Raw genomic sequence first — 286,850 nt, forward strand, 5'->3', positions numbered from 1 at the left:
GGAGGCGGTGAGTTGGCCGCGGCGGCGCGGGGAGGGGTCACCTGCCCCGTCCGGAGCCGCCGCCGCCGGGATGCCGCCCGCCAGCGCTGCCCGCGCTAATTGGATGTTCCCTGGATGGAGGATTTCCTCCCCTCCCGGCTGCGGGAGTCATGAAGGCAGGCTCGGCTGCGCTTGAAAGTTTGCCAAGCAGCAGCTAGGTTTAATTTCTTTAAGGATCTGGGGAGAAGGGAGGGGGGGGGCGGGGGCTGGAGGGGGACCGTTTCCAAGCATGGGAGACAGGCTGCCGGAGCCTCACGCCAGCTCTTCCCCTGCTGTGGCTGCCAGCTCAGAGGCGGAAGAAATCGAGGTGCTGGACTCCGAGGATGTCCTACCTATGGCCGCAGAGGATGTAAGTTTCCTTTGCTCCGCGTCCTCCCTCCCTTTCCCCCGGGCCGGGTTAATCGGCTCAGGCTATTTATAGGTGAAGTCCGGGATGGGGGGAGGCAGGGGGCTGGTGACCCTCCGGGGCGAGGGAAAGCCGCCGCTCTGCGCGCCCCTCGCCGCCGGTGTCTGCGGGCTCCGGCAGCCGCCGGGCCGTTTCCGTGCCCGGGGCCGCAGTTGGTTTCTCCTCCCTGCCCCGGCCCGGGAAGCCCCGGCGGCGGCGGGTCCGCTCGGTGTCGGCGCCCGGAGCCGCGCCGCCGGGGAGATGCTGGCTCACGGCGAGCTGCGGCCGGCGGGGCAGCGGCAGCGCAGAGGCGTCTCTAGAGGCTGGAGAGGGGCTGACGCCTTGGCTTGAGGGGCTCCCAGGGGACTTAGAGCTTTCCCGGAGTCCCAGCCGCTCGGTGGGTGACAGATGTTTCTTACAGCCCCCGAGAAACAAACAGCCGGGGAAGTTTTTTCCCCGGCTCGGCAGAGCTGATAGCTTCTGTCCACCCTCGGAGCTCTGACCGCACCTGAGGGTGCGATAACTTGGCACCGGGTCGCTGCCTCTGCTCATCCAGCCCAGAAGGACACCAAGCGGTCCTGCGTGCTCTGAACTGCTCCTGCCAGGCTGAGCAGCCAAGCCTGCAGAGCTGAGGCGGTGGTTGTGCAGGTGCCGGAGGCAGGAGCTCGCTGTGCACCTGTCTGGGAGGGAGCGACCGGGAGCAGATCTGCTGCATCCCAGGACTGCCCGCAGCCTGCCTTCCTTCCCAGCAAACTCTGCTGGGATAAGAACTGTGTAAAGTGTCTGCTCAGTCCGCAGTGGTAAGCGCAGGGTCTGTGGAGGCATGAAGCAGTGATACGAAACATCTTTCTGAAGCTGGCTCTGTCTTGGTATGAAAGGGACACACTTGTGAACTAAGCCCCCAGCAATGGCGCATCCCCTTTCCCCTCTACTTTTATGACACTGCTGGAGAAACCTGTCTGGGGCTGCTTAGAGGCAGTGCCTGCTCCTCATCCTCCAGCCCTTCCTTCTGAATCACCTAGAATTCGGTTGCTGTTGGATTTTCCTCCCAGAGGGTAGCGGAGGAAGTGCAGCTGCCCGGTAGAGCTGCATTCCCCAGGCTGTACTTCTGAGCACTGTACAGTCAGGGGGGAACGGGTGATACAGTTTGACCTCTGCTACAACAGTGCCAGACGGTCCGAAGAGGAGCATGCCTGACCCGGGGGCAGAAACTGGGTAGCTTTCACTTGGAAAGTGTGGCTTTCCTGGAGCTTTCACAGAGCAGGTTTCCAAAGCCCAGTGCTTGCCTACCTCAGACTTTGACCTTTTCTTCACTAACAAATTTTGTGCTTGTCTGGATGGTCTACAAGAAAGGTTTCCTGTTGTGATACACATGGGCCCCTTGGAGTCACTCCAACCCCTACACGAATGCTGCCGTTAGCAATTCAATCCTGCCAGGGCCCCAGGAGGTACTGAAGTGCTGAGTGCCTGGCAGGATTGGGCTCCTGAGACAGGAGAGAGACCATGAGCTTTCCCTGGTGAAATCTAGATTCTCATCCTAGTTCTGCTACTGTCTTGCTGTGTGACCTTGAGGTAGGACAGCTTGAGTCGGATCCAGCTCGCAGTGTCTCGCAGTTACTTACGCTGGGATCTGCATTGTTACTTGACTCAGGTACCTTGTTTTCTGCAGTCGACAAAATGGAGCTAGAGCCTGCAGTTGCTTTGGTTATGGGAAGCTGCTGAGAACTGGCAATAGATGATGTGACAGAAGCTTGAGGTATCGTATGTCATCTGCAAGTCAGAAGAGCAGGAAGTGGTGTAAATGCCCTCCTCCTCCTCGGCCAAGATTTCTTGCTGAAACAAGCAGGCTACAGAGCATCATCTCTGCAAATTCAAACTGCTCTGTGCTAGGAGCATGCCCCCCTGAGACCTAACTGGGCGTTGATTTTCTGTTGTTATTATTACATTTCAAAGCTTGATGTAAGCTCTCTGGCTTGCCCAGCAAGAACTGAAACAAAGGTCAGTTCTTTGTGTGTTATTAATCACAAAAATATTACGTAGTGGAGGTTTGGCTGTCACAGCCTTGACAGTGTATAACAGCTCAGCTGTGATGTCATTACAGCTCTTGGAGCAGAGTTCCACAAAGCCAGGATTCAGGCAGTCCCAAAATGTTCTGTTTAAAGTGCTGGGCCGATTTATGATGATAAATGGGAGTTTATAAATGGATAGAGGCATGGGGAGAAGGGGAGCCAGCAATTTAACTGATTAAATGGAATTCAGTGGCCTGATATCCCACTGTCTCTCCAGGCAATTCTGCTTTAGATCTGCCTACCATGTGAAAGGAAATGTTCTTCCAGGACTGGATAAGACTCACCAAAGCTCTGCTTTGCATATAGCACAGAGAGGAGATTTGCTTCCGTGAGTTTGGTGGTTTTGGGTTTTTTTACTCATTTTGCTTTTCTGGGAAGGTGAACAAGGGAGAAACAAAGTGTTGTGCTGAACAGTCCTTCAGACAGGAGAGCTGGAAATGTGCACGGTTTTTCCAGGGGTCTCCAAGCCAGTGGTTACCCCACTGTTGCCCCATGGAAGTTGCCCTCCTCAGTTGGCCCCCAAATCCAGGAGAGATGAGTGGGAACCTTAAACAATTAATTAGGAATTTCCTCTGTTCCATGGGACAGTGAGGCAGCAAGCCTGGGTCAGGGAGGTGACTTGAAGTCAGTCAGTCTTTCTACAAAGCATAAATCTGAGTCAGTCACCAGCTTGTTTTTTTGTTTCCAAGTGACAAGGACTTCTGGAGTATTAACATGGTCATCAGTGTTAAAGTGGAGCTTCGTCCTATACAGAGCTTTTAAGGTAGATTTGCTAAAACAAAAGTTGTGGGGTAAATCCTTGTAAAGGGCTCTCTCCAGCATTCTACCTTCTCACCTTGTTCGAGAGGAATTACCTGTTTTCCAGATGCAGACATGTGAGGCTCAAAGAACTGGTGGGTTATCAAAGACGTTGCTGCAATTCACTGCCAGAGATAGGAGCAGGCAGCAGACAAGGTTCTGACAACCTGGCAAGGTGGACTATGGGCCAGTGTTGGGCCACAGGATCTCAGAAAGTGATCTGAAAAAACATTGCTAATTCCTCTCTCCCCTCAGTTTACACCAAGATGTTTTGATCCCTGTGAGTAAAAAAGCGTTTTATTCCTTGCTTGCCTGCAAGTAGATAAATCAGGAGAAGACAGAATTAACACATGAATGTTCTGAGTTCATCCTAATTTGGATTTGTAAATGAAAACTGTCCTCCCTGTGGTTGGTAGATTCCCCCTGCCTCCTCCCCCGGAAGGGTAGGTGATTCTGGGATGAAGAAGGATGTTGGAAATGGCATTAAATCATTTGGTTATTTCTCTGTTAGAATATACTTCTACAGTTTACTGCATGTTAATGTTGTTGCTCTTATACCTTCTTTTTCTTCTTTTTCCTCCCTTATGCATTGCCTCTCAGCACTGGAAAGCCCTATTTGATCAGGTATGTGAACAACTCATATATTGTCTCTGTCTTGTGAGCAAAGAGTCTAACCTCCAGTTAATTTCCTCTGTACTAGATTTTCCCTGCGTTTAAAATATAGCCTAGGAGTAATGTGCTCCATGCTCCCAGTTCCCAGGATGCTGGTGTGCAAGTTATAATTAGCAGTACTGCTTTGGGCCTTTCTCTCAATCCCTCTTCAGAGTAGCCGGGGGCAGGAGTGGGCCCAGCCTGGCCATCCCTGCTAGCACGGGGGCCAGCCCAGGAGCTGCAGCAGGTGCTCTGTTTGCTGCCAGTTGTGCTATCCTTGCTCTGTGGATTAAAGGATCCTCTACTCTTTGAGGCTGGCAAACTAGGACCTGTAAAACCAGCACTGTAGTATTTGAAATGGCTCCCCAGCTGCTAAAGTGACTTCTGTGGGGTTACATTCTCCAGGGGAGAACCTGCTGCTTTTAACTTGCACACAATTAGCAAAGTTACTGCATCTAAACCAAAAACTACGGTTGTGTCAGGTAAATGCCTTGGATCAGATCTGTATCTGGCTGAAATCAGCACGGCTCTGGAGAGCTCTAAGTTATGGCTGCTGAGAATTTGGGTTGTGGATTCTGGTTTGTAAATTATGCTTTTAGCTGCTCTAACTGATGTGTTTGCTTTGTGGTATTCCTTCCATCTGCCAGGTTGAAATGTGAAGCAGCTATAAACTGAAGGATTTTTCTAGGGTTGACTTGCTTCTAAACTGCAGCACTCTCTTGATGTCATAAACTTTTATGCTGTTGTGTGTGCGTGTAAATGTCACCTTCTGCAAGGGAGCTTACTCTGATGCTGGCAGCGTCCCGGCAGTACTAAAGTTCGGATGGGATTTCGTCCCTGCTTTATGAGGCGATAATCTTGCTTCTGCGTCTGGCTGAACTTCAGAGCCAAAAAGCTGTGGTGCAGTCTCTGTGAAAGGATGTCCTTGGTACCCTGGGGGTCCTGTTATCATTCAGCTAATAACTGGACTGCCTGTTCTGATGAGTGCTCATTTATACCCAGTTAGCCATGACCGACTGCTAATCCAAGTGTCTGGACTGCAATACATTTGTTGTTGTACAGTCAAGCAAGCTGGCAGTTAGGAATTAATTACTATAATTGTTGATCACACCTAAATTGTGTGGTGTATTTGAATTTGCTGGGGCTCGTAGGGTATGCTGCCACTCAGAAGGTGGATGCAAGATAAATTGCTTGTGGTCTGGGCTGAATGTTTTAGCCACTTTGAATTCTCCCCCGTCTCTAACAGTGGCCTTAATTTAGAGTCTGATTCTACAAGCGTCCTTTGAAGTCATTGAGTCCTTGTGGGATGGGGCTCTTGGCTGGTGCTACCTTGGGCTCAAAGAGAGGAATTTGTAATTTCCCACTGGACTTGCTTGAATAGTAGATAGGGTTTTTTCCTTCTTTTTTTCTTTTTAAGGGAGGGGGAAGTTTGACTGTTGGATTTACAGAACATTGCCCCAGTAACAAGGGAAGGGGCTGTAAAGGCAGACCTTCAATAATTAGCTATGTTTCAATTAGGCCTGCAGCTGAAATTTAAACCTTGGCTGTAAGGCTTTATTATCAAAGAGAATGCAACCTGTGACAACTAGTTGTAAGTCCTGAATAAATCAATAATGTCCTTGTTGCCTGTGGGCAAAGCCAAGGAGCTGACGTCTTCCTTGAGTGTTATATCAGCAATGCAATGCAATTAGCCCTGCAGTGAATTGCAAGATGCTGTTTGTCATGGAACAAGGTTGCTATTCCCAGCAGCTCTGTGCTGGTAGGAGAGAGGAGGGTTTTGTTTAGCTCTGACTGGCATCCATGTGAAACATGAGGACAGGCTTAATAACTAGAGAAAGCCTGTGTGTTGAAACTCAGAACAGTTGCAGCTCTCCCTTGGAGATACAACCTGGCCTTAGGTGTACTTGGACTGGAAATGGCTGGGTGGCCGCGGATTCACGTGCCCGGTGCATTTGTGACTCGTGGGCTGGAAGAGAAGTTCGGTAGCCACCTTCTCACCTGAGACACGTGAGCCTCTATGTTCACCACCTCCCAGGAGAGCAGCAAGAGAAGGCTCTGGAGAAGGTGTTAGAGCAGTTGGGAATTCACAGGCTGGGAGTTTGCAAGTCTCTTTGTTTCTGTGGTGATGGAATATGACAGTGAAGGGAGGGGTCAGCACTTCCCCCCACATTGCTTTTGAGGGGGGAAAGAAATTATTATTAATACTTTATTTTTTTTTGTGGAGATATATTTTTAAAAATACCTTTATTTAGATTTGCTGACAAAACCCCCAGGTTTCTCTTTAGACATACAAAATTAAAGGGTTTGGGTTTTTTATGACCCCCCTCAACATCTTAAATTAAAAATTCAAAACTTCTTGATGAAAATTGCAGGTCAGCCATAAAGCAGTGCTTTTTGCTTGTTTATTTTGGGAGAGAGGAGTGACTGACAATGCTTTCTGGAGGAGTTTTTTATTTGTTTTGATCCAGCTCTAATCTATCACCCTGGGAACTGTCAGTGACTCAAGCCAGTGTCTCCAGCCACTTGCAGATTGCTTCTTTTTAAGAAGTAAAAGAACTTAGATTTGGCAAAAAGGCAGATCCAGAACTGCTTCCTAGGCTTTGAGGTTCAAAGAAGCCCCTCCCAGGACAAAATCCTGGCTACACCGAAGCAAGTATCAAAATTCCTCCTGCATTTAGTGGGGTCAGCACTTCACCCAAGAGTTTGGGAGCAGGTAGCCTTGCAGCTTTTCAGTGCTGCAGCCAGGCAGTTAAGTACAGCTGCTGCTTCATACTGTGCTTACGAGATGCGGTTTTTATTACGAGGCCATGGCCCTCGGGCAGCTCTAACTCACTTTTATATGGGAACTTTTATAGGGATTCATACATTTATTTATTGTGCTCATAAACACTCTCCACCCCCACACACACATTAGCTGCGCATCTGCTGCCTTCTGCAGAGCTTGCACTGTCGCTGAGCACTCAACACTCTCTCTGTGTGGAATCCAAGCCCTGAGCAGAGCGCGGCATTGCCTCTCTCCATCCCTTCACAGTCACTGGGGATTTTCTTCATTTGTCCTTCACTGTTTAAAACTCTTTTTTTTTTTTTTTTTTTGTTATTCTTCTGGTGAAGTTAAAAATGCAACAATCCCAGAAGCAGGTCCTGACAGTTTGACACTTCCCTGTTAATTGCCTTGCATGCAGACATGAGAACATCTCACTGTCCTTGTTGAAGCCAAATTGTCTGGTTACAGTGAGTTTACAGATGAATCTCCTGAGGGGGGGCTGTTCCTGCTTTGCTGTGTCCTTTCTAGGGCCTTGGGTGCCCTTCTTTGCCTCCATGTCCCCAGTGCCCCTGCTTTAGAGATGACTGCAGCTAATCGGTGTTTATCCAGCCCTTGGCTGTGCTGGGTGAAAGGGGCTGTCTGGGAGGACAATGTTCGTTATTAGGACAGACCTGCCTTCTGAAGGTGGTTTTTAGCCTTGTTAGATGCCAAGAGCTTGTATCATCTCTGTTTCCCCATCCCTGTGGCTGCTGAGATTACAAGGATATATTAACATTATCAGCCCTCATCTCGGAATTCTCACTTCTTCTCACCCGTACCCTGGTTTGTAGTCATGACAACAAACTGGTTTTAAATAGACACACACAAAATTCTCCAAAAAGACCCTCTTCACTGGCTCAGCACCTTGATCCTATCGCTTGTCAATCCAGGCTGTGTTTTTGTTGCAGCTGCTTTAGAAATCCTGGATTCCTTCCTGAGACTTGTATGTGGGTGTGATGGCAACATATGAACAGAGTTTATGGGGAATGCAGAGAGATGCCAAGTTACCCTGTCTGTGTAGGCAGCTAATGGAAAACTTGAGCTCAGAAACAAGGCTGTAGAGATATCCTGGACCAGACGTGTGCACTTGCTGGGAGTTCTGTTGCTGACACTACCAGCAGTGGGTGCGGCTGAACCTGCTCTGCCATGCTCTCAGAAAACATTAAAATATACTTGAAAACATGCAGAATTTGGAGCCTTCTTGTATCCAGGTCTGGTTCTTGCACAATTGAAACTGCAAAGCAATCCATAAAATCAGGCCAGCTATTCTCATGGTTGGGGGTAACCAAGACGGGGAATTATTTCTTTTATGTTAACTGTGTCCCTTTTCTCTGGATAGCCTTTAACACAGGCAGGACGAACCTTTTCCTACACTGTAAAAGAAATTCCAGTTTGTTTTCTGGGGCACTGTTGAGCTAAACATCACACTTCTCTTTGAAAAGTTTCTCAGACTATTGTTGCTGGCTAACCCCTGCCGGCTGTAGCTGGAAGACGTCACCAGGCAGGTTGCTCTGAGCTCTAGGCAGTGGTTTGTGCTTGGAGATTTTTACCACTTTCTCTGGCAGATGGCTTGTGTCTTACTGCTGGTTTGTGTGGGTCACTGGGAGCAGGAGGAGCAGAAACTGCAAGATCAGGAAAAGGAAATGATGGCAGTGAGAGCAGCGGTATTGGCAAGGGGGTGGAGTACAGGGTTGTATGCAACCTTCAAGTCCTTGCCTGAATATTGGAGTATCACTGCCTTTTTAGAGTAGTGTTTGTCAGGACATATTCCCACATTTAAGTGGAGCGGTGCTGCAAAGAGGAGGTTATAGGAACTGGAATTAGGAAATAGTCATAGAGTTGTTACTTCATCTCCTAATGTGAACTGGAGAATCAGAGGTGCTGGTGGGAAGACTGTCCATGGTGATAACAGATTAGCATCCAGTTCCTAAAACCAGGGTCTGCCTTGTCTGCTATATTAGACACTTCTGTGAGTGTGACAAGAAATTTGCCCCCTTCTCCCCCTCCACCAAGCTGTGCATTGTAAAGAGGAAAGACACTTTAAAAGCTACAGGGGTCTCTTGGCAATGCACAGAGGGGGTTCTGCATCTGCCCCATGCCTTGAAGTCTAATCTCATTTACAGTTGTCAGTGTGGGCTGCTGGAGGAGATGAAAGGCAGAGGACAAGGAGGGAGAATAGATTAGTCTCGAGCAGAGGGCACTGGGAGTGCACCTGCCTCTGCCCCGCTACCTTGAGGAGGGGCGGCAATAGCAGCTGGGCATGTGTCATCTGCTGCTCTTTGAGGCGCCCAGCCATGGAGCACACGATTAATGACTCGAGGGGCTGGGCTTTTGTGAGCAATAAAGCCCTGGGATTTAGACAGGGCTCTCAGGCCTTTTTTCTGAGCAGAACCATCGCTTTGCATTTCTCAAGTGGCATTTTGGTTGCAGGGAGCTGCTGTCCATGGCCACAATGCTTTCCTTTCTCCTCCCTCCCCAAACTGGGCTGACCTTTGTCATGCAGCATTAACCCTTTGACTCCTCCACTTTGGGTTATGGGGTTGGGGGAAAGAAAAAAAAAAAAAAGTCCCTTCAAATTCATTGCCTTGTGGACAGACTTGAAGGGAAGAATGGGCTGGTAAGAGAGGATCTGTTTTTGGTGAAGGAGATTGGTTTGCTGCTGCTGTCTGGATTATCAACCCCTCACTGCCTTCTGTCAGAGGCTCTTTTCAATACGGCAGCCCCTGGGAAAGGGGGGAGGGGAATTTATCCTTCCTTCAGTTGAGGAGGGAAACTGAGGCATTGAGCAGCAAATAGATGTCTGAGAGACTATTCCCTCTGCAGGGTAATGTCTTGTCTGTTACCACACCTGGATTAGCCTGTGTCCATCCTCAGTGTTGTTACAGTGGATGGTAATCTCCCAGCACTTCAAGGTCTATACCCAGATTTGGCTTCTAGCCATCCTGGAGTGATGGCTTGGCATGAAAAATCTACCTGGAGGTCATTAATGATCTTCCTGCCTCTTGTGGGATGAACAGTAAAAATTCCCCAAGTTCCTCCTTGATCTAATACCTCTGTACACTGAACACCAGCCAGCCCTTAAACTGGATGCGGGTCTCTGGGATTGTCTGTGTTTACACCTTCCCTGCAGCGTGAAAGGTTAGTGATCAGCTACCCCATTTCTCCTTTCCCTGGCTATTTGGATGCTCCTCTCCAATCCCACCAGCCTGTACACAGACTGTTGGCTTTGCCTAGTGCAGAAAGTTGGGAGTAGAAGCAATCGATATGAACCAGACATCAGCAGTGTAGCAAACACAGCACTATTAAGCTTGTGCTGGTAAAAGTAGGCATCTCCTGAAATGTTCCAAGGAGTCATAACAAACACACCGAAAAGCACATGGAGGCTGAGTCAGTCTTACACAGCTTGTGATTTACTGGCAGCTTGATGTCTTAGATTTGTAAAAGCCTCGGGAGTCTTCCTACTCATTACACATTTGTGTACCTTCACGTCTGAGCTGCCTGGAAACCTGCACGTTAGAGTGCAGTGTCCGGGAGGGACAGCAAGCTGCATTCAGACCCTTGTCTCTGCTGCCTCCTGATCCCAGCTGCAGTGGGAGGCTTTGGTGGCGTCCGCTCTGCCGTTTCAGCTGAATGTGCGAGGTGGTTTTTCGGCACACAGATCCTTGCTAATGCATTGTTCCCAAATCCTGTCTTGCACATAGAAAATCACTGAAGCAATAAAAACATTTAAGCCTGCACGTTTGAAAAGAAAGGGGGGGGGGGGAAAGCTGTAAACACAGAGTGGATTGATGCTGTTCTGCAAATCAGCTGGTGCATTGTGCTCTGTTATGACAGAGAAGGGGAAGAGATCATCCTGTCTCCAGAGGAACAAACCAGCTGGTTAGTGAGTGGAAGCAGTTTGGAGGTGCTTTCCTACACCATCATCACTTATGCCTGTGACATTTACAGGCCTTTTAAAGTTACTCTCTGCCAGACCTGGAAAGCGTTTCTCCTCTGCGGTAGGAAGTATGATGGTCCCGTTGCCTTCCGGTATTTGCAGTCAGTGCAAATGTACCGGGGCACGTTTGCAAATTAAATGCAGCAGTGGGCGTGTTTTGAGTTTGTCAGCAGCCAGGGAAGGTGTGATCTCTTTCTGCCTCCTCACTAGGCATTGTACAGTGTGTTGGTCTGAAATCAGCTTGGTACCAACACACCATGAGACAAAGTTCCAGTGATGGGCTGTTTTCCTGCACCGTTGTACATACAGGCTGCTGAGGAAAGCAGATCTCTGAATGCTCTGGATTTTTATGTGATTCAAACCTCGCAGTGCTTGCCTGTTCAAGCTCTAGCACTTGGGACAATCACTTCTTTCCTTTTCCTCTCCAAATCTCCTGAGTGGTGCCATATCTCCCCCCACCCCATTCAGCTGCTTGTGATGATGCTGGAAATATTCCATCACCAGAGATGTCTTGGTGAAATGTGTAGTGAAAATCCTGAATGTTTGTGATCACATTAAGTCTCACTTGGACCTTGAATTCCTTCGACTCTGAAACTCAAACCCCAGCACTAGCAAGACACAGAGAATGTATGTATTCTTAGTATATGTTCCTGTTGCTTAGGAACAGCTGTCTCCAGTGACCCTGTGTGCTGGTGAGAAGAGTAACAACGTAGGAAACTGATGTTAAACAAGCAAAATCAATCTTACCCCTAGGAACTGTTTTTCATGTTCTTTGATACTTGACATACTCTGTAAGTAGCATATACTTTGGAGGTTCCTGACTTGCGTGAAGAAAAAATAAATGAAGCTGCTGGAGGCAAAGCTGTTTGTGACTATCATCATACCTTCGGTCTTATGCACTTCTTCAGGGCAGTGTTACCCAAGAAAGCATCTCTTTGCCTCTGTGATTCTTCATGATTAGGTACCAGTGATGATGGAGATGCTGCTTTGTGTCACATACTTGTTTGTGATGTACAATTGTAGTGGAAGTGCTTGTTGATGGCAGCCTACAGCCAGCAATGTAGCCGTGCTTATCTCTTGACAGAGAAAGGATTACTATTATAAAAGGTGAAAAATGGCAAGTTACACAAAAACTACTGGAGGACTTGATCCTGTGTGCTACAACTTGGTCTAGCAAAGCACCTGAAAACAAGTGTGGCAAATTGTCCCAGACCCATCCACTGTATGTTCTTCTGGGGCTCGTACCAGAATGGTGTCCTAAGGGATTCGGAGAGCAAAGTGGGTTTTCAGGTCTGCCCCTTGGTGCTGTAACAGAGCTAGATGCTTGTTTCCCTCTGCTCTCTTCCTGCCACTCCTCTCACACGTTTACTTACCCTCATGCTGAGAAATAATGGGAAGTGGGCCTTGAGCATTTTTCTTCGCTGCAGGCAGTGGCCTCCATGGTAGGATGTTGCTTTTTAGCCTTGTTGTTTGCACTGGGGGAGGAAAATGAAAGTGTTTATTGTGGTTCCTTCTTCCATTTGAACTGCTGCCTCTTCCCTCAGCTACTCCCTCTTGGTTGCTAGCAGAGGAGTTGCTTTTGCACACAGTCTTGTTATCACTGGGTTTATGTCTCTGGGTTGTTCTCCTCCCAGTCAGCAGGGAAAGCACAAGCATGTTTCCTTCATGTGTCCTCTGACAATAGTATTTGGGGTTTGGAGAAACATTTATTTTGCTTTGATTGGGGCATTTAGTCAGCCCCTTTGGGGGAGACTGCTGTGAAGAGCATGTGAGATGGTCCTGCTGTTGCTGTCTTTGGTCTCTGAGCTGTGCCTGGAGACCATGGCTGGAGGAATAACTTCCTTACAACCTAAATAAAGTGTCCGAAGAATCTTTATTGAGCTGCATATTGCTTTATCACACTTGGACTTGCCAGCCCTGGGAACTGTTTGGGGAGGTCTTGTGCATAGGTGTATGTGTTTAGGATGCTCTTGTGCCTTCAACATCTTAAATATTCTCGTGTTGTCTCCTCTAGACCTTTAAGAACTGGAGTGCATGTTGGCTTTTTTAGAGGATTTTCCAGTGTTGGGCATCTCCACCAGAGGTTTTTGCTCTTGCAATGCTTTTCAGTCAGTCTGTATCCCAGAGGCTGTAGTGTGCTGGCTTGCTTATGTGCTCTTCACCTGATGGGTGCCTCCTGCCTGCATTCATTGGTTCTACAGCATGTGGAGAGGCCAAAGCCATGTCTTTTCATGAAAGAATGCAATGGCCAGTTTATCTGTCAGGTGTGACAGGACTGGCTTTTGTGGTGGAGAGAGCTTCATAGTTACATGTGAGAGCTGAAGCTGGCTGGAGTATAAGTGCTGCACAGTCCCCTTCGACAAGACAGATGCATTGGGTAACTTCTCCCAGGGTGGTAATAGCCAAAATGTTTCCCAAAGAATTGTCATATGAGTTTGAAGTAGCATCTTTCAAGCTTATTCCCTCTGTGGCCCATGAGCTGAGAGCTGCTGTTGCTGCATTGATTTATGGCATCTTTTAGGGTTGGTACTGGGGGTTGGGAAGATCTGGGGCAGAAAGTCGTTTGCCAACTGCTGATTTCTGGCCCTAGTAAACAGTCCTGAAAAGCACAGTGAGAATTTTCTGGACCTTACATGGTTCTAGCTGACTGGAAGCTCCAGGCTGTTATTTGACCATGTGGAGTAATAAAACTGTGAAAACTAATTAACTTTTGAGCCTACTGAAAAACAAACTAGTTCATGCAAAAAATTACTCCACACTTGCAAGCAGCAGTGACTTTATGGGCTTATAAGCCTGTATTTAATGACCAAGCATGTAGTACAATGCATGAAGTATGTTCCTTTTGCTGACTTCTGAGGCTGAATAGAACATAACAAGCTCTTCTGATCACTGAGGATCTGAATACCAGCTTGGGATAATGTTCTCTTCCATCCTTATTAATTATGTAGCTGATGTGTGAGTGGAGGTTTGACAAAAAGCTGCATTGAATGGTTTCTTGTAGTCTAAACCAGTCTGAAATCTGTGCACCCAACCTGAGCCAAAGTAGTTTATTCAGGGAAAGATGCTCTCTGCAGAGTGAGTGCTGTGGTCTCTCTGAGGTCATTCTCTGACCACTGGTCCCCATGAGGTGTAGCTGAATGAACTCTTTCCCAGTGGGAACACCAAGGTGTTTTTCTGATATTAGCAGGCAAACAGTCAGCCCTGCTCAGGACCTGCCTCCTGTGATGAGGATGTTCTGTGTGTGCCAGGTGTGATGGCGACATCAGAGAAGGGATGTTTCCGAGTGCCCTGGTATTGTGTTCCTTGCCGGCGACAAGACACGTATTGACATTGTACAGATGATCCAGCCTCTGTCATCCTACACCAGTTTGGAGAGAGGGAATGACTGGCTGTTCTTCCTGGTTAATCAGATTACTGAGGTAACCCTCCTCCTGTCCCATCACTCCTGCAATACTTAGCAGCCCTTAATACTAGATGTTTGTCTGTATTATTAGAGTCAAAGTTGTGCCTGCTGATTCCTCTTCTCCTTTGCTAGGGTCTGTCAGTTCAGCTGGTGGCAGAGCTTTGTGTAGAGTCTTGGCTCACTGCGACACGTGATGCTGCTTTGCTGTTCTCTTCTGATTGATAGCTCCTCACCCCAAAGAGCAGAGCTGGCCCTTTTGCAGAATGTAGGGTGCTCTGGAGTAAGCTGTGCAGTTGTTTGCTGTGTTTGAGCTGCACAGGCTTGAGCTATGTTTCCTCAGAAAGCTGCAGACAGTGCATGGCCTGTCTTCTCCCCCTGTTGAGAAGGGAAGGGAGGAAGGTTGAATATTGTAACCAGGTCCCTTTGCTCCCCTGCTACATGGCTGTGGATTGAGGGAGCCTGATCTGGAGCTACCTGCTGTGGGAGGAAGGTGCTGGCCAGGTCCCCACAGCTGGGTCAAACAGAACATCTCATATCCTGGCAAGATACTTGTCACAATTGCTCATATAGGAGCAGGTATTTGGAATTTGAAATAGAAACCATCTTAAAGGCAGGAAAACTGTGATATGATGAGATTTCAAAAAATTGTTTATTTATTTATCTTAAAGTGTGTCATGTCCTCCCCCCTTTTTTTTCCTAATGAATGAGCTTGAATTGCCATGGTACTTGGTACCAGAGTACCAGCTAGCATGGGTCTATCCCAAGCTTTGGTTTTCTCTGCTAAGCCAAGTATTATTTTAGAGATATTATTTGACCTAAAATAAGAAGTGTGATACTCACTGCTATAGATTTCTGCTTTTTCACGCATCAAATCAAGTCCCTGTGGATTTTCACCTCCCTCCCAGATTTGGCAGACAGTGAAAAAGTGAGCTATTTTTAATCTGAAATGTTCTGTGTTTCCAGTCCAGAGTATAAAATGTAGTTTTTCTCCTGACGGGTTTCATGCTGATTGCTATAAAACTCGTAGCCTTTAAAGGAAGGATAAAACTTCCTACAGGAAGGGCAGAAGTTCTGATTTTTGGGGCTGTGGGTCTTAGTTCCTTTGAGAAACTAAAAAGCAGTGGTGATTACTCCTTGGATTAAAGAATTTACCAAGAAGGAGAAACAGTTGAAGTGAAGAGTCCAGCAGAGTCCAGTATGGTAGAGTGGTATCAGGAGACCCAGTTCCCCTGCAGGAGGGGAGATGATGATCACTGGATTAGGAATCACTTGCCTGAAACAGTATTTCTGGCAACCAAAGAGATTGGCGTCACTGCCAGAATGGTGCTTACACACCTCTCATCATCTTGGTGTCACTACATTTCTATCATCCCACTGGAGTCACTGCTCCATCTGTCTTCTTGAAAGGCTGGCATGTATTGTCCAGAAGAGAAGATGAATTTTGAGTCCAAGTGTTCTCCTTGCCCAGAAGACATGGGTATAGAAAAAGTTTCTTCCTCTCCCCACTGTAAGTGCTGTCCTGTACCTGAGCCCAGTCTGATGGGTCAGAGGGAAGTCACCTTCCAGAGCTGGTCCATCCTTCTGTGCAGACCCTCCTGCACCCAGGGCTCTGATGATGGGGACAGAGAGTTGTTACCACCAAGGTGCAGACACCTGTCTGTGCAATAAGGGCTGAGCTCACTGGCTTCTTTTTGCGCTAAAGGGAGGAGGAGGGAGAGAGGCAGGGCAGATGTGACTGCAGGAGGGCTTGGCTTGGGGAAAGCAGCATGCTCAGTTTCGTGAGGTAGCTTTAGGTCAGGACTTCAGGCTAGGCTGTAGCCTGGATGCCTTGGGTGTGACAGGAGCAGCATTCCCTAGTCAGCATTGAACCCTGTCCCTCTGGCACTGGTGGAGCTGCTTCAGTGCAAACCCCAGCTCAGCTTTCTTCTGGCTCCCGGTGCTGAAGGGGCTGTTCGTGACTGTCCAAGTGCTGTGCTGGTGGCCCCTTGAGCTGGGACAGCCCTCACCTGCCCTGCTGCAGCCTTGGTAAGCACAGAGTTGCAGCGAATAAAACACGAGGTAAGAGAAGCTCCCTGCAATTGTATGGGCAGAATTTTTCTTTGCTGAGTAAATTCCCACCCTGGTTACCAACCTGGCAGCACCCCGCAGGCATAGCCTTGGTCCTTGCTGAAGGGACTGGTAATGCAGCCAGTCACAGCATCCTGGCACCTGATAAGGCTTAATGGGACAGCCAAGCTCTGAGCCCAGCAGACCACCCACAGCACTGCCCGGCAGTGTGCTCCCCTCTCTTCTGCCTGATTCAGCAGGGGAGCAGCTCTTGTCTCCTGGGGCTAGCTAGATAGTTGGTGTTTCTGCCTGGCCTTCATCTTGCTGGTGTTACTCACCAGATATATCCCTAAGCAGCAGCAGAGAGACCCAAAGGCACAGATCTGATTAACCTCTGCAGCTTTATCCTGTGTCTTAATTGGTTTAGCTGCAGGGGGGTGGTTTTGCTGTTGTTCCTTTTTTTTTTTTTTTTTTTTCCTTAAACAGGTACTTATCACTGTGACATCTGATGCAAGGAACGAGTTAGAGTAGTGAGACCTGTGAATAAACAAGTGGTGGTTGCTTCTTCCCCACTGCTTAACTAACGGCTTCTGCCTTTCCTTTCTGAAAAATTGCTGTAGCTGATGCCTGTGAAGTGGGTCTGAGCAAACCCTGCAGTCGGATCTTTTGGGAGGTGTGGGTCCCGCCCAACAGCCTGGATGCCAGACCAAGGGTCCCTGATTGCTAACTGCAGTTGTCACATTTGGGAAGATTTCTGCTCAGTAAATGTTCAAAGCAGTATTAAGTTTCCATGTTCCGTTTCTTTCATCTTTTCTCTGAGCTTTTTAGTTTCTTTCAGGGCCTGATTCTTCTGCACCTTAGGGTTTTTGCTTGTATCACTGCAGTGGCTGTGGGCTGTAGGGAATTGGCCTTATTCAGCACTGCAATAGCTCTTCCTCTTCAAGGACTTCAAAGCTCATTCTCCAGTGTCAGTTCATTTAGTTTCGCAGGTGGGAACATGGAATAAGGAGATGAGCAATCATATCCTGTTACAATGGGGGACAGGCTGCTACAGACCTAAAAAAGGAATGGAATCCATTTGATCCTGGGATTGCCCCTCGTTCCTCAAGCTGCTGTCTACCTGCAGGTGCCCAGTTCAGAAAAAGGAGAACCAGTTTACAGGAGACTTTCCCCCCACGTCCATCCTTCTGTCTGCAGCACCCAGTTACCTCCTCAACAAGCTTAAAATAGAAGCCTTTCTCCTTGCCATAGCTGTAATTGGTCCTGGATTGGGCACTGGAGAGGGTCATTCACCTCCCTGGGATGGTAGAAGGGGTACGTGCTGCTGAGCAGCTCTCTTACATCTGCTTCTACCTAGCTGTGCATGAAAGAGTGAATTGTAGGTGTGATATCAGAGCACGGCTCTGTTCCAGGAGGAATAATAGATGTACCAGCACCACTCTAGTTGTTACAAGATCAAAAGTGTTGTTATATTAAAGCTGGTAATACTGCCTGGCTTGGCAAGAGGGCTGAGAAATTGTTCCAGGGTTTTAATGTATGTTCAGATAAACTGTCTTCCATAGTGAGGATCAGGACTTTGAATTTAGTCCATGTACAATAGTGTGGGTTTTAGTGTCTTGGTGAAAATGTAACTCCAAGGAATTCCCTCTTTGCACAGGGCTTGAATACGATTAATTTGTGAACACTGTGTCCATCACAGTTACAGTCTCTAAAGTTCAGTGCTTCATTGCATCTGGGGTGCCTTTACGGGGTGTGTGGTTGTCAGGCATGGACTCTGCTGTTGCTTGTAAAGAAAATGTGACCATTAAGTTGAATTACGATGGACGTTATTTTCCTTTTTCAGATTTAATGTATTCATGTATTTCGTGTCCACTGGCCCCTCAACAGCTTGCAGGCTGGATATGTAAATTTGTAGCTGCAAAGGATGACTGATCCATTAATAGGTGGAATTTGATGCTCATAAAAATGAATGCATTTAATGTTGCATGGCAATGGTTTGCTTGAATTTTTAAGTTGCCTGAGGATCTCTTACTTGGAATTCTGTGGCTCAGGGTATATTTGTTACAAAAGCAATACAAATGGAGAGGCCCTGCGGTTTCAGAGGCTTGGCTATTCTTTTGTCTGTGAGTATCACTTACACTTTTTCTGTATCAAATGTTATTCTAAGGAAGCTGTGAAAATGTGAAATGCAATGATATCTGAAAACAAAGCATTACAGTCCAAATTCACTGTGTCCACAGAAATATCTGTCTTTGGAGATCTGTTCAGATACTGTTTTTCAGGAAAAGCCAAGTTTTAGTAGATAATTTTTCATTATTAGGCTTTCATGGAGGGATGTAAAGGACTAAAAGGATTTGGTGGGTCATTAAAATAACTACAGATCTGCCACTGTGGGGTTTTAAACACAAGATGAAATCCTGGCCCCTCTGAAGGGGCCTCATTTGCTTCCTTTGGGCCCCATGCTAATTTCATTACTGATTTCAGAAGGGTAGGGGCTTGCCCTGATTTTAATTTTATAGTGTTTCTTTAAGCATGCAGACATAGAAATATTAAATTGCTTTTGCTGAGGGTTTTATTAAAGGAAGCTTACACAACATGCACCCCTTCCATGGTAGAGCATTCGTGTGATAAATTTCATTTTTCAGGCTCATGAGTTTGTGATGATCCCTGAGACATTGAGAGGCTGTACTCTGAAAACTTTGGCACTTCTTGCTTTTCCCTTTAGTGCTGTGAGATAAATACTTCAGCTCTTCATCACTTAAGCAAACCTGGGCTGAACGGGCAGTAGCAAACTATGCAGGAAGAATATTGTGCTGCACATCATAAAGTTGTGCCAAGGAGAAAGGAATATCCAGGCTCAAATGATCTTTTTCCCTGAGGCTTCCATGGTTTATTTTGATTTTTATTAAGGTGAAGTGCTGGATCCAAGCCTTGCTAACAGCCAGAATCTTTCCTGTCAGTGGAAAAAATTCATTGCGAGCATCTTCCTTGGCCACAGCTTCTCAAAATGTTGGTGATTTCAGTACAACAGAGTTTGGCTGTGGAAAGTCTGTCGTTACTGTAATAACGTACAGCTCTGTGGGTATTGCATCCTTCTCTGGCTGGTTTGTTCCCACAGGAATGTATGCCATGGTTAGACTGAGCAGTGTCTCCGTTTTGCAGCCCAAGGAAATGACCACGATTTGGTATGTTTCTAAGACAACAATTGAAAGAACTGGATTTGTTGGGTGGGCAGCAGGAATAGAACCAGGGTGAAGCACCAGTGTGGAGTGGCTGGGCACCTTCATGGTGCTTCTTCCCCACACTGTGGTATTTGAAAAGAAATCCTCTAGAGGCAAGCAGGGATGCTTGGTTATATCTTGCCTCTGAAGCTAGCTAGTTGTGGTTGCAGGGATTTGCAGTCTGCTAGGGGTTGGTATAAGCCCATCTTTCAACTTGTAAAAAAGCTGCCGTGTTTGCTTGGAGGATGTCGGGTAAGTATGCAGGCAAAACCCAGCTGCTTTTCTTCTAGAGGCTTGGTCTCTCAAATCATCAGTGCCCGGTGATCCTGGGAGTCTTATCTCAAGTTGATGAATTCAGTGGCAGCTGAAAGTATTTGTCATCTTTGAGTATCAATCACTCTTCGGGGCTGCAGAAGGCAGCCCTGCCTGTGGACACTTCGGCCAGGCCACTCTAACCACCAGCTCCTTGTCAGAGAGCACTGGCCTGCTTTGCTTGGGCTTGGCTGCAGCACACAGCTCTGCACACAGCAGCCAGCTCGTGGCTCAAGGGTGAAGGAATGGTACGATATGTAGGACTGAAAAAGACCTTAAAGACATTTCGCCCCTTTCCTCATCAGCATGCCCCCGATCATAGGTGTCTAGACTCTCCCATTTCCTTGCTGTAGGAGGGATTCTCACTTCAGCTTGTCTGAGACCAGGTCCACAAGTCCTGGGAAGAGAAGAGTGAATGGAGAAGCTGTTCACCAGGACCTGCTGCTTCTGGTGGCATCAGCTAGCAGTTTCTGAAACCACTTTTACTTTAGCCACCTCCATGCTCTGTAGAGGTGAGAACTGGAGCAAGCAGTACTGCTCAATTAAAATGGCCATATAATTTTCATTGCCATAATAAAGACTACTGTAAAATTAATTATTTTATGGAACAGGACAGGAATTAATCTCAGCTAAGCTAGTCTGTTGTAATTCCCTGCTTGCTACAACAAGCATCTACGCAGTGAGATTTTCTAGCATAGAAATGTGAGGAGTGTGACAGCCATGGGAATTGGACTGTCTTGCTTTCTAGCTGTGTTCCTTTCCTTGGTTGATAGGTGGAGAAGTTGATGGCCAGCTTCCAGGTAACACAGTTATTTTGCTAGCTTACATCATAACTGTGCTGAAGATCCTGCTATTGCCTGAGTAATCTCATTTCTGAAGAGGGATTCTGCTAAAATCTTTGTACATGGAATGAGCTGATTCAAAACTCTAATTTCCCCTCCATGCTGAGGAAATACCCAGACTCAGGGTGCAAATCCTCAAACCAGCAGCAGGTTTGTGCCTGTCCTGCAAGGGACAGAAATACTGAAGAGCCCAGAGCAGCTTCACATCTGGTCACATTCCTTTCCAGTGAGAACAAGCAATGAGACTGTCTCTGTCACTGGCTTACATCAGTTTCTGGGTGTGCAATAGATTTGCTGTCCCATTTGTGCGTATCACAAAATCACAGAATTGTCTAGGTTGGAAAAGACCTTGAGTATGATCCAGTCCAACCATCAACCTGACATTAACAGTTCCCAACTACACAATGTTCCTCAGCGTTAAGTCGACCGTACTCTTAAACACCTCCAGGGAAAAAGAATGATCCTTCTGCAGGAAGTAGGTTTTTTGTTTCGTAGTTTACACTGTAGTACTTTAGTGCAGGACTGAGCAAGGCTAAAAATCTTGCCTGGTGTATCTCCTGTCCAGCTCCTCCAAGTCACTCAGTGTGATGAGCAGAGCCTGGTTATATCTGTTCTCCATCTGTCCCTTCCTCCCTCATCTTCGCTATCATTAATTGTTGGTGTCTGGCTTGAAAGATTGCCTCTTAGCATGGTGCTGATGGGATCTTTCCACAGAGGATTAAGGGTGGAGTGGATTGACGGGAGGCAGTATCCTTGCTGTGGGAAGTTTGCCAGTTGTGTGCAGGCTCGGTGCTTCTGCTCTTCTAGTTACTCCAGTTCATGTCAGGACGTAGGTAAGAGTCGGTTGCAGCCCCGTACCCCCTCACCAGGGCCAGATGTGGCCTGGTGCACTGTGCTCTGGGTTTGGGAGATGCCTCCTGCACCCAGCTGCTGCAGGCAGCCTTTGTCGAGACTTTGTCTCTTTACATCAGCTGCACCATCCCATGGAGGTGATTTCATACCTGGCTCGTCGGGTGGTTTCCACTCTGTGATTGCAGTGCTTTAATCAAGGGTGTGCATAATGGTAACAGTGTTGGGGGGTGTGTGCTGGCAGTAGGAGTTGATATGTCATTTCTTACTGTACGTTTCTTACACGCTCCCTAGGTGGCTAATGTGTCTGTAAATCACACAAGTGCTTTCCCGTAGCTTTGCTTTTCTGTTACTGCCTCAGCTGCCAGGATTTCATGGGACACAGATCTTAGCTTTTGGCAAAAGCACAGCCTCCTTTCCTTGTGAAGGTACTTAGTATGTATTTCCAGTGCCCTGAAATGTAGCTGAGAGCCCTGCTAAAATCACTGAATCCAGGCCCTGAGAGATGATACTTTTTTGCTTTATTTGGTTTGATTTCCTGCGGACTCTCTATTTTTTCATGGAGAACAGGGGAGAATCTCTTGGCAGTTCAGAAGACAGGAATTTCCCCTTACCTTACTGATCTGTTCCTAACAAGACCTTGGAGACCCTTGTTGCTCTTTCCCAGAGGTGATATGTGTCCTGCAGTAACCTAAGGGTATCTGTTACCTTGCAAGGACAATCTGGGACCTAGAGGTACATTTACTCCTTGCTATCAGTAGCACAGGTGCTGACTCTCTTTTTTTCATGGTTAGGACAAATCGGCAGAAGCTTTCTGTGCTTTGAAACTGTAACACCAGTGTGTGTTGATGCTCTCTACAGCTACAGCTGTTGCAAAAAAGTCTTCTCCCAGTCTAAAGGAAGACCTTTTATCTTTAATCCATCTCAAAGATAGCCAAGTAAAACCAGCAGAGTTCACACCAAAGGGCTCAATTTTGTGGGCTTCTTGGAAGGAATGTTAAAAGATGTTCACAGGGCTTAGAAGGATTGTTGGATTTTATTTTTTTGGTATGAAAATTGTACTGGCTGGTATTCCCATGTCCCTTTAAGCCATTTGAGATAACATTTATTGTGTGTCTCTCATTAGAACTATTTTTGTCCTGGCTCATGGGACTGTACAAGTAGAAATTAAAACACTGCTTGGTATTTCCTTGCCCATCCTATCTGTTCTTCATCCTCAGATCCTTTCAGCTCTCCCCAGCTCTCCCCCCTTCCCTCCCCAGCTTGCCTTGAAGGGCTGGGAAAGCCGGTGCTGGCGCATTATGCTGCCTGTCTGATTGTTGTAGGGTTGTGTTTGTGTGGGGAAGGTCACGAGACAAAAAGACCACCAGGCAGGGGTGGGTGGGGGGTGTTCAGTCCCTCCCCATTCAGTCCTTGTGGCTATGGGTGGGAAGAGTCTTGTTTGCATGACAGGATTCCAGGGGGCGACTGCTTTTTGTTTAGGTTTCTTCCACGGCTGCTGCATGGGCCCTGGAGGGCTACAACAAAAGTAGAGCATATATATGAGATTCATGGGGCTGAAGCGTGCTGAGATAACCAAGAGGCAGAGCCGTCAGTGCAGGAGTGACTGAGGCAGCCACTGTGTGCTTGCAGCCTGGAGACTGCCAGCAGTTGCTCTGGGTGGGGTGTTTGTGGTATGTCCAGTCCTGGCTCTGGTGGGAGATCTTCTCGGGGTGTTTCAATCCTGCGGGCTGAGATTCTCAGCTGGATGAATGCTGTGGAGTGAAGGTTGTAATGCAGGGGGGATAGCTCCACAGGCCTGCCACAGTGGCTCTGCTTGCCTGAATATTTTTGAGACTTCCAGTCAATGACTTTTATTTGCAGCATCTGCTTCCTTCCTTGCCCTTCAGCTCCACACTTCTGAGAGCATCCTTGCATTTAAACAGTGCTTACTTCCTTACCATCCCTCTGAGCCGCTGAGAGGCTGTCCCTCAGTGCAGCTCTCCCCTCACCCCCCACCCTTAGAAAGTAGCTCACTCTATATTTACCACTAGTGTGCACAAAGGCAAACATTGTCAGGGACTCATTGTAACTGTCCCAATTACCCTAAGTTCATTTGCATAAGAAGATTGACCAGCCTGTGGTAGTGGCTTTGCCTTGGCTGTCTGATATGGGACACATAGATTTGGGGAGCAGAAAAGAGTTCCCAGGCTGGGTGTGGAATGGGGTGGTCTCTAAGTGCATGGATGCTACAGCAGCCCTTCTTGGAGGGAGGATGACTTGTCAGCGCCCAGCTGCTGGCAGCATAAGTCTGTCTGATTCATTTGTAATAACTGCCAGTTTCCCAGAGATGCAATTTCAAGGAACTCCAAGCATGCCTGAGCTCCTGGCTGTCCCATCTGAGTAAATCCTTCTTCTGTATAATATGTATGTGTGTATTCATGTATTTATTTTTAGTAGGTGTTGACCCTGCTTCAATGTTTTTAGACTAAGCAGTGACCTGCCTCGTGTTGTCACTTCCCTCAGGCACATGTAACCTCTTCTCCTTGTGTTTGGATTTCTTCGAGAGAGCTAGCTGTTCCTGCAGGCAGGCACTAAAGGGAGAGGAAAGCAGCTGGGACGAAGCACAAGTCAGGAAGCAGGCTGAAATGGTATGATCTCTTGACCTAAAGCAATAGCTAGTGCTGTTAGGGCTTGCTTGTACTGCAGCAGCTGCAAAGCTCACACTCCTTTCACTGAATTGAGAATTATTCATATTCTCTTTCCCTTCCCCCCAGTGCCATATGTAACGTGATCTGCTTGTGCCCAGGCTGGCAGATGGAAAAGCAAGACACTCTTCTCTTTGCAGTAATGGTTCTTCATGGGCTCGACTGGCCTGTGAAGTTGCAATGTTCAAGCTTGTCAGCTTTGGCTGAGCAGCATTTCTGGAGACCCTTACCATTCCTCTGCTGCTGCTGTGTGTGTGTATGCCTGCGCAAACACGACCATCTCTTCATCTCCCTTCTGCTTCCAGGAGAGACTCACGCTTGGACATCTTTTCTTGTGGCTATCGCCAAGCTTATTGTACTTTCTGGGGGTGCTTTGACCTTTATCTTAACCCTTCCTTAAAAATCCCTCCTCTAGTATTTGGCAATTTCCAATTTTTACTGGTCAGTTATTAGGTGGCAGTGTAGGAGTGCTTCATGGAGGTGGCTGGAGCACAGGCAGCTCATCTCAACTATAGTAGTATTTTAAGCCTCTTGCATCCTTGGGTGAATACTTTGCCTCTCTGCCTTGAGTTCCCAGTTCATAAAGTGGAACTCTGTCTACTGAGCCAACAGCAGTGGTACCACTGTGAATCATAAAGCACACAAATTATAATTTCAAAGTGCGCTCTGTGATAGAGACCCGGTTGCTAACAACCAGATCCCAAGTCTCTGTCCTATATTTTTGGACCTCTCAGACGATTGATGATCCAGCCCAGATTTCTCAGGAATTCCTTTGCTATTTCTTTGGGAGGCGGGGAAGAAATCCTATGTCTTTCTCAGATGAGTTACTGCTTGTGCTCGGACTCCAGGATGCTCACAATTTTTGCCTGAAATTAACTGCATTGGTTATATTTACTTGGTGCAAGAAACAAAAAGGAGGAGGCAGAACCAGAGTCTCAAGTTGAGCCACAGATGGGCCCCTCGTGGTTCCTCTAGCAACACTTTTAAAGTGTTGCCAATATGTATGTTTGACTTCCCTGATGTGTTGAAAAGGCAAAGTAGGGTCAAGTCTTAGGTTTAAATTTGTTTTCTTTTCCATTGTGTTTGTTTTGAGGGTTGTGTCCCACCTTCTACTGGGTTTCTTTGACCTCTCATTTCAGCTTGTGTGACAGTGGAGTCTATGAGCAAGTGAAACATGAGCTCCAGGCAAGAATTAGCTTTTAAATGATTGTTTCTGATAAATATGAAATAATTTCTGAGTATGAAGTAAAGGACTATGATTTAAGACCTTACACTATCCCTTTTAGAGTGAGTTACTGTATCTTTTGCTTTGCAATTGGGAAAATTAGATTTGGCACAGGGTCATGTAGGGGATGACTGATAGACCTAGGAGGTTTAACGGATACCTTGGGCTATCTCAACCTGGACACCCCAGAATGGATGAGAGTGTATCCAGCTTCGGGCTCTGCCAGTGAGATTTGAAGTATTAGTAAGATGTGTCCTTTCTTAAATGCTCTATTTTCCCCAGCTGTGAAAAGGACAGAGGTGGGTGAATAATGATATGTAGACCTTTGTTTGCAATTCTCCAAAAGATTGGTAAAAATACTTTTTGTTTCTCTGAGCACAAAATTTAATTTGACTTGAGCCAAACTGCCTGGGTATTCTGAACCTCAACATAAATGGCAATTTTCTAATGAAACATTTTGAAAATGGTGGTGTCCAGTGTTTCGGTCTTGTAGAATCTGAGAGAACTTCTAAACAATCAATATTCAAATCTAAGGCAAATTCACAGGGAAGTCTTGGCATGACTCAAATCTCCAAGTTTTTACTTGGAAGAGTTTTGTTTTGAAGATATCATCCTGGCTTTAGAAATAGGAGGAAGGCCCTGCAAATAACACTGATGACAAACATGGTTTCTATGTCATACATATAAACTGCATCTTGTCCCACCTTTAGGGTAGCGTGCATTTCTTGGGCTGCTGCTTGTAATTATCTTGGTGCTTTATCCCATCAGCTGTTTCCACATCACTGACTCAGTTTTGCTACAACTCCCTTTGATGGGGGTCGTCTGGCCTTTGGTGGCTGCTGTTCCAGTTGCTCTGGGTTCATGAGAATTTGTTGACTGGGAGCAAAGAAGGTGCCTGATGTTGGAAGGATTATACAGGGACAGACGACAGTAACACTGTCTGCTCCAGGCAGTTTTTCTGCTCTTGGATTAAAGTTCATGCTGTGTTACTTGCCTCTCTCTCTCTAAGGCCTTGTCAAGTCCATGTGGGAAGCTATTCTGCCTGCACTATTTCACTTTGTGCTGCTCGGCTCTCTCTCTGCCTCATTTCTCCTCCCTCTTTCGCCTTCCATTCAAGCGGCATCTTTCAGTCTTCCCCATTCAGGTCTGTCTTTGCTCTCTGCCCTGTGTAAAACTTCCATGCCCTCCCTACCATTCATCACCTCTTGCTCATTCACCTCCCTGCTTGCTTTTTTCCATTCATCCGGGCTTCCTCTCAGCCAGTCTGGGCTGCCCTCTCCTCCTGCCCCTTCCCCAGTCCTCCTGTTGAGTCTATGCACTCCCTTCTCCGTGACCGTCCGAGGTGCAGCAGCCTGCAGTGTGCTCCATGAGGATGCTCTGCTAGAAGTTGGCCCCACTTGATGGGCTAATTAATCCCCAGTGGAAGCCAGGTGGGATTGTTTTGGGTGGATTAGACTCTCTAGTTACCTTGAAGGTGAGAAGATTTCCCCCACCCCCCTTTATTTCCTGCTCCCCAGAGATACAGCATAATGAATGAAGAGTATTGCCGTTTCCTAACCTTCCTTTTCAGTCTGGTCTTTGTGTCTCTCTCTCCTGGCTTGTTTCCCTTTTGTTTCCAGCTCTCAGGTGTCTCTTTGGGGGGTTGTTTTGATTTCCTCATTACTGAGGAGCGTAACATGCATGCTCTTAATTATGCTGTCTCTCTAATGATGGTTGTTGCCTGTGCCTTCTCTGCTTCCTTCTTCTAATCATCTGCTTTGAGGTCATAACAGTTTTGGAAAGCTATCTCTGCACTTAAGTGTGTGTTGTGTCACCCCAGTAATAGAGATTGTGAATTGCAGTAGCCAGGGCTTGTTGTTTCTTAATGCAGCCACAACCCTGTGCTTGTTATGCAGATAGGGCAAATATGGACCACAGGCCTCTGCCAAAGATCAGCCAGCCTGCTGTGTGCCTGGTCCCCTACAGCTCACAGCCCCGCCGGCAGCGTGCAGACATCACCCTGTCCTAGTGAAGGAGCAGGTCTCTTGGCTGCAGTGTGGGAGGTCTGCTTGCTTCTGGGTGCCCATGGGGGCTTCAGCTTTGAATGGTTAAACTGCATTCAAGCCAGTCTGTTCAAGTAAAAGGGGAATATTAGAGCTTGGGAAGAGTGCACAGGCTTGTCAGAGGAAGCAGGTGCTCTTTAAAGCGTGTGCGAGCCCTGCACACATGAGAAATCTGATTAGGTCAGTCAAGGAGGCAGAAATGAGGTGGAGGGAGGAGAGGAGAGAGGCTCTGAGTGAGTGCAGGTTTAACTGACAGGACGAGGGCTCTGCTGTGTGGGAGGCTGCGAAGGGACTGTCTTCTGCTGTCTCCTGAGCCAGCAAGGAGCCTTGGTAGGGCTGAGGCAGGGCCAGGCTCTGTGAGGACTTAATGTTGTGAGAAGGAGCCTTTCCCCAAGTAACTGACTAAAAGAGGGATTTCAAACCATGCTGTGGTACAGTTTGTTGTCAGGCTGGTGAGTGTGTAAAAGAGATGCCCTGTGCACCATGTTTGGGCCCCACAGAAACACTACACCTTGCTGGGCACAGCTAGCCACAGGCCAGCGCTGCGTTTGGTTGCTTGCAGGGAGAACTGCTCTGCTCCAGCCACAAGGCTTGGGCTGGGAACCTGCAGGGACAGTCCTTCTTCTATGAAGTTAGTTGCATTCCTGTTGTGGAGTCTTTATTAAATCATGATTTGCTTTAAAACTTCACGTGCATTTTGTGTCTATTTGAAAACTATGGCAAAGAGAACTCTGGAAACATTGTGTCTTGCCTTGCATTTGTCCCTCCTATCCAGTAAGAGCATATAAGAAGCCAAAAAAGCAGTTTGATTTTTCTGATTTGTGGTTGCGCAGCTTTGGCACTTGGACAAATCTCTTCTACCCTTAAACCAAAGTATATTTGACACAGCAGACACTGGGAAAGTGCAAACACTGCAGATCTTACCCTTGCAGTCCTCCATGCAGGGAACCTGCAGTCTGGGTGTCATCCAGGACTGATTTGGATATATCTCCTAAGAAACAATGTGAACTGGTGCAGCTTCCGGCAGTCTGGCTCCTTACTGCAGTTGTAACCCCTGTGATCACCCTGGAAAGATGCAAGCAAGGATCGCTTGCTCTGAAGTGTTTAAATGGTAGAGGTTAGAGTAGTAATTACTACTCCCAGCTCTAGGTTCCATTTGGAACCAGCCTGTCTGGAGTACTTCTGAGATGGTTGTGTCATTGTAGTGGAATGCCAGGTGCCTACAAGGCATTGCAGGGAATCACGCAATACCTCTGTCTCCTTTTCACGGGACTGACATTATCTTCTGCTCCAGTTTAGCTTGGGAAGCAGAGGAGTTTCTTTGGTAGCTGCTAGTCCCCATGACTGAGCAAAGCCAGATGTAAAATCAGTATGAGTTAAATATGTTTCCCAGTCTGTTTAGTAGGAATTTTGCTCTGTGGTTGTTCTATAATTCCGGTATAGGTGGGTCATTCTGGTTATGTGTATGTTATGGCAGTTGTTAGCTGAAGCTTTAAATGCATCTGTTTGGCTTAAGTTTTTCTGAGCTGTAACAGCTTGCAGTCAGGTCAGAAGGGAACTGCTGGGATTGCCTAGTCGCTCATAACGAGGGCCAGAAGATTTTGAGTGGTCTTCTGCTTGACGTGGGCTATAGCTCTTCTCCTAGAAGAACTTGCAATTCAATTGTAAAACCTCTGGTGAAGTTAATGAGACATTTCACTTGTTAATAGTAAAAATAATCAACTTATCTAATTTAAAGCTGCCAGTTTTGACCTCTAGCCCCTAGATGTGATAATACCTTTGTCATAGTGGAGAATCCTCTACTGCCAAATTTCTGTTCCCTTTGTGGTTCTTCTGGACAGTGATCAAGTCATTGCTTAACCTTCCCTTTCACAAGCTAATGAATTGAGCCTGTCAGTGGAGCCAGTCAGACTATATCAGTAACTAAACGCCAAATGAAGAAGTAATGTCACCTCATTTACAAACCTGCAGGTCACGTTTCCTTTTTTTGAAGGCAGTGTTACCTTGAGAGTGCTCAGTGTAACAAATAAAGGCTTTTTTTTTTTTTCCCCTGAGTGGCTGGTTCTGAAAATGGCATTCCCCATTCTGTAAGCTGGCTGGCATTCTTGGCTCCTGGCCATATGCCTTCCTATTTGTTTTTACTGTTATATGTATTGTTTGCAAGCACCCAGCTTTATCAGAAGACCCAGCTCATGCTTAGTAACTTGCTGCTTTAGCTCATCGGGGAGCATGATGCGGACTTATGCTTTCTCCTAAGTCACTAATGATAATTCTGTAGGGGCAAGAATGAATTCTCCTGGGTCCCCATTAGTGGCATCTCCATGTGATGGTAGCTCTCAAGCTTAGTTTTATTTTTGTGACCTGTCAAATAACCAGACTTTAGCACGTTGGATGTGTGACAGCCTGAGTTTGTGTCACAGTAAGTCCTCAAACGGAGGGTTGTCCGGTGATGTCAGATGCCCTGCAGAAATCAGTTATACCAGCAATCTTGTTTTATGATTTGTGCCAAGTTTGTATTCTCATCCCAATAATATCAGCTGAACATAATCTATTTTCTGTAGCCTATTCTGACTGATATTAGACCAGTCCTCTTTCAGTTATGTATTGCTCAATATCAATCATCTGTTCATTTGCTGTGGATTGCTATTAGGCCAACAGACCTGCTTTGTCCCATTAAATTCTTGTCACAGCCCTGCAGTTTTGGGAGCGGTGTGGGTGCCTGTCACCATGTTTGGACAGGAGTTTTGGAGCCATGGTTGGAGGTGCTGCATTGCTGATTCAGAGCTGGAAGAAAGGTAAAAAGCAGATCTTGGTGTTCCTTCAGTGTTCCCAGACTTGCAGAAAATCATTATTAGTACCGTTTTTTTAAAATCTTTTGGATGAAAGTTACCTTGACCTGCTGATTCAAAACTGTCTAACTTTAGCAGTTGCTGTGTAACATTCTCCAGTGTTACTGCTGGGTCAGAAAGTGTATCATCATCATATGATAGAGATCATTCATTGGGCTTTTGTCCTTATACAGAACAGAAGCATTTCAGCTACTCCTGACTCTTTTGCGCTGGTATGACCTATGCTACTTTTTCCAGATAGTATCAGACCAAAACCCTGTTTTGAATGAGAAGGCTCATCTGTACCAGCAGAGACGCTGCTGTGACAGGAGACATTGTCAATAGCAGCAAATTTTACAGAAATGCTTGTGTACATTTAGTTAACCTGGGGGCAAGCAGGGATCTGACTGCAGGAACTTGGCCTGAAATACAGCCCCAGCTGAACAGCTCTTCTGACTGTTGTGTGTTGAGTTTGGTTTTTTTTCTTTAATTTCCTTGGAGCAGTAGTGATTAGAGCCTGTCTGTGTCCCGGCTGTGAGGCTGACTACATGCTATGCCTTCTACTGAGTTCATAGTCCAAACACATGGCAGCATCCCACCCAGAGTGTATTTCATTTCAGCTCTGAATGAAGTGGCTTACACATTATGTCCTCTCATAGTGTAGAAGCCCTGAGAGTTGTAATTAATATTGATACAGGGCTTTGAGATTCTCCAGTAAGACATGACTAAAAAGACATAAACAATAATTATGTGGTGGTGAATGAGAATATTGTGTTTCATGGTAGTATGGATATTGCTGTTTTCAGCTTTTGATATTCAAGGCCTTACACCATCCAGATGAAAAGAGGGTTTTATTTTAGTTAGACTGCAGAACTCATTGTTTTGGGAGATTGTGGAGCCCTAAAAACTAGAGGAATTCAAATGAGAGAGCAATTCAAAAGATTGGGCATTTGTACATATAACAATGTCTGGGCCAGTGCTGACAAGCAGCTCTGGAAAGAGAGTTAAATCTCTTGCCTAAGGATTTAAGAATAGGTTTTAACTGTTAGGGTGGGTTTGGTCATGGCAGTAATTAGGTGATCCCTTCTAGGCTTCACCTTGTCCACAGTCTCAGAAATGTGCAGATAGTCAGCACCAGAGCTGGGCTGGAGATGTAGGGTACGTGACTCTCCAGTCTGGGCTGTCACCTGCCCAGCCTTTTGCTGCAGCTGAGGGCATCTATCCAGCAGAATGTGCAAGGTGCCCAGTGCTGGATCAGGATTTAAAATTATATTTCCACCAAAAAAACCTCACCACTTTTTAGAGTGCCTCAGCTTCTTTCCATTAGTCTTAATGCACTTACATAAATAATAAAACAGGAAGAAGCAGAGCTGGAGAAGGCTCAGTCTATAAACATGTCTCTTTGCATTAAGCCTTGTGGCATAATGGAGGGCACCTCCTGCCATCCGTGCTGTCTCGTTAATCACGTAATTATCTCCCTCACTTTCAGTGCTGCATCTCCTTCCTTGTCAGTGCTGCTGGTAATGGAGCTTCTATTTACTCTGTCTTCTTCCTGGGGAGTGGCTTTGGTTTCAAAGCCAGCACAGTGGCATATTTTGAATAATTTAGTTCTGGGTGGCTTGAACACTGTGTGTAATTCCTCAGCTGAGACTGGAGGCTGATTCCTGTGAGTGTTCTGCCAGGAGGCTGATCTGGAGAGACGTGGTGGGATCGCTCAGAGCGGTGGGTCATCGAGGTGACAGTGGACTGAAAGCTAGCTCAACAGTTCCTGTGAGTGCATCTCAACTCTATCTTTTCTTAGTGTCTCAGCAAGGACTTGTAGCAAAAAACCCACAGGCAGAGGAAGGATAGGGGAGAGAATTGCATTTGTAAAAACGTGTGGAGACAGAGACATGAATTTGGGTACCTGGCTGAGCATAATATGCTTCCCCAGCAAGCTGTGAGTCAGAAATTCCTGGGATTTCTGAATGCAGGATTTGTTTGGCCTGTGGTGGCTTGGACCAGGGATCTGAACTTCTGTGGAGTCAAGGAGTTCAGTGTGGTGTCCAGCTGCCATCGGCTTTGGAAAGTTTGATATGTTCCTACACATGAAACCTTGGTGGAAGGCCAGTTCATATTCTCCCTGTGCTGCTTGGCCTTGTGGCTTGCTAATTGTCCTTTGCCATTGCAGCCATTATCCAGTCATGCTCTGTAAGCACTCCACAGCCCTCACTGTGCTGGATCATACAGCAGAGGTGTGTTGCTTGTGCCTTGTAGATGGGAAAGTCAAGGCACTACAAGAGGAACCTGGGCTCACTCCAGAAATCTTGGCAATACCAAGAATCGAACCTGCTCCGAGAGCCCTCTTTTCTGTTTGCCCAACAACTGAGCAGTGGTGCACTCCTGAATCTTTTTATTCTCCCGTTCATTTTGAATCTGTGCTTCCAGTGTCTGTTCAGTTGAAGTGTTTTTGCAGAAGGTTACAACAGATGGTAGCAATGTAGTCCCTCCCTTGTCTTTGCACCTAAGACAGTAGAAGTAAATTAGCACAGAAATGCCTCTACAGATTGGTCAGCTAGCTGATGAACCTGGTACTTCAAGCTACTCTGCTCTTCAAGGAAAAGGGAATCTTCTTATCCCTTCTCCCATCATCTCCACTTTGCCATGTGCTCATGCAGAGAGACACCTGAATCCAGGTGATGGGCTCAGTGAATGCTGAGCTGGGTAGCTCTGTGCTCTCTCACTGCAGCTTTCTGGGGAGGGGGTCTCTCTGTGGGCCCTGCTTGGTGAGTTAGTGAGGGTATATCTGTCCTCCATGCTTAAATGCAATCTGGCTTTTGAGAGCTGGGTGATGATTTCAGCCCTCGGGTTCACCTCAGGTCAAAGCAATCTAACATGCGCTAAAAGCACTGCTGGATAGCCCTTAAGCACTTTATATTGTCTGGGCAGTGGTGGAGAAATTCATTATTTACAGGGGAAGAGTGTGCATCACTGAAGCCAGTGCTAATGTTTTACCACACATGTTCAGGCAACTCAGGTCAGGTGACTTCTAATGGTGAGAAGGTAGATTTCAAGGTGGAGGGATATGCATCTACTTTTGACTGGTCTTCCTTTCTTATGGGTCAGGGTTTCTCCTCTCACATGCGCCTCCCACCACTGGAATAGAGAGCAGGATCGTTAAGCTGCTCAGAAGATCATCACCACCAGGCAGTGATGAAACTCCTGTTAAAACAGCCCCTGCTTTTTGCTCTCTCATTTGGATTATAAGGCAGACTTTCATCTTCTGCCTTGTCATTCCTTTAATCTTCATCAAAGCAGCAAATGCTACATACACTGTTGTCATATTGTTGTTTTTTTTTTAAAAAAAAACCCCTACAAACAACAAACCCCCTCTCACCAACTCAGAGCATGACCCCAGAGACTGTAGAAAGGTAGAGAATGGGCTCTGGTAAAATGTGTGACTATCCTGAGGAGAGTTTGAATGCCTGTCTTAAATGTCTCTTCACAGTTTCAACTTGGAGTCTGTCAATTCCATGTATTGACTTGAAGACTCTTGATGTAACTCTGGCATGGCCCTTGAGGCTAGAGATAGTCTGGTTGTTTCCAAAGCTAGTTAGCATCCCTAGATTGCAGACAATGCCATCTAATGGGCTGAGTTCAAATCCAACAAAGCTCAGAGTGGTTTCTGAAACCTTTGGACATGAACAGATTTTGTGTGTGATTGACTCCCCCTTTCTGGCGAGAAAGGGCCTACACGTGAACAAGAAAGCAGGCCTGCTATCGATAGCTCCCTTCTGGCGGGCAATAAGGCAGGAGTTGTCATTGCTGTATAATTGGAGGGGAAGCTCAGGGCAATTTATTTCCAGAATCTACCTCTTAGTCTGGAGCAGAGCTGGGGTCAGTGCCAGGAGGTCTGACTGCCGGGCAAATGTCTCCCAGAAGTGAAGATACCACCGGACCATAGAATGGTTCAGATTTTGAAGGGACTGATCCAGCTCAAAGCCAACTTCCAGTTTAGATGAAGTCATCTGGAGCCTTGCCCATTGTGAAGACAACTTATGGCTTGGGTGATGCCCAGACAAAGCCCCTCAATGGTGAAACCACGGATGGTAGGAAATTCTGTTCCTGCAACAGATCTACAATCCTAAAGCCAGCCGAGGCTCCTCATGTTGTGCCCAGTTCAGCTGTTGACTCTCCAGCTGCTCTGATGCCCCAGAGGGCCGTTTGCCATGGGGGAGAGGAGCAGCTGGCTGCGCTACGTGAAATGTCTGCGTTTTCCCAAGATACCCATTGTCTGTCTGCAGCACCAGCCTCCACCCTACTTGCTCACTCAGCCGTGGCTGATGTGTCTTTAATTAAAAAGAGGAACAATTCAAGATTTCATTTTATTTTCTCTATATTTCCTATTTCCATCAGAATTTGCAGGGCCACCCCCCTTTATTTTTGTTTTGTAGTTTTGCTGTGAGGCCTTCAGTTTATGGTGTGTCGGCTCTAAAATAAGGAAGAAATAGGAAAATATAGCTTGTTTTGGGCCAGGGAATTAAGATCCTGGGTCAGATGGCTGCTACGGTTATTAACATATTTACGTTTTTGCTTAAGAGCCTGGTTGAGGATCGAGGGAGTTAAGGGTGATTGTCATTGAAATGCAGAGGCAACGTTGCATGAAATTGCCGTTAGTGTCCTATTGTTTGGGAGGGGTGAGGGGGGGCAAATAGCCTTCCTCATCCCTGCACCCGTTGTGTTGCACTTGTCTGCCCAAGTAGATGGGCAGAGGCAGCAGTAACTACACTGAAGGAAGGCGCTGTGCTGACTTAGCTGCTGGGAGGCTTTGCCTGGGGAGCACTCCCTGTGGGGCTGGACCTGGGGCTCAGCACAGCCCTGCTGCTGGCTGCCAGACATCGTCTGTCCTCTCCCTGAGACAAAGGTGCTCGGCTGGGCTTGTGGGAAAACTGGCACTTAACGAGATCATCATGGATAAATACATGAAGCGTCTAGCAAAGGTCAGTTGCCTCTTTTATAATTGGTGGACCCAAGTGTTTTGAGTGTGCCAACACATGTTGATTTTGCCATGTGTGGGGACACATGTTCTATAGGACCAGCTCAACTCCTGGATTTTTGTGGCTAGCTGCAATATTAGAAACAGGGTTTGGGGCAGTTTGAAATGTTGGGGTGGATTTTGAGTGCCGTGGTGACAGATGAGATTTTCGTATGCTGAAACAAATTGTTTAAACATAAATAAGAGAACTCCCTTACAGCTGGGGTTTACAGTAAAACATTCTGCTCCAGGTTGTGTAAGCAGCAGTCTGGTCCTGCTCTGAGGCAGGCCTTTTTTAGTTCAGATACCAGTTGTTCATTGCTCACCTGTTACTCTTCCATGCTGTTCAGATCCACTGTTTTAATTCAAACCTATATCTAATTAGTATCATTAGCTTAGTGCCAAAAGAAAATTATACATAGTAACATGAAAGAGGAGAACAGGCTTTCTAGCACATTTACAGTACTGAAAATACTAGCTACCTTCTGCCGCTGCTTTGATTTTGGTGGGACAAGCAGCAAAACAGTGAGCTAAAGGAGGAATGCTGGTGCCTATCGGTGTGAGAAAGAAGCATCCTTGGAGCTGTTCATAGCTACCAGACAGGCTTCAGCTGTCCGTCCATTTGGAATGCCAGCAGCCTGGCTTTCCAAATCTAGGGATGCTAACAGGTATGGGCAGTACCATCCTGAGTGACGAGGAGTATCTGCTCTTGCTCTAGTGAGTCTGGAGTCGTTAGTATGTCCTTGTGGGCTGGGTCGAAGCTCTGAAGTGGTTGTGTAATTTCTGTTCTTGGTTACAAAATGTTTCTGTCTGGAATGCTTTAAAACAGAACAGTCTGGGAAGAACAGTGGTTTGTGATCTGAGCAGCTCTGTTTTGCTTTGTGAGCCTCTGTGCTTCAGCTCGCTCTCCTGCCCTTTGAAGGAATAGCCACGTTCCCCTTGTCTGTGGCTGTTGGTCTTTCCTACAAAGTCAAACAACGAGCACACAGCATGGGGAGAGTCCCAGGCTTCACTCACTGGCCCTCAAAGTAGGAGGTATTTAAGCCTTCAAGGAGCAAATGGTTTTGTCCTAGACAAGATAGGTTCTGACATCTTAAATGCCAAGATATAGTTAAAGTGGTGCAGTTAAGTAAGATGTTGGTTAGGTCAAATGTTTTCAAGAAACAAGAATAAACACAGCAGTATCTATGGGATTGCAGGTGTTAGATCCATTCACTGAATGACTCATCTCCCAGCTTCTGCAAATTCCCCTTGAGAGAGGTCATCTCAGGTATTATGCTAATAATACTTTATTTCCTGGGTATCTGTGCCTTTGGGATTGGACACTACAAACTGAGGCTGATTTGGGAGTCCCAGCAAGAGCCAAAAAGCATCAGAGCTGAGCCTGCATGCAGAAGCCCTGATTTTGGGACTGGTTTTAGAATTTGATCTGTTAACTCAAAGCATCAGAGTGGGCTGGAGTAGGGGAGCTAAACTTCTCCAGGGATTAATATTAAGCCCTTGTTTAACTGTAAACAGCTGATGAAATCCACCTTTGGCTCTGAGTGCCAGCTGTCAGGAAGGTACATCCAGGCCACCTTGAAGGACAGAACAACCCTTGGCAGAGGGCAGGGGGAGAGTGCCCAGCTCTGAGTCATCACAGGTCACTTAGTTTGTCTTGTTTTGTGTAATCCATTTGCCCCAGCAGCTTCCTCACAGAGGGGCTGCTGCTTTGACAGAATAGCAGACCAGGCCTGCTCCAGCAAGGGGCTGTGATCTCCCCTCAGGTTAGACAGCTGTTCTCAACAAAGCCACCAGTGGTAGCAGAGTCCCCAGGAGCAGCTGGATGAAGGTGCTCAGGCCAGAAGGACACAGAGCCAGATCTTCACGTGTGGGCACTGTGTCATCAAAGAAGCTGCCCGTGCCTGAGGTTGCTCTGTTTTATAGCCTCTCTGCTTGCTGCAGAGCAGAGCCAGCCCTGCCACTGGCAGGCTGTATCCTCTGCCACATCCCCCTTCTCACCTCCTCCCTTGCCAAGGCAGCCTTTACTCTGCTGTGTCTGCTCAAAGGCCCGGCGCCTGTTCAGCTTTTGTTCTCCATTAGGAAAGAGTGAGGATTGTCAGGACCTTTTTGGCTCTGCCAAGGCCTTTTATGTCCCAAATGTTTCCATGAAAAGACTCCCTCCTGACCACCCTGCCCCTTGACAGCCATTCAATCCAGCCAACAAGCTTGATATCATTATCTACAAAAGGAGGCCACTGAGAACCAGGGTCCTCACAGCCAAGTTTGGGAAATCAAAGGCAAATCTCCCAGCAACAGAGAGCTGGCGGAGATCAGACTCCAACACAGCTAGTGCAGGCTGGTCTGGCAGCTTGCGTCCACTAGTTTTCAAAGCACAAAAGAAACGTGCTCGGCATGGTGCCAGCACTGGCTTTGTTGGGGCTGAGGGTGTGCCTGCCTGTGAGCTGGCAGCCCCCCCAGAGTGCCCTGGGGAGCTCAGCATGGGCTAGAGGCCTGCTGGAAGCAGTCTTAAGTTTGAACAGCCTTGCAAAGCTGTCTCTCTTTGGTCAATGGCATTTTTAGGAGATTCACCACCTAGTCTGAAGGAAAACACTGATGCTTTTGGTCAGAGTGGGATTCACTCCAAATCTCACCTGAGACTTTCCTTCTAATGACTCTGGTTTACGTTCTGAAAACAGCATTGGCTGCCTTGTCACTTTTAGTTTGACATCGCGTTCATCTGCTTTTCTCCCTATCTAAAGACTTTTTTCAATTCATCGTAAAAATAGAGAGCTCTTCAGCAGTAAAAGCATTTATCACTTTGAAGGCATCTGTAGACGTGATCTGGAAAGGTGACTGTCAGAAACACTGAGCACAGAAGGGGTTTGAGGAGGGACAGCATATTCTTCTGTTGCAATTGGGTTAGGAAATACATGAGTAAAACTGATTTCAGTATGTTTTATCTCACAGACTGCATCTCTGATTTTCTCAAGAGTCCTGATAAAAGAGTGATATAAAATAGCCAAGATAAATGATGATGCAGAGGGAAGAAAGATGAAGGGAGCTGACTTAGCTGAAGCTTGGGTGGAGACAGGGTGATGGTGTGGGTGATGATGCCTGGGTTCACCCTCTCTGCAGCAGGATGCTTTGGAGTCCCTGGGCCGTGCAGGGAAGCTGGAGACGGGGTGATTGCAGGGCATTGCATCACCAAAGCCTAGAGCAGCCCCTGGGCTCCCTGTGGGTCTGCTGCAGGTGGTGAATGCATAGGAGGGCAGAGTTGTGTGTAATGTGGAATGGTTAATTCTAGCACTTTCCCCTCCTATCCCAGTTCGACCCCGACAACACCGGCTACATCAGCACTGAGAAGTTTCGCACCCTTCTCCAGAGACACGGCTCGGAGTTGGACCCCCACAAGCTGGAGGTCTTGCTGGCCCTGGCAGACAGCAACTCTGAGGGGAGGATCTGCTACCAGGACTTCGTCAACCTGGTGAGTGCTCTCCTGGCAGGGCCTGTGAGTCCTTGACTCTGCTTAAAACATTGACTGTTGAGAGACACTCTCTTTCTCTCTCTCTCTCTCCCTCCCGTCTATCAACACCAGTGTTTGCTGTATCCCTGCATCCCACTCTGCATGGGCTTGCTGAAGCGTTCAGTGGTGACTGAACTCTTGAACCAAGAGTCAAGTTGATGCTGATTTTTCTAGAGAAACAAGTTTGTATGGGAAGAAACTGGGAGCTAAAAGGAGCATGAAGCAGTGGCTGCTGCTAGTTTAAAGGCTTTCGCTCTCATTATCAGTGGGTAGCTGTTGTAAGAAGCCATTTGTTTGCAAGCAGAGGTCTGTCAGTCTGGATGTCTCTATTTTATCTAGAGATTTCACCACTTCCAGACAAAATATATAGATAATGTTGTGTTGACTTGCTGGGTGGAGTCATATTGCACTCCTGTAGGCATCAACAGCAACAGGGATAAAGTGTTTCTAGGTCATGTTCATTTTCTCCCAGGTGAGATGTCTCAGACTGCATGAGTCATGATCTGACTGCCTCTCTATCTCTACTAATGAGTCAATTAGTGAAGGGATCTCTGTTTCTTGTCAAGGCAGTTTGGCAAGTCTATACAGATGTAGACATGTGTTGTTAGATGCCCAGGATGGCCTAGAAATGTTTGCAAGATAGGTGTCTTGAACAGTGGCCATGCCAGGGGCTTTGCTCTGTTCTTGCTCTGTCATTCCCCACTGGAGTCCCAGCAAGTTTAGTGCAGCAGTAAGAGCAATCTGGGTGACAAAGTCAATAAGCAAGGAAAGTCAGTGATGGTCTCTAAGGTTTTGCTGGAAAGCTGGATGTGTTCTTGATGCAGAGTATAGTAATTTGCATTTCTGTGTGTTCCTGCAGTCAGCATGGGAATCTGATCTCTCCATTCGTTATGATCATTCATGCATGTGTTCTTGGTTTAGAAAGAAAGTGTCTTCTGTATGTCCTGTTTTCACATTAATCAGGAAAGTGTAACAGGGCACAGCTGTCAGGCATCCTGCTCACAACCTCAGTCAGGCCATGGGCAGTGAAGATGAAATTACTGTGATGCAATGACATAGACCTGCTGTATCTAATCAAGCAGTTTTGTTAGCCCCTTGCATGCGTTTAGGTACGCAGTAGAATAAATGTAGGAACTATTAAGTAGATCAGTGAGTGTGAGGTTTTCCTCAGCTCCAGCTTAATAAACGGTGTGGTCAGTGGTACTCTGTGATCAGCAGTGTATTTATAGTAACAGCTGCTTGTTCTACAGTTTGGTGTATTCAAATGCAAGCGTTTGCTAATTGAGCTGCACAACACTTAGGTAGCAGGGAGAGGTATCATCTAATATCTTTTACAGGAATGATGGCCTAGGGCCAGCCAACACATTGGCAACAGGCTCAGGAATACAACTGGGCTTTTTCCTTCTCTCCTCGCTCCACTGAGCTCTGGAGCAGCACAAGCTAATGAGAGGCAGGTGGGAGGTGAAAGGCTTGGACATCCTCCTCCTTTAGGGAATAGGAGATTGTGCCAGCTCACACCCACCTGATGTGATTTCTGCAAAACGGCCAATTTCCTTCACTACTATTGAATGACTCCTGTAAAGAAGTAATTGATTTTTCTGTCATCAGTCCCTCTATCCTCATCTGCATTTTTTTCGCTTTCTAATCGATAGGCAATGCAATGCCAGAACATTAAACTACTTACAAATGGCATCTCCTCACTCCTCCTCTGGCTGCCATTGATTTCCAACCTCCTAACTTTTTAGGGCTCCTCCTTTCCCTAGTTTCCTGATCCCAAACCTGTCTTGTGAACTTCCTGATGAAAAAAGACACCACAGGTGACACAGAATCACTGTGAAATAAGTGATTTCCTTTCCTTTATAGCCGTCAGTCCTGGAAACTATGTGTGCTGGTGTTTTAAGTGCATGCTTGTGCTTGATGATCATCAGCCATCTCTTTTTTGCTCAGGTTAATTTGACTGCTTCAGTAGTTTAGCAAGAATTGATCTGTTCCCAAAAATGATCGTGCTGGATGTGGGGAAGGGAAAGGCTGACCTTTTACTAGATCCACAGAGATTTTACAAGCATGCCTCTGTGGGTGTGGTTTTTCTTTTCTCCATCACTATTCATGAACAAATACTCTGACATGATCAGAGAACCTCATGGCCTCCCAAACATGTCCAAGGTACTGAAACTTTGAGAGGTAAAACTACATTAATAATGCTCTGGCCACAGGAGAGGCCTTGAGGGGAGGAGTGGGGCTGGGTATCAAAGATACATTACAGTGCAGTTGTTAAAGCAGAGGTGTGGAAGGAAGGAGACTCCTCTGTGTGTGTATGTCCCACAAGCAGCACTGCTGGTTTCTTTCCAAGCATGGAGATGAAAGGAGCAGATGAGCTGCCTGCTCAAGCTGCTATGATAAAAAAATTAACTCTATCCTAGCCAAAACCAATATAGAAATATGTGCTGTCTCACAGAACCCAGCAGGAGGTAGGGTTTAACCACTGGGCATCAAGAGAACTCTGTCTTCAATGGCAGGTCCTGGGATATGATGTCCTTTCTGGTTTTTCTGTCAGCTTTGCTGATGCTGATAAAAATCGAGCAGGGAGGGTCTTCCCTTTTTTCAGCCTTGTAGAACCCTACATCTTTGCCAGGTTCCCTGGAAGTGTGACAGAATGTGATGCTGCTTATTCTTCAGGGTGCTTGGCTACCTGCTAGAGAGTCTGATGCTGAGAGATGCTATTAATGACCACAGAAGCCGCTGTAACTCCATTAAATTATTGTTTCCAAGGGGCACTACAGGCCATAAACCTCACAGAGCAGTAGTATTGACACTTTGTTTCCTCCAGGATATTGGATGTCCCAGAGAGGGCAGTAAAAAATTGCTCGCACCCATATGCTCCAACATCATCATGAGCACCAAGAACTCTGCCTGCACTCTCAGATACTGTGATCCCCAACTAAAGGACTGCTGTTGAGCAGAACTGTGTTATCTCCCAATGTTCAAAGCGTATTGTGAAGTTATAGATGCACCAAAAATGTAATTCTAGGACTTCTCACCTTAAGGAGACCCACATAAAACGTACGCCTGTCCTCAACTCAGCAAAGCAACTTAAGTTTCTGAAATTGAAAGTTTTACAGGATGAGAATAGACCTTTGAAATCGCTCAGTAAATAATTTGAGTAATGAATAAATTCAGGGAAGGTGAAGGCTGCTGGTGTGATCTGCAAAACAGAAGGGAAAAAAAATTGGATAGGCAACTCGTTGGGAATGATTTCTCCTCTGTTTGTATGAGGTTTATCTCATGTAGGTGTAAAACACAGTGCTGCAATTGTATCCATTTCTGTTTCTACACTAGGGCTTGAAAGAATGGGAGAAAGCAGTTTCAGGTGGGATATCTTATCCTGTGTCTGAGGCAGTGCAGAATAACAAGTGTTTCTTGTACAAGTGGAGCCATTTTGTGCATATTTGTTGTCTGGTTGCTTTTCTATGTCATGAAGAGAGGCGCTAAAATGGGAAAATTCTGGTTATGAACAGCATAGGCCACAGGAGGAGATAATGAACAAAGCTGTTTAACTAACTTTGCTACTTTTAGAGAGGAGACAAGCAGGAGGTAATTATAATTGAGATGTTATTTGCTGGGATCCTTGCCGATCAGCAGTTGCTGCTGGCAGTCCTGGACTACTTCGCAGAATATCCTGTGAACTGTACCAGAGCTAAAGAGCAGAGACCAGTGATGCCCTGGAGAGACTCAGTCTCTTATTCTCTGGCTAAACCTTCCTTGTATTCTCTGCCTGAGAATGTGGATTACTGTTTTGGACAGGCTGAATCATAGCTTTACCACTTCCTCACGCTCTCAATGTGTTTCTCTTCAGACATGTAAGCAGAGGCAATAAGGTGCAGTGGAGCTTCTGAGACCTTACTTTGCTTGACGGAGGGGCAATATGGAGCTAGTTCAGGTTGTGGTGGTAGCTTATATTCTCTTGTTGTGAAAACTAGGTAGGTAATTCCTAGCCTTGCTCTGGACAAAGAAAAGTTTTACAGGACCTCATGTTTAATAAAGCAGCTTTTGCTAGAAAAGTAAATCACATCTTATGCTGAGGCTAAAGCAAAATCCGTTCTGCAGTCCCGAGATTTCTTTGCCAGCACAAGCCTACAAATCGCTTCTGAACCAAATGTGTTGCAAAAGCTGACCTCATTGCATTCAGTGTGGTGCAGATTGGACCTGCCATCACGGACAGGAGGACTTGAGGGGGAAGGGAATGTGGCTGTCCCCCATTCCTCTGGCGCTACCCTGGGAGGTGCCCCTAGCGCACACTGAAGGTGTCTCTGTCTCTGCTACGGATCTCATGTTCAAAGGGCAAGACTGGAAGTCAGGTGGACCTAAGTTTTGTTCCTGGCTCTGCAAAAGACTTCTTGTGAAACTTGTGTAAGCCTGTCTATGCCTCCTGGGTCTTTCTCCAGCAGATGGAAGGAGGTAAGAGTTGCATCTCTTTCGGGGTTCACATTTTTGGCAAAGTCTGTGGCAGTTCTCCAGTAGAAGAAGAGCCAGGTGCTGGGGAACCAGCTTTCTGATGAGCATTTTTGCTTGAGAAGATGTGTTGGGTCTAGAAGAGCTGAGGACAAAAGCTGTTCCCTGAAGCAGTAGTATTTCAGCATGTTTGGAAGGAATTAGTAAGCTCTGAGGCAGAGTTCATGTAACTTGGAGAAAAAGAAAACACCGCTGCTTCCAACAGAAATGTTTAGCTGTAGCTTTATAGTAACTTGAGGCTGATGTGGCATCTCAGTAGTGGCGAAATATATTAGCTAATTAAATGCACATCCTTTGTTTTCCAGATCAAGAATTAACACCCACTTTGCTTTCCCTGGCCTTGCTGGCTTCTAGGAACAAGCTAATTCTACCTCATTTTCAGTGAACAACATGCATTTTGTTAAGCACGGTGTAACAATAATCAGGTCACCCTAATCCAGACTTTGCTGGCGCCAGCACACTTTACCCTCCCGAGAAAGATTTCCATTAGTTTTGTGTGCTGCCAGACTGCAAATCCTGCATCTTCAAGGTAAAGAAATAAAACCGTAGATGCAGGCTAAGAAATCTGCAACCTCTAATCTTCCTCCTCACGAGTGACAGATACACAGGTCTGTTGGCCATCAGAGAAGGTGAGAGGAAGATATCTTTGCAATAGTTTCTTACTTCATGGAAGAGGCTGGAACATGATTAGCTGTTAGTGGTAGGCTGTCTTGTGCTATATGCTGTTGAGCTGGATGTTCAGAGGGGCAGTTATTATGTCAAAATATTGCAGGAGTCATAAAACCAAGATAAAATATGGGAGGTGAAGGAGAAGTGATTACTCTGAGTCTTATGGTCTGTCTGTGCTAGTGGATGCTGTAGAAAGACAAAGGATAAGATTTGGATGCTAGCTTCACTGTCCCAAACAGGGTCAGCTGTGTAGGCCTGTGTAGTTTGATGAGCAAGAAGGACTAGCTGAAGGGATAAAATACTTGGGGATTGTGTTACAATCCACAAACAAAAAAGTGAGTCCAACATGGGTCCTAGAATGTTCTAAGTGGGAAATGAGCTGCTTCAATGGAGACCTTGACTTGAACTTTACAGCTTCATCAGTCTATAGAAACATTGTATAGCTTATCCTAAAGAGAAAATACAGCAATACAATGAATTCCCATTCTAATTTTAACACTTTTGTAGGAGTCTAATGCAGTGTAGAAAGATACTTAAAGATGCACTCAGTTTAAGCATGGTTAAACTTAAGTATGTGTTTAGAACAAGCTAATACCTTTGCACAGCCCTGAGTTGAAGCCCTATGGGTATGGAATTAGTGTGCTTGGAATTAATGAAGTTGTGTTGGGAACTTTCCCTTCTAGACAAATTACTTGAAATTTGGTAAGGATACAAACCTTTAAAATGCCGCTGATGGTGTCATTAAATGGGGTTCTCTTGAGTCTGCTTCAGCCTATCAGCTGTAACAGGACGTGGGTGGTGAGGTTTTTTTCTCTTTTTCTTTAAAGAACCAGTGAAGTTTAATTAGATTTTAAACTCACCTGTGCAACTAGGAATTAGCAGCCATGTTCCACAGGGGGATGGCAGTTTTCTCTCTGAACTCAGCAGTGATTTCCCCTTTGCTTTGTGAAAAGCACAGCATGTAGGCTGGTAGCCATTAAAATACATGTTGTCTTAGAGGCTGCAAAGCCCTTCCATCTGTGAGAGGGTTTTTTTAAAATTTTTCTTTATTTTTTCCCCCCAGAGTCGCATGTGTGTTGCAGTTGTTCTGCAGACCTTCTGCTGGCTGCTTATGCCACTAAAAGGGGGTGTTAAAGCACCTTCTCTGATTTAGTTTTCCTTTTGCAGGATAGCAGCACACCCTCCCTATCAGTAGTCACCAAATGAAAAGTTCACCTTGTCTGGGTCTGTGAAAGGACTTTTCTCCAAACTCTCAGCGTTGTTTTATCTTAACAGAGCAGAGGAGGGACATATCTCCAGCTGGGCACAGGATCTAGTAGGCAGTAGCCAGCCGTGTCAGAAAGACCAGTTCTACAAGGTGCTGAACCCCTCCTGCTGTTCTTTTAGCTCTCTATTCCCTCTTTCTCAAACTCCAGCCTGCTTTTCCATTGCTTTCCAAGGCTTCAAAAGTAGCTGCTGATACTTTGCTTGAGACACTTTTCAATAATATGTGTCTGGAAGACATTTGTTTTTATTAGCCACTTCAGTGATAAAAATAAGGCTTGGTTCTGTCCCTTGTGGGGACACTGTGTGCCTGCAGATTGTCATGGTGATTCTTCCTGCTTTGAAAGAGGAGTAATTCTTCCTTTTGCTGTTTCGGTGCTTGAAATAGTAACACTTTTACTTGGGATACTTCTTCCAACCTGGCTTGGACCAAAATGAGGGGAAACACTGAAAGAAGAGCTATAGCTAGGAAGAGAGATAACTTTTTAAAAGAGAAAACATTGAATTTTATCTTTTGGCTTTGTGAGTGTGTATGTAACAGCACCAGGAGGGTTCTGTTATCTTTGTGGAAGTGAGATTTAAGAAGTTACATACTGTATTCTTGTGGGGGAGAGGTGAGAGAGGTCCTTTAAACTGCAATTTGCTTGAGGTTTTTTTTTGATGGTACTTAGAAGTACTTTGTATCACAGTCATAAAGTAGCTATAAATTTCACTTCCAGTGTCTTTGCATGTCCTTTACTGAACCAGCTGACAGCCTGCATAGAATGCTTAGGTGAACAAGGCTTTGCAGGAACTGTATATAATTCTTTATTACCCGAGTCATCGGAGGATAAACAATAAAGCTTAAATCTCCAATTCTCAGGGGAATCCCCAGGCAAGACAAAAGTTTGCCCAAATTAATATCTCCTTTTCCTGCTAAATCCTTGTTCGCTTTCTACTTAGTGTTTTAAGATTAAAGGGCTATTACAGAATAACTCAGAAATTCAGTTCTAGTGGTTTTGTCCAGTGTTTGTTGTTTTGTTCTAACTTGTTAATCTGGAAAGGTTTGTTGCAGGCAAAGCTGCAGGTTTTATAGCTCCATTTCTTACCCTCTGTGCTTCCACTTAGCTGCGCTGCTGAACCAGGGCAGATCCTCTGCCAAGCATCAAGAGGACTCCCATCTGGAGTCCTCAGGGATGTCCTTCAGCTTCTAATGGGACACCCCTTTAAGTGTTCCCTCTGTCCGTGATTCACTGTCTTGGCTGAAAGTATGAGATTTCTGAGCTCTCTTCCTGGCCTTTAATCAGAGGTATAATAATAAATATTTAATTAAAAAAGGTTTGAAAATCTCTTCAGTATTTGATCTAATATTATGAGTAAGGAGGAGGTTTTCTCAAGAGATGGATGAGGGCGGTCACATGATTGTGTCCTTGACCATCTCTTACTTCTCAGGGCGTTAAAGCCCTTACTGAGGTTCAAAGTTCTTACTCCAGGGAGCATTTCCAGGAGCTGGATACCCCTCCTGTCAAATGTGCCTCACACTGCCTTCACGTTTTCCTTCCCATTTTGGAGAAAAATGCTGATTTTTGATGTTCTGAGTGCTACATGCATCTCCTGAAGAGGGAAAAAAGATGTCATAGGGCCAGTTGAGTATCTTGAAACTTAATAACTGGGATGCAAAAGCTGCTTTTGGAGTTTGTTCAGTTTATACATTGATCTGAGTCCCTTAGATACTGGCTAAGCCTAGCAGCAGAAGGGAGAACTTTCTTCCAAGTGAACTAGTTTGGCAAATAATCTTTATGCCAATTAAAGTGGAACTTAGCATAGAAATTTCCATCCTTAACCATAATTCCTCAGCTGTTTTCAATCATGTACAGCTGAAACTTGAGAAGCAATATGTCAACTTTAAATGGTTGTTTTAATTGTGTATGTATCTAAAATACACATGGGTGGAAAATGTTATAAAGATTTTTTTTTAAATTTTACTTCACAAAATTAAATCTGGATTACTTTCAATTGTGGAATCCTTCCCAGCACCAATGAAAAATGGAACAGGTGTTGAGGGGTTTGAAGTTTCAAACTTGCTGCCTTTTGACACAATATTATTTGAACCACAATGTTAGTCTTGTCCTACAAGCAGTGTTCTTGCAATTAACCTTGAAATCTGAATGTGGTTTTATCATTTCCAATGGAAGTGTTGGAAGGTCTAAGCCTGGCATGTTTAATAGGAATCCAGGCAAAACCTTGGGCAAGGAATACCCCTGAAATGACCAGAACAATTTATTTGGATTCTCCTACCTCTAGCTTTCTTGAAACCTCAGAGCAAATCAGGATGTTGGTAGTTGCTTTTTTTCCATTTGATACTGTTTGGAACAGTGCTACCAGGTTGGCTCAGAGGATGTGAACATCTGTGACAGATGAACTTGATGCTGAGCTATGCATTTTGGGAGAAGCCGTCTTTACTCACATTAGCATTTTGTAGAAGTGTGGAGTGAGGGAAGGAAATAAATGTGAATCTTGAAAGCAAAATTGATTGGAGAGGCTGCATTTGTAAGTAAAGTGGGTTGTAAAACTGGAGCTGACAGAGGCTTTTAAAAAGCTTGTGCTAACTTCTGATTTAGTGTTCTGTGTCTTGGAGGATCAGAGCTGGAGAGCTGAATGTATTGCCTGTCACACTGTTCTATGTGTTTAAAAATAGCTGTAGACCAGCCTTAAAGATGCCAATACGTAATGGGCAGAAATCCATGTTTTTCAAAACCTCCTAAGTGAGGTTGAATAAAAACCGTAAAAAGGGTACTGTGCCCCATGCAAGCCATGGAACTGGAGATGGGGAAATGCTACATGACTTGGCTGTTGATTATCTGAGGCAGCACCAGTAGTGCATACAGCCAAGAAACACAGAGAAATTGGTCTGCCAGTGGGAATGGACTGTTGCAATGTTTCCATTGCAAGTTGCAGGTTATCTGAGACTAGTTCTAGATTGGCATATGTGCTGAACAAAAGCAGGGCTTTGTACTTCACCAAACTTTGGCACTGTCCCACACTAGACAGTAAAGACTCTTATCTTAAATTTTGACATTTTCAGTGTTGAAGACAGGTTCAGATCTAAGTAGGAAAGAATTTTCCTTTCTGACAGATGTATCAAACCCATCCTTTGAGCAGAGCTGTAGCACTAAGCCTTGTTTTGTTTTGGTATGGTAATACCAAAGGGCAGAGGTTGCAGTGCATGGTTACCAGTCATGTCAATTTGGCTGTTTTGCAAGAGAAATTTCTTTCTCTCTGCATAATAACTTTTTGCAGGCATGAAGGACTCAGGGAATGTTTTGTTCCCCACCTCTACCTTCACTTTCCACATAGTATTTGCTGTACCCATCTGCCTGCAGCTTTAATACCACGCTCATTAAAGAAGTCCCAGATCAATTGCATGAAGAGAAGTGGGATGGGCTGCCCTGAGCTTCTGGAGCCTGCGCGGGCCAACAATGGACCCAGTGTTCTTTCAGCTGATGATTAAATACTTGGCTCATAAATATCAATATTATGTAATTCCTAAATCAAGTCAGCAAATTGTGACCATATGTGAGACTCTCTATTTGGGAAGATTTGAGTCTTCCAAAGTCAGTCTGAGGAACAAACTAGGCTCCTCATCAAGAGTTGATGAGAGCAGCAGTAGTGACTTAATCCTCTGTCTTTCCTCATGCCCATCACCTCCTCGCTTGAGATTGATCCAGAGGCCTGTGGGGTTATGTGAGCAGGCCCAGGACTGTTGTGTTTGATTGAGCCCTGGCAGTCAGCTCTGCTGCCTCTTGGCAGATCACTTCCTCATTGGTGTGATGGGCGACGATTGCAGGTGGGGACCAGCAGGACAGCTTCTTACTGAGAGGCCTAATTTTAACTGGTGCTTAGTACATCCAGTCATCCACATCTGGTGGATTGTGGGGGCTTTTCAGCACACATGGTAACGCCTGACACTGTGTATCCCTGCCTCATCTGTGTGTAAAACCATATCAAAATGACGACATTTAGAGGGAACCTGAACCTTCTTTCCATATCCTCTGCCCTAAAGGATGCCCGACAAATATTTTTATGTCCTTGCCTGAAGTGACAGGAGGTTTAGTTAGTGCTAAGAACTCCGAAGAGGTAGGGTTATAATTATGGGTACCAAAGGCTTATTAATTTTCTGGGTAAATTGAAATCTGGCTCCCACTGACACAGCACCTACTGTTGTTGTTGGATGCAGGGAGTGTCTTGCTTCTTGAAAGTCACATTCCTTCCGTGGGGTCTGCTGGTGTGTTGCAATCTGGGAAGAACACACTTGGTGCTGGATACCTCCCTGTGTTCTGCAAGACTGCAGCAGTTCACAACCTGCTCCATTTAATTTGCAGACAGTTTTCTTGTTGCCTCTTTGCTAAGAGCTGATGAATTTGAATCCCCAGTAGAACCTCTATCCTGGGACAGGATTCCAGCTACCTAAGAAGTTGACTTCAAAGGTATTTTCCATCTCTGGGCACTTCAATCCCCTGACCTTGTATCTGAGATAGCCATAAATAATTTGTCAGGCATTTACTTTTGTTTGTGTTGACAAACCCTAGAGACTCTTAATACATTTATGTGTTTTTTCTGTGCCTATCTCACAGTATCTGTGGAGGTCTACTAAAAACTCCTCAACTTGGAGGAAGAGGCAGTGCCTGCTACTTACAAGTGCAGTTGATGTGATACATCCATACCTGTTCTTCAGAGAGCCTACCAATGGGCAGTGCCTCACATTGCATAGAAATAACCTGGTTGTGTGTGTTGAGGCATACAAGGTCTTTCTCCAGCAGTCACATATGTTCCCCAGAGAGCTATCAGCATTTTGTCATATTACAAGAGCAAGGGGCTTCCCTTGCTCTTGTAATATCAACATTTACTGTTTTTCTATCTTGACCAGTTTAAATAACTCTTGGCATTTTATCATCCACATGTGGCCAGAAACAACCAATATGGAACAGCTTGTAAAAATAATGGGGTGTGAGAACAGACAGTTGAGGGAACAAAGCTGCGACTGTCTTTCATCATTCTAGAAGGAAATAGTGTTGTCATGAGCTTCCATTTTAACTTCTATGTGGGGTGTAGAAGGCCCTGTGGTTTATTTTCCTCTCTTGGAGGAGGAAGGCAGAGCTTTCTGCTGAACAGAAGGGCTTGAAAGCAGTGCAGCCTAGCGACCAGAGAAGTCATGCAACTTGGATTCTTCTAACTCCAGTGTGTGGCCTTGGGCAAGCTGTTTAGTGTTGTGAGGTTCAGCTTCCCACCTAACCAGGAGAGCCAGAGGCTTTGTTCATCTGAGGTGTGATTTCCACAGTAATCCTGCAATATCCTGCTCTTAAAACTAAGACCACGTTTCCCATCTGTTTTGTTTTTGGTATGTTGAAGAACACCTTCAGAAAATATCACGCTGATGAATTTGCACTGCCCTGGCTGTTATTTGGGCTCTTTACCAGTAATGCAGAGCAGGACACTGGACTGTCGGGGCTGTGCTGATTTCAGGTGACTGAATTGACCAAGTCACGTTTTGCCATGCTCAGCAATAACAGGTGGGCTCAGTGGCGCCTGTGTTAGGATCCTCTGCTGAACAAATGCAAGGAAATTTCTGTCATGAGTCTAGCACAGACATGAACGCCAGCAGCCTTTGGAGTTTCCTGCCCATCTCTCTCACAAGTCTCTACAGCGAGGAGGTGATCATCTGCTGAGGCTGGTCAGCATTCTTGATGTGAACTGGAATGATGACTTTCTGTAGTTTACTCTGGAAATGGTTGTATTTTCCACCAAAGTTCTGCAGCAGGGAAAATCATCCACCCTTTGGTGGGAGGCAAGAATATCACTGTAGTTAGAATAAACATATCAGCAGCTTCAGTCAACTGTCCATTATCTTTATCTGTAGTAGGCAAATGTATAGTTTCAGTCTGAACTTTTGTCCACAAGAGAAGTGAAGCCAGAGGGAACAGAATGAACTCGGCGAGGGAGCATACACAGTATGTCTCCAACAGGCTGCTCCCAACTAGCCCAGAGCAAAACTTTCTTCTGTGGACACCATGAGGTCATTAAGTGGCTAAAGGTAGCTTTTGAAACAGAGGTATGTCTGTCATCTACCCAAAAGAGTCTCACAAATTCTGAGGAAGCCTAAGACCTGGTGGATGTTTCTCTATGAAAATACTGGTTTTCAGTATGAGCAGACTTTCTGAATGCAAGAGAAGATCCTCAACATTTTTTTCCCATCATCTTCCCTAGTTTTACATAAAAGCTTTTGGATGATGGACTTGAGAAGACTGGAAGAAAGGTATTTGTGGACAGATTTTTTTTTTTCTTCTTTGCCCTTTCTGTTTCTTTTGCCAGAAGTCGACTTTTACAAGTGTTTTATGAATGAGCAAAGGAAAGAGTTTTTAGGGTAAACATTTTTCCTCACTAAAACAACTCAAAAAGAACAACAAGAATGAATTTTTCCCCAGTTTTAAAACCCATGAAATAGATCAATTGCCTGTCAATGCTGTCATGTCAGTGAATTTCTTCACTGAAGGGACAGGCTGCAAACAGAAGACTAAGGAGGGATGGGCGGCTGCTGGGGGAATGGGTCGCGGTGTCTTCACCTCAGATTGCCCTTTGCCTTCCTCTGGTGATTAACAGGACATGGCTCCCTGCGGTGGTTATGGTGTTTTAAGCAGCTTGGTCCAGCTTGGAACAATAACCTGGCTGCCTGGACACTCTGAGAGCACAAGCTCTGGGCTTTTCTGTCTTTGGGATATTAGCTGAAACCAGTGTGATCCAAGACAACTGGAAGCCAGTGCTGTTGAACATCATCTCTTATTTGGTTCTGGGAGACTGAAGATGCCTGTGATTTCTGAGATCAGTCCTTTCAGAAGAAGGACCAGGCTGTCATATTTGCTTTGCTGCTTTTTATTGTAAAAGGTCCCACTACAGTGGTCTTTATGCATAGTTAGCCTTTTAAGCCTTCCTGCCAAAGATTCAGCCAGTACAGGCAGTGACTCTAATGCAGCAGGTTTGTTTGACATCAGGGCTAATTAGCAGCTATCCAAATCTTGGAGCAAGCTCTTTCAGACCTGGGGTGTGGGTTGTTGGTTTTTTTTTTTTTTCCTCAAGCAGACTAGGCATAAAATTCCATCTGCCTAATTTGCAAATGCAATTGCTTTAATTATGCATCCAAATTGGGAAAGTGTATACTCAGAAAGATAGACAGCTAATTCTATGCATATAGGATGATAAAGTGTATACAAATTAGCTGTATCCTCCAAAGCCTGCACCATCTCAAAGCCTGCCCCCTCTGAGGATAACTGTTTTAAAAGAATAAATCCTTTCATCTTGCAAGTTTTCAGCAGCTAAGACAGCCTGTACACCAGTTTGGTTTGTTGTTCTGTTGCTGTTCCTCATGCAGTTTTATTTTACACAAAGGGATAATTTTCTCTGTCCCTCCTGCCAACAAGGACCAGAACAAAAGGGTTACATGCTGTGAATGCACCTGCTGCTACGTTCGAGAAATTTTCTATCCCAAGAGATGGTGAGTGCAGGGAAGTGTGATAGAGCAGGAGGAGCTGAGGGAAGAACACAGGAATATGGATCACGGTAACTGATGGTGAAGGCTGGAGAATGTGCCAGAGAGCTCAGCCAGGTGCATCAGCAGCCTCTGGCTCTGCCTTGCCAGTCTTCTGTCCTGACCTCCTGTATTGCCATTGTACGGGTTTTCCTTGCACACTGTGTAGATCATCCTGTGATCATCCTGAGACTTGGTTCCTAAAGCTCCAGCCTGGTGGTGGTTCTCTTCCCTGCCTGGATCTGATGCTGCCAAACTGGCACTAATCTCCCTGGATGGTTGTGCCAGGCCTTGCTTTGTCCTCATGGTTTCTTCTGTTCCTTTTTTCCAGATGAGCAACAAAAGGTCGAATAGTTTCCGCCAAGCCATCCTTCAGGGGAACAGGAGGCTGTGCAGCAAGGCGCTGCTGGAGGAAACGGGGCTGAGCCTTTCGCAGAGGCTGATCCGACATGTTGCGTACGAAACCCTGCCTCGAGAGATAGACCGCAAGTGGTACTACGACAGCTATACCTGCTGCCCTCCACCCTGGTTCATGATCACCATCACTATTGTAGAGGCAAGTACCTTAATGCCATCTCTCTGGGAGCCCACCCCACGCTGCCACAGGCTTTGCTGGGACATGAACAAGGGCTAGAGTGGGACTTGTTTAGACCCAGACAAGGACAGGCATGAAGCTGATAGTCATCTTGGCTTGCCTGTATGTGTGTGTGTAAGTGGAGACTGTGATCCTCTCTGTCTCCCAGCACAGTTATTAGTCAGTGAAACAATTTGTATATGAAACCATAGAATTTGGGAAACTGGAGCAAAACTTTTTGAGGAGTGAAAATCCACACAGTTTTAGGGAAAGTGGTAATTCAAATCATGGAATTAGAAGAAAAATTCCAATACGGTTACCTCTGTTCTGTGAATGGAGAGAAAAAGGAGGAAAGAGAAACTGGGTTAAATATTCTGACCTGCTCATCTGTTGCCCAAATGAGATCTTTGCACAATTGCTGAGTAATGTGCTCGAATAAGCACAAAGGAGGATATAATATGGCACTGATCAGTAGGGTGCTGAGTTCCTCTGACTCAGTGGCTGCTGTGTTACGGAAAGCCACATATAGAATTATACCAATGTGTTGCAGGTTCCTCAAAACAGGGAACTTTCATGCTGTGTGGAGCTGTCAAATGGGAGAAAAATTACTGCACATTTGACTTTTTTCTCCGTGGTTTTGAGCTACAAAGGACTTTTCAGTGAGAGAAGGCATTTGCTAACCAAGGAATCTCTCTACTCTTCTAGGTTGCCTTTTTTCTTTACAACGGAGTGGTATTAGACAGATTTGTGCTGCAAGTCAGTCACCCCTTATACCTGAAGAATGCATTACTTTACCATCCTCAGCTCCGTGCTCAGGCTTGGAGGTACCTAACCTACATATTCATGCATGCAGGGTGAGTACATACAGACTGTGCTGATTCCCCACAGTTCAGGTTCCCCAGAGAGAGGGAGGAGGAAGTGACAGAATCAGCTCAGAAATAAAATTTTCAAAGCCAATTCTAAATTGCATATAAAAATCTGAAGCTGTTGTGTAGTGCTGGGGCAACGAGGGGCAAACCTTCACAGCTCTCTGAAGGGAAGAGGCAACATAAGGAACTTAGCAGATGCTACTCTTCTCCCCAGCAGTATTGGGACCACATCTTCCTCTTATTGTGCACTTCCCCAGTGTGTACTTCCTAAAACTCAACGGATTGAAGCCCAGTGTCCCTCTAGAGGAGCTGTGCAAGTGGTAGAACAAGTCTGGAAAGATGCTGGACTGGTATTTAAAAACTGCATGGTGTATTCTTGCTAGACTTCCTAGTTGAGGTTGGAAAAGTCAATTAAATTCCCTGTGCCTGTGGTATGTCGTCGCTTAGTAATGTTGTCCCTTCTGTAGGGACTGAGATAATGCCTAGAAGCCTGAGTCAAGATTGAACTCCCATATTGTACACACTGTAGAAACACCAGTGTTCCTGAAGAGTTGACAATCTCGACTGACCCGATGGACAGAGAATGGTCCATCTAACGCAAAATGCAAAATGAAGGTGCACAGTAAGATGAATCCTCCTTCATCCCATAGGAGGTATGTAGCAGACTTGGGAAGACAATACAAGGTGTGGGGATTCTAACTCTGTGCTTCTCAACTGTGCTAGTCCTCCCAAGATTCCAAGACACTTAATTGTGTGATGTTTGTGATGCCATGGTGATGAGTGAGTGTCACAGGAAAGTTCATCCCTGTACGAAACACTCTACCCCCACTGAGTAGATTCTCAGATCATTATTTTCACACATTCCTGGCAGATAATTGCAATTTTCTTTAATTCTGTCATTGAAAAATCACAACAACAAGATTTTTAGCAGTAGTTTATCGTTTGAAACTGGATAAAGCCTCTTTGTTCTTAAATAGAAAGCCTATATCCCCATCAGTCAATGTTCTCCTATGAAAGGCCAGAAAGATCAAGCTGATCTTTTCCTTTTTCCATGTTGCTGATTGAAGACATGCTGATGTCTCTTCTCTGCCGTGGAATAACTTCCTCGTTGTATAATTGCCTTTGAGCATAAGATGTGCCCCAGATCTCTGAATAAAAACCATAGGACCCAAGGGGAGGGTAAGAAAAAACTTATAGATGAAACTTCTGAATATGGCAGCATTTGTACTCTGCATGCTAAATTCCTCCAAAGAGTCCATTGTATATAGTTTTCAGTCTGCAAGTGGAGACTATTGGGCTTAGCCGTGAGGCTGGTTTATGAAAATGAGAACTGGAAATTTCCATCACTGAGGATGTGGGGAAAACTGGAAGAAACATTTGATTTTTACTGATGTTAGCTAATTTGTATCTGGGCTTTTTTCTGGTGGTGGTGGTGGTGGTGTTCTGCTTTATCACTTATATAACCACAGACTGCTCTGGGATATGTTTGAAGAGAAGCACCTGCACAAGGACAATTTTTGCAGCATTTACATGTCTTTCTGTATCAGCTGTGGCACACTTTCCTAACCTGTGCAAGGTCACCCTTTCCCATGAAAGGAGGCAGTACTCTCGCATTCTTCACACTTCCTGACTGAAAAATTTCTCAGATTTATTTCGCATCTGTGGCTGGCTCAGAGGTGGACAGTGGAGAAGGTGGTGTGCAGGAGACTTATTGTTTTTGTGATGGATTCCGAGTTCTTAAGCTACGTAGCCTTTAAAACAATGGAGAGTCCTGCTGAAACAGTAAACCCCATGATTTATCTGGAGTTAGGCTAAATGTTCATTTGTTGCTAACCTCTGTGTGTTAAGCTCCTTTTATATCAGGAGAACAGATAAATCTTGGAAAGGTAATAACATTTGTTAGTGGAAGCCCATCATTCTCCTCTCATTTTTAAATGAGAGGCTAACACAATTCCATGGGTTCTATTGTTATCCTGCTTCCAGCCGAGACTTTAAAATGGTAATGTGGACTGCTCCTTCATATAGTGCACTTGGTCTGTTTTTTTGAAGAGCAAGTAACAGCCGGAAGGTGTCCGAGAAGACAGCAGTTGCTAAGGCTTGGCTGGCTGTGCTTCTAGAAAGATTCCAAAAATGCACAGGCTGTGTGTTGGTCCTGATGGAGGGAGCTTTGTCAAGGGCTGAAAAGGCAGGAAAAGTTGTAAATCCTGCCCTTCTGCTTTCACGAAAAGCAGACGTTGATTATCTGGGGCCCATGTATTTGTAACAGTGCCATAACTAATGACTTGCATTGATGCTCAGTCCCATTTGTTTGGTCCCGGGGAAGGAAAAAGTCTTTAATAAATCAATGAAATTGTCATTTCAAGAATGAAGCATTCAGCACTGGCAAAGGCTAATTATATTTTATGGGTGCTTATTGACTGTGGAGCCTTCAAAGCTCTTAGCATGATGGGGAGGAGAAGTGAATGGGATTGCTCGTGGAAAGTCTTTTAAGAACAGCTGTGAATCAGAGCAGTCACTTTAGAGTCTAGGATAAACTTTGCTGAGCTTTTACAAAAGCTTCCTTTGAAAAATAAGACCCAGTGCTTTGTGTGAAAATGTCAGGTGCCACCTCATGACGTTGACTGTGTGCCAGCCAAAGCTGCTTCCCTCCCCTCTGTAAAAGGGCGCTTGGATGCTTTGACTCTTTTCTGTGATCTCAGTTTGACCTTTGCTGGTTGTTCCTAATTTAGTTCCTAAGTTCTGTGAACATGTGCGATCAGAATGAGTGCCACAATATGCCCGTGCCCAGTGGCTTCAGAAGTCTTGAGCAGGGTAGTAAAAAAAACTCAGTTACATGCAGCAGTTTCCCATGATGACAAATTGAAGCACTGAGTGTCTCATGCAGGAGAGAAATTTATCCTTGGAGAGAAATTCACTGTAAACAAACCTATTAAGATATCCGGAAAGGACTGTTTCCTGCAGTATCATTTCCAGCAGTTTTTTCCGGTCCAACTTTAAATTCTCATTTATGAGACTGTTCTGTCATTACCGCATCTTGCCATCAGCGATTTTCTCTGATGTATATGGGAAATTGCTATGGTAACATGAAGAAGAACCAAAACAGTGAAAATGCATGTAACTTAAACCAAAGATTGGTAGTGGCTGTCTGTGAGCAATCCTTTTCTTGTATAAAATAGGATGTAGGTTTTCAATGCATTAGCTACTTTGCACTCTTCCTCCCAAAACATGCTAGGCTTCTGCGTTAAGGGTAACACTGTGTCATTTAGGTCCACCTGCTTTGTAAGCAGACTCAGGAAATTTTCATACAGAAGCCAGTATACCCCGGGGTCCAGTGGGATGTGGCCATTCAGCAGGGTCACAGCCCTGTGAGCCACGGGGAAATCTCAGACACTAGCACCATGTTGAGAAGGACCTTGCTCAGGGGCCTGGTGCTCTTGTTACTTCACTGGAAGATCCTGCAGATGGCAAAGGCATGGGTAAATATTGTTTAGAGCTTTGAAAAGTGGCAAGACAGTTTTGTTAAGTACTGTTGATTAGAGTAACAAAGAACTTGCTTTGAAACCATTGACTTGGCACAGGAGAAAACTGCTGCACTGGAGCCTTTACCCAATATGCACATCTTAGCTGTCATACTCTCTACCTTTAGCAAGTGGTCCTGCATGATGTGCACAGCGGGGTTTTCTAAAGACTAATCTCAGCCCACCTTTTCCCTTTGTGTTCAGCAGGAGTTTTGCTATTGACTGGAATGGGAACAAGGGTAGGTGAACAGAGAGCTTCAGTGAATACATCTTGTGTCTCACTGGGCACCTAACCAGCCATAAATATGCTCTCTGCTTCCCATTCTGACCATGATCCCATTGCAGCAGGCACAGCAGAAAAGGGTAAGGGTCAGATAGCATAAAGAGTAAGGCAGCATTATGTGTCACAAGGAAATGGCAACTGTCTTGGGACTTACAGGCTTACCTTGCTCTTGACTTGATATCTGTACCCCATCACAGCAGTGTAGTATGTGCAGGGAAAGTCTGTATCATTAGGAGGGGACAAGAGAGGAGCAGGTCAAGTTTCTGGCTTCTGTTCCAGGCTCTGCTGCCATCTTGCTGCTTTTTTTGACAAGTCATGTAACTTAAAAAAAAAGTCTCACTAAGAACTAGACATGCTATGAGGTCTTTGGCTGAAAAGAGCTGGGTGGATATGAAAAAGATAATGAGCAGTAAGGAGCAAAGAAGCATTGCAGGTCTCAGTCTGATTTTTTCAGGAACCATTATTCTTCACAGTGTTAAAGCCTACCTTCATGAAGCAGGTGCTATTTGATTTCCTTTCCAAGATATCTCTGGGTAAAGAAGGGAGACAAAGAGTTAGAAAAGAGGACAACTGTTGTTTTTCCTTGCTGCAGGATAGAACACCTTGGACTCAATGTTGTCCTTCAGCTCTTGGTTGGGGTTCCCCTGGAAATGGTGCATGGAGCTGCAAGGATCAGCTTTGTGTACGTTGCTGGAGTTGTGGCAGGTAGGTAACACCTCTGGATGGCCCAGATGGAGAAGCATCTGACAATGGTCTGTGCTGGCTTTTGTGTAGAAGAAATGTTTTGTGACATTTGGGTGTAGGAGAGGAGCAGTCACTGATCTTCTGGGCATTGAAATTCTTTTGGAGGCTGAAAGTGGGAAATATGCTACAATTTGACATCTGTTTCTAACTGGCCATGGGCTCTGTGTTTAGGAGACCTGCTAAAAAAGCACCAACAACCTGTTACTTTACAATAGCTTTGCTTTAGATGATCTTCCTGAATGTGGAAGTTGTACTGTTCCTTTCCTCTTGTGTCCACAGAGGCCTAGAAGAAAGGTGGCATCACAGGCATTCCTGCATGAAGAGTCTTTTTTTTTTTTTTTTTCCCAGGTCCTATGCCAGTTCTTCCTCCATTTGTCCTGTGCTGTCTGTTTTCTACAGCCTGAGTAAGCCAGAAGTTTGGTTGTAGGTTGTGAGCAGTGCACAGGAACCTGGAAATTTATTTAATCATGAAGCCATGGGGTTTGATTGATTTTTAACTTGTGCTGTATTGCTTTTATTTATGTGTGGCATTTCCAGCAGTTTGGAGGTGATGGAAGTTAGCTGACAATAGATCAACATCTAATTAAAATGGGGAGAGTGTGAGAAAAACCAAGGGCTTCACAGTGGAATTCAGACAATGATTCACTGCCTTAGTTCAAGATTTATGGTGGGGTTTTTTCTTCCAGCTACATAATTTTATTTTTTCCATAATGAGCGGATAAAATCTTTGTAAAATGAGCTGCATTGAGTACTAACAAATCCTACATTCTAGTAGAGACACTGTGGAAAGAATAATTGGACTAGGACACAGGACCAGGCATGGTACAAACACCACACTTTTTAATTCAGAGAAAGGAGCTAGCAGACCAGCTCCACCGTCCCTTGCCTGTTATTTTAATAAGCACTGAAGTGGTCCCCAGCAACTTTCCAGACATAATCTTTTCTACATAGATCCATCTACCAAACCCTGGGGCTTCATTTATATACGTGTAAATACGCATTGCACAGCTTTGCAGGTAAGCGAAGCAAGCGAGCGTTGAGCCTGCTGCAGTTGAGTCCAGGTCAGCGCTGCGAGTTGCCAGCTGCCTCTCAGATTTCTGTGGCCATGCACTTGCTGGCAGCGTCTGCAGGGCCACAGACAGGTTTTGCTTAGGCACTGAGTTGGGCTGAGTGCCTGGAGCTCTGAAGGCTTGTAGCCAGTGCCCGGGTGAGGCTCACTAGCCCAGCTAGCATTATTGGTTCATTTCTGCTACACAAATGATCCCATTTTTTTTCCTTGGATAAGCTGCCACATCCTCATAGACTTGTCTTTCACACCTTATGACCTATAAATTGTGGAATAAGGTGCCAAATGGAAAGGGAAAACTTCCTTTCTTAGTGCTGGATGGAACTACAAATGTGACTGGACAGTCCCACACAGAAAAGCATTCCATGATACCCGTACCGTTTGAGTTGTTAGGCAATTATTAAACATGACAAAAAAATTATTCTTTGACAAGAGTGTGCCAGGAGAGAGAGAAAGACGTGTACTTATGCTGAGAGTCTGGCAATAGAAAGATAACACAGCTCCTAAACAATCAAGAATTAACAGTAAAATGTAGACACAGGCCACAAGGGCCACTCCCTACTTCATGGTTTTTTCTCATTTGTCTGGCTTTACTAAGAAGACATGTTGAGACTGAGATCGAGAGACTCAGTGCAGTGTCTGAGGACTTAACTGCAAGTTCTCATTACTCCTTTCCTAAATTCTCATTAACTTTTTCGTTATGTCCTGGCTTTGACAAGGATAGAGTTATTAATGATGATAAGAGCTGAGAAGTCTCAGGGCCGTACAGTGAAGGAAGGAGCTATCAGCAGAGCTGGCTGGTGGAACCTCAGCACTTTCTTGACCCAGAATCAGCTGAGCAATTAGGAAAGAAGTTTGTTAGGTTCTGTACTACCAAGGACTCTCTCAAGATTTGCCATTGTCTCTTTTTCCCATTCCCACTCATCACAAAGATCTTCTTTATCCCTGCCTTGTGACACCATGTCTGCCTTTGTGTCTCTATCTCTTCTAAAGTTTGCAATGAAAGGAGCTCTGAGCAGATCCAAGCTGTCAAGGGCTTTGAGCAGATACCCTCCTGGGATAAGGAGAAGCAGTGCCTATGTTTGGATGTATTGTTACTAGCGATGCCTTTATGTGATTGACCTGTCATTTTGCTATCTTGTGTTTACTGCCTCCACCCAGATTATTTTTAGTTAGTTTTACTCTGAAGTTTTATAAGTAACAGGCTGTGTTTTGATCAGAGGCCTGTGCTAAGTTACAGGTCCCCAGTTCCTTCTTGCTGTGCAAATATTTGTCTTGCCAGCATGGGAGCTACTTCTATTTTATCTTCATGTGAGGATCCAGACACAGATACTTGTCTGTCTCATGCTTCCTTGTTAGTTTAATCAGGGTATAAGTGCCTTTTTTTGGCATAGGTTTGAAGATATGTTGCTGCCTTGCTTGGCTGCTTTTAAAGTGGGTGCAGAAGAATCGATCAGTCACTGTCTTAGCAGTTCTACAGGACTGAGTTAGCTTCCACAAGTCAATTGATTTCCCCTTCCCAATTCTCTTCATGTATTACTGACCTGCATCAATTAGCACAAAACAAGCAGTAGCAGGGATGTAGGGTAGGAGAGAGTGTGTTTATTTGGCTGCAATTGTCACAAACCCTTGTTTTTTCTCCCAGGGTCCCTGGCAGTGTCAGTAGCTGATATGACTGCGCCTGTGGTGGGCTCCTCTGGAGGCGTGTATGCTCTTGTCTCAGCTCACTTGGCCAATATAGTCATGGTGAGTACCAGAATGACTGTCTAACCCCTTCGAAAGTGAGCCAGGACTGGTGGCCCAAAGGGATTGGAAATTGGGCCTGACCCAGCTGTTGGTTATTCAGAGCTTGCCCTAGTTAAGATTCTTGTCTTGGTGTTGTGGTCCTGAAATAGAAATGTTACACTGCAGTTGGCTTGGTACCCTCATGACTGGCAGCTTGCCAGGAGAAGCCAAAGATGCTGATAATCCAAGATCTAGCAGTGTACTCCAGGCTGTCAGCTCTCCTTGCAAGGACTGACAAATGTTTGGAAAAGGAGGAGCTGACTGGCTCTGTAGAAGTTGCAGATGTGTTTCTGTCTGTGTGCCATGTAATGTCAGTGAGTACCCAAGGAAATTTAGTGTTTGGTGGATTTTTGTGCAGAGTATCCCCTGATCTCCATTTGTAAAACTCAGACTGAAGCTGAACCCTGGGCACAGTAGTGATGCATCTTTTTGTCATTTCACCTAATGAAATACTTTCCAGCATCGTCATTCCTCTAAGACGTAGAAATAGGAGCTCATCCAAGGTTCTCAGCTAGATGGTGGCAAAGCCCAGCACATCTGCCTGTGTGACTCCTGAGCTGATCACTGGGCAAAAGGGCTTTGCTGAGAGATTTGTGTGTGGTGGTACAGGGTTGCATGTCTGTCCTGTATCAGCAATGTCAGAGCAGAATAACCATAAAAAAGATGGTAATGTGTTCTCCCCTGGGTCTGAGTGTGAAGATGATGCGGGTCAGCTGCAGTAGAGACAGAAGGTCTGTTATATGGGTGCTGAAAAACATGTGTGTGGTGGTATTGTGTCATGTCTAAAAGAAAATCTAGTATTTAATGCTTCTATGTGGTGAAGTCAGCAGGCTCTGGCTGCAACCCACAGCGGTGCTGCTCCAGGCAGCTGGCAGTGGGGGAAGCTAGTGATTTCCTGAGCAGAACAGGTCTCCTTTTGCTGTCTTCAAGTTTTTCAGAGCATGAATGAGCTGGGGGCTATTGTCCAGTTGAGTGGCTGGGCAGAGAGATAGGGAGTGGAGGAGAGGGGCTACCCCTATACCACAGGGTTTCTACTGGGGAAATGCCCCCCTATACACAGTGATTTTCAGTACAGTTTGTGTTCCCTGCCACTGGGCCAACAGCAGCAGGAGGGAGTTTCCCCTGTCTCACAGGGTGGTAATGCAGACATAGGGTTTCTTCACACTGAGATTCACAGGGTCAGAGGGGGACATTGGAGGAAATTTTGGTTTGTTTTAGAGAAAGAGGCTCTGCCGGAGGCGTGGGGAGAGTCTTCACCAGTTACCTTCCCAGACTTCTTAAAACATTGCAGAGTGGCGTGGCCTGTTATTTCACTACTCATTGGCCTTCTCCAAATCTATGTAGCAATTGTTACCTTAGCATATCTATTTCTCCATTATCCGTTGCCTCTCTTCTCATCTGAAATTACTTTTACTGCCTTTCCCATTCTGGTGGTGGTTTTTTTCATTTCTTTCCCTCTCTTCTCTCTCTCTGCTCACTTAGTATCTAGATGTGATGCACTCACATGTTCAAAGACACGTTGCCCATTTGCTGGTAAAGCACACAGTCTTGCACAGGTGCTTTGAGCGTGCTGGGAAGAAGAGGGACCATTGCAGGAAGGGTCTCTTGAATCTTCTGTCCCCTTGTTCCTCCTGGTAACCAAAGGAAATGAAAACATTCCTGCTTGTAAAAAGTAACTATTATTGAAATGAAATAGGTAAAATAACCAACAGGAGGAAGCAATAAACCATGTCACCCTAAGGAAAAGTGTGAGGGGAGGAATTCAAAACAGCTACGTGGAAATGAAAACTGAAGGAAGCAGCACAGTTATTAATCAGCATGAGTTCAGAGCCTTCTGACTGGGTTGGGTGTCTCTGTGGAGAGAGGAGATGAGTTACTTATTTTGTAGAGATTGCATTTTTGCAGTCACAGAAATTATTTACAGACAAATACCACATAAAACTTGAATATATGTAATATGTATTGCAGAATATTTCTTCAGCAATCTGAAAAGTCACTGGATGCTGTTAAAGTTAGGCTGAAGAGTTTACAAGCAATTTTTTTTGTTTTATTCCTTCAGTGTGATGAACAGGGAGGTTTTTCATAAGCAACCTGGCTAGCTTGGTATATCATACTGCTTTCAACAGGCAAAATTTAATTTAGTCGCTTAATAAAAATAATGCTGGTCATACATCTGAGTTCCCCAGAACGTGATCTCTTCTTCTGCTTGGAAATTTTGTGCAAGTGGAAAAGGAGGAATTTAAACATTCCTCCCAGGATTTCTGTCATTCAGAGATTCTTATTCCACTGTATTGATTAATGACCAAGCCTGAAGACAGAGGAAGCCAAATCTGGGCTTTCTTATGGGGCTGTTTCCTTGGTGTGCTTTTATTGAGGTCTTTATTATTTGTGTGTGCTCTGCCGAAGATCTGAGTTGCAGAATTTCAGGGAGCCTGAGGTACAGGCAGTAGCACTGGAAAAGCACTGAGAAATGGCCTGACAGGTGACAGTATGGGGCCTCCAAGTGGATCATGATGGCCTGTGTGATGTTAGTCAGAATGATGCTTGTGTTGAGCGCTAGGTACTACTGAACATAATTTTATTTGATGTGACCTACTATAACAAGGTTTTGCAGGGTAGGTAAATTCAGATATTTTTAGTAGTCAGAATTTAAGGTGAAACATCATACTAACGTGTTAAAAATTAGTCTGTCTGAAGAACAGAGAATGGCAAGGCCAGCCAAGGACCATGCCACACCAGCTGGATCTCAGGCATGGAAAGTCAGTAAGACTGCCAGACAGAGAAGTTATGGACTGTCCATAACTTGGACATGCTTGCAATATGTCCTTCACGGTTATGTCCTCTGGGATTGACAGTGTGTCTGTGTCAAACCTCCGTGTTTGGTGTGGTGAGTGGAAAGTTCACAGCCAGGTGGCAAAGGGGTTTCTTTCAAGGATGGTCATTCTTGATGCTCTTCTAGTGTGTAGGTTTGAATGTAAAATCCCTCCAGGTCTGCATGCAGCATCACTTTGTTTTCCTTGTCTCTTTTCCAGAACTGGTCAGGAATGAAGTGCCAATTCAAACTGCTGCGCATGGCTGTTGCCTTGATCTGTAGTAAGTATCATGCAACACTTGGGACATGTGCAGTCCTGTTTTCTTTGTCCTTGTCATAGGAGTTCATGCTGATACAGAGAGTTTTGACTTTGCAGCAGTTTTGGTAGGAACCTGCAGCTGGACCTTCACACACACTCAGATGCAGATTTTGGCTTTCAACACAAGCATTGTAAATGAGGATTTATTGTTAGCCAGCATCTGTAGCTTGTGGCATTTTTGAAGATCTAGGACTTAAACATCTCATCTCTGAATTCGCAAACAAACAATGCTTTCGTAATGATAATACTTACGTTTCCTAGACTGCTTCCTATCTGTCATGGCAATAGCATAATACACATTACACATTAACGAGTTATCTTCCAGCCCTATCCGTAGGGTGGTACAATAAGGGAAACTAAGCCCTGTATTCATCACAGACAATTGTCTTCAAAGTCTAACTTTTTTTTTTAAATTATTTTGGTATAAATTTTGAAAGATGGATATTCCCCCCATCTACATTTCCACAAACCCAGACCACTGACCAGCCAGCGGGGAGACCTCATGTCTGCGTGCCACAGTGCTTGCATAGCCATGGCTTCACAGCTTCCCTGTGCTCACCATAAAAGGCAGTTTCTCCCTTTCCATCTCTTCAGGGATGCAGTGCTACCTGCAACATGGATTTAAGAAGGGATAGACCTAGAGAATTAATTCCTTTTTCCTTCTTTATTCCAGTGAGCTTTGAATTCGGAAGAGCCGTGTGGCTGCGATTCCATCCCTCTGCTTACCCACCCTGCCCACACCCCAGTTTCATGGCTCACCTGGGAGGGGTGATGGTTGGAGTCACTCTCGGTGTCATCATCCTGAGGAACTATGAGCAGAGACTCCAAGATCAGACTTTATGGTGGATCTTCCTTTCTATTTATGTCATTTTTGTCTTGTTTGCCATCTTCTGGAACATTTTTGCCTACAGCCTGTTGGATCTAAAGCTACCTCCCCCTCCTTGAGAACATGGGACGGAAAACTTGAGAGTGGAAGTCATCTGTCAGCTATGTTAAATGAATGAAGATGGAGGATCTATTTTTATATTTAACTTAGGGGAGGATGATTCTTTTGAACACAAGTGTGTGCTGGAGGAGATGCTTAAAGGTCTCACGAAAGAATGGGCTGATCAGTTTGTTCACAAATCTAGCAGGTACTGTAATACTGGCTGGCCTGGACCCTGTGGTTTCTCCACTGCCAGGGCTCCCATTGGGCAGCTTGTACCTGGGCACTTATCACTTGGTTTGTTAGCACACATCAATATTTTGTACAAGATATTTGTATTTTCCAGATCAGTGCTAGAATTATGGCCAGTTATTGAGAGAATCTCCTCAGTGTTACTGAACACTAAAAGGGAAAAAGAGCAGACATTTACTCATTAGAGACTCAGATGGTTCTCACAAGGCAGCCTAGGTTTGGTTTCTATGGACACACCTGACTGTTCAGCCATACCAGTGCCACTGTCTAATTACTTGAATGGTTCATAAGATATTTTAGCCTACAGTGAAACCTGTCTTGAGCACCTTTCAAAGAAATCAGCAGGACTTGATCACCCAAAGTGATGGAGTCTGGTCTTCAACTACAGGTCAAATGGAATTGCACTATAAACCTTGGGAACTCTTAGAGTGTTGTGGGCACCCAGACAGAGGTGACTTACTGTGCATGTTTCACTTGATGTTAATTATTTTTTTTTCCCCAGCCTGCTGTGGCTAGAGGGCATGGCTGGGGTTTCTTTTTTGAGGGATGGAGAAAAGGAGGGCAAATGTTCAATTGTGTTTTTATCAGCTGACAATCAGGTGCTGTTTTCTTCTCACTTGATTTCTGGCCATGCTGATCCAACACCTGGCCTGCAGTGAGCTCCTAGCAAGGATCTCAACTATTCCAGCAGGCTCTTACTGGAAATGTGGGACCAGGATCACCTATAGCAGCACAGAGTGGGAACTAGACTTTACAGCCATATAGTCCACTTGGGGCCAAATCTGTCTGCTGAAGTCAGTGGGGTTAAATCAGGTTGTATGTAGCACTGTTTTCCCACTGAAGTGGAAAGGATGTTACTGTGTTACAGTGATAATTATGAAACTGGTAAAAGTGGTTTTAAAGTGACTGCTAAATTTTGAGGATGCCTCTTCCTGAGGCAATGGATGTTCAGGGGCTCCGAGCAATGGAGTTAGTTGCAATGATGCCTTTTTCTTTAACATTGGTCAAGCCCAGGTTTTAACAATCTGTAACTGGCCTGTAGCACAGTCCATACAGTTGCCTGCACGGACCTGGGGACCAGACTGGAACACCTGTAGCACAAGCAGTACTTATAGATACACTTCTCTGTAAGGTGTTTATGTTATTTTGCTTCTCACTTTAGAGAGCTGCCAAACTACAGTCCAGGAACGTGGATACCCTCCTTTTCTCTCCCCTTTAGCCACCTAGTTTGATGGCCTGGATAAAGCAGCCATAGGAGCCTCTCTAGACTAGCTCCTTTCTTCCTTTTTTTCTATTTTCATACTGGTGCCCAGGCACCAGCCACCAGAGCCTTCTGCAGCACATCTCATGGGCACTGTAGCAGTTGGGTTTGCTCTGTAGCAAAATGTCTCTGTATTGTGGGCTTTATTCTCTCAGCTGTGTAATCAGTGCTGCCAGATGATATCACAAACTGGTGGGAGCTTGTCTTTCTAGAGGGGACGTTCACAAGTGCTTATCAGCTACCCCTTCTTTTGCCTCTTAGGGGTAAAATATCTCTGGTCTGGAAGGGTGAAGTTTAGCTCCCACAGTATGCACTAGTTAAACTCCTGTTGCCTTGGAGAAAGGGAGGGAGGAGAAAGTAAGTGTTTCTACAGCCTGAAATAAGCCTTACCTGTAAAAGAAACAATTTTTGCTATCTTTGTGCACAGGAATGGGATCTCTGAGGGCAACTGCACCTTTGTTGTTCTGCATGGCTAGTACATTACTCATGGGCCCTCAGATCAAGGAACAAGAGGAAGGGTTAAGGGTCAGAGCTCTGTTCATTTTGGAGAAGGGGATTGGTTCCCTGTGCCATTTTACCTCTGCAGTTCGGGTCCAGATCAAAGCAGTCATGAGAGTTTACATGCATCCTTTCAGGTGCTGGCCCAGTGGGTTTCCTAGCAGTGGAGATCATCTGCCTGGGGAGCAGCAGGCGAGCGGGAGAGCGGGGAGCTAGGAGCACACTGACAGAAGCATGGTTAACACGCAAGGAGGACGTTCCTTTCCTCACCTATTGCTAAGCCTTTCTGATTACACATGCCTTTAAAACGGAGGTGAGCAGAAATGGGAGTTCCCCTGAAAGTTTTAGGAAAACTTTAAAAATTTTGGTAGAAAATGTCAACCACAACAAAACCCAGATAATTTTGCTTATAATTTAGCAGAGTACAGTATGCACCAATTGACTTCTATTTTTGGTTTCTCAACTGAAAGCTACTTAATGCCCATCAGTTTCTCCCCAGAAAGGTTTCTGTGCCTGTCAGTGATGTGCTCTGAGGTGAAGCAGCAAGCTACAAGTTCAGTGACCACCAGCTTCTTCATCAGCTTGACCCTGGCCAACACATCTTTGCCTCTGCTCAGGAGTGGGCAGGAGCTGAACAGAGTAATACAGGCACTAGTTTTTGGTCCTTTATCCATAGATAAACATATTTTACATGAACAGATTGAAAACAGCTCTGAGGTTGAGCTGAGCTTATGACTTGTCCTTCAAACTGTTGTTCATCTTTCTGACTTCCATTTTGTGTCCCCATACCCTGTCTGAGCAAGTCTGTAAGCAACCCTGGGCACAAAGGCCAGACTTTAGGACAGCACTAAGTTTATTGTGGGTGAAGAAACAAAATCCTCTCCCATTCCTCCTCATCAGAGCTGGAATCTCTCCCCATACATAGAGCAGGTTGTACACAGAGCCTGTTGTCTGCTAAGTCTGTCAGCTCATGGAGTCAGGAACAGCACAAAGTGCTCAAGCTTTTATATTATGTTTTTTTAATCACTAAAATTGCACTGTGAAAACTTGTTATGTTTTTACAGAGTATCAGGAAGTCTAGTTATGTTATTTTCTAATGCACCCAGGAGTGCCACAGTGCTGCAGCACCAGAGAGCTAATAGCAACAAGGCTTTTCTTTTACCTCCAGATGTCCTTGAAGCTGCTGGCTTATGTCGGAGACGTAATATTCTCCATCCTGCTCATTTGTGGTTCCAGCTTGTCACAGTCAGCAACGTGTTCCTGAAGGAGACGTCCACTGAGGGACTGGTTTTGGTGACTGTTTTGGTTTTATTTCAGCTGCTTCCAGGATTTTACATCAGTCGGATAAAATGTGAATCTGTTGAACCTGACGGATGTGCAGTGCTAGAGCGAAAGGCAAGACTGCTGCCAATGTACAGATTTGAACAGTGAACATTAAAGGAAGTTATTTTATGTCCTTGAGGAAGGATACAACACCTGGGGATGAAAAAAAAAAAAAAAAGCCGTTTGTGTTGGACTTCCCATTTAGTAAGTATATTACAGTACTGGTCCAGTGAGGATGGGTGCAGGGAGTAGTAATGCAGGCTGGGAGAGCCTGGGTGCTGGCTGAGAGCTCCTTCGGGGACATCTGCTGGCAGCACGGCGACAGCACGGACGGGGCCGGCTCCCAGCATCTCGCTGGTCCCTCAACCCGAGGAGAGACGAGAGAAGGGGCGCAGACAGCCGTGGGGAGGAGGAAGGAGGAGGGGAACCAGGTAGATCAAAGTCCACGGGGCTTGCAAAAATTGCACCTTCTATTCCTAGATGCTCGTAGGCAGGTAGAGATTAATTTTGCACACATCCGTAATAATACAGCAGGAAGGAGGGTTGAGGGTTTGTGATGGAGTGATGGGAGAGGAGGTTACCAGAAACAATCTCTGAATGAGGTGTAGAGGAGTTGTGAAAATGCTGATGAATTTACTTTTGCTGAGTTCTTAAGACAGTATCTCATGTCACTTTTTCCCCATCAGTCAGCGAGGAATCTTGGCACTTACGTGACATATTGTGATTCTCCACTGCTTGCTCTTTAGCAGTAGGAAGTATTTTATCAATGCGAAAGGGGGAGGCCAAAGAAATTATGGTTGTCTGAGGTTTCTGGACTAGAAATAAAGCTCAGGGATTCTGTGTCCCAAGACCTTGCTCCTTATGATGGATTGTACTGCCCCATATGTTTTAAATCAGATTAGATCAATTTGAACTGGGGTGTGAGGGTTGGAATCTGACACATTTAGAGCTGATACTAAAATAACAGCAATGTGCTGACCTCACAAGACAGCTGCTGTTTGGTGCCAATATTTAGTCTCACAGGATCGTGGGTAGGACTTTCACACATACTTCAGTGAGTAAAGAGCTCAAAGTCTATCTGTTTACATAGATTCAAGCTCAGCTCAACTGCTTTGGAAACCCCATCCACTGGCTTTACCCAAAGTAAAACTGGAGAGCATGGATGTAGTTCAACACCAGCAACCTCTGGAGGCAAACTGGGATGCGGAGAACAAAGGCCAGCACCTCTGGGTTTTTAGACTCTTTGAATATTGCTGCTGTTCTGTTTCTTTTGTAGTAGTGGCTGCGCTGCAGTGGTCTGTGATACAACTCAAAAATTCCTTCTGCAATCACTGATGCTGAGAACTGGTTCTAAAGGAAAACAGTGCATTTTGCAGCTCTATAAAGAAAGAATCACACATAAGACAGAAACCAAGCTTGTTTAAAGGTAAATGTATTTTTAATGTCACCATTAATCATTGGCTTTTAATTGGAAAAAGCTTTCTAATGAGGTATTTCTGAAATGCCAGTAGTAGGACAGAAAATATATGTTTCCGGGTACTTAACAACACAGAGCACAAAATATTCCCTAGGCCTGACTTAAGTAGCAAAAGTACCTTAATTTTCAGTGAGCTTAATAGATACGGTAGTCCCTGTCTCCTGACTCCCCCACAGTGTCTGTTTAGTTTGCAAAGAAAGCTAGATTTATGCAGCTTTTCTTTTGCTTACACTACTAATGCTAACAGCACATCCAAGTGTTAAACACAAAGCACTAAACAATGTAATTTTCTGCCTTAAAATACAGAACAAATTATACTTTCCCGTTAAGGGCTAGTAAAACAAAATGATATTTGCAAGGTAAGACGCTATGGTACGTTTCCAAATATTTTTGTATTGTGTACATTCTGTATATTTTTGTTGTAACAATATTATTTGAGCGTAAAAATCCATTAAATTTCTTTTGTTGGTGTTTTTTGGTTTGTTTTCTGTCCCTTTTCTCTTTAAATAAAATTGAGCTGGACATATGTCCAAAAAACAAGCAAGAAAAAAACTTTCAAAGACAGTTTTGTAAGTTTGTCTACAGTTAACGCAGTATTTAACAAAAGAGCAATTGGTTTTGAGCTCTGCAATGTAATCTTTTAGTAATGACATTGATAACTCATTTTTATGTCTCCTAAAAGTGTCTGCCTAAAAGATAAAGGGGAGAGTGAACTGCTGCTTTATTTCTCCATGAGATATAACGAGGATGCAGAACCAGCTTGGGACTTGTATTGAAATTCAGGTCTTGTCTCACCATTTGACAACTGATGCTTTAGTGCAGTAGTGACCTCAGAACTGCGGGGAAGTTGATGATCAAGTATACTGGACTGTTTTGGTTTTTTTTTATTGGGGTGGAGGGTTGTTCTCTTTTAACACCAGTCTCTACTGAATGTCTTAAAAACTCAAGAGCTGAGACATTCCTGACTCTGGAATCAATAGCAGGAACAACACATCCAGGGAATTCTGCAGCAAACCTCCAACTGGTTTAGTTATTTTGACATAACTAAAATAAAAATCCTTCCACCACCGCGTAAGGGCAAGGCTTATTTTGAAAAAATATTTTGTGTTTTTGTTGGGAAACACTGAGTTAAGTGTAACTTGAAGAAATGAAGATGTAACGAGCAGCAGTTCCTGTCAGATTTGTTATGCCTAAGGGGAGGCAGATCACTGCTACAGCATGTGGGACTCAGCTCTTGCTGTTAAGTTTTCTGCACTTGGCTGAGCTTTCTGAGACACTAAAATCTCTTTATTCATTAGTTTAGGACTGTCAGCAAGAAGGTAAGGTGGGTTTTGTCAGTTAATACAGAAAGTGTTACTGTCTGCTAGCACCATACATTTTTTTCGCTGGCTAAAATAATTTTAGAAAGGCAAGCTGAAGGACAGAAATTTGCCAATTCCAGCACATCTGTTGCAGAGAAGGAGCCAAAAACTGGCAGCCTTGATACTCGTAAAACTCATTATCATTTTATTCCCATAGCTCCAATCATACTCTGTATAGTAAGTGTTGCTCGTAAGTGTTGGAAAGAGAAATATTGATTGGTTTATATGCTACTTCTCTTGGGGTTTAAGAGGGGGGAAACCAAAAAAACCAAACCAGACCCTGATCCTTGAAACTGCAAGAGCTCTGTAGCAGTTAAATCTGAACTTGCATTCTTAACTAGGCCTGGGGGACCTTGTGTTTGGTTGGTTGGGTGTTTGGATGGTTATTTGTTGGTTTATTTTGTTGTTTTGGTTGTTTGTTGGGGTTTTTTTTCCCAAATACTTTTAAATCAGACCCTTAAAACTACAATAAAAATCTTTCAGGTTTGCAAACTAAGTGCACACCTCAGCATCTTCTGACCTTTTGTGTGCTTGATCCTGAACTTTGAATAGCCGATTGCTGGAGGAAGTTGAGTGTGTAATACTCTCCAGGCATCCATGCAGCTAAACCATCTGCTTCTGCATTATTTATTATGCTTTTGTTTAACTTCCTATAGTTTTGGTTTTTAAAACAGAATTTATAATGGGAAGATGTCAGTAGGACCTTTAAATTCATGAACTACCAGGGTGCATTTCAATGTGTGTGTGTGTACTTGTGAGCATCCTGACTTTAGTAGTTGGATAGCTGGATGGCAAAGTCACTGCAAAGCTGGGAGAAGCAAGGTGATGTTAAAACAAAGGCTGCAGAAGGCAAGAAGTTCTATTTTTCATAATGCCAGCCAATTTCAGTGCTGGGAAAATTCAGGAAAAGGAACTTACCACAGAAAAAGCTGTGACTGAAGCTTTCCAAATGTAACAGTACAAATTCAGTGTGACAGATACTGAACAATGCATTACCTTAGAGAGGAGAAACACCAAAAAGACCAAGCAAGGTTTTACAGTTAAGCTTAAAAAAATCTGGATTTTGAAGAGTGATTTATGATCATTTACCTAGCACACAAAACAAAAATCTTATTTAAAGGAGCATAGTACAGGTCACAGGATAATAGGATAATTTAGGTTTTAAGGGACCTCAGCTCTCTAAGCTGACCCTGTCTTGAACAGGAGGTTGGACAAGAGGTAATGGAGGTTGTTCAGCACTTCAGCCAGTCTGTCTTTGAAAAATTCCAGGGATGAAGACTGGGCAAAGCAATTGTGGTTGCACCTCAGGAAAAGTTCATCACCACCAGCACTGCTGTGCCTGGGACTGACCTACTCTTTGTAAATATAAGGCAGCACACAGAATGCCTGGCCCTGCCAGGCTCTGGCCTAACTCTCCACTGGTCTGCCCTTCAAACAGACCACAGCTACCTGCTCTTCACATCCAATGTTTTTTGAGCACTGAGCTCTTCCCTGCCTCTTGATCAGGCAAAATACTAAACGATCAGTGCTCCAATGTTGGTAGAAAAGTACAAGAGCAACAAAGGGTGACATATTTTATTGAGTGGCACTGTTTTACTCACTCATGAATAAAATATTCTGAAGGAAAACACTGTTACTTCTCAGAGCTCCTGCAAATGAGAGAATAAGAGGTTTGTTTTCTTTCAAACTATTATTTTCTTCTCTGATCTGCCCATACACATTACGTGTCACCTCAAGCTGTCAATATGACTCCTGCACATTACACTAACAGCTTCCTCTGCACTGTGTGAATAAAGGCTTTTAAACAGAAGACATCAAGGACAACACTCATTTGTAATTTAATGGAAGCAGACTATTAAGGATTTGAATGTGGTTTATTGTAAACCTCATTATAGGTTCAACACAGTGCTGCAGCAAAGCACTCCTAGTCACAGTATACAGCTCTGCCAGAACAGTCAAACTTCACTGCACTAGTAAGACTGTTAGAGTTACTGTTTCAGGGAGAGTTCAAATGCCCTGTTAGGTGTTCCAACACCCTCTGCTGCAAAGGAAAGGAGTTTTGCTTATATCAGGTTTGTGGAAATAGTCCTCGTGGTCCCTCAGAGGCCTCGTGAGTTTTGATTCCATCTGTAGCCAAAGATTTTCTTCAAATCTGTCTAAATGTCCTATGATGTGTGTAAGAATTCATTGCTGAAATACAATGACATATTTTAAAGTCTAAATAATTGACTTGGGAACTTAGTTTACTCCATTTTCCAAATAAGTTTCTGTTAGTTTGAAGTTAATATTTAATCTGTCAAATTTTCAGATTTAATTCTCCATGGTTGATAAAACAGGATTATTTACAATTATGCAAAATGAGTACTAAGAACACACAAAGGTGGTCTTCACCACAATGCGAACTAATGAAGAATGGGATTCATCTAACAGCCTGGGAATTTAACATGTCTGCCCAGTGTATGTATGCATACATACAAAGGCAGTTCCATTTCATACTAATTAACAACTTATTTATCTAGTAACAGGAGAACAAACTGCCAGCTTGAAAGCAGAATGTGAAAACTAGCTACAGACTTGTTACCTATGTTCTGTTATAAAAACAAGTATGATTAATTCATTTACTGTGATTTATCCAATGTTTATGCTTCATAATATATAAAATTAAAACAAAAGTAACCAGATCTTAATGATTAGACATGATCATTTTAAAGATATTTGAAATATTTAAAACACTGGAATGCTTGCCAGGTAAGAGATTTAGGGTTTTTTTTCCATGTAATGACTCTAAAAACTGAATGTCATGATTTCCTCAGAAAAGGAAGAATGGGGTAACCACTGAAAACTATGCAGGAGTTTGTATGATCTGATATTTACATGTTAGAAAAGCTCACACTGCTTTCTCAAAAAAAGAGAAAAGGTAGATAAAACTCCAAATTAGGTTTGACTTAGCTAATACTTTTAAATATAAATTAAAAATCCTGCGATAGTGAAACTAAGCTGCACAGAAGAGATTAATGATTTATACAATACCCTCAAACAAGTACAGAATAATTAAGATAATTTTAAGCCACTGATGTTTCTCTCATGAATTCCTCAAGGACAGTCACTACGTTTCTGGCTTCTGGCATTTCTGCATGTTCTACTTTGACAATCTTCAAAAGGATGTCTCCACTGCCACAGTTCTTTAGAAACATGTAACACTTGAACAAGGCGTAGTGGTTCATTTCAGCCTGGCGGATAAACCTCTTCAGGTTGTTAATGTCTTGTATAGCCTGAGGAAAGAGTAACACAGCATTTTCTTATTCTTCTACATGGAAAGAAAACATACTATCATGTGGAAAACTGAAGGAAGAATAGCAAGAGAAGCAAAAGCATTTCCAATAGGAATTCTGTATTACTACTCAAAAGTAATGTGAGAATTGAGTCCCATCTTTGATGTGTATTACCACTGTTACTGTAAGGAGGCAAAATGTGTGGGCACCACAAACTTAACCAGGACTTGTAGCAAGAGTTCTTCTGTTATGACAGATCACTGAAGTGTTAACTACTGAATCCATGTTACCCAATTACACAATATTGTGTGTGCACAGCTCAAATTAACAGTGTTTTAAGAAAAAAAAAAAGTGGGTTTTATTTTAAATACAACAAAATGGAGTACTCACTGAAGAAACTTTCATACTGCTTTACATTCTGATCTTGTCAACTACAGTAAGCCAGTCCTCAACTTAAACTTGAGTTAATCAGTTAATGACGTATAAACATCATAAATAACTTAAACCCTTTCTTCACTGCAAAAAAAGTATCTGCTTCCTCAGACACCTTGATACCTTCTCTAAGTCTTTAACATATATGAACAGGTACCTTCAATTTAAAGTTTTCCAAAATTTGCCGGAAGAGAAATGGATTTCCACCTTCAGCACCATTCACAAAAGCATGCATCCAGTCCTCACAGAATCTGTTGCTTCCTGTTACGTGTTTAGGAACACAGAGAAAAAAATAATTAAATGAGCTCAACATGAATATATAGCTGCATTCACCTGGTTTAATCAGTCTTACGTAGCAACTGATAACAGTGTAGCTGAGCCAGGAAATGTCTTAAGAAAAACAATATACGTGGAAAAGAAAAGCAAGCATAGCTACTGTGATTACATGAAATTCTGTTTTGATTGTTCAATCCTTTTTCACACCATTTGTCAAAAATACCACAGAAGAAAAGTTTTGCCACTTCTCTGAAGTGTACAAGTCATAATTTCATGGTCAGCAAACTAAATGCACTGTGGATTTTATTCAGAGTTCTGCTGTAGCTGGTAAGACAAACTACTTTGCTACCTCACAGGAAACCCAGTGTTATAGTTTCCAGCCAGAATCCAGACTTTCTGGGCAGCATACCTATGAGATTCTGAATATCCTCAACTCTCAGTAGCTGAGGGATACAAGGGGGTAACATGAAGAAGCATGCACAGCTGTAATCTCACCTGCATTGTGCAACTGAGGCTGAGGTCCACTACAGTCTATAATCATTGACTTGTGCTGTTCCTCAGTCATGGCAATACACAAGGAGGTCATGGTGCCTTCCTGAACCAGTCCTTGGAGGCTGGCAGCTGCCAGAAACCTGACACAAAAAGCTCTTGTGAACTGCTTGCTTCTTTACAATTCCTGAACAGCAAGAGCAGGAAGCTGTCATACATGAAAGCCAAGTTACTCACAGGTTCCTCAGTCTCTAAGTATCTTTACCTGCTAATGTCTTTTTCTGTTCTTTCATCTGCATTTTTTACTTCCACGGGAGTATAACTCAAAGCCTTAAAACAAACAAAAATTTTAAAAGCTAGATGCAACTTTGATATTGCTTCTCTTGCTATATTGCAGTTACTAGCAATAAATACATAATGCAGTACTTTAAAAAAATGCTCTTTCCAGAGAAAGAGTAGAATACTCCGTATTATAGACATTGCAGCTGGTTTTGCATTCAGAAGAAATAAAGCAGTTATAGTCTATTAGCTATCCCATCCAAAGCCTCCTCAGACTCAGGGACTAGAGCTAGGATTAATTTCTTTCCTGTTTCCAGTGAATTACATAAGGCACACACACCATACAACATCCCTTTTGGTTCAGGAGAATTATAGCAGGGACAGCTTTCTCATGCTGTTTCTAATTTTATTTTCATTTCAACTTGGACACAACTATGTAATTTAAAATGAGTTAACTATAAAAATTGATAGAAGAAATTGCTATGTGCTTCCTTAGCAATAAAGCAGGGAAAAAGTACTTGCCCTGAATTTAACAAGAAAGAAAAAAAAAAAAGTTGTTCCTCATTTACTCCTGGCTGGGAAAGCAAATACAAGAAACATTTTAAACATGCTGGAGTCACTGAGGTTTCCTCTGAACTTTTTTTAGTTAACCAGTTTGAAATAGACTTACAGCATGTAGCAAAGAGGTGAGTTTGTCCTGGAAGAGCTGTACAACTCGCTGAATAGGGCATATGGCATTCTCAAACCAGCTTCCCAAGTAGGGGTTAACACAGGTCTCCAAGGTTTTTTGCTGTAAAAAGTTGAAACATTAAAACTTTAACTACAAATCAGATTTCTACACAAATGGAAGCCTATTAATAATCTATTCAACCTAAGATATTTGCATGTCAAAGCCTTCTTAATTTCAAACCACAGGAAATGAAAATAATTAGTTTGGCATTTAAAACCACACTTTTATCAGCATGAAGGGGTTTGCATTTAAAGAAACAGAATTGTAATATTATGGTATATACTGAGCAAAGACCGTGCAACAGCACATGGGATGAGAAAGAGACTTAAAATGCATTATTTCCATGAGAAAAATTGTAGCAAGAAAAATCACTGAAAATTCTTCCTTAACGTTTGGAAGTGGTAAGAATCCAGGTGGACGTTGGTAACTTTCCTGTAGACCATTAATTGTTACTAGTCATTCTTCTTTCTGAATCTGCAAGTGACCTTTAAGAAATTTATGACTGGCACAAAAAAGACACACACACACACACACCCCCCGCTTTTGATTTGTGTGGTTGATAGCACTTTAGACAGTCACTGCTGCTACAGTGACTCTAGTATCTCTCTCAGCTTTCACACTGGTACTTAAAACACCTATTTTGTCTCTATAGACTAAATCTTCCAGACTGTCTTAATAATTAATTTGGGTAAATAGTACTTTTCACACTTTAAAAAGTTAGGCCTTACCTCCAAATCAAGGTTTATCTTCAGACTTTGAATGTATTTGTCCAGCTCAAGTCTGAAAGTATCTTCTTAAGGAAAGTAAGATTCCTCAGTTAAGACCTGCATTTTTCCCTTTCAGTGTATGGCTGTTATTATAATTGTCGGTTACTGGAAGGTGTGCACAAACAGGCTGATTTCAAGTAGGAAGCAGACAAAATGAGAACAGAATTTTTGCATCATCTCCCTCTCCACACAGATAAAGAAAGTTAACGGTAAGGATATAGTTCCAGACCTTTCTCTGAGCCACCTAAGAAACAAATGACATATTCTGGAACATTGATGTCTGATTCCAGCGTTGCCATTTCTAGAAGATTTTCTTGTTGGAAACGACAGTAATAACAACCAACTTTATATTCTGGTATGCTATGCAGAAAAAAAAAAAAATGTTACAGATACATCACAATAAATAAGTGCAAAAAGCAGACATACATGATTTCTGTAAAGAATTTTCACCTGCTAGCACTGGTGGCTCCTATGGTCTCATACAGAACTCTTAAACCTTCTCTTTTTTTCCTCTGTGGTGGAATCATAGTTTAAAAGGAAATAGCCATAAACCCACATAGTATTTTTTTAAGTATTCAAACAGTAAATTATTTACTATAGTATTTTTCTCAAAGCAGCCTAGAAAAAGAGGACACTGCCATTGCACAGAACTGTTATTAACAGCAGTAATAGGCTGAGAACATGGAATCGAGATCAAACCTAAGTGCAGCAGCAGATGGGAAGATGTGCAATGCTGCCAATGTTTCTTACACTTTCTCATTCACAAATAAATTTTTAAATTTACCTCAGCCCCACTGATGCTACATTCCCCATTCCTTCAAACAGAGCTCCTTTAGTGAGACGCTTAGCAATAAAGCTGCGCAATTCGGTCTCCGCTTCAGCTGGTAAGTTAGTGTCCAGCAAGGAGAGGCTTTAAAAAACAAGAAGAAATAGTTAGCAAAAAGCAAATGTTATTGTTTTGTTTCTCTGAACAAGTGCAGAACCACCTGCTTCTAGAATAGGGACCACTGTGATCTCTCGCTGGCTTACAGTGGACTCGCTCAGTGACTTCTGGCCCATCAGAAATGCATCCAGTGGTTTGCCCACCAGACCAGAAGTCTGGACTTGTGTCAGCTGATGCTGAACTCCTCAGCAGCTATGAACAAGTCACCGCCTGTCTCCGTTTCTATGTCTCCCTAGTTGTAATACAGACCAACAACACCATTACAGAGCTTGTGGAAAGCTATCCATTTATAATTGTTTAATAAATTTTAAGTACCTATTATCTACGTGAAGACTGGTTAATAAATTTTAAGTACCTATTAGCTACGTGAAGACCTAAGTCAATACAGTCTAGCAGCAAAGGAAACAGGGTTCAAACACGAAAGATGACAGTTTAATACATCATCTGACCTCTGTAGTTGTGTCCATTCCCTCGGTATTCCATAAAAAGCATGCAGGGGACGTCAGTACGCTTTTACAGAGGTTTCTGCTTTGAAGAGACTTCAATGTACTTGCTTACTATTCACCTAACAGCAATACGGCAAAGACTTCAAAATGGGGCATTACAGGCAATTATGCTGTTCTGCAGATTGGCTTTACCTGAAGTCTTCGCTGGAGGGTGTCTCTGCCGCCGCACTGCTGGGACTGCCATCCCCGCTGTCTGTGCCCTGCTGCGAGGATCTGAAAATGAAGCCGTTTTTATGATTGATTTTACAGCCTTAACACACAGACCAGGGAAAAGGGACTGCAGCAGGGAAAGTATGGCCTGAGGGTGTTTTAAAGCAGGAGCAGGGAATCGGGACATGATGGGAGGAAAACAGATCTCTTCGGGGGAAGAGAGAGAGTGATAAAAATAAAGAGAATTCAAGCAGCCGGGAACCGATGAGGCTTGGAGACGGCCTCCCCGCGGCGCGGACCCAGCGCGCACCGGCCTCGCAGGCCGCGGCCCCTCACCTGCAGCTCCGGTAGCCGTAAAGGCTGTGGTAGGTGCTGCCGTGCCGCTCTGGCCGCCGCTCCTCGGCCGCGCCGCCTCCTTCCTCGCTGCTTTCCAGCTCCCGCTCGTCGCCGTCCGGTAGCGCCGGCAGCATCCCGGCCAGAGCCGCCGCCTGTGCCGCGGGGAAGGCGGCTCCCTGCCGCCGCCGCGGCCCGCACACTCCGGGCCCTGCGCTCCCTGCCGCCGCCGCTCGCCGCCCCGGAGGCAGGGCAGGGCAGGGCACGGCAAGGCGGGCGCAGCGCGGGGGCTGCGCTACAGCTTCTCCCTCCCGCGAGTGGGTGTACCCACGGCCGGGGGCCGGTCGCGCCTGGTCCCCGGCAGCTGGGAGGAGCGTGAAGCGGCTGAGGATTCATTGCGAGGCCTGGAGCCACTCAAGGTGCAAGGGGCCGTGTCCTTACCCACACTAGAGCTGTACCGGACAACGCTGAAATAACTCGTTACTGCTGCTCCTCTGCTTATGTTACTTACTGAGAGATACAATACAGACACTATAGTACCTGTATCAGTACAGATAATCCTTAAAAAGCCTATTCACTGGCTTAATGGCAGGACCCACTCAAATCACATTTGACAGGATTAGCCGTGCAGCCTGTTTTTAAAAAGCCTACTTTGCTTCCGAAATACTTTTCTCCTGTCAAAACAGCACATTTGTTAGCTCAGCCTTGTAACTAACAGGCAGTTCTCGAAGACAAGCCCTGGGGCCAGGCAGCAGCTCTTGCCCCCAGCAATGTACGGAAGCTAGCAAGCTTCCTTAGAACCTGGTGAGCCACGGGGCTATTTGGGGGGGCTAACATAAGGCATGGCAGATGGGATGTAACAGAGGGACCAGCCCCAGCCAGGCACAGGAAGCTCCGGGGGAAGGAGAGGGCGCAGCATATCTCAGGTTTATAGTGTTCTCGGGGGCCGGCCTTCCCCCACCCCACAGTCTCCCCCTCTAAAGACACGGACACAGCAAGCACCACCAAAACACTGCGCAGAGCAGCCTGCTTAAGAGATACCAGCTTCTTGCCTAGTCTAATTTTATAGGGAAAATGTTTCTCCTTGACAATAAACACGGAGACGGAAACCCAAGCAGGTGCCTTGTGCAGCACAAGCCCTTCACGACACGCCACGGCGGCTGGGACAAAATGGCGGCCAGGTGGCGACGCAAGGCACGACGGGACAGCCCAGGCGCTGGCGGGGCTGGCAGGGAGCCCGTCACGTGGGCACGCCCCGCCTCCCGCCGCCGCGGTGCATGCTGGGAGCGCGGAGGCGGTGGCGCCAGGACGGGCGGTGGCGGCCATTTTGTGTCTGTCTCGGTCGGCTCCGTGGGGAGGCTGGGGTGGGCGTTGCGGCGCAGGAGGGACGAGCTCGGCTGTCTCTTTTTTTTGTGTAGGTCGGGGGCGCCACCGCCGCCATGGGCCGTAAGAAGAAGAAGCAGCTGAAGCCTTGGTGCTGGTATCCTTCTGTGTAGGACGAGGCGGGTGTAGGGAGCTGGAGGGAGGGAGGGAGGGGGAGCGGCGCGGCCTAGCCCGGTCCGGTTTCTGTACCGTCCTATCCTATTCTCCCCTCTCCTATACCCCAACCCCGGCTCCTCGCTCTCCTGCGACGGGGCCTTCTCCTCTCGACCCTCGTTACGGTTTGGCTCTGTGCTTGGTCCTGTTCTGTTTCAGTGGTCCTTAGCGTTGGGATGGGGCCTGGTGTGTGCCTTTCCTGTGCTTCTCCTTCCCCCCGTCCCGTGCGGCCTAGCCCGCCCGCTTCCTCCTCCCTTGCTTGAGGCCTCGGCCTCACGTTCGACCCGTAATGCTAGGGCAGGCCGCAGCTTCTCCGGCCGGCTGTCCGTGGCGCTTCTGTCGCCAGGCCCAGCGGGATTGCCGGGGTCGTGGGGAAAATGGAGAACGGTCTTTATCACTCTGGGAGGAAGGGTGTTAACAGAAGAAAACCCTGCCTCTGATAAATAGTTATTCAAGAAGTGGGGCGGATGTGGTTAAAGACTTTTTGAAATGGCTTTTTTTTTTTTATTGACGGGGAGCTTTCAAATTTGTAATTGCTGTATCTGAGTCACATATAATTTCTCAGTATCCAGAAATACCCGTGGATTTTTCTTCGATCACTCCTTCACAATCTGCTTTTTGTTGGGGGTGATTACAGATTTGCTTTTTCTCCCTCTAAAGTATTTCTGCCTAATTAAAATTGTTTAATAAAGGAATTTATAAGTTGCTGTGAGATATTTTACCGGTTGGAAGGCACCTGTGCTTCTATGTTAGATACCAATATATTTAAAGTTTTGGTGGAAGTGAGGGACACGTTGTGTTAACAAGGAATAGATAATAAATACCAAATATGTAATTGTGTTGTTTACGAAGATGTGTGTGGAGTGTTTGCTGAAATATTAATGCTGACCTGCAGAAAAGAAATCGCAGTTGCGTCTTCTGTCGCATAGATGTCCAGAAAGTTCTTCTCTTAAAATCTTTCTGTTTTACAAACAGAGAGTTCTTTAATGCCTGCAGGACATTATCTGGTGTCCTAAGAATCCATAGTTGGATAGCTGAAAAAAGAAATGAATTTTTAACTAAAACCTTTGTTATTTTTTCAAAATGTTAGCTACTTGTTGCTAAATAGGCACTTCTGAGTATTTAGCATCACTTCCTTTTCATGGATTTCAGGTCTATTTCTCCTTTAATGCGTTAGCAACTTTATTTTAATCCTCATGTATGCAGAGAAGGAGTGGGTCCATTTAGAAAGAATTAGGTCGTGAAAAGCACATATCAAAGATTATGGAAGTAATTGATGATTCTGATTGTGTGCACATATCTTGTCATTCTTGTATCTATCTGGAGGGAAATGCTGGATGGCATGAGGGGGAGGTCCATGAAATACGTGTCATGCTTTGAATGCTCAGGTGTTTCCTATGCTTTTTTTTTCTTTAGTAAAAATTACAATGATGCCAATTGTCTCAGTGTTATATAGAAGGTCACTCTCAGGGTTAAATGTTTCCTTAACGGTCTTCAATAGGTATTGTAACAGGGATTTTGATGATGAAAAAATTCTCATACAGCATCAAAAAGCAAAGCACTTTAAATGCCATATATGTCATAAGAAACTGTATACAGGACCTGGTTTAGCTATACATTGCATGCAGGTAAGAAGTTTTACGCTTGCATAAGATTTTTTTGACAGTATCTAAAATTTGAGTTAATAGTGAACTTGAAAAGAAGAGGGGTGTGGGGACTTCCAGTGTCTTAAAAACTGATGAGAAAAAGACAGTGGTGGTCTGTTTCCAGGAGTGCTGCTGTGTCAGCAGTTAATGGAGAGTATGCAGTAGGGCTGTAGGTGTAGGAGTAGTGAAGGAATTGTCTTGGTGTTCAGAAGACAAGTTTATATAAACTGGTTTTAGAACGTAATTGTAGTTAACATCACGATCGGGAAGCATATATCAAGAAAATGCTTGGCCAGAGAGATTTTTCCCATTAAGGGTGTTCCTTTTCTATCTTGAAACTGGTTGAAGAAGACATGGAATCTAACCTGAATTGTGGTCAGGATGATTTTTTTTTTTTCTTCTTCCTTTAGGTACATAAAGAAACAATAGATGCTGTTCCAAATGCTATTCCTGGAAGAACAGACATTGAACTGGAAATCTATGGTATGGAGGGCATTCCAGAAAAAGATATGGAGGAACGAAGGAGGTTACTTGAACAAAAAACTCAGGGTAAAGTATAATCTAACTAGTTACCTGTTATTTCCCTAGTCTGTTTCTTACTGATACTAAGCTGTGTGATAAGAGGTCTCGCTTCTCAGAAAAGTAAGGGTAGGGTTTGATACATTTTCTAAGAGCAGCTCTAGATGTTTGCCAGTCACGTAGAACGTTGAGAAATGTATTTTTTCCTCTTCAGAAGTAGCTGCATGCCAGTGCTACAGCTGTAACAGTTAGCTAATGAATACGGGGGTGGTGATTTTATTTTTGAGGGTAAGGGGAGGAAAGGCCAAAGGTGGTAGAAGCCTGGTGATGCCCAAACATTTAGACTTCTTTGCTGTTTACCTTTGAACTGCTTTGGTTTATTCTGGACAGCACGAAACTGACATGAAGGAAAACCCCCATTTATGTTGAGGGTCATTACAGTGTGAGTCACTTTCCTTCCACTTTTTATTTGTACGTATAGGTAGGCTCACATAGGTTTTTTTCTTTGTAATGCTGTGAATTTTTGAACACACAGATAAGATTCGAATTTTACTATTTTAATTCCATCTAGAATACCCCAGATAAAATTAATTTCATAGAATATAATTTGCCTTTAGTCTGACCATATACACTGTACTCTTTAGCAGAGAGCCAGAAAAAGAAACAACAGGATGATTCTGATGAGTATGAAGATGATGAATCTGCAGCTTCGACTTCATTTCAACCCCAGCAAGTTCAGCCGCAGCAGGGGTACATTCCCCCAATGGCGCAGCCAGGTTTGCCTCCTGTGCCTGGTGCACCAGGGATGCCTCCAGGTAAGGTGATGTTTTAAGGTAGTTACTGAAAAACTGAGCAGAAATGCAGATTGCTGCTTTGTATGCTGAAATAATAATTTGCTCTTTCTAACACTGGGTGATAGAGGTCACAAAATAGTTTTGTGAGGTGCACATAGGCAGTTTCTTCATTTTCTTCCCCCATTCTCTGTGTGAGCACGCATCTTTGAAGTAGATTAAGATATCTAATGTCTGCACTTAAATTGAAGGAATATGATAGTAAGACAGATGAGTACTTTAAACATAAGTCTACCAATGATATTGTGGTATTTTGTAACAAGATTTTGGAAACACGCCAGAAAAGCTGACATATATCTAGAGACTGCTAACATAGAACGGGCAGTTTATACACAGGCCACAAATATAGTGAGGAAAGAATTTTGATAGTGACAGTGAGTGAAAACTGGTCTCTTCTTACTATACTTTCTGTAATGGTAAGGAATGTTCTTTGAGGACTACAAAGGAAATACACATAGTCTTGCAGGACTGAGAACAGTGAATTTCTGTCAGTTTTTCAGATAATCTTTTACATTGTGTTGTTTGTAAGCAGTGTTATTTCAAAAAAAGTGTTCTAGAGCTGCTTGTAAAGCATTTATCCAGTCCAGATTTATTAGATGAGATTTTTCAGTGGGTGTAAGTTGTTGGAATTGTTTACAATTTATTTTTCTTTTAAGGTATACCACCATTAATGGCAGGTGTTCCACCTATGATGCCTGGAATGCCTCCAGTTATGCCTGGAATGCCACCTGGGTGAGTAGCAAGAATGACTTTTAATATTAAGTGTTCATACTTTGCATTTTAAAATGTGACAGAAAAAGTAAAACTAATTAGAAAAATGTGTGTAGGGACCTGTGAACTCTGTAACCTTATTATTAAGACTAACCAAAGAACTGGATGACTGTAAACCAACATTAAAAATATGGTCAAACTGTGAGTTACGTATAAAGTACGTTGCCTTTCTTCTAACTTTGAGTAGTATTATAATAATTTAAAGTTTTATTGTGTTGGTTTAGAGTCTTCTGTGAACCAGTGTTCCTTTATGTATTGCACATATGTTGTGCATCTGGTTATCAGTCATCAACCTAATAGGAAAAAATACTGGATAGTTAAAATTTGTCTTTGTATTTTGGGCAAAAGTAAGTGACTTGTTTTTATGCTTGGTTGGGGTTGACACCGTACCCTATCACAATGTTTTTGGAAAATCACAGTTAGATTTTTGATTTTGTCATAAATTTTCACAGATTACATCAACAGAGAAAATACATGCAGTCATTTTGTGGTGGAAACATGTAAGCATCTCATTAATGTAATTCTAGGTACCTTCATTATGCCATTTTATGTTATGTTTTTTATAAGTTTAAATTGTCTTTCTGAAAACCTCTGAGTATTGCCTAAGAATTGGGGGAAAATGTCTAGTTAGGTTTTGTTATTGTATAATGACTGAAGTTTATATGCTTTATCTAACGTTAGAGAACTGTATGTTATGAGAAATGCATTTTACAAAATATTACAAAAATAGACCTTCAGGAGTTTTAAGAGTGCAGCTCCATGTGCTTGATCCTTTACACTGTAGGATGTACTGCAGGAACTTTGCTTCTAAGTTTTAAAGTTCACTGAGATGAAAGGTTGGTCTCTTCTGAGACAGAAATGTTGTTTTAATAGCCTTTGAATTTAAAAACGTGTCAGTGGAACAGCATGTGGGTGCTCATCACATGACTGTAGCCTTTCTGGGTGGAAATGGAACAGAATTTTATCAGGCTTTCTGGTACTTAAGTCCTTCTTAACTTCAGGTGAATGTAATGTCATTTAGTAAAAGACAAATTAATTTGCCAAAAATTCACTGCACTTTTCTGTGAAATTTTAGGGGAGGATAGTGTGGTGTTACATTATACTCTTACCTAGTTTAACCTAAAATTTAGTTTACTTAACCTGACGATCATTTGTTTAAAAATGAGCAAAGAAGAATTAGGACCTAGGAAGCAACTTTGGTTTTAGTGTGACGCTAGTTCTGGTGCTGTCCTTGTGGTTTCTCAGTCATCTTTCTGGTAGCAACAGGCAGCAAGAATTGAGCATTTTTGGCGGGGGGGCTAACAGATAGTTGTCAAAATGGGTGTCGAGGCTGACTTTGCGTTCTCCAACCATTAACCCAAAAGCAAGGCAATGGTACTATGTTCATTACTGCTTCTGCACTGGCAGTTCCTTTTGTAGCAGTGGTAGGCAAGTTGAGAATAAAAAGACTGGGTAGCAGTTTGCTTCTTAAAATGAATGCTCACCTGTCGATGATGATTTGCTTTGATTTTGAAACAGCAGTGGTGAAGGTGTCTTGACTTTGTCATACAAATAAAAACTGCTTCTTATTGGGGTTTTGGTGTGCAATTGGCTGCTACATATCTGCTTATCTTGCTCACTAAAGTAGTTTATTTCACTTTCCTAATCCGACTTCAAGTGTCTGAAAAAATTTGAGCAAATTTAAGCTAGGCTTGGTTTATTCCCTGCAAAGGGAATAGCTTCCCAATTTAAAAGCACTTAGTGTTTTAGACAGCTTTTTTTTAAAATGAAGTTGCAGCCCTGTGCAGGAAGAATTTGTTTATATTAAAGGTTGTATCTATGGTTTAGATGGGGAACATGTATTAATGTGTAGTATCGTTTAGTAGATAAGGATAACAGGAGTCATTAGGTGCCACCTAAATTTCTGTTTAGGAAACAGACCAATTTTTTTTTTCTCCAGGTAACAGTAGCAAGGGAAAAAGCCCACCCCAAACCTGGTTTGAATATGAAGGAAAAAATAAGCCACAATAAGGACTTCTCGTTTAAAAAAAAAATAAATAAAAAAAAAAAATCCCACTTTTCTATCCTTAGGATAGGGAATATTTACTGTAATTGAAACTCCAGAAGCTTTCTTACCCTTTTGAAACTCCAGAAGCTTTCTTACCCTCTGGTCTCTGCTCTGCTTTTATTAGTGCTTTGTGGATAGTTCTACAGATTTGGCTTGTCTTACCATTCACTAGAGGAAGGGGAATATGTTAAAATAGTATTACGGTGCTTTAATCACAAATACACTTGTGTCAGGAGTAGCAGCACAGGTACAGTGATTTTAGTGTGATTTGAGTTAGCTGGTTTTCCTACTTTCAGATTTTCTGAGTGTACTAACATTGAGGTCCTTGGAACACTTTGCTTGAAACTAGTAGCCTGAAATAGATTTCAAGAGAGACAGCAGTTCTGGAAATCTGATAATAGTGGAAGCAAAAACCTGAGGAATGAAAGTTCAAATGAAAAGTGTTTTGGGGTTTTCTAGGGGTGGGGTTTGGGTTTTTTTGGTGAAAAAACATTTCTAACTGTGGAGTCAGCTGGTTTTGAATTGCCTTTGTGGAGAGCTTTTTGAAATTGTTTACCATAATTTTTTGTCTGATACAGGTATGTGCCAATTGACTTAACAGTTTATCATGAATGTTCATACCAGTGCTCATTTTCTGTTTAATAGGATGATGCCGATGGGTGGAATGATGCCTCCTGGGCCAGGAATACCACCTCTTATGCCTGGTATGCCACCAGGTAGGTCAGGGTTGTTGAGCTCGTATTACGGTGAGAGCTGAATTATATTCTTTCCACTAAGATTTAGGATTTATGTAAAGAATATATAGACTTAGACCACCACCCTGATGTGGTTTGATTGCCACAGAAGCCCCTCTTTTGCATCGATAAAGGGCTGATCTGTGGCTTTTGTTTATAAATAATTACTTGTGTTTGGTACCATTTTGAAGGTTAAAAATAGAATATAGTTTTCTGTCCCAATTGTACTTTCTCTGGCTTTTGTGTTGCATAGTCTCTCTTCACTCCTTTTTGTAATGTCTGTGTCTGCACCCGGAAAATCATAATGATTGAAAGCGTGAGCAATGAGAAATACCCAAGTAATGAACCTGCTGTGTGAAGAAACTAACTGCAGTTTGGGTCTCTTACCATAACTAGAAGAGATGTTTCTTGAGCTTGTGCAGCTCTTAAGCAGCATTAAGTTTTGAGAGTGTTCCACCTGACCAGCAGCTCTGCTGTAATGGCTTGAGGTTTGCTGGTTCGCCTGCATTTCTCACTGGAGGAGGAGGCAAGGCAGTGAGACAGTCACAGCCTAGTTGTGCTGTGCAGTAATATGATGGAACTCAGGGGAACTGTTAACTTGCCATCTCTGAACCTCTCCTGGAGCCCCGCGTATATGAAGTACATGTATTGTGATGATGGGCTACAAAAGCCTTGTGTCACTGTTCCACTGTGCTAAACACCCACAGCAAAGCTGATCTGTTTTCATCAAATTTCTGATACCGTTCATAATGGCTGAATCTTTTGGATTTTGTAACAGTTCTACCCGTGCACTTGGCAGCATAGGTGCAGTGTGTTGGAAACAGTCACTGCGTTAATTGCATTGATTAATTGAGAGCATATAAACTCTGTGAATGAAAGTCTAGTAGAAAACACAATTCAGTATTGCTCTGAAGTGTTTGAGGTTGCTGCCTATGCATGGACACCTGTTGGTGACTGCTGGCATTACCCTTTGTTGTGTTTTATTTTACCGCTGCCTTAAAAAAAATATATCTTCCTTGGGACACTCTTTGTTCTAACCAGTGCTGTGAACAGAATCCTCTGAAGGAGTATTCTTATTTCCTTCAGCTGAATTTGTTACGGATTGTTTGTGGTTTGTAGGTATGCCGCCTCCTGTTGGTCCTCGTCCTGGGATGCCCCCAATGACACAAGCACAGCCTGTTACAGCCCCGGGCATTCTTAACAGGCCTCCAGCTCCTGCTGCATCGGCACCTACCCCCCAGCCCCCAGTTACTAAACCACTCTTCCCAAGTGCGGGGCAGGTAAGGTATCTCATACCTTGGAATCTACTGTTACATTCTTCAAATTGCCACTGTGTCGACAGTGCCTATTCTTTATTATTGAGGAGGCCTGAGAAATGACTGGTCAAGTTTCTTGCTTGTATTGATTCTTAAGTTTAATTCAGTGTAGTGTTTGAATGAATTTTAAAAGATTCTTTTGTTTGTCTTATAACAGCCATGAAACTAGACAGAAGTTCTGTAAGCACGTGGGGAAGAAAGGAATAGGCAAAAGACTTCTTTCTTTAATCCCTTTAGTTTGTCATTTATAAGGGTGCTTTTGGGTGGGTGAAGGGATGTGTTTGTCAGCTACAGGAATCTGATTGTGTAGAACTTTACCTAAAATATCCAGAGTATGAATCTTGATGTGACTTGTTCTCTCCTATTCTTTTCATAATGGCCTCTCTACCCATAGATGGACTAATTTATTATATAGTTTTGTTAAACTAGTTAAATGTTGCCTTAATTAGGAGGTTTCTTACTTTAAAAAGTTTAGGAGTAAGTTAAGGTAGTAAAAATTTGTTTATATGTTTTGGGGAGGGAAGTGGGGAATTGATAGATGGCTTGTGACCTCTACCCTTTGATTGCACTGGTTGTGTATAAGTCCTGAAGTTTTTACTTGCTTTCTAGTATGTTGCAGAAACCTTCATAGTGTACTATTTGCATTTTGGACTTCTGCAGGGAAGATACTAGTTTACAACTCGGTTCTTTCATAAGAAGGGACTTAGCATAAGAAATCCTTTCATCTGGATACTTTCCACCCATTTGTTTGGAGACTTTTCACTGTTTCCTTTCTTTTATGCTACAGATGGGGACACCTGTCACAAGCTCAAGTGCAGCTTCCTCCAATTCAGAAAGTCTGTCAGCATCTTCTAACGCTCTGTTTCCTAGCACAGCACAAGTACGCAGGAAGTCACAGTTAAAAACAAATTGCTTTGCAACTTAACCCTTTGGACCGTTCTGTAAAATCTAAAATTGACTAAACATCTTCAGATAATTTACGTTATATTCCTGATTATGTTTAGCTGTTAAAACTGCAGTCCTTGATTGTGAGTTGCATCTTACTAGAAATCAGCATGTCAAAGTGCCCAATTTTTCTTAGTGTGAAAGAATGAAATGTTACATCCTGGTTCTAAAGGGTTAAAAAAGCATGAAAGCAGTTAAATGCATTTTAGTGGGCAGCGGTTAGCTTGATGCATGGTGAAGGCTTTTTAGTTGTTGTTGTTTAATATGGTACATCATAATAGATGGAATTTTGTAATTTGCATTATGTGCAAAAACCTGAAATATTTTTTGTTTTGATTGGGAAGTTCAGATAAGTGTAAATGTACAGTGACTAGAAACAAAATGTACAGTGACTAGAAACAAAAGCAATCTTGTAACTAAAGCTTGCTTTGGAGATTACTGCATCTTCAGAGAAAGCCTGGTAAACCAAACTTTTCTAGTCTAACAATTTAAGAAATAAGTAGGAAAGATGAGATGGTAGAATCTGTAGTGGACCTCATCTCTGCCTTCAGTTGATTTTTTATTTACAAGAGAGATTAAAGATCTGTAGAGACCTTTAGAGTCTCTACAGACCTGTAGAGACGCTGTAGAGTACTTTGTGAAAATATTGCAGTGTTTTTATAGAGAGAGTGCTTAAAACAAAAACCCTGACGCAATAGAGCTTTCTTAAATATTTAAAACATTTTTTAAATACCTATTTTTAATGAATACTAACACTTCAAGCTGTACTCTAAACTAATGGTTGCTATGCTGATAATTTAGTGAGAGAACAATGAATTTATACTTAAAGGCTCTTAATAAAACAGTGAATTGGGAAGGATTTAGACATTTACCAAACTATATATTTGAGGTAAAAATTTTGGTAGTGGGGGGTGTTGTTGTTGTTTTTGTTCCTTTTTTCTAGTTGTGGCTTTTGACCTGCAAATTTTAGACTTTCCAGTGTGTGTGTGTATGTTTGTATATACTGGGTTTTATTTCGTCTTGTTTTCAGTTGCTCTAGTATGCGATAAGGCTGAACTTTACTTTTGTCAAGCTTGTTTTAATTATATGTATCTCGCTGAAAGGTTTCAGAGGTCTGACAGACATCATTTAAGTGTTCTTACGCTTTGAGAAATAAATATTGATCTATCTCTGTGTTTCACAGGCTGCAGCAGCTGTTCCAGGTCCAGTTGGTACTGATTTCAAACCTTTGAATTCTACACCTGCAACAACAACAGAGCCCCCAAAACCTACATTCCCTGCTTACACACAGTCTACAGCCTCAACCACTAGCACGACAAACAGCACTGCAGCTAAACCAGCTACATCTATAACAAGTAAGCCTGCTACCCTCACAACAACCAGTGCAACCAGTAAGTTGATCCATCCAGATGAGGATATATCACTGGTAAGTTAAAATATTTTAATTATCTTACTGAAAAATGCAATTTATGATGATATGGCTGATTGAATAGAATGTCTTCTCTGCTCTGCATTATGCATGTTTTAATAATGATGAGAGTGTAAACTGCTAGATTAATGTAACAGAACTATGCATTGAGAAAATCCTTCTGTTGCAAGGTGGTGATGGGCATATTGCAGAGATCTTGCTGCAGATCTAAGCCTTATTTTTGTTGGTGATAGGAAACTACTGAACCCAAAGTATAATTTGGACTTTTTCTGCATGTGACTTAAGCTTGAAGTTAAACACACTAATGAGCATAGGCTAAAAGACTTAACAGTATGAAGTAGTCTTGGTGCTATTACAGCACTCAGAAATATGGAATTTATGGATTAAACGAATTTTAATTTCAATTCAGGTATCTTTAGATTGTGTTTGTCTTTTTTTGTCTCAACTTGTTATGAGGAAGAAGGGAAGAGGAGAACTTGGGTTGTGTGCGAAATGCTAGATGGCCAGTGTTAATACAGTACCTTTGAAGGAAGGGGGAAAAATCCAAATGCTGCTGTGTAGTGTTACTGGTAGCAGTCTTTGAACTTGTACGGTAGTTGAAATAGTTTAGTACTTGTAATTGTTACACTTTTATTTACTGTGCTTTTTGTGAGTTTTAGTCTTAACGTGTTACGGTTGTCTGTTCCTGATTTTAGGAAGAGAGAAGGGCACAGTTGCCTAAGTATCAGCGCAATCTTCCTCGACCGGGACAGGCTCCCTTGGGTAATCCACCAGTTGGACCAATTGGAGGTATGATGCCACCACAGCCAGGAATTCCTCCACAACAACAAGGAATGAGACCTCCCATGCCACCTCATGGTAATCATAAATTTCCCAGCTTTCTTTTCTTGAAAAGATTTTTCTTTGGTATAAACTTTTTTTAAAACTTGGAATGGCATATACTGGTGAGGGGGTGTGAAGCTTTTCACAAAATGCAACTTTGCCTCTTATTTAAAAGAAAAAATAAATTCTTCTTTGCATCTTAAATGTTCTGTTTATAGGTCAGTATGGTGCTCATCACCAGGGCATGCCAGGATATCTTCCTGGAGCGATGCCTCCATACGGTCAGGGACCTCCAATGGTGCCCCCTTACCAAAGTGGACCTCCTCGACCTCCAATGGGCATGAGACCTCCTGTAATGTCGCAAGGTGGCCGCTACTGATGCTACTACACACGCTCTAATAGGTTTGGAGATTAAACCTTTTCTCATCTTGTGCTGTTAATATAGCCGAGCTTCCGTCAATTAAAGCTTCATTGTGACTTTAAAAAAATAAGTATCTTCCCACATGCAAGGAGCTATTGGACATTCTTATTTTACACGGGAAAAATTATTTGGAATAATAACAGGAACTTTTCCTGATGTTGCAATTTATACTGTATGGCTTCTTTTTCATGTTTCATCTAGGTTTTTAGAAGTGAAGTATAGTAAATATGGTTCGTTAAATTGTGAAGGCGCTGGAATTACATGAACATACCACCTTAAAGGCAAGTTCTGTAACATTATGTTGCTATTTGTGAAATGATGCCTTCACAGCACTTCAAGTGCTGTTGGACTTCATGTCCCCAACATAGTTTGGTGAGGGCTGTAACTGTTCCCAACTACTTGTACATTTAAGTCTGAACTTGTAACAATATTTAATGTATTTAGAGTTCTTCCTGTTTCAGGGTTTAAGTAAACTGACCCACTAAGGTCGTGTGACTTTTCTGTACTGTTATAAACTTCATTGTAATAAAAGAAGAGAAAAATTTATATGCCTTTTTATTCATGACCAGCTGTGGACAACTGCCTGAAAGGTTTGTACAGATGCATGCCATGGTAGCTATTGGTGTAATGAACACAGTTATTGGTGCTGTTTTGATAAAATCTGAATTCCTTGTTCTAAAATTAAGTCACTCCTTAGCTGCACGTCGAAGTAGACAAAGACCTGTACACTTATTAACTGACTCCTCAAAAACGAAGCTGCAGGAGGCACATCTTAACTGTTGGTTGTAACTTCTCATAATGCATATGTTTCTTTATTTGTGCTTTCTTGTCCTCAATAAATTTCAAATGATTTCTAGTCCTGGCACTTACTTGTAGGATGTAAAAGTGATTGCTCTAAGATGCATCCTAGTGCCAGATGTGTCCTGTTAGTTCACTCTTCGACTGTTTTTAATGTGCAAATGCATATGAATTTCAGGAGCAAATATTTAGATGAAGATTTCTAGAAGCTTAGGTGCATGTCACATGGGTGAGTGACTTCCAGTTGATGTTGTATTGAAGTTGACCTGCAAAAGAGAAAAAGTAGCTTGACCACACTCAGTGTATGAGAGAGAGAGAGCAGGCAAGAGGAATATGTTATATGATGTATTTTTGCTTTAAACATTCAGAATTTCAGATCTCAAGAGAATCTAAAAGATGAATCATCCATTGTGTCCTATGGTCAGATGTGACAGTTTCTTGAGCCATGTAATGGAAGTGCCTAGAGTAAGAGACCTTTTTATCAGTTCTCATAATTGCAGTTATCAAAAGAGGTCCTCCCCATATGTATTAATCATCTGTTTATAAGAGCAGAGTGATAAATTACTGTCAAGGTTGTAATTCTCTGAACGTCTAACACCACTGTGTTAGAATGCTGTGTTTCTGGTGAGAATGAAGATGTAGAAGGAGACTTTTTGTAGGGATGTGAGGGCTTCCCTGGTCTCTTCACACCAGGGGAATAAAGGAGTGGTGAATTTTTCATTTGCAGGTCAACTTTAAATACATGTTCCAGCCTCAAGCCTTATCTGTGCAATTTTAATTCATGGGGATATCTCTTCTTTTAGGGTAGATTAGAAAGATTATCAGCATTTTTGTGTTGATTTATGTTCCATAGATGTTTTGATGGTGGATTTTTTTCCACTTAATACTGAGCATTTTGGCTCTCTTTCAAGAAACTCTTGGGGTTTTGTAGCTGCACTTAAGTACTTTATGTGGCTTTATTCTGTACTGTCTCTTAATATTCCCGAAATACAGTGCAGCTAAAATACTACATTATCTCTCAGCTTCAAACCTGGGGTCATGGCATGGCTCATAAAAGCACTAGAGCATCCAGTATGCTCCAACAGCAGCTGAATGGCCTTAGTTTAACCATTAAGAATTATCGGGCACTTTTTCTGAAGTGAATAGCAGTTTTAAGACCATAACTCCAAGCCTCTGTTGAGAAGCAGTTCTCTCTGATCACTGGTTTCTGCTGATCACCTGTCAGATGTGCAGTATTTGGCTTGCAAATGTGCTGAGTGGGCCTTGATGTCAGATCTTTTGTTAGCTCTTCATCTTGCTTTACACATGAGTCTAACAGATAAAACTGTTTTGCTTGGGCAATGCTTTTATACTCTGGTTTTCTTCCGGTTTTCCTTAATAAGGATAATTACAAAACCAAACACTGGAGAGATTTTTACAGTGTCTTACATTCATCCTTTATTTAATACTACACGTAAAATTCCTTATAAATTGATCTTAACTTCTGCTTTTAAAACTATAGAACCTCTTGCTTTTTCTGAAGATCATAGAGCTGCTGTAAGGATGCTTTGCCCTACTGCCCCTAGTAAAATAAATACCTTCTCCCTTCAGTGTCTTTCTGTAACTCATTGGTATGTTGTTTTCAGACCCTGACTTCCTAGGATCAATATTTGAAAATCTTACTGCATGTACTGTTAACTCAGCATATTCTGCAAGTTGTATTAAGAGTTTTCCTCTTAAATAGTGTATGTCTTGTTGCAATAATAGTGCCATTTTGTAGCTAATACTACATAGATTCGTAACTTGTACACATTTTAAGATTGAACTTTCCTTAGTAGTAATGTTATAATAATCCTTCAACTAAGTACTGCCACATATTATTTGTATGGTACTCTTAATAATCCTCAGCAAGCAGGTGAACAGTTTTTCCATGGTTTTTCACGTGGATACTTACTTTCCTGCTCCTGTCATTTCTGTGCTGTAAGACCTGTGATGTGGCTATCTTTAGTTACTCTTCTGTCTCCTGTGTGTACTCTTCTGTAAACAGGCAGGTATTTCAGTGCATATGTTGTCTGTTGGTGCCTGCCTTCATTTCTTTGGATACTGCTTCTTAATGTTCAGAGAGTTGGATTTATGGTGCATTTTCCCAAAAAGAGGAAAAAATACTTTGAATGTAGTAATTGCTTGTATAAAGACTAAGGCTTGGTTTACAGTGCAAAGTTTAATCGACGTAGTTGTGCCAGCAAAATCCCTAATGTAATGCAGCCATGCAGACAGTTTTTTGCTTTAGTTAATCTCTCCCTGGAAAGAGATTGCAGAAACTTTTATGATTACAGAAAAGCATCTCTCATATCGGTTGCAGGACTGTAGTAATATAATTATGTAGGCAGAAGCTTTGTTTTTCATTTGTTGTGTAGATTTGCCATGGCAGATCTTACAGTGAAATTAAAACTTGCAAGTGGGTTTTGATCAATCTTTAAATTAGTATGTAATGCAAATGTTGAATTAAAAAAAAAACAGGCTGCAAGAAAATGCTCAGACACAGATGGGAAAATATGTTTAGCAAAATACTTAGAATTTATGACATCTAGGACTTGTTGTAAATGTTCTAAATTACTTTATGCATGGTCTCTCAGTATGACTGTGAGAGGCTTGTCTTGTATCTGCTGATTTTTAGAGTAAAAGGGATGAGACTGACATGAAAGAACCTTGGAAAAGCCTGGGCTAGTTTTTCAGAAGTCTTGATATGACTGTTTTGTATTGCCTCTAGAATATCTTTCTGCCTTTGGCAAAGGTTGCTTTAAATAAAATCTTGAAAATTTAGCTGGCTTATGTGGACTAAAAATACTGTCTTCTGGAACTTTCTGGATTTTTTTTTTCTCCACAGATGAGATTTTTAGGTGCTAATAATAAATTTGAGGCTGGGATGTATATCTAATAATTTCAGTGGATAACTATTCCTCGCTCTGTGCATGCATGGGAGAATACAAACAAGCTTCTAGAAACATATTCAGCTGCATCTGCCTTCTATGGTTTCTGCAATTATTTTAAGCGTACAGAGCTCTTGAACATAGAACTGTATAACTTCCTTAAAACTGGGATAAAATTGAACGGAATATATAACCTGCAGTTATTTTATAGGAATCAAGGAATTCTGCATACAAGATAAAAAATAAAATATCAAGATTACTTCAGTTTTATAAACAGCAAGAAGGGCATTATGACTCTTCAGTTAAATTGAGACTCTGATGTACCAGTCCATGAGCTGGGGCTGCAATTTAAACTGATGACACTTAATAGTAAATGTCTTAATAATTGTACTGGTCTAGCTTCTACATAAATACTAAAGTGAGGGTGAACATTTTCAGTGGCTGATGGAATCTTTAACTACTTTTTGTGAACTAGTACAATAAATACTATCAGTTATGGGAAAAATGCCCCAAGACAACTGACTTATGTTCCATTGATCAAGATACAAAGCAAAACAAACTGTCTAATTCAGAAATAGCTACCAACTGTAAAATTTTTGTTTAGGCCTAACAAAATAGGTGCTATAGCAGTCATTTTCTTTTGTTTGCTTGATCACTGGAATTTTGATAACTTTGAATGCATGTCTTTCACTTAATTGGGTCATGTTTTTTCTAAAATTTAAATTTTTCTTCTTCCTATAGCCCTGCCATAGGACAGGCTGAGGCAGAGTCTCAGTGTTGCCCTGTTCAGTCTGAGGCAAGTGGGATTTATTTTATTCATTCTGGGGGCTTTCACAGCTTTATGGCTGTTGGATATTTATGTCCCCAAACTTGCAGCAAGTTTGGTGAAGGCCCCTAAATTTATTTTAATTTAGGTTTTTTATTCTCTTTTGGTAGATGGGCTCTATATTAATATTTATCTTTTTATTATTGTGTTTTTAAGAGTTTTAGGGGGAGGGAACATGTTTTAAGATGTTTGGGTACCTTTTCTCTTAAGGGAAGGCATTTCCTTCAAGGCTGCTCAGATAGTCCTTCAGCCACACTGCCCCCCTCCCCCTCTTCCCTTGCATTGCGTTTGTGCTGTATTTGTTTTTGGTTTCAGTAATGTGACTTTGTGTAGTCTCTGAACTAGTGGCATGTAAATACCAATTACTAATGTTTCCTCTTCTGGGGAGATTTATTTGTTGAAATACTTAAAATGCTTAGGTTTTAACTAGTAAGTGACATTTATAGTCACAAAATTGTGTAGCCTAAATTGCAGAATACAGTTTCTTTGGAGGAGGTTAAGATGTTAATACTGCTGCGTATGTAAGATGCACCACAACAAATATTAATGTAGAGCCCTATGAAGAAATAGATTCAAGTTGGTAAAGTAGAATAGAAGAATGAGAAATGGAAGCTGTAGATTTTTCAGTTTGTCAGTTTCAGGGAAAATCTTTTGTCAGATCTCAAATACACCAAATTTGACAATATTTTGTCTGTTACGACAATACTGAAAGTCAGCGCTTTTTTGAAACCTTGTGGAATTCTCTTGCATAGTCAAAATTTGCTTAGGTATATGTTTATCTGAAGTTCGGTCTTTCACAAAGTGACTAGCAAAAAATTCTACCCTTTGTGAAGAAAAATGAGCTTTGGTGTTGCTGCTCACTGTTGCAGATATATTGGCTTTGAATGCTTGAGGTTGCTTAAAGACAACTTCAGCTTCAGAAGAACAGGTTCTGTTCAAGGAGGTCTTGTGGCCTATCAGCAGTGAAAAAGAAAATTAACAAACATTGGAGTCGGGATTTATAACGTCTTTTAAATTTTTGAGATCTTTTTAAAATCTGTGATGTTTTTTGATGAGCATAGACTATTTCGTTTCTTCAGGATTTTGCTACATGACCCCCAGTTGTGATTTTCAGTAATTTTAATTAAAGGATAGAGTGGTAATTCTTAACTTAGAAGAGTGGATTTCATGATGTGCTCTTCTTTGTTTGTACTCTACCTTTTGCATTTTTCCTGTAGAAGGCCCCCGTAAATAGTCTAGTCTGATTGGAAAATTGACATGTCTTCTGTTGACTGTTTCGAATTATTACTGAGCTTGGTGTTGCTTTTCTAATCTTCGTTGTGGTGCTACCCTTGATAACAGTGAAGGTGAGAACGACACTTCAAGATACACTACTGCAACTAGTATTTGTTTCACCTTTTAGTCTATAGGAGCATTTGGCTTAGTTCTTATTTCTGTAGAATGTCCAAGAAAACCATTTAACCAAAAATAATAAACAGTATGGCTTGTACTTTATGAATCTCTTAGAGACTCACAATGAAAAATGGGCAAATTTCAAATGCCTGACAATGAAGTTTGTTACCAGTTTCCATTTAAGACCGATGCAGCACTAGGTAGTTTTTAATCTTAACTACTCACAGTCAGCTTGTCATCAAGCACACATAGCTGAAGTTCAGATCTGTATGCAGTCTTGTGTCCAGTGGAGTACCCTACTTAGATCCACACTTGGGTTATATCTTACAAATTGATGATCCCTGGTGAGAGCCAGAAGTTTTCAAATTCAGAGAAACTGCTTTGATCTGTTTTTGTTGAAGATAGGTTTGACATGTCCATGGAAAAGATGTCTCCAAAATGCAGTTCCTCTTTTCACTGTGACATTATTTAAGCTCTGCGTACTGATACTTTTGAGCAAGTGAACCATTCCTTTGTGTTTTGATATGTTTGTGAGCAAAATAGAGCATATCTCAGAACCATGTCTCCATAGATTTATTTTTTTTCTTGAAGCTACTTTTAGACAATTTGAAGATCAGTTTCACACTATCTACTTCTGAAAGATGCATTTGACATTGAGACAGTTCTGTGGGGTTTTACTGTATGAATTAAAAGGGGGTTTTGACTCTGGGTTTTGCTGCTATGCTGCAAATACTGCTTGTAACTTCTGGTGGGTAGTTCACACATCCTTCACCTCTATCCTTTACAGTGCGGCCCTTTCTGTAAAGGACTGGACAGGACAGGTCTTTTTTGTTCCTTCTTTGGGAGTTGGTAGTTTTAGCAGGTTATATCTGTGTTACTCTGATGTTACCACAGACTCATGTATGTCCTTAAATTTGCAGCAAGTAATGATGTGCATTTTTCTTTTGCTTTATGTTTTGTCTTTAAAAGGTACATGTGCAAGTGCTACTGTCTTTCTAGTCACAAGGATAGCATAATGGCTCTGTGCTTTTTGCTGAGAGTATTTCCTCAGCTGTTAGACCAGCTGGCCTGTCATCTCTTTAAAACAACTGGAAAAATTTTCATCTAGTGCAAATGGTTCATGTTTTGCTCTTTTTGTGAAATTCTGTTAGTGATGTTTTTCTCCCTGCCTCCTTGTGTGGATCTAAGGGGGATAAGTAAAAACCCCTGTAAACGAGATCTCTTTATTTTGAGGGATGGTAGTGTGTTTTTACACAGACTGCTGCAGTAGTGTCAGTCACAAAGTTGTACATCTCACTGACTGTGGAATTTCTTTTCTAATGATAGTATTTTAGTGACTTGACTTTTATAGATATTAATGTAAGTAGGTCTTGGCAAGTTTGAGGGTTTTTTAAGCTCAAGTAGAGGTACATGACTTTTTTTTTTAAAAGGGCAAGAATTACTGATATTCTGCTAAACTTGGTGAATTTGCACCCTCTGTTTTTAACAAGAGAAGTGATTGGGAGATGTGGCAAATAAAATAGGTACCACACATGAAATTTTGGGTTGCGTTATAATTGTGTGATGAGTTCATAATGTGTTCTGTGCCTTGCCTAATAAAGATTTTAGCCCTTAAAAACTCTGAGGAATGGGCTACCTTCAGAAGAACTTTTTAGAAAAGTGTGTACCCTTGCAATCAAAATAATCAGACCAATGAAGTAATGGGTAGTGACTGGCTTCTGTAAAAATGCAGCTATCAGTGACTGCCCTATTTTTCTGTAATAGTCGGAGTAGGTAGAGTAAGAAAAATTTTGAGGTATACTTTGAAGGGATCATGAATAGAATTGAGGTGATTCTGAAGCGTAATGTATACAACATTCTTTCTGAAGTTCTGAAAAACGTTGTGAGAGTTTTCTTACACACTGTAAACAGCAAGTTTATGCAGGCTTTTGATTGTCAAGAGTACAGATTCTCATTAAAGCTCCACTAGAAGAAAATACAGTTCAAGTACAGTATTTGTAGATTTTGTTGTATAGTTGACTACTTTTTTACCTTTGTCATGAATGTCTGTTTGAGGGAGCCAGGCACTTTAACTTGCTGCTTTTGCGGACAGCCATATCCTGTCATGAACCACAGGATCCAGGATGTTCTCCTCAGTTGTTTGTTCTTAGCATCCTGATGAGTCAGTATTGACTATCCATGGTATGAACTGTCTGTGAGGGTTGGTATTTATACACCTGAACACTGTTGTGAATAGTGAAGTGCTTGCACCTTCTGAACAAGTTTACAATAACTTGTTTTACGGGCTTTCTTACAGTAGGAACAATCAGCAACACTGCTGTTCTAATGATGATGAATTTAACTTCTCCATAAATATTGTTTTGAACTTACCTCAAGGTTTTTCTTTCTCAAGGATTTAAAGAAGTTAAAAAGTTTTTGGAAAATAGTAGAATTCTAATGCCAGTATCATCTTAACTAAAACAGTCAAACACACAACTTTGAGAGCTTGAAAGCTTCCTTGAAAGCTTCTCTTGTTAGCAGTTAAAGCATATCTGTTAGATAACTGCCTTATACCAAATTCAGACTTATGACATCTCAAATTGCATTTCTTAAATTTTGTCTAAATCCTAACTAAGTTCCCAGGTGCTATTCAGAAAGGGGGTGTATTTAGAATTCAAACTTCTGCTGCCCTTAGTAGCCAGTAGGTATAAATGGCTTCCACTAACAGCAGTTCCGAAATACCAGAAATTAATGCCATACAACCAAAACAAGCTATTTCCCTGTCTCCCAATTCAGAAAGTTACGTAATGCTTTGAGATAAAAGGTATCATGCAGAGCTTTTTTTCTTTCTCTTTTTTCATTGAGTTACTTGCATATATGTTACTTGCACTGAATTCTTTAGCTTCTTTCCCATAAATTTTAGTGGAAGAAAATACATTTTGCCCTTTCATTTGTAAAGTCTAGAATAAGAAAACACTGTATGAGACTGTTTAATGAAGGAACCTGGCAATGTAAGTATTGTAATTTCCTTTATGTTTGTGGTAGGCAACAAGATTACCTTGTTAAAATTCTGGCTTCTGTATGAAAAATATCAGAAAAGTAAGGGCAAATTGAAAGAAGTTTTATAGTTGCCTTTACTTCATATGCTTTTCTTAAGCAACAAATTGCAGTAATTGAAGTTTGGCAGCTTTTTAAATGAAAAACTAAATTATGGGTTGAACTCCTTGGTTTAATACAATTTGTGTTTCTGTTAACTAGCAGCAGAATTTCAGCATTTGCTACTTACTGGTAGAGAAGAAAAATTCCACAGCACTGCCAGTACAGGTTAGTTTAATCTGTAAGTACCTGATGTTCCTATTTGAAATAATTTGTTCAAATGATACCACTTAAATACATGAGGGGAATTTTGGTCTCTGAAATGTGAATGTATCTGTTATCTACTACTGTTTTCAGTAGTGAGTGAACGTGTAGGGTTTTTTTAAGATCTTAACGGTTTTAACTACACTTGTGGGTAGGTAATATCTGCAAGCACTTTTAAGGAAAATTTAATACGGAACCTTAACAAATAGCTGTCGGTGTTACTGTAAAGCGTGAAGATCTAAAGGTGAAGTCACTTCTTCAGTAACGCACCTATTATAAAAGAGGCTGTTTTATCAGTGAACCAATTATAGGATACTATATTGTGTTGGGGAATGAGCATTTATGTAAGAATCTGTAGCAGTAATGTAATCTTTCTTTGATTTTTCTTTAGCTATTGCTAATTACTGTCTCCTACCAACAGATTTTTACTTTGTTAGGCCTGTAAGCCAGGAGCTTGACTTTTTTGTTGCTAGCCCATTTCAGCACTTCAGAGGCTACCTACAAATGTGGTTTTGCCCCACTGTTTCATCATACTCCAGAGTTACTGCTCTGCCTCTCTTTTTCTTCTGTTGTATTTCATATTCCTGGAAAATTTGGCATTTTATTTTGATTTTATAGAACATTTTACACCTTAAAAGAAAATAGGAGAGGTTCTTTGTGATTGGATGAAAGATGCAACCTTCTCTGGAAGAGCTGCATACATTTGTTTTTATTTAAGCTTTGTGTATGTACTTCATTTCTACACATTAGCACAGGAGATGAAAACTTTGTGCTGTAGCACATAGCGTAGTTTGACAGCTGGATGAGTTGTAAAACCCTGTTCTTTTAATTCCCTTCTTAAAGACATGTTAGCAAACTGAATCTGAGGGGCTTTTGACGTCATTGGTGGAATTGGGAAGATCATACTAGTGTGGTAGCTGAACAGACAAGACACTTCAGATTTGCCAGCTCATGTGAATGGTGTAGAGCAGTTTCATCAGCAACTTAACGCTTCTAGAAGTATTGTTTGGTTTAGAATTTTGAAATCTTATGTGACACTGCAGAATTCATCATACTAACATAAAAAGTTTCAAGGGGATTGTATCTCCCCGGGTTTTAGGATAGCTACACTTGGAGCCCATCTGGCATCTTTTCTGTGTCAGTTAACAGTCATTCACATTAAATTTCTTTGTCTGCAAAACTAGCTACATGCAAATTTTTGAGCCGTGTTGCATAGGTGTTTTTCCCTAGAAGAAAAAAAAAAAAGAGGAAAGCTGTATAATAAAACTTATAACTAATCTTTGCTGGTATTTCCTAAATCTTAATGGCAGATGTACATGAATAGTAGGGCCATTATCCTATTAACAGAATGTTTGCATCTTTTAAGTTCTGTGTTTGACCCTCATTGATACTTAATGCATTGCTCAGTAATAAGTTGGAAAGAGTAACTGACTGCTTTTGCTTGCTGAATTGCTTTGTGAAGTCTCAGTTTTGACAGTGATTGGATGCTGACCTGCCCTACTTGTAAACCAGCTTGGCAGTCAGTGGGAGTAACTAAAGGGTAGTGGTGTTCTCTAGCGCCTCTAACAACAAAAAGTGTATTTGTCCAGGGTAGATTCTAATATGAACTCTGGCAGAATGTCATCTCATTGTGAAGATTTGTATGGCAATTAATTACAGCACTTTTTGGTAGAACTAAGTTTATCTTCTTTTGAGGTGGGACCAAAACAATACTAGGAATCTGAGCTGTCATAACCAGCTGAGCAGTCTTAAATTGTAGCTCAACTTTCTGATACACTGTTACAGCAGCTTTCCTGATGTGGTTTGGAAGTCTTCCTTCCGGGTTCTGGTACATGGAACAGTGAGTTAGTTCACACTATTTCCTTTAGACTTCTGCTTAATGACTCCTAATCACCCCTTCAGAGATTTCTGGTCACGCTGCAGCAAACCCAAACTACAAACTGGTTTTAGTACCTTCTTAAAGTACCTTAAAGCACATGGTTGAATTATGTCCCCTCTCAGCAGTACAGCCTCAGGAGTTAGTGTGTCGTGAAGGTTTTTTCTGTAACTTAATACTGCTTTTGTGTAAGTAGTATGAAAGGGATGGGATCATTGATCTTTTTCAAAAGACAGGTGGCAAAATATTGGTGTTGAATTTAATTCAAGAAAATGAGACACTGGTAAGTATGTGCATCACTTTAATGCATGCAAATAATAGTAATGGTAACTAGCTTAATTTTATAGCATTCAGTTTACAAAGAAGATTCAAAGAAAATATGGAGCTAACATCATTTGCATCCATTGGGAACCTTCTATGAATTGTATGCTTTGGGAATGGATCATTGCACATATACACGTCTGTAATGTGTGTCTACCACTTTGTAAGTCACTGATTAAACAGAAGTGAACCACTGTTTCTGTGTGGTTTTTTTCTCCTCTTGAGGAGCTAATTTAAATTATCGCAATAAATGTTAGCTGTTCCAAAGTGTGTGTATAAAAACCTACCTTCACTCATGTTAAGGTTTGAATAACTTTGTACTAGCTCTCTGATTGTCTATAAACTGCAGGAACTCGTTCATGTGAGCTTTCTCTTAAAATGTTTTATACCTGGAGACAAGCGAATGAATCCCAGCTTCTTAACCTGCAGCTGCTTCTGCTGCTGCCCTGCTGTCCCCTGCTGAACTGAGTGTACAAAAAGTTTGACTAAGTTGGAAGAGTCAGGGGGAGTATGGAGGCGAAGTATCTAGTAGCATTCTTGTAAAACCTGGTGAAGGGGGCATGCCAAGGGGTCTGTTCTAAACCCTTTTAGAGCAAAATGCTGGAGAGATGAGGTAGCTTTGAAGATGCGTGTCCTTGCAGCTGCTATCTACAGGATGAGAATGGGTTACTCTGCTAGGCAGGTTGGTCTCATTTAGCTACCACTGTCTACTCACAGATAAATTTCTAAGAGGTGGTAAAAGGAAGATAAATCCATTATTTTAATGCTACACTGCCTGGAACAATTCATGGCATTTTGAGTTGGATGTGTGTAATGAGGAGGAGCTTAATACTAGAGTACCCTTTAGGGAAGGTTCCTGAGGCTGGAAGGTGAAGGCTTGGACTAGACAGAATACTCTTTGGTTTCATCCTGTTTGTTCTGAATTCACAGTGGCTTGCAATTCCTGTTCTGGTTTTTCGCTGTGCCCAGCTCTTGGCCAAAGTTGGAAAAGCAAATCATACCTTGCTACTTCTAGAACTACATCTTCAGGTAGGGTAACTAAGCTCATGTAGAAATAGTAATTCTTCGTAAAGGTTGGTTATTAGATTAAAACTGACACTATATGATGGGTTTTCTGAAAATTTTAGTGACAATACTGATACCAAACAATGTTGAAACTTGAAAAATAACGGGTGACTTTATTAAAAGCTTAATGTGACACAGTGGTTGCAGACACAGTGCTAATGACAAACTCCTTTGCGTTTTTCAAATTAGTAATCAGGCTAGACAATGTTTTCAAGCATGGATATATGCAGTAGACAGATTTGAGTCAGGTACTTGTGGACATTTCTTGAATAATGCTGTAAAAAACATTTTGCCAAGTGCAGGAATTGTTTGGATGATACAACTGTAACAGCGCTTACAGATAATATTATCAGTGTCTTAACTGCTCACATTTCTGCACCAGATACAGATATATCTAGTATGGTTTGTAATATTTACATGGAGAAGCAATGTGAGGTAAAATTTGAGACCCTTTTTTTTTTTTACCAATCTTGATGTTTGCAAAGTCAGCTTTATTGTTTCCCTCTGTGCTTTTATTCTGGATGTTCTTGCAGGTGATGAGTAGATGTGTTTCATGCATGGTACACGTTAGTAAAGGAAGTATGTTACAGCCAGTGTACTATACGTGGTGTAAGTTCACTTTTTGTTGCCAATTCAGGAAGAAGAAAAAACATACAGTTATAATGGACAAATTCTGTTACTGATCTGATTGGGACCACACAGAAATTATTTTAAAATCCTAATCTGTGAGTTGAGAAGAAAGTGATCCCTGCAATACCATTTATTCCAGAGCTCAGTTCACATAGTATTTTGGGGAGGAGGAGAAATAGTGGGTCTTTTGTGCCCACCCCCAGTCCCCAGGTAAATACTGTAATTATTGCTGTCTTTTAAGTTAGAAATCTTGGTTTTGGTGACTCCTGAACTATCAAAGACTTCTGTTCCAAGGTATATTTTACTAGTAGGTTTCAAACTTTTTTTAGGTATTTGGTCATTACTGCAGTAAAGTGGTTATCTGCTGCCTTCTAAAAGCACAGTTGGTACTGTTACTGTACTAAATATCTTGCATTCAGCTGACAATTGGATTATTTTCAACCTCAATATTGAAAGCAACAAGACCATTAAATGAAAAACCTAAATAAAAGGTCACATTTTCATTTCCAGGGGGCACTGAATCACGATGGAGTGGCAAGATAGGAAACGCCTTTGTGTGACCACGTATAAATAAATTTCTGTCTGTGGTCCAGCCAGAAACTCTCTTGAGAAGGTCACGAATCTTGAAGATATTCCATACAGTTCCATGTAGCCACTTCATTCTCCTCTCATCTAAGGACCCACTAATTAATTTATCAATTTTAGTTTTGTGCACAATCTTACTTAAGCCGTAACCCTTTCCCAGAAAAAAGTGGGTGTAGATTCTTTTCTTTCTAGTAGGAACATCTTTCATCTTGATGTCATATAAACGCTTCAGGGTTTGAAGGGCTGAGTTTAGAATTTCATCTTTATCTGGATGAGGCTCTCTGTCCAATGCCTCATCTGGCCAGTAGAGCAAGGTGAGCAAAAAATGGGCACTTGCTGGAAATGGTCTTTTTGCTTTAAAGAACCTTATACTGAGCTCACGAAGAGTTTGCAGTGGAAGAAGTTTGCCTGATCCTGGTGCTAAGCATGCTAATGTGATGTGGCACAAAATATAATTGATCAGATCGTTGTCCTCCAGCCTGTCCCTTAGTGGGTTTTCTGTATAGAAACTAAGGATCTTTTCTAGCTTTTCAGCTGACCTGTGCTCTTTCTTATCGGTTAAGAATGACAGGATAGTAGTGACACTACCTCCACCACTCTTATAAATATTCATGCGTCTCATCAGCTGGCTTTCGGGGCCACTGTTGCTGTCCTCAATAAGTGATGTTGAGATGAAGAACTTAGCATATACGTCAGTCTGTCTTTTTAGCCATTTTCTGGGATTATAAATTTGTTCTTCCTTTTCATCTTCCTCTTCCTTCTCCTGGTGTTTATCTGTTTGGAAATAACTTAGGTCTTCTGAAATCCATTCCAGAGCATTGTACAGGTTCTGGTGTAAGCCTTTTAAGTGGGAATGAAGCCTTCTCCATGGTTTTTCAATGTCTTTAGGAATGTAATCTGTGATCAGGTATTTCACAAGCTCAGAATGTTCCCCCTCTGGACTTGCACTAAATACATGGACTGTGGACAAAAATCTAAGAAGACGACATCCTACTTCTACCTCCCCAAAATAGCCAGCGTTATTCATACTGTCGCGTTCTGCTTTTGCAGCCTGTTGTGCTGCCCTGAAGCATTTCATGGCTTTCAGAGCCATCTCTATCTTCTGAATGATGCTTTCGGGAGTGTCCTCCTGTGTCATTTTATCCACAGTGAAACTAAACCATTTCCTGTAGACTTGACCTTCTGTATCTAAAATATAAGAATCATTTGGCAAATAAAATTTTGCAAGCCCTGCCCAATATTCTGCATCTTCGAATTTTTCATTGTTGTAATTCAGTCTGGCAAGCTGCTGGGCAAAAAAAGGATCTTTTCCAAGGAGTTCATATGCAGCTTTTAAAACAGCTATAGCTTTCTCACAGTCTTCAGCTTTGCAGATGTGTTCAATGAAGGGGGAGAAAAGAGTGTCAGTGTTGTCACCCCTGCTTCTTTTAGCACGTCGAATAAACAGATCTCTGATGAACTTTATGAATTCCTCTCGTCCAAATCTGTTTTCAAAGAGCATCTTTTCCTGAAGAAGTGTCATTGCAAGTTGACTCTGAGGTTCATTCCCTGAAAGCTGATGCAGAATTTCTTTTGCAACCAGACAGTGTATTATCCGAACAGATGAAATGTAGGTGGTACTTTCCCTCAGCTCAATAAAAATCATTCTTGCTTGTTCACTCAGGTGACTTTTGAAATCATACGCTCTTGATTGGCTTTCTGTATATACCCCCAGTCCCAGAAAAGCCTCACAGTGTGACAATGAAACATACGAGTTAGGTACATAAAAATTAAGCAAAGCCACATAACGCATCAGGCATGTGTCGCGAGACGAATGGTCTATGTCTTGCAGTATGTGCCCTACAAAGTCTCTCACGTATGCTTCATTGAACTCCTCGCACATCAGGACAAATGTAAGTATGAATTCTGGCTTGACATCTGTCTGCTTCAGTTTTTCAAGTTTAGCTCTGAACAGACTTTTCTCGGAGTCCATCAGCTTGTGAGTGACAGCAACTGTGTCCAGTGGCGAAGCCTTGCAGAGCCTTTCAGGGTCATTGGATCGTCTACAGCACATGAGGATGAAGTAAGGTTTGGGGGAATTAATTTTCCTAGTTGCTACAGCATCCATTAACTCATACTTTAGTTCTTCTAAATAGTCTTCATCGTAATCTTCGATCAGGAGCAGCACAGGAAAACAATGACTGATGTCTTTTTCTTCGTATTCTCTAAAGGCAAGTGCGTGCTCACAGACAGTTGCGGGTGAATATGTGGCTTTGATAACAGCACATCTTAAGTCCTTTCTTCTTTTCCATAGAACTTGCCGTGCTATTGTGCTTCCACCACTTCCAGGATGGTGAAATATCTTTAGTTTAGCCACAGAATGTCTGAGTTCACTTCCTCGTAAAATATCATCTAGGATTTTGTTGGCATCCTTACATGCTTCACGTTCAATGATTTCCCCGCAGCGTCTTTTATCAGCCAGCCAGAAGTTTTCCCAGATAATTTTCCTCCCTCGGTAGAAATTTTGTTCTATTTCTTGTATTTCTTTTTCAGTCAGAAGATCTAATTTGATATCGTCACACTGGTCAACACAAAGGATTTCTAGGGAAAACAGTTTCTCTTCTTCCAGCGAGGGAAGCGTACATAGCCCTCTCGTGGAAACTGGCAGGTGTCTGGGTTGTGCTGTAGAAGGCAGCATGGTTTGAATGGTGGCATCTACGTGACTTAGCTTCATACCCACAATACTGCATTGTTCTAGCGTCTCGATGCTGCAGGATGCCTGAGCTAGATTAGCCCACTTCCTATAATTTTCTCTGGACTCTGAAATGCAAACGATGTACTCAGCGCCGTTCATCTCTGTGTAGAATTCCTGAAAAGTGTCCACAAGTTGTTTCTGCACTGGTGATAGCAATAGGAAAAGCACAATGAAAGACCGCTTTGGCAGGATTTCATCACAGATACGAGTAACTGCTTTCTTAAGGTATTTTTTTTTCGTTCTAATCCATGTATTTTCATCACAAGGTTTCTCATCCCCGAGGAAGTCGCTGCGCCCATTGCAGAATATCCAACTGGTCTGATCAAATAGGCACAAATGTTTCTGAGAGGGAGGGTTGCCGGTCTTGCTTTCAATGGAAAAGTCCTGTAAAAAATAAGACCTTGTGGCATGGTGTTCTTTGTACTTGCTGTACAACCCTGACACATTAGAATCTTCATCAAAGTCAAAGACACAGAAAATGTTCAAGTGCATCAAAAAGTTGATATAGTTCAGATTATCCTTTTCACATCTGTTTATGACAAGGATGTACCGTAGAGAATCATCCATATAGCTTTTGCCATCATTTAGTAGAATTGATAGCTTTCTTCCTAAATTTTGATATATTTCTGTGTGTGCTGCTGTGCTGGAGAGCTCAGCTTTTTCTCTTTGAGCATCCCTGTCTTGTAAACCGTGAATAAAAGTAGCTAGATTGTTGTGCTTTACAGGTTCAGACTTTGCTCCTAGTCTCTGATAGAGAGCTCGATCTTTTGTCAGGGTCACCTTCTGGCTGTCTTCATTGTATTTTGGCAAATACACTTCAAAAAATCTGTTCTTTACTAAACTGGACATTGGTTCAATGTCAACCTCCACTACAAATTTTTGTTCCTGAGAGTCTTTTGAAATCACTTCAACAAAAACGGGTGGGTGAATACATTTCCTTGCAATTTCCTGTGCACTTTCACAGAAACATTTTTCTATATAATCTAATGCATCAGTGTAGTATTCTCGCTCTTTAACCTCTATGCCAACGATCTGCCCGTGTTTCCAACCCCTTTCCTCTATGCTGTCCATGACGCCAAAATGTATGGTGCCATTTGTCCTAACGTTCATGCAGGCTGAAGCAAATCGTATCACTTCGCAGGCAAATTTTGATTGCAGTTGATTTTTGTTCAGTTCTGCAGCTGTGGCAAATGATTTGTATTCATGGCAAGGAGTGATTAGACCATTGACTCCTGATTCTGGAGCAAGAACTTTGTCTTTCACATATTTGAAATCGGTATTCTGACTTCTAAATGGTCGACAGTTGCTAAGCTCTAAAACTTCATCAGTATTTTTCAGTTGGGAGTTGTTGCTTCTCCTTTTCTTCTTGCCAGGAGTAGAAGCTGGAGTGTCTCTGCTGGTTTTATCTGCTGGATCACAGCTGTCTCCAGTTGAAGTTTTTTGGGCAGGGGCATTTTTGGGTCTTACTGAATCTGCTTGTGCATCCGTTCTGCCAGATGTGTTGGTGCTGGAATGCTTGGCTTGCTGGGCATTTTCCTGTAGCTGCTGAAGTTCATTTCTCTTGCGGATTAACACATGGATTTGGCCTTCCTTCATACCTATGCCTCTGAGGAAAGAGTCATCCAGTCCCATTAGCACTGGACCTGTCACTTCTCCCGCATGTAGTTTTTCTACATACTCCTTCTTGATTCCTGTAGATTCTAGCCAACACCGGACATGGTTCTCATCCCATTTATTCACAGGTAATGTTCTGTAATCTAGAAGTGTGTTATGTATTAGTAATACAAACTAAAAACATGTCAACAAATGTGACAAAGCATTATAATCCTTGCAGAACTGGCCACATTGAATGCTAGATTTTCTTTCTACCAGTCACAGTGAGAGATTGTGTCAGTTGTGATGACTAAAAGCATCCTTAACCTTAATCAAAAGCATTCCTGAGCAGTTGTACAGGAGTAATAAATCAGTGAAGCAGAAAATCAGGAAGGAGTTTTGGAAATGATCTTTAAAGGGAGTCATGGAAGTAACCCAGAATGTTTTTGTGAAGGGGAATGATGTGATAAAGTTATTGGAACAGAGAGGGGCTGAGTTTTCTAGAGAGCTTTGGGTAGATCATTTACTGACTCGGTTTATTTTCTCCTAAATGAAGACAGCATCAATACAAACCACAAGGTGATGTTAAGAGTACTAACTGGTTTCCTCACTAGAGGTTAACCCTTAAAGTACAGATATTAAAAAGCAAATTGTTACATCTAAAGTACAATTTTTTTTGAAAGCAACACCTTACCCATTGCCTTTGATGAGGGAAATCCTGCTGGTAATGAAAAAAACCCTAGAGGGGAAGAAAGTAACTTGTGTTCAAATTTGCAGTTAACATTCCTGTCTTAAAGTGTTTTGTTCTGTTTTTCCCACACCCCCCCGCCTTTTCAGTCCGGGGTAGTTACTGCACCGCTCACAGCCTGGTACCTGCCTCCCCGGGCCTGTGCTGGGGGCGGACGGGGTGTTGCTGGAGAAGCGGGGGTTGGAGCTGTGCCCCTCGAACAGCTCCTGCTGCTAGAGGCTGGGAAAAAGGAGACCCAACGCACAGCACCGCCCACGGTATTGCTTGGGGCTGAAACGGTCCGTGAAGTACCGGCCGCCGTGGGCCCCCCGCCGTCCCCGGGGCTGTGCTGGTACAGGGGTGTGGCGGGGGGAGTCACGCAGCCCCCGCGCTCTGCCGAGCCCAGCTCCGCCACCTGAGGGCAGGAGCCGCTTCTCGAGAAAGTGGAACTGGCCGGGAATAGAAACTGAAGGCGGAGGCGCGGCCGCGGGGGGGGGGCCTGCCGGCCCCAGCTCCCACCCCCTTTAAGAGCGGTCGCGGGGGGGGAGCGGCTGTGGTTTTGGGGTCCCCGCAGCCCCTCGGGGTCGCGGTGGGAGAGAATGGAGCCACGGGAGGGGATGCGGCAGAGGTGTCCGGCAGCTCTCCGCCAGGGCTGGGCGATCCCCGCTTTGCCTAGCCCTGCGGCCAGTAAAGGCCCCCGCCCGGCTCGGAGTAACCCCCGCCCGGCTCGGAGTAACCCCCGCCCGGCTCGGAGTAACCCCCGCCCGGCTCGGAGTAACCCCCGCCCGGCTCGGAGTAACCCCCGCCCGGCTCGGAGTAACCCCCGCCCGGCTCGGAGTAACCCCCGCCCGGCTCGGAGTAACCCCCGCCCGGCTCGGAGTAACCCCCGCCCGGCTCGGAGTAACCCCCGCCCGGCTCGGAGTAACCCCCGCCCGGCTCGGAGTAACCCCCGCCCGGCTCGGAGTAACCCCCGCCCGCGGGCCCCGCACGGCGCAGGGGGTGTACCTGCCTGCCGGGGGCTCCGTGGTCCTGCAGCCCGGGGGGCTCGGCCGTGGCGCTGCGGCGGGGAGCTGCTTCCGCCCGCACGGCGGGGCTCCCCGGCCACTCTCCGCCCCTCGGCGGCCGCGCTCCGGCAGGCAGCGCCAGTCCCCCGCCCTGCGCGGGGGGGCCGCCCAGCTGAACGAAGCGGACAGTGGCGGGTCGCCGCCGCCCCAGGTCGCTTACAGGGTGTTTCTTCCTGTGACTCACGTGAGCGTGTAAACTTGGTTTTCGCACCAAAAAAAAAAAAAAGTATTTATGAACAGTGCAGCACGGGATCGTTGCAGCCACTTTTCTCTTACCTGCCTCAGCCACCCGGGTGCAGGTGCCTGGCGGCTGTCAGAGTAACCGCAGGAGGCTCCGTGAGCCCCCCCGACCCCCAGCTGTGTGTGTTTCCAGGGCAGGACCAGGGACCCGGGGTGCGGAGGGGACCCGGCGGTGCGTTACCCTGTGCCCCGTTCCTCACTCGCGGCGCAGTCCAGCTTAGTTCCCCGGGCACACAGTGTCACTAGAAGGTGTGGGGATTTTTTTTTAATCGGAGTACAAGTCTTTATTTAGTAGACTTATAAAAGAACTTTACATGAGAAGTACAAAAATATGAAATAGGCTTTGAATCTTCTTAGGTAAAACTACCTTTTTTTTTAAGCTTCAGAAACATGTAACTTGCACAGTTGGCATCTTAGGTAAATTGCTCTCATACACTGTAAAACTAGGAAAAAAAACTTTCTGTAAAATAGCTCCAGAAAAGTAGCTGTACATACCCAATCATACACATCGCTGTCAATAATTTATTAGTTTAAGACACAATGGCACAGTCATACAAATTCCCACTTTTTCATTTCTCCTTTAATTAATTCCCTTGAAAGATGCAGTATCACTTTCCTCTTCCAGTTGTTAATATGATTAACTATAAACACAAAACGGATTAAGAATGATTTGGCATGCTTTATACTTGTACCACTTGGATTTGATACCACTGTGTAGTAAAAATTAAATAAATATAAATATGTTAAATAAATATATTGTAAAAGAACACCCCACTTGTATCGATATTAAAATTCAGCATTTCTTCATCCTTAGCACACACTTAATGCTTTGTCACAGCTTTAGGGCCAATGAAAAGAAATACTGCATCTTTAAAAACATCAGCTCCCATGGATGTGATTAGCAACCCACGGAAAGAGGAACCCAGGCTCCTCTACAGCCTTATCGCACCCCTTAAAAACACTGCCTATAATTTCACTGTTCTGTACATCTCTTATTGTTTCCTATTTTGATCCTTTTTCTCCAGGACTCCTCTTACCTCTGGCTCTGCAGCTGGCGACCCTTCTTTGTTAGAAAGTAAGGAACACTTGCAGTAGATAAATGGTCAGCCTCTCATGAGCAGCTCCCAGCTGACATCGGTGTGGTTTTTCTGAAGTTACTTGTGTAGATCTAGTCTGATACTGTGATTTCATCAAGGACTATTCACACTCTTCTGTGAATACTGGTTGATACTTAAACGAGGCTTATTTTCAAAGTAGGTAAACCTTTAACTGATTTTTCAAGTCAGTATTTTTTTAGAACTTCATTATATCTGCTCAAGTATGAGGGACTAATTTCCCAGGGTAGTACTGATTAAACAGAAATTGTACTCTTTACTGGTTTTTGGCTGATCAGGAATGATGCTCTCTGCAATCACTGTGGTGTGCCTAATGCATAACGTGGCAGTAGTGCAACGGCAGGTTCTGATGATTTGCTACAACTAAAAGGCTCCTTTTGCAGATCCCAGTCCCTAGTAATTATATTATTTCAATCACCATATTTTGATTCGTTGTAGTAAAACACATCAGTTATCAAATCACATACAGTACAGGGATATTGGGTGACGGTTAGATCCAGCTTTTGCTCTCCGTTCTCACTGTCTTGAGAACTTGGAATAACCTCACCCCAGGGTTCATTGTTTTCCTGAAGTTACGACTCGCTCCTTGGGCTCCTACCATCTTGTGATCCAGCGCAGGCAGAGGTACAAGGCACTTTTTGGAAGCTTGATTTCTTCAAAGAGAGAGAATTCAGCTCTTTGATCCCACTGTCCCTGCTAAAGGTAGGCCTGTTTCACAGCCCTGTGCTTGGAATGTTGGTCCCAGAGAAGAAAGCTCCATCCCTCTCCTCTCAAACGGTGTCTCCTGCAAGGCTCAGCTCTGCAGAGTCCTGATAATAGTAATGCTGAAACAGTCTTTCCTGGCAGCAGATATGCATGGCATGGTAGGTGTGTAGGAGCAGGTGAGGGAAACGAGCTGTAAAGTAACACACAAAATCATCCGGGATGGAGCCCAGGGTCTCCTGCACGTCGGGAGGCAGTTCTCTGTAATGGTGCTTCTGCGAAGGAAGGGAGAACAGGGAAAAGCTCGGTCAGAGGGTCTGTGTCCAAGGATCTGCTTTTAAACAGAGCTGACTGTCCCCGATGCATCTGCGTGGGCAAAGTAACCTCCTGGTAGTCTGTTGTGAAGCAGCTCCGTACCGAAACCCAGGTGAGACAGATGCAGACTGGCAACAAACAACCAAAGGGGGCAGAACCAGTGTGTGTGTGTTGTGCAGGGAGAGAACTCCTTTACCTTATTTCTCATTGCCCTCAGAAGATCCCGTACTGAGCCTCCTTTATACGATCGGAATTTTCGAAGATCTATGAAAGAAATGACAAGATTTCTTTTGGTGTTTTGATGGGTTGCTGGCCTCAAATGTAAGGTATGTGTGCCTGCAGTCACACAGCCCCACGGGTGTGTTTCAGTATCTAAACGTGTACTTTAACTTGAAGAAATACATTGACAAGTAAAGGTCATGTGCCAAAACTGAGACAGAGTGCTCCTCACCTTCCTGTCCCTGCTGACTGGGAACAACAGCACGTACCTTGTTTCCACTGATAAAACACCATCCATTACCTGTCTGGAGAGGAACGGTGATGTGCTCTCTCCAGTCCATTTTCACCACCTCTCTTCCACCTCTTTCTAATTGCTTGACTATTGGACCATCTAAAGATTCTTTCTCTATCCGGTCGCTAACATCCTGGAAAAGACATTCAGGTTATTTCTAGTTTTATTTCCAAGCTTTTCCCAACAATGTAAAATTGCCGCTTCTAGCCAATTACAGCCTGTCCTGATAATGAGTTGTGATTCTACTTCACTCCATGACGAAGTGTGATGCAATGGATTATGCTTGGGACTGGCCTACAGAGGTTTCTGTGATGATGAGCTGTTTCACCATCTGCCAAAGCCTTTTTATCACGGAGCACAAGATGATAAGGCTGGAAAAAACCCTCAGCTCCTCAGCCAGTTCCCACCCCTCATCTGGATTAAGCCTGCATATCCCCTACGGTGGGCTACCCTGTTCTGGCAAACCCGCCAGGCACCACGCTCTCCTGCACTGCCTCTAGCTGCTAGAGACCTTCCTCACTCCAATTTAAGTTGATAACATCTTGTTCCAGCCCCCCTGTAAAAGATCTTCTGCAAGATTAAGCCGGTTTCTGAGAGATGGCACCCAGGTATTACAACTTTGCTTTGTCACTCCTCACAGTAAGGTTGTATATTCTATCACCTCAAACATCCATGACACTAGAAGAGACTGAATTCGAGATTTAAAGAATGTCTACAGCAGTTCTTAGAACGGAAAGGATAGAAAAGGCCAACACAAACCTGAAAAAACTGGAGCTGTTTTTCTAAACTCCAAAAGAATGGGTGTTTTAGCACACAGCTGGCAGACGGACGCTTCTGAGGGTCCATGTTTATCATTTGCTCTATTAAATCACGAGCAACTATATCTTCTGCAAGGAAAAGGGTGGTAATTCTTAGGCTATAGGGAAATCTAATGTTTTGTACTTTAGAAACTCATTATGTTCTCTATTTCCTCCAACACAATCCTGAACTAGCCCCACTAGCTCAAGTACCTCCCTCACAGATACGCTGTGCAGTCAACAGAAAGTCAGTGGTGTTGAATCAGTGTGATTATGAAGACAAAAGCTCAGCTCTTTCCCACCCTTTAAATACATGAAATAACTCCACAGTCAAGTTTGCAGGGTTCCTGATTGTGTATCCCCAAGATGCTCTGGGGTGCTGACCCTAAGAACTTTAGGACCTTTACTCGAGTACACTGGGAACACAACTTTCACCACGTGGGTCATAGTTCTGTCATTTCTGTTGGCATTTTAACACCCATGAAAAGTTCGCTGAACTCTAATGCTTTGTGTTTACCGTGCTTTTCTTACCATGCCTCCCTGCATTTAAAGACTCCAGGCTGTATGCACCCAGCAGAATGTTGGCTTGCCGCTGCAGAGATTTGCCAAAGGGATGGCTGCCTTCAGATACCACATAATAAAAGACACAGCCAGCTGAAAAGATGTCCACGGTATACGTCTGCAAATAAACAACCTTTAATAGCAATAAAAAAAATTATTTTCCCCCTGAATACTTTGATCATCACAGGGTGGTTATTTTGCATCTAAGAGCAGAAGGAAACTTTTCAGAATCACATATTCAGCTGCAAGCCAGCATGAATGCCCAGGTATCGAGTGCTGCTCTCAAAGTCTGCCTGCAACAATGTGCCACCTTGGCTGTGCTGCCTCCTCTGGGGGAGCCCGAGGGAAAGCTGGAGACTTACAGGGTTCTCTTTGCAATCTTCACTCAGCATCTCCGGGGCAATCCACCCTTCGGTGCCTGGCACGCCCGACCGACGGCTAAAGCTGTGCCTGCCCACTGCCAGCTTCTTGCAGAGGCCGAAGTCTGAAATCATGGCTTTGACCTTCCCGTGGGCGTTAGGCATCGAGATGAGGATGTTATGGGGCTTCAGATCCCTGTGGACTATTACAAACACCCATTTATCCACTTCAGGCGATCCCAACAACATTTGTAAATTTTTAATGTATTTTGTAAACCTTTCACAAGGCTGATCCACCGTTTGTTAAACCAAAGTCCTAACCTCAACCTTCTGTCTTTGGTAGAGGCTCATCACCTTTTTGTTCCATCACCACTAGTCATTACGTTTTACATGACTTCTATCAAAAAAAAAAAATGGCAGCACCCTGCACAAATGGTAATGACCAGCTTTACTCCTCCAGCGCAGCAGAATGTTACAGGGACAAGGCCGCTGTCCAAGGACAGACACTACTGCTGCCAGCACCAGGTGGAGCTTCTACAACTCTCCTCTGGGATTGAAGAAGTAAGCTCCCAGCACCAAACCAGTTTCTTCCTTTTTTTTTTTTTCTGGTTACAAAAATATACCACTCTCCATCCAATAGTGAAACAAGAGGCATCCTTACCAATGCTAAGGGAGTGCAGGTAGGCAAGACCAGATGTTGTCTGTTGCAGGAGAGTGATGGGCTGTAAGTCATGGTGGCTGAAGGCCTTCTGCTCAACATACTACAAATTACAACAGAAAACCAGAAGATTCAGCCACAATATTGCTTATCCTTAGTCCATTCTCAGATAGTAAGAATATCCCTTCCCCCGCCCCCCCCCCCCAAATAGTTTAGACTGGATAAATTGCAGGTTAATGCTAGTTAGTAACACACATGAAAGAGTCCCTTTTTATTTTTGGCTGAAGGTGATGATCTCTAAAACATCACTTGGAGTTAGAATTCTATAGCACTGTGCTCCAGAAGCAAGAGCAGAGGGTCTTTGAAGCCTAGATGGTAGGCGTGGGAGGATGACTAGAAAGGAGTCCTTCACCAGAAGGAAAATCAAAGGACAACAGCTTCTGTCCTTAGATCAGTACCAGGTTGGGGATGTCTTTCTAAAGGTCTGAAAACACCCCTGTTGTAGGAATGTGTAATTGTCACAGAGGTGACGGCGGGAGTAACTACATCTCCTGCAGCAGGCACTTCAGCACCTTAGGCTGAAGGAAATCGCAGGCCTCCCAGGGAGAAGACTTTCACAAATTCTGTAGGTTTGCAAGTGAGCCGTCACCTCCTGTAAAGTGGCAGCACACAGCTCAATGGCTATGTACTGAAACTGCCGGTCCTTCTCCGTGCAGAAATAGCGGATCACGTTTGGGTGCTCATCTGACTCTCGCAGCAACTGTACTTCACGGTCTGCAAAGCTGAAGCACTCAGGAAGAATTCTTTTCACTGCAACATCACGGTTATCAAATGTTCCCCTGCAGACAGGAAGGAAAGCCACGTCAGCCTTTTACACTCTCTATAGACAAACCACGTACAAAGCAAGTGACAACAGGAGACATTTTACAGAGGCATATTAAAGCATCTCTCATGCTGGAAACAGATACGTTTGGTCATTAACCATTTCTAAGGGAAGTAGTTTTTGCTAATGAAGAAACAGCCACGTGCAAAATACTTGTTCAAAGTTTCATTTGTGTTCTTATTAGATATGTGGGGTTTCTTTATTTAAAAAAAACCCAAACCCAAATGTAAATAAGACATTCATTGGTCTATTTAATGCTGAATGTACATATTGTCTTCTACCTGTAAACAATTGTCCCTTCAGCTCCATGTCCCAGTACATCTTTTGGGTTAAATGAAATCTTGCCAACCATCACTCTGTTTGCATCTTCATCTGAACGAAAAACAAGAAACAAGGACTGGTTTAGGACGGGTGATGTCAGCCTTTTACATCCTTCCGGGCCAGTATGTGACAGGCTCTTTGCTCATGTTTACATTAACGGCACAGAACATCTCCATTTTGGTGCTCACGGTGAGTAGGCAAACACTCTCTGGTGACCAAATGATCCAACAGGCAGAGGCAAACACATTCTGTACACAACACCTGATATAAAGTCTGGAAAGATCATGTCTCAAGACACTGTAAGAAACTGGTGGTGCTCAGCAGACAAACTCTTTCTAGAAAGTTTTACAGATGTCTTGTTGAATTTAGGAAATGCTGACTGACAGTTATGGAAGGGGGTTTACTAGCAGTTCCCCTGAAAAGCCTCTGAAGGGACGATATAGTGCACAGGACGATCAGCCAGGAAGGCAGGTCATGCTGCATAATCCTATTTCTTGATTCTCGTTAATCGTAATAATACATACTTTTACTTAAACAAACCTCTCCTAGAACAGCTACAGGTGATAAGAATATACCACCATGGAGAACATAATCCCTCAGATGGCAGTTATGAACTGGATGTTTTTCTAAAGCAACTAATCCTGCTCAGTGTCAGGGCATGGCACACCTGCAGAGTGTTCTGCAAATGGTCAGACTAAATGAGAACTGGTCCTTTTCAGCTGTCTGATCCATGAAGTGTCATCAGCATTTTCATCGTTGTGCTGTATCATCATACAGACAGGGGAAATACAGAGACTCACAATAAAAGCCACTGGATCAACTTTACCTCCTTCTTCTTGCTCAGTGGAGAGGCAGCTCCCAACATCAGAGGTGGAGATGCTGGAATACGCAGAATGGTTGGATGCTCTGGGTGACATATTTGGTGTGCTGGCAGCTGAGCTCTCTGTCCGTCCATAGGAGGTGTCCAAGAAATCTGCTTCTGGGGGTAGATCACTGGGAGCACGAAAGGGCAGCTTCTGTTGCTGCAAGAGCTGTATCTTCTCTTCCAGCTGATGCTGCCTCTGCTGCTGCTGATGTACACTCTGTGAGAAAGGACCTCAGTTCCGTAAGTGGAGCAAAGTTTTTACAGTCTCATCATAAAAGGGAACTCTATAGCTACTGGGGTGGCTACGCCCAAAAGGTGGGAGGAAAACTCTTGTTATAACGTATCAGCCAAGTAGGCCGGGGAACTTTCACTCACACGCTTTCAATTTCATTCTGAACTTCCATTGGAAAGCTGAGAAATCACACTGGTTGGTTAATATGGCAAAAGCTAACTGTTACTAGGTTGACTAGGTGTCTTTAAACCACAGAAGGATAAAGGCTTTGATCCAAAAGCTGGAGAACCTGACAGTGGTTCAGGTGAGGAAGAGAGGAGTGAAGCCAATGGTGTTAAGATCATGTCTGTGAAAAGAGTAACACATACAAAAACCAGAATTGGTGGGATGAAAAAAAAATAAATCTCCAGAGTTGGCACATATGCCTAGAGAAATCACTGTTATGTCAAACTTGTAGCCTTTGCTATGCACTGCAGATCTGTGAAGAGGGAAAAGAAACCCTGTAGTGTGCTGTTTTCTAACTCCTGTATCATTTCTTGGGTTGTAAAACGCTATTGACTCTCCCAAAACACAAAAGCACTTCAAGCTAAATCAGCATTACCATTGGATAAGTGATGATAAAAGCCACCCAGCCCACAAGCAGGAAAGTGCTGAGAATGATCGTGGCCATGTCTTTCAACATGGAGTCCACAGGAGCCTCTAGCCGAGGGACAGGACGAGCAGGCTTCTCCTCAATATCCTTTGGAACAGCAGGAGGCACTTCTGTTGAGGAACCTTCAACGATGTCAATAACCTAAGAGGCAAAGAAAGCTCTGTTAGATCAGTATCTTCATGGGTAATGGAGCACCCGTACGTCAGCCCTTCTGCTAAATCATTTTTAATAATTTCTAACCCTACCAAAGTCAAAGAAAGTCTTGAATATGGAAAAAACAAAAGCAGCTGAAAGTCCTAATTCTGAAATAAGGAATGACACATGATCATACCAGTGAGTCTACATGCTAAGTACACAAAAATCTGACAAAAAACACAAAGTCATTCCATGTAGCTTTCCTTCTGAGTCCTTCCCCAACTTCTACTCCTTTCTATTCTTCTGTCATCCAGTAAGATGATTGTTCTCATCACAAACCTCTTCAATAGTGGCTTTATCAGAGTCAACCGGAATCACGTTTTCAGGCCTCTTAGGTAAGTTGCTTGGGAATTTCTCCAGGATCTTTGTAGGGGCAGATAATGGCGTTTCATGGTGTCCTTTAAAAAAAACACATTTGCTGAAATAAAAGGTTGTCCCTTTTTAGGAAAGATATTCTTGATTTCAACATCTTTGCTGAAGAGCACATACAAAGTAGATTTACAATATGCTTGAGAACATCACAGAACAAAAGCTCAAATTAAAACATTTTTTCCCTCTGTCCTTCCTAAGCAGTCACAGCTACGGTGATCACAATCCTGAAGGACTCTGTGCTCAAGCACTGGCTGTGGATTTGCTTCCTGGCCATTAGAGGAACATGCATTATGCCTCCTAGCTGGCTCACTCTTGAGGGAGTTTTGCTTTCTGATGTGGTCTTGAGGTGAAGATCATGTTCTAGATATGAAATGGTTCTGAAGGGAACGGATCATGCTGCACAAGGAAGCAAGAACTGATCCAGCACTCAGCTACAAGTGCTCTTCACACTCCTCCTTGGCTAGTGCTAGTTAAGTAGGTGAGAAGAGGGAGATGCTACTGCGCTTCCAGTTTTTGCAGCTGGAGTAGACAGAAACGTCCTGCTCGTGTATAGAGCAGGAAAGAAAAAGGAGGGAGGAGGGAAAAACCTGAGGGCACAGGTCATTCAGCACACAGAGCTGCAGAGGAATGTGAACTGTTACTGACATACTGCAAGAGTGGGACAGTACCGACAAAGGAAGGGATCACAGGAAGAGAAAGGCAGCAGAGAAGCTGAAAGTGACAGCCCATCCCTGCCACAGAGACCCTACGGCACGTATCAATCACTTTAAATTATAAACTTGCATCACTTAAAGCTGAATTTCAGACAGTTCTTCATTTTTGAAGCAAAATTGTAAATGCCCTGAAAAGTCAATTCCAAAATATTGGGATTTGGGACACACAAGACAGGCTGACACCTTATTATCTTCAGGATCTGTGCCTTAACCCTCCATTTGGAAAATGGGGAAAACATGACCCTCTGATCCATATGATGAGAATTAAAGCAACATTATGCACAATAAAAAAAATCCAGAGGAACCAGAATACAGTATTTACAGTAAATAATAAATTACCTATAACCTATACGCCTCTCTGAAGAGGAGGCAAATGAACAATCAACAACTTTCCACATACTGAGCTAAGCACTCTTCATCCTATGCACAGAATAAAGCAGGGGCCTTGGGAAAACCAGTATGCAGTGGTATACTTAAAGACATTAATTCATATGCGAATGAGAACAAATTAGAAACGATTACTGGAATTGAGTAATTATTGCCCGAGTTGAGGCAGTCATTGTGACTGATCTACAGCAGCTGAAGAACAGCGCTGAGCTCTGGGTGAGAACTGCCCACCAGATGGCAACGCCACCCTGCGCCCAGCAGGGCCCAGCACGGGACCTCCCATACCTATTAAAAGCCAGTCGTTCCAATAGTTGAGTTTGTTCTTTTCTTTCAGTCTGCCTGAAAACTTTACATCCGTACTGGGGGTGATAACACACTCGCCATTGTCTTCAATTGTGACTCCTTCTGTTTTTGGACCCTCTAGTAAGGGTATGGCACTGCCACGGGGCTAGAAAGAGAGATTACTGTAACAATTAAGGAAGTACTGTGTCCCTATAATATTTAAATAGGCAACTAAATAAAAAACGAAGGTCAAAATCAGTGGGCAGGCAAAAATTACTGGCAGCAAAGTCACCATAAGTAAACACTGCCACTACGCCCTCAGCAACTGCTTCAACAACCTTGGACATTAGACCTTCTGCATTACATGTTGCCTGTTGCCCAGGAGATGAGATGACTCTCTTTTTTAGAAAAGTTAAACAGGATCTTTATTTCCTACCTTGACAGCCACAGTGTGAGCAAAACAAAACTATGATGCAGTTTCCTATCTATGGGGAGTTACTTTGGTGAACAAACCAGCAATTTTAACATTAACCACAATGCACCAGCAATACCACGTAACCACCTCTGGTCCACTCCTGCTCATCTTGTCTGGCACAATTCCTGATGAACTACAGTTACTTCTTTGCAGCATTTGAAATGAATCCTGAAATACGGTCATGCATTCTAAGGCTTACTGTTAATTGTTTCATGAAATATTTTATTTCCTATGTATTTTCTGATAGCAATCTGCAATTTAAAACCACCTCTCTGTAGATGTACAGCCTTCATTTTTTTTTTTTCTGTTTCAATCAGATTCCTTTGCCACTTTACTATGGCACAGTTGTCTTTTTTAATACATTTTTATGTATGTTTCCATTTCAACTCTATTTTTTAAACCCAGGACAGTAGTAATTCTGTAAAGGCACTTTTCAGCAGGTGTCAGTCAACTGTTGCAGCTTCCAACTTACCACAACAGTTACTCCTTCGTGCACCATCGATGGTGATGCATACAAACTCGTGGAGTATTTCCCTACGTATAGAGTTGGTCTGGAAAAAAAACAGTAAGTGTTAGAAAGTAGTAGAGAAATGGATGTTTCACCATCTTAGCTAAAACCTTGGCAACACAATCCTGCAGAACTAAAGCATGATTTTCTCACATCATCAATATTTCTATCTTGAAAAGCCTGGATCTGTAAAATTGTTTTAAGTACTGCTGTACTGTGAAGCTATTCTTTTTAATTCTGAAAGCATTATTAGTTGATTATTCAAATTGCAATTACTCATTTGACATAACGCGTGTCCTGTTTCTGCATTATTCAATAACTGGTATTTGCCAAAATGCCATGCATCTTTTTTATAATGTGAAAGGCTTCACATTATAAAAACAATTCCATTCCACATTATAAGAAACTCTTCAACACTGAATATATGATTAAAGTTATGAATATACATTTCCTAAGTTTATAATAGGTTTTTTGTCTCTGCCTTTAGACAGTAAAAGATCAAATATGGTATGAAGTAACAGCTGGAGAACTAGAGCTCATTTTATGTATTCTTTTCACCACCTTGAAACTTGTAGAACAATCCTTAACTGAATGCATACAAATAAGGTTTTAATGACAAAGCTCTGTCAGACAGTGAGAACAACAGGAATATTCATGCTCACGTCAGTTTGCTCTTGGTCTCCGTTTCCTTTGGGAAAGGATATTTCCACTTGGTAATGTGTCCAACCTCCCCAGACATGAACGTCAAGTATCGCAGAGTTTCTATCCCCACGTTAGTGTGCATAACTTTCCGTAATCCTTCACGTTGCCAGATGTAAAAAGCTACCACAGGAGAAGCGTAATTCTGAATCCACAGAACGTCCCCAGACTCACTGTCTACAGTCACCACCAGTCCATCTCCATTAGACACAAAGTGGGACATTTCTACAATATACAGATATAAAGGAGATTATCTGGATTGCTGCAGACATGCAACTTGAATAATACACGTTAACAGTTCTGCAATTGCTTTTCCTGAGTCTGCACAACAGTTTACGTTTGCTTCTTCTCCTGCCATTTTTCAGAGCTGTACCTTCTCAGATTCAATTTACCTGAAGCTACCTAGCAGGCTCCAGATAGTATGGCATGTAAAGGATAAAACTGGCAGCTGCCTATCAACTGCACAAAAATCAGACAGACAGCTTGAGCTATTCGTTATAGCAAAAAATCAGAATATTCTTGCCCGTACACAAAACCTACAGCCAATATGGGGGGGATGGGGGTGGGGGGGAAGCAGCAATTAAATTCTTACTGTATTTTATGTCTTCATCAGGTAGAGTAGCTGCATAATCAAAGTAGGTTGCATTCCATCGCAGCTCCTTCTTCTTGGTGTCATACATTGTGATTGTGTACTCTGTTAAAAAATACACAGTCTGTGAAGCAAAAAAACCTATGAGAGAATAGAATCAATCGCCTCAAATCTGAGACACTCTTCAAAGCACTTACCGTGCTCTGCATTTCATTTTCCCAACACTCCTAATAAACAAACATTTCATAGCTGTTAAAGATGATACACAATCCACTCACACACTGATCTACAGGAATCTCAGAACAAGCCCTGCAGACAGTTACTGCCCATGTTACCACCATTTTGTTTTTACTGCACAGCTTCTTCTTATGTACTTTGTTGTACTTACAAGTTTCTAAACCCTCCATTCTAAAATTCAGCATTCCATGTTCTGTAACTGAACTATCACACTTAAGGAACACGTCAATATAGGTTAAAGAACAAGTCTGTAACACTTACTTCTTTTTAATAGTCAATACCTATATGGTGTTGGTCTAGGTTTAACAGTTATTTAGAATACTGTGTTTGTCATTTTAATGGATATATTATATCTCCATTTTCTTTAAACAGTTTTTAGAAAAAAATGTATGGTACAGAGCAAACAGGTTCACAGCTGCTACTGGAATGCACTGTTAAATAGAATATATATGCCACTTAATCAACAAGAAGAACAATGGACCATGCCTACTGCCAAAGTTTAAAAACACTGCTGCTATAAAGAGTGACTAATTTTTCTGTGTCCAGTCTAAAATCAAAATTTACAGAAGTTTTTTTAAGAAATAAACTTGCAAATCTGTATTGATCACAAGGTCATTTGTTATGAGCCTAAACTTTAACAACAGCTTTTCTTCTAAAAGTTGCAGAAAATAAAGCATATGACCTGTTCTCCCAAGATACAGGAGGGATGTTGATGGGCAAAGACTTTCTGCAAATGAGGAGGTCAAGGTCTGCTGCTTCTCCCCAGTCATGAGGTCAATCACATACCAAATATCCTGCTTTTTACCTGAAATCATAATTTAAGCCACATTACCGTTCAGTTGGAAAAACTGCACTTCCATCAAGCTTTTCAGTCTTCGTTTTTCTTTAGTAGGCTCAAGAACTTGGCATGAATAAAGCATTTTTAATAAAACAATTTCTCATAGTCAGGCTTAGTTTCCAATCCGAAATATCGTCAAGAAAAACTAAATACAATATTTAGAACAGTAAGTACTATTGGCTGAATTATTTCTTCACACTGATAAAATCTAACAGAGTTCTGAGTGTAGAAGATCCTGTGAGCTAGCAGAAGAGGAGACTGAAGTGCTAATGTTGAAGGACAGCATGTGGAAAAGAATTACGAGGGTCTACACATTTCAAATTGGTTAAGGATTACAATCCTAACATCCCACCCAATGCTGTGTCCCGTGACCTTAAATATTTCTTTGACACTAACATATGTGTTCTGTTTAGAAGCTTCAAATAAACATTTTTCACTCCTTTACTAGAGAGACACAAAGTGGAGAACCAGAATTAGGTATTGGCCATTCAGGAGATTAAAAAAACAATACTAAATTCATCCTGATCCTTCACACATTTTACTGTTGTGATAAGTAATAACTGCCCTTCCTTCTCCCTTTCTCCTCCTAAATCCATCTCCAGTTAGAATAAGTCAGGACAGTGAGCCACAAATTTGTTATTATTTGTAGTGTAAGTGAACTGACTGTATCTCAGATAATGGAGGATGTCTAACCACGTTACAACAGGGTTTCTAATTATAATTGTCAGGCAGTCAATGACATTTATAAGTGTACGAAGATTTTAAGTAGAAGTCACATTTTTTTGAGAGATAACATCTCAAGAAACCAAAAAAGCCCATACAGGCTATTCGCTAGTGGTAGAAAATCTGTTTTCTCCTTCAGGAAAAGTACGTGGTTTTTAATCTTCAAAGAGTTCAAAAATTGAATTCTTTATTATTCAGATTTTCTGTCATCAGAAAGGTTCATGAAAAAACATACGTAATACTCAAAATAAAGTATATTTCCATGCAGTCTGTCTGGGAGTCTCTACATTTTCTAGTTGCTGAACATCCTACAATCTCAAAGAGATTAAATTTGAGCTCACCCATGTACAGGATCCCATCTGAACTGCGACAGGGAGATGCCTGCACCAGCTCTGGGATAGTAAATGGAAGTTTCTAGGGGAAAAAAAGACAACAATAAAAGCTTATTCACATTGGTGTGATAGTCTTCACATTTGTTCACAGAAAAGGGTGGTCAGAAAACTTCAGAAATCTCAGATATAGGTTTTATTGTTGTTTATTTGTATTACTGCAGTGCCTCAGAACTCAAAATTTCAGGTCAAGACCTTGCTCTGCAAACCCAGAACAGAGAGAAGTCTGTCTCAGTGAGTTTACAACAGGAGAAATGCAAATAGAATGGAAGAACTACTTGCAGCTGAGAGGTTTGGAGGCCAAGACTCTGTGGTTTTAAGGTCTACCATCATGACTTATAAACTGTTTGGGCTTCAACATACCATGGTTTAATTGTCTCACCTATAACGAGTATAAAATGGTTCTCCACAGGGCTGGACATTTATAAAGGCCAGACAATTTCATACAAATGAAACTGGTGAGAGGGTGAAGCATGAATCTCCAGCTGAAGAGTTCCTGAGATACTGCCAAGCCTGTACTGCACTGACAGAACGGGTGATGATCCTTGCTAAGTTTTAAGAGACTTTTACTGGGATGAGGTCACAAGAGTAACAGACAAGCTGCACCAACAATAAAGATCAGGGCTTTGCTATGTTTACTTAAATATGCTAAAGTTACTCCACTCTTCCTTAAAACTTTTATAATAGTGATTCTAAACAGAAATTAAATTACTTCAATTCAGAAGAGAGATTAACAGAATAAAGGAATAGATTCAAACAGATTGCTGCTTCCTGGATTCACCCAGGAAAAGAACCAAGAATCATTTTGCAAGTTATGATTTGGCTGCACTGGGGAGCAGGGGGAGTGGTGACTAAATGCTGAAATATTTAACAATATTAAAGTTCTTAAGAGAAATCATAGCAGCTGCCAGAGAAAAGAAACTTGTAGGAAGCTGAACATTTTATCTGAGTATCACCACAAAGCTTAAAAAGAAAAGTCCAACGTTAGCCCGTATCTGTGGGTTACATGGATTGGTGACTATTTTGAAAAGGTTCAGCATTTTTGTCTGCTTACTAAATCTTATAAAGACATCTTCTAAAGGTGTCAGCATAGAAGATGTATAGTCCTGCCTTTTGGCAGATGGTTTTAGAAAATTAAGTATTTGGGTGATAGTGATTTATCGGATTTGTATTATTCTGTGGACACCTTTCCCACCAAATCATACACATTATTCAGTATTTGGATAACAACACATAAATTTTATTTGTCATCATCACTGTTTTATCAAGTTACAGAAAAATAGTACAAATGGACAAAACATATCCTGTTTTTTGGCTAGTCTGATCAAGTTTCTCCAAGAAATTGGTACACTTCCATTAAACGGTACAAAAATCTGCAAAACTTTACAGTACTATCAAGAAAGCAGAGAGCTCCCTTAGGGACCTATCCTTCGTGTGAGTCTGATTAGGGCACCTCTCTAAAAATTATCAGAGGAGAGAATTTAAAAATATACTTACAGTCAAGCCTTCATTATTCTTGCCACCAAGTGTATACAAACTGCCATCATTTGGGTCTGGAAGAAACGCTGGCCTAGGATTTAAGCAGCAATTATAAATGATAAAAAATATACTGCGTTTCTCAGAGAAGAGGAAAGCAACTATGGTCAGTACTGGCTTTACAGAAAAGTTCACCTGACAAATTTTTTACTTTGTGTTATTCATTTTTTTAAGTTTAACTTATTAACTTTGAAAATGAATGCAAATAGTTTCAGAACTGACAGAACTAAGATTACTAACACATTTGAAAATTCAAAGATGCAAATGTGGCAGGCAATCACTTGGGTGAAAGCTTTTAAACAAGATTTATATGCTTTTAAAATGTCACAGAATTAAAACCAAACAAAACCAAAGAGCATAAGGAAGACAAAGAAAAAAGTTGTCAGAACTAAGTAAATTTGAGAGGTAAAGGCACCCCCCCCCCCCCCCAACTACTAAAAAACCCAACCCCAAACTCCAACATCAAAAACAAACCACAAAAAAGAAAGGAAGTTACCACTGACTTCAGAGATGTGAAGTTAAAGTCTGACATTTTCTAGTTAAATGTGAGATTGCAATGCTGGAGGAACTACTCTGAAGTTAACAGCTTGAGGGTTTCATTTGAAGATTCTGGTACGGGTGGTGGTTGAAGTTTCCTATGCTTCACTATTTTTAGTCTTTTATTCAAAGAGAGCAAGTACAAACCCCAGAGATCACTCCCTGGCTGTTTCTGACATTTTCAAAGCTGCTCAGTTAGGACTGTGGCACAGTTAGCACACTTATCTCCCAGCCTGAGCAAGGGCTCGAGAGAAGTCTGCAGGCAGGATGTTTCTTCTTAGAGCTACAAATAAGAGAATTGTATGTAGCTAATTATATCCTTTCGGTATCTGGTCTCTAAACCACCTATCTAAACTGACTTATGCAAGGTACACAACTTTTTTAGAACACAGATCGTTTTGGTTCAAATTAAACCAAATTTCAAGATTCGGTGAACGCTGAACAAGCAATAAATGAGATAAAGAGACTTACTCTTCCACATGTATTGGCACCTGGAGCACAGGATCTGCATAAACAGAAAAAGTCATTAATACTGGCAATTCAATTCCTTGAACTCACTAGATACAGGATTAAGTCAGGACTGCAACAACTTGCTCCTTTTTGAAAGGCTGATGCATGGAGTTTGACAGGGGCCATGCCAGCAGCCTCAGCTGTTTGGTTGTGAAACTAGGTTTGTAAAATGGGAAAGTACAAAGCACCTGAGAAGTTTTAAACTTTCTGAAGTTCTTTGCTCATTTTTGTCCACACTACTCCCCACCTACCCTGGAAGGAGACTCGGAGAGGACAGCAGCACTGTACTTTATCCTGAGTATTCTCATTTCTCACTTGGACACTGTTAGAGCTGCCTGTATACATGGTAATAAAAACTCCTGCATCCAGTATGTGTATGTGATCACTGGGCACTGGCTGCCCAGGAGGCAGCTGTCCATAACCTGCTTTCACTGTGCAGGCTTCAACAACCAATTTTACTTAAACCCAAGCTACCGCTAACGGGAGTCTGCGGACACCGTGAGAACAGGGATACGAAAGTACTGTCCTCGTTTTGTCTAAGATAGTTCCAGCTAATTTTTCTTCTTACTAGCTAGAATAGTGCTGTGTTTTGGATTCAGTAGGGGATTTGGTGTGAGAAGAATGTTGAGAATACACCAACATTTGTAGTTGTTGCTAAGAAATCAAGGACTTTGCAACTTCCCACGTCCCGCTAGCGTGCAGGGGGACAAGAAGCTGGGAAGGAGCACAGCCAGAGCAACGGACCCGAACTGCCAGTGGACTACCCCATCTCATACGTCATGCTCAGTACACAGACGAGGGCTGGCCAGGAAGCTTGCTCTCTCACTTCTGGGATTGCAGTTTCGGGATCTCCTCCGGGATCGCTAGCCGTGAATGGGCTGGCATCGGTCGGCGGGCTTTGGGCAACCGGGGCTAGTGGAAGGTGTCCCTGCCTGTGGCAGGGGGGTTGGAATTAAGATGATCTTTAAGACCCCTTCCAACTCAAACCATTCGATGATGCTATGATTATTATTCTTATTTTATTTCAATTATCAAACTGCTTTTATCTCAGCCTACGAGTCCCCTTACCTTTACCCCTCCAAGTCCCCCCATCCCCTGAGCAGGGGATGCTGACTGAGTGGCTGTGTGGTGTTTGGCTGCCAGCTGGGTTTAAGCCATGACGGTCCTTTTTTGGTGCCCAACACGGGGCTCAAGCCCACAGCCCTGAGACTAAAAGTCTCATGCTCTACTGACTGGGCTAGTATCTGGTATGTTTTAATCTGTATTTTATGAACTTTTGCTACTTTGTGTATCAGGCAGGTAAGCATCTGCTTTCTAGCCAACTCAACATTTAATTTAAGATGCAACACACAAACTGAAAGCCTACTGCTACACCTACTGAAACGAATGGAAAGACTGCCAATGACTTCAGAGCAAGTTTTCAGACTTCCAACATAAGTCAGAAAAATCTTAGTTTCACTTCCTACTCCAAGATAAAACCTCTGTGATCAGCATGTCACTGAAAAGAAAAACAGAAGTCTGCCAAGAGGTATACCCGAAACCTGTTTTTTTCACTGAAATAATCTTCCCACTAAAATTTATCAAAGAATCCACATTACATAAAAATCAAAGGTATCACATAAAAATCCAAAGGTTTGGAAACAATCTCACTGCAGTTGGTATTTTCAGTGATCAGAATCACAGTTTAGCTTGCATCAACAAAAAGAAATAATGAAATAAAACCTGACAATAGTAAATCTAAATCCTTATATATTAAAAGGTAAATTAATATAAGGTGATATGACCTCGAAATTATCTGAGGCCTCAAAAAAATCCTGAATCATGGGATTTTCAATCATGAGGCCAAAACCACAGAAGTTCCCAGATTTGTAAGACATACTCTACAATTTCCAAGGCAAACATGTGTGCCTACTTATGGGTACATTGGCAGAAAGTAGCTCAGAAGTCAGGAGGATGCAAGGTAGCTACACTTCCACAGGGGAAATCAAAGAATTACACCAGAATAAGCCTGAGTAAGAAGATGAAATATGACCAAGCAAACAAACACTGTTTTTTCACCTGTTTTGTCTCCACGCAAACGTCATGATGCAACAGGAAGGAAATAAGAACAAAAACAATGACGCTTTGAGAGCCTTTGATTGGGAAACTGGCAGAGACTCTGGACAGCTTGAGTGTACTGTGCTATTTGCTGAGCTAAGCAAGACAAGAACAAGAAATTCAGGGTTTGTTACATGGGTCTTGCAAAGTCTCTCCTGCTGTATATTGTATCCCATGAACTGCTGGGTTTGATGATAATGGCCTAGGAGGACATCCCTTCGTTTTATATAACAGATTAAAAAAACTTTAGAAACCCCTACCCAAACAGGTCGCTAGCCACAATGCAGCTGAAAACAGTAGTCACCAAAAGATGCACATAGAATATCAGAGGCAGAAAGAAAGTACAGTATTTTCATCGATTTATTTTTACAGCACTGAACACTCTCAGAGCAGCTTTGTTCAAAACATAACTACAGGTTTTTTTAATTCTTCCTATTTAAGCCTAAAAAGCAGTCCAGATAAATCCTCAAAGCTGTCAGGATAAACTACTCAAACGCATATTCAGCTTCTGCAAACAACCCCACTAAGTGGAGAGGGAGCAGTGCTCTGCTCAAGCACTGAATCGTACTACATCTAGCAAACTCACTGCTCAGTGAGGAGACTTGTCAACTTTTGTGCTTTACCTGTTTCCCTCATCACAGCTACTCACCCCTGCACTGGCATCTCCAGCTCGGGCAAGAACAATGTCAGAGTCTCCTTCCAAATCACAACAAATTCCCTCTAACGCTGGGACCCTGCAGACCTGTGCACTGGCTCTGGGAGGAAACCCACTAGTCCTGTTAACTCATACTTGGAGCCTCATACAAGGGGTAGCAAAAACACCGAGATCGTTTAGCTGGTATTCTTAAGAGTCACAGGCACTGACATGTAGTCACAGAAGACAGAGAGCATCTCTTGATGGTTACCACCATTACCACAGTTCACTGACGTAAGATGGGAATGCTGTGTAAGTGTAGAGGTCCACATTATATCATAAACTCGATTTAATTTATTGAGAACCCAAGTACACATCAAAATGCCCTACGAATAATCAGGATTCAAACAAAGGAGCAAAGTGATTCATCGTTACATATCTGCCTCTACAGGCCACGCTGCCTAGTCAGACCTTTAGTCCATTAACTATACCAAGCAATTATTTCTATCCCTTGTGTGAAAAAACTGCTTTCAGGGTATGTTGGGAAGGACCCTCCTGCTCCAAACTTACAGCTGATTATATGCCAATCATTTCTCAGTGTTAGCTTCAAATATTCCATGAGCTTCACAATATCTAATGCAACACATGATGACTAACAACATCATCTCTCCATTACTAAAAAAGCAAGCAAGAAAAAAGCATTACATGACCATTATATAAAGTGGTTCAGTTCTGGAGTTGGGAACTGCTAGGGTGAACTACTAAAAGCAAACAGACAGCAAGTTTATATACTCGTATCCATAAGTCTAGGTGAAATGATCTAAAAGAAGCAAGAGACATCAAATACCACAGGCTAAGTTTTTTTATAATCATGCATGCTTCATGGGAAGGGAAACTCACAGTTTTGTGAAAGAAACAGCATCATAAATCAGCAGAAAATGGCACCTGCCTCAGTTGAAGTAAGATTTAATGAAAACGCTACAAGCACTGCTGAGAGCAAAAGCCAAACAAACTTTGCAAATCTCTTGATGAACTGATTACACAGAGAGTGTCTTACGTGGTAAAGAATAAACTGTTGCCTGTGGTGATGATGACTATTGCTAGACAACAACGATCTTCACCAACAGTGCTTGAGCAACTTCGTCCTATCTACAAACCTCTCCCTCTCAAATGATCGTTAGTGATAACAAAGCTGCACAACTGGTTTTCGAAGTTATAACTGGCTGCATATACATTGTTTAAGTGTAGTAATCAAATTGTCTTTAAAATCACTTTCTAGTCAGCCTAGGCAAAGCATAGAAAATAGTTTCTTGTCCAAATTATCTTCAGAAACCTTTAAATTTAGTTTTGATAAAGGAACTGCTTATTCTCCGAATTAAGTGGAGGGGTGAAGTTGTTAGATGAAATTGCAGTGTAAAACTAGTACTATATGAATCGAGTTTCAAATTTTCTAACTGCACTCTTACTGACATAACACAAATTATGTCAGTAGAACAGGACAGAATGTGATTTCCTCAAACAGATTAGTATTTCAGGGTTTTTGCAAAGAATGCTCAGGAAAACCTGAACAATTACAGGAAATTTCAAAAGGCAGATTAGATTTTCTAGCAACTGATCCTGCTTTGTCCATGACATTTGCAGGAGATTCTGATTAGTGATGCTTTCCTATAGCTCCCTCTCTGCCCCCAAAATATAGTGAATAATAATAATACAGTATAGTATCTTTGGACTAATAACCTGTTTTCACTTCATTTTCTAACACTGGGAAATCTACTTTTACTGAAAAAAAAGTGCTCCACTCTGCTCCAACTATCTCAAAGGTCTAAGAAGTTTTGAATAACTTTGAATCACATAGCACCCTAATAGCAAAAGAACACACATAAATCTATATAAATGTATATATATGTGCAGTATTTACTTGCATTAAGCTTTCACCCCAAAGCTTATATTTCTGAAAGCCATTGGAAACATGCCACTTTCAACAATTTTATCAACAAAGGTATCCTACACGTTAACAAATGATGCCAGAAAACCCATGAATGTCTCTTCAACTTGTATAGTGCATTGTTCTGAAGCACTCTTGTATGTCAGAAGACATGAATGAAAACCTTATGACAAGTTCCAAGCTGTTCAGTGCGTGCTGTAGGGAAGGATCATGCTCATGAGAAAGTCCTTAAACTTTTCTTTATTATCATGGCTTCAATATCAAGAACAACAGTGCTTCATCAGAAGTGAAAAAAATCCTGCTTTTACTTATTTTCTCAGTAACCAAAATTTGATTTACTAACAATGATAAAAAAAGAGGTAGATGGAACAGATTAAGATGTTATTACAAAGCAGCAGGAAATTTTTTTAGTACTTACCCACACATGAACCAAAACACTGATTATTCTGAAGGCTTCCTGCTACATTTAAGTGTACATGAAATGCTAGAAAGCATTTAGTAACAGTATCTGATTCAATTCAACACATGAGGCTATTCACAATGAGTGAACACAAACTAATGGAGGAGTTTATTTTCTGAAGTAAAAGGAATTCTCTTTTCACTACTAGCATCATCCACCTGGAGAGATGGGCTGTGGAGAGCCATTTCTCTACATTTTTAGCTACTCAGGTGATGTAAATGTTCTCATTTTCTTAACAGTGTCATGATCCTGAACTAAGGTTGTAGCTCTGTGAAGATAACTTTGAAGACAATGAACTCTTCACATTCACTTTCATGTGGTTTGGGACATACTCCAGCTTTATTTCAAAGTTTGTTTTGAAATAAGAACTCACTCTCAGATAAAAAGAGAATCTTGACTTTAACTTATTGTCGTCAGGTCTTGCAATAGTTTTCATATGCTTGAATACAGACTAGTAAAGGAATGAGTCATCTTAGAGCTAAAGTCACCTTTTGCTCCACAATGGGTCAAACAGAAAAAGTTCTTGCAAAAGTCAGAGAGGAGGCCTCCTCTTCAACAGCTCAGCACTCAAGTGTTAACATGCTGAGACTGTAATCACGTAATCCTGCTTTCAAAATTTCCCTGAACTGCAGTTCCCTGTAATTGGGTAAGTCATTCTAATAGGCCCAATCTGTTCCAATACCAACAACAGCGATGATAACCACTGAACAAAGCAGTAACTATTCTGTATCAGAACAAAAACTTTACAGAGAAAATGTAATAAAACTGTGATAAAAATACATCTGCCTCTCCCTTAAGCTTCCATTCCCTGTAGCAGAGGAAAAGCCAACTTCTTGCAACATCCTACATAAAGTTTTTGGTATGATATCGTCCAAAAGCTTTCCGCTTTCTAGACTAGGAAAACAAAGATGTCAAAACAACTATAGGGTATGGTGGGGGGTGAGTTAGGAAGCAGGACACCACCCTGTAAATATCTCCAGTGCTGGAGGGAAGATCGAGTTTTCTATAGATATATCCATGGGTTTCCAATTTGTTTTTCCTTCAGCCTTCACTAAAGCAGAGTATGTTAACGATTCCTACATTAAAATCCTACAATTCAACACACAGTAGCTTTAGCTTTCTGATCTAGTAATGCACACCTGTGTGTAAATAAGCACATGCTATTAGTAAAATATATATAGCCACTGATACTCTTCATTAGTAAAAAATATATAGCCACTGATACTCTTCATTAAATTAATTCAGCAAAGCACAGTAATGCTGTGGGTATCAGTATATAATAATCAGTATTCAGTATATAATACAGGGGTATCAGTAGGCTAGAAATGCCATCAAAAAGACTGCTGATACCTCTCCTTGTCATTGTGGGACTTCAAAAATGTTATCCTGCAAGAATTGAAAAGCTTTCATTTTTACAAGGTAATAAAGAGATTTGTAAAATAACTGTGTCAAGAAAAAGAGAATTTAAAGGACATTGATTCTAGGTTATAAAGATTTATTTTAGAACTCTAAGAGTTTATCCACAAGTACAGCAGTTATTAGAAACATGTTAACATAATGACTGGCCAGGAAATTAGTGAATTATTGGACTCAGTTAACTGCTTCCCTGAAGTTAACATTTTGACCTCACAGCAGGTAGCTGTCCCAATACAGTTTTGGTTGCATGATGGCCAGAAAATATTTGTGCCTGTATCATTTGTTTGTGAGTGGGCAGAACTATATCACATGTTTCAGATTATTCTGAAATAATTCTAACCCGTATTTTGCATACATATATGGAAAAAAGCCATATATACAATTTTAAAAACTGTAACCATAATGCTAAATATAATGTATTGGGTCTTTTTCCATATTTCACAAATACATGATAAGATAAAATTGGCCCTTTGACCAAAAACCACATCTTTTTTAATGCACAAGATAGAATTGCACATTTTCATCACTGTAATGTGCCCTTACCAATGACTGAAAAGAAGAAGTGGGAGATTCTGAAACAGCAAATGAGTAAGTCGCTGCCCCACTGGAATGAGCTGGAAAAAACGGTTTCCTGACCTGAGGCCTCACCGTAAGATTTGGGCTAACGGGCCAATTTAAAATCGTGTCATCCTCCCCTGCCGTTGCAATTACAGCAAATGAGGTTAGAGATACCAACAAACTATCCTCTGGAATTTGCTGAAAAGAGCACTGTTTTGTTTTGACAATCCTTATTAATTTACAGCTATGCATAAAGGTATTTCTTCTTGCCTGGGAATAACCACTGTTATTAGAGCAGGACTGACAGATCTCAGATTCGCCCTTTAGAATCTACCTGTTGCATACCATTAATAACTACAGTCTTTCTATCTGTCTTATCGTGACTGGCTCACTGAAATCCATAGGTTACAAGTAATGCATTAGAAATCAAAACCTTTAAAAACGATTGTGGGCCATCAGTTTTTGTGATTGCTACACAGAACTGAAGATCGTAACAAAATTTCTGCTAGCTCTAAATCTAGACCCAAATCTGTATGTATGTTCTTCCAGCAAACTGCTTTGAATTAGTTCTTAGGAGAAAAGCTTTTAAGGAGCTGGTGAATGAAAAGAAAGAGATCGCTGAACAGTACAGAAGGACACACAGAAGTGACTGTCTGAAGAACAGGAAAATATTTTGTCCAAGAATACAGTTTGAAACACTACATTCTTCGCATCTCAAAGCTCAATATTCTGTTCATTAACCCATGCTCTTCAGCTAACAATGATGTACAGGATGGTTTTTCACAAAGATGTGAGGGAACAGGACAGTCTTTAAATTACATTCTTAAAGCTCACACTGAAATCAGAATATAAAGTCTGACATTAAGGAGAAAAGCATTCTCCAGATTATGCCTTGACAACGAGTTCTTTTGTCACCATCTCTATGACTGTCTATTTTTTTTACCTGCATGTAAAAGCAAACCTAAGGTGCTGCACCCCTTCTGTGGGAAATGACAGAAGAAGTTTCATTTCCAGCAATTTTGGGAAAAAGTTTTCATTCTAAGTGATCTTAGTGAGGATGCTTACTAAGTATCTTGCTAGGGGCAAGTACAAAAACCATGGGAGCCTATCCCACTGTCACTTAGAACTGACAGCTCCTTTTATTGATCAGAGAGAGCATTAAGAGCTTTATTTAGTCTCTGATCTTAAATGCATGCCACACCCTTTCAACAATTAGTGCCTTTCAATACAATGTGGTTTTGTGGGACCACAGCAAAGGTGCCTTTCAGGAATTTGGGGGAAGAGGAGTACGTGTTCATTCTATAAACATTCCAACCATATTCCAGCTTTCCAAGACCCAGGGAACAAGCAGCATCAGTTACCTGGCCACTGAAAAACCCTGAGAGCTGTCAGCAGGACCTGTTGAAGCCGGCAGGAAATTAAGGTATTAGGCACCCTCAACAAATAACTCCACGACCTTGCTGTAAATAACTGCAGGCAATACAGCTTTACTTCTGAACTACTGGAGAGTCCTATTACTAACTGACCCATTTTTTTTTGCCTGCTTTATGGAGAGTACAAGTATTCAGGCTACCTTTCTTGCCATGAAGGCAGGAAACCCAAACATATTATTGTGGTGATAACCACTGGCTCATTTACTCTGCATACCTAAGATAAGCTTCCATGCTAAATTAAAACAAACCACACATGGCAAGATTTTCATGTTTGTTTAAGTACTGCCTGATAATGAACACTGCCTTGTTTTTTTTTCCCCAGTGAAAATAAAATTTATATGAATTGCCCTTTGTTAAATACCTTGCTGCTTAAGTGCAGTAATAAAATGTTCTCTTCCTGATGAATACTGCTACAGCACTTCGGGTGACCTCCACAACTTCTCAAAGCACATGAACTACAACACATGCTTCACTGTCTGAGAATCAGGGTAAAATGGCACCTGCAAGAACACTGCTTGCAATGCATGCAGCTTCCCACTGGGTAATTCACTGTAACAACAGAAGCATATTGTTGTCAGAGAGAGTGCACCCAACAAATGTGTTTATACACTGGTATTAACGCTGAATTCTGCACTATTAAATCTCTCTGGGGATTTAGCACAGCAAGATGGTTAAGGACTTCCTCAGGCTATTACTTTCCAACACTGTCGCATCTTTGTTGCGTTTCCCACCCACATGGTGACCACCAACAAATACAGTTTTGCAAAAATAAATAAAACCCCTCCAATTACAAATTAATTCAACAATTTATATGTACAGGTCCTTGGTCCACGTACACTTAACTAAGTTAACTCATGAAGCATCTTGTAACAGCGATAACTACCACTCATTTTTTTTTCTATTGACCCTTGTGTGTTGTTCCATGACACAACAATAACTAATGGGCAGTAAGTGCTTTGCAAAAGCAAGTGAACATACCTCATGTATGTAAGATGCAGAATAATACAGTTAGCAACATAGAGAAAAAAAAAAAAAAAAGTAGTCCTATACAACTAGACTATCCAGTCTGGCAGTTCTACTGCACCAACAAAAGTTTTGCAACAATGTTTTTTTGAACAAGGGAAGTTCCTTGAGCAATACACTCTGACCAAGATCCTTTCCATTACCAAAGTCTGTTCACTTCTTCCTCAAAAAACCTCTTGCCACTTACTAAGGCTGGCTGCAAACAAATGTCAGTTATGATACCCTTCTAGGACAGGACTATGTAGTGTATGTTCGTATCAGTAAGCTTCTCTTAACACCGCAGTGGCCTACAGGAACAATAAAGGGGAAGGCTGATAACTTGTTTTTATTCAAGGTGTTCAGGCAAAGGAGAGGTCTAAATTTAAAGAGGAGACGGGAGAGAAAATGTAATCACTGCAATTATCAAGATCGGTCAAGAAAATACTTGCTCACCCCTTTTTACTTCAAGAGGAGATACAAAAGCATTCTCTTCTCATTCACTGAATTAACTTTTTGTCTAGTAGATTTGCATTCAAATACGAACGGGTTCACAAATCAGAACAACTGGTTTGTACCGCAGACATCCAATATGCACAATCCATTTCCTACCATTTCAGCACACCTACTAAACTGACATCAGGTTTAAAAATAGAGGACGGAATGATGCAATCATTGTGACTCCTTTCCATTTGACCGGCTTTCTAATTTATTTCCAGAAGTGAAGAGAAAGTGCTACTATCACTTCTACCATAGATAATCAGTCCCACTAAACCTAATTTGTATTAAATAATGAATTTAATGAAGACAGAAAGAGCTATCTCTGCTTAGTAATTAAAATTATAAAATCAATTCCAGTCACTGAGCAATGTTAAATTTCTTTTCACAAGTGCGGTTCTTTTATTTAAAAAGCTGTGCTGTTCCTAAACATCTATTATAGAAAAAAAAGGCCTGAGGTTTGCATGATATCCATTGCACCAGTGAATGTAGGGTATTCCAGAGATAGAATCATGCAAGCCCTTTGCCACCAGTTCCACCAGCTGACACTCTCATTTGACATCTGTTCTGTTCTATGCTTGTTTATATTGCACTCATTCCCATAAAACATGATACCTATCAATTATATCACAGCTTTAACATTCTGGAAAAAAAAACCAAAACAACACAAAAACCAAAACATTAACCTGGAAAAAATCTGCAAGTGAACATACGAAGATGAACACGACTCCAAGAAACACTGTAGCTTAATTTTGGAGCAAGAGCAAAATTAAGAAAGAAAAGCAAGTATTTACCAGGCCCTACAACAGTCTGAATTATCAATTGATTTGACTTATTTCTGTTACTGAGTAGAGGGCATCAGGACACCTCCTGCTCACCTTCTTTTAAAGTCCACTTGATTGCTCCTGTCCTCTTGCTGACAGCATGCAAACTTCCATCAAGGGTTGAAACAAACAACAGTGTTTCTGGCACAGTTACTGAGCTGGTGTTCTGGAAAAGAAAAACCCATACGCTGAATGTAATTTACTACAGGGTTTACTTGTAACTGTCATTGTCTAGAACATCACTTCTTTTCAAATCACACACACCGGACAACTTTCTTGTCCCTTTGAATTAACTGATTATAATTTTTTTTTTTTTTTTCCTGTCAACATTATGGAAGTGATTACTGTGCTAAGTTCCCCTGAAGACAAACTAGGGGATGCTTTAACATAACCTCAGTTTTCCATTTCATATTAAAATATTCTTGTACTAGAGTTAGGAGAAACCAGAGATAGGGCTGATCTAGGAAAGAACTGATACTAAGACTATGTACTAAATCAGTTAGAGTAAGGAACTTCAAAGCAGCTCAGAGAACCTAAGTGTTAATGTCAAAATCATGCTACTACCAAGTAAATAGAACATACTTTTGCCAAGGTTTAGTCCCCTAGAGATGAAAAGACACCGGTTGGGTAGAACATGGACAAATAAAACTGAAAGGTGATCAATATTCTGTGAGGCTGACTGCGGCTGAGAGACAGGATGGAGCTGCAGGCATGTAGGCTGTCTCTGAGAAAGGGCAGAATATTTAGGATAGATGCAGCTTAAAGGCTGGAGGAGATCCATATTGTTAAGCCCCTTAATTGTGTTTTTATACCTCATGTCTCCGGATCCTGTATTTCTGCAGTAGACAGTATGTAACACTGTTTAAGAAAGTCCATACGTATTAACACATCCACAGACATCTCCAAAGCAGTTAGCTGCAGGATTCAAACCTCCCTTTGACAGACTAATCATTCTGCCACTGGAGACATGTCACTCTGTATTTACACATATGGGCACAGAGCTCTTGGGTGCCTGCTGTCATTCCTAGAGCCAAGTAGCTTTTGAGCCTGGCTTTTGCAGAACATGTAATTTTATTTAAAGGGCATCACACAAACATCAAAAACTCAGAGCTCTATAGTTATTGCAGGCTAAGCTCTATAGTTATGAGGCTAAGACCAAGGTGTTTCACTGCACAAAGCAGAAAAAACATGTTAATTTAATGTCTACTCTTTCTGCCTAAACATGATCCCACACACCCTAAGACTGACCTATATCCCTTTACCAAGTCTCAAGTTATTGCTCAAGTAACTTGTCATCTGTAACTATCTGCACTGCTCATCTGTGTGCCACCTGCCACGTTTAAGAAGTTTCACAGTTAAATATAACCACAGTACATGAAATGAAAGTGTATGCATTTTATATAATTAATCATGTCTTCAATGACTTAAATTGTAAAAAACAATTATTAGTCATGTTAGAATTATTGCAAAGCAAAATATGCAATTGCCAAATTAAAATGCATGGATATAGGAGTAGCTTTCTTTGGAAAACTATACATTTTTAATGCAACTCGGCTAAACCAATTAGACTTTCAGGTAAAGAATAAAGCTAAGAGGATAATATTATAAAGTAATAACTAGCCATCTTTCAGGTCACGCTTACAAATATTATACATCCTTCTTTCCAGTCATAACGAAAACAGCTGGAGGACACAATTGTAAAACACACAGTGCAGAAAAAAATGAAAAGCACAAATCAACAATACACAAACCATAGATCAGAAATAAATGCTGGAAGGTCAGAAAAAATAAAAGATGTATCTTAGCACATAAATACAATTTTCATTATCTGATGTAGTTAAACTATGTAGGCTGCACAGACATCTACAATAAAATATTTACAGCTGCATCTGGAATCAAACTTTGCAACGTTTCTTCAAACATGGACCCTGAATACAGCTCTGAAAAATATAAAATGGCCTATAAAATATGTAGCTTGAGATGTTCCTAATCAGAACTGAACTTAAGTCACTTTCCAGCCTAATGACCTGATTTGTACGTAAGAGCAAAGAGAGGCTGTATTGTAGAGTTAGAGATTGTAGAGTTACAAAAGTCATTCTTTTGTACTATGACTTTCATTAAATCAAACTATTGTGGCCACTGTATCAAAGTAATTCGTGAAAATTTTGCCCTTTGGGTCTTTTTCTATACGAACTCCCAAAACAACTTAGGACGGAGTAGTTGATTTACAATCGTCTAAGTCCAGTCTTCCCATCTTCCTTAAAATAACCATTTAACAAGCCAGATCCACTGATTCTGTGTCCAGAAGGGGAAGACACAATCCACACTCCATTATTTGGGGCTGGAAGCCATCTAACTGTGACACTGAATCTGTCTCCCCAGGAAGATTTACTATTTTAAATCTGTCATTGCCTAGCTGCCTGCACAAAGCTATCCTTGAACAAAAATAGAAGAAGGGAGGCTTTTGGCTGCGTTCTAGCTATCTTTATAGCTGCTTTTATGCAAAAGGTATGGCTTCTTTGTAAACAAAGACTGCTTCCTGTACAAGGTTGTAATAATCTAAGAATTACAGTAACTAATCTTCCTAACCTGGGACACTAATGAGCAAGTGGGGCACTAACTGAGCAATGGCAGCACTCCTCACTTCTAAGATGTCTTGCATCAGACTGAAAAATTCCCTCACTCTTATCATCGGTGTGAGACAACAAACGACAGTGGTGCAAATGTGGTTTTAATATGAGTATTTTGTGAGTGGGTTGTGATGAGGCCCCCAAAAGATATTGGTTTGAGGAATACCAGGAGGCTGAAAAAAGCTCCACTTGAAAAGGTTTCTTTCCCTTTGGAGGCCAAAGTGCTGTGGAGACTTGCAGATTGGACTGATTTCACTGTGTGTACATCTCAGTTCAGTAGGGTACCAGCAGTAGGAACAACTGTTAGGAAATCCTCCGTATCTTAGAACATTTTCCCCATAGAGTTATTTCAGGTGACTTCTAGAACTCATTTTGTATAGGGGTTTGATCTTGAGATGTACCCACCAGGAGTCACCCTCAGAAACACGTACAGCCACATACTAGCCCAGAGATGCACTTGCAGTCATTACTGACCATTCTGGTTTCAAGCTACTAAGAAAAGGCAAACATTTAAAAATTTACAGGGATCAGCGTTGTGATAAAAACAAGAAGCAATGGACAGTGGTCAAAATTTATTCCAAATTAACCTTTGTGCAGTAACATTTTGCACTCACACATTAATTTTCACTTGAAGATCTCAACACTTTTTTTTTTTTTTTAAAAAAAAAGCAACCCAAACAATTCTAGTTAACAGTGATTCATGATAGGTAAGGAATTTCTTCCTTCTATACACAAAAATGTTGAAAAGCCAGTTTGTTTCTAAGCTAATATATACTTAAAGCACCCCCCCCCCCCAAAAAAAAATTCCAGGTTTTTGTTTTAGACCTGATGTAACAGTTATTTAATTTATTTAAGTATTACCTGATAAGCTTTGTAATAAATGAAATAACTTGAAAGCTTCAGTTGCATAAAGCTGTCTGCAGGGCTTACAAAACAGAAACAAAACAAAAAACATGAACCAATGAATATTCCAGCTCTGAACTTCAACTAATTGCACAAACAAACCGTGCCCATCAGGTTAACTGCATTTAATTAACTGTCATTCTCAACTGCCAGATGTTGCCCTACATCAGAGAGCAGGTAGCTGTTTAAAGTGCATACTACATATCTGTGTGAGTTCAAAGACGAAATCACAATGAGAACTGCAAAATTTGAACAACTTCTTATACTGTTTTTTACTCAGACCTTTGATAGAACACATTGGAGCTTTCTCATAGCAAACAAACGTGTATTTTCACTGCAGCTGTATTCACAAAATTTCCCTGTTCCAAAGAATTTAATTCTTCTTCCAGCTGATGCATAGATAAGGCAGAAAACATTGTTAGGCAGCATGACAATACAACATGATATATGGTATAAATCCTGTACGCTTTACACCTCAGGGAACACAAGAAATACCTGTTTCTTCATGAAGACCTATCTACCCTAAACCAGCTCCATTAACAAAAACATCTAATTTAAAAGACTGGAATGACTCTGCTCTTCTATCAAAAAAATTACACCAAAACCATCCACTATCCAAACTGATCATTTTAGTTAACAAATACCCTGAAATTGCATCTAGAGGGAAACACACAAAGTTGAGCAAGAACATACAGGTGTTAAAGGCAGGAAATGAAAATTATTGAAGTTCCCCTAAATTGCAGGTGGGAATTTTGACACCCAGAATGCAACGAGGAATGTTGAAGTTTAGTTTCAAATAAAATACAACATATAGCAAATCCAGGACATCTTCCATTTATACAGACTAAGATTGTTTTTCTAGGCTATTTTTTTTACAGTGTGCACCAGTTTTTCTTATTTTTTATCTTCTTATCTTACAGAATCAGTATATTCTCCACAAAGCATGTTTTCTTCCTGTCTTCTTACTGTAAAGTGAATAAAACATGTATCATCTTCACAAAAATGTGCTTCTAAAACAACCACCATGCCTATGGGTGGGTATCAAATATCAGTAACGTATAGTACATGGAACATTACTTGTTGTCGATCTGTAGATGTAACATTTGCCTATTTAACATTTGAATATCTATTTGTTGTGACATCGAGGCTATAGAAATCATGGCATTAAACGTGAGCTCTGAAACTCTCATCAAAACATCAGTAACCAACACTGTCTTCCAGATCACTGACATTTTAGAAGGCTGCTAAGTACTTGGGACCAAACAGAAAGTACTAACGTGCAACAAGTTCCTCTGCACATTCTGCAGTCACAGGAATATGACTTCTCCGCACATCTACCCTCCAGATCACTTACAGGCTGAACCATAGAGAAAGAAAACCAAAGCTGAAGAAGCTATTCACACAAGTTTCTGCTGAAAACCAGAACACCACCTGAATGTTGCCCACAAGCAGAATGACCTAGAAACTTCTCAGATATGACTAAGATCATGAAATTACCACAGCTTTTTTTTAAGCTTTTCTGTGTAGTGTCCTTGGTCTGGGGGGAAAGTGCCACTCCCAGCTACCATTCTTCTGGTTAACAGGGAGATGTGAACTCTTCCTGGGACAGCAAGTGCTTACGGCATTCGCAAGCATCACGGGCATGGAGGGAATGGTACTCTGGAAGAGGTCATTCAGTCTGTCGAGCCAGAGGAATCACCTTCTCTTCAGAGAGCTCTGGGCCCCGGTTCTGCTTCACTGCCCAAGGATTTCCCTGGGAGTGAAATCAGCACAGAGGCAACACCGATTTCACTGACAAAAGGATCCTGCCACATACATGCATCTTCTTCCCTCAAAATCGTGTTAGGCAGCATCACGGCTCCTGCTAAGCTTATGTTCTCACTCTGACTGGCTTTGTCTTAATACCACTCCTTTCTAATACTTTCCTTCACCTCTCCTATAAGCCCATGTTTAAGTTTCGTTGCTTTTGAAGGGTGTTCTTATATTTAGCCATCAAAGTCTCATTGATGTGGTCATTGCAACCCTGTGTGTCAAAGATGCCATCTTCTTTGGGTGAAAGACTGAATATAGGGCAAATTTCATTAGCTCTTCTTTTACTTCTAAACTTGTATTTGCACGTAGATAAAACACCTAAAATACCATCTACTAAAAATCTTCCATTCATTCATACTTTTCAAAGCATACAGTATCATGCAGTTGTGATTAACCAGCTGAGTAACACACTGACACTGCTGAAATCTGTGACCTAAATTTAAAAAAACCAAACAGATGAGTCCATAGACGCTGCAATGCAGTATCACTAATTTGTTTTGAACACCTACAGTAGTCACTTGGAGAAAAGGCTAGGAAGTTAGTATAATAGTATGGAAACAAGGTTTCGTTCTTCCAAATTGCACAGAACAACAGGCATAAAAATGAGCAGATTAAATAATGACCTGTGCTCCACCCAGTCTCAGAAATAAAAAACACTTTCTCTTGATTTTATTAGTGACTTTTAACAGTGGTTAGAGACTGCAGTATCAAAGTTGCAAATATTCAATAGACTTTATTTTGAACACAAAGCTTTAGAATTAATTGATCGATGGATTAATTAGAGCCTGGAATTAGCACTGCTATGAAAAGCTATGAAAATTATAAATACCTGTATGTACAAGCCAAACTTGTTTTCATTTTTGCATGAAGTATGTAAGAGGATTCTCCACCACAAAATAATCTCTTGAGATAAACCCTTTATAAATACTGGTATACACTGACATTGTCCTCCCTGCTGGGGTGGGGTCTCAACTGTTGTGATGCAATGCAAATTCTTGAAACAGATTTTTATTTCATACTGCAATTTTCTTTCAGAGGCGATACAACTGAATACAAAAAAAAAAAAATGCTAGGACTTAAAAGAGCTAAGCAAAAATAATTTAGTGAACAGAGAAAATGAGACAGAAGGAAAACCTGGTTTGGGTCGTCTTCTATTTTATCTGAAACCGCAATAATGTCTGTTTTAACAACTACCTTCTTTGGAATTCAGTGAGAGCTTCTACTGCCTTGACAGTCTGTACTCATAATAATCTTCCACATCCTTCCACACAAATTGAAGGATTTAGAGTATTTTGAAATTACTTGGGGACTTCTCTAGAATTAATTTTTTAATCATTTAATTCAAAATACAAATTTTCAAGCTCTCACGAGTTCAGCTTTGACAAATGCTCTGAAGTGCTGACTGCTAATAATCAATAACAGCCTAAAATTTGGGACTAAATAGAAAATAGCATTTTTAAGCTAGAATAGAAATATACTACCAATAGAAATTGCATTTTATAAATAGAAATGCACTATAAATACTAGTTAACTCTCACATTAACAGTTTTCTCCTCAGTCCAGATCTACCACATCTTTAGATAAAATGTTTTAGAAATCGAAGTAAGAAAACAACCCAAAACAACTCTGAAGGACCCATGGAGTCAAACCAAGGTCAGTGAAAGCTGTAGAACAAGTTCTGGTGTGTTTGTATACGTCTGTGACACAGTTCAGTGTCAAAGATGGTATCTTCATCCACTGCAACACTTCAAATTTTTTTTAAGGGTTAGCAGAGCAATACCCTGTTTTTATTGTGTTAGAAGAAAACAGATCCCCACAGGAATAATTTTTTCCATTAATTTATCTGCTTAAAAACAGTACTTTTGAAATGCAGGTCACCAAGTATGCACAAATCCCACTGAAGTCAGAGGAAACAGCAGACAGAAAGCAAACCAGGCCACTCAGTTCCTTGAGGTTATCGTTCTGTAACCTAGAAATATGTTTTGCTGTGGGGGTGATAGTACAAGAGGTTCTTCAAGTATGAATAAAGAAATGGAAAACACTTCATAGTGACACTGGATGTGTGATGGTGTGTTGCTGACTCTAAGAAGTGTTACTGATTTCATAGAAATAATTAAGTGCCACATGCAACTAGGTAATAATCTTTTCTGAGCTTTAAGTAGGAATATATATGCACTAAAAGTTAATTTGAATGGATGATAAAGGATGGATGGTTTGCTAACTATAATTTACATCCTCATAATTTATTTGGTAATGCCTGGCTTACCAAACAAAAAAGTTGACAAGATAAATAATCACTCAAGGAAAAAAAAAAATCTATATTCCTCACTCCGCAACTAGCTTAATATGCAGGATGTATATTTGCATTTTACTAAAAAAGTATTAAAAAACAACTTCAGCATTAACAGCAGCAGACACTTTCCTCACAATAAGAAAAGGCCTATACCATAATTTATGCTACTTAACCACAATCAGTAAACCAATAAGGACGCAAAGCAAAATATTTTTAGACATTAGCACACGCTGCAAGCATCTGGCATATTCATCACAGATAGCCTATGATTCATTACCCTGGTTTTGATAGCTATCCTCTAATTACATTGCCAGGCTAGAGGCTAAAACTCACTATGCATAATAAAACCATGCCATGAAGAAACTCTCTGTGAAATTCAGTAAACTATTGGGGGGAATTTTTCAGTATAACTAATAACTAAGTTAACATATGAAAGCGAGCTGACAAAAAATGTATCTTCTTTAGAAAATTAAATCAAATTACAGATCTTTTAATCTTAAACTAAATTCCTACATCTTTGTTAGCTATTTCTCACCAACACTGTAACCCTGTTCCACTGACTTTTCATTCATATTCCCATTCATACTGCAATTAAAAAACCTGAAACCTACGGGAGGCCCACTCCAACTATCCTCTGACTTGACTGAGCTTTGCGTGGTGCTCCACACCATAAACTTCCAGCTAAGTTTTCAGACTTGATTCTCTCTGTAAAACCAGAATTTATTCAATATTCACAAGAACACCAGCAATGAAAATGAGTAGGACAGAGTTTGAATTTACACTCCAGGACAAAGATGTCCATGACAATTTTACGTGTGCAAGACAAGTTTGCATCCACCCCCCAAACCCTAAACTACTACTTTTTTTGAGTGACCAAGGAGGTCTGCAACTCAAATAAAACACAGAAATATTAGTTAACATAGTGACTGAAGATGTCCCCTTTAAAACCTTCTGCTGTCTCTCACAGAGGTTTTCATGGCTAGCAGTGAACTGGCCAAACACCTCATGCTGAGATAAAGAACACATTAGGAGAGAAGACATCTGGCTAGGGCTGGGGTTTTCCCATGTCAGGTGCAGCCCACATGTGCCGCCTGCACACACAGCCTAACAGCACCAAGAACAGTCCCGTGGGCTGCGGGAGGGAACGATCCGTGTTCCAAATCCCAGCCGGGTGGTTAATTTTGAGTTGCACTTGACTCCATGTTAAAAGAGAAACGGGCAAAGTTTAGAACATCCCTGGCTCACAAAACTAAGGTTTTTTTTCAACCTCAAGAGACCTGTAAGTCATTACTGTGTAGTATTTATGGTGACTGCTTATTTACTGACAGCTCTACTGCATTTTTCATTGCTGTATCTGAGATGTCACCCTTTTATAATGTGTTCCCATACATGGCTAGGACAATTCCAAGAGCCATACACTGTGTCACCTAAATAACACAAGACAGCATTTCATCTTATAAAGAAAAGACAGGAAAAGAAGCCCTTGTATGAACATACAACATAAACTGTAGGAAAATAATATTAAAGTTGGGGTACAAAGTAACAGTACATTTGTCAGAAAAAGAAAACACAGAGCAGCAAATCACCAGTACTCTTAAAAGAAATCTATTGAAAACACAATCACATGTTGTGTGAATGATCAATGAAAACGCAATCTCATGTGAATGATTCTCATGCGAATCAGTCAATGAAAACGCAATCTCATGTTCTTCATGTCACCTCAATATCAAGAATTGTATGCCAGTCTTTTTCATGGAAATTTATTCCTCAAGTGACATTAATAGTTCTACATAAGCCTTCCCAGTTAAATGGGTTAATCACAGGTGAGATGACTGGGGTAGAGTTCACAGATATGAAAACTAGTTCTGAAAAGGGACTGAAGTATGTAATAGATTTTAACTTGGAAGTCATGGTGGGGATTACAGCTGGCAGAGCAAAAGACTAGAGAGGGAGCTGAGAAATGGAAAACCTGCGATCAGGTAGTGATCTGAGGTAAGCTGTCAGGGCAGAGAGACCAAGATGAGAGACAATCCAGGGGAAAAAAAAGGGGGCTGAATTCTACTGGGGCCCAAGCCCGGGTTTTTGTGACTATGCAAGTAAAATTATACAAAATTTAGTAATAATCTGTTGTTTCAAATAGTATTTTTGGTATTTAAAAATACTTCTTAGTATCCTTATTGAGTACTATTTTAAAATTTTGTAAGTTTGCAAATCAGTGTTTTCCTTGCAAAATCTGAACTGCAAACCTGTCAAGACCCTGAAGATATCTCAGTCCAACCTTACAGTCCAGACCAAGGCAAAGACATTAACACCATAAAGATTTTAAAGCAATTTTTGCTGACCGCCTGTGTTTAATTTTTTCCAGTTTCGTAACGAAGGAACAACACTAGGTACGTTATACAACTTCACTACTAAATGTGTTTACTTTTAAAGAAGGGCAATGGAGCTATTATATCCCAGGTAAAAAAGCCTTCAGCTTTGCTTAACCTGAACTATAACCTCATCTATTACACCAGCATTTTCAGGTAACAATGAACAATCCATCAAACAACATAACCTAAAACTTTCCTCTGTCACACTCAGTATAATGGAAACAGCAAACGCCAGCTGGCCTTTTCATTGTCTCCTGATCCTGAGAATTTACAAAGGAAAGCACCTTTCAGAATGTTTGAATACTTAAGTTTTTCATCTCAGTGTACACACAGTAGACGGCACCCATTTTAAAGTACGCTGTTTAAAATTATTACCTCCGTACAAATAACCTGCTCCGCATTCCATCTGCTCTCACCAGTTTCACTATTCCCTGTGCTTTTATTACCCCACGCCGTACCTTATAACCAGCCTCTTAAGAGGTTGTGTAGAGGCAGCGACTTGTGCACTTCGACTTTCACCTTTGAATTCAGAACTGTAGTCTCTTTTGGATACCAACCTACTCGATGGACACTTAGTGCACATTGCTGTCTCCGCTCTGAAACAGAAGGATCGAAATGCCGTAAGACGGTCAGCAGGGCAGGCAGCGAGCCATGGCTGTTTGGATACCAACACACATACACCGGGGTTTTATCGGAAAGCAAAGAATCCTCCTCACTTATGATGTAATGAGGGGACAGAGCAAAGATCCAGCATGTCTCAGAAACTCCTCTAAACACCTACACACTTTCAGCTTCCAAAAGTTTCTTTGTCCTACTTTTATCAACCACTTTCTGGGAAGTTAACTCTATTTTCTATTTCGAGGGTTAGCGCTCACGCTACATGTTGGGGTACGCGTTCCGTGGAACAGGCAGAGGGTTGGCCCGGACCGGGCTGGCACCCCGCAGCCCCCCACCCCGGCGCACCCCGCGCTAACGGCAGGAAAACGGGCAGCGCGCTGGCTTCGCAAACCGCCGATGCGCACCGACGGCAGAGCGCCGGCAGGAGCCCACCGGGCCGTTCCTACAGCCCGCGACTCCCCTCCCCGCGCGCGGGGGGCCCGGCCTGCGCGGGGGGCGGCCTCCGCCGGCCCTGCCCGGCTCGGCCGTCCCCGCGCCCCGAGCGACCCGCGGCCGGGCGCACCGCGGCGGCTGCACCGCGGCCGCCGGCGCCCCAGGCCCAGCGGGCAGGCTCGGCCCGGGCCGCGCCTCGCTTACCCCGGGCCTCGGCGAGAGCAGCACCAGCAGCGCGCCCAGGCGGAGGAGAAGCAGGAACGGCGGGGGGCGGCGCGGCTCCATGGCTGCCACCCGCGGGGGCGCGCAGCCCGCTCCCCCCGCGCCGCGCAGCCTGCGCCCGCCGCGTGTCCGGCGCCACCCGCGCGGCGGGGCGGGGCGCGGCGGGGCCGCCCGCGGTGACGTCGGTGGCCCGGCCCGGCCCGGCGCAGGTACTGCCCGTGCGACCCCCCCCAGCCTCCCGGCGGTGCCTTCGGGCTCCCCGGGGAGCTGCGGCCAGCGGGGCCTCGCGGCTTCGTTCCGCTGCCGGAGCCGCCCGCTCTGTGCCAAGCCCCGACCAAACTGCCGCCGGCCCGGGGGGGAGCGGCGGGGGGGGGGCGATGACAGCTGGCTGGCTGCCGCTGGTTGTTTGGGGGGTTTAAAACACCTTGTGGGTAAATTCGGGCTCGACGAATTGCCGCCCTCCCCCAGCTATCGATTTTTCGCTTTCAAAGCAGATCGGGTCAAATTTATTTGGCACGGCTCCTGTTTTGACAAAGTCACTGTTGACCCTGGTGTGCCTTGCAAATGCCTTAAATAAATGCAAAAACAAGTAACGTGCCTCTCTGAACCAAAAACCAGGTCCAAACTCCTCGGAACTGATAAAAATAAACACAAAAATTACTGAACCAAATCGAAGCAGCTTTAGAAACACTGTTTGGTAAAGGCTTAGCTTTCAGGTGCCTATTTATATAACAAAGCCACTTTGTCCTTGCTACATATTGTTTGCTTTTTAATACTGATACCACTAATGGAGCCGCAGAGCACACCGAGTGCTAAATGTGCAGCCTGCACGGAACAGATCAGCTCTGGCAGCTCCCTCTTAATGTGTGCCTTTGGTTATACGGGCAGGAGGCATAATTAATGATCTAACCTGCAAGTATGAATACATAAAAACATCCTGGAGGTACAAACCACACAGATTTCAGTTCCCCGGTACTGACAGATGGGTTTCTTTATGGAGGACTGGGATTTGCAGCATTTGAGAACAAGCAGGCCAGCTAACACGCTGCATTACGCGTGCCATGGTAACAGCACGGACAAGGCACACATCTAGACCTCTACCACACGACGGAAAGTCCTCATAACCATGCACAGCGGCGGTCAACGCGGGCAGCTGTGCCTCTGTGGAAAGCACACGCGTGTTGTGCGAGATCCGAGGCCCGCGGTGTTAGCGCTCTCGCCGCGCTGCCTTCGCTCAGCTCCCGGCTTCGGGCTCGGCCGGTACCGCAGGATGGCAGCATTTCCCTGCTCGCCGGCCTCCACCTTCCCCGGGAAAAAAAAAAAAACTCGTAGCTGCCGGCCCGGCCCTCAACTCTGAAAATTGGTACCATTACCTCTCGAGCTGAATTTCATGCCGCGCTACGTTAAGGAAGTTTTTCAGCTGCGCAAACACTGCGAGCGCCACATCGAACCGTAGTTATTTAACGGGAGTGCCTCCCAACGGCCTCACGGGAGGTAGGAGAAACGTCAAAACCAAGGCGAGAGGAGCGGTACCGCGGGCCCTCCCGCTCCCCTCGCACCTCTGCCCAGAAACTGCGGAACCGCCTCTGAGGTCCGAGCGGGGCCTAAGCTTTTACATTTTTAATATTAAGCCCTATTTTTTAATCAAAGATCAACGCGATAGAGAAAACTACTAAAGGAAAGAGCACTATTGTTTCTGAAAAGGCGAATAAAGCCACACCAACGCGGGGGGGGGGGGGAGCACCCCCAGAGCCCCCTCAGCCTCTTCCCGCCTCCGCGCGCAACCGCACCCGGATGAGCACGTGCCCCCCGGATTTGAATCCTATTGGGCGAAACACTGAGGGGCGGGGCGCCGGTTGTCTATAAAAGGGAGCTCCGCGGAGCCTCGGCCTTTCTGTCGGCGCGGCGGGCGGAGGTGAGCGCTGGGCTGGCGGCGGGGGGCGGGCGGGCAGGCCGGGCCGGGCCGCGCTGATGTCCTTGACACGTGTTAGACTGCTGACATGCATGAAGCAAACCTACTACTGAGCGCCCAGGCTGCCGCCCACCGCGCGGGGCGGCTGCGGTGCACGGCGTCTGTAACCTCCCCGTTTCCCTCCGTGTCTTGCAGGGCCCGTGTGGCGACCGGCGGCGGCGAGCGGCCCGTCAAATAAAGCTGTCGTGCACCCCGCGAACGTGTCCGGCTGGTCCTTGCGCGCGTCTCGGCCCGTGTCCCGCACTGCCTTTGACCCGGCGGGGTGCCCTGCCCGCGGCGCCGCTGGCCAAGCTGCAGTGCTAGAGCGAAGCGCTTGTTCATAACTGGGGCAGCTCGGCCCGACCCGGGTGGCTCTTTTAAAAGCAAGTGACAGCTCGTCGCGGCCCCCCCAACCCCGTTCACGTCGCGGGGCAGCGCTGCCGCCACCGCACAAAATGGCGGCGGGGGGAGGGCGGCGGCCACAGCCGCTGGCGCAGAGGGTGACAGCAGGGAGCCGGGTTAGGCCTGCTCTGCCGCTTAACCCAGCCTAGGCCACAGCACTCCTTTTTCCTGAGGTACTGAAGTAGCAAAAGTCCTGGGACTCCTGACTATTCTTGCGGGAGAGCTAGCTGTTAAGTAGGAGAAAGCAGCCACTCTTGGGCGTCCTTTAGGCACACGGCAGAAGAGAACTTGAAACAAAATGAAAAACTGACTGCAGTGATGTGAGCTGCAGCTCAACAGCCTCTTTCTTATCTTTTGTTAAGAGCTGTGCTTATGCTGTCCGGCAGGCAGAGGACAGTTACACGGTGCTTTCTGTAAATAGGAAAGCTAAATCTGTACCCACACTACTGACAGGATTGGACATGTAAGTAATAGCTGAGTTTTCCTGAAGACAACTAAAAGAAAAGGCCAAACCTACCACCAAGGGTACTGTATGCCACCTGTAATCATGTGAAGGTTGTCACACATGTAAAATGAAAAAACACTAAGGTGTATTCCTCATGTGAATACTGACTGCTGCAGTGAAATTCTCACTACAGTAAAACTGATCAATTTAAGCTTTTCCTTAGAACTGAAATAGTCTCAGCACTAGTTAACCCCAAAAATCATCATAACCACCAAGTACAACTGATGTATTAAAAAAATGTGACAGAGCATGCTCTATTGTCTCAAGTTGCATTTCTACAGTTCTTGAAAAACCTTTACGAGGTAGAAATAAATTCTGAGTAATTGTTTGTCATGGGATAAATTTATTTAATAAAACAAAGCAAGCAGATTGTAGTTACCCACAATTTATGAAGTGCAATATGACAATCTTGTGGAATAATTCTAAATCTGTTTACACATTAGTGCATCTAGTCTTTTGTCTTCAGTTATTGCACATAGAAATTAAATCATATAAAAGACCTGCGTACAAGACATGCAGACTTCATGAAAGGCAAATAATGCCTACATAATCAGAGCAAACCCCAGAATATACATGGCCTGGAATGGTCAAGGAGGAGTTCAGGTAACAAATATAACCTACTAATATTTCAATTAACGGTAACCAAAATAGGTGTTCAAATATAGAATTAATTTTAAATATATTAAATGCTAGTTTTCTTTTATGTTTCAGGCAAGGTGCTGTTTAAAAAACCTTCAATATAATAGCTTCATTTAGAGATGGTAAATCATCAAGTTACACATGGAAATTCTGATTTACATTAAATGTGACAACACAACGTACAAAAAAGTTCTTAAAAAATTACTTCTAAAAAAAAGCAAATCATGTTACAAAAGGAGAGCCAAAACTCACCTTCTTTGTAAACTAAAACATTTTTTGACATCCATGAACAGTTGGCAACACTGAGTATCAGAAAAATATTACATGTGTTAAATAATGGATATGTAGTGTTCAAATGTTGAATTTACTGCATACATTTAGTCTTGAATCATTACACCTGACAGAAATAAAAGGCAGTTGCCCCTCCCCCCTTAGTTTTGGCCATTATTAACAGAAACCATCTTTAATTACATCATGATCAGCTTGAATAACTAATGCTCAAATTCCTATTCCACAAAGTCCAAAAAAAAAACCCCAAACAACCAACGCATGGGGTCAAAATCTTTGAGTCACAGTGAAAGTCACAAACATCAAGCGGTTTGATGCCTGGAGTTGCACAGCTGTAACACAAAGACTCTGGTCCCATGCTCTGCACGTAAACACAGTGCAATGGAAAAGACTCACAGCAACAAACTCCTATAAGAAAAAACTTGGGTGTGTTTCATTGTAGCAAGAGGCTCTATACACGGCAGGGTAACGAAGTACTTCTGGTCATGTGCAGTGTTGACATTTTAAGTGTGCTCATGTCTTTATAAACATTCAGAATTAATCACGAACCAAGGTGATTGTACCTCACTATAAGGCGGCTTACTATGGTTTGGTCTCATGGCTTACCAACTTTTTTCTCCTCATTTACAAAAATCTGACAGTCCCACCTTCACTGATAGTTGTGTGTGTTTTATGGCTACTTGCTTCCCAAAAAAAGCATTAAGTTCTGTATGAAAAAAGTAATACGTATATACCACACTGAATGACAATATTACCTATACATCCAATTTACATTCTTTTATCCTGAAAGCATTTCATATTTCGATTGCTTGACACAAGCTATTGACTGCAGAAGTGAAAGAACATAAAACAGTTCATTCTACACCTCCAACTGCCTGAGAAAGAAAAATATTCTTCCAGTTTTATAAATTCATTCCTTATTTAGGATTTTTCCCATTTGGCACGCAGTTCCTTTGCTGCCAAACAACCTTTCAATGCTGTAATGCACATTAACATAGCATGAAAACATAAGCTGAACAAAAGGTGTGTCAACGAGCTCCTTGATCTTTTGCAGTTAGGTTCCTCCTCCCTCCCCCAAAGAACAGGTCATCTTAGCCTCCAAGTTAAAATCCTCATGGCAGCCAGTACAAAAATAAATCAACTGCTTAATGGAATGAAATTTCATGTAGCTGAAGTACACAGGAACAATAACCAGGCAAGTGAGCACAAAGGTATGGTTATAGGCAGTCCTCCTGGGGGGAAAAAGTGGCACAAGTCAAGGATGAGAACTACAGCACAGTTTATAAAACCATGAGAATAACTTTTATAATACTGTAAACTGCAAGAGTCTTCACATGTCATGGTTGATCAGGGGCCTCCATGATCAGATCTTTAGGAGGGCACGTAGAAGAGCGAGGATCCATGGCTGAGTGCATTAAAGGAATATAAACATCATCCATGTTTGGCATGACAAAGATTTTCTGTGAAAAAGATGCAATTAAAATCAGGTTACATTTCATATGCCACTTGAAACCTTAAGTTTTTGATTTAATTGAAAAAATGCAACAAATGTACAGATAAAAGGTTCTTGAGTTCAGCATTATTGAGTCAATGCCTGTACTGAAGCCCTACGGTCTCCATTCCATTAACTCAAGCCCTTTAGTTGTGTTACAGTTGTAGATGAAGCTCAGAAATATGAAGATCTCTGCACTTTCCATTAAACTGAAATAGCACTATAGGAAACATACCACTTTATTTAGCTCTGCTCCTTTCTCAGCACTTACCCCTATAGTTCCAAACTGCCCTTTTAATGAAATAAGCAGGTTTGATCTCTGCCTGACTGTACAGGTTGGGGTCCAGAATGAATCTGGTCAGTTCTGTTTTCCTATCTTGAAAGTACTTGTAATTTAGGAGGGTTTTTTCCTATTTTGCAGTATGGTTAATGTGATTTTTAAAAAAAAAACCTTTTATTTTAAAGGAAATAGTAACAGGACACCTTACTGCCTCATCTGTTCTTAATTTCAGCTAACAGTTTGGTCCTCTATCACCTAAGAACACCTAGGATCATGTCTTTATTTAAGTACTACAAATTGTGACACGGTATGCATTTCAAAAAATTGGCATTTTTGGCTCTAAAATCATTCTGACAAGCACTAAAACCAATTTCCATCCAGGTCTAAACACAGTCTTGAAACCATCCCAGAAGTCAGTTTCAGCTGAGCTTTTAACATCCTTTCCACTGAGAAGGAGCAGAGGAGGATACCTACTAGTCTGGAATGAAATAGGGGACATGCACAAATTTAAAAAAAAAGAAATCACCCCTCTAAATACACCAAAATATCATTAATGAAATGAAAATGTAAGGGAAACACACCTGAAACTCTTGTTCCAGTTTCCTCTCTATCCAGTCAGTTACATGAACCAGAGTGACTTCTCTCTCACCAAGTTTTGGCCGAGCTTTTAACTCCAGGTAGGGAGGTCTTCGAAAGCCATACCTTAGGAGAATACACAGAGCAGGTTTTTATTATAAACCCTCCAACAAAGCATATCCTTAAATGTATTAACTACCAATGTTCTCTTAATAGCAGTTCCTACCTCATTTACAACTATTTGGTATTGCACCTCCGTTCTAGAACCCATTTCACTGCACTTTACCTTTTTTCCTAGTTGCAATGCCTTCGGTAGCACACACCTGAAACACTACCCAGTTCTGCAGTAAATTTCTCTTACCATATTCTGTCAGTAGGTGGAGGTGGAATGTTAATTACTAGTGTTCCTCTGCACTCTTGTACTTCAACTGTTAGCAGCAATGGAGTATTGGAGACCTCTTCAATTTTCTTCTTAATAAACTCAGTCTCTGTTGCTTTCTGAAAGTATTTTGACTTAGTAATTTTATCCACAATTCTCATGATCTTACTTGTCCGATGTCCTCCGACATACCTTTAGATAGAGAGTAGAAAAAGAGTACATCAAGATAATTTTCTTAAACCTATTGTTTGCTAAGACACTCATGGCTTTCCTACTAAATGATTAGGGGTTTTGATATAAATAATTCTAAACAGATGCGCAATTCACATGCGCAAGGAGGACCTACCAGAGCCTGCACACAGCAGCCGTTCCCTTTCAGCTACAACTGTCTGGCAGAAATTCTGTCCAGTCTGAACACTCCTCTTTCCCAGATGGCATTGGAAATGCAACATTTTTTAAAACTGCAAATATACTTACATCATTTATGCCAGCAAGTTAGCAGGAGAAGTGACAAGCCTGTCTATTACCATTCTAACAAAACTGTCAAGACACAGATGTACCAAGATGCCCATATCGGCACAGAAGGCCTAACCATCACATCTGATCTATTTATCAGTGTGTGTTGAACAAAAAGGTTTTCATTTTAAGATATTGTAGAATTTATTAGTATAAAGGTGGTGAAAAAGAAGGCAATTTCAGCAGCAGGTAGAATGATATTTCAAAAATGGTTCACTATGCCTGCAAAAAAGGCTACTTTCACTGACAACGGTGTCAGGCAGCATCGTAGCTTTTAAAACAGACACTTTAAGGACTATGTTTTTTTCTCACATGTATCCCGTTTCAGAAATACGCACTCTAAAAATAGCATGTTTGATATTTTCACACACTATATTATACCTAATCTTGACTCTTGATGTTATGTAGCAAAGACAGCCTTGCTAAGGAAATAACATTTTCCTATCCTGCAAAAAATTCATGTTTATGCAACCTTTTAGAGAACTTTTTCCTTAGCATGAGATAAGACAAGAAACTCCTCAGCAGATATAAAAGGGGCGAATTAATTTCAACTTTTGGATTTTACACTAGCTGTAACTTTACTCAGATAAAGTAGTTATCCTCTCATCAGCTTCTGTAGTGATAGTAATGCAGATTTTTGAAAGGTGTATGGAAATTCTTCTGGCATTTTACTTTAAAATTCTTTGTTTTCCCTCTTTGTCCTTAAGAGTTCTTTATATGATGTACATATTTTTAAAAGATACGAAATGCAACTATTGAAATAATTCCAACAATTCATCACATAGTTTTCAAAAAGTTTTAGGAGTAAAACTCCAAGGAAAGTCCCTTGAACACCTTGAACGTGTCATGGAGCCTTTTGGTATATTCGCTGTAAAGTCACTGAGATGTATTCAGACATAGAAAACATTGTGATTGTCTGAGACATTTCAGTGTTATTATAGATTTCTTATTGCATGGCATAAGCTCAATCAGATGTAAAAAGCAAAAAAAAAAAAACGGAAGAGCAGCCAAAACAAGGAATGACGCGGCAAAACTGACATTAGGAAAATTTAAAAAAAAAAAATTCTTGCACAGCATTAGAGGGCAGTGTTGCACAGTGCAGACACTCCAAGCCCTTCGAGGAGGAAAAAAACCAACAAAACAAACGAACAAAACAAAACACAAAAGCCAGAGCAAGAAAGCTAAGCTTAAAGAAAAGAACACACTGGAAATAAGGGATCAGCCTGGATATAACCTTGTATACAAACAGAGTTTCAAGTTCACACACAAAATCCTGTTCTTGGCTCCGCTACCAGGCAAAACACGCTGGGGAAAGTCCCCATAGGTTCTCTGGCCCAAAGACTTGTCTCTCTCTGTAATTTAATAGTGAAGAAATTAGGAAATGCCAAATGGAGCACTGCCCAGGTCACTCTGCCGAAGTGCAGTATGGTGAACAGAGCTCCCAGCATGCTAAAACACTCAGCTGAGCAGCTTCCTTTCAATTTGTAGTACATGGCTTGATTGCTGCTCTTTGCTCTAGAAATGGCTGTGTTCGCTTAATTGCTTGGATATAGTCACACTGATATCCTGTGTGACAACGAGCATTATAGGACTGGACCAAGATATCAATTATACTATGTTTGGAAATTAGAGGGAGGAAAGGATTAACAAACACTAGGCAGACAGCTCACCCTTCTGCTCCTGGAGCCACCTGCTTCTCTCCTGCCAATTCAGGAGCATCATCCTCTTCTGAAGACCCAGCGCTGGAGGATTCCTCATCGCTGTCTGCAAGACAATACGCCCTTGGCCTGAAACTGAAAAAATATAATTTCCAGGTCAAATGTAATATTTTTAAATAGGTACTCATCATGTACAGCTTTGGCTGACATTACATGTATTTCTCTTGGAGACTCTGAAATGTCCCCTCTTCTTTTTTATAAACTCTATCTAAAAGAACAAAACCAAAATCACTCCGAGGCCAGTCTGTCAGAACTAGCTTCAGAACAGAAAATTTGTTTTCTCTGGTGGAATGTAATCCTGAATAAAAGAGGATGGCAGGAGAATGGATGTTCTACATATTCAAATCAAAAGTGGAAATTATTCAAAATACATTTGAAAGCATCTCTCTTGCTGCTTGCAGCTTTCCATAAAAGTTAAGCAGTATGTAGGCTGGACAGGGGTTTTTTTGTTTGTCTATAAAACTCTGACAAAGACATGCTTTTAAACTGAAAGGTGAGAACAGCAGTTCTGCCTTGGACTCCAACTTAAATTGACATCATCTACTAACCAAATCCTAGAATCCCCCAGAGATGTTAAACAAGGTTCTAACATACATACCTTATCTTCACAACATATATACCTTATCTTCACAGCACTTTTAACACAAGTCAATAAATACCATTATGTGTACTCACACACGTGCAATTTTTGCAACGTAGACATATTTCCAGCAATGGCAACACGTGCAAAGCACAAGAGAATGGATCTTTGTCATCTGCCTCCAAAAGGAAATGCACAACACTCATGATAGCAGAGCAAAGTTGTCTCAAACTAGTGATTTACCTTATTGTAGCTATAGTGTGTGTCATCACTTACCAATTTCATGTAGAAAAAAAGGTAATTTTATTAACTGAAGTCTAACATAAACCTGAGAAGTAATATTTCTTAAGATGTTTTGCAGAGATACTTTTGTTCCACACAAATTTAGGCTATAACCTTCCTTTAGTACCTTTGCTGAAAATATTCCTTTTCCTACTATATTTGTAGGGAATTGACCTTTGGGCTTATAAAATTTTAAGTTCCTCTAACACAGCAAATGATGTTTACAAGATTTAAAGTTTTGGTTTGCTTTTTCTGAAGAGAGTCCAAGATGGAATAAGGCAAAGAATGTCATGGAGAGAAGAGGAAAAAAAAAGTAATAAAAATCAAACAAGTGCTGCTCTTAAGGTACAAAATATCACACAGTAGTAACTAATTCCAGACTTCAATTTATGTATACAATCACAGAAAAAAAATTCAAATCTTTTAAACAGATTGAAATTAGGGGAGAACACAGTGAATACATTTCAGTATTAAATCGATCTCTATGCAAGAGCTTGAAATAGTTACACAACAAAGGTTTCAAAAGCACACGGTTTTAGCCCCAGGGACTATACCCAGGACTATAATATTCTACCGCTTGTTCAGAGTATAGTTTATAGCTGTGTTTTCTTTCTTCTGTGTGTGTGTGTGTTCTTGGAAATTTATTTGAAGCATTAATAACCTCACAGAGGACATGGACTGAGGCTACTGTCTGCTTTTCTGTACACAGAGCAAACTTAGTTGCTGCATGAAGCCCTAATGTAAAAGGACAGTTCAAGCACAGCTCACAGTTGAAGCACTCCTTCCTAACTGCCTGTTTAAGAACTGGAGCAGTAATCCCATGACCTCTCTACACTGAAGAATTTGCTATCCAGGCTATGGAATCAGAATCGTAAACCTCTTCCTACCCAGACACGTATTTTGTACCCGCAAAAGAGCGAAACAGCACACCAAACTGAACCACCTCCCAGAGGACTTCGGGAGTGGTGGATGGTTCATGTCACTGGCCCAAATAGAAATGCTGGAGCTGCTTCTCAGAGAGAAATCCATGTTTTTAGGTCAGATTCAAACTACAAATTTTCTACCTGGGTGTGTCCTCACTTCACTTTCCTGTGCACATCATACCACCCAGTTCAAAGCACACCCAGTGCATTTTCAAGGCTCTCAAAGGTGTCACCTTCTTACAAGAAAGTGTTTGATTTGCTCAGGTAATGGGGCCATCTGAAATGCATCCACAAGCATGAACTGACTAAGGCCACAAGATTTCCTTGCATTAAACACAGCAAAAATAAATAACCTTGAATTGAGATTTCTGGGGATCTCTGCATACAATGGACCATTTCATTTATATGACACGAACATTGGCAGAAAACTACTTTGGAGCTACAGTATTGTTCCCGAGCAGATTGCACAGTATTTTCTGAATTTGTCAGTTTGTTTTTACATGGTACAACATGCCCAAAAAAGGGTAAGAAAAAACCAAAAAGGATGGGGTAAAAAACTGCAGTAACTTTGGGTTAGCTTGCCTGCATTTGCCTAATCCCCGGTACGATAAAATTAATACAGTAGCAGGTTCTATAAAATTGGAAAATAGTTTTTCCACCCTTTTTGAGAGATGCATTTTCCTGAGAGTGCGTTGCCAGACAGCATTATCAAACTGTTTAACAGCACACTTCTATTTCAAAGTAACACAGCAGCAAGGACAGAATGGACTGCAACACTGAACCATTTGTCTTGCTTTACGCTGACAATATCCAACGACAATTAAAACTCAGTGCTGCTTCCCGCACCCTCCTCTTCCTGGATGAGTAGATTACTTTCTTACACGAGTTTGTGGCTACTGCATCTCAAGAGACCATTTGTTCTAGGGTCTTGAGGGACAGAAATGAGTGTAAGCAACCAACAGCATCTCTTACAATACGATTGTGGATGCAAGTGCGGGCAGAATAGTTTGGTTTTTCACAGCAAATGTCGACTGATAATTAAAAAAAGATACTAAAATTAGCTAACACAATGGAAAGTATAGATGAGAACCAAACTATTCTATACTTCTCAGAGTCCTTAATTTTATTTTTTTGCTTATAATTTCTTTTTCCTTAAATACAGTAGATAACAACCACCAAGCAAGAAAACCCTCACTCAAATTAGAACACATTAGACTGCTCTTGATGTAAAGCTGGCATGTACCTGGCCCTGAGCATTTGAAACATCTCAGCCTTGTGCAGGGAGCAATACGGTTAATGGTTATACCTTCAAGTAATTGGTTGCTTAGCTACAGACATTTACATTTGCCTTGCTGGAGGTCTATTGCTCAGCTAGAATCAAGCTGATTTTTAAATATGAAATCAATGCATTGACAAATTATTTCCAAGGCTGTTCTTGGACTGAACAGAAATAAAAATACACAAAGAAAATCCTGAAGGGATGGGGAAGAAAAACAAGAATTGGATTTGTATAGACATTCCCTTCTCTATGCCCCATTTTTGGGGTGGACAAGATTAAAGGGATTTAATAAAAAAAATTAAATCACACCTACCAATTATACTGATGCAAATTCAGAAATATTTATTTTAAGCAGCGACAACAAGAATCTAGGTCGACTTTAAATCCTCTGAATTTCTACCAGCATATGAGATCAGTCAGCCATTAGTTTTTTCACATGTATTTTCTTGTCATAACTGCACTGTAATATAGTGCTGCTATAAGTATTCCTTCAAGATATCTCAGAATAAATTATTAGAGCTATGACCTGAGTATACAAGTATCTTAATTCTGAAAGACCACAATATTTTACACATATCTAAACAAATGGTCAGATTTAGGGAATATTTTCTTGATTTGTTGCCAGTGGTTGTACACTAAATCAGAGACCACCTACTGTTCAGAGACTGCAGATTTCTTAAGTACAAAGAGAACACAGCACAAAGAGAATCAACACTCCACAGCTGACAGGATGGATATTTGACGGGTGTCACTCACTGGGTTGATACAAATGGACAGATTGATAGAATTCAAACATCATAAATATGACAGGGAAAGCACAAATACAAGTTAGGTAAGTTACAGTATTACAGTATGTGTTTTCTAATTAGTTCATTTATAAGGTATTTCTCTTAGACATAGCAGGTAAACAGAAGTGGGATATGAAGAAAACTAGAGACCAAAGTAGGGGTGTGATTATTGCCATGATGCAAAAAAGCTACTGAAAATGTCTTTACACAACAATAACAGCCTATCCACCTTCCACAGTTGTTTACTATTACGTGGTTTACAGCTGTAGCTGTATGTACCATGCTGTAGTAGCATGTCACATGTATCCATCTGCAGTATTCAAGTCTTACTAAGACCCCAAATCAAGCATAAAACAAAACTGAATTTTAGTCACAGAATATTTTTAAATCCTACTAAAATATATAAAAATGATCGTACTACAAAAGCCTTTTGAGACAGTTATGAATGCTGTAATCAAACATTAAAGCTGCACAGAAAGATCAAGTTCTATACTCACATGTATGCAACGCCCCAGCTCCTTTCAGTCTATTGCAGAGCCAGAGCTGCATATATGCAAGGAAAATTTCAATTTTCACTATGAAAGCTCTCACGTGATTATACCATTGTAATACCTTACCCTTCTTTGCCGATATCTCCAACTTTAAGTGCTTCACCAAGAGGCTCTTTACCAAGTTTGGTCAAGTTCATCTTGGTCTCTAGGGTCATTAGAAAAGATCCATTATAGGACATTTCCAAATCAATCCAAAGTCCTAAAATTAACAACAAAAAAAGATGACACTTTAAGAATAGTCACAATCACTTCAGTTTAATGTCAAGCTAAAACTTGTTTAGAAGAGGCCTAAATATCACACTTTTTCCAAAGAGAAAAACTATTTTCATCAACCGATTATGTCATTAATTCACAAATAATTAAAAGCTTATCAAAGCAAGTATTCTGTTCACATTAAGCTTATGGAACAAAGTTGAATGTTCAGATATAAATCAAAGCCACACTGAAAGACAGATCAGCAAGTACAACTAACAATCTAAAAAAAAAGGAGTGTGATTTACACACACCTAAACTGCTCAAGAGATCTGAATCAAGATAAAGAAAACAGAATACAATCAGGGATTCACTTCAAAACTAGTTACAACACTGCTCCAAGCCAAACAGTAACGGGGACACTGCTATTACTTATGCTGTCTAAATGAAGCAAAACTTGAAATCCCAGAGCAGTATTACTCGCACATATCACAACCTACAATCTCTTTTGCTTTAGACCAATGGTGTATCAAAGAAGCGTGAAAAGGATTTCTCAAGCAACTCAGCTAAAGGCATTCTTCTTATGACTCACAGCAAACAGTCATTGCTTAGAACATTTCTAGATGTGTGGTATTAAGTGAAATCCTATTGTCTGCGCAGACTATTTGCTTATTGCGATCACCAAAGGAATTGTCTTGGGAACAGCAAGATTAGCTCCTGCCTCTAAGTGACACCCTGCAGTCCCACTGATTAAAAAAAGCTGTAGGGTATTTGTGATCCAGAGATTAGAAATCAGATGCCACTAAGCATAGATTATGCATCTTCCTTTTCTAGATATTGCAGCTGTACACAATATGCCCTACCAGTACCTGGCACATCAGTCACTAATGCATTCTATTTTTATTTACTTATTCGGAAGCAATTAATGATAACTACTCCTTGGGTTTGATCGATCTAGAAAAGACACACTTCTTCACTTAAAGAACAACGTTTTTTTCTTTTCTTCAAAAACATACTGGAAGAATGGCACTGTCCCCAGTCCCACCTGTTTATATTAACAGAAATACACACAGTTCCCAATACCCAGGTCATTAATACACTTGGAGATTACATGTTGGAAGCAGTACTGAAGCAAAGCTGCTTTTTACTAACCAAATTATTCCTTTCCATCATACAGTTTTTCTCATGCTGTTCTAAAACAGAACACAAGAACTCAAATACAAACGTATAAATTTTTCTTCTTTACAGTAAAAAAATAGCAGTAAGATTCATCAGAAACAAGAAAACAGCTAAACGGACATTTTGGATAACGAGTGAGTCAGCATGCTTCAAATGTCAATGTTGTTTTAACAGTAGATCAAATTAAGCAAAGGATGCCATTACCAAGAGGGAAAATTCCTTCTGGCCAGAAAACGTTCATGCGCATTTTTCTGGAGGGAAAAAGGGAGGTAGGGGAAGGAGAAGGGGGCAAAGAATTGGGCAGATGGTATGATTTATTCAGAGTTATCTGGTTCCCTAGCCTTGACAGAAGTACAGTAAATACCACACCATATGCTGTCACCCAAATAGGACTGTATTAACAGAAATGAGATTTGGGGTTTTTTCCTAACACTGTTAACAAATTCAGTTACTTAGAGGAACCATATAATAAAGTATTTTCCTCATAATCAAGCACTGTTAAAAAAGTATGGCTGAAACAACACATCACAATCAGTAACTGCATTTTAAAGCCTCATAAATGGCTACTCCAAATGACTGTCTTAAACACTTAATTTTTTTTTTTAAATCCTTTTAAAAAATTCTTTAAAGTCTTTGTTCTGGATACTGGTGTGAAGATTTCGGATTACTTTTCTTCCATGTGTGGTTTAGTCATAGGTCAACTTACCAAAAAATACATTTACCCTTATGAAAATAAGCATTTCCAATTATTATCCCCTTACTTATGTCCTTTTAAGTACAATAGCAAAACAAGTTATTTCAGTAATTATTCACTGCAAGCTCTTAAAAAGTCACATACTAAGAGCCCACATGTCATTCAACAATATGAAAGAAGTTACAAGGGTTACAAATTCTACCATAAATGTTTGCTTGTCACAGTTCAACTGAACAAGAAACTGAAGGAGTTAATTGTTCTCTCTGCTGTTGTCGGCAATTAATTGAAGTCAAGTGTTCAGTGGTCTCCTGAATCCCACCTCATGACTTAAAACTAGTCTTTGGTTACAACTAAAGTTATGAGAACCAAGAAAGGAATACAAAAAATGTTTAAAACTAGGCAAAGGGAAACACTCTGACAAGAACCCCAAAGCATAAGTTCATTTAAAAAGAAACCACAACACCACAAGCATTATCCATGTAACAATTTTAGAAAGTTTTAACTTTTTCTGTAAATGGGAATAAAATTTTTATTGATGGTGAAGCCAGTTTGTTACAGGGAACACTGGAGGATGTCGTAAGTACTGTGGAGAACCTGCTGTCCCACAGAGGAAGCGCACAATAAGAAGCAGCAACATGCTTTAGTTCCCCAAATACTGATTGCATATGAGCTTACTCCATCTATTCAATTTTTATGTCTCTTAAAATCCAGTTTTAGTTCCTTGTGACAACAAAACAATTTGCATGCTTTGTTTATAAAGCTCACGGAAAACATACTTTCAAGAAGTTGAGGGCAAAGTAAGCAGTGTTTCAGATAAGGCCTTTCCCCAAAGAGATGCAAGTTGCAAGTGAGATAAGGGCAAACAATAGCATTTGGATACAACAGGCAGCATTAGCTAACATGTTATGTACATCCAAGAGAATTTTAATAATTCCCCAAAGTCTGTTTTGTTCACACTTTTACGAGGGAAAGGTTAGAGCTTACTAATCCTCTCATGCTTTTAGTCAATAATTTGAGCAGCATAACTTTATCACTAATATTAAAAATGTTTATTTATTTCCTCCTAAATTTCATGCATCTGGTATTCTTGCAAAGGTCTGATGATAATTGTTCAACTGAGTTAAAGAGCAGTGTAGTAGGAGTGGCAGACAAATTAATCTTACATCAAAACTACAGAGAAATAAACCTTAAAAAGGCCAGGTCCAAACTACATAGTATGAGCAAAGACAAAGCCCAAATTGCTTCTAAGCAGAAACTGTCTCATTATCTAAAACTGTGCTCAGCTGAATTTATCACAAATTCTCCATCCTGGGGAACTGTTGCTTGGCCTTTAAGAACAGTGAGCAGAACTAAGATCCTGAAGAGACAAACCACCCCCGTAAAGAGAAACCTCCCTCAAACCCACTGAGTTCAGCACTGCAATCCCCTGCAGCCAGCACTGCAAAGCCAGACATGGTACTACACACCTGCTGTGTGTTCAGTGCCCTCATGTTCTGAGAAGGTACTACAGAAAGAAACGCAGTACAGGAGAGCTAGCGAAGGCTGATCCTGTTACAATTTTCAGCTAGTTACCTCTTCAAACTTCACTCTGCCCACGCCCGTTGTTGTTTTTCTAAATACGCTGCTGAGACTGGCTGAAGTCTGGCTCATTGATGGCCTGCAATTTAGAGCCTCTCCAGAGGCTCTTAACAGGTATTGTAAAATCATTAAATTCCTACCATCTCACTGCCAGCTTATTGGTTTTAACACCATCCAGAAATGACTTTGGTACCTTCACCTAAGAGCAGTTTAAAACAAAAGTGTTTGCCATGCAATCCATAGCTGCACCACAACAGGTCCTCCAAGGAAGTATTTCCCTTAGACCAATTAGAAATTTCTCCACCTTGAGCTAAATAATTCTTTTCTCCCACCCAGTGTAACAATATGGTAACTAAAGGAGTGAATGGAGTGACAGGCAACAAGTTAAGAAACCCTTAATAAACTCAGAAACAATTTAAAATTAAAGACTGTTCTAACTACATGTCTTCGAAGAAACATGGCATCTACCTCTCCTCATCATGTAGAACAAACACTTTAAGCTAAAAAACATTAACCCAAGTTTGTCTTTTTGTGAAACTACTCAAGCAATGAGTATCATTAAATACACACTACGTGTGTGACCACATGCAAGCCAGAACAGGAAAAAAAAAAGTTCTGATTCATAAAGCAGCAATATGAAAGTCATTCAGATTAAAAAACAAACGTATCTAATATTAAGTACACAAAATTATGCTGTATTTTGAAGCTTCTTTTCAAAGCAACCTGTATTTTTGTTTTCTGAATTATTACAAATGTATTTTCTGAATCACTATTTTCGGAACAGGGCAACTTCTCTTGAAGAAAGCCAAATCTGTTTTCTGCTATGGTACAGAATCACATCTGTCTTGAGGAGATATACATTGTTGTCTGTAGTCCATGACAGAGTATCAGGTACACGTCTGCATCTCTGTTGCATGCAACTTTTAGTTTAGTTCAGTAACTATTTCCAATGGAAAGGCACACTTATCCTTCCTACCTGTAGAATTATGTTTATACCAAGACTGATGCTACTACTATTGGAGATAGAAACCACTATCTCCTCAGAATAAGCTCTTAAGTGTACCTTCCTCTGATTAAAACACCCACAAAATAAACAGATCAAAATTCTGTTCTACACAGGAAGGCGTGAACCTTCCAGAAGAGGAAGAATGTATTTTACCTCTGTGATCAACAGAAGGTTTGAAGGCTTGAAGGATCTTCGGCACTGCTATCCCCATATCAAGCTCAGTTAAAGTTAGCTCATTCATGAAGTACGGCAGCTAAAAGAAGAGAATGTAAAAATCAAATCCATGTTATGGAAACTAAATATCACTGCTTCGTGAGAGAAGAAAAGTCTTAAACTTAAGGAACTGATTGAGCTGAAAAGCCACCAGTGAAAGAATACAAATAGGATTAACACAGATTTCTTCCAATTCTAGGATTTCACAGTTATCAGTTTCAAAATAGTATTTTAGGAAGAGATTCAGCATCTGAACTTGGAATGCTTTTAAAACTATGCTGAAGTGCAGACCCTGACCTTAAACTTCCAGCATGCTTTTTAGTCAAAGCATGTAAAAAGCTCAAGAATGAAGTGTAAATCCTATTTTACTGTGAATAAAAATTAAAGACTTCTTTGGATTTTAAATTCAGTCATATATTTTACATAGTTGCAGTTACATCAACACCTCAGCTATTTTTATCTTTAGCAAATGCTTTCATAGCACATTACCTTCTAAATCTATCATAATTTTAGTGTAATAGAGGCATAGACTCACGATGCTTTAAGTATCTATTTACTGTATTTCTAATTGATAGAAATTCTATCTCCTGTGAACAGACAATGCTTTAACCTATCAAAAATATTTACATCCATTCCCCATTCCCAGTCTTTCCACTTAAACTGTTTCCAATGAGATATTTAGGTACCCTGCTGTCACAATTGGGGAAACAGCCAGGGCAGAATTAGGTTACTGCTTATTTCCCAAAGCACAAGCAACACCATCTCACAGCTGGTGCTGGCAGCTAAATTTGAGAGCTTTTGTCAGCAAGACTATCTTCCTTTGCCTTTAGGAACAGGCAAACTCCTCCCCAAACATCAGGAGCTAAACAGGCCTGTAATTAACCGCTGCTGTTCAGAAGGGAATGCAAAGGGAAGACCCAGAAGTCATTCAAAAGCACCACACCTCCCTTCACCCTTTGAGCTCATGCAGTTGATGCACAATTACACCCCATCACCCCACAGACCGCTCTTTTCCTAACTCACTCCCACTGACCTCTCCTGCAAGCAGTGTATGCCTGAAGTTAACAGGAACACACCGGAGTTGTGGTTCCCTGATCTCCTCCATCTTAAAGGCAATCACTATTTCCCAAAGCAGATTTCATCATTTATAAGCAGTTCTATTTATCCCTAAAGTAAATACAATAACAGCTCTACTTTTTACTTAAAAACTTCACAAATAGTTAATCCAGCTGTAGTTAATTTGAAACTGAAGCAGCAAAGCTACCATGTTGAGATCATACCATGAAACAGATAGCAAACTGGAACTCTGTATCACATTTATTTCCTTGTCTTTTATATCTAAGTGTGAAGTGTTTGTTTTACTGTTTTAAAACTCAAAGACTATGTGTTTGTTTTACTCCATAAGACATGTGTAGTGCAAGTCTCCAGATTAGTTACCTTTATTTTGCTAAGTTTCATTTGGATCTTCTTTGACACTAGATCGGACCAATATTTTTCTCCTAAAAAATCCCAAAATATTCTTCCAAGCAAAGCATTAACCCAGGCCTCCTGTTCCTCTTCTTCAGCTTCCACATGGGCATCTGGTAACTAAAAACACAGAGCAGGTTATTCAGCTCTATAAATTCTATAAACTAAGGTCAGAAAAAGTCTCATTTACCCTGGGAAGTTTGGATTTATAGCCTGGGTTAGCTAAGAGCACCAAGTGCTCAGCACAGATAGCAGCTTCACAAGCACATCAGCTGGCCTGACATGAGCTCGCTTGTCATCATCCTGACATGCAACAGAGTGAATGAGAGCACATAGATATAGCTTCATCTCTGGCAATGAAATGAGAAAGTTGTGTGTAATTTAACCTCTGATAGAAAAAGCAGCTAAACCCAGAGTGGGCAGACTTAGAAATGTTCTGCAGCAGAGAGACTCCCTCTTCCCAACAGAATCTAGAACAGCTACTCTACTCCTCTTCTGTTTTATCAAAAAGTAGGAAAACAAGACCCAATTTCACATCTTTAAATCCAGTTCAGAAACATCAAATAGATGATAAACAAATGCAGTACAGGGACTTAAATTCTTCCTTCCAGTGTTTGTATACAGAATACAGGAAACCATACTGTTCCTTCTGCTGCATTAAAGGTTTATTTACAGTCCAAGAGGACTGTGTCTTGGTCTTAAAATACTTGGAGATACATGTTCAGATGTTGCATCACTGACTATAGACATTAAAGCAAAGGCAGCTGAATAATTCTGGGTGTGTACATGCTATCATGTATTTCATTAAAACCAGGAGGTTTCCATGCAGAAAAGACAAGACACTTAACATCTCTCAACTGCCAGCAATGAAAGGAGAATTTGCCTTTCGTTTTTACAGGCAGAAAACCTGGCGCCAGCAGAAAAGCAGTGCTAAGAGGAGTCAAGTAAATGCTACAGTTCTGGACATAATTTCTTGGCAACAACTGCTCCCAATGGCTGCAGCCTCACGCAGGCAGAATTGCTGGGTTAGTAGCTTCTGCTGTGACGCAAGTTTCCTGCCAGCACTGTTGATCTATTTATAGATGACTTCTGACACGTGCCAGATTCAGCAGCGAATTCATCACTGCTTCAGGGGTTGTCAGGGGCTAGAATATCTTTTTTCCTGGGGGAACACAAGATGTGTTTATTCATATGCTATATCATGGCCTCCTACTCCTTACTGGACATTGCATGAAAGTCTGGCAACAAAGATGCATGACATGAATTACATCTTTTAAATGAATAGTGATTACACTTAACATTAAGGATCTATTTATTAAGAGTGCTGTACTTAAAGTTCTGTTTTATTAAGAGTGATTCAAATGCGGTCCAAGAGACCAAAGGATTTGTTGGAGCGCTAGACATTGTTTGCTATTACACTGCTATGTACTACACAATACTAACATATCAACCATTTAGTATTGCTTTTAAAAGACATTAAAAAAATGGAAACCATACAATCCATCCACCCATGCCTTATGTCTTGTTGAGCAAGACTGTTCAAATCAAGCTGCAGTCTATGCAAGAGCCAATTCCACTTCTGTCCCCCAGTCAACCCAAGCAGCAGGTATACTGCAGTAAAAACTGCCCCACTGTCACCAAAGCCACAGGCAGAGGACCATCAGATACACACCAAAGGCAAATCCTAACCCTGTTCACAGCAACAGAGCCAGGACATCATTCCTGAGAAGAATCAAAGAGGTTAAGCACTTTCTGAAACATGCAACAGAAAAAGAGTTCTCAGGTCCAGGACAAAAAGCACTGCTTCATGTGGTCCAGAGAGCACGAACAAAGCCAAATGTGGGGCTGAAAACAGATTTTATAGTGTAATATCTGCACTGAAAAACTGCTACAGACATTCCAATTTATACTTGTGTAATATGACAATTCTGTCCCACTCAGGTGCTCAGATGCATTGAGGAAAGGTAAAAGGCCTTTAGCTCCCCACAATCAGCACAAACTTAACATCAATTTTACTACCCAGTATTAAAAATTCCACTTAAATAGTTTCAACAAGCCATGACCTCAAAACTATGCTTTTAATTCAATCTGCTTTAGAATACACACTGAAAAATCTAACTTTTTACTACTACTGAGAAAGTGGTTCATGGAATTTTGTGGGGTTTTGGTTGTTTGTTTTTTTTTTTTTTTTTTCACCGTTTTGTTTGTTTGTTTTAACCTTAAGATATAAGTTATTTTGGGACCAATGGTTTTTAGGACACACCTGTGCATTCCTAATGAAGAAAATCTACAGATATATTGACTTCAGCTGTACAATCTTTTAGGTACAAGACACTGCAAAGGTCAGAAGAACCACAGTTGTTGTTGGAAAATAAGAAATCAAACTAAACCAGTGAAAAACTTGTATAGTTAAGAAGAAAGCGTGGTCAACAGGGAACTGGCAAGCATGGAAAGCCACACTGACTTTATAGAAAGTTTAGGGCCCACCTGTAGTTGAAATTAATTTTTCTTTCTATATAATTGATTTTTAAAGTACTAGTTAACAAGGTAAAATATATCACCACCTCTGATACATCTTTTTGGGGAAAAGTATTACCTTTTTCACAGCTGTAGGGCTGCTATCTGCACTGAGGACTGGACTACCTGAAGGGCTTTTCTTTTCATGTGGAACACACTTTGCCATATAAATACTGTAGTCCAGAAGCATTTTCTGCCGCACATTGCCAACCAGATCCTTGTGCTTCGGCTGGGATGCAATTTCTTCTGCACTTCCCTTGCTGCTGCTCCTGCTGTGAGTGAGAACTCCAGATTGACTATCGCTTCTACTCTGTGTTGGCAAGATCCCTAAATTAAAAGGAATAATACTGTTTAACTGAAAAAGAACCTGACAGTCAAGTAGCAGAGTGTGTGATCAAACACTTAAAGAAACAAAATTAGCTTGCAGATATAATTTATTCTGGAAAAAAGAGACCACTCAGAGTAGTGCTTTCTCATTTTGCAGGGTAAAAGTAAATTCCACTGCTGTGTGCTTAGGTGGTCCTAAACCCGTATTAGTCAATATTTGGTATGATTCAGCACTCAGTAGGACGTGAGACTGGAAAACTCACCTGATCAATAGCATATTTAAATGTGGACACTCACATATGCATAACATATGGCAGAATTCCCCACAGCCCTGCTAGGGAATGCCTAAAATAAAAGTTGGGTGGTTAAAATGTACCTATAACTGAACCTTTTTTTTTTTAAATGTAATTATAGGCTGTTACAATTAAAAGGATTGGCAAAAGCATGTAACTATTAGAATTTTAATTAGCCATTAATTTTGCATTTGCATTTCAAGAAGTTATGTGCCAGAAATAATGATGTTAAGCAATTTTTAAAAGCTTCTCAGAGAATATATAAAGACAGAAAAGCATGACTCATTCAGATACAGAACTATATCAGAGGATGGTTTTAAATTAGCATGTCAAACATTTGATCAGTACTGTAGACTAACATGTTTGTTGGTTCAGATATATATATTAGCACAGGACTTTTTATTTAAACAAAAAAATATGTTTGCCTGAGACATTAACCCATGAAAAAGCTCTTTAGTCTCTAAAGGAGACTGGAGTGGAAGGAAGGATGGAGGAGGAAGAACAACCAATAAGAAGTCTGAGTGTAATACTGCAAATATCGACATCAGTTCCAACAGTATGGAGAGAAAAAGGATTGAACAATTCATCAAATTACAAGAGTTGTTACAGTCACTGAAAAACAGTGTATTCACATAAACTAGTCTAAAAATAGTAAGAATAGTTGAGGGCATATAGCCAAGTATATAGCCAAGAGGAAAAGGCAGGGCGGGAATGTGGGAATGAGAGGCCAAGATAAGGAGCACAAGGGTGTCTTTAGTACTATTTGTCTGTGAAGATCACTATGGCTCCATAGTTGCTATAACTACCACTGAGAAAACACAACTTTGGTTTGTTTGTTTTAACAGACACTTTTACTAGAATACAAAATGTGAATACCTGGCTTGCTCCCACATAAACTGGATGGCTTCTTTGCTTCAGACTTCAGCTTGGATGCGAGAAGGAACCTTCTGAACCATTCCTCCTTCTCCCTACCTGTCCTTCCAAAGAGATAAAGCACTTGATCCTTTTGGCTAGTGTACTTTGCTCCATCCTGAGTTTTCTTGGATTCTTCATTGTTCAAGTCCACTTTTTCAGCAGAAAACTTCTCCTCTGTATTCTCTTTATCAGTCTGGGCCTTAGCCATAAAGTCATCCTGTTTAGCAAGTTCAATGCAAATAGGGTACTTCTTATTCCAAATCCGTTTTCGTGCCAGACTCTTAGGAACCAGGAAAATCTGAGGAATAAATGAAAGGGTTCAATTAATTTATTTTTCAGTTGTATCTTCTGTGTTTCTGTAGTCACAGAGAGAACATACGAACATGAGAGATACAGATCCTGCACTCAATCTGCCGGGTTTAGCTGACTCTTAACATATAGTTGATGATGTCCAGCCCAGTGCTGTCACTAGGTCTTTGGTGAGCCATAGCCTTGGAACTAAAACAAGGACCATTCAAGTAGTTTAGACTTCTACAATCATAGAAAAACTCGGCGTTCACTTAAAAGGTCTTATTCTCATAGTTATGCAGAAAGAATAGAAAAAACAAGAACCTTACTTCTGTGACCACAGGGTAGGTAATGAGAATCTAAACAGATTTAAAACTCAACTTTTTAGGCCTACCTCATGAAATTGAGTGTTTGAAGTTGGCCATACTCACATCAGGTGATTTTCACATCAAGTATGTAAGAAGGAATAAAAGTAATTTTATTCCTTTATTTATAAATTGTATTCTAAATTTGGTATATTCAGAGAGAATTGAGACAATGCAAGTGATAATAAGAGTAATAAGAGTTAAAAATTCTCATCTAGGGGCTGAGTTTACCCGTGTTCTCCAAAAACTGTGGGTAAATACCTTGGAGAACAGCCATAATTTGCTTATTATACTCAGGGCACTTTCGCAACCAATTGGGGGCGGGAGGAGGGGGAAGTACTGGAAATTTTTCTAAAATACCATGGAGAACAATTGTCAGTTAAGTGCTCCTGTAGCATGTGACAGCTTTGCTTGTCTTCATTATGGGAAAACAAATCTGCAATAGGCAGGAATCTAAGTTTTTGCTTTATATTTTTCACCATATTCCTTTAATGGAAAGCAGAGCTGACAGCAATCTCCTTTCCCTTACTGACTCAGGGAAACAAAATTTTCCTCACTGTCGCCTTGGTCTCTCTCCCCCTCTCTCAGTCAATTGAAGCATAGTTTCCTCCTACATCTGTACTGCCAAGGCCTTCTATTGATGCAGCACATTAAAAAAAATCCATTCTTTTAATCATGGGGTATTGATGTATTACTTAATACAATGTCAATGGAATCAACTCCACATGGCAACTCTTCACAGACTTGAGAGGCGCAAATAACATGTAGGAAAACTGTTCCAGCATTATTATTGAGGCACTCTTCCAACTGCAAATATCCCTATCCCCTTCCCTAGACAGTGGGTACCAACAGCAAGTCATGTCTGTCCCATCCACATCTTGCTCTCCTCTTTTACATCCATATACAATGTACACTCCCCCTTCCAGTGAAATGCAAATATCTGAACTGCCTCGGGATAGAGACAACCACCAAAGAGTATGCATTTTGGTGCAAGCTTCAGAACAGTCATGCAGTAACCTAATGTATGGGGAACAATTCTCTGAACTCCCATGAGTTAACTTCTGCTTTGAATTGACAGAGGAAAATCATACTTTTCCTTTACTGTGTAAATACTTATTTTTTTCTAAACCCAGCTCAATCTTCCTCCCCAGCACAATCTTTTGCAAGTTAGTCACGACAACAGTTTTGTTTACATAATGACAGCACATGAAACTAGAGGAGCGAAAAAAATTTCAAGGTGTCAACATATTCTTTGTTAAAATCAGATATAAGTAAGGCACACTCACCTTGCTCTCTGTAAGTTCGTAAATTTTCTGGCTGACATACGTGACTTCAGGCTTTGGCTCATTGTACACAGCCCTTCTAGAAATATTTTTATTGGGTTTTGAAAGTCTTAAGGTGCTTCCTTCAAGTCGCACATAGACAGAGTGAGTCAACGTAGCATGGTATGTTTCTGGATCATAATTATAAATTTCATTCATCCATCCCTAGAGAAGAAAACACTTGTTAACAGGGTTTTAAACTGCTGGAAAACCAAGTACAGCACATACAACAAAGTATTTAAATAATTATCCAAGCTTTTGTCAAAGTGACATCACCTACTGTACAAATACAACACAGCAGTAAACACCCTAAATGAGGTGGCACTAAACAGAGAGCGTGAGATGAAGACTGTATCCCAAGAACACAACTTGTTTTTCTGAGTAAATCATTTTGTATATGTAGTGCAGTGCTCCTCCACCTCATCTTCACGAGGTGCTGTGAGATCTGCAGACAGTCTTGCTGGGAAGAGCAGCCCGTCTGCTACAGCAAACACAGACATTTTCATCACCGACAGCCAAGGCAGAGCAAACAGTCTGTCTGCTTACAGACAGCACTGACATTTTAATCACCAACTATTAAGGACTGAGTGGAAGACCACAGTGGAGTTTATTTTAACACACCATCACTGTTTAACATCATTTAACATGTTGTGTTAACTGCCCAGTTCCACCACAGCGTCATACACATGGGGATTAAATGTCTGTGCAGCAAAAGAAACAGAAATCAAACAAACAAGCCCTGCTGTAACAAGGCTGTAAGTGCTGACTCTAACCATGGGGGTGACCTTACTCCTCTAACATCATCTTAAAGAAAATTAAAGATGATAAATAGGGCAGAAGACAAGCCAAAATACTCATTCAAGGAGGACAAGTTTTCCTTCTCTTAACCTGCCCTACAACATACTTTTATAATTACTTCTACCTGCACATCAAAACCTTAATTCAGCATACTCCGTATTCATTAATGTCAACAGAAAGCAAAGGAGATAGACTTAAACGTACCCTAGAGCATGAAGTAGAATAGCATCTTTACAAATACCTAGGCAAGTACAGTACGGGGAAGAGCATCTGCTGCTGGGAAGGGGGCACACTGAATGAGCATCCCTAGTATTCTTCAAAACAAAATAGTTTTAACTACCTTATGCAAAACATCCCAGAAATTGCTCCAAAATTTTAATTTATTAAAGAAGCTTCCACCCACACATAGAAATGTAAAATTTATTTTAGTTCTCATTTACTTCAGTGCCATATAATTTCTCAAGGTAGACAGCATCCTCTTTCTTGGGTGCCATAGTAACAGTGATATCTACGTTTTGCTTACTCCAACATCTAGATCCATTTTCACTATAAACCCTGAAAAACCTAGATAAATTAGCATTTCTGTTATGTTCAGGAAAGATTAAGTCATTCATCTTTGCTCAGCTCCAAAGCAGACTACCTCTTTTATTAACAGAAATACCTATACCAACACATGCTCTTTGAAGCAGCTTTGCGTATACAACTACCATATAGTAAATACAATGCATGAGGAGTTTTCTATAAGCCATCAAAGTTCTGCACAGCAGGGTTGATGCATGTTTGAGTACATCCTATTTCTTTCCTAGAAATTATTAAGCCAAGACATCTTTGAGCAGACAGCAATTAATTTTCAGCCAGGAACTCCAGCTGGACTTACTGAAGCACAAGGATATCATGTGAGTTGCCTAAAGCCACCATGAGCCATCCGCTCTGTGCAGAACTGGAATATCCATATGGCCCACAGATCTCTGGAGAGACTCCTGCCTGCCCCCCGGCTCAGATCTCCAAGCTATTTCTAGCTCAGACACCAAAGTCTGGAGCCTGCAGCCAGGCAAACATACAGACGAAAATTTGCTGTCTAAAGTTTATCACCTTCTCCTGCAAAGCAGTTCAGCCAAAGACCACACAAGCTGGCACAAAGAGAAAGGCAGACTTGGAAAGTGGATCTTTAAAAGAAGCTTAGCCACATGAGCCCTTTTTATAACTCTAGTAAGTTACAGTAAGTAACTGCAATAAGTTATTTTCAGTAGGAAAACCTGGAAACCTCTGGGTATGTGTGGTACCCAAGAAGGAAGGTCAGAGTACACTTGGAAGTTTCTTTAGCATCTTTCTTGAGATGGAACCAGCTGGGGTTTTCTGACACCAGCACTTGAGCTGAGCAGAGGACATGTAGTGATGAAAACAAGAAGAGACTTACACATCAGTCTCTTGACTGCTGTGTACCATAGTAAGAAGTAAAAATCCATGAACTTAGTTTCAGAGATGAAAAGTTGAGACAACATGACCACCTTGGGACACACATTGGATGCACAAACTTTGCTATACCTTCTCTGTAGATAAGGCTGTTATCCAACACACTTATAGCTATGTTTAATTTTATGCCTCCAGCACATGCTGAGCTAGCCACACCTGCAATAAAAAGGAGGTGGGCCCAGCCTATATTAAGTGACTTAACTAAGTTCAGAGAATCTCTGGTAGCATCCAGTATGTCATTAACTAGACCAGCACCTTTCCTATCCTGTTTCTTCTATAACAGTGGCAGTACCAGCCCTTCTGCCAAAAGATTTCCTTACCCTACACAATTTAACAGCAAGGGAGAGGTCCTTTTCAAGATTGCCACCGTCCTCCCAGCAGCAGCAGCAAGACACACTGAATTTAAAGGACAAAACCAAACAAAATAGAATCTCTTCTTCCTCAGTTTGTGTATTCCTGCTTCTCTTTTGGCATTCAGAAGCCCTGGGAAGTCCCACCTGCTTTTCTGATCCCTACCATGCGCCCAAGCTTTCTACTTCAAACAAATGGATTAGCTGTATAATCTGCCAAACACACAATTTTCAAACCCCGTACTGCCGCCTTCCCTGCTTACTGCACATAACAAACCCAACAGAAGTGCAAACACTGCTTCTCACAGCACAACCACCAGGTTACTAGCAACTGAAGAACCTGTCCAAGACTTTTAACAATGGACTTCAGGCTGCCTAAGGTACCAGATGTTCAAAATCTAGAGCCAGCAGAACATAAATACATCTACCACCTAACGTAGCAGCCTACATAGTGACTTCTATACAAGGAAGATACTGGCTGCTTCATGTATTTGAGACAGAGCCCAAAAAACCCAAAAGATACAGAAGTTCAAATATTTGGGGCTTTCTTTTCAGACAGTACCTAGCCAACAGTCAGGATGAAAGAGATACCACACCACATTACTACAAATCCTCCTTGTACATGAATTTTTAGTTTCCTAATTTCTAAGGATGCACGGTTTCCTTTTTGCACTCAGTTTTCAAGTTATTGTGTAACATATAGAAACACTGTATGACAGAGTGAAATGTTAATACTTCACCAAATGACAATTCTTCACTCTATTAATGAATCTGAATGCGTGACAGCTGCAGGAATTTTCTTTCTCCCATATAACTCAGTGTTAATGGGGGAAATGACACCACTTGCCTTCTCACTTCAACAATTTTAATTTTTGTAAATTGTTTCATCTACCACAAAAAATATTTTTGAGAAGGTTATCCAAGAAACCCTCCAATTAATTCTGAAGTTCCTGCATTCTAAGAACAATTTAAGCAGAAATACCTCCACCTCTCTCTGAAAAAAACAAACTGGAACAAAAGATTCACAGCCTATGGAAACCGTTTTGCAATGCATCTAAACAGAGAAGTTATGTTACCATAACGTGCTAGCAACAGATGAATTTTCCCCAACTGCTGAAATAACAATGGATTTCCTTGTATGGGAGAGGAGTGACTGTATGATGGGTCTTTTTTGTACTAGCGAAGTTGTTAAAATAAGAAATTCAGTAATTCAGGGAGGACAATGACCATAGTCATATGCTACTCTGCAGCTGCTTGCCATTTACACGGATCCTGTGACCTCCGTTTATAAAGGTCAGCAGTTGCTCTGAATTCACAGCTGAAATTAGGAGAAAGTGCCTCACCATCTGACTGGTAACCAACCTGGAAAAGTATCTGGTTGGAATATTGGACAGCATGGTTTTTACAGCAAAGGTCACAGTTACTATTCAAAAACCCATACATGTGCTAACAGGATCTGGCCTGTTTGTCAGACAGCAGAGACTGAGCTGGCTCTCAGAGTGCAGCACATCACACAGCACCAGCAACTGTACTGGCCCTCTGGGCTACGCACGGGTCTGTGGAACAACAGTACTTGCATAAAACAGCTTTAAAAGGGCCACCCTTGTTTACTTTTCCTCTTTCATGGCTCTGGGCTGCAAATTTTTTTCCAACTGCAGTTCAACAAAATTCATGCAAGTAAGAACTGCAGAGTCAGGCCCCGCAGAGTATCAACTTTTCAATGTTACTTAGTTTAAGATCTCAGGTAGACCTTAACCTGAGAGGGGAGGTGGAGGGAACTACAAAAAAAAAGATCCTTACGAGGGACCCAGAAGTCTGGGGGGACAGACCTGGTCTCCAAATAAAAATAAAAATCATTACTTCTGTGATATTTTCAAATACATAAATAAAAGAATCAGCAAGTCAACTTCACAACATAACACAAACTCAAATCTGGATTAAAACTGCTTCCAGAGTTTCTCAGTGATATTAACAGATTGAGTTATATCCATTATCTTTAAATGATATAATCAAATGCTCCAGCACTGCAATTCATGAAAGACTGTTGATCATTCAAATCACACTAATTGTATTAGTATCCTTCTCATTACCACTATTTTATAATACTTCAATAGTATTTTGCTTGATAAATGAAGAAAAATGTAATGCGTTTTTTAAGTTTTTATTGACAGGGAATCTAAAGACACTAGAAAGGTCCAAGGTAGGTAAAAGTAACCTCCACCTTAACTGGAAAACACATTTGTCTGCCAGAGGCCACTACCAAACATGAAATCCCTTGGGTGATATTCAGGAACAGCATGCTGGTAAAAAGCCTCCTCTTTCTGCACAGCTGTGGTTGAAAAAGCTTCACTTCTCCAGCAGACACTGCCAATAGTGAGTATCTTCTCATAAAAGTTCGTTCTAATGGAACGGGTAAAATCATCATTTCCATTTTAGCTGTTACTTAAAACCTTTTGTATCAGCCAGCACACAAGGGAACGCACACTTGAGAAGGCCAGTAAGGAAGCCAGAAAAGACTAATGCATTAAAGAAGGAAAAAAAAAAAATGTGGGCAGAGAAAAAAGGGAAAAGGGAGTAAGAAGATAAGAAAACATACCCTGAAGTTGCAGGGGGTTTGTGTGCATTTTCTGACAGGACAGGGCTCCTCCCTCCAACACCAAAGACATCCGAGCAACATAAACACAGAAATCTACAGAAGCACACACTAACCAGCATAACAGTGTTATATTCTTTCACATTGCAAAGGAACAATTTTTGGGGAGACAATATTAACATTCGGGTATTTCGGCAATCGCCGTGGAGAATTTTCCACTAGTTCCTGAAACCAGGGAAATGCAAACTTCTCAGACAATATTTACATGAGGGAGAATGCACACGTACTTGCACAAAAATAGCCTGACAGCTGTTTGGCATAATCCCAACTCCTGGAGCCCCATAAAGGGACCTTACTCATAGCCTTTATCATAATGGCATGAAAGCAATTCAGGCCAGAACACAAAACCAAGTCCTGAAGAGAACATCTTTACGCAATAGCATCAAGTTTGAATTTTCCTATATTCACATGCGTTTTGCTACTGATTAAAATCTTTAATTTTTCAGAGGATCTAAACTGTAACAGTGCTCATTTTGACAGAGGCAAACAGAAAATAGTTGTATGCAGGGGGAATAATAACTTGCAATCTGCTAAATCACATTACATTATGTTCCACTACAATATGGGCACTGAGCTGGTTTTTAAACTCCTGAAGCATTAAAAAGCCCTTTTACAGGGCTTTACATATTAAGGACAATTACTTTGTGTGTTAATGAGCACAAGAAATACTTATCAGGTCACATAAAACAATCTACACTCATACAGACTTCTCTGCACAGTTCATTTCTTACCTACAGTTATAAAACGTTATCTCCTGGATAAAAGCATTAAAATATAGTTTAATGGTTCCCAAATAATAGCTAACACCTCAAAGAGCCATCTTAACACCAGCCAACAGTGAGTATCAGGATCTTTACAAGCTTTCAGGTATCAAGGCAAATGTATATGCAGAGTCTCAGCACCCAGTTAACAAGAACAGAACTTAATGTTTGTGAAGACCTGTACACATAAGCAGCAGGTAAATCAACTGGGCAGGCATGATTATTCAGTCTGCATTTGCAACAGCAAATAAAGACCACAGCTCATAACATTCAAGAAAAGCAGGCACCACCAAGGTAGCATCAGGGATGGGCATGCAATTGCTGCCTGTATTCAGCAAAAGTTGGCTTTTATACCCCATTTCTCCAACTTTTCTGTTACCTAAACATGAGATTAGCTATCAGTTAGCACTATAGATTCCACAGCATGTAACCAATACAGTATGAATTTAAATTCATGCAACCTTTGTGTTGTTATACAACTGGAGATGCATCTTCAGAAAGCTCAGGATGGATTTAATATTTACACAAATGCAAGAAATCATTCACAAATACTCTGATAAGCAAGTGATATCAAGTGAAGGTTGTATCACTATCATTCTGAAGTGCACATCAGAAACTAGTAGATGCTTTTTTACTCAGAATTCTGAAATTGGGAAAATATTTTAATTCACCAGAGATGGAAATTAGGAGTGGCAGGACAGGGACAAAGAAGAAGCACAAAGCCACTGAACTAACTGAGTGGTTGTATGAATCACAGCTGGACAGACAGCAACATGCCAGACATATGAAGTGACAACAGCTTGCAGTATCTGAACAAGAAGTGGAGATGGGAAAGGGCAAAGAGGAGGGAGGAGAAATTTTCTAAGAGCTTGATATAAAACCCAGCTCTCAGGCATGCGTTTTACTGAACTGTAATCCGTATTATACAGTACAATATTCAAGATAGCGGCATGCAGAACCACAAACATCATAACCCATGAGTATGTCCCTTTTATCACTCATTCCTCCTCCCATTCTAATTAGCTTAATGTTTGAGGAGAATCCTTATGTTCTCCATCTATGCTTTACTGGAACACAATGCTTTTGAATCTGCTTAGACTGAACAGACAAGACAAATTACTGCCTAGACAGTAAAATACCCCATAAACAAAATACATCTCACAAGATGCAGCTTCAAGCACAAATGTTATTTTACACTCTAAACTCTGACACTACTTGCTCTCAGTAGTTAGCTGGATCATTTCAAATCCACCAGCAAAAACATTTGCCCTTTTACTTTTGAAGCAATTCTGGTTTTCTACTAATCCTCAAGGATACTGAAGTCTTAACATATTCTTAGATACTAAACCATTTGTGCCCCTGCCAAAGCGCCTGACCCCAAAACAATACTGTATTTACAAATGGGGATAATTCAGCTCATTTACATCTTCACAATAAATCTAGTTTATTACTTCTACTCAAAAAAATGCCCACAGACAGACACACAAAATTGCCATGACCTCACCTTCAGTATTTCAGGTTCTTTGATGTCTAGAGCTCCTGTATTCCATCGCTTTTTCATACTTCTATGCAATTTGAGATATTCATGAGTACGTGGAGTAAGAACCCAAATCACACAGACAGCTATCATAAATCCAAGGGCCATTCCAAGTAAGAGTCCACTTAAGTAGCCGGGGAGAGGGATAATAAAGTAAGCATAGACTAACAGTGTTAAGAAGTATAAAGTTTTCACTGGTATTTTAGGCTGCTGCACATACGGATTATTTTCATCTTCACTACTGAGCATAGTACCATTTTCCTCAGTCATCTCTGGATCGAGCAAAGTTTCAGTAGGTTTATCAGTTTTGCTTTCATCCTCTAGCAAGGAAAAGTCTTCAGAATACAGTTCACAAAATTCCTCATCCTCTCTGCTTGCTAGTGCAGACAACGAGCATTTTTCAAGTACAAGTGACGTTTTGGAACTCACGTCCTTTGTGCTTGCAGACTGAGAGCTTTTGGTCTCCGTCTCTTTTGCATGTTCCTCAGCCATTTTTGACTGATCGTTCCTATTCAGGTTGGAGTCACTTCCATAGAAGTCCCCTTCAGAATCACATTCTTCTTCCTTAATGCTGTAGTTGTTATTGCTTTCCAAATGGCCATTCAAACTGGAAAGGTTTGAGAGTTCTGAAGCACTTGAAGATAAGGCTTTGGGCCTGTGGCTACTACTTTCATCACCCATTATTTTACTGAGCAGCTGAAAAGGCTCATAGATTACTTCAGAAAGGCGTCTTTTAGTATCTTCAATTTTAGCCTCCATTTCAGGTACTTTAAAAAAGGAACGAGTGTCAGAGGGGGATGTTAATGGAGATGAGGGGGCAGTTTTAGAATCACCACCTGTAGCTCGAGGTTGAGTGAACTGTTTGAACAGATGCAAGTTCAATTTTGAGTCAGGTGGCCTGTAAGACACAGCTTCAGATTCTTGTTTAGAAGTGTCTGTAGACAGAGATTTCACTAAGGTTTTCATTAACTGTCTATGTCGCATCGGTGGGGTGGGTTCTTTTGGTTCCACATCTGTTGAAAGGGACTTGACTAAACCCTTAAAAGGCTTTGAACTAGAAACTGTGGATGATCCACTGGAGCAGATAACTGATCTGGAAGGGGATGAGGATGGGGAAGACGACAGGCTGGATTTCTGTTCCACAGGTGGTGGTGCACCTGATGAGCTAATTGTATGACATGAGTGTGATGATGGAGACAGGACTAGTGGCACTGTACTGAATACTTGGGATGTGGAAGGAGAATCCAACAGCTTTACAGTCTCTGCAGTTGGCAGAACTGCAGGCGACGAGGACAGTAGTAATGCAGAGTTGGCCACGTTAAGCGAGGTAGCTGGACCAGAAAAATCATGGCCGGTATGCTCAAAGCAGAGGTCTTCCTTGGCTTCAAGTGCTGTTACAATGCTTTGGTCATCTAGTTCCTCATCAAGAAATTCCTTGAACTCCTCTTCCTCCTCTTCTTCCTCCTTCCCAAATGCAGAGAAATGAATAGTGATGGTTTCTCGGGAGACAGATCTTTGGACCTGCACTTTTGGTGCTGACTGCTTTGAGGACATTTCACCAGTTTTCTCTGCATGGCTACTGTTCTGACTTGTCATTGCAGGTCCCAGAGATGTGTCAGAGTCTGTGAAGAAAATGTAACACTGTGTTAAATGCCTTTTTTCCCCCCTCCTTATTTTCAAGCATTGAGCCAAACACAAGAGACAGGTTATAGTCAACAGGTCAGTCAAAAATTCAAACACTCTGGACACTCCTTGTATCACTGGCTTTAAAGCTGTCTAGTCAACTTATGGACTGTTATTGAAGAAACTGACCGTAGATTTATTTCACTACAAAAAACACGTATCTATATTTTAGTTAATATCCCCTTCACATCTGCTTAACTGCATCTCATCCTTACTATCACTGAATGCAAGAACAGATTCAAAGAAAGACAAGGAGAAAAGCATGCTTAGGACAACTGGCAATCATGGATAGAGGGTTTGGTAACGCTCTCCATTCCTAAGATGATCTTGAAGGAAGAATCTGATACAAGTTTAGTAGGAAAAAACAACCTCCATTAAAAAAAAAAAAAAAAAAAAAGAGTGGAAGATATCTGTAATTTTGAGTGTAAGTATTTGTTACTGTTTGCTAGGTAACATATTTCCACATAGCACAAAAAAAAGGCAGTATTAAGAAGTGCTGTGCTGTTAAAATTACCTCCAAGTGTTCTGAAATTATAGTTCATCTCTGATGTGTCACCTTCCTATTTTCCCCACCAGATGAGTTCCAGAAGCCCCATCCCACCCCAGCACACTGAAATTCTTCACTCCTAACTCTCAGTTCCTGCTACGTACAGCATTAACTATACTTTCTATTTCCTTTAAATAAAGCAAATTTGAAATTCAAAGCAAGATCAGAAATACGTAAAAGTCTTCATGTGCGGGACAGTACGTTCTCATGTATACCTGTTTGAACTGGTCTATAGGAAGTAGAGATTTAAATTTTATTTTTATCATGTGTGTTATCATGGTTTATGGCTGGACTTGATCACCTTAAGGATCTTTTTCAACATAAATGATTCTATGAGTCTTTGCTTTTCCGGCTTTTGCAAGCTATGGACAAATGATATCCAATAGTCCAATACTTGCAGGCAAAACACAGCATAATTGGACAGAACTTAATATCATCCTCCTGAATTCCAGGACTAGACATCCTTTACAGCTGTATGCCAGCAGAACCCCAGTACAGCAAGATGAAGTAGCTTCAAACACTTCAAATAACAGACAGTATCAAACTAACGGCTGTCAAAAAGACATGAGTCAGACTTCTGCAGATACAGCATGTTTGAGATCTACCTCAGATAATATATATACCAAAAGAATTTATACGGCTAGCAGTTTTGCTGTAAGAATGCGTAAGGACACTTCAGGCAACTAGAGGCAACTATTCTTCTCACTCACTTTTTGAAAATACTGATCTCTAATCAGTACAGCACAGAGGCTGCTTATGTGATAGACACACTAACATACCTGCCTTCTACATCAGTTATATCCACGTGTTATTTCAAGCATTTGATTGAGCCATGAAAGTCAACTTAGCATATTTTTACATGGAGAGGAAATACCACAGATTGAAACCCAGGCACTGGTGACCATACAAAAAGATGGATCAGGAATTACAAGATTAGCTCTGCCTTTCTGGCTGTGAGGCAGCACTTTATCTTCATTGTCAAGGCAGCAAGTTTACCACTTCAGTAACTGAATTATTTTTCAGAAGCTGTTAAAATGCTGTAATCAAACTGTCAAGCTGAATTAATGAGAGGCCTTTGCTGACGCTTAAAGAGCAGTTCAGAAGAATGATTATGTGGTGGTGAAGAAATGTGCACTTCACAAACAGTTGTGATATCAGACTGTGTCATCCAGCAAGCCAGTGCCACCTGTTTGTCATCATCTTCCTACTAAAGGTTGTGGCCCTTTATAGTTGCTAATGGAGCTGTTCATGTAAACATTTTTTAACCTGCCAGTAAAATGAGCTGGGTTAAACATTTTAAAATAGCAGATCTTTGTGACCCAGCTTACCCAGTAATGTTGGAACAGAAGTGAGTATCTGTCCACAACCTCCTACTCAATATAGCTGTCCATTTTATGGCTCATAAATTGTTGACTAGTGTATTCTTTGCTTCTAGCATTTGTGTGCTTCCCAAACAGGTTGGACAGAAGGAGCTGGACTCTATCCTGCTTCATGCAAAGTCTCCAGAAATTTTAAATTTCAGTTTTTAGTCCCAGTTCTGCTGTATACATCAGGGAGCCAGTCTGGGTTCAAAGAACCTTCACTTGACACCTAACCATTTTTCTGACAAACTGCTTAAGAGACAAAATTCTGCCTCAAGATCAGGTTCTGGCTTCAGCTTTTATCACAGAACGGTTTTCTTCTGTCCTCCCCCAAATCCACCTGACATGTCAAAGTATTAAATGGACAACTCACTTTCAGTGATGGAGGTGTAACCTCCAGCTCACTTAAGACTCCGCAGATTGTGACCCTTCCTGCCACATCTGTGGGTCAAGTAGTTATTTACCCCAATAGTAAGAACTCTCAGTTATTCAGAAGTTTAGATATGCATTCATCAGTCATATGTATGTGTAACTTGGTGATTGCTATGTATTTATCAGTCATATGTATGCGTAACTTGGTCTTTCATTTCCCTGTTGGAGTAGCACACTTGGGAACCAGCATCATACAGAATCCACGCTTCCTATGGACATGGTTCCATTTCACATCATTCAAACTGCAAATTTCCCAATTTTTTTAGACCCAGATTTATTTGGGGGGGAACCCCTACTACTGGACAAGATCTGTATCCAACTCTATTACCATTTCCCTAGCGTTGGACCATCAGTTATCACACATCTCTAACATTTTGTGCCAGTTGTGAAACTGAAAGACTAGCAAACCAAAATCTGTAAATACAAAAACCCCTACGCATTGCCCAGGTGACTGAGCCATTTATACACTATACACTAAGGAAAGAAAAAACAAAACACCAACCAAAAAGCCACCAGACGGGAGCTGCACTTGCACACAATGTTGATACCAGCCTGAAATGTCAGACCTTTTCTCCCCATTTGGCAGTAACTGTGTATCAGTCATCTAGCAACACAGGAGAAAAATACTGACTGGCTCCGCCCCCAAATAACATTTCTAGTGTGTTATTTTCGATCAGATAGAAATTCATGGTTTTAGTTAGCTTTTTAGCACACTGTGTTTACACTGCACAGTTAATTACCTTGTGTTTAAACACCAGTTGCCATGCTGTGCTAATGCAGTGCTAATTACCTGAAACAGATGAAGTTTACTTGCACACACCAAATGTACTGAAAAAAAAAATTTTACTGCTTACTGAACAAGCAAGATTTTTTTTTTTAACATCATGATTAACTAGTTAACACAGAAAGGAAGGAAATTCCTGATTAGCCAATATTTGTCTACCCTTAAACATATTACTATACCATGAATTATGTCTTATAAAAGCATTCTTAAATCAGCACTATCAACAGGGCCACAGCAAAACATTACCATAATCCAACTGCTTGCAATTTGGCATCCTTAGCCCACAATTTACAAGATAACTCTGCAGTATTCAATGCCTTCAACATCTGGTCCAACTGATATTTCAGTTGAGAGGACGGGTTTGCAGGAACAACTGTTTCTATCTGGGCAAAGAGTAATTTTTGGCCGCCTTCTATCTTGATGGGACTTTATAATCAACCCTGTTTATAGGCTGGTTTTGCTACCAGGCAGTTCATGCTTTTCTCAAGCCCAACTGTTCAAAGGTGTGTCTTGTATCAAATTTTCAAACAATTGGTACATTAAAAAACAATGTAGAATACAGGAGAAATATTGTCATGCTATTTACTTAAGAGAGCACGTGTGTTTTGGCCATCAGCAGGTATTTCATTACAGACATTCTGACTATCCGTTGGGATTACAACAGCAGCCCTCTCTCAACATTATTCCAAACAATTCTAACCTCTCAATACACCAGATACCCTACTGAGAGTAATCTCCCATATCCTGTGTTGTAGGGGAGAAATTTTTCCCCTGCTCTGGGCAAGCCCATGTTTCCAACTATTCCTGTACACAATTTCTCTTTTTTATTGTGAAGGATTTGTTTTTTTTTTTCTCAAGTAGATATTGAGAAGCATTTTCACAGCAAATACCACAATAACACCCCTGATTTCTACCACTCCTGACAGCTCTTTCACTAGGTGTTCAGTTTTAATAACAAAGATATTTCATCAGGTTCTTGAACCATATGTTTTTAACCCTTAAATCATTCTAACAGATTCACTACTGATTTCCAGCTATGTTCTCGTCACTCTTGCTTCCCCTTTTCCTACTCCTTACCTCCTCTCCCAGCTGTCTGAAGACCTGGCGTTTCCATTTGAAGGGGCACAATTCCGAACTGACTGCAGAATACAACAATACTTGCAGAAACAGGTTTTCACTGATCCTTCTTTTGAAAGCCACACTGTCCCCACCTTCTCTGGCTGCCTCTTTAGTGTTTTGTTTTTGTTTTTTTTTTCCTGTTGTTGTTGATTCTGAATATGTAAGGTATCAGTTTTATTTATGCAGCAGGCAGGCCTCAATAATAATCTTACATCCTCAGGCTTCAAATTATTCAAACATGAATTTTTACCTGGAAGGGAAGGAGGCTGCTTGGAAAAGAATTCCCTTCCCCCAAAGGTTTCAACTTTGGATGCTTTTTCAGAGCAAAATGAGAGAGCTGCCAACCAACTACTGTCACTTCTACTTCTTATGTTAAACCACTGCACCCCCATCACCCACATAACAGCAGTTTATAATCCTCACCTACAGGCATTGATTTTAAGGCACTACAACAACAGGGAAGAGCAAGCCAAACAGTGCATGCACGCTGCCTGGGAACCGAAAATATTTCTTGCCCAGCCCTTTCCTACGGAGCAGCGAGGCAGTACAGTGCAGGAGCTGAGGATGCGTTTTTACCCAGATGACAGCACGTCTCCACCACGCCGTGATGCACCTGCTGACAAACAGGGACACCCAGGGAGAGGCCAGGTGTTGGGCAGCACTGGGTCAAGTTAGGCCATGACACCTCTTGTAAGTGTTGCTACAGTAACATGTGCTCTTACCTATGCCAGGAATGACTAATTGGGAGTGATTATAGAAACAGCCAAGCACCCAAGCAATCTGTCCTTTTGCCCAACAGCACAAACAGCCTTCTCCAGAACTGGCAAACCCTCTTCCTTTTCCGTGCAGTGGACAAACACCCCCCACACACCCTTCTTCAGCTTAGCCTCAGAAACCACCTACTTCACAGCACCGAGAAAAAAACACGGTGCACTGAAGTGCCTGTTTTAAACAATCATACTGTCAACTTTATAGATAGAGCAAAGCAATTATTTTCACATAAACAATTTAAAAAGTGATTCAACCAACACAAAGCAGTGAACTAAGAACTGACTTAAAAAACAGGTCAAAGTTGCAGACACCATGCTTAGTTCAATTTAGGCACGCTTACTAATTAAGGGATATTCAGTAGAGCAATTCAATGTTTTTCGTAATCTTTCAGTTGGAGAAACAGGACAGATTGGGTAACTAAATTCACACATATTGCAACAGCCAACCATTCCGATCACACTGCTGTTGCTTATTGTAACATCTACACAAGGGGGAAAGGGTATGCTATATTAGTAAAATGCTTTCATAAAAATCTGCAGCAAGATTCAAAACTTGTCAGAGTATTTTCCCTGCTCGTTGCTACTAAACACAGACAAAAAAAAAAAAAGCATTTTCCACAAAACAGAAATTCCTTTCCTGCTAAGTCAAGTCTTAAAGGTTATTAAAAAACACTGTAATACTTTCCCCTGTATCTGTCAGTTGCGTCAGAAGAAAAAGCACTAAATGCTATTTAGGAAGCCACTAATTTGATTATTGATAATACCACAATTTGACTTCATGCAGACTGCCATCACTGTTCAAAAGAAAAGATGTTTCTAACTGGTTACGTTTCTGTTTTCCCCAATAATCCTTCTGTGCCAGCACTCTTTCCAACAGGCACCTCCTGCTTTGGCACACTGTCATCCCCTAGACTGGGGAAAAAAACCAGTTGTTCTTCAGGTCTGGTGGGGCTCATTTTTATTATTTTGGGTTACTCAATAGTAATTTCCAAGTGTCAGACTGAAGACAGCTATATGAGTCATACCCTAAATCTATCCTCCATTTGGTAGGAAGTAGAAGCAGCGTATTTGGTTTAGGTATCTTTGCAACATCTATGTGGTGTCACAGAAGAGCTACAGAAGATCTTACACAGACAGAACCACCCCAACGCATTAAGCCACTGCTCCCAAACCAGACTAGAAGCATGCTAAATTATTCCCTGTTTGAGAATACCTGCACAAGCCAATGTGATGTGAAATTCATATTTGCTCTCAGAAATTATAAATTCCACTTGATTTACTAGAGACTCAATATCTTCCTTTCAACACTAAGAGATATGGGAGGACTGTTGCTCCTCTTTATCCTTAACGTAAACAACATAGATCTTGGCATCAGGCAAAATTCCTTCTCTAAAGAGCTACAAGTCTTAATTTCATGTCCTTCAAAACAAAGCACAGTATTAGTGATCCTTATCATTCACAGTCTTTATTTAAGCAGTTTTAAATCATTGGAAGTTTACATCTCCAATAATCCGTTACCACTACTTTGCCACAGAAGTTGTCTAGAAAGCCAGTTCCCATTTCACCCAGAATGACCTCACTGAAGCACAGACCACAGCTACTGGGACATTATTTGTCACGTAAATTTCATCTCATTCAGCAGATTTATACTAAAAAAGACAAAAAAGGATACAAAAAAAACAAATTTAAACATCCTTTCCTATCCCCATTCAGATTTCTAATTATGACAAATTACATTCCCCTGGCATCTCCACAAGTTAATGTATTCCATGGTTAACATCTATTATTCCTTTTACATCCACTAGTCATTACTTTTAAATGAACTACATAGAGAGCATTAGTAATTACTGTCACACAATAGCCCTGTGAAATCTTTGTGTCAGGGATCTAGTTACCCAGCCTGAAGACACTTTAAAGCTCACTTTCCAACAGGAGTAAGGAGGAAGTTTTGCTTCACCTTTCAACTTCACACAACTGGATTTGAGATACAGAGCAGGGAAAAAGAGGAACAAAACCCCAATAAAACCTGTTTTAAATCTAAGCACACAAATGAAAAATTTTATATCAGTATCAAGTATTATTAAAAGAAAGGAGTCCAGTGTGTTCAACACAAGGATCACAGCCAAAGCAGATGATGCCACCCACTATGGACTAGAATATACACACACAGACCTTCCACAGCACATACCTCTAACAGAGGTCAACCAGGTTATCACAACTAAGTTGGTTAACAGCTAAAATACCTCCATCAGGAGTTCTCTGAGCCTCATTAAAAAAAAAAAAAAATTCTGTGCAAATGATTTTAAGGTAAGAATAATCCAAGTTAAATAACCAGCATTTAGGTACACTTAGGGATACTTCAATGAAAGATCTTAGGCAATATTTTAGAGTATTGTCAATGAGATGATACATCTAATGAAAACTATAAAACTATCAGAGATAAATAAGAAGAGTTGTTTAGTGAAGCCTAGGACAGAAAGGTCAAGTAAATTGCAATGGCAAATAAGGAGTCTTCAAAATTACCAGTTTGGGTTTTTTTTTTGAAGACAGGCGCTGCTAATAAGGTCCTTAATACAAGCTTCTATTTACAATGCTTCAAAAATAATCAAATAAAAATTGTTTAATGTTAGCTAAGCGAGTCTATTCTGTATTAACATTTTCCCCAAAGATCTAAGAAAGGTCAGCTACCACATTAATAATTAACTTTATCAGTGAAGGCAGAGAAACTATTCTTTCCTATTCCTCTTCTTCCATGACACATCACTTACACCAAAAACTTCGTAAAGCTGCACTACCGTTTAATTTTGACAAACACAAAAAGCTAAGCAGTTAAAGAATGTCCAGAAACTCAGAAAAATCTAACTTCTCCCTGTTTAATTTTTTCCTGAAGAGTAAAGTGAAGCATTATTTATAAAAAATTGAACATTTCCCCTAACAGAAGAAATAAAAGACATTAAAGCGTAAACCAAAACATAACTCACAGAACAACAGTAAACAGTGGGTAGAGAAGAATCACTTTATTTTGCTACATATTGTGATATTTATCCTTTTAAAAACAAGAACATATAGAAACACAAAAGCACCAGGAGCTTTCTGAAAAAAGAATGAATCGCTGTTGCAGAACAGGGTCCTCATCCCTCTGGCCCATAACCTGAAGGTCATATTCACAGAACAATGCCTCTCTGCTGGACTTCAGAAGCAAGGCAGTCCCAAAACAACTCTATTCCAATAAAGCAATATGCATCAGCACTAGATTAAGAACAGGGCAGCAACAAATCTGCTAAAGTGTGAGACAGAAAACTAGCTAGCAAAGCACTCCTCTGGCAGTTAGCACAGCACTTCCAAGCTGCCAGAGCTGGGAGCTGAAGCCTGTCAACACTGAGGCAAGAAGGACTTCTGCAGTTCAACAAACCTGATGTCATGCCTAGACAGAGGTTGCTGCCCTGCCATCGTATCAGCATAGTACTCTTCAGTTGCTACAGGTCAGATTTTATTTTGCAATGAACTGATACTCTGAAACTCAAAGGAGAAGCTGGAAGAGGTATGGAGTGAGTACTGGCAACATTAGCCTCAAGTTGAGCCCAGAAACTGGTTTTTAATGTGCAGCTCTTCAAGAGCTCAATATCAGCACAACCTCTACTGTTTGTTTCCCAAACAACTGCAATACTACTGGTGAAGCTCCCCAATACTCTGAGTATTATACACGTTAATAAAGCACTGTGAGAAGAACTGTCGTAACAGCAAAAAGTTGCTTTTATCTTGCAGTCAACTCAAACTATAATTTTTTTTTTTCAGATTACTCACACTTTCACTAACATATTCTTCTGCTCTTTGCAGTACATTCAAACTGCACCAGAGTGTAATTTCATTAGAGGACATTTACTCCCTCTTGGCACAATAAGAATAAGAAGTCTAGCACATCATACTTTCTCCATTCACGTGTTCTCCTCCTATGAACTACTTTATTCTTGTTTCTTCATCACTCATACTTGCAAGCAACATCTTTTCCTTCCAAAACACTCATGAAATAGTTCAAAGGGACCTTTTACTAGTTCCCTAATTCCCACAACAGAACAAAACAAAACAACAAAACCACCACCAAATCCCCACGTTACAGATTTTGGAGATTTAGTAATTTCCTGTATCGTATATTGCTGTCTTTTCCAGGTAACTAGTCACTGGCATCAAAATTACCCCAAAACCTCATCTGGTCTTGAGTGAGAAACGTCCCAGAACAACAAAGGCTTACCAACCTAGATTTGAAACTCCTGAAGAAAGAAATTTAGAAATAAATACATTTAAACCAGAGCATACCCACAGAAAGAAAGAGGCAAACAATTTTGTCACAGTCAAAAGCCATTTTTTTCCACTTTTCTAAAACTGCCATACTACCTGACTGAAGCACTCTCTTCAGTCACCCTGACAAGCCAAATGGGAGTAGAAAACCCACTGGTCCCTTAGCAATCCTGAGCAATAAATATGCAACTGCTGCGTTTGTTCTCTTCTAAAACAGAAGAGAGACTAAATCAGAATTTGCTGGTGCTGTAGAAGTTCAGCATCTCAACTGAAAATGCTTTATTATGAGAGAAACAAAACATCAGAAGTTTAAACATTAAAAATTACATCCTATTGAGAAGGTAAATGGTGAGGTAGAATATAAAACTATGTAGCACTGTAACTCTCTCCCTCTTGATCTCGGTGGAAAAAAAAAAATCAACTCCTCATTAATCTGATGAAAGATTATCTAAAACCTCTGCAGATTAGTCCACAGCTGAAAATGCTGTCTGCATCACTGATTAAATTAAAGGTTACTATAAAATCTTTAGGGGAAATTCTGACTTACAGAAAACATGTTTCCAAAACGAAGTAAACTAAACTGCCTTCAATCCCAAATTAAAAAGGCCTTATCAGAATTGTATTACAGGCTCATTTTTCCCCAGCAATTCAAATACACATCAATAGGTAAAAATGCCTACAAGTGAGTGTTCAAGGACTTTACATTTACATTCGTTTCACTAACAAAAAAAGTCAGTCAATATTCACAGCAACTGCAAAGTTAGAATGATCATCATACACCTTCATATGAGAACAGCAAAAATATTAACAATATGTTTGTCCACATGAAGCTAAACACAGATACACAGATGAGCAGCACTAATTAATAATTCAAACTCTAGGTCTTCATATAAAATGTAGTTATGAAAAATAATTTTTAAAAGGAATGGAATCTACAGATTTACAAACCATACCCCATAGGTATCTAAACTGTTTTTTTTTTCCAGTGGATTTTTAATGATTCATCAAATCTCATATTTCCTATGTACAACCTTCATTTTGATTTCATATTTTGCAGAGGATTAGCATGCAAGGTGCTTTAACGCTTTTTTACCTGACAGAGCAAAACATATACACAGTCATGGTTTCTTTATGTCTCAGAGATGTTTTCAAAATTAGAGAAGGGGGTATTCTCTGTTTTAACTATACAGGACTAAAGCATTTAATACTTATTTAGGTTTGGATAAGCACACATCCCGAAAGCAGCAAGGTAATAACTCTTAAAGAGCTACAGAACCATGACAGACCAGTGATGCTACATATTCCAGAAAGGCACAATGGCAGAGCAGGAGGAAGGCAGCGGGCAGTGGGGAGTGCAGGAATGTCTCCACTCAACCTCTCACAGACCCACTCAAACAAGTGGAATATCTTTGCAACACTTCACGCACTCGATGAGCCCCCTTCTCTACCAGCAAAGTCCTCACAACTTCATATATACAAGTGTCAGCAGGACTTTTTGCCATCCCACATTGCCACGCACCTATGAACGTGTCTCTGCACACATATTGGGAATTGATGGCTCAATATGCTTCAGCTAAAAGGAATGTCTACGTTGTCATCTACAGAAGGTTACTCACTCACATGGACAACTGCTGGTTTTTACCAAGGTAACTTTAGCCAGAAACATCACACTGTCTCCAGCTCTTCCAATACAGCCAGGTCACTGCTGTTGCCTTTGCAACCACTCTAGACCCTGTGAGAAGTGTAAGAAATACAGAATTTCCTACAGAAATATAGATGACTTCACATACCTAGGACCCTGGCATGCCCCAGGCACAGACCAGTCATCTGAGGATTATCTAGTTTCTGATCTTTCTCATCCTCCAGCTCTGGTGGTACCTTTCCAACTTTTGGATCCCCAGGCAGTTGGCAAGAAAACAAAACAAGAACAACTCATCAAAGCAAGGCTACTTTCAGAAAGCTTAAATTGTCTGTGGGAAGAAGGGCTACATCTGCATTTAATACAAATAAAAAAATATTCATACTTAACTAGAAAGGTAGTTGTACTTAACAAGTGAAAATTAATTAACCTAAAGTACCTGAAGATACAGAGCAAGCTATCATTATTAACACAGGGAACTACTGTTAGAGGGCATGTTGATTACATTTATTTCCTTGCATCTCACCTACCCAAGCAAAGCAAAAAGTGTCTTTGATAAATGCCAAAAACACATTCCAGATAGAATAGAACAGGATTTTTAGAAGTTTTTGCAGGCATAATCCCCAGAGGGTCCAAAGGACAAAAAAGCTTAGGAAAAGGTCAACAAATAGGACTTTGTAATATGCGAGTCTTCTCAGAGTTGCAATTGAGTTTGAGAAGTGGTGGGACAAAAGCAATTCAAAAATAATTCAACCCAGAAGTCAGACTGTTCTGCAAGGTTTCTTAAAAAAATTGTTGCTAGCAGTTAGAGAGGCAGTCTTGCCAATAGCTCTATGCCATTCATTGGGTAGTCTTGCCTGTCATTGGATTCCATGACGAAGTAACGGAGAAAGATACTACCAACATTTCATACTACCTGAAAACTGCTAAGGCAAGAGACATAAATCAGCACCACATGAACGAAAAAGCTCTTCATGATCTTATTTTGGAAGGAAATGGCTTATGGACTAGATTTCCAGACTTCTCTGAAACCCCTGAGCAGGTAACCATGTTAAATTTTGAGTTGCAGTATTATTAGGAGGGTAAGAAAAATTTTGCTTTGACTTATGTCACTGAAGAGTAGCATTCACACAGCACTTGGAACAAATAAGATCACACAGAATCACTACTTAAAATGGCAATAGCAAAGACTGAGAACCAAGCTAAAGCAGCTGAAGAATCACACAACCCATCTTATTCTAGCAACAGGTGCACAGAGATCATACACTAACAACAGCTTCTATGCTTTAAACTCCTTTAACTTCTAATTCATAGAATGATCCATAGAAAGTTAACAAAATGTAACGTCAACTCTGAAAAAACGTTTTCCTAAGAATAGCAGCAAAACCAAATGTCAAACTCAGAACTGGTGAGTACCAGACATCTCTCTCTGCTTAAGGCAACGTTCATCTCATTTCATTCAGATTTATGTTCAACTCAAATACCTACAAACTAAAATGCAAAAGTTCAGAAGCACCATAGCTTTCCAACTAGAGGACACTGTGCAGAGTGATGAGGACAGGCCAACATCCAAGATACCAAAATTTTCCAAAGATTGAAATGGCACTTAGATGGCCCCTAACAACCTGAATTTCTCCTGTGCTAAAGAAAGTTTTTGGGTTTGGTGGGGTTTTTTAATAAGCAAAGCCAACACAAAACCAAACACACAACACAGAAACACCTCGAAGAGCAAAGATATTAAGTGAGGCTCAACTAAAAACATTAGGACAGACAACCCAGACTTTCCCAGCTTCTCAACTAGGAACACATAAGGGGTCTTTGGGCTTTTTCAGATTGTCAAAAAGGTTCTATATCCTTGCAACTGTCATACACATTTCCACTATAGTCTCTCAAAGATTAATTTTGCATTAAAGAGCATTTTATGATTAAAAATAATGGCTGAGACAGACACAAGAAAGCCCACTCAAGTGTGCAAGGCTGAAGCAACTATAAAATTCCTAGCCATTCTATTACAGTACATTAAAATATTTTACAAAACTCACAAAAGTATCAAGGCAAAAGAAGCAGAAGTATGTGGCAAAAGCAACCACATGTATGTTTCTGTTTAAATATGCGTCTTCTTATATTTCACACAGTATTTGTAACTCTAAATATTTCAAGGTATAAACTTACTAATTGACAGATGTTAGCAAGCATCTTCCCCAGACTTCATTATCCAGAACACAAAAGAGGTCCCTGCCAAAAACACACCTCTAAAATCAGAGCTACTAGCTTCACTTGCATTCCCCTCCATTTCTTGCATTAGACACAGAAGAGAGCAATAGTTAATGGATCAGTTTAATATATTAAAGCTTTCTGGGGGTCTGGGTTTTTTTTTTCCCCAAGAGTGATTGAGGTAACTCCTATTTCTACAAGCATTTTAATTGCAACACATGATAGGTCAATTACAGATTGCCTGACCTTAACAGCTGCTTTACAGGCTTGACTCTTATTGAAATCAACTGAGTCAGAAAATGATGAGCACCTCCCAGAACATATTTTTCTAATCCTAATTGCTAAGAAACCACGGCAGGTAGACACATGAAAGAAAAACAGCTTTGCCAGCAATCTGAATCAACAGGAACATTTTACATAGAAGTAAATACAAAGACACCATATTTCTCATAAGGAAAATCAATATACTGTGATACCAAAGTGAGGTCCTTACACACTTTATAGCCCTTTTGTTCACACCCTAATTAACAAGAATATGTGGGGATCCTTCCTATTCTGCTTTTCTCTCTCAAAACATGGGTACTGTTAACACACCTAGAAAGCTAATTTGACATGTGAATACTCTCAAAAAAATGTAAACAAAATAAGATTGGAAAGGTCACAAACAGTGCTCTCCTTTTCTTCAGCAGCATGGATCTACCCCAACATGTTCTTTTACTGTGTGAATGAGGCCACAAACATGGAATTAAAAAAACAAAACAACTCTCTAAAATGTTTAATGCTAGTTAACAGTTTTCTGAACTTTTCAGCACTCTTTGAAAAATGTTCTCACTGCCTCTGGTGAAAAGTAGTTTCCAAAGATCAATAATGCAGGAAGCAACACAGACAGCCATTACTCATTTTCTCTCAGCTCAGAAAGCAATTATTTGTTCCTATATGGTATTATTCACTCATATAGCATGCAAACACAGACACAGGTCCTTATCTTAGTGGAAGGTAGACCAATATGATGGGGCAACATCTGTAAATGACACCATTCCTCCAGGCCTCATTATTTCAGAGATGCACATACTAAATTCTGATCAGCTACATATGGAGGTATAAAACAGGCACACAGATCTCACTTTTGCATTATCATTAACATTAATCAACATAGTTGTCTCCAAAAATTTCATCTGACAACCCCACAGGCTGAAAACAAAAAGGTCAGAAAGTGGGTGTCCCGTGGCAACACATACCCCTATTCCACAATTGCCTGCTGAATTCATAGCACAATATGAAGAAGAGAGGTTAAAAAAATTTTTTTTAAAATGAATTTTTAAGAACCACCCCAGTTCTACTTTAAATTCAAGTAGTATCCGTGCATGTTCCCTACTGTCATCCTCCTTTGCAGTTACTTCCCTGGAAAAAAAGGCTAAAATCTTCCCTCTCTCATCCTATATTTGCTATTCAATAATCAGGTATTATCAGTGTTATGTTTGTCCAGCAAATGCCTTCAGCACTATAAAAGTTTCTACTATTGCAGACAGAAATAATGTCTATAGTCTCAACTAGTTGATAAAAACAGGTAAGAATGAATGCATCCCACTGTATGTAGGTTACATTTTGTGCATGCACATGCTCAGAAAGGGAAGTGTCATTAAAGTAGCTTCAGGGAAATGAATTTTAGGTCATCAATTTTAAGGTCTTGATTTGCTGGGAGATAAAAGAACAGTGAAAGCCACCAGATGGATTCAAAAGGGCAAAGGGAAGCAAGTGTCTTTGAGCCATATCCTGCCTTGTTCAATTACAGTATTATGCAGGCAATTCTAATTTCAGGCATATGGCAATGTTCTTATATACATGCTTCATAAATCCACCATGCATTTGTTTATCAGAGACAAGCAGCCATATAAGCTCTGAATTACATGTTAATAAGGTTCTGAGTACACACGTACTCCCTTGCATCACCATGCATCAGGGGTGCGGCTGTTTAGCGAAGCTTTTAATTGCTGAGAGAGGTCAAGTCAGAGAAGCCAAGCATGGGTGGCAGCTACAGTTGTCCTCCAGGATAAGGTGAAAAAACTGTGATGACTGAAGTGTGAGGAAGCTGCACCCATCCCTAAGGAGCTGTCTCTGCCATGCTATATATAATAGAGGCTTTAGAGACAAGATTGGTTGCTTTTTTGGGAAAACTGAAAAAAAAAAACCAGTCTAAGTGGCAACACAGACATGGGATGGAAATCTTCACCTCGCATTCATCACCACACTGCGAGACAAGCTCCTCTCTGTCAAATCACAGAACAGCCTCCACACCCCCTCAAAAGTTCTCCTGAACTCCATGAAGGAATCAGAAGTGCGATCGTAACAGACAATACCTTCTTTAACAGCGTGGGATCTGAATGGGTCACACAACTCAGCATTTATTTGGCTTGTGGTATTGGAGGAGGCAGCCTGACAAGCCACTGCTCACACCATACCATGTTGTGACTAGAAATTACAGGACAGTCAACCCACAACAGTTTTCTTTGGTAAATACACCACTTAGGGCATCTGGATGCAAGAAGCAGATTTAAAAAAACCCCATATCCTGGGAAAGTAAAGTACTAAAATAGCAGCCATGGTGCAGCACAGCCATTTACTCACTTTTATCATTTTAATTGTGAAGTTTTAACGTGATAGAAAGAATAAATATCTAGCTAGATTTTTTTTTAATCTGACCAATATAAATGAAACTGAAAAGTTGTCCCAACTCATCAGAAAAGCAAGGCTTCATAAAAATCTGTTCAATACTCAACTTCAATCCACATCTCAAAGCTGCATGACAAAGTGGTTGTATGGATCTCCAAATATTCATGCTCTTAAATACAACACACCTCTAAATGAATCTTTTCAGACACTCTCAGAGTTTTCTACAACTGCTGGGCACAGATCTTCAGCTTGTCTGTAACCTCTAGACAGTGTTAAAACATCTTAGAAAACTCAGCCTGTTGTCATGAAGGGGATGATAACTGGAATAACACAAAACACAAGATAGTTTGCATGCATAGCTGGTCCTTTCTCCATCCACATCTCTTGTTATTCATTAAAATAACATATAAATAGTGGCAAATTTTTATTTTTTTTTTTTTGCATAAAAATACTTTTGTAAAGAAGTCATGCATTTGTTCAGGTTTATTAAAGACCTGGCAAAACCTTTATTAACTAGCACGTTTTTGAGTTGACAGACATTTAAGATTACCTCCCCCTTCATTCTCCGCCTTTCTCCCAATTAATTTGTTTAATACTTCAAGTCAAGTTGAACAGGAAAAAGTGTGAAAGCAGTTAGATAAAAAGAACTACTACTGAGGTGGTCTTACAAAGATAAGCCTTATCAAACTTCACAGCAGCTACAAACAAGAGGAGAAACATATGGGTCACTTTCATTTACCACCAAAATACATTTATTTATGTGTTCAACCCCAAATATTACACAAGAGTATTAGGAAAGAAAGTTAAGCCCCTCTGGGCAACAGAAATGACAGATACATATTAAGCAAATAGGACGGAAATACCCAGCTTGGACGGCGTCCAGAGCAGAAATCTTCACCTTGCACTGCCCACTGTGGGGCAGGGAGACAGGAACAGGAGGTGGGAGGTGACCAACAGGCAGGAGCAGGGGGTATGGGAATTCTGCGACTCAGCTGTGAGATTATCATTCCCGGTCTCAGCTAGAGGATGCTCTTGGAAACCTGGCTGAGCTCCCCACAGGCAGGTTCTCGATACTCAGAAGTTTCAGAAGAGAAGGTAATACAACATACTGCAACCAGAAGCCAGGAGACCAAGACAGCCAAACTCAGATGACAACTTTCACTGTCTGCTTTTAGTATCACATGTTAAGCAATATTTCTTAACCAAGATACCACAATCACAAGCGTGTGAGCATGACTATCTCCCTTCCTTTCAAAGAAGCCTTATTCTTTGAGTCTGTCTGGGCTCCCAAATGAGACATTTTTATTTCCTCAGCCTTAATCCTAACTTCCAGTAAAACAAAATTATTTTTGCAGCTATTTAATTTCAGATCAGAACTTCAATGCAGTTCATGACGGGTATCTACATTTCTGTCCTCTGCTTTGAAATTCGCAGTATCAAATGATATATTAGCCTGGTTTGTGCTTATATTTTTGCAACAGAAGTATAGTTGACAAAACACATGAAATCCAGAATAAGATCTAAAGTCTTAACAGCTCTCAGTCCTCTGCATAAGCTACTAAAACCCAATACAGCAATTTTTTGGACTCAAATAGATCCTTTGGAAGAGTACCCCAATTCCTGAATACGCATTTTCATACTCTTTTTAATAGATCCTTGACAGCTTGACCATCCCATCTTCTCACAGCTTTAGGACTATCCTGCAACGACAGGCTAAGTGGCCCAGAACATGCAATACATTCACCAGCACTAAGGGACATTCTTCTGCAATGCTCCTGTCATCCAACACCAGTGGGGTCAGAGAGCATAACAGTTTATAAACCACAGAGACACTAGGTAATGAATATTAAAGCCCAGTTCATACAACGATTCATTTGTGCTACCCTCTTGGCCTTTACAGGAAAACACCACTGTTTACTATGTTTTATTGATCTTCTGTTATCCTTGGTCCATCAGTCGTCTTGTCTTTTAGAACACTAACTTAACTACTGTGCTAGAAATCGATTTGGACTTTGCACAGCAGAATAACACACCTTGCTGTCTGGAAAGCAGAGAGTTAAAATAAATAGGAGAGAAAGACAACAGAGAGCTAGGAATTCTGAGAAGCAGTTATGCAAGACAGGCAAGATCAGAGAATAAACCCTTTTTTTACCATTATATTCTCATGTCTCTCCAAAGACACTAACCATCAGCTTTGTCAGAGACAACAATTCTGAGTACCCAGAGAATAAAGATGACTGGTAAACAACTTGACACCTTAGAATCTCTCTTCTCACAGGGGGTGAAGCAGGAAGAAAAGACACCTTCAAAACTTACAGAGATTACTGCACACTGCAGATATTTCAGCCACTCTAACCTACTCCTGTCAAAACTTGCTCCTCTGCTTTCTCTCTCCCAGGGTTTCCAACAGAGGCAGGACTGGCCTTGGGTAACGAGGGAAGTTTTTAAGCAACTCCTCTCAGATGCCTTAATTGAGCAATCTCAACTTAAGACACTTGCTTTTTATTTTCCAGATCTGGTCATCACTCCATCAAGGGAAATGGTGATACATCTGTTAATCAGGTCTTAAAAGGGGTACCTCCATAGCCCTGGGGATCCAAAATAACTCAGTACTGTAACAGCACTGCTCCACAGCAAGAAACTACAGAGAAAGCAGATAGTGTGGGAACAAATACAGGTAAATACTACATTACAGGACTAGTCTGATTGCAAGTCTTACACTACATTGGGCATATTGTTACTACGCTTGCCAAAGAGAGGGAATTTTGCTCTGTAAGCATGCTCAAAACTCCTGAAACTAAGTTAGCATATAGCAGTCTCCAGTGCAAAATTATTCCAATAAATGACTTGCGTGAAAGAACCTAATATCACCTTAAAAGACTTAAAATTTCATTTGCCAAGTAGATCCTTTCACATCTACGCTATGCAAAGCTTGGCCCAAATCCAAGCAACTCCATGCACTTCCAGTTCTTCTCAAGAAGAGGATAATTAAACGTTAACTCTGCAGGTGGCTAAATCTCCGTCCTCACGATGCTCCCCAGCAAACAGCCACACAGAGGTTAAGGCCATTAAATGTTAAATGTTCCTAGCCAACAGGCAGTCTTCATGTTTTGTTGCCTTAGGTTGGAAATGGAATCTTGACCAATAATTATTAACTTTCTGCCTTCAAACTTCTGGGCTTGCCACATTAACAGAAGCTTAAAAAAAAGTCAATCTGTCCAAGAACAGTTAATTCACAATTCTGACAAGAATGCTGCCTCCCCTACAGACCTGTGCAATAGAGGCACGAAGCAACAATAGAAAACACTTAGAAATAGTGAAGCAACAATAGAAAATACTTCTACAACTGTCTCCATGCCACAAATTTCACCAATTTCTAAAAAACACAACACTCAGACAGGAAACAGCATTATCTGAGACAGCATGAGCCATCAGTGAAAAGGTCCCAAGCATGAAGAAGCCTTGCAGACCTGGAGTTTGTGCACTGCTTCCCACCAGTCAAGTCTCAGAAAAGTTCTCCAGAGGACCTCTTTAAAAAATTATAATAAAAAAATATTCCTGCCTAACCTAGTTGAGCAATCTCATTGTTCCTCCTCGCCTTCATACCCCTTCCTTCCCTCAACACTAATAATCCCACAGCATACAATTGTTTGTTTATTTCTCAGAACATGGATCCAGCCTTTCACTCGGAAGAAACAGCACAAGATGTCCATGCCTTCACATCAGGATGGTTTGAGAACTATGAAGATGCACCACTCTGCTTGCTGTACTCCTTTCTCCCATCACAGAGCAATTCATCCTCCTAAACACCAGCATTAAAGGACTTGTATATGGCATACTACCTGACAAATCTCTATCATAACACAAAAGAGAGATGAAGATGGAACTAAGTTCATTAAATATCCTGTTTTAACAGCACAGTGTACTAGCAAGCACACATCTGGTACACAAAACACACAGCATTTTCTATCTTCAAAGTACACTGCTAAAACTCAGAACTAAAAGACCATACAAGATCTTTGTTTACAGAATACCTACTCCTCTTGAAGAGCTGATTAACACTGTTTCTGCAAATCCACAGATGGGATGCTTGAGTAGACACCTACGGATACAAACACCTATGTCAAGGCCTCACACATACATAATGAAGGTTAATGCTACCTTCTGAACAACATACTTCAAGAGAACCAGTCCACATAAGTACCACTTTTCTCATATGAAGACTGCTTTTGCGCTATATTATGTTGTGAATGTGGTAATTTTCATATAAAACTGCAAACTGTATTTTCTTAACAAAACTTTGGTAAGCTACAAAAAACTATAGCTACAAGAGCTGCAGATGTCACAGGGCGAGACTACTTGCTGGGAGCAAGCCTTCATGTCAACTTAGCTTTGTAAAACTCAGGAAGAGTTTAAAAGAGCTGAAAAACACTAATAATCAAAAAGGCACTTAGAATAAAACTTTTTTCTGCACACAAAAAGTAGTGGAGAATTAAACTGCAGGAATTGAGTCTAAGAAAAATCTTGAACTGCTCTCCATGAAATTCTCTTTTAAGTCTCTCCTTTGTCATGATGCCCTAAAAAGGCTTAATAATTGTATTATTAATGTGCTGAAATCATTGTCTGTTCATATTGTCTCACCGTTTCCTTCATTTAGTCATCTGTTGTCTCTTGAAATATAAGCTCTTTAGACAAAAGACCATCGTTGTAATCATTGTACAGCACCCTGGAAAACGCAAAGCGTTTCATGAATACGGTTCCTAGATGTCACATGCCAGTGCAAATAAATTGTTTTCCCCAGAAAGATAACTGAAAGTTTAAAAATGCAATGAACAACTTGCTTATTACCTGGAATTTTAAAATCTGACAAATATGTTGCCCGACAAGTAGCCTGGGAGTTACTTTTAAGCTTGTCATTTCTCCTCTATAACTGCTGTAGAATCACAAGATAATCTGTGTTGAAAGAGACCTCTTGACCTAGTCTGGTCCAACCTCTTGCTAAAAACAGAGTCAACTTCTAGCCTTCTATCAAGGAGAGGACACCAGGTATAAGGTGAGCTGCACGCAGCATTGCAAGTTTGGTTCTGACCATCAACGCGAGAGGGTCTCTCAAAGTTCAGACAACTCTGTATGGAAGCTTTTCTTTGAAGAGGTCTCTGGCTATCTAGCAGGCGCAAAGCCAGCACTGCCTTACTTAACTGCCTCATGCGCCCCTTAAGTGCTGCATTCTTCAGCAGTCCTGACACCCGGTATTGTTCACTGTTCTACCATCCTCCACCTTGAAATCGCAGCACATCCTTTCTAGCGGCCACTTTACATGTGACATTTACATTCTTACCTGGAGTAAGAAAAGTCATTGCTCATCCCCATTATTGGGCACATGTGACATCCTTATGCACTTCCAGAATTTGTTTCCACTCTGAGTACATTACATTTCTAATACCAAGTACACGCTGATGAAGGCTCACAGTATTAACTCTTATCTTTATTTCTCTAATCTCTAAGCCTACATTATGCTCTTATTTTCCAACATATATTGTCATCTGATTGTTTCATTGAGGGCAGTAAGGGCTTCTAGAACACAACGCCTTTATTCAAGGATAAGCGTTTTAGAGTACACTGAATTAACATTACTACTTACTGTGGACATCTGATACCACAATTTCTAGCTTGCCAAAGGAAAAGAACAAAAATTGAGAGATTTGAGGGACTTTTCCAAGCTCCAAGACTGTGTTTAAGACCAGAATTTACTTATACTCCTCCTCATTTTTCTGAAACCTACAATTTATCCTAATAAACAGCCTTTATTTTTCTTCAGCTCCTGGACAAGTTACCTGCTACCCTCTGTGCACTCAGCACCACAATTTACTCATCTCATAGGCTGTACAGGCTAAAGCTCAGTCCTTGATGTCACACAGAGAAACGGACAGGGGAAAAACAGCACATGAAACATATACCCTTATGTACATTCACTGCCATGCTTGTGACTGCTCACCTCCACATTCACACAATATAAGGTTGGTGGCCTACAAGAGAAATCTTCTGATTTCATCTAATGGATTTGGTTGAGTTCGCACAGAAAGGTGAGGTTAGAGCAGCACAATCCCCAAAGCCATCAACTAAGCAGCTGTTTGAACACAACAATGCATCTTCAGTCCTCTCGCTACATGACTTTAAATTCATTTCAGTTACAATAACCTTTTATTTACTAGATAAGTTTCTCTATCTCCCATTACTTTGTTTACCGCAACAGGGATTTTACTAGCGTTACACATTGTCTGTTTCCTCCTCCACACTCTTTACTTTGTAAAACAGCTGTCTTAAAAGTTCTTTAGTTAGAAACAACTAAGCATTTGCTATTAATATTTGAAACTATTAAGTGTTGTTTTCATGCAAAAATAATTATTCCACTAATATATGTACTTTACTGGGGTGCGTCCTTCCTCAAGTTTTCACTTTGGATTTCATTAACTGATTTTCTTTCCTGAAATAAAAGCAATATATGTCATTTAAAGAAGTTCTTTGCATAGACCAAAAGCAAAGTTCACAAGGGAAGTACTCAGTTGACCAATACAATCCACAGCAGATACCATACCCCAGAAGAGTACAGTATAAGACGTCTCTAAGCACAGAATTACCTTTCTGGTCTTTTGTTCAAGAGATAAAGCGCCTTACCCTGCCCCTGCCTTAGGAATCCCTACCTCAAACCTCAGCACCTGCTGGGAGTATTACTGTGCCACCCACAATTGAGCAGCTTGTTGGACCAGCTTTGCAATCAATCAAAACAGTAACTTAACATATACCATAAAAGAACATGATGTCAGAGTTTTAAAAGTTAATTCTAACATCAAAAACATTAGTTCACTTTCTTTCCCTTAAAGTGCTTTTTCTAATTTAGCACATTCTCAATTCAGAGAAAATTGAAATAGGGTACTCACACTGCCCCAATTTTATTCGGAGTTTAGGAATACGAAGTTATTTTAATATTTTTTTTTAAAGTGCTACAGCTTCTTATAAAAACATACGCCCCTGGGACTGTGAGTCTGCCTTGTTTTTCCCGAGTTATGCAGGCAAGATCATCTTGAAAGAGGAGTTGTGTGAAGACTGAGGAGTATGACAAAGCATCTTAACAGAGGGTAATCTTACAGCACTGAAGTCTTATGCTGATTTATCTTACAGTTGCAATACTAAAGTTACATACAAAAGTTTAAATTAAACCCGGCTGTACACTTAACTCCCCTAAATTATGGGCAGGAGTGCCTTAAGACATTTCCTGACAGATACAAATCATCGAGAAGTTGAGCACGGACGTTTAGAAGGAACTTTAGCACATGCTGAAGAGACACAGTAAACAGATTTAGACACTGAGCTGCAATAGAGAGGTAAAATACAAATGATAGTGAGAATGAAAGGAGAAGCAGAAACTAAAGAGCCGACACCTAGGACAACGGAGACGGAAACAATTCTAGGAGACAGAAAACCTCTCGCCTTTGATACTAAAAGCCAACTGGAAATCCTCCCCCCCGCTCCAGCAAGAATAAACGTTACCGCTGTTTCCTCCGCTGCTTGTTTTTAAGGGATCGCTTCTACTTCAGCGGTGCTCCTGCCAAACTGCATACCCCACTTCGGCCAAACCTTTATCTCAGTTACACCGATGGAAGGAGGAAGTAACTCCATCCCGCCGAGCCTTGCCCCCACGGTAAAAATAAACCCTGCAGCCAGCCACCCGGCCCCGGCCCCGGCCCAGGCACGGCTCAGCCGGCGGCAGCCGCCGCGCAGCCCCCGGGGTGCCCGCGGGCCGGCCCGACAGCAACGCCCGCCGGCCCCTCACGGCCGCCATCGGCCCCCACCGGCCCTCAGGGCGCCCCGGAGCCGCCTCCCGCCCTCCCCGCCCTAGGCCCGGCCCGCCTCCGCCGCCGGACGCCCCTTCTTCGCCGCCTGCCCCCAGCACCCGCGGAGCCCGCCCGGCTCCCGCGCCTCACGCCGGGCGCTGCGGCGGCGCTTCCCGCCCCGGCGGGTGCGGCGAGGCGGGCGGGCGCTGCCCGGAGCGGGCCGAGGCGGCGCGGCGGGGCCCGCCCTGCCTCGCTTACCTTACCCGCGGCTCATGGCACTGCCCGGCGCGGCCCCGGCGTCCCCCGGCCCGCGCCTCCAGCGCCGCGCCGGGCGGCAGCAGGGGGAGGAGAGGCGGCGGGGCTGCCCGGCGCCGCCAATCCGGGCCCCGCGGTGGGCCGGGCCTGCCCGAGCCGCCGCAGCGCCGGCCGGAGGGGCGGGGCGGGGGGGGGCGGGCCCGGGCCTGGCGGGAGCGGGGGGACGGCGGCGGGCGGGGGTCGCCCCGGGAGCGGGGGGTCGCCCCGGGAGGCCCAAGTTTCAGGCAGCCGGTGAGAGGTGACGCGAGGAAACGCCTCCCCAAAACGAGGAGCCCCTCGGGGAGACAGTCAGTGCCGGCACCGGGACCGGGAAATTCCGTCCTCGCCGGTCACTTGGAGAACCAGCGCCCCGGTGGGAACGCGGGCAGCGCGGGCCGTGCTCTGCCGCCGGTGTCGGGGTTAAACCTCCCGGGTTCCCGGTTTCTGTGCTGACCGCACCTACGCGCAGGCAGTTCCAGGAAACGCCGCCTCGGGTTGGGGTTTGCCCTGTAAACTCTTGTGCCTTGGCTTTGCAGGTAAACGTCTGCGGCTGCCGTCTCTGAGTACACCGGGCCATAGAAGGAGCTGCTGCCTGCAGAAAATGTAGGTGCAAGCACACGAAATAGAGCGGTTTGGGACCGAGATTTACACAAATGGCCAAAAACCAGCTGTTACCCAGACAGCCAGGCAGTTAACCTGGGAAACATACCGTGTCACAGGTCAGTTTATTTACTCTTCAGATTTCCCAATTTGAAGCAGACCGAGGGAAATCGGTTAAAAGGTTGTTTTCCCAATGACGTCTCATGCAATATATTACAGCCTTACTAATGCTTTTTACCCCTTGCTCAATTGCTTTTGCTTCTGAAGACAGCTAATAATGAGATTACAACATCTACACTGGGTCAGATTGATGTCAGCCTTAGCTACCCAGGTTTCTTTAGCTACCCCATGGATTAATCTGGCTGTGTCAGCCCACTTCACTTTACATCAACAATTTCTGTTCAAATTAAAACAAGAAGAATCCTACGAGGTCTTTCAGGCTCTCCTTATTTCATACCAGTGTTCAAATTTATGATGCTTTATGAGGTGGTAAGGCAAAAGTTATTTACTAGCCAATGTTTAGTGGGATATGTGAGCAGAATTAATATTGCTCCAAACTCGCTAATGCAAGGAGTTAAATATACAGTATTAATTTTCATATAGTTTACTATCTGATCTACAGCTGTAGCTCAGCCACAGTTTGGGGTCCTCTTACACCAGCCATTATACATACTAGCAGGTTTTCCAGTGTAGTTCAAAAGTAGGTGCAGGTAGCACTTACCCTGCTTTTCTGTTTACATTTCACGGACAGTTCAGTGCTTGTGGAAGTGAATTATCACCAGGCATCTTTGAGTTCTTTAAGGCTCTTAGTAGCTGTTTTTAAAACCAGGATTCCTGCATGTAACTGTAAAACCAGAGGTACCAGGAGTGGTCAGCACCTGGAAAAATTTGTTTCAGTGCAGAAAGGACTGAGCTCATCAAACGGAGGGCCAGATCCTTCAAGCTGTTGGATGTCTGAGCAGTAAACCCAGCAGTCTTAAGTCTCCCTGAGTCGAAGCAACCGAGCAAAGGTTGCATTGTGTGAGCATCACTGCATCACCTTTATTTGTTCTGCAGTCTTTTTTAAATTAAAAAGACAACATTATATTTTAAATATACGTACATATTTTAAATATGCGTATACAATATACGCATACGTAAATATACGTATGCAATCATCTAGGACAGGTTTCTCTTCATAGCCGTCATTGTATATAGGCAGACCTTTGAATCATTATACAAAGCTGATATTAACGTTTCCAAAGTCTGAAGATAAGATAATGGTTGTTTTCTTAACAACAGGTTTTCCCTGCAGGTACAGAGACTATGGCTGAAACTGTGACAGACAGGTTGGTTTTAACTGGGTTAAACTATAAACAATTCACTAGAATTTCCAAAGCTTTTTCTGCCCTCTGTTTGCACCTAACTTAGGCAACATATGGCCTAAAAGACCTGACCTTAAGAAAAATATTTTTGCACCTGAAGTCAGGTGCTCTGCAGAGGCTTCTTCCACAGAGTGATACGTGCTGAGCAAAGGCTGGAGCCAGCCACTGGGAAAAACCAGGCACAAGCTGTGTCTGACCAGGTCACCTGCCTCTGAGCTTCATGGCGTCTATGGCCCCTTGGGAATCCTCTTCTAAAGGCAAGTCCCAGTCAGATGGAAGAGGGAAAAAGGACAAATCTCTGAATTTTTGAATCATTCAGTGCTGGAAGAGTAAATCCTTTTGTTGGATAATTTATATTCCACCCATCCTACAAAAAGACAAGAGAATAAAGTAATGCTTATTATTTTTAATATTTCAGTATCCTGTGTATAGATATGACGTCATTCTGAGAAACAGCAGGCCTGCAGGTTCTAGAAATAGGTATCTATAGTCAGGAGCTGCTTTTGAAAAAAATTACTTAATCTTTTGGAATATGTGAGGGAGACATTTAAATGCCTTTAAAAAGCAGTGCTTGAGCAGGCTGTAAAATAAGGAATATTTATCTCCCAGAGCTACTGTGAGGCTCAGTTCATTTCTCTATAATGTCCCATCAGAATTTCACAGCTCAGGACATTTTAAAGCTTGTACTTTTGTGAGAAAAGAATACTACATGAGACTTGGGTTTCCATATGGTTTTCACAAATCTCTCATTGCCATCAGATCTCCTGGGGAAGACCTGAGAACTGCAGGACAGGCTTGCTCGCAATTTTACGCTGAGAAGCTTTAAAAGGAATGAGGCAGCAGCTGTGCCTGAACGCGTGAATCCTGGCGTACGTGGTTTTATGTGTATGTGTGAGAACAGCTTTACAGTTATTCTATTTGTTTGTTATCTGTACAATATTAAACGCAATGGAAAGAGGCTTAGCACAGAAAAAACCAAACAGGCCCCCCCAGCCCATTCATTGTGTAGAGCAACCCAACAAGCACTTGCAAGGCCAAGGCTTCCCAGTGGGCTTCAGCTGGTTCTGACTATGGGTATGGAGAAGAGCACGAGCTTCCCAAATGCCACACTCCTTCCACAGTGCTGGTGTGCCTATCTCCTGCTTCTGGAACACTGAAACCATAGCGTCCTCAGCGCCTCCCCATTCCCTCCCTGCCTCATGGCTTCACTGTTGCCTTTGGACCTGAACTCGCTAAGTTGCAAATCTGCCCATCTTGGCCTCCAACCCACGGATCCCAGCCCCCCCAGCAGCAGTGCTGCTGCCTGGCTTCCCCCTGGCACAGAGGAGCACAGCCAGGTCGCGTCCTGCTCCAAGAGCCTCCCGGGGCAGCTCTCCCAGCCTTGCTCCAGCTCTGCTTCTGAAATTCCCCAGGGACCTGCAGACACTCTGAGCGCTTGTTGCTTCCTGTGCGAAAGCACATTACTCTGTGGGGTTTTTTTTGTATTGCTGCTTCATTTCTAAAGCTGAGCTGAAGCTAAATCCTCTCCTCCTCATTTGTTCTTGTGTTCTTGTGATCTTCCTCTTCCTCTCTCTCTTTCACCCTTTTTTTAAAAATTTATTAAAGGTTTCTAGATTGCCAAGTATCTGTTGAGGAACAGCTCTCTACTACTCGTCCAGTCCTTGCACACACGTCAGAGAAGACACATTTTCAGAGCCAGAGGAGGTTCTAACTTCCACCTATCTCCCTGCAACTGTGGGCTGAGGTACTGGTAGAAGGGCAACAGCAGAGGCCTCTCTCATGGCTGCCAGGAGGTCAAGTGGATTCACAGAACAGGCTAACACAAGGTCAGTGGCGCATGCAGAGCTAGAACCGTGCTGCTGAGGTGATGCCCACAGGCAGACCTGTTCCCAGGGAAGGTGCTTTTGCAATGTAGCCTAGGTCAAACAGTTTGAATGCTGTGAATTTGCACTGGTTTCTCTCAGGCCTGCAAAACCTTCTTGATGCTTCTCACATAGGCTAATCTCCCCCCTGACACTGAATCCAGACAGGGAAAATGGCTGGTGCATACCTACAGCGGTGATGCCATCCATCTCTGGGGAAGAGGTGAGTCCCTGTGCCGTGCAGAATAGCCACGTGCATACAGCCAAAGTCACATGAAGGTTGCAGGAGCTGGTATCTGTATTTCAGTGTACCTGGCAAATGCACAAAACTCTAAAAGCCTGAAATTTGATCTGCACATGATGGAGAAGTCAATACCCCTCCCTCCGCAGAGACCTTTGTGAGTTAGAATATATGCTGTTTGAGTGCTGGAGTACTTCATCGTGCAACTGTGACAAAATACAAAGCTGGGGGAAGGTATAGAGGATACAGTGGCACTATTTTACATTTTGTCTGTGCAGGCATTACTCCAGAAGTCCTTGACAATAATATCAGATGGTCCAGGTAATTTTCTATTCATCAGGAAAAGCAAAGCACAAAACAAACAGCATGTGTCCTGACCTTTTAGCTGCCAAATCATTCACCTATTTTAACTCTACAAGTAAATTTAGTACTCCTGATACAGAACAGCTGAAGCTACATATTTAAACCCGGCACATACACTGCAAATGCACAGCTCTACCACAGGAACCTTAACACCAGCCATCAGTACTCTTCTGCTCTTGCCTGGATAGAGGCTAAGGTTCTACACTGATGTGCTTAATTCAAATGGTTAGTAAAGGCAAAAGAGCACCAACCAGAGACTAGAAATGAACAGCAACCTTCAGATCCAGAACTCCAAACCAATTGTCCAATATTCAGGAGGAGATGGGCCCATAATGTTTTTTGCAGGGGGAGAAGCAGATCATATGGTCATGTCATCTATGATGATTTTATTGTCCCTTGTCTTCACGGGGCAAGTCAGAAAAATTAATCTGAATTAATGACAAGTGTGACTTGAAAGTGGTTAGGGAAGTTACACTGGAGTCCTGTATGAGTGCTGTTACTCAGAATTAAAGTGGCATTCATTTGATTTAGCTTTCTTCAGTTTCAGAGTGAATTACACTAAATCAGATTAATGCCACTTAATTCTGAATATGAATACCTGCATAGGGTTTAATAGAATTTAACTAATCTATTTTAAGAGATAATTCAGGTAAGGTTTCCTGAGTGGCCCCTTCGAGGAAAGACTCACATCAATAGACTTAATGGGGATTGTTCCTGGATTGTGTTGGCGTGAGGTCAGAACATCAACACTATCATAAAAATAGCGACATCTTGCTCAAATGTCTTTGTTCTGAGAGCATTAACATCTGATCTGGAGCTGAATGTATACCTGGTAAAATGGAATCAGAAATGGCAGGATGAAGTGAATCCTTAGTTACCACAGAGGGATAAAACACTGAAGAGAGTTTGGTTTCTCCAGCTGAGATGGAGAACTGGCATAGATGGACCCCTGGGCAGGGCATTTCTCGTGTTCTGAAGGTGTAAACAACATGTTGGGGTTTGGGTTTTTTTTTGGTAAGGCTGATATCATTTAGGCTGTTGTACATATCTAGACAGTGTAATTTCAAACCTGAATGTTGCTAGAACCTTTATTTACATGAACTTCACCAAGGTGTCAAGAACTGCAGTCTGCAACAGTAATTAGTAACTTTTAATTGAGCCGTAGCATCATTGTGGCCCATATCCACGTAATGTAGAACAAACCCAAATGTCCATGCCAGTCAGTCCAGCATTTTGGAATAAAATAGGGGCAAGATCTTCTTTTAAATGGGCCAAGTTAGAAACTGAGCTTTGCTGAGGAGATTGGCTTAAACAATGAGAACACGCAGGTGCAGTTACGCCCCGGAACAAACAAGAGCACGGCTTTGAAAGCAAACAGAGGACTGATATTTTCCCATGTTAAAGAACTGCCTCTGACAGAGCATTCAATACTTGTCCATTCACAGAAAATAATCACAGCCAAAATTCAATCCTTTCCTTCTCGCTCTACAACCAACCAAACACCAGTGACAGCTCTGTCCTGGCCCATTTCTCTAACAGATTTGGACCCAGCCTCTGAAGCTGAATGTTCTAATTGCCTCCACAACTGAATTCTTACTCCCTTCCAAAGGGCAGTTCTGACCAGGACTTTCAGAGACTGTACTAGACTGCAGAGTACCCCCTTAGCTTAGACACCCGAGGTAGAGGTCTAATGCGAGGCACTGAGAATACTCCGCTCAGCTTCACTTTGTAATTTTAGTGACCTGGTGCATAATCCAGTCTCCAAACCTGCCCAGCTGCCCTGACCCTTCTGCTCAGCTTCCACAGCCACCTTACATTGCTGCCTACTGCAAGTAGCATCACACTGTGCAGGGCAACATCTGGCTCCATATGACCTTGGGGTTTTTTCATATATAGGAGCGGTTCCCTGTTGTTCAAGACTGAGTCATGTCTTGTTCAGAGTATCATTAAATCTCTTAATTAAACATTGCTCAGTATTCTATCCAACCAGAATCCCTGAGTCAAAATTTCAAGTGCTGATAGATGCTGTAATATATTTTTCACATAAATCCAGTGAGATATGCTGAGGAATCTGATAATTACATGCACATTCTGCTCTGGAAAAAAAAGTAAACTAAACATAGCCATACCTTATGCTTTTAAAACATCAAATCCAGATTCCAGGCAATATTAAAACCTTCCAGATTTGAGTAAGACTCACCAGTCAATACTGCCTTCTACTGTATCTAGACAGAATTAATCTTGATATTCAAAGCCTTCCAAAACTCTTCATGTTTTAAAAATAGTAAAATGTATTTCTTTTGAAGTATGGGCTTGTAACAGCTATTTAGGAACATCTTACTCAACTCAAATGGATCTTGAACCTCCCTTGAGGATAGTTTAGATGTCGGTGTTCATTCATTAACAAATTGGAAACTGTCCAGGGCAATATTGCAAGAAAACACATGATGTCCAGGCTTTCTGTTTCCTCCTTTCTTAAACAGGACTTTCCGTGCAGTTCTCTACAAAGAAACCCAAGGTTAAATATGATTAGTAGGGCAAGGAATGAAGAGAAATTCAACGCAGTATTAGCCATGCATACTGCTTATTGGTCAACAGCGTATTTCTCTCTAGTGGTACGGGAAGCATATAGTAAAAACTTCACTTTGGCAGCGAGAATCTCATCTCGCCCCAATTCCATCACATATTCCTGTTCCTCGTCATTGACAATAAGTGTGCAAAGGTCTTACTCTTCATCAGCACAAAGACACATGCTGATTATCTAACCCTAATGCCATCCAGACACAGGGTTCAGGCAAAAGTTTATGACCCCAACAGGTTTAGCGTTGCCTTCCATTGCATATTCCTTTGTATAAGAAACAACAACTCTGGTATAGAAGCAGGCAACTGAAACAGGAACAGTCACCCCAAGAAAGAAGGCAAAAGGGCAAACCTGGAGGAGAAGCTAATGCATTCAGGGTTTCTCCCAACTGAAATGTTGGGCTTTGAAGATGCAGGGAGGAGGGCAGTGCTTGGAGCAGCTGTGTGCTCCTACGGTCTGGCAGGAGCAGCCTTCTCTCAAAACCAGGCAGAACCAGATAAACTCTGTGAGAATGACCTTGAAGAAAAAAAAGCTGTTGGAGTGCTTCTGGATAAAGTGCTGGCTGAAAGGACTGAAATTGCACGCAGAGAAAGTGTCTCCTATTGTCAGATTCTGCCTCTGTTCAAGGCAACAGAATTTTGTACTTTCTTTGTAAATAAAAGCGCTGCATCAAAGTCCTGGGTGATCAATTTTGTCTGCTATTAGAAACAATCCACCTGGCCTAAAACCCTTTAAGTGCTTTTGGTCAAAGACAGGGAATAAAAGCTTTTCTCATGGAAAGGCAAGAACTTCATCCCTTTGACTGCAACTGCACAGAGCTTGAAAAGTCAAGGATGCATGAAGCGTGATTGCTACGACTTATGAATTGCGGAACAGGGGACATGTGCTGTGGATGTGATGACTGCTGACACTCCTTTGCCCTTAACCTTGTCTTTCACTGACTTAAGTACAAAGGAGGTGTAAAGCAGCCACCAAGTCAAACTACTGCCCTGGTGGAAATGACTCCAGCAATTAGGACAATCAGTTGGTGTGAGCACACAGCCCCATCCACGTTTGTATGCAATGAAGAAAACACAAATGTGACCTTTGTCAGACAGTCAGTGCACTAATTAGTGTGTCAGAGATAATAACCGTTAAACATGAAAATCTGACCTATATAAACTACAAAAGAGGAAAAGGCAGCAATTTACTTAAGTCTCTCTTATACTGTTAATGATTATAAGGTGAAAAACTAGACCATAATGCAGGAAACTTGTAATTAAAAAGCATCAATTATCGTTTTCTCCTTGTGGGGGACATTAGTCAGGTTTGCTTTCCACAGTCCCATTCGGTATACAGACAGACATGTAGGACTGTGTGATTCATCCTGGAAGAGTCAGAAAGAAATCAAGTCAGTGGGAAAAGATCAGCTTAAAAAAAAAAAAAAAAAAAAAAGGAAAAAGGAAATAAAAGGAAATAAATATAGTTAAAGAAAACCCTTTCAGCATTTCTTGTTTGACAAAGCACAGGTGTGTGTCAGGGTTGTTTTCCAATAGGGCAGCCTTGCCTCCCTCCAGCGATGACTAAACTGGATTTAAGCAGCGTACACAATGTTCTGAGGTTTCAGGGCTGAGCCAGCTAATACTTTCAGTCATGCTGAACATACCATCCTTCTGTAGAGATCAACTAGTCCCCGAGGTCCCTGGGAGGAACATGAATCTCTCTTCATAAGTCTGCCTATTTTCCCTCTCGGCTCGCTTAAGGTCTCTGACTTCCAGCCAGGGAGGACAGATTGTCTAGAGGCAGTTACAGGCTCAGCACCCACAGGTGGAACCAGTTTTTCAAGAGTGCCAACACATGCTGTAAGTACATTTAGATTTGTTATTCCAGCCCTGAGGAATACGAGTCAGGGCTGAGCTCTGTTCACTAAATTTGTCTGGAAATTGCAGCCAGGGAGGTCTCACTCCTGTTCTCTTTGTCTATATGCAGGCATTTCCAGGGGTCCAGGGAAGCACAAAATGCTAAATTCTTGTCTGGAGGCCACAGCTCAAGTGGCAATGGCCACATGTAGTGAGAGTTACGGAAGTATCAGGCATGGCTGGTCTAACTTGCTTGTGAGATGTAATGGCCAAAGCAATTGAAGCAATAACAGGCCTTCTAGTCTTGATCACCTGACGGGGTGATGTGGACACAATTGGTGGCTAGAAAATTTGATTTATCATTTTGCATGCAGGGACTGCATTTAGACACACTTGGCTTTACCCAGTTTCAGCTCTGCCATGGATCACACTGCAGAATCACAGCTCATCTCCAACCCCCTCTGAGCTTTTGCCTCATAACAGTTTTTGCAGCTTTTGGCATTCCTAGATAAGAATGGCTTGCTCTTTAAAGCTCCTGTTCTTTTAGTGATCATGAAGTTGAAACAAAAATATAAACACCAACTCAAACAGTAATAAAATCAAAACTAAGTTTTGCATTATGGAGACTGAGATTTCCATTATTACTATGCTTTAAATAATTTAAAATTATTCAAAAGCAATCTATATTTCCTATTGACAATCTCATGTTAATTTAATAACCTGGTGGCTGTAGTTTTCATTAACTGACTTACACTCTGACCGCATCTTAATTGACTTGACAATTTTTTCTTCCATTAGACCCACAGCCTATAATCAAGCAGGGATGCCAAGTTCACCCCTTCCCGTAATACTGTGACTCAGTCCACTTAAGACAAAGCCCTGATCTTTGTCCTACTGATGTCAACCTCTCTGTCCCCTCCACTCCTGAGGCACACCACCAGCACTCATTTTCACTGCCTTGGAAGCACTTATCCCCAGAGCAAAGAGTTCCCTAAGGAAAAGCTGGGGCTGGAAAGTAGTGATTGCACTTGGGAGAGGACACATTTCCACAAACTTACTGCTGGTAGGAGCCTGAGCTACCCCAGAAGTTCCCACTAGGGAACAGCCTGGGCGGGTGGTGAGAGCCTCAGGGGAGTTCAGCCATTTGACACGGATTACTTCCATGAAGACAGCAGTCAGTCAAGGGATGTCTGTTTGGCAGCTCTGAATAACATGAAGTTCGCAGGCGAGACTCTTCTGCCCTTGTAGCACTGTCTCATTGATTTGCAAAGTGAAACCATGTCAGTTGCAGTGGAGACTTGGCTCTGCCTGTAGTGAAAAAATGAATAAACAAAAAGCCAGTGCAGAGGATTTAAAGCCAAGCTCCCCCTGTTCAAGTGTTGATAAGTGCTTTGTGGAAACAGGCTATTTCAGCAGTCACAGTTCCTCTGCTACCACTGAAGAGGGTTTGGATTATGCCTGCTAAATAACAGTGTAACATCGTGTTCTGTTTTGAAGACACACACCCCCAGTGTCGCTGTCATAGTTTTAGAGCCCCGTATATCAGACAGGCTCCTCAGTGCCTCATGACCACATGGCCCATACAGGACTAAGGCACTGACAGAAGCAGTTGCACCTATTGTCTTCTCAGAACAATGGTGCTGTAACCTGCAAAAGTGCTTTTGATTAACACGTATATTTTCTACTTCTAGTGGTCACAGGACACAGGGATGTTTGGGACAAGCCACCTCCCCAGCACTGACTGTGCCACACAGCGCATTGCCCAGAGCATCGCCAACACCATGAAGTGCAGAGCCGTTAAGGTGTCTGGACTGATGGGTTCTTTCTTCCCAAACCTTTCAGAGTCTGGGGGAGTTCTCTCCCTCAGCCCTGCACACCCACCTCTGTCTTTCATCCTTTTATTTTCACTTTCTTTCTTCCCTGTAATAAGATTTCATTCCAAGATCTCCTTTTATCTCCTGAGTAAAACATTAAATCAAAAAGACAACGACATAAAAATCAGGGCAGTAACCAGAGGACAGTGAACTGTCACACTGATAACTTTTGGGCTTTATTCAGTGACAAAACTGTTCCATTTTCACTGTCCCCAAAGAGTGCTAGTGATTTCATCTAGCACTTTTACACACTCAGGATTACACAGGAAGATATTACTAATCTCTTAATTTCAGAGCCAGATTCTATCTTTACCACAAGTAATAGTTTATTTGTGGAATTACTCCTCAAACAATACCTTTTAGATCTGAATTCCTCTTAACCTTGGGAATGTGGGAATGTGGTAAGACCCAGGATACAGTGTAAGGTCCATTTCTAACAAGCATGGTCACAGCTTCACACACAGTTCAATGCTACTGCAGATCCCGGGTTGACCTGGGCATATTCCAAGTGCCTTTGCAGTGGCCGCCTAGAACTTTGTTGATTTGTGCTAAGAAGTTTTTCATTTCAGCTTCATGCTGTTATTCTGTTTGTCTGTCATCAGACTTTGCAGGTAACTCCCTCCCTGAGGAAACTGTGATTTCTTTTGCTCTTAAATTTAAAATTTAATTACAGTGATTATTTCCTGCAATGGTGAGAAATTTTTCAGCCTTCCCACTCAGCGTGTCTGTGGCTGGTAAGAAAACAAAGTACCTGGATAAATACAAATGCTCGCATTCAATTGAAGCTTCCCATGCAAGCCATATTCTCATGATTGCTTTTTTTTTTAATGGGAGCACCTGTGATTTAGAGTGGAGCATTTCAAAGCATGAAGACCATAAGCCCCATTCTTTCTGATTCTTTAGACATGACAACTTGTTATTACCTCCCAAATAACAGTAAACCCGATGTTTATTCTGCTTGGTGAAAGACTGGTGAAGTCTATTGAGAAAGGCCTTGAAATTCTAAATATCACAATGCGCTAGCATTTTAAATCTGTACTGACACTTTATTACTTTGTTTGATTTCTAATTTAATTGGTGGGGTGGTTTGGTTTTTTTTTCCATTTGTACCTGTTTTTTTTCTCCAGCTTTCTTTTCCCTGTGCCTGTCCTTTCTCTCACCAGGGAACATTCCCAACCTGACAGCATTACTTCCCTTGTCCCCAAAAGCTGGGGGCTTATGATGCAAGACAGCTTAGTGATGAATTGCAACGTGAAGAACTTGAACTGACCCAAGCTCACAAAGGAGCAGTCAGAACAAGCACACAACACCCCAGAAAAGTAAATAAAATTTGATGATTATTGACCCACCGATGACCAGGATATGTACTCTGCACAGAAGTAGTGTCCCAGCGTTTACAAACGGTTCACTAACCTATGCGAGAGGGAAAGAAGTCACGGCTGGAAGGTTTACACTGCATTTTGAAAACTGTTCTTTAAGGGTGGCAGAGGTCCAGAGGAAGAGATCGTACCGCTGCAGGAATAAAAGTCACAAGGCTCAGTTTACTCCATGCACGTAGACGTGAAAAAGTTAGAACCCGGCGCAGAGGCCGGGCGCGGCGCGCAGCCCTCCCCGCACCCGCGCAGCCTGCGCGCCCCCCCCCGGGGCTGCGCCGGGCGGGGACCGCCGCGGAGGCAGGAGGGACCGGTCGCCAACCCCTGCAGGTCGGTTGCCACCAGGGGTCAGCACCGGCCCAAGCCGGGGGCTGGCAGCGGCCGGCGCCGGGGGCTCGGCCCGGCGCCGGGCGCGGTCCCTCCCGGCCGGGGCACCGGTGACCCCGAGGGAGGGAGGGACAGACGGCTCGGCGGCTCTGCCAGGCAGGTTCCAGCACGAACCACACAGACGTCATCATCGATTTTTCCACGAAAGGGCACGCAGAAATATACTTACGTTAGGCAAGAGAATAAGCAGCTGCTAGTTTAGCGGAAATGAAAAAAAAAAAAAAAATTAACAGTGGCAGGGAAGAAGAGCCTGTTGATTTAAAGCATTTCTGTATCTCATCCCTAAAGCCTCTGCTCTGCAATGGTAAAAATATTATAAAGTTAACCAAGGCAGCGCGGCGGGTAAACCTTTCTGAAGGTGCTTAGTGCCAGCGGGGCGCGGGGCGGTCAGTGGAATGCGCACACAAGGCGTGCCATGCCACAAAGGGCCGGGGGCTCCTCGCCCCAGCTGTCTGCTCAAAAAGTAAATATTTAGCAACACACCTCATTTTATATTGGTTGAGCTCAACCTGTTGACAAGACAGAAATCTGGAATTTTTTTGGTTCTTTTTCAATAACGTATTGTTTGATCTCTAATCTGAGCTTTAATCTGTTTCAGGAACAGATTCAAGACTTATTTCCCAAATGTTTCCAATGGGACAATGAGGCTCGTTTGGCATCCACAGGACATGCTCATAAGAGGACATTTGGACTCCTTGTGTAGCTGTTTACTTCATGGGCCCATTCACCTTGCCTTCACTGGAGAAGTCTGCCGATCTAATGTCCCATATTTTAAAATATTTTTGGTATATCTGTAAGACAAAACAGAAGTGCTCAAGGCGGTGCACAGCACTCTAAGAAGTGGACAGATCAGATATGCTTCAGTATGGCAACTTTTATTACAGACTAAATCCAAAATAGTTTAGGATTATTCCAGCCAAGAGACAAGCTGAAACAGATCAATGAATTGTCCCACTGCTTCTCCATCATGCCCAGATGACATTTTGAAACATCCCAGAAACCAGGGCTTTCCTGAGCTGTGCCAGGGACTGCAGAAAGGTTTGTAGAGGCACTTTTACCTTTGTAATTTAGCAAAAGAGTTATGTGAATGTGAGCACTCTTGTGCTCAAATCTTAAACCAATTTAGTGCATTTAACTGCAGCTAAACTGGTTCATGACACCAGATCTAAGTGCCTGGCATCACTTGTTGCAGAGATTACATCTTCCATATGTAAATTTATACAGCATATCTATATGGTTCATCACTAATAAAAAAATTTACAGATATTAATTTGCAAGCGGTCACTAATACGAACATGCAAGATCCCATGAAAAGTTCAGTTCAGAGGTTTCTTTATTAAAATACCTTTTCACATTCCTTATACTAATGCATTTGCACAGACACTCATGGGATGCTAGAAAGAACATTTGTCAACAGAAGAGTGCTATGAAGTCAGTCATTTATAAAAGGCTTATGATACAAACAACATTTGCGTAGGGAACAATAAATTAGAGATATTAGCCAGTAACTGGAGCTTGAAAATTTAAACGTTTGGAATGAGGATATAAACCCCTTTTGTATTTCTTGCTGGTTTTGTGCCTTGATGCAATGATTAAAGCAGTAACTATGTATGTATATACAAATCCATGTCCTCTCCTTCACTATTTTCTAATTAAAATGGTCCAGATCTTGTAGTAATTTAATCTGCAGCAAGGAGAGCAATTGCAGTATCAAATACCAGCTGGTTAAGGGGTTGGGGACAGTACTATCTCTGTTCTGTGTTCTTTTTTTTTTTAAACTAATGCAACCGAGATAAACACGGTCTGCAAAGATTAGATCCAGGTCCAAACTGGGTCCATGTTAGTGGTTTATCATACTATAGAGTAAAAGGATAGGTATAGAGGTCCATAACGGACAAAGTGGACACAAGTACAACTTCAGATCTCTCCTAAAATCAAAGGAATAAGCACTATACATAACAGGATTTTCAGGTACAAACTCACTGACCTGGGTGTAGTATATCCACCCAAGACCTATATTTTGCATCATCCAAAATAACTGTGATGGGCAATCATTCCTCGAAGAACCATCACACCAAACTAACCAACAAGCATCAGAAATTTTAAAGGGGAAAAGCAATTTAGCAAAGAATAAAGACTATTTGTGCCTCTACTGGTAGAAGCACTTGGTAAAGCACTGAATCTCTGAACAGTTATTCAAGTTTTTTGAGAGCCCAGAGCTCACTCTTCCGTTAGGCCCTCATTGCAGTGGAGCATCCAGGTGAGCTATAAATTAGCTGGCTCCAAGGCTGGTGGCAGTCCAGCTGCTGCAGCACAGGGAGTTCAGCACAAGCTGCAAGATCATGTCAAAGTGCACACATGGCTGGCCAAGCTGTGCTGAGCTCTGTTCTGCCACAGTAGTGTTACTGATAACCAAGTTAGCTAGTTTAAAGCAAGCTTAGATATTTCTACATCCTACTGGCATCACAGTAATTACTGCACTGTAGAAATCTATTTCCTCAGCTGTCGCTTCCCCTTTTATTTCCTCAGAGCATGATGAACTGGAGGCAAGAAAGGCAAAATTGCATTAGCAAGAGAAATTAAAGATGAAACCTAGGTTGGTGGTTTCTAGAACCACTTTCCTATGAGAATTTTTGTTTGTAATTTTTTCCATTAAATGCTTTAAGAACATCTCTATTGTTCCCTGTAAGGAAATAAACTTTGAAAAGAAGAGCCTGTCAAACTCATAAATAAGTGCTGCAGAGCTTTTGAAACATTTGCAACATCTTCCATCTTGGCTTGTTTTCTTCCAGCTGATCTTTGAGATGACCGTTCTAAGTAGCATCAGGATGCCCTTGTATTCTCTGTTGGCAACAAGAGAAAAAAAAAAAAAAAAAAAAGTATGAGTATAAATGTCCCCCTGCCCTCCCCTGTCTTTTCTGATCAATACAAAAACTTTAAATATAGTAACATATTCCTTAGAGCACTGTACAATGAGCTAATAAATACTCACAGTTCCCTGGGGAGATATTAGTATTATCTTCATCAGATAAAAAAGGAAATAAGACAGTGGGAGATTTAGGTTAACAATTACAGGCTAGACTGCAGTACTGTTAATCACCAACATCTGCAACCCGGCGCTTACTGATAAAAGTTGGATCCTTAAAGGAACGGCTGGCACTGAACAGATCTGAAAGCCAGATCCCTTTTTTAGTAGTAGATGCTCAGCTGCCATAATTAGGCCCCATCTTCAGTCCCACAAGAATAGAAACTCTTTCGTAAGAAGCACCTGGGTATCTCAACAGTGAGCAATGCAGCGTTCAACTTTTAGACACCGTGTTTCTATGGTAGCCTGCCCCTTTGAACAGGTTACGTTCAGTACCCAGCAGGGGCACCGAAACCTGGCACGGAGGACCACGAAAGGCAGCGTGCAGACAGAGGAGACCTCGACACTAGCCAACGGGAAGGGGCAAAGCGAGATCCCAAACTTCCTTGTCTTCACATTACATGACAGAAATAATTCTGTCCTCTGAGGATTCACAACTGTCAAGTCTTTCCTGACAGCAGTTGCCAAAGCAAGTCTTCCTCTCACAAATACCTGCTAAAGTACATGGTGGCCTCTAACCTAATAGTTTAGTCTGTCAGCACCGAGGCGCCTAATTCCTTTTGTGGACTTACCCCCAAAGGATTTGCCCCATGAGTCAGAGGCAGGAATTCCTGGTTTATAATTCAGTGTTTATTTCAGAGTATCACCCTGTTCTTCATATCCTGACTGCCTGAAATTCCCCCCCAATTTTAAATGGACACATCCTTCATCTTCATTTCCTGTCTGGAACTATTGTGCCATGTTACTGTGCACAGTTAAACACATGCCAGGTCCCCCTTTGGAGCTGGCTATGTTGTGCTGGCAATGTGAGCAATTCCTTCACCACTGAAAATTTACAAAATACTTTTGGGATCATTTGACTAAGATGAGAAAGTAGCTAAAAAAATCTCAGAGATTTCTTCAAATAGACTTAAACTGCACAGGTTTCTGTCTCAGAGGGTACATTCTAAGGTTGAACAAATAGGCAGCTAAAAGTACACTATGTCCTGCCTGAGGCTGCCAGTCCTCATGTACCCCAAGGACAGAATCAAACAAACAAGCAAACATACACAACTAAGAGGTAATAGAGGAGGAGGAGGAGGTATGAAGTCAGAACGTACCGCTGAGGTAAATTTGACACAATACCAATTAGTATTTGGCGAAGTGTCTATCTCATTGTTAAGATATTTCCTTCAATATGTTTTCAGAAACTGGGACCATTAAATAACTTAGAAAGATTGCCAGCTCTGATTTCAGGAAGGAAACCTCCTCCCAGTTCCTCTCTAAGTAATTCATTTCTTTTGCAAATGCTTCCTATGGATGGCATTTAAGATACAAATTTCTGAAACAGAGGAGAAAGAGGGAAGCGACACCCAACCCAAAACTTTAGGTTAATTTCTAAATTACCTAAAAGTCCAAGACATCCAGGTTCAAGGTACTCTGGACTGCAAATCAGTCAGAAACTTGTACTGCAATTGGGCCTTTATACAATTCAAATAGTTCAAACTTTAACTGATTGTTTTTCTAACGCACCACCTTTCTTGACATAATACAAAACACATTCACTGCCTCTGTGTAACACAACACATTGTCAGTACACAGTGTTTACTAAAGCCCTGAGCTCAATTTTGTAATGGACTCTCAGTGAAGATATAGCAAAGTTCTTAAATTTCCATGCTGGATTGTATTTATTCTGACAGAAACTATGCAGGGCAAATGCACAAAGCAGGGCTAGCACTCATTAAAATGATCTGCTTCATCTTTCTTTTCCACCGTGCAGTACTCGGTTTTGCCCGTGACTTCTGGAAGATCAATGCAGAACTGAGTAAGTTAACAGAGTTGATCTGAGGAGCGGAACCCACGTTGTTATTTGAATTTAGAGAGTGAAAAGGACAGCAGAGAGTCTCCACCATCATTACTGAAACAAAAAGGCTGCATGTCCTCCTGTCTCTAAAAACATAGCTCTTAGCAAAACATCATTCTCTCTGCTGTGGTGCCCTTTCTCCCACACTTCTGGAATACCTATTACTTCCTAAACAGAGCCAAATTCTTCACGTTTTTTTGACAGGTCTCTACAGCTAAGTAATCCATCTGGCATTTTCATGTGACTGAGATACCAGCTGACCAGCGCAGCTTCCGAAGGCCTCCTTTCGCTAACAAACTAAGAGAGTAGCAGATCGAAAGCAACTTCACCTCTAAGCCAAACACTTCATCTGGCTATAAAGAAGCAGAACAGCTGGGGAGGAAGTTTAAGCCACTTGATCACTATATAAGGAGCATTTTCCTTTTCATGAGTAGGATCAACAACTCCTCAATTGGACCAAAGCTCTGAGGTACCTGACAGTTAAGCATTGTGTGAAAATGAGCTACAGAAAAAAAACAGTGACAAGAAAATAATGATAGAAAGCCCATTAGTAGCACCCTGCTTCTTCTGCACTCACCTATGTTGCTTGAAAAGTGCTGAGAGGAAAATAGGGGGGATGGAAAATCTATAAAAATTTATCTGTCCAGTCCAACTTTAGATCACTTATCTGGAGAGTTCAAAAGAGGGATGGTGCTGCTTTTTGTCACAAGCTTTATTGGGAATAGAAGTGGGAATTTCTGAAGCAGAAGATGGGGATATGTTTTTTTGCTATGTCCTTTAAAGCACTAATAATTCAAAAAAAGAAATAGTTACTATGTTAAGTACATGAACAGTATCTAAGGAGAGGACAATGTCACAGATGTGAACTGAGTAATGCTACTTCTAGGAAAGCTCAAGTAAGATGTGCAAGTGTTATATAGTTGACTTTTCTTGGGGTGTTTATGAAAATGTGATTAGTTTCACAGAGTATCTAGATTATTACATTACTACTGTTAACAGGAGTTTGTTTAGACAACACAAAGAAACCACTGCCCTCAGCTGACACTTTTCTCCCTTGAATCCAACATTACTTCATAGATTGTTTGGTTTAGCAAGCTTTAATAGCCCAATTAATTATGGTGAAAGTGATTTACATGGGATAGTCAGTGCATTTTCACTGAAGCAGTCTCATTATACTTCCATGGAAAGATTTCTTACTCACTTTTGGCCACAGGAAAACAAAAAAATCTTCATAAAATTTTAGTCTTTCATCCAATATCCATTATAAATTATGTAGGGTGTGGAAAAAAAGAGGCAAAAACTGCTCCCTGAGCTTACACCAGATGTCTATCACAGCCACGCTTGACCATTTTTCTTTTTGTGTCGGACAGGGACAAATTTCCTTCTGCGTGATTCTCCAAGGAATGCCTGGTGTAAGCCAGAGGAGGGTTCAGCTCAATTTATTTTTAGAAAATTAAGAGCAAAGAATAAAAACAAACCTTTAAACTAAGAGAGACAATGATACTATAAACCCTATTGGCCTGTTAATATATGTCTGTTTATTGTAACACAATCTGTGACCTTCAGTGCACTGCCAGCGTCTGTAAATAATACAATGGGCTGCTTTCTTATCCCACGGGGATGTGAGTGCTGATGGAGCCTTTCAAAACTCAAATGGATGCCATAAACTGACGTAGACTGTGCTATTGTGATTCTTATTTATGAGTCTCTCTATTTTTCTTTTTAAGTACAAGTTCGAAAGTCACAAAGTGGATGGCAGAAAAACCACCTCGTCTGCATGGTTTGAGGTTGGATTAGACAGTTTATCTAACATTCTTAAAAGTACTCCTGAAATGTAAGTTCCCTGCCCCTTAGATCTCTTGAGAGCAGAGTAACAGCTCATTCAACACATGTATTAAAAAAAACCCAAAACAAAACGTATTTTTTCACTGGCTTCTTAGCCCTATAAAGCTGTTCATTACCTACAGAACCTTCACAAAACTCCTCACGGTTTAGCTGAGACCCTCCACATATGGATGGTAATATTCTCACCTCTTGGTTAGAGCAGCGTAACTGTGACATAGCTATGTACTCTGAGGTAAAAAAATTGCATGCCTTTAAAATTTCTTACAAAGTCTGAGTTTTCACCACCAGCCTTTAGAGTCATCCCACTTGCTATACCAGTGGATGAAAATGAAGCCAAAAGGAAACAGTGGCAGACAGTGAATAGAAGTGACTTCTGCGAGTTCAGGTGATCAGCCATTCCCCTTTAGTTTAACTCTTCATTTCACACCTTAGGAAGGACCTCACTTCTCTGGATATTCCAGTCACGGAATGTACGCGTGTGCATGTGAGCACTCACACCTCGAGGAGATTCACCAGCACTAAAAACCCTGTAGATTTTACAGATGGGACTGGAAATACAGCTCTGTCCCTAGTGATAGATTAAGCAGTTCAGGAGATTTTCATATGCAAATCTTGAGTGCCTCGGGTCCATCAGGAACCTGAAGCAAGCAGCAACCATCCCCAACTTTGTGCCATTCTGTCAGCATGAATATTTGTGGCACATATCCAAGGCTGTGCAGGTGTTCAACACAAATTCTTGGAAGATCATTATTTGCATCTTCCTCCTGTACCAGCACTACCGAGTACCAGTCAGTTCCATGGACTTTTAAAGCTGACCATTCTAGAAATGTAGTACTGAAAGCCTGATTAGTAAGAATATATATGAAGGGATTGCCCAGTAGCTGCCCGGTAAAGGTCCCTAACAACAAATAAACAATTATAGCAACACTTGAACACCATCTCACTAGATACACAATAATCTCAATCCAGTTTCCCTATATTTAACTGCTTGCATAAAATGTATACTTACAGAATGCCTGTTTTCCACAGAATCTGCAAAATAAAATATGTCTAAATTAGGAAATGGCACATTGCAGAGTGATTAGTTCTATGTTCCAGAAAGTACACTTTTATGTTTAATACTACATTTTTTGTTCACCTTGCAATGATGTAAAATTGCTACCTACAACTAAGGTTCAAACTCCAGTCCTAAGAAGTATCCAAGCACTATCTTAATTCAAGAACGCAGGTGGGACCAGACATTTCAAAGACCATGTTGAACAGTACATGTCTGACAGCTTTCCTGATTATGGTTTAGAGCAAAAGTCTCTACTGAGAGCACAAGCTGTTACTGGACAAAAAAGTCTTCCTTTTAGAGGCAAGTTCTCATGAGCATTATACTTCCTCTTCCAATTCCTTGCCAGGAAAAAAACGTACTGCAGAAATCCGGTATAGGATACAACTTTCAGAGCCAAATAAGATCCTGCAAAGACACCTGAAATTTTAGTAATATAAAGATGCTTGTTCCCAGCAAAAGTCTGAGAACCAGTGGGCTCTTTCCATTTAGGTTCAGTGAACTTTAGATCTTAGGCTTTTTTTTTTTTTTTTTTTTTTTAAACCTGGATTTAGTTATTCAGAAATTTCACAGAATACCTTCAAATACTAAAACATAAATATTTCTTTGCCCTCTGAAAGTAAGACATGAGGAAAGCAACTCTGCTTTTAGAATAAGACTTCAAGTCTTGTTAAAAGTGCTCTTTTATATGGTCTGTAAAGATATTTCACATGTGACAAAAGTGCATGCTGAATCTTGAAGGGTATTTTCTTGGAAACTATATGAAATGCAGTGGAAAGAGACTGAGTCAAAGAAATTGCTCAAAGGAAAATGCCCAAAACAGAGAGTTTGGACTAGGGCTCTGGGTTAATCTTGCCAGTATTTTTTCTATAAATATGGGATAGTCTCTGCATCTATGTTTTTCTCTAAGTATGCATTTTTAAAATAGCAAAAATAATATCATCTGTCCTTCCATAAGCAGAACACTTATGTAAATTTTAAAAAGTTCTCTGAAGTCATTACATGAAGGATATTATGAAAAGTACTACCACCATAAACAGACCTTAATAAAGGTCTTTCAGAAACTCCCTTGCTAGCCAGCAGAAGCAATGAGGAGACTGAACACACGTGAATCTAACTTTGCAGATAACAATCCTAAAGTGTCTTTTTCTCTATGATTACATCTGTGTATATTTGTGGTGCAGTTAAGCTCATACAGCTTCTACCGTCCACATTTTTATTACATTAGGACTGTGGTTCTGCTTCACTGAAAGCAGCACCATGAACACAGTATACAGTCAGGCTGCAGTTTCTGAAACGCAGAGAAACTATATGAATGTTTCTGTCATTGTACACTATGAGTTTTCTCCAAGACAGTTCTACCCAGAACTTTTAGCCTAGGAAAAACATTAAAACCTGGAGCGGTTACAGCACCTTATACCAGTGCATAAACTTAATTTCAGTATAAAATTTATCTTAATGTCTGGCAAGATTGATCCCTATATGTTTAGCCAATTTGATAAGAAATAAAATGAAAAGTTATATGAGAAACACATAAAAGCTTTTTGTGTTTTGAAACCTGTCAGAAGTGAACAAAACCACTGCTGATCCAGTGCTACATCAAAGCTTGACTTTAAGTGGTCAAAACTATATGTAAGGTTTATGAAGTATTAACAAGCTGTAGTTTAGTCCTCTGTCACAATGTATTGTGCTTACAGGAAGGAGGAAATGAGAAATTTTGTATAAATTCCAAACTTCAAACAACGGGATGTTTGCTACCCCAAAGCTACTAGGTCACAGTAACAGATATCCCGCCTTGTTATCTGTCACCCAGATTCAAAATAGTGTGGCTTTCTAGCTAAGTATCTTATCTCTACTAGAAGAATGTCACAATCTGTCCTTTGAAAGTGCTGCTGGAAGGCTATGATTTCTAAAAGGTACCAATCAAGTAAGCCAGCACGTAGCCTCTAATGAAAGCACAATGATATGGTACTTTTACTGATTCTTGGCCATGTCAATCTTTTCACAAGCTTTTTATTCCATTCTTGTTAAAAACATGAAGTGTTCTTTACTTGAAACACACTGATTTTACTGTGATGAAAGAGAACAGAGAGATTTTTCAAATGACATCTGGCTTTCCCTTACTATCAAAAACAGGGAAATGAGATATCCTGGATTCTAGTCATATGCAGAAAAATCGGTCAAGCTCCCATAGCAGGGCAAACAAGAAGCTGCGTATTTTGTGAAAGGAACCAGAGCTGAAGGTCTGGTGCTGGTGATTTCTAAAGATTCACAAGTCTAATAAAGGTAGGTGTTTTTATGGGTTTCTGATGGATTTAAACCCTTCCTGTTGCTTTTAGTTGTTGGGGTTTTAAATTCGAAGAACACATTTTTACAAAGGAATACATTAACGGCAGGAATTTAAAACACTCTTCATCCCCACCTGCTCTGCCCTTTCTTGTTACTAGAGGTTATGGAGAAGAGAATATCTGCCTAAACAGTTGCAATTCATAATCCAACACTGGTGAACGCTAAAACGCTAGATTATCAACTGGAGATGCTGAACTGCAGACACATATTATGTTCTGCCAAGGCTTTTGTTGGAGCAGTAGCTTCTAACAGAGAATCTTGGCAGGCAGCTTGGGAACAGATCTTACACAGGGGCATGCACGCAATTCAGTTTTGCAATTTTAGGTTCAAGCAAGGTCAGAAGTTCCCTGCATATTTGTGCCTTACTGAAACCATCTGGCTTTGCCTAATTTTTGGCTGCAGCTATTGTAAGCATTTGGATCTGGAATCAATGTCTAACGGATCCAGGCTTTGGTCTAGAGTATGTCTTGAAACCTAAAGATCCAAAGAGGGTTTTTTTTGCAGAAGGGACAGGTTATTTGCATGATTTCAGACTGCATGCAACTAGCATGTGCTCCTAAGGCCTAAGTTTTGAATAATATCATGAATCCCCAGACCCTGGGAGTTTTCTCCGTGCTGGAAAAGGTGTTCAGTGGGAAATTCTGTGTAGTACAGAGGTGTTAAGCCTGAGGGTCAGTAGCAGGAAAGTATTTGAGCAGATTTCCTGATTGCTAGAACTGATTTCCAATAGTTTGTTCCAAACCACTGAATGCAACGGGGATTTCTCATGCCTCTTTCCACTGGCATATATTTATTTTTCCATAGTACATTGTTGGTTGCAATAGGATTCTTAGAATTTCCTGTCTCGCCAGGGCAGTTGCTTCCAAACGAGCAATTCATTTTTCCAGACTCAGCAGCATAAAGGTTGGTTCTGCACTTTGTTCACTAGATTTCCATTTTCCTAATAAGAGATTCAATAGTTCAATTCAGCACACATCAAGATCAGTGCAAAGCCCGTCACTGGCTTCTGTGAGCTCTGGATTTGATACAGAGGAAAGGCAGAGTTCACTAAGGAGCAACAATGTACTAACACATTGTCTTCCACAAGAGATTCCCTGTAAAAATATAAGGAAATCTGTCAACTGGAGTTGCTTCTGGTCTTCTCAGCAATATGAACAGAACTGTGCTACCCCCAAGAACTGGGATCAGCGTTGAGGGAAGGGGAGCTGAAATCAGTATGGAGATGCTTGGACTTCCTGCCCTACTGCCTCTTGGGAGGATGAAAGGTGTGATGGAAGTAAATCAGGCATCTAAAAGAGCCTCCACCCACCCAGCTGAACTTGGTATCTGACACATCCTGACCCTCCCTCAGGAAGAGCATCAGCTGCCAGCCTAGCCTGGTGGGACTCCTGCGCAGGCAAAGCAAGCAGCAAGGCCACAGTCATTTTATCATCCTTGGCAGTCTGTTGATTTAGACAATTGCCTGTTTTGCTTAAGTTTTGGACTGTCTCAGTTCTTTTCAAACAAAAAACAACAGCTCTGGGACTGGGCTGGATATTCCTGACTCTCAATATACTTTGGTCTTTTCACAGAGCAACCAGAGAAAGCAGTATTTTAAGGAAATTGGTTCATCCTGATAGGTGTGAAGGAGTTTTAGACAAATGTGTTAATTGTGACCATTCCCTAAACTGCCATTTGGATGTCAGGTTTGATTTAAAGCTGAAGCTCAAAGCTTTAGGTACTTTAGGTAAAATACTAAAGTAACAGCCTATTGCTTTAGAAAAGGTTTTAAATCAATTCCTGGGTGAACTTCATGAACACTAAATCTTCTTTCTCTGAATTAAACTAACCATTCAATAACAATGCAAGGACAACTTTGTCTCTTTGAGTTGTTTCCAGAAACAATGCTAGTGATCAGCATCCTCCTTAAACCTCTCATTCTATCAGAGGAAATACAGTGTCCAACTAAAGACTGACGTTCTCTATCTACAGGACTGTTATTTGACTTTCAATCAAAATACACTTGACTAGACTTGAATTTTGCAAATGGCCTGCTTTTCCTACTGTTAACAGGTGAACTCTAGTTAACCATATGCAAGTCTTGTGGGATTTTAAATGTGCATTTGACAGCTTGCTTCTGTCCATCTTTAATGTAACACCTCTTTAGGCCTGATACTTGGAATAAAGCAAGCAGCACAGCAGATAAGATCAGAAGTCTTACCATAGTGTGATGGAGACACTAAAATGATAGTAACAGGAGACAACATAGCCAATACCAGGAAAACAAACAGAAAAGGAATAATGGCAGATGCTCAGCATACTGCCAAAGGCCTGGGACTTGGGAAAAGTCAGAGCATTATCTGCACTGGGGATTCATGATTTGGTATAAGGACAAGCAATAGCTGTAGAACTCAAAATACAGAAGTTGGTTACTGACATGGCATCTGCCTACTGGGGACAGCAGTGAGAGCCATCAGAAGAATGAAGGGGAAAGATATTTTAGCTCAGTCACAAATTTTTGCATCAGACATAACAACTACTGACAGCTCTTCAGCTTCCTCTCTAGTGGACACAATTTCTGGAACGCACAGACAACTCCTTGAAAGGAAAAAACTGCGTATAAAGCACTCAATTCTAATTAAACAAATCACAATATTTAGCTACAAACAAATAATAATAAAATGTTACATAGGTCTTAGGTGTTACATCTGTCAAACTGCGTAGCTGGAAATTAATGTAATTTGCCCAGAGGACACGTTTGTCTGAACCATTAACTTCCTGAAGTAGACTGTACTCTTGGGCATTTGCTCAAAAATCTCAGAGAATATTCAAAAGTAGTGAAGATCATAATGGTAAACCAACTTCTGTACCCACTAATAATGTTCAACCTCCTTCACAATTGACCTTTAATATATTAATATAAAGTACTTAAGAAGATAGATCAGTTTCCTAAGGATCCTCCACTGCATTTATACTTTGCCACCTTGCAATCACACAGCCTATCAAAAATCAAAGTAAATATTACATTTGAATGGGCTGTAATGTAGCTATCCGAAGCAACTGCACAGCTATGTGATGCACTGCTTATCTATTTGAAACACTTTTCCTGTGTATCAGTCAGGAAAAACAGACGTGATTAAAACAATAAACTGTTACTACGTTTCCAAGAATAACTGAAACTGTAGAATGTTATGCATAAAAGAGCAGGTGGACTGTAAGATTAAGGGGCGTTTGCATATCATCTGGCTGATTCAGTTCTGTCTTTCAATCATATCTTATTGCATTGCATTTCCCGCTTTATGGCAAGTCCAGTCTTATAGGAGCATTAAATTATAGCTCTGCTGTACCAACCTTGAGTTTACACTACAACTCACAAAACATCCTTCTAGTACACAACACTTTCTGTTATGTCAAAAATAGGAATGATGAAAGGTGTAATAATCAGCTTCACACCTTGCCAGAAAGCAAGGGAGGGGTTATGCAGTCAGCTTCTGCAGCCTGTCACAGGTCCAATTCACACTCACTGGAAAACAGAACATTAACAGCCTTTTGGTTCAGCCCTAAAATGAGCTGGTTTTTTCTCATGATGCTGCCAGGTGATCTTACATGGTGATATGCTGCTTTTCTGCAAGGCTGTGAAAAATGACTACAACATATCGGCTCAGCACCAAGCCAGGAGTCAGGATTCTGAAATTCTGTTCCCAGTGTTGTCACTCTCTAAACACATTGCCTTAAACAAATGACCTAATCTCTCTGTTTACTCAGCTGTAAAATGGAGATAAAAATTGCCTTATAAGTCCTCACAGGGGAAAATTAAGTAATGTTTTCTGAAGTACTTGGAGACCCTCACACGAAAGATTCCCTAGAAACAAAATACTGTGTCAGAGCAGGTGGGAAATCCCTTATAAAATAGAAAAAGAGCAAAATAAAACAAAATAATCAAAAATTAAATATGGCACACAACAAGCCCAGCTGGTAACATGGATGGGGACAAAACCAGAGCAGTTTACAGCCCTAATATTTACAAATCTAGACTTCCTAACACAAAGAAAGGAAAGGAAATCCTTTCTGATTTAGTCTTTGACAAACTATGAAGAAACACTTTTGACCTACTGTCTCTGAACTCATTACTGCCAGAATATTTATACACAGTAATTGCCAGTAAGCTGCTAATGCCTGCATACACAAGTCTGTGTTACAGAAGGTGGAGGGGTAGAACAGCTGCCACGTACAATATGAGACAATTTTTGATGGTGCTTAACACAAACAACCCACCCTACTGAAGTCACCATATTGCTATAAAGGTTTTTAGAGTTTGTTGTTGGAGGCTTCATAGATATTTACTGGTGTTATATCCAAAACCAGTGCAATATTTTGTAACACATGGCAAACATGATCAACTCAGAGGAAGAGTGTTGTTCATGAGCAGTTTGAGATAACACGACATAGCATCCTAATCCCTAACAGGGCATGTTCAGCTCCAGATTCAGATGCCAAACTGTTTAGCAGGTAGAGTGCAAATGGGCTGATGAAGGAGATGTTAGAAATTTGCACTCACTGCATTAAATATCATTGATTTATGAGAAACCATGAAGGTGTTATACGATTTATCGACAGCTGTGATTCCATAGCTGCCCTTTGGTGTGTTCCTATGTGACTTGCGTCTCTTTTTACGGCATTAATCTTTTAAACTACTCAGACACAAATTTATCTCTAATCTCTATACAAATGCTTTCTTTATGTGTTTAATTTTTCACTAGCTTACTTACCATTATTAGATTTTCTGATTTCACTATAAACTGTTTCAGTCCCCTTCTGTACAGGAGCTGTAAAATGTATTGGCACAAAATAAATTTCTTTCTTTTTTTTTTTTTTTTGTCTTATGAAAAGCTCCTTAAACAAACAGAACACACTGTTTTACTTTCAGAGGAAGTAGTTACATAAGCAGCAATGAGCCTGTGGAGTTTGTATGAAAAAGCAACTGCACCCCCCACCCCAAACCCAGACTGTAAGGTTCTGAGAGGGAGATGTCTCCCCCTCTATATAAAAATAATGCTGAAAATAGACCTCCCTTTCTAAATGTGACTTTAACATTCTAATAATCTTCTCAATTTGATACTGCTTTAATTTTACAGGGACATATACCACTAGAGAAGAGTTTCCGTGGATCACTTTGAAGAGCTTCTTCAGTTTGCTCTAAGGATTTGGGGGATTCTAGACCTGAGGAGATCTATCATTTGGAAGACTAACTACACCCCCTTTTGGCAACTAGCCTGATTAAATTTTATGGGCACAAAAATAATCTAATTTGCTGATCTTTGTGAAATGTCTCAGAGGAATATTTGCAGATTTCACACTGCCCAGCTTCTATTTAGGTGCTGTCTAGGAAAAGTTTCCTCTCAGTTCCTCAGTGTGGCAGACTCTTCCATTAGTGCACTGAGATCAGGCAGACAGAGCAGGACTGAAGGCTAAGAAGGCTTGTGGAAAGATAGGAAGTAAGGAGAAAAAGCAGACAGAAAAGATTTGTGCCTCCATGGACACAGCTGGGTTACAAATGCAATGTTAGTCTTAGATACATACTTTTCAGGCCATAAATTTACAAGTTCCTGTAAAGCTCTGCTCTTGTATGAGACGGAAAGCAAAAAGCTCTTCCTTTCTTGTTATCCAACATGTGTGAAAACTTACCCAGAGTTCTGATACCAGACTACAGGCATTTACCCCAGTAGGGAAGGGGCAAAGCCTTGTCTAAAGGCCTGAAAGTAGCAAGAACTCAGTTTCTCTATGGCCAGCACAAACACATCTCTGGCTAGTAGATTAGAACAGTTTCCTTGATTTCTTGCATGGTTGTAGATTAAGAATCCCTGGGCAACCATAGTAGAGCAAAGTGCTCCAGAACTCTGTGCATTTGAAACCACTTTTTTCATTTGGTATAAAGGCCTCTGCAGGCAGAGTCTAGGAGCCTGCTGTTCAAGGAACTCAAAGCATCTTAGAAACATTCATTCATTTCAGTTAAACGGATTCTCTGAGAAAACCTCAGAATTCTATCTATAACACCTCCGATTTCTGTGGATCTTCAATAAGCCAAGAAGTTAGATTTTTCTAGTTAAAAGAAAAAGAAAATGGTTGTTCCCCCTCTGCAAGAAACTGGAAAGAAAATCCACATTTCTGGATACAGAGTCTTGTCTTTTAGCTATAAAAAACATTTAAAGAATTCAGACATTCTGATCTGCAGCCAGACTCAGAATCAGGACTGTTACCGTTCTGTATCTCTCTGAAGAACCTAAGTGTCTCTCACACCACATTCTAATTTCCCAAAGCTAATTTAATTTTTAATTCTGTTAATCATCCTTTAAATGTTGGGAGCTAACACATCAAAATTGAGTTGCAAAACTGCTATTAATTTCAACAACACTAGGAGTTACACTTCACCAAGTGCCTAATCACAGCTTTCAAACTTGCAGTTTTGGCATGAACTTTCTTTGCAAAATAGTCTGGAGATCTTGAAGTGCATTTCATATGCTTATGGACTATTGCTTAAATTATCAATTCAATTTCCAGTGAAGTAAGAAGTCATCTCCTCAGAATTTTAATGAGAGGTAGCTCATTTTGTTTGGAACACTTTTTTTTTAGCAGATTACAGTCTTAAATCTACTTCTGGTGACTCTGTGGAAAGACTTGGTGGGAAGCATTTTGTTAGCTTGCCTTTTTTTTTTTTTCAGACCCATTTCATTAAATTGTGATATAATGTCACTGCCCATGTTATTTTCTTTGTTAATCTTCCAAAAGTCATCTCAGCACTGAAAAAATGTGCTAGGAGAAATTACTTGGATGATTTGAAATTTTGTTCCTGCTAATTTTATAATGTTGCCACCCTGCAGATAACTAACCAGCTATAAAAGTAAAAGGAACGTGTTCTTACTCGTCATCGTTAGCAGTTTCTCCCTTCTCACTTTAGGGATATTTCCTGGTCTTACTTTAGCACTGGCTTTTGATTTTGTTGGGATTAACAATAACGGGTCTAAATCACTTTGCCATCATTTTGCACAACTCAGCTTTAGAAAAGATAAGCATTATATTTTTGTCAAGCATCTAATCTCCATAAGTATTCCATTTAATCATTCTCTAGGATTACCACCTCTTTAAATACCAAATTAATATTCCACTGTGACTACCCCAAATAAGAGCTGGACTGTGTAGCCCCAGGTCTACCTCATATTTGTCTAGACTCTTCACCCCTACTTCAAAAGGTAGGTATCAAGTTATTCCCACATGGAAGTTTTAAAATAAAGAAGTGCAATTTTTCTTATAGCAAGCTTACCACTCTCTATGAGTAACATTTAATGAACCCTGATTTTCCTCGTAGAGAAGCACAGTACATATAAAGTTCCTAGCACTCTAGCCTATTTGCCATTATACTGTGTTAAAAAGTATTTAAGAAATGATGAGCTAGTGCAGACATGGCTGGGAAAACAGAGTGTATACACTGTTTTCAAATATAAGTAGTTCTTTGCTGTCAAAGACAAGATGTACATCCTTCTACAACTATGTAGTTGTTTTGAGGTGGCGTTCAATTATTTGTGATTCCCAAAAATGACATGAAGGCTACTGTTATAGCTTAGATACTGCAGCATTTATGGCAGTAGTCTTTCACAATACACAAAATATGATTCTCCTGCTTCTGAGATGACCATTAATATTGACATTGACAACAGTAGCAGGAGAAACAAATGATTGGGAAGATAAATTAATTTGAAGTTAGTCCTGAGAGACCAAAGAAATCTGGAGTTCCTCAAAAGACAGAAGGAATCAAACTCTACATGTAGCCTGCTGGATGAGATATGCATGCCCAGAGAAAAGGTGAGTGTGATATACTTGGTCTTCATTCAGAAAATACACAGAATCAAAGCAGGTGCGATCGGGTTTGGAGTTAGGTGATAATCTGAAAGGTCTGATCCCTAGGAAGGACTGGTCATAACCCACAGACAGACATGAAACAATATTATGATTTGAAACAAATCTTGTACAATAACATCAATGTGTCAGAAGTATCTGGCACAGTCCTATGGCTGAAGTATTTTTGTGGGTGTACATGATTATTACAAGGGTATATAAAAAAACCTGGCTTTGTTTTTCTTTTCCCAAGAATAAATCTTATCCTGTTCTCATTGTGATAGGCAGTGCAGAGCTGAAAGAATTAATCTTGCAACTCGGTTTCATACGACTGGTTCCATTTAAGCAGCATCCTCAAGATGCTCCGAAAGATTAACACATTAAATGCCTGCAGTACAGTTACCAGTTATGTAACCAAAGCATGCATTTACTAAACATTCACCTGTGTCCTGGGTGCAGCAAAAGAAGTAGATTAGGGAGCTATCATATCTCAATATACCTGAAGCACAGTTCAGTCTTATAGAATCGATTATATGTCATACATAGGTCTGTAACATGAGACAGCATTCAGTTAAAATAATCTGATCTCATTTGCACACTATCTTTTAAACATTATTTTGCAGTCTGCAGTTTAATGGGGTTCAGTCTACATAGCACGGATACTATCTTATTACTCTGGTATACTGGAGTAGTGTTATATTTCAGGAATGGGATGAAAAGGCTATTGTTAGAGATGCTGATCTTGCATTTAATAGGGAGTTTAATTTAAATAATCATGCACCAGCATATCTTTTCCATTCTACACCATTGTATTGTGTAGTGCATGCTCAAATACAGTTGGAACAATTAAGTATTAGTCTGAATCTGAAAAAGAGCACAACAAATATGGTATCACAGTGCAGAATTTAGCAGAGGTTGATAAACAGCATGCTTAGAACACACAGAAAACTCTGAGATGAATGATACCAGCAAGTGAAAACAGAGAAAGAATATGAGGACTGGCTGTTCTGGGAGAGCTCTGCTGCCAAGCTTGAAGAGTGAGCACTTTTGCCCAAACATCTGTATTACTAAACTAAACAATCACATCTTTGGTCTCTGAAGTGAGTGAGTGGTTCTTCCTACCAGGAAAAAGCAAATTTATCCCTTTCTTCCTCAGTCTGCGTCTCATTCAGCTAAAGCAAAGAAGCTAGAGCATAGCATAAACATGTCTCATGGCTTTTATTCACTCTTAGCTACTTGAAACTTTTTGTATATTTAGCAGCTGAAAGGTTTAGCAGCTTTCAACACAAGGGCATAACGATATCACAGTTCTCCAGATGACACAGAATGATTGAAGTGTGCATTTGGGTGTTGGAAATAAATTTCACTGGATATTTCTCCTTCAAGGTTGCAGAGACATGTGCCTTAACATCATACTATGACATCTGGTTACTGTTACCACAGAACTACAGGTAGAAGGCCAAAGTTATCTGGGCATCAATATTCTCATTTCTCTGTTTAATGTGCCACAAAATCCAGGATGGTCTCTAGGCCTCTCCAGAGTAAGGGACTAAATCTGTGTTGGTCTCTCTTCCTTCTCTATCACAAGTGAATTACAGCTTTAACCCTTCAACCAGTTCCTTTATAAAGGAAAAAATTCCACTGCTTTCTGTTCTCTCCATTATCCTACTCTGTGGCTAACCTCAAATGGCTCTCAGTGAACTTGGACTCTATAACATGAAGATTCACAGCAGGCTGCCTTCTGCTCAGAGCCACAGCTCCAGCCGGGAGCCCTGCTCCGCACAGACCTCATGTGGATAGGAAGGGCAAGTGCACAAGAGGATCCCAGGGGAAGAAGGGCTGTGATGAGCAACAGCATGGTTGCCACAGCATCATCTGGATTAAGGAGTGTTACTGGCATCAAACTGTCATGCACACAAAACACAACCTGCTCTTATGGTCACAGGTGCCAGTATCAGGGAGTAGCAACATGCCCAGAGTCGCTCCCAAAACATAACCATAGAGGCCAGACAGTTTATTACCTCTGTGAGGATCAAGCGTTGATACTTCAACTTCAGTGTACTCCACATCAGCACTCTCAAGGTCAGGTCCTGCCCCAAAAATATCAAGAAGATGTTTCTTTGTAGGACTGCATGCTCCATTCGAGCTGTGGGCCTGATCCTGCTACCACTGAAATTAATGGACTTTGATGGGCGCAGGATCAGGCCCTACTCATGGCAGGTGTGAGTTACTCTGCTAAGAGTTGTAAGGCCAACCCATTCCTAAGGGTCATCCCAATCTGAATGGCAGTAGACCAACTCAAGCCAGATTTCTGAAACTCTGTGAAGTGCAAATTATGCCTAAAATTCTCACTTCAATTTAACAGCTTCAAAAGTGGCACAATACAAATGGAGCAGGGAATTATCTGAGACTCCCCTATATTCCTGTTCCAGCTCCTCTTTTCTATTCCTCTCCCTGCTATTACTTTTTCCTTCTTTTCTAGAGCTGCTATGGCAGGACACTTCTCATTCTCCACTTTCTTCACATTTAAAGCCTTCTCTAAGTCTTTCATCGCTTCCCTCATCACCTCTCATGCTCTCAATTTCTGCTTTGCCAATAAGCAATTCTAGGACTTTTATGTTGCCCTCCAAGCTCTCCACAGAACATCTACAATGTTAACCCATCTTCCTCCTCAAAACGCTTCTTTGCCACAATATTCACAGAAAACCTAACAACGATCAGACACCTGATTTACTAAGACTACTAGCTGACAAGTAGTGGCTACCTGGATACAACAGACATAAGAAACAGCTGTTGCTTTCGACTCTGTCTTTTACTTAGGGTGGAGATGGTTTTCTACTAGATTTCTGTAAAAGTTGGAAGGAACCACAACAGTCGTCCAGACTGGAATCCTGCAGAACTGCTTGTGGAATTTTTAGAACAGAAGTTAGAGAAAGATCTAGTGATTAGAACAGCAAAATTCTGGAGCAGCCTTCCAATGGTATTGGTGAAAGAAGGAAAAAAAAAAAAAAAGCTGAACAAACCAGTTTTTAAGGTGGCATTAGTTACAAACAAAGTTTAAATTGCAAGCTTCCTACAATCAATACAGCCTTATGTTCCTATGTTTCTGTTGTCTGTATGTTTGTTTTGCATGAGAATGTCTCTCTAGTTCTAATTTGACTTGTTCAGGCCACAATAGAGTAACTTCCGTGCACTGACTATAAGCTCCTTCCATTTGCTTGCTGAAGTAAAAGCTATTGTCACACAAATGCAGAAGAGATACTGTTATTTTTAGAGCTATATGAATAATAGACTTGTTTTTCACATCCGGTAGAGAGATCTGCAATAGCCTAGCTCATTTTAATGAAGCTGCCCAACACAGTAGGTAAGGATTGAACCCATTTATTTCTGGCACACAGGCAGATCATTAGACTAGAGCCTATTTCATCTGAAACAGGTAGGATACTGTTGCAATGGAAAAACCAAGAGTCATTGAGCTAGAATTTCCAAGTTTTCCTGTAAAATTAACTTAGTGCAGCACCTTTCTCTTAGTGTTGTGGTACAATGCTGCCTTGCACACTCAGAACTGCATCAAAGAATTATCAATCAGAAATTCCTGACACCTAATGTTGCATATAGGGTTATGCAGGAGCCTGGTTCCATGCTCTGGATTAATTTCAGCATAATTTTGATCTTTAGTTACACTAGATGCTTTTCTAACTGTCTTTCAACTCATGGTCCAATAGACAATCAAGTCAAAATGTACTATAAGCCATCAGAAACTGCATCTAACCCATAAGAATACTTTCACTGGGAGAAAGCATGCTTTCAGGTGGCAATACCCAGCACATTTAAGTACCATTTTTTGACTAAATATCTTAAAAACACCAGTCTTGAAGAATACAATGTGCTAGATGACGCAGTACTTGATGACACATTTTAATGGATATATGTATTTAGGCTACATGGTGTCTCAAGGTATTTGGCAGGTTATTTTATTCAGATTTCACAGCAGATTATTTTTAGGTTTAATGCTTAAATATTTCAAGATTGCAGAAATGAAGAAAGGACAGGGAAGCAAAAGAAGCAGAAGTCTACAGAATTATTATTTTTTAAATTTCTGAATGTTTGTTGTATAGGAATTAAAATTTTGAGTCTAAGTTATATTTTTACACCATCCTTCATTAGATGGCCTGGAATCCAGCACAACTAATTACATTTCATAATGCAGTTGGTAAATGAGGCCTATCACTGTCATTCTGTGAGTAAGGAAAATGTCATTTTGCTCAGCAAAAGAGTCTTCCCCACTATCAAAGAGAAAAAGGAAGGGACTGGACCTATCAAATCCTGATTGCTACCATTAGAAAACATCACAACTTTCAATCATAAAATAATTTAAAAACCTATTGTTTAAGTATGAAATTACCTTTAGTCTCATCTGTTGTTTTCATGTGATTTTCACCATCTTCAATGTAACCTGATCCTAAAATATCAAAGCAAAAGTTGATCTGACAAAATATTTATTATAGCCAATCAAACAAATGAGTTATATGGCTGTAACTCCTATTGTGATTATGCTTATTTACACAATAAATTCTACTTTTAGTGTCACACCTAAGACATTAATGTAACACAGGTGGGAAGAATGTGGTTTTTAAAACTATCATAATTTTGTATCAAATACTCCGAGTAACACCTCCACCTATCTCTGTAAAGTGCATCAAGATCCTGGAAGGAAAGGTGCCCAGTCACGGCAAGTTAACATCTCTATACTGTGGCCACCTCACATGCCCAAGTGCCACAACTCAAATTTCCACTCTGAAATAATTTCCTTGCACCTGTGTCAAAACTGTCAAAACCAGAAAGTAATTTTCTTTTACCATGATTTCTCCATCTATAATATTGTTAACTGATTGCCTGGTAGAAGTGTCTTGAGCAGACTCATAAACCAATCTTTATAGAAGACATGCTCATTAAAAAACTGTACAAAGCAAAATGATAGAAGATACTTAGAAGAATGTTATTGGTATTCCTCTGTACTCCCAAAACACTGGGTCCTATCCAAACAGCAACAATATAAGTCCAAAACTTTAAATAAATGTTTAATTAAGCCAACTCACTAATAGTCTTTCAGCAAAGTATCCTACCTGAGTAGTAGTCTCCATCATTGTGCTGTCCTGTCAGTTTTTCACTTGTCAAGTTTGTAGCCAAAGCAGAACTGAAAAGCAAACCAATAAAAGTAGATGTAATTATCCCAAACCAGTCAATAAAAACAACAACTTGATGCTATGCAAAGATCAGTCATTGTCTGTGCTGACCACCACACATTCTTAACCACTGAAGCTAATAAAAATTTTGCCTTTGTCCTTAAGAGAAGCACAAGCAAACTTTAAGGTCAAAAACGTTTCCCTCTTGCAACTCTTAAAGAAGAGCTCCGTATTTTTAATTCCATATCTAAATGCAAGCCTGACATTTCTCTATTTCTCTTAGCTGGCCTTTTTTTACTATTTTTAGAGTATTTCCTCATCCTGTTGTTGTGTTAGCAGGTGATACATGAAGCACAACCATCTATTGTCTGCAGGTGTGTGCCATAATAAACTATATTCATAGGGTGGAAGGCCTCCATCCCGTTTGTCATGGTTTAATCCCAACCAGCAACTAAGTTCCATGCAGCCACTCGCTCACTCCTCCCCCCTCCCAGTGGGAGGAGAATAGAAAAAAAAAATTGCAGGTTGAGATAAGAACAGTTTAATAACTAACATAAAATAGAATAATAACAATAATTTTAAAAATAGTAATGAAAAGGGAATATAACAAAAAGAGAGTGAAATAAAACCCGAGAAAAGACAAGTGATGCACAAGGCAACTGCTCAGCACCCACTGACTGGTGCCTGAGCAGTGATCCACCCCTCCCAGCCCACTCCCCCCAGTTTCTATACTGAGCATGACATTCTGTGGTATGGAATAGCCCTTTGGCTAGTTCAGGTCAGCTCTCCTGGCCATGCTCCCTCCCAGCTTTTTGTGCAACTGTTTGCTGGCAGGGCATGGGAAACTGAAAAATCCTTAAATTTAGGATAAGCGCTACTTAGCAACAACTAAACCATCAGTGTGTTATCAACATTATTCCCACAGTAAACCCAAAACACAGCACTGTACCAGCTACTGGGAAGAAAATTAACTCTATCCCAGCTGAAACCAGGACAATATCCATCCCTTATTCTATACCATTTATGTCATGCCCAGGTCCCACACTTTCCAGTACATCCCAGTTAATCACCACCACCCTTCTTGTTTCTTAATATATACAGACAGTTATCATTCCCACAGTCTATGGGCCATCCCTATAAATGTCTGTTGAGTTCATTCAGTCCATGACTTTGGGCTCCATCTGTCATAACTGGGTACTCTGGGCAGGAGGGATGGTGTGAGGTCCGCTCAGTTGGCCAGCCAGGATGGGGCCCGGTGCGGCAGGCCGGTGACGCTGGGCGCAGCAGCAGGATGGTGTGCAGCGCTGGACTGTTACATGCTGAAGTCAGTTCTGGTTCCAGCACTACTGCACTTTGCTCAGTTTTATCAAAGTTCATTCTTCATTAATCTAAGTGATTCTTACTGTAATACCTTGGATATAGCATATAACAATTACAGTAATGACGGCACACGGTGGCAGGGTTATATAGCAATTAACATCGTAAAATGTATTGGCTATTCTCACCTAAAATCAAATCCCCTTGAAGCACACATAGGACTTCTCTGTCCTGTGTCACCCACCAAGTACACCCGGGTCCTTGAGCAAAAGCAATCCCTCGGTTGGGTTTGCCTTTGCCTGAGCAGGAATAACCTAGCCTGTTTTCCCTAGCATATTTTTTGTGTACTACAGGACCTTTATCCCATTCTACAGTACATAAAAGCTCTGATTGGGCAAGGCCAGCTCAACTGACAGATACTCTAGCATTGGCTAACCAGCTGGCTTTTGCTGAATGTGTATCCTAGTGTTTGAAGGTCCCAGCACCCACTGCTCTCCGTGTAGTCTTTAACAGTCCATTGGATCGTTTGATTTTCCCAGAGGCTGGCGCATGATGGGGGATGTGATACACTCACTCAATGCCATGCTCTTTGGCCCTGGTGTCTATGAGGTGCTTTCAGAAATGAGTCCCGTTTTCTTTCTGGGCTGTCATGTCATTACAAGATTTGCTTTTCAAGGCCCAGGATAGTGTTCTGGGCAGTGGCACGGGGCACAGGATATGTTTCCAGCCATCCAGTGGCTGCTTCCACCATTGTAAGCTCATGGCACGTGCCTTGGCAGGTTTGTGGGAGTGTGATATAATCAGTCTGCCAGGTCTCCCCATATTTATATTCGAGCCACTTGTCCTCCACACCACAGAAGCTTTAACTGCTTGGCTTGCTTGATCACAGCACGTTTCACATTCATGGATTACCTGTGCAATAGTATCCATGGCCAGGTCCACCCCTCGATCACAAGCCCATCTATATGTTGCATCTCCTTCCTGATGGCTTGAGGTATTATGGGCCCACCAAGCCATAAGTAATTCACCCTTATGTTGCCAATCCAGATCTACGTGAGGCACTTCAGCTTTAGCAGCCTGATCCACCTGCTTGGCTGTTTTGATGTTCTTCAGTGGCCCGACTCTTGGGTACATGAGCATCTACATGGTGCACTTTCACAACCAGGTTCTCTAGCCAGGCAGCAATATCTTGCCACAATGTGGCAGCCCAGGTGGGTTTACCTCTTTGTTGCCAGTTAATCTGCTTCCACTGCTGCACTCACAGAGCATTTGCCACCATCCATGAATCAGTACAGAGAAAATGTACTGGCCATTTTTCTCGTTCAGCAATATCTGAAGCCAGCTGAAAGGCTTTCACTTCTGCAAACTGACTCAATTCACCTTCTCCTTCCACAGTTTCTGCAACTTGTTGCAGGGGACTCCATACAGCTGCCTTCCACCTCTGATGCCTTCCTACAATGTGACAGGATCCATCAGTACACAGGGCATGCTCCCTCTCATTTTCTGAAAGTTTATTATACAGTGGGGTCTCTTCAGCTACATCAACCCCTCTTCTGGCAACATTCCAAAATCTTTGCCCTCTCGCCAGTCCATGATCACTTCTAAAATTCCTGGGTGACTAGAGTTTCCTTTTCAAATCCATTGTGTGATCAGTGAAACCCACACACTCCACACAGCATCAGTTGTACGATGTGTAGAAGGAACCTTCCCTTTGAACACCCAGCCCAGCACCAGCAATCAGGGTGTTAACAGGAACTCTGTCTCAGTACCAACCACTTCTGAGGCAGTTCAGACACCTGCATATGCTGCTAATATCACCTTTCCAGATGGAGTATGGAGAGTTTTAGATCCTTGATATCCCCGACTCCAAACCCCAGGGGTTGACCTCAGGTCTCCTCTCTTGGCATGCGACAATGGTGTGCTCCGTACAAACTTCTGCCACGTAGGTTGTGTGCATTGAACTTCATCTGGATCTGTGGGTAACCGCGCATTGTCCAGGTCATAATAAACCATCTCCCATGTGGCTAATTCCCTCAAGTATTGGATACTCCTCTCCATAGCGGTTCACTTCCCTGGTTGACATACATCTTCCTTGAAGGGTGACCTCCAGAGGCTGAGGGCTTGTATCTTTTTTCCAATTGCTTTGTCAATGCCTCTTCCCTAGACAGGGATCTCAGCTGCTTGGCTTCCTTACCCTCAGATTCCAAGCTGCTGGCCCTGTTATCCCAGCATCAGAGCAGCCAAGTGATAATGTGCTCACCTGGACGACAGCTGAAATCTTTTCACATACCTCGCAAGTCCCTTGGGGATAAGGATCAGAACCTCTGGTTCTGCCTCTTCCTCCTGTTCTCATGATGACCCTGATTCATCTTCATCCCTCACTATGGGAACTGATTTTTTATATCTCTTCTTCTGTATGGGGGAAACTGATACTGGCACTGGTTGATTCTCTGGTACAGCTGTATCACCTATTGCTGGAGTCTGAGTAGCCACAGTGCCTGTTGCTGGGGTCTGAGTAGCCACAGTGCTTGTCATGGGAGTTAGAGTAGCCAGAGTGTCTGTTACCAGGGTCTGAGTAGCTGCAATACCTGTCACAGGGGTTGATCTTTGGGTGGTATTCTGAAATAGTTGTTTACCCCTAAACAGGACCCGAACCACATTCAGGGTTACTAGCAAAAGGACCATTTCAACATCCCAAGGATATTTAAAATATTCAAATGCTATTTTAATTAGCCTGGTCAAGAAGAGGAAGATGTGGGAAGAGGTCTCCTCTATAGGCTGGCTTTCCCAGAAAAGGTAAAAGGTGTACTTATTAATAGTTTCCAATAGATGGCTCCCAAAGTACAGAGGTGACAGCAGTACTGAGTACAAATACCAGGTTATTTTCATGACGAGCAATTCTATCATATCATAAACCAGTGTTGCAAAGAACAACAACATGATAACTTTAGCCCAGTTCCCACTGACAATGAACAGCACGACAGGGAGCATATACTGCAAGTAAGGTATTACATAATGCAACTTTAAAAACAATCACACCAGCTCCGAGAGCAAACGACATTGTGACCAGTGACTATTAAACCAACACAATGAATACTTCTAACAAATTTGGTTTAATACACTCTGATCAGATCTGTTGTTATCTCAACCCTTCAAGCCTCACGCTAGGCTCCAAAAAGGACCGTTGTGGTTTAACCCCAGCCAGCAACTAAGCACCAGGCAGCCACTTGCTCCCTCCTCCCAAAGGGATGGGGAGAATAGAAAAAAAAAAAGTAAAAATTGCGGGATGAGATAAGAACAGTTTAATAACATAAAATAATAACAATAATTAAAAATTCAATATTAACACTAACAGTAATGAAAATTAATATAACAAAAAGAGAGAGAAATAAAACCCAAGAAAAGGCAAGTGATGCACAATGCAATTGCTCACCACCCACCGACCAATGTCCAAGCAGTGATCCACCCCTCCCAGCCCACTCCCCCCAGTTTCTATACTGAGCATGACATTCTGTGGTATGGAATAGCCCTTTGGCTAGTTCAGGTCAGCTCTCCTGGCCATGCTCCCTCCCAGCTTCTTGTGCAACTGCTTGCTGGCAGAGCTTGGGAAACTGAAAAATCCTTAATTTGGGTAAGTGCTACTTAGCAACGTCAGTCTGTTATCAACATTATTCTCACATGAAATCCAAAACACAGCACTGTACCAGCTACTGGGAAGAAAATTAACTCTATCCCAGCTGAAACAAGGATATCTTTAAAGAGAAATACTTCGCCATTACCATAAAGCAAGCCATCTTACCCAGACATCTCCATGGATGGTCCTTTAGCTTGACAGAGAAAAATAAAAGCATCTATTAATAGATTGCACAAATAAAAGAATTTAAAAGTCAAAACAAAAATATAACGATTATCTACCTATGTCAGAATAATTTCTCTTGGCTATCACAAAATTAATTACCTAGTGTCCTACATCCTCCTTATCACCGAGGTCCCTTAAATATCTTTTTCAGAGACCCTAAGTTCCCAAACCCCCAGACAGCCTGGCCAGTTTAAGCAGTCTGGAACATCCAGATACTCCAAATTTTCTCACATACTTTGTAATGTACTGCATATCACAGGATAAACCAGATTTACTTATTTTATAAAAGAACAAGATCTGAAAGAATACCTTAATGATAAAAGACAAATCACTAAGTGAAATTGTATTACAGCGTGGGGAGAAAAAAAACCCCACATAACTCCACAACCTAATAATCTTAAATTTGTTTCATGAGGACTAGAGAAGTTACACCTGAGTTGGGATCCCAAATCAAATTGTCATAGCTCTACAAGGGATCAAAAAACTCCTCAGGCCTTGTCTGCCTCTACCTTGCACCGGACTGAATTCCAGACCTAGGACTGCATCAGAACAGCGTGATTCTGGCCTTTTCTTCACTACTGCCTTCCCAGCACCATTAGATAGATGCTCCCATTCTGTCCAATACACTTGGAAAGCTTCAACATACTTGCAGTTTAATTTGGAGCACCCACCATTTTTAAGTAGATTTTTAGTTTTTTAATTTATATTTAGTCACCTCCTGAAGCCTCAGCCCCACAAGCCTTTTGGGTCCTGAAACAAATGCATGTTTAACTGTAATACATTTGTTACCAAACAAATAGAAGGGGACCATTCATTACCCTTTTTCTTCTTACACAAAAACCACCATGAAGCGAAAGTTACTGCTCCTGCGATAGGTATTAGGACAGATGCAGCAATGACTCCTTTCTTCCAAACCGCTAAGATGACTGAAAATAAGAAAGACATGTTTGAGAGTACGTACAGTGCCAGGTCATCATTACCAACTTCTGCAGTTCCTGACCTTTCATTTTACTACAAATTGGCCTTCTTACACTCTGGGGAAGAACTTTAAGGAGACTTGCACATGAAGTTCACTAGTGAGCCTCTCCTTTGTGACTGAAAACAGTACAACAGGTTGCTTTTAGCTTGCATCTGGCTCCTTTGGCTTCTGAGTGCCCCTTAAACTTTTTAACGTAATTTAGACAATCTCTGTTTATAAATGGATCTCTCTGTCGAACTTCTGACAATGGTGGAACAAAAACAAGTAAGGGAGTTCTACTTAGTAATATTCCATATAGCATGACCTCACCTGTCATAATAGCATGCAGCTTATCGTAAAATTTAGCTTACCACTGATGGTGATCGGATGGCTTTTCACATCCACATTAGCTCGATTAGAAGCCATGCAGTAATATGTCCCTGTGTCCTGCCTGTTCATTGCTTTCTTGCGCCACACTATTCTGTCTGCGTTTTCACTTGTTTCAAACAGAAGAACTTCATGATCAGTTTTTCTAAAAATCCTGAAGTGGATTGGCCAAGATCCTTCTGTCACAGAGCAGAGAAAAGTAGTCTCATGGCCATCCTCCACTTTTCCATACGGAATACTGCCCAAGCTGGCACTTGTGATTGGTACTACAGAGGAAGGCACAAAGAAAATCAACATTAACACTATTAGAAATAACTTAGATGATCAAATATTGTAGAAATACTTGCTTTAATGCTTAGTTAAACAGAGGTTGAATAAACAGTATTAATATTTCTGATCAGTCTCTGCCAGACAGCATCCTCTAGTACGTGTTTTTATACACCCAGAAACAGAGAGAGCACCATAAAGAAACAAAGCAGACACAGAAGGAAACTATCTCCATTGTACAGAAGTCAGTCAGCCTCTTTTCTTAAACTCCTTTGGATGCCCCTCAGACCCCAACCTCCAGATTATTTAATTTTCAGAAATAATTGGTCAGCAGTTCAACAGTGTAAATAACTACAGTTCAATTTATATAGTTATGCAGAGTTATGCTATTTTATGCTAACTATATCTTTCTTGTACTGTTTAACGTACAACAGTGAATATCAGCAGCTAATGGATCAAAGGCACAAGCAAGTCCCCATTCTAATGGTTAGAGATTACAGCAAACACAATGAGAGAAGTCAGTTTGCATTTGAACAACTTGTAAGAAATGCAGTTATTAGCCAAAATACAGTTTTTAAGTTTGCTGTTTACAAATTAAGTATATTAGCGTATACAGAGCTAGCGTAGGAGCAGATGAGCATCAGCACTTACAATCATCTGGGGAAGAAAACATACATACATTCTGCAATATAAGGCATGTAGGATGTTAGTAGCTTCACAAAATATTTGGGATATGTAGCATTTGTTTTGCTAAAAATCACTAAACAAAATTTCTCTGGAAATATTATATATGTGTTTGGGGCAGGGTCATGGAAGACACAAGGCAGATGTAAAGGAGGAGTCTTTAAGGCAACACTGATACAGAAGAAGGAGGAAACCAAATCTGATAGGAAAAGCTGCTTGCTAGTCATGAAAGCTGTATTTGTATTAGATAGGAAGCAGGAAACAGAATTAAGATGTGGATTACTACCACTGATCCCATCACAGAGAGAACTGCTCTATAAAACATAAGTATTTTTTGAGATCTGGTACAGACAAAAAAGACAGAATACAGAGAATTCGAAGTCAACACCTCAGGAGTGGTGGACTATAGAAGGCTGGCTCACCAAGCTCCAAAATGTGACCTTCTATTCAGAACTTCCAAGCAGTGTCACAATACAACCACTGCTCTAACAGCTGGGATACACTAGTTCCAGTAAAGAAATACCCACTTGTTAGTGGACTAAGATTATGCTTTGTACTTGTTTATTTGTTACTTGCTATTTCAAATTATCTTGACTTGCAATCTCACTGGATAAATCTCTTCAGACTTTCATCATTCAGCTTCTCTCTAGTGTTAGCAACCCACATCCTGGTGGAACTGATGAACTTAAGCTCCAGTCCTACTCCTATAGTCTAGGCAAATGCAAATACTGTATTTAAAGACCTGTTTGGGGGCTCAGAGAGTAGAGAGCATGTCCTTCAACTCTGCAATAACCCAAGTGACTCAGAAGAAATGTAATCATCTGGATGTATCTGTTCTAGCCATACACATCTCATCGTCAAAGCTCAGAGAAAAACCAGCCTGTTAACCACAAGTTTGTCTTATTAAAACCAACACAATTTGGGTTCAAGCCAGGACACAAAACTGAAAACTCCTTAGTAGAGAGAAATTCTCTCTTCTTTTCAATAGGTCAAGAACAGACTTCTGCCCTGGTCCTGGACTACTTTGCTGTAATCAGGTTAGGTAAACCTAAAATACTGCTGATCCATTCAAGAAAAGTAGCAAGGAGTCAAGGATACGGGTTAAAATGGCTCTACAAGTGGATTTGCCATCACCAATTCCCTTACAGTCCCAAAGAACTCTGTTTTTTTCCAATAGCTGTATGCAGTTACTATCTGCTCAAACAACGTCGACATAGGTGCCAACAACATGCACAGGATACACAGCTCTACTTGTCTTTCACCACATATTGCCAAACCACTACCAAAGTAGTCCATTTTTTACATCAGACTGACAAAACTGACCAACTCTGAACCAAGCAAGGTAGAGGTGATGCTACCGAGCAGATAGATATTTTGAAGATGTTACAAGCAAATTATTATTTCCTTTAATAACAGGTCAATACCTATAATTAGTTGGTTTCTTCTGTAGATTAAAAATAGTTTCAGGTCGTCCAGTAGCAGCAGCCATAATCAGTGCTTTATTTCCACTTGGGTAGGAGACTAATATTTCTGCTTACCTCATTCACTATTAAAAATGAACCTCAACAAGACAGTATCTGTCAACACGAAGCCTGCAACTGTTTGGGACCTTCATTGGGCTTCAGTGTGCCTCCTCAAACAGCTACTCCATTCTCTACCATTATCCTAGATTTTCAAATTAAATTCAAGGTACAATCCCTATCTTGGGTACAGGATATCCAAGAAATTTCCTTAAGGCCTATTGTGAAACCTATTGTTAACAAGTTCTTTGGGTACACAGGGAACTGCTTGTGATGCGGACAGAACATATCTAAATCAGTGACAGAATTTTCTTGAGCAAAACATTTGAACCACTAGGATCTAAACCAGGAACTGTCACATGAAACCTCATTACCATCTGCTTTGAGTGCACCAAACAAATCTCCAAAAACACAATATACTGGTTAAAAAATCCTACCAAGACACGCCCTTACACACATGACAGGGGAAACCACACACATGTTTTAAGAGTTATCAGTCCTAACACCTGTCTTACATGCCTACTACAGAATTATTATGTGTTTCGGTTTCTCTTCATATCTGTCAAATAGCACATTTGCAAATCACAGCGTTTTCATTTGCAATCCCCTTCTTGGAGTACTGCTAAGACTCCCAGAGCTTATCAGACACCATGCTTTCTTCTGTGGACTTCCAATTCATCTTACTTTTAAAGCTTCAGCTACCATCTTCCCTCACGGGCAGAGGAATTTTCCTTTTCTACTTCACACATATTTGTGTGAAGAGATCAGAGACTTTGCTCATATACAGTAACTCCTAATTGCTAATAAGGCATAATAATAGTCTCACTTTCAGAGCTACTCAGCAACTGCAGCTTCTGGTGTTGAACATATGCTCAGTGCCTCTGAAAACTGCAACTAATAACAGAGGTATTTAGAGGGATTATTAAAAGTGCAGATTTACATCTTTTACAAGGAATCTAGTTAGCTCAATTATTTTAGTGAGTAAAAGCATAGACTAACTTCAATATCATTATGTATACATTTAATACTGTCCTATGAAAATCAAACACGAAGAAAATGGATCTGGTCCTGAAATTTTTAATCATTAATTTTACTAAAACAGTTTTTAACATTAAAATAAACTTACATGTAGTTGATTCACATTCCTATCGTGATTTTTACTTTAGTGATAAATAGTCTGTGAGACAGATGTCCAACTATTTTTAATTCGAGTAAGCAAAAATCTGTAAACTTTTCACATCTATTTTGCTTAGTCCATCATTTGCTAGTACAGTTTCAGAAGTCAAAATATGACATTAGACGAGAAGAATTAAACAGACTTACCTATTACTGTGATGTTTAGAATATTGCTAGTTTTCATACCACTGGAGTGATTATTTCTAGCATCACATTTGTATCCTTTTTTGTCATTTTGTCTAATATTTTCATCCAAGAACATAGCGTATGTGTCATTAGTCACTATTGTCTTAACTTCATTTCCCTTGTGGAATCTGAATGTTATTGGCGGTGTTCCCAGCGCTGAACGACAGATTAACCGTAGAGGCTTCCCTAACACCACCTCCGGTAAACCACTGACAACAGAAAGAGTTGGCTTGGAGACTGGAGCTAAAAGGAGAATAAAGAAAACAAACTGTTTCAAATTACACCACATAAGGCTGAAAGATACAATATTATTTTATAGAAAGCATATAAACATACAATATTTAGCTAGTTTGCCTATATTGGGAAGCTCTTCCTCATTGATAGAATGGAAGCAGAGGGTGACTTGAACAAAACAATAATATAGACAATAGAATATATGTGACTTAGAATAAAATAGCCTACAAGAAAAATATAAAGGAAAGCAACAAAAGGATCAGTGACCCAGCTATGGATCATCCAAACTTCAGAACTAGCTGCACCCAAGGAGTAAATCTGTAGAACAAAAATATATGCAGGTACCATTGCATGTATTACCTGAGATGGATCCTGCAGCACCTAATCAGGAACCTCTGTTTCTGCAGCACAGGGAATCACAACCCAGTTAATCCCCCTTTACAGACTTGAGAACCGACTGTGCTTGTTCCATGAGAGAGGGAAGGAAAATAGCGTGTTTATAATTAGCGTGCTGGTGAGGGGATTGTATTGATAGCAAAAAACTTGGCTGTTCTGGAGTAGAGCTATCCAGATGACCTCTGCCTCTCATGGCTTTCTGCCTGGAGGGCCAGAGGGAGGGATTCAAGGCGGACACTGACAGAGTTTCAGATCAAACTGATCAGTGAAAGGTTTGCAGAACATTCCCAGCTCCTGCAAATGGTAATGAATGAGAATTTATCTGGCACCTAGCAGAATCAAGGGAACAGAAGGAAGACATGCTAAGTCCCTTCTCCTAGGGCCAGCCCTGGAAAAGTCTGGCTTGATTAGATCATGATAGGCCAAATCCTCTACAGTAAAAATGACAAGCACACCTCACAGAAGTTAATACTGCAAGAACTAATAGACACCCTGCCAATTCATGGACTAGAGACTGATTCTGTGAACAGATGAACTTATAAATAAGCTTATGGGGTTTTTTTCCCCCACCATTGAGATCTAAGCCTCTGTATCAACTCACCATAAATGTTTACCATTACAGGGTTGCTCTCCTTGACTATTCCTTTTACTTCAGCTTTACAGATAAAGGATCCAGTATCATTCACATTAACTCTCATTGTTAAGTTTCTAGAATTTTTCAGTGAGATGTCTCCATTTGAATTTTTCCGTAATATAGAGAAGTTAGCTTTCCGAAAACCACTAATGCTGCAACTCAAAGTTAATTCTTTATTTTCATCCAGGTTACTCCTAGAAGCAGACAATATTGGCTTGGGGAATAATTCTGCAAGATAAAAATAGAACAAGTTAATTCAAACTGAGCCTAAAAGAGTATGACTGTCTATCTCAATGGATATAGAACAAAGGCTATACTGAAAGTTTACAGTCAAGGAAAAAAACAATCATGTTATTTTAAAATAATAATATTTTCAGGGGGAAAAAAAAAATAAAAATAAATTATTAATTCACTGAGTAAACTCTAAGATGAACAGAGGTGTTACCTGACACAACAACATTCAGTTTGGTGGTTTTAGATGCTCTCCCTTGCTCCACCTTACACAGGTATTCACCACTGTCCTCTAGAGTAGCTACTGCAGAGTATTTCAATATTTTCTCATCTTGTACACTCTTCAGTATTGTTTTGTTTTTCTGGAGTATGATTTCAATGTCACGCATTCGGGCTACCACAGTTGAACATTCAAACTGTATTCTGTCTCCTTCTGTAACATTACTGGAGGGCTTGGCATTCAGAGTAGGCTTTATAAATGGTTCTGCAAGAGAATACACATAAACTCATGACCCAACTTTTTAATTACAGCAAGCAAACAAATGTAAAAATAAAAGCTAAGCAACTTACCCTTGACTGTAACAAGTGTTCTGTTGCTGTGTTCTGAGCTTTCAAATTCAAGCAATACATTTCTCTTTCCAAAGCAATCAAAATATAAAATATTATCTCCCTCTTCAACAGAAAATGTCACTTCAGAAAAATTTCTATATGGTTCGTACACATGTTTTTGTTTAGGTGTTGAATTCATCTTTATCTTCCGGAAAAAGAAATATAAAGGAGGTACTTCTTCTGGCAGCTCACAACGTAATTTCACAACTTCACCCTCTAAAACTTCTTTTTCCTCAGCAGTCAGTATTGGCTTGGTCATTCCTTAGAACAGAAAACAAGAAATAGAACATTGCATAATGCTGAAATAAACACTATCTCTGATGACTATGGTGGTGGTTTATGCTAATGAACAGTGCAGTAATTTGCAAGAACTGGGCTTTTGAAGACAGTTCCTTTGATGTGTGGGTGCATGCCAAGGCACCTTCAGAAGAAAAAAAAATGTTCCTCGAAAGGGCAATACCATTTCAATGCAATGTGTGAAGTGTGAAATTTGATGTTTTCAAGGTAAGACCACTTCCTCCTCAGTGTTTCCTACTGCCACTCAGAAATGAGCAAGCAAAGAAACTAAATGTCATGGCAACTTCTGTACCTAGAGGTGCAGGCCTCTGAAGAAAAATTACAGGCCTTGCACAACTCTGTAATTATTTAATGCTGAACAAATTCTTTCCAAGTTCCTTTTCCAAGGGCAAAAATGTCACTTGCAGTCAAGAGCACATGGCTAGAAAGGGTATAAATGGAGGTGGGCCCTGTTCTCATAACAGATGGAAGAACAAGACTGATACAACACTGTCTGCAGAAGTAGTCCACAGCTGATACTAGCTTTGGCAACTGCTGTCAGAGAATCTCTATGCATTATTTCCAGGTTTTACAGTAATCTACCTGCTCCCCATCATGTTTATGATCTACAGGCACAAGCTTTCACAAATAATACTTCCTTTAGTCTAGGGAACAGCAGCTCAGGACAGAAGGGATGGTGGCACAGGAGGCACAGATTGTATTCCTGACTATCAGTGATCTGCCATGTAGCCTTGGGATTGCGATTTCATTTCTGTGCATTAACGTGAAGATTTACTACTGAAGTCTTGTAAAGTACTGTGATGTCTATGGATAAAAAAACCTCACTTTGCAAAATATCCTATTTAGCACTGACTGTTCTCTCGTTGTATCTAGAAAAGTGCCATACTTAAAGGAATACTCACCTGTTACCCAAACATGTAAGGAGTTACTAGACTTTGTCTTTCCACCTGCTTCCACGGTACATTCATACTCTCCTGTATCTGAAGATCTAGCCACAGGTACTTCATATTGTGCATCTTCTCTGTCTGACATGGACACGAAGACAGGCTTGCCATTCTTAAAAATTGTAAAGTTATGCTTCAGCGGGAAATCGGTACTTTTGCTAATATCAGCGTGGCAGAAAACTGACATACGAGCTCCATTCTTTACTTTGACAGATGGCCGAACCTTGATTTCAACTGTGTTGAAAGTAAAAACTTGATGGAAAAAATTAAAAAAAAAAGAGTTATATTTATTTTCAGTTAGTCCAACATAATACTGTTATCTCAAGCTGCTACATTTTAATCACAAAAATTAATTTGTTGTGCCCTAGTAGCAGTTGTTCTAATTTTTGTGGTCAAATCTCACAGATGTTGACAGTGGTAGTAGCTTTACCTTCCACTGCACAGATAAACTAGAGGCAGCCACTGATTGTCACAGCTCACACTGTCCATCTGCTCAGCCTTCACCTTGGGGGACTGAGAGAATGATTCATTTGGCCATGTTCATACCAAATCTACTAAATTCCCTAGAAGAAACAGGGGACACTGGAATAAGTTTGCAGCTACTTAGTTTTCCTTATTTCTTGTGGTTTGTTGTCTTCATCTCTAATTGGAAGAAGATCTGAGAGGTGAACAAAGTTTTGTATTTAGACTTTGAATAAACTGAAAAATGACAGTAAAACCCTGCTTAGAGTCGTATTAAGCCCAGCTCCAATCACTGGAGTTATCCTGGTATTTTTTTTATATGAAAGTAAGGTTAAGGTTATGTCATTCAGAAAATTCTACTTTAAACATGTAACTCACAAGCTTGGGATAATCTTAAATCTCTAGTTTAGGGTAACTAGACCATAACAGAAGATATATGGGGTCAAGTTCTGCAAGCAAACATGTACATTCCTAACTTTACATTGTTGCCAGTCCAGAAATCATATTCTCAAGAGTCCTTAGGATTCATACCCTGATTAATTCAAATACAGAATGATACGCAAAAGCAATACTTCCAATTAATTTATAATTTAGATATGTTAGTCCCTGAAAAAATATACCAAATACAGTATTCCGATTAAAAACAATTACAAATTGATAAGCACTTTAAGAAATAAAGTTTATAGATTTAATATATATAGTGCTTCTGTGTTTATAACCACAGCAATGATTAATGATTTGTAGCTTAAAAATTTATAATTACTAGAATCTTCGTGTAATTAATATTTTTATTCACACTGCTAGATTAACAACTGTAGAGAAAGATTTATGAGTTCATTCACTTTCCCTTCCTTTAGAACTTACAGCTTTTGGGTATGTCTATTTTGGCTAGGATTTCTATTAGCAATTTGCTACTAGAACAGGAAAACTTTCCTGCATCTAAAGAAGTCCCTTGCCACATACACTTACCAGCTATTTATAAATTGTCCTTGCTGCAGAGTTTGGAGCATAAAATCAATGCAAAAATTGTAAAGTTTTTTGCATGTGAATAGACTATGTGACAGCAAGAAGCAAACATTTTTCCCTCGTGATGGAAAGAAGGAAGCATGCAGAGTGTCTGTGCTGGAAGTCAGCAAGATGATAATGTAAAAAGTAAACGCATTCCTTTCAGAACACAAGTTCTGTACTCTGCTCAGACGTGATCTTTTCTTTTGCAAGAAAAAAAGCAAGAGAGAGTGCCCTTAACTTATATTCTAAAATATTATCCTACCTCCTTGCTTGTGAGCATGAGAGGGTTTTTTAAAGAGCAAAACAAAATGCTAGTAATTAAATTTCTTCTCACATCTCTTCTCTTGTATGCCTCAGTAAGCAAATTACTCTAGGACAGATTTCACCACAACATTTATTAAAGTATGAGCAGCACATCTCTCATTTAAAGACTATACCTAGAAACACCGCCAAGAAATACCTTTTTTTTTCTGACACAGCCAAATTTTGTACTGAACTATAGTACAGCAAATCCAGATAAACTCTGTTATGGACGTATACCAACAACAGAAGAATCAGTTAAATTATTTTCAATTTGTATGTGAAAAAACCCCTATCATTACCTACCTCTCTCTTGAGTGTAAAGTTCTGAACCTGGAAAAAAATGAAAATAAATGTTATTTTCAAAGCTTACTGACTGAGAGACAGTAATGGGAAACAGTAAAAAGCCCCAACAAACCCGAAACACATGTACCCACCCAGATATTTAGTTATCAAACTTACACTGCAAGAAAATCACCAGAAGAGCAAGATACATCTCGTTCCTGAAGAACTGACACTTAATTCCAAAATACAACAATATTCATCATCAGGGCTGATACCTCCAGGTTCCAAAAAGAAGTTATGTTTTTTCTGTTGTTGTTTTATGGAAACAGATAAAATTTTGCCATTAAAATTTGTAAGTTTTCCCAGATCTTCAACAGAAACTGGCTAGATCAAGTAATCGTTCCCATTACTGGAAACTGGAAGTGGCAAACAATGAGAATCTATCTGCTGCTCACAAGCAGATTACTGTTCAGGAAGTGACTGGACTTTTCCTGAGGGCGCCACCAAATGTGTTTGCTTTGTTTAATTTCTTAAGGTGTATTAAAAAAACAAGAAGTTCCAATGACATTTATCCTGCAGTTCCTGTCAATACGGGTATTTTTAAGTCACGATTAACCATTTACGAATACAACTTACGGTCGCTATTTGATCTCAGCAGATCCCTGAGCAAGTATTTCCCTTCATCCTGACATGGAGAACTCTGTCAGAGAATATATGTACATAATTATTTATTTTTCCCCTTTCCTCCACTTATAGGTGGCAAAGAACAGCTTTACTGTAGGCTGCATAATAAATTTAAATTATCTCAGAAGCCATAGCTACTGTTGGACCTTTCACACTACCACCATACATGAAAAACCTCACAAGACTTTATTTTATGTAGTTGGGACAGCGCAAAAAACATACGCAACTGTAAAACCCCACAAGAAAAGAACCAGTTGGAGTTTCATTTCTCAGCAGAAATCGGAAGCTGCACTGGCACAATCTGAAATAGAGAATACGCTGGAGCAAGAATAAAATCTGCTAATAGCTTGAGACTGTTTGAATTCAGGCATACCTGAAAGACCTGTTGACCTTTTCTGCATTGTTTGGTTTTTTGCAATGGTACAGGTAGCCTGGCAATATGACCACCAACCTCAGTCAGGGATGATTAATTCTGCATCTAAAACACTGAAAGAAGAAGTTGAGCGATTGTGATTAGAGGAGGAGAAGCTGCAAAACATTCTATTTCAGCATTTTGCCCTCAATTTCCACTGGTATAAATGTCTACCTAAGATACAGTAAGGAACCGATATGAAATTCAGAATACATGAATTACTCAACTTCCTTTAAGAAAATGGAAGGGTTTTTTTCTGATTATGGATAAAAGCCTAAAGAATGTAAAAACCCTAAAGAAACCCTAAACACAGTAAACCTGTAGCCATCAGCTTTGATTAGGGTGGAATTGTTCTGAAGAAGAATAGTTGTGAAGTAAAATGTAATCATTATCCAAAGTCTCATTATCAGGATCAGTTTCTTGATATTCAAATGGGGAGGGGATGGAAGAGATGGGCAGAACAAGGAAACCAAGAGGATTAGAGAGATACTGTCTTGTCCCTATCTCTCCTTTTCTACTTTCCTTACTTTGGTACTATCATTTTTGTATGAACATGCTTTTAATGTTAAAGAATCTGACAATGCAGAAGTGGCAGATTTAAGCACCAATTTTGTTTTTCCAGAAAAAGTTTACTCTGTAACTTCCAGGAATTCAATGTTCAGTACCTTTCAGTTGTTCAGAATATTCCTTTCTTGGTTTATCAGTCCACTTTTAAGTCAGACTTAAGTCATTCCACTTGAGCCCTAACACTGACTCAGCCTATAGGCTTGATAAAGTGGGTTGAAATCACGCCCTTCAAAAAGCGCTCGAGCTGGTTGTCCCAGAACTCCTTAAGTAGCAATTCAGTTATTCTTGAAAATCGAGTGCTTGACTCTTAACCCCTTACTTTCTTTCCTTTGTAGACAGTTAATGCTTTCCTTTACTTCCAGCAACATTTTCCAGGCTTGTTAAAAGATTGTTTAAAACAATACTACATACATTCACAGACATCTATAAATGAGACATACAGTTCTCATAAGCTTCACTGCTTATATGAAAAAAAAATTTTTTTTTCCTCCCGGGGTCAATGAAAACCGTATTTTTTTTCCCCAAAAAACAATAGTTTAAAAACTATAAGTACACTTTAATGTTTGTATTACACATATAAGCATGGTATTTTGCAAAAGGAAACAGGAGGGAAACACTCATCCGTTTAACAATGTATTGGCAATATGAACAAGCATCTATCTAGCTGTTTTGCAGGGAGGGAGTACAGAATGGCACAATAGTTGTAGCAATTAATGACTAAGAAGTAAGCTGGTTAACCAGCAATAGTATTTGTTCTGCTTAATCCAGTCTGTTTGAAATACACCACCAACAAAAGACTGATGGTTTGGCCAGTTGCCAACAATGGTCTCCAGAGCCAGGTAAAGGAAAAGAGAAGGAGGACATATGGCAGGTGGAGAACAAAGGTAGATCAACTTTTGCCATTGATAACAAAAAATAGGAAGGAAGGAGATTTCCCCCTTCCCCTTTTCCCCATAAAAGAATTCAGCAGGATGTACAAAGCCCAGCAAAACCACACCAGTCTTTCCCACAGAGGGGACAAAGGCTCTCCTCTTAGCCACAGAGAGGGAAGAAGAAAGCAAGTGAAGGCAAATATCCTTCAGAGTGAACCAATATGGTTAAGTTCAGAACCAGGCTAGTTACAAACTGAGGTGGAAAGGCCAGCTTTTAGGATGAACTAGGTCAGGAGTAAGGTTTAATGGTGCCAAAACCTGAGGCTGTTGTGAGATGTCACTCCCAAGTGAAGGATGTTCCATAAAGTCTCACAGGCCAATTAGACTGACTTGATAAATCCTCAGCGTTGCCCTGGAGAGTAAAATCTAGCTGGTATTCACGAAAATCCAAGAAGTAAATTAAACTGCAGGAATTAAAGCCAAAATATCATGAAACTTGGGAGAAAAGCATTTCAAATGCGAAAGAATGACTTGGGACCATCTTATACTGTTAAACTGAAAATCAGATTTACTTCAAGAGTTTAAACTTAAACCTACCCATGCCAGTAAAACAGCTGCATATTTTCCTAAGTCATCTTATTCTAATCTCTCAAGATATGTTTTTCTGAAATATGTAAGACCAGACAAAGTTATTCTAATATACATCATATAAAGTACTCTATTCCATCCCTATTATATTTGTGGGAAAATCAGGACTGGCCTCAAAAATGCAACACACCTTCTGGAGCAGACAGCACAGTCATTACCATCTGACGCAACGACCTTTGAAACCTATGGGAATCATTACATTTCATCTACTGCCCAGTGAATCGGACCCTTACACATTAAAGCTGTGCTCATCTGGGAATGCACGACCCCTGTTTCTGCTGGCTGGGTCCCCTGCTACTTGCTTACATATGACATTTCCTGAAAACCACCAGCTCTGTCATCTGAACCGAGCTTTGCCTAAAGTCAGAGGCAAAGCCTATTTTTCCAAACTAAGGGCAAAATGCTGAATAAGGTTTTCAAATTTTTCCCTCTGCAAATACAATGTTTTCAGCCAGTCCCTCATGACAGGAAAGGAAGCTAGTTCCCACCACACTTCAGCTGTTTGTTTTCATTTGCTCTCCAGCTGGCTGGCATGACAGTAAAGAGCACGGCACAGCACCGATCTTTAGGGCTGACATCTCACTTCCTCACAGAGCACACGCTGATTCCAGTGAATCTTCTGGGGCCCCTGAACTTTATCTCCCGGTCTCAAACGCCCAGTTCCTGGTGGGAGTTTCACTTTCTTCAGAAAAGATGAAGTCTCTGTCTCACTGATTTATCAGCAAAACGTTTCTCTTAACACAACATCCTGGGGTCATCAAATCTTGTCCCTCATAATGGAGGCTCCATAGAATTTCTGGTATAGGTTCACTAATTTTAAAAACAGTTAACTGCTATAGAGGTGTATCTACAAATATTTGGTATTTTCTAAAGTTTATTTAAAAATTTATAAAAATTCAGAGATCTGTGTCTATTATACTGAAGTCAACATAGGCTTTCCAGTAACTAAATCAAGAATAGAAAAGCAGCCCTGATTTTTAATCCCCCAATCCCTGACACGTAAAATTGCTTAATCGCTTTGGTTCCTTACAGCTTAATTATCACCTCCTGTTACAGTATACTCATAGATTATAGAATTATAACAAACATTGTTCTTTTCACAAGTCTAGACAAATCCCTGGTGAGCTGGGAATGAATTGAATTTGTTCTACAAATATTTTTGAGTAAATTGTCTTCTCTTGAATGTGGGACATTTGCATCATTTGTCTTTATTATAGAAGTGTCTCTTTATACCTCCCTAGAGAAGAATAAAAAATAATTTTATCCCTGGATTTGAATATTTACAACGAACATTAAAGAAAACAACGTTGGTTTTTTTCAGAAGTCTAGAAGTTCTACAAGTTTACGCTTCTCAGAATAAATTGCATTTCACAATGGCACCATCTACTGGGAGATGATCACGACAGCGAAGCACACTGTGGTTCCCTCCCTTCTCTCTCAATTACTGATCCCCAATGCCTGAGCCAAATGGCACTCTAAATTAGATCTGGAAAAGTATCTGAAGGAACCAGGAAGCTAGCTGATAATGAGAGAACATCACTGAGGTTTTCACAGTGAAATCTTTCTTTTGAATACAACAGGGGTTAATTATTACTTTTTGGCTTCCCTACCAATATGGTGCAACATTGAAAAGAACACTAGGAATCTGAAGTCTTGACTTGTATTTCACAGAGCACACACTTCCACGTACGTTAGAAATTCATTCAGTGAAAAGGAGAGAAATACATTCTTTCAGAGGTGTGCAATCTATATGTTGGTTTATATTATGATTGTGATCTCCAGTACCACCTCTCAAACTTCCTCTGTTCCAGTAGCGCAAGTGACTGATTCCGCATCTCGAAGACATTTTTAACTGCTGTCTGGGTTAGCAAGTTCCTCAGTTTAGAAACAGACATCACAGACTGCGTCACTAGCACACACTGTGCTTACCTGGCAGCATACCACAATTTGCACTTGTTTTGCTTAACATCCAGCATTTCTGGATGCAGCAGATAAACAGCCTCAAGCTCTGCAATAATATTTATCACAGAGTATGGCCAGTGTCAGAGGAAAGGTCAGAACCGTCTGGCTGGAGAGGGAATTAATTCTGGAAATATTTTCCCTTCTCTGTACATTCTCATCATTTTTGTATTGCTTGATGATTCTCCAAGCATTATTCCACACCAGTTTCATAAGTAAAATTCAGTTGGTAGTCACTCAACAAGCTGATCCAAGTTGACAGAAAATCTTTCAAGCAGACTTTACACAAACCAAGAAGAAGAATTTACGTGCTTCCTGATCTGCAGCCATTGCTGCTATTCATACAACTTACAGTTAGGATGCACAAAAGGAGCAGATACACCTCAGAGTACACAAACAGAAGTTTGAAAAGGGCTGAAAACCAGACATAATTCTGACTGGTGGATTTTTTTTTTTAACACTTTCTTCATTCAGTATGTTTTCAAAATAAAAAAAAAAACAACAAACACTTATTTTTTATCAGAGGTTAGGAAACGGGAAAAAAAAGTTAAAATTACATCTATGAATTTGTAAAGAACGCGGATTAAGAGAGTACTCTGCATTTTTCAACCTACAGTATTCATACAGCAATTCCTCAACACATTAATCTGGAACACTTTCCAAACAGTGATGTCAGAATTTATCCCAAGAGAAATTAATGCATTAGTAACCCAAGTTTTCAGTGTCTCATCAAATTTTTATATTTCTTTTTTCATTTTTGGGGGGGAGGGGGGCACAGGGAGAAGAGTCAGGAGGAAGATATACTGTTTTAAAATATTTCATCTTTGTGAGATTCGGGAGCTGCTAGGTTAATCAAACTGGGTGCCCAAAATTTCCTTTCACCTTTCACCTGCAATTTGCAGTTCATTGAAAACCATTCACTATGTTAAAATTCTCATTCAGAACCTGAATATCACTGCAAGAAATTTAAAGATATCTTAAATATACCTATGGAAGAGATCCTTTCCTCTTCTACTCTTACTTGTCCTCTAGGAAAACAATCTTCTCACAATCAAATACCAAGTAGTTACAATAAACAGCAGACTTGCTACCACAGCTATTTTGAGCAGGAGTGTAAAAATACGTTATTCCATGATGATCTAGCTATATCAGTAAAACCTTTTTGCAGACAAAACAGAAACACTTGATTTAATTCATCCCCAGACATAACTGTCAGTCTATGGTGATTTCTAGCAAACCTTCTGCAGAATCTACTGTAGCAGACACTCTTCTAGAATGGAGAACCTCTGAGGATGAGAAACTGGCACTGGGAATAAGGTTTGTAACTGCTGAAACATGCAAATTTCCCTGGAAGCCTGTGATAGGGCAGATACAGTGTGAAGCCTTCACAGCTTTACTCAGCTTTACTACAGAATGCTATCTCTCACTGTTTTCATTCTCAAGTCAAAGAATTGACCTTGAGAGTGAAAGCTCAATTTGGCTTTAATTCTCTTCCACCTGCTAGCTTGAGGCAAAATATTGTCACAGCAGCAAGTGATACACATCTCCCCCTCAGACTTGTTTTGGCCAGATGACTTCTGTTCATTACTCTCTATTAAATTAATTCAGTTCTTCTCACATGTACAACCACATTAATTCAACACAGGAAATCTGTAAAACTAATAAAAAGGGAACTCCAAGCTTGCACAGATCTTACTCTATAAAACGTACACATGCTGAACAAATAAACATCATATTAGCCCGAAGTCAATAGCCAGCTCTGCCAGAAAAACAATCAACATGGAAGTAAACTTTATTTACTATTATCCAGGAAATTCTTCGAGAGACTAATGTGATAGTTAGTATTCAAAGTTAAAGACAGTATTCAAAACCTCACAGAAAGGTAATGCCAGGGGCTAATTTTGCCTTTTTTCACAGCTTCACATTGACAATATGGTCAACTGGATGCCATATGGACAATGGATGCTGGTCTCCTTGCTGAAGGGCAAAATAAGTAACATTTTCTCTCAAGTAATGCTACAGAATTTAATGAAGCTCATTCTCTTAACTCTGGGACATTTTCAGTGCATGTTGTAGAAAAATACTGCCGTAAAGCCTTTCACAAAGCTGCCATAAAGATGCTATCCACCTTCAGATCTGCTGAACACTCATCACAGTTATATCCACACAAACCAGCAGAAATTAAAAGCGTTATTCCAAGAGGAGTACTTGAAAATAATAATGCATCACTGACACGCACAACTCCCATGAGTACACACAGTCCACTGGATTATGCAAAATTCTAATACATCCAGCCTCCCCTTGCCCTATAGGACTGAGTAGTCAAGTAAATTTTTCTAGAAGCTTCTTTATATTAACCTAACTTAATCATTTACATTATGAACTTAATCTGAAATCTCATTTTCTAACCAGTATATGTTATTACTCCCCTAGGGATGATCTGGCAATTACAGTCTGGTTTTTATCTTTCATACAAACTTCATCATTAAACCTCAGCTACCAAATCCTATCATAATGGTTAAAAAAATCTTTTTACATGTCTCTATCAGTGCTCTGCAAAGCAATTATAAAAGTTGAAAAGTAAATAGATACTTCAGCAGATGAAACAGCTAGGCCCAAGTACTGGACAGTTAAAAAACCCACAGCTCTCCCCCATAATCCTACATGTATAGTGGAAGTGGATTGGACATGTCAAAGAAAATATATTCCCTTCTATTTCCAACCTTAAACTCAAATTTTAAAGGAAAACGAAATAAAAGCCAAAATAAATATTGAAGACAGATATGCACTGAACTACAGGACATCCACACAAGGGAAGAGACAGAGCAGGGTTGCCTGGCAGAGTCCAAACCAGCAAACAAAGGCACAAACTGGTCTGGAAGAGCTCTCCTCACTTCTCAAATAGAAACCAGTGCTCGGAACCAGCTCTTGCCTTCCCTACACACCCAGGCCATGCACCTTCAGGGAACCCAGCAAGCTCCCCACACATGCACCGTTTAAAGCTGCTGTCACACTGCTACTGTAAAAGGTGGCAGAGGAACTCTCTAAGACTCATTTTGGAGTTTTAGAAAGCAGGCATTCTTTAATGCAGCACTGGGCACACACACAAACAGCTTTGCATAGGTGAGCGTACCCCAGATCTGTAAGCAGCAGCTAACATACAGTGAGATCATGCGTGTTCATAACTTTTCTAAGAAATGAGTTACATATGCATTAGATTTCCTGGGGCTAATTACAACATCTGCACCCTAATTACGCGTGCGCTTTCTTGCTGGGTCGTGGTCTGAGGGGTACCTGGTAGTTGTTGGTAGTCTTCCTCACCGTGTCTGCTGGTTGACCTCAATGCTCGTGCACACTCACAAAGGTCTGTTTAGGAGGTGTGTGCAGCTGTGTTGTGTCTTGAGTTGGTTTGTTTTCACTTGTCCCATCCTTGTTCCTGTTATCTTCAAGAATAGGCCCCAACAGTCTTATTTATTACTGTCTTATCTTCAAACATTTCTTCTTCATGAAAGCGACAACCTCCAGCTGTGTCTGCACATACCAGAAGCTACATTGACACTGACCTAATTTATTCTCGGTAAAAAAAAAAAAATGCTTATCAAGGCAAAAAAACACAACAACAAAAAAACCCGTTAGCAAGATGTTTTGGCTTACGTTTTTCCCCCCTTTGAGACTTATAGGATAATGTACTATCCTGTAAGTCTCATTCCATATGAATTTCCATGTTTGATCCTAACAAGAGTTACAACAGTAAATCATGATACGCACTAAAACACAGAAACAGATCATCCCTATGATCATTATAAACAGGTTTTTCAACCATGTCAAATTTGGTAGCGAAGAGTTAGGTTTTCATACTACTTCCAAATATTTTTCTCAATTATTAATACAACCTACACATTCTTATAATATCTATAATTATAACTACACAAATCATCCAACAACATGGCTAGCCATCCTTTTAGAGACCATCCACCTAATTCTTCGAGGATTTTGTTGAGCCAACTATTTTCTGCTGCATCCCTGATCGCTCTGCTATCTACGTGAGAGAACCTGGTGACAACTAAACTTTTCTTTAAAAAGTATGGACAAATTCATAGTTCACAATAACTGCTCGCCCTTACCCACCCACAAAATGAATCAGCTTCTTAGAAAAAGAAAAGCGTCCAGTTCTGGGTGAGCAGTGCCAGCCAGCCCCTCAGTGGCTTTACAGACCAGGATTGAGAGAACGCGGCAGCTTGACGGCTCCTTGCGCTCCCCACAGACCGCCCTGGGCTCTGGGTGAGGCGGGCGGCTGCCCACAGCCCCTCTCGCCTTCCCACACCGGGCCAGGCCGCCCTGCCCGCACCTCAGGTGATGGTGGGGCCAGCCCAGGCCTCCTCACCGACCGCAGCCACCACGAGGCCGCTTCCCGCCACAGCCCGTCATGGCCGCCCCCTCCTCCGGACAGGAGGGCGGGATGCCAGGCTCCTTCCCAGCTTTCAGGACACCTTGTCTCCTCCGTCACCTGCCTGCGAGGACTTTTTTTTTTTATTTGGTTTTCTGACAAAGAGCAGCCTCTCGCAACAGGAAAATCCACAAATGCTCCCAGTTCTTCTGACAGCTGCATTTTTACACGTGCTTCCTGCCAGCTGCAAAAAAAAAAATTCCACTCTTGTGGTTACTTGTCAGCATTTCCACATGAGCAACATTTGTGAGGGCAGGGTGGAGGTTGTCTTAAAAGAAATTAAATGAAAGAAAAATAAAACCACAAGGAGGAAGGACACAAAGGCACACAAACTTCTGTGAGGAAACTTTGCAATACAGCAACAGGCAAGGCTTTAGGCAGGATTTTCTATAACACAGGAGAAGAGGACAAACTCTGTAGGGCCTTGTCCTGTTACCTTCATAAACTGGAGACAAAGAAACAAGAAATTAGTCAAGGATTGGATCAACACTTTCAAGGCATTCTCTGCATGAGTAGTTACTTCACATACAACACGGCCTAGAATTCTTCAAAAGGCATTGCCCATGTGTAGCTGAAGATTACATTTACTTTGCCCAGAGGATGACAAATAAAGAACATTTACTTGCTGTGACTGTAATTATGTAGCTTTGTATTACTCATTAGATGATCAAATTAGTCATCAAATTCATTTCTGCAGTGGTGTTGAACTCAAGATCATGGTGAGATTTGTACTCTCCAGTACAAGATTTTACTTCTTCACAGCTTACTATTTGAAATTTGACCAAAATATTTCCCTAACAAGCTGGCTAGCTATAAATATTTATCAGCATCTTAAAACTTCAATAGATTTGATAATCTTTTTTTTTTTTAATATAATTTTGTAAAAAAATACATCCCTGCTAAAAAAAAATCCCAGTACTGCGTATTCTCTTAGTCTCAGCCATACAATCACTTGCATTATCTCTAGCAAATGTGTGACTCTTTCACGTGTATCAGTTATCTCATTCCCTTATAAGAACAGTGCTGCAAAAATTATACAGTCTTGTATGCTGCATGGCAGCATGGTTTTACCACACAGCTCTCACATGGAAAAGCTGCCGTTGTCAGCTACATCTTAGAACAGCTGTATGTAACATTTAGTTGTATCCCAAACTGCTGTTCCTCACCCCACAGCTTTTTCTTCTGCCCACTGCTCTGTCTGCCATAGGCTAAATGTAAGTGGAATATGAGAAAAGTTCTTACACAAACATCTGTAAGGTTCAGCACTGTTTCCTTATTTAGGACTTCCTCAACCCCTAGAGACACTCCTCAAAGATCTCATCACTCTAACTCCACCAGCTGTCTTCTTCAGTATCAAGAAAATGTATTTGCTCACAATTCTGCTGTTTTCCTACGGTAAGCCAAGGACATACTTCTTATATGTTGCAAATCTTTCTGAACAAGAACCCCTGTTTCTTGTCTGAAAGCTTTCTTTTCTTTTCTTAGTTCAAATGTCTCGGCAGATTCAGAAGACTGCTGCAAGTGACAAAGGTAGGTTCTCTTCTGCTTTTGCAATATTGCTGAAATCAACTGTTAACAAAATATGGGGAGGGATTTTTAAATGTCCAAAACCTTCATGTAAAAGTAAATCTCTTGCCCGTCTGCGCAGTGAGGCACTTTACAAGTTTGTATACAAAGTTAGCTTTACTGTCTTGTATGTACAGTCAAAATTGCTGTTAAAACGTAATTTTCCCCCTCTAGAAGTGTCATAATTTATCTTAGTCATGACTAGTTTATTACCATTTTCTGTGAAAAGACATTACAAGTTTTTATTATTAATTTATTTGTATAATCTCATAAAAGCAAACTGATTTGATAAACCATTAAGGCTCCTGCTGCTACTATTCAGAAGTTCAGTCTACTTAGGCAAGGTTAATTCTGCCTGTGTACATACAGCCACAAATAAAATACGGCTTTTACTTTCAGGTTCACATGATACCTCTCAATTAGCTTATAAGGTTACTTTCTCCTATAATTAACATCCCATAATATTTATATTTCTCTTTTATACTTCCATTATTTTCATTGCTGCTGTAGTTCAAAAACATTTTTGTTGGTTAATCTTGATACAGGTTGGCTTTGTGTGTATATGCTCGCTTTTGTATGAAGAGGAATTTTTCACCAAGTGTTTGTCTGAAGCTGCATACTGATTTTGAAAAATAGAAAGCTTTTTGCCTGCTACCTGAAGCGGAAAAAATCTAACCCCCTATTTAGCCTGGTCCTCAATATATTTTGGGAAAAATCTGAGAGTTTTTTGGATGATAGGTGCACTGAACTCACTCAGAAGTTTCTTTTTTCCAGACGTGCTGTCCAATCCCAGGCTCCTATCTGTTCAGGGGACTTTGAATGTAGTGATGAACCAGAACGTGAGCCTCTCCTGCCACTCAGACTCCGGATCTCCACCTGTCAGATACACGCTGTTTAAAGACAGCCAGAAAATATCCACTTTAACTAGGCCAGACTTGACCCCTGGTTTGTTTAACTTGACTATCAACTCTGCCAGTGACACGGGTGAATACAAATGCAAAGCTGAGAATAACGGTGGCGGAAAATACAGCAACAGTCTCAACTTCACCCTTAAAGGTATGTCTTGCTCTGTACCTTCTCAGCACATTTTATTTTAGGGGCACATACAGCGCATCAGACATGGCTATCTGCAGCAGCAGGAGTCAGGGGTTTGTTTGCTGTAGGTGCTGTTTTGGACGGCAGCGTGTGCCTGCCTTGACTGCAGAGCTGAACTTTACTGCAAATGGCTGTTATTTCCTTAGGAGCCGGCCGTGCTGTTCTGATCTGCCTCACTGAGCTCTCCATCCTTGGTGCCCACCTCATTTGCCAGTGTTGCCACTTAACTCTGAGCCTTGCTTTGGAGCTTGTCCTGTACTCAGTGATGCAGCCTTTTCAGTTTTCTTTTTACAGAGCCTGTTTCCACACCAGTGCTGAGCTCACCCACCTCTCAAGCAAAGAAAGGCCAGAATGTGACTCTGTCTTGTCTCTCAGAGAACGGCTCTCTTCCTATCACATACATATTCTTCAAAGGAAGACAAAGCATCTCTACACCAGTGAAGATGCAGAAGCGGGAAGCAGCTGTGATTTTTCTATTTATCAATTCCTCTAGTGACTTTGGAATCTATAAATGCAGAGCTGAAAATAGCTTTCGCAATAATACAAAATACAGCAACAGCTTCAACTTCACATTAGCAGGTATGCATGCATGAAGCATTTTACCACTGTCAATAAACAGGGACCACACAAAATTCAGAATGTTGTAACAATACAAGTTTTTTAGCCAGACATTTTTTTTCCTGCAATTCAATGCTCAAAATACAATTTTTTACAATTAGAAAAAATGTGATTTTTTTTTTTCAAAATTTATGCAAAAAGATAGGATTTCATGCAGTCTAAATAGTAGTAAAAAGTGACCATGAAGGATGACTGTAAAAGATTCATTTTTACAAGACACCCCCTGGTCCACCCTTGCTGCACCTTGGGGAGTCTAGTTTCATTTTTCTATGGAAAAGAGAGTCAACTGGCACCAGCAAACTCCCTTCTTTCTGCTGTGACTGTGTGCTCTTGGGACTCTCCTGCATAGTTAGGTTAACCACAGTTAATCCAAAAGCTGAAAGAAATGCCAAGTCTTGATTTTAATTTATAGAAAATACTTAGAATGTGAAAAAACATTTAATTGCATAAACACCTTTTTTTTTTTTTTTTTTTCCTTTTTGGCAGAAGAAAGAAGCCACTCTCAAGCCTTGATCATTTCTCTTGGGGTGATCTTGCTACTATTCATAATAGGATTTGCTCTCGCAATTCCATTTTTCATAATTCCTTCATACAAAGCAAGTGAGTTATTTGAATGTCTGTTTAATTTTCCAGAGGTGCTCATTTATGCTGTCAATACAGAGTATGAACATCATGTTACAAGTAGAGTTATGCTCTTGGTATTTTAGGATGTTGTCAAGTCTCCTCTTAATCAGCTTAGACAACAAGACATTGACAAGGCAAAACCTCTGAGCTTTTAGATGGTAGGTCTGGGATGGGGGAAGCAAAGCAACATCTAATTTAATACACACAAATGTTGGAAGGAATCTGACCTCATTCTTAATAAAGAAAGCAAATTCTATTAAAAACGCCCTTGGTTAAGGAGCAATTCCTATTATGAAAAATAACATTATTGAGATCTCCAAGTATTCAAAAAATACCATGGAGCTGTTTATTTCCCTCTAAGAAAAATTGATATATGTATACAGGCATATGTTTCTCTTTTACAATTTGCAGAAAAACTTCAGTCTGCTAGGCCCTCAACTGCCCTTACTTCAACAATGAATGCAGAAGAGTCTGAAAACGATGTCATCTACACAGAGATCGGTAAGTTCATGTTACTTCCCTTGCAGTCATGAAACTTCCTTGTGAGATTTTGGTTGAAGAATGTTATTATATTATTTGTAGCTAGTATGAGCGAATTTCTTCAGGTACTACAAAAGCAGTGGAAGGGGACACCTACTACCACTCAGTGGGTGAGCTAATATTCCTACTGACTGTGCCTGGCAGAGGCATTATTTGAAGTCACACGGGATCCACATTCAGCACTGTCACCCACTCAACCAAAACTGCAATTAATTGGTTAAATGAACTGAAGCTCTATATAAAAATCTACTGTAAACAAAGTAAAATGAAGAATTACATTTGGTAACTCATGGTGAGGATTGAAATAGCCATTACAGAGGAAAAGAAAAACAAAAGACAGTAAGTAGATCAGAGGTGTAACGCCCATTTACTAAGAGACAGAAGTGGGCTATGTGTAAATTGTAGTGAAATAAAACTTACATAGCTTCTGCAACCTGTTCAAAATTGGTCAGTATCAATAGTTCTTTATTCCATGTTTTTTAACTTTGACAAGACTCAAAGCCAGTTCAAACTGAAACTATGAAGTAATGCTTGACAAAAAAGCAACTCACCTATGTTAAAACATTTTACTACTTCAACTGCAGAAGATACACAATAATGAAGACATTACATGAAAACCAGGATGATATTATCTTGTAGTTTTCTACATTTGCCTTATATGTAAATGCCAATATTTTCAAGGGAAGAACGCCCCAAAACAAACTATCAAAAAAAGTATCAAAAAGTGAATCATTCTCTCCGTACAAATCTGCCTTCCTGTTCACACAGTAGGCAGAATTCTAGCTGCTCAGTGCTCTGTGTAGCTGCTCACGCCAGATATCAATCAGTGCTCTACCCACATAGGCTGCAAGGACAGTGACAACAGCTCTGATAAGGCCCACGAACGCTACAGAAAGCATGCTAGATTTATAGTCAGTATGGAATCTTGCTGCTCTTTTCAAGACAATTTAAAAAAAAAAAAAAAAAAAAATCTTGTCAGTCTCTTGTAACTGGGTTAACTGCTATTCATCATCTTTAATTTAGATCCTGTTAAACCAGAAGAAGAATACGCCAACTTTTCTGTTATTGGAAGAGAAGATGAAAAAGGTGAAAACCTCAAGCTATACTATTGAACATCTGACGGTCACCAACATGTTTTTGGTAGATTTTGCTGGGGGGAGGCAGGGTTTAGATAGTGGCAGTTACATACTGAAATTGCTTACTTACTGTGGAGAAATTAAAATAACTCTTTTGAGGGGAAAAAAGCAAACAAAAAAACCCAAATAAAAACTCTGTCACCATCCTTGACCCAAAAATTCAACAGCCTTGTTATGAAACCATGCAAGAGATGTTATTAGTGACCAAGCTGTTGATGGAATATTAATTCTTCTGTTGAGTATCTACCAAAAAAAGCAATTTTGAATTATGCTATTCTGACTTTCAGCAGAGAGGAGGGCGTGTACCATCTATTCAAAGGTCTTCATCAGAGACTGAGTACAAGGTAAGACCCCTTTCGTGATTAATTTATCACATTTTTAAAGATAATTTATCTTTAAAAAGGATAAAAATATTTTTTTAAAAAAAATCTTTAAAAAAAAATTATCACATTTTTAAAGATTCTTTCAGTCCTCAGTGGTATTTATCACCAAGGATAAATACCACCAAGTCTGCACAGAATGAGATGATGTTTAGATCCTAGTTTCCTGGCCTAATTATTTTGTACAGCTATATAGAGACAATATAGCTCATTCTCTATTAGCAAGCAAGTTCCCCAAGTCATAACTTCTAAGGACTTGAACTTAAAAGAAAAAGCAAAACAGATAAAAATTGAAATTAACAAAGACCCAAACAGCAATGCCATTACACAAACAGCAGCTTATTGCCCAAATAGATCCATAAAAACTAAATGAAACAAATCAACACAATCACCGTCAGGTAAGATCCTGCTGGATGCAATATACAGTCTGGCATTATATGCATCTGATGAACAAACAGAGCCAAGTTCCTGCACATTTAGCAATTCTCCTGAAATATAAACCAGACTGTATGCAAACATAATATAACCAGGCTTTAGTCAAGTATTAAAAAAAAAAAAAAAATCCCAACTGTATTGGGAAAAGCTAGAGGATTTGTATTTGGCCTCTGTACTGCTGTTACCTAGCAGCAAGGAGGGCAGTTTCTCAGTTCAACATTATTTCAGCTCTCAGAGTAGGGATAGGATGCTAAAATTATTTTTTGGGACAGTTAACTCCAAAACAAAATCTGCATCCTGCTATAGGCTGTTTCTTAGACATTTCTGGGTTGTTTTAGCATTATTCCATAGCCAGTTTATGTAGAATTCCATGAGTAAGTCATACAGCCAGACTATGCTAACCTTGCATGATTTCTAGCATAATTATACTATGCAGCAATTAATATTATTGTTACAAATAACCTGTACATAGTTAAATAAGCACCATGTTAATAGAAGAAATTTTTAAGACAAGTTCTTGTGTTTCATGACAATGACTTGGTGGCTGCATGCCTTGTTGCACACAGCTTTCATACAGTGACTTACCCAGCTGGACATGCACAGTCAATCTACAGATCAGAATCACCCCATTTCCTATCTGTGCAAACTCCTGTATCTGATTTTGACTACAACACTTATGCATAGGATAAATATGATCACACATTAGTCTTTTTCCACCATTTTCTATGTACAGACATTTTTTGTCCACAAATACGCTCGTCAAAAACTTTACAATCTATTTCTTCTATTTCCTCTGCACTCTTGATAATGTATTTCTGATTTCTGTGTTTATCAAGTGGAAGATGAAGTAGATTAAATGTTGAAGAACTGAGGCCATGTGATTCAAATACATTCCTACAAACAAAGATACTTAATGATGTTATTAAAACATTTAAGATTTGGCAGTCTTTTATATAAAATACCATTTTCCAGCAGAGACCGTAATTGTGACAGCAATACACAAATGAAAGATTTTTTAGGTCAGGATGGAGTATTTTCAGGAAGATGGTAAAAGAAGACATGAAAGAAAATATGGTTAGCCCTGCTAATGAGGAAGAAGTTTGTCGCTTCCCTCTTTTCAAGGTAACCTGGAAGACCCACATGGTCTAGAGTTGACAGAAAACAGATGCACCAAGTTTTAGCAGAACTATTTGCAGAGAAACCACTAAGTCTGTGACACCGTAGAAGCCAGTTCAGGCACACATGTTTAAGAAATTCCTTTTATTCAACAAATTTAAGTTTATACATTTTTGGCTGATGTTACATACTTAGTTAAAAAGTCCTTTAGCCTAGAAATGTGCATCATTTCCTTCATGGTAGTGTCTCTGCTTCTCAGCTGGACCACTCCGTTCTCCAGAGTGGTATCAGTTATCAAGACCATGAAGAGAACGCTCATCTCATCGTACCTGCCAAGAAAAGAGCACACCTGTTACTGCTTTTGGTGTATGAAAAATTCAGATAAGTTATGTACAAATGACCATAAGCTGTAAATATTTATTTTTGCTATACGGCACTAAGTCCAGTGTGAAGGCACCAGTTTTCTTGTTGCCATTCCCTGCTTTCCCGACTACATTTCTTTAAATTATTTAGCTACTTTTGTACATAAAAAGAATGTTATTTGGTGACCTATTACAAGAGTATTTTTGTAGAAGCAGAATATATCTTTCTTCTGTTATTTAATAGCCAGGCTTACTTTGAAGACTACTGCACAGAACAAAAAATTATATTTATTTTCTCTCAGGAAAAAATATTCATCAACATGCTCAAGATCCACTGACATATGCTCAAAGTTCATTGCTGATCAACAAATCATATATGAAGCCTTCAACAGGAATAGTAGTTTTATCTGCACCGTAATTCTATCACATACACTAATGGTAATGGCTCCAGACTTGGAAGAACTTTCAAATTCAAGACTAGACCCAGTGTGCTACTTGAAATAGTACTTAAAAATGAAACAGAAAACCAGTCCATATGCAAACATGGGGGTGATAGGTGGGAAACAGGTCCGCAAGCTTATGACTCTTCTTAAGACATTTATTTTCAATAGGAGAGTCTCTAAAAGGCATTTCACAGTTCCAGAGAACCAATAACATGTGAAAGGCTTATACCTCACTTAAGTTAAAAAATGAACTCTGACATTGCTCTTTGTAATAAATCTAATTATATCCAAGTTTATAATTGAGGATACATGCCTTCACGTCATGTGGTTACTGCACTCGATGATTTCTTACTGACAACAGGCATATTTTCGCTAATCCTCAGAAAGACATCTTTCACCTTCACAGTTTAATTTACAAAAGACTGTTTCTCCTTACTTTGTATAAAGCTGTTCCAGAGATACCTGCATGGTTTCAAGGTAACCCGGCCATACAGAAATTCTATTTTCTGACAGTTCATTGAACAATCCTTGACAAACCTGTGTTTATTTAAAAACAGAAGCAAAAGAGACTTTGAGGGTTTGAAATCCTATACAAAGAAACTATTAAAAAAACTCGTAGTATGTGTGGTATTAGCATTCCTAGCTGGTGTTAATTTTCTGTCTGAAATAATCTCAAAATAGAAAGCAGCCTGGCAATTAAATCTCCATTTCTATTTAAAACCACACCAGTGTAATTTTCCTCTGTTCTGTGGGGACTGGCAAAAATTTCTAAAAAATCCTTCTGAAGATGTGACCCATGCGTTAATTCTGAAAGATTAGGAAGCTGAGAGGGATTGTGTTATTTTCTTTAATTTTGCATGGAACAAGCATCAACTCTATTAATAGTACTAAAAGCAGTGTGCCAACGCAAGGAAGGCATCTACTACCCGCTGTCTGCAGTGTACTCCTTTGACTCAGAAACTGCATAGTGGAAGCACTGAGAATCTCTGAGAATCAAAGTAGCAGCATGATTTTTCCCCAACATAAACAACGTCTGAATTGTAACAAAAGGTGACATGGAGAGTCAACCCTCAAAATTAAAATACTTTCTTACAACATACCTGTCTCAGCTCTGTGGTTGGACCTTTTCCTATATCCAAGGCCACTTTAACAGGTGCTAAACAAGGATGAAGCTTAAGTACCTAAAAATTTTACAAAAAGTAACAGATTACTAAGTGTATTTAGTGTGAAAATCTAAACAGAACTAGGAAATACTACTTTTTTCTCTGAAGTTGAGGTTCTAAACATGCAAAAATTTTCTCATAGTGCAAACCCCTGAATTAGAAGCAAGTTACATTTTATATAACTAGCATACGTGCCAACTAGGTTAGCATGACAGAAATTACTCCATTTGGGCTGAGCGCCAGAAAAGAGATGTTTTGTTAGCAGAGCTCAATCATCTTTAACGGAGCCAGAGTGATCAGAGACAGCCCAGCAGACAGTTACAATCCTGTCTACTGCCTGTTCTTAAAAGGTCAAACAGCTGTTTGATTAACAAGTGCTGCCTGAAAGCAAGCACTTTAACTCCAGAAAATCAAGGTAAAAGTGGGAATAATGATGGTCCTTGGGGAAATACCCCAATACCACCTGTGGCCCACTTTTTCTACTCTTCTCAGCAACCTTCAAATACTGCCAGAAGAGACAAACTCCTGTTTCCCATGCACAACAGCTACATTCCAATTCCTCTTAACTCCTTCATCACTCGCGAGGCAGAAATCTACCTACTCGTCAGAGAAAAAGAAGGTTAAACAGGACCGGTGACCTCAAAATGAGAAAAATTGCTTATGTGGGTGAAGAGCACCATGGCAGCAGTCCCATGGGGCAGCGAGAAGCGTTCTATCTGCACCTGCTGGGAAGGGAACGGAGGATGGTGATGTGGAAAAGGGAGACATTTCCATGCTTGAATTTACCCCGTTGTCTGTGGGTTTTGTACTTAGACCTGCGCCTGCCTTCCATCATCCATTCTTCCTTCCACCTTCTACAGAAAATTACCTTTCTCTGTGAATTTTTCTTTTTTGTAAACGGATTCTCCACTAGCTGTAGAGAGTCAAAGAGATAAGCTAATACTCCTCGGTCCAGATTTCCACTCACAGACAGAACATGAGGAATAACATTCTTCCTTCCATCTCGGCCCTGAAGAGAAAAAAACCACAAAGGGATATCTCAAAGACTGTCCCCAAAAGCCTTTTGTTTACTTTAAATGTATAATGAGGTATTAAGCTCAAGCACCCTTATTACAACTAAGATACAGTGACATTCATTTTTAAAAGTTACCAGCAATCTTAAAAGTGTAGCAGTAACTAGATAAGATTGTAACACTGGGGAAAGCAGAAGATCAGAGCAGGATGGGATTATTTTCTTGTCCTGCCTCTCTGATCATATATAAATCTACGGCAAACACACTTGAGACTGCATTTTGGAGTTTTGTACCTTACTTCCAAGTGACCACAAGAATCTGTCCCCACATTTTGACAAATCACTATGTAAACCACAGTTTTGTAGGTTACATTACAGTCTTCGGCCTTTTGTATAGAAATAAACTGCAAAACTAGGAAAGACAGACAGGACTATCATGAGGAGAAGGTTGTAATTTACTGGCAAAATACCAAACTACTCTCATTTTATCTGTTCAGTCTGACTTTTCAAACATTGCCATTTGCTAGAAGTTTGTCCCTCTCCAATGTATTCAGTGGAAAGGTTTCCCTCTGGTCCATTCCCCCTTCTCGGTGCAGTAACTTCTATATAGCCATTTGCAATGTTTATAATCCATTAATCCACATATACTTCTACATATATGGAACTGGACAAGCTACAGAAAGAAAAAGCATTTACACGTTCTTTCTGATGTGAGCTTAACATGCAAAACAGTCTTGACATCTACTCACAGGTAAAGGCTATGCAGCTGACAACAGCTGTCTTGTCAATATAGCTCATTTATAATTTCAAAGAATTTGCTCCTTGCAAAAAAACCCCCCCAAAACATTATTTTATCTGCTTTTGAAAATGAAGGTCTGACTGCAGAGAATCTGTACTGCTTTTACAACAAAAGAATTAAAGACGGTCATATGCCAAGCAACTGGACCAGCAAAGAAACCATTTCTCTCACACGTTATCATCTTTATCAAAAAAGATTTTTAATACAGTAAAGCTTACAAGTAATTTTGTACTATCCCCTGGATACATCTGTAATAGTTCGCTATCTCCAAGGTTCTTCAATGTTTCTATTGTTTCTGTCCCCCAAGGAAAGCTGTAATGTAAATTAAATCCTCTTCTTCCTTCTTCATCCTCAAAGTCACTGCTGCTGAAGTTAGACGGGCCAACTGCAAACTGAAAATAAAAGATATGAGAGGTGATCACTACAGTGCATGCTGTACTAACCACAAAAATCAAGTCTGTAATGCAAGCTGAAGTCTCTGATTTATAAATTTGTAATTTATAAAAATAAATTACAGCCCAACTCTGTTGTTTTGCAGCATTTTCATCTCAAATCACTTAAACACAAAACATTTGCCTTTCTGCCAGTCACATTATAAACTACTTAACAGGTCTGTCATAAACTTAAGTGAGTTCTTCTCACAAGAAATACCAGTATTTCAGCGGCAAGAATGGGCTAGGAATATAATGCCATAAAAGCAACCTGTGTGTCTATTCCCCCCACCCCCCCGAAATAAAGGAGAAGGCCAAGATTTCCCATGGATATGCTGCTGTTACCTTTCTCCACCATTGGAGCCTCTTCCGTAACCAGTAATCAAGCCACTGTCCTGCAGTTCTGGGAGAACTAAACCATGCAAGCAAAGATGTGGTCCTTTCGCCTATTCTTTAAACAATAGCAAGGGCAGCAAGTTAACTCCTTCAAAAATAACAGGGAAAAAGCAAGAGACAGCATTCAAAAATAAGCCAAAAGTGAAAACAAGTGCAAACAGTTTGTTTAAGTATAGAAGGAGATTAACCCCCCTATTACTCTACCTTGTAAGGTTTTCATTGTGCTGTTTGCTTTCTGGAATAGAGTGAAAGCACACTCCAATCTGAGCCAGGCCACAAGGCAGTCTTTTGTTCACCAGTTCTAAGCAGCTAACATATTGCGCCAGAGCACCTGTCAAAAGACGAATTGCTAATTTTAGTAGCCACAGGAAAAATTTCAATTTGTTAATTCTACCAAGGGTGAACGTAGCACATATGACACACACGCTGGTTATAAGTGCAGTCCTGCTAGCTTTAGTGTTTTGCAGAGGTTAGCTCAGCAGTTTGTAGCCTGACTCCTCCGGGCACTTCAGCAACTGTGATTTTAATGTGCCTTTCCCCTAATTACAAGGGGAAAGGATGCAGAGCCTATTTCAGCACTCATGCTGCTCAGGTCCTTGAACAGGACACAAACTCACAGCGTATCATATAGAATGGTTTGGGTTGGAAGGAACCTTAAAGATCATTTAGCTCCCACCCCCCTGCCACGGGCAGGGACACCTTCCACTAGCCCAGGCTCCTCAAAGCCCCGTCCAGCCTGGCCTTGAACACTGTCAGGGAGGGGACACGCAGCTGAAACTTTCCCAGCACTGTAACACAACTGGAAAATTCCCTTAAACGCAGCTGCTTCGCTCCCAGCAAGAAAAACACGAGCAGGCGGCCGGGCTGTGCAGAGCCGCCTCACCCCCGTGATGACGGACGAGGGACCTACCGGGAAGCAGGCTCTCGCGAAGCGTCCCCGCGCTCCCCAGCACTTCTTCCAGAGACGGACCGCCCGGCTCCGGGCTACAGCCCCCGCCCGGGAGAGCTTGGCGCAGCGTCTCCGGGTGCAGCAGCCGGAGCCCCTGCCCGGCCCGCGGGGCTCCGGCGGCGGGCGGGCCGTGGAGCGGGGCATCCACCGCGAACACCTGCTCCTGGAAAGCCAGCGCCGAGTCCCACCACTGGGCCGCCAGGTTGTCCCGCAGCGCCACGCCCAGCGGCCCGAAGCCCGGGTGAGAGCCGCGGAGGTAGGCGCGCCAGGGCAGCGCCGGCCGCGGCCCCGCGCCGCCCCGCAGGAAGTGCCGCCGCCGGCACACCTCCAGCAGCTCCTCCCCACCCGCCGCCTCGCGGCCGCCGGCCGCCGCGTAGGGCCGCGCCGGGGATCCGGCCTCCCCCCGCTCCGCGACCCGCGCGGCGGGCGGCCGCCGCCTCAGCACGGGCCGCCCCAGGGGCGCGCGGCCGCCCCAGCGGCTCCCTTGGCGGCAGCCCAGCGCCATGTTCCCCGCCCGCGGGGGGGCGGGCACTGCGCATGCGCCGCGCCCCCGGCGCGCAGGAAGCGGAGCTGGCGCGCGGCCCGGCCGGAGCGAGCGGGGACACGGTGGCCGCGCATGCGCGCTGGCACCGCGCGGCCGGGGCGCTCCCCCCTCACCGCCCCCCCCCCCCCGAGGCGGCCGCTCGCCTGCGGCCCCGGGCCGGCTGCGCTGCCGCCGGCAGTTCCTGCCCCTCTGCCCACCCCCAGCCGCCGGCCTGCCCCCCGGCCAGCGCCGTCCGGCGGGCTGGGGGTAGGCTACACTTTGCGGTCACGGGGCCACAAAGCTCTTGCCAGCGCCACAGGAGGATTTCTAGGGGAAAAGCCCATCCAGATCTCCACAGAGCAGCAAGACGTCGCTTTGTAGCGCCTGAAGCAAGATAAAGGCGGAGTTCAAGCAAACGTGTCAGTGCAGGACCTTCTGCTGCCCGGGCGGGTGGCGGCCCCCCCCGCTGGGTAACGCGGCAGAGGAGTCCCGCAGCAGAGCAGTGGAAATTTCCATACATGCTTCAGCACGGTTTTGTACCAGTGCCAGAAGGTGGAGCTTAAGAAAGGAGGAACCATTCCGTGAGCTGGCTGCCTAAGAAGTCATGTATGTGAAGGCCCGCTGAGCTGGAATGATCTCGGCCGCGGGTCTGGGCTGCACAACCCCGACCCACCAGCGAGGATGGGCGGCGAATTGGGACAAGGCTGCTGTAGGCCACAGGGCAGCTGGAGGAGCCACTGCTCTTAGAAATAAAATTGTACCCAAGGAGAATGTTGACGTTTTTTCGTAATTTATGTGCAAATGCCAAGAGGAGCAAAACCCTTCTCCCTCAGGGAACACTTTTCCCCAGATTTTGGACACGAAGAAACAGTGCAAGACAAAAAGAGACTCGATAGGGTCCTGTTGGTCAGAGCTGTGCCTTTCTGGTTAAGTAAAAACTAGACAGAATTTCAGAGAGTACTCCCCTAACCCACATCACATGTCTAGAAGCAAGACGGAACTTGAACCCAAGTTTAAAATTACTTCAGCTTCTAAAAGGTAACTGATTTGGCCACATAATTACACAAGTCCAAGAATCTACAACCTTGAAAAACCTGAAGAGTCACACGGTGCATCTCTTCCCATGATTTCCTGATTAGCCAATTTTCCACCAGTATGACTTGCAAATACTTATCTGGGTGTCACCTTAGCACCAAGCAGATTATCTCCCATCTAGAGGGAGACAAAGGCTCTTTGTTATTTGCTTGACTGGTGCTTTTAACAGTGAATTTCAATGCACAAGCCAGAAGTTTTCTACATCTACCTTTATACTAAACTTTTAAATTAAAACAAAAACCAAGCTTTC

General features: G+C 41.5%; 9 protein-coding genes, 2 long non-coding RNA genes and 2 other non-coding genes across 31 annotated transcripts; 7 read left to right on the forward strand and 6 right to left on the reverse strand.

Moving 5' to 3' along the window:
- The first annotated feature begins 268 nt into the window (after window positions 1-268).
- Window positions 269-72,446, forward strand: RHBDL3 (rhomboid like 3). Of its 5 annotated transcripts, none has more exons than XM_074922156.1 (10): window positions 269-388; window positions 3,892-3,915; window positions 23,902-23,985; window positions 38,459-38,617; window positions 52,987-53,211; window positions 53,935-54,083; window positions 58,492-58,604; window positions 61,355-61,455; window positions 64,527-64,587; window positions 65,299-72,446. In XM_074922156.1, exons 1-10 carry the CDS (start codon window positions 269-271, stop codon window positions 65,568-65,570), a joined length of 1,308 nt encoding a protein of 435 aa, XP_074778257.1. In that variant the 3' UTR covers window positions 65,571-72,446. The 5 variants fall into 5 exon arrangements, with proteins under 5 accessions (XP_074778257.1, XP_074778258.1, XP_074778260.1 ...); XM_074922161.1 differs by lacking the exon at window positions 23,902-23,985 and having other exon boundaries at window positions 286-388; window positions 65,299-65,467; window positions 68,730-72,446; XM_074922157.1 differs by lacking the exon at window positions 23,902-23,985.
- Window positions 72,447-73,270: 824 nt separating this feature from the next.
- C18H17orf75 (chromosome 18 C17orf75 homolog) lies at window positions 73,271-80,247 on the reverse strand. The gene is made up of 10 exons (XM_074922273.1): window positions 79,903-80,247; window positions 79,549-79,629; window positions 78,752-78,877; window positions 78,187-78,327; window positions 77,929-77,986; window positions 77,141-77,260; window positions 76,457-76,521; window positions 76,198-76,334; window positions 75,584-75,687; window positions 73,271-74,994 (listed from the first exon to the last, which is right to left on the reverse strand). Exons 1-10 carry the CDS (start codon window positions 80,034-80,036, stop codon window positions 74,785-74,787), a joined length of 1,176 nt encoding a protein of 391 aa, XP_074778374.1. The 5' UTR covers window positions 80,037-80,247; the 3' UTR covers window positions 73,271-74,784.
- A 954-nt stretch (window positions 80,248-81,201) lies between these two features.
- Window positions 81,202-93,792, forward strand: ZNF207 (zinc finger protein 207). 7 transcript variants are annotated; one of them, XM_074922316.1, is made up of 12 exons: window positions 81,202-81,379; window positions 82,937-83,063; window positions 83,492-83,630; window positions 84,245-84,415; window positions 85,108-85,183; window positions 85,675-85,722; window positions 87,915-87,985; window positions 89,123-89,283; window positions 90,107-90,199; window positions 91,448-91,690; window positions 92,389-92,551; window positions 92,734-93,792. In XM_074922316.1, the coding sequence occupies exons 1-12, from the start codon at window positions 81,339-81,341 to the stop codon at window positions 92,892-92,894; spliced, it is 1,494 nt and encodes a 497-aa protein (XP_074778417.1). In that variant the 5' UTR covers window positions 81,202-81,338; the 3' UTR covers window positions 92,895-93,792. The 7 variants fall into 7 exon arrangements, with proteins under 7 accessions (XP_074778417.1, XP_074778418.1, XP_074778421.1 ...); XM_074922317.1 differs by having other exon boundaries at window positions 84,248-84,415; XM_074922320.1 differs by lacking the exon at window positions 90,107-90,199.
- An 11,711-nt stretch (window positions 93,793-105,503) lies between these two features.
- Window positions 105,504-113,216, reverse strand: LOC141967966 (sterile alpha motif domain-containing protein 9-like). The gene is made up of 3 exons (XM_074922248.1): window positions 112,737-113,216; window positions 111,699-111,743; window positions 105,504-111,168 (listed from the first exon to the last, which is right to left on the reverse strand). Exons 2-3 carry the CDS (start codon window positions 111,700-111,702, stop codon window positions 106,508-106,510), a joined length of 4,665 nt encoding a protein of 1,554 aa, XP_074778349.1. The 5' UTR covers window positions 111,703-111,743; window positions 112,737-113,216; the 3' UTR covers window positions 105,504-106,507.
- A 76-nt stretch (window positions 113,217-113,292) lies between these two features.
- ERN1 (endoplasmic reticulum to nucleus signaling 1) lies at window positions 113,293-152,271 on the reverse strand. Of its 2 annotated transcripts, none has more exons than XM_074921912.1 (22): window positions 152,125-152,271; window positions 140,915-141,026; window positions 129,958-129,991; window positions 128,911-128,983; window positions 127,366-127,438; window positions 126,146-126,268; window positions 125,230-125,331; window positions 124,601-124,862; window positions 123,903-123,981; window positions 122,959-123,121; window positions 121,481-121,599; window positions 120,956-121,147; window positions 120,084-120,339; window positions 119,218-119,308; window positions 118,703-118,892; window positions 118,057-118,156; window positions 117,399-117,598; window positions 117,007-117,154; window positions 116,438-116,565; window positions 115,688-115,811; window positions 115,364-115,431; window positions 113,293-115,127 (listed from the first exon to the last, which is right to left on the reverse strand). In XM_074921912.1, exons 1-22 carry the CDS (start codon window positions 152,203-152,205, stop codon window positions 114,921-114,923), a joined length of 2,925 nt encoding a protein of 974 aa, XP_074778013.1. In that variant the 5' UTR covers window positions 152,206-152,271; the 3' UTR covers window positions 113,293-114,920. The 2 variants fall into 2 exon arrangements, with proteins under 2 accessions (XP_074778013.1, XP_074778012.1); XM_074921911.1 differs by having other exon boundaries at window positions 117,007-117,169.
- Window positions 152,272-154,107: 1,836 nt separating this feature from the next.
- LOC141968112 (small nucleolar RNA SNORD104) lies at window positions 154,108-154,169 on the forward strand. Its single transcript, XR_012634812.1, has one exon. It is a non-coding gene; the product is annotated as a small nucleolar RNA SNORD104 (small nucleolar RNA).
- Window positions 154,170-154,352: 183 nt separating this feature from the next.
- On the forward strand, window positions 154,353-154,489 carry LOC141968113 (small nucleolar RNA SNORA50). Its single transcript, XR_012634813.1, has one exon. It is a non-coding gene; the product is annotated as a small nucleolar RNA SNORA50 (small nucleolar RNA).
- An 880-nt stretch (window positions 154,490-155,369) lies between these two features.
- Window positions 155,370-210,936, reverse strand: TEX2 (testis expressed 2). Its single transcript, XM_074921794.1, has 12 exons — window positions 210,825-210,936; window positions 185,187-186,841; window positions 177,612-177,812; window positions 175,634-175,970; window positions 174,217-174,464; window positions 171,591-171,740; window positions 170,094-170,193; window positions 165,358-165,490; window positions 160,841-160,963; window positions 158,637-158,846; window positions 158,281-158,401; window positions 155,370-157,387 (listed from the first exon to the last, which is right to left on the reverse strand). The coding sequence occupies exons 2-12, from the start codon at window positions 186,813-186,815 to the stop codon at window positions 157,265-157,267; spliced, it is 3,375 nt and encodes a 1,124-aa protein (XP_074777895.1). The 5' UTR covers window positions 186,816-186,841; window positions 210,825-210,936; the 3' UTR covers window positions 155,370-157,264.
- A 116-nt stretch (window positions 210,937-211,052) lies between these two features.
- Window positions 211,053-214,402, forward strand: LOC141967968 (uncharacterized). Its single transcript, XR_012634788.1, has 3 exons — window positions 211,053-211,112; window positions 211,397-211,579; window positions 213,584-214,402. It is a non-coding gene; the product is annotated as an uncharacterized LOC141967968 (long non-coding RNA).
- A 4,576-nt stretch (window positions 214,403-218,978) lies between these two features.
- Window positions 218,979-225,213, forward strand: LOC141967969 (uncharacterized). The gene is made up of 3 exons (XR_012634789.1): window positions 218,979-219,712; window positions 222,747-222,902; window positions 223,942-225,213. It is a non-coding gene; the product is annotated as an uncharacterized LOC141967969 (long non-coding RNA).
- On the reverse strand, window positions 224,659-262,757 carry PECAM1 (platelet and endothelial cell adhesion molecule 1). Of its 8 annotated transcripts, XM_074922249.1 has the most exons (16): window positions 262,506-262,757; window positions 262,350-262,376; window positions 260,232-260,525; window positions 258,994-259,293; window positions 258,638-258,907; window positions 258,160-258,420; window positions 256,890-257,171; window positions 253,080-253,361; window positions 252,569-252,676; window positions 251,691-251,718; window positions 246,515-246,585; window positions 245,794-245,850; window positions 243,410-243,478; window positions 238,268-238,324; window positions 231,126-231,148; window positions 224,659-226,186 (listed from the first exon to the last, which is right to left on the reverse strand). In XM_074922249.1, exons 1-16 carry the CDS (start codon window positions 262,537-262,539, stop codon window positions 226,157-226,159), a joined length of 2,193 nt encoding a protein of 730 aa, XP_074778350.1. In that variant the 5' UTR covers window positions 262,540-262,757; the 3' UTR covers window positions 224,659-226,156. The 8 variants fall into 8 exon arrangements, with proteins under 8 accessions (XP_074778350.1, XP_074778353.1, XP_074778352.1 ...); XM_074922252.1 differs by lacking the exon at window positions 243,410-243,478; XM_074922251.1 differs by lacking the exon at window positions 238,268-238,324.
- Window positions 262,758-273,278: 10,521 nt separating this feature from the next.
- MILR1 (mast cell immunoglobulin like receptor 1) lies at window positions 273,279-279,492 on the forward strand. Its single transcript, XM_074922237.1, has 8 exons — window positions 273,279-273,312; window positions 273,403-273,447; window positions 274,258-274,539; window positions 274,873-275,157; window positions 275,683-275,796; window positions 276,232-276,321; window positions 277,384-277,446; window positions 279,434-279,492. Exons 1-8 carry the CDS (start codon window positions 273,279-273,281, stop codon window positions 279,490-279,492), a joined length of 972 nt encoding a protein of 323 aa, XP_074778338.1.
- On the reverse strand, window positions 279,369-285,487 carry POLG2 (DNA polymerase gamma 2, accessory subunit). The gene is made up of 8 exons (XM_074922236.1): window positions 284,944-285,487; window positions 284,238-284,364; window positions 283,983-284,088; window positions 283,425-283,598; window positions 282,264-282,404; window positions 281,333-281,413; window positions 280,669-280,769; window positions 279,369-279,756 (listed from the first exon to the last, which is right to left on the reverse strand). The coding sequence occupies exons 1-8, from the start codon at window positions 285,485-285,487 to the stop codon at window positions 279,591-279,593; spliced, it is 1,440 nt and encodes a 479-aa protein (XP_074778337.1). The 3' UTR covers window positions 279,369-279,590.
- Between the last annotated feature and the right edge of the window lie 1,363 nt (window positions 285,488-286,850).

This window comes from Athene noctua, chromosome 18 (assembly GCF_965140245.1).
Source record: "Athene noctua chromosome 18, bAthNoc1.hap1.1, whole genome shotgun sequence".
In the NCBI taxonomy this organism is placed as follows: Eukaryota; Metazoa; Chordata; class Aves; order Strigiformes; family Strigidae; genus Athene; species Athene noctua.

Excerpts from the sequence above, each read along its gene's own strand:
- RHBDL3 (XM_074922156.1), top strand. The coding sequence starts at position 269 with ATGGGAGACAGGCTGCCGGAGCCTCACGCCAGCTCTTCCCCTGCTGTG. Across the intron at positions 3,916-23,901 it reads GGAAAGCCCTATTTGATCAG|AGAGCTAGCTGTTCCTGCAG; the intron begins GTATGTGAACAA and ends GATTTCTTCGAG. Across the intron at positions 23,986-38,458 it reads TCAGGAAGCAGGCTGAAATG|TTCGACCCCGACAACACCGG; the intron begins GTATGATCTCTT and ends CTCCTATCCCAG.
- C18H17orf75 (XM_074922273.1), bottom strand. The coding sequence starts at position 80,036 with ATGCTGCCGGCGCTACCGGACGGCGACGAGCGGGAGCTGGAAAGCAGC. Across the intron at positions 78,878-79,548 it reads CCCTCCAGCGAAGACTTCAG|CCTCTCCTTGCTGGACACTA; the intron begins GTAAAGCCAATC and ends TGTTTTTTAAAG. Across the intron at positions 75,688-76,197 it reads GCCTCAGTTGCACAATGCAG|GAAGCAACAGATTCTGTGAG; the intron begins GTGAGATTACAG and ends AACACGTAACAG.
- ZNF207 (XM_074922316.1), top strand. The coding sequence starts at position 81,339 with ATGGGCCGTAAGAAGAAGAAGCAGCTGAAGCCTTGGTGCTG. Across the intron at positions 85,184-85,674 it reads ATGCCTGGAATGCCACCTGG|ATTACATCAACAGAGAAAAT; the intron begins GTGAGTAGCAAG and ends AAATTTTCACAG. Across the intron at positions 90,200-91,447 it reads TGTTTCCTAGCACAGCACAA|GCTGCAGCAGCTGTTCCAGG; the intron begins GTACGCAGGAAG and ends TGTGTTTCACAG.
- ERN1 (XM_074921911.1), bottom strand. The coding sequence starts at position 152,205 with ATGGAGCCGCGCCGCCCCCCGCCGTTCCTGCTTCTCCTCCGCCTGGGC. Across the intron at positions 141,027-152,124 it reads TGCTCTCGCCGAGGCCCGGG|AACACCAGCTCAGTAACTGT; the intron begins GTAAGCGAGGCG and ends TTTCTTTTCCAG. Across the intron at positions 116,566-117,006 it reads TTTAAATGCAGGGAGGCATG|AAGATATAGTTGCTCGTGAT; the intron begins GTAAGAAAAGCA and ends TTTTCCTTGCAG.
- TEX2 (XM_074921794.1), bottom strand. The coding sequence starts at position 186,815 with ATGACAAGTCAGAACAGTAGCCATGCAGAGAAAACTGGTGAAATGTCC. Across the intron at positions 175,971-177,611 it reads ACGAACTTACAGAGAGCAAG|ATTTTCCTGGTTCCTAAGAG; the intron begins GTGAGTGTGCCT and ends TTTATTCCTCAG. Across the intron at positions 171,741-174,216 it reads GCCCTACAGCTGTGAAAAAG|TTACCAGATGCCCATGTGGA; the intron begins GTAATACTTTTC and ends CTGTGTTTTTAG.
- PECAM1 (XM_074922249.1), bottom strand. The coding sequence starts at position 262,539 with ATGTATCTTGCTCTTCTGGTGATTTTCTTGCAGT. Across the intron at positions 245,851-246,514 it reads TGATGGAGACTACTACTCAG|GATCAGGTTACATTGAAGAT; the intron begins GTAGGATACTTT and ends TTGATATTTTAG. Across the intron at positions 238,325-243,409 it reads AACGCTTGATCCTCACAGAG|CTCCTGTACAGAAGGGGACT; the intron begins GTAATAAACTGT and ends TACATTTTACAG.
- MILR1 (XM_074922237.1), top strand. The coding sequence starts at position 273,279 with ATGTATTTGCTCACAATTCTGCTGTTTTCCTACG. Across the intron at positions 275,797-276,231 it reads AATTCCTTCATACAAAGCAA|AAAAACTTCAGTCTGCTAGG; the intron begins GTGAGTTATTTG and ends TACAATTTGCAG. Across the intron at positions 277,447-279,433 it reads TGGAAGAGAAGATGAAAAAG|GTAACCTGGAAGACCCACAT; the intron begins GTGAAAACCTCA and ends CCTCTTTTCAAG.
- POLG2 (XM_074922236.1), bottom strand. The coding sequence starts at position 285,487 with ATGGCGCTGGGCTGCCGCCAAGGGAGCCGCTGGGGCGGCCGCGCGCCC. Across the intron at positions 281,414-282,263 it reads AGAAAAATTCACAGAGAAAG|GTACTTAAGCTTCATCCTTG; the intron begins GTAATTTTCTGT and ends TAAAATTTTTAG. Across the intron at positions 280,770-281,332 it reads CAACCACAGAGCTGAGACAG|GTTTGTCAAGGATTGTTCAA; the intron begins GTATGTTGTAAG and ends AAATAAACACAG.